The 279836-nt window shown below is 46.8% G+C and overlaps 6 protein-coding genes and 1 long non-coding RNA gene across 19 annotated transcripts; 6 read left to right on the top strand and 1 right to left on the bottom strand.

Moving 5' to 3' along the window:
* Positions 1 to 3973: 3973 nt before the first annotated feature.
* On the top strand, positions 3974 to 27627 carry SF3A1 (splicing factor 3a subunit 1). The gene is made up of 16 exons (XM_012464998.3): positions 3974 to 4139; positions 7959 to 8080; positions 14440 to 14647; positions 16081 to 16338; positions 18997 to 19071; positions 19522 to 19672; positions 19988 to 20181; positions 21052 to 21169; positions 21479 to 21664; positions 22602 to 22723; positions 22819 to 23064; positions 23638 to 23845; positions 24343 to 24497; positions 26070 to 26171; positions 26289 to 26360; positions 27118 to 27627. Exons 1-16 carry the CDS (start codon positions 4077 to 4079, stop codon positions 27217 to 27219), a joined length of 2382 nt encoding a protein of 793 aa, XP_012320421.1. The 5' UTR covers positions 3974 to 4076; the 3' UTR covers positions 27220 to 27627.
* A 9026-nt stretch (positions 27628 to 36653) lies between these two features.
* Positions 36654 to 73377, top strand: TBC1D10A (TBC1 domain family member 10A). Of its 2 annotated transcripts, none has more exons than XM_012464995.2 (9): positions 36654 to 36922; positions 60125 to 60224; positions 65149 to 65256; positions 69358 to 69464; positions 70137 to 70251; positions 70319 to 70384; positions 71271 to 71460; positions 71576 to 71730; positions 72537 to 73377. In XM_012464995.2, exons 1-9 carry the CDS (start codon positions 36714 to 36716, stop codon positions 73011 to 73013), a joined length of 1527 nt encoding a protein of 508 aa, XP_012320418.1. In that variant the 5' UTR covers positions 36654 to 36713; the 3' UTR covers positions 73014 to 73377. The 2 variants fall into 2 exon arrangements, with proteins under 2 accessions (XP_012320418.1, XP_012320420.1); XM_012464997.2 differs by lacking the exon at positions 36654 to 36922 and adding an exon at positions 37529 to 37619.
* A 2813-nt stretch (positions 73378 to 76190) lies between these two features.
* Positions 76191 to 80586, top strand: CASTOR1 (cytosolic arginine sensor for mTORC1 subunit 1). Of its 2 annotated transcripts, none has more exons than XM_012464993.2 (9): positions 76191 to 76332; positions 76956 to 77026; positions 78192 to 78379; positions 78464 to 78596; positions 78803 to 78926; positions 79330 to 79443; positions 79608 to 79690; positions 79780 to 79874; positions 80006 to 80586. In XM_012464993.2, exons 1-9 carry the CDS (start codon positions 76220 to 76222, stop codon positions 80072 to 80074), a joined length of 990 nt encoding a protein of 329 aa, XP_012320416.1. In that variant the 5' UTR covers positions 76191 to 76219; the 3' UTR covers positions 80075 to 80586. The 2 variants fall into 2 exon arrangements, with proteins under 2 accessions (XP_012320416.1, XP_012320415.1); XM_012464992.2 differs by having other exon boundaries at positions 78800 to 78926.
* Positions 80587 to 99343: 18757 nt separating this feature from the next.
* On the top strand, positions 99344 to 103389 carry OSM (oncostatin M). 2 transcript variants are annotated; one of them, XM_012464893.2, is made up of 3 exons: positions 99344 to 99443; positions 101091 to 101224; positions 101758 to 103389. In XM_012464893.2, the coding sequence occupies exons 1-3, from the start codon at positions 99410 to 99412 to the stop codon at positions 102337 to 102339; spliced, it is 750 nt and encodes a 249-aa protein (XP_012320316.2). In that variant the 5' UTR covers positions 99344 to 99409; the 3' UTR covers positions 102340 to 103389. The 2 variants fall into 2 exon arrangements, with proteins under 2 accessions (XP_012320316.2, XP_064224397.1); XM_064368327.1 differs by lacking the exon at positions 99344 to 99443 and adding an exon at positions 99773 to 100672.
* A 5345-nt stretch (positions 103390 to 108734) lies between these two features.
* LIF (LIF interleukin 6 family cytokine) lies at positions 108735 to 125567 on the top strand. 3 transcript variants are annotated; one of them, XM_012464990.2, is made up of 4 exons: positions 108735 to 108907; positions 119273 to 119393; positions 121148 to 121326; positions 121996 to 125567. In XM_012464990.2, exons 2-4 carry the CDS (start codon positions 119375 to 119377, stop codon positions 122404 to 122406), a joined length of 609 nt encoding a protein of 202 aa, XP_012320413.1. In that variant the 5' UTR covers positions 108735 to 108907; positions 119273 to 119374; the 3' UTR covers positions 122407 to 125567. The 3 variants fall into 3 exon arrangements, with proteins under 3 accessions (XP_012320413.1, XP_012320414.1, XP_012320412.1); XM_012464991.2 differs by lacking the exon at positions 108735 to 108907 and adding an exon at positions 113720 to 113808; XM_012464989.2 differs by lacking the exons at positions 108735 to 108907; positions 119273 to 119393 and having other exon boundaries at positions 120490 to 121326.
* A 32213-nt stretch (positions 125568 to 157780) lies between these two features.
* Positions 157781 to 181992, top strand: LOC135271304 (uncharacterized). The gene is made up of 3 exons (XR_010339419.1): positions 157781 to 157926; positions 172663 to 172760; positions 179992 to 181992. It is a non-coding gene; the product is annotated as an uncharacterized LOC135271304 (long non-coding RNA).
* Positions 181993 to 188305: 6313 nt separating this feature from the next.
* On the bottom strand, positions 188306 to 279469 carry HORMAD2 (HORMA domain containing 2). 8 transcript variants are annotated; one of them, XR_010339349.1, is made up of 12 exons: positions 279344 to 279469; positions 265604 to 265691; positions 257482 to 257623; positions 253038 to 253101; positions 252126 to 252162; positions 244998 to 245018; positions 244306 to 244332; positions 236447 to 236514; positions 233714 to 233871; positions 233278 to 233528; positions 225139 to 225237; positions 188483 to 188513 (listed from the first exon to the last, which is right to left on the bottom strand). XR_010339349.1 is itself a non-coding variant. In XM_012464985.2 (12 exons), the coding sequence occupies exons 2-12, from the start codon at positions 265652 to 265654 to the stop codon at positions 193794 to 193796; spliced, it is 852 nt and encodes a 283-aa protein (XP_012320408.2). In that variant the 5' UTR covers positions 265655 to 265691; positions 279344 to 279469; the 3' UTR covers positions 193779 to 193793. The 8 variants fall into 8 exon arrangements, 7 of the variants coding, with proteins under 7 accessions (XP_012320406.2, XP_021521851.2, XP_012320408.2 ...); XM_012464985.2 differs by lacking the exons at positions 188483 to 188513; positions 225139 to 225237 and adding exons at positions 193779 to 193798; positions 194549 to 194576; XM_012464983.2 differs by lacking the exon at positions 225139 to 225237 and having other exon boundaries at positions 188306 to 188513.
* Positions 279470 to 279836: the final 367 nt, after the last annotated feature.

Here is a 279836-nt window from a genome sequence, read left to right as displayed (position 1 = left end):
AAGGCTTCCATGTCAGGAAAAACTTTTATTAAATAAATTTGTATCCTTTTCTCTTGTTAATCTGTTTTTAAATTTCATTTCACTTATTTATTTATTAGAGTCAGGGTATCACTTTGTTGCTCAGGCTGGAGTGCAGTGGTGCTATCATAGCTCACTGTAACTTCAAACTCCTGGGCTCAAGTGATCCTCCCACCTCAGCCTTCTGAGTAGGTAGGACTACAGGTGGGTGCCACCATACCTGGCTAATTTTTTTTATTTTTTGTAAAGACAGAGACTTGCTGTGTTGCCCAGGCTGGTCTTGGCCTCCTGGCCTCAAGTGATCCTCCAGCCTTGGCCTCTCAAAGTGCTGAGATTATAGGCGTGAGCCACCTTAATCTGTTTTTTATTAAACCTGTGATGGGTGAGGAAAAGATATTACTTTTTCTCCCCTACTAACTATTTCAAAGTTCAAAAGCCACGTCGGCTGGTAGCTATTGTACTGGATGGCGCAGAGGGTCAGATGCTGTGTGTGCATTCAGCAAATGAGGACTGAGCATCTGCTCCATGCCAGGAGGCACTGTGTCAAGACCAGGAACACAGCAGGGCACAAGCAGCCCTGTCCTCCAGGAACTACCAATGACATCTGAGGGTCTCTGCAAGGGGTAAGCTTGTGTGTGCCAGTTTCACCCGTGGGATATCACCCAAGTGATATGTGTCTGCCCCATGACACTCACAACACACATGCCCACATCCTGCGCTCCTGTTATCTTGGCAACTGCCTCTCATGAGCTATTGCTGCCCAAGAGATTTTATGTCTCCAAGGAGGGAGGCAGAAACAAAGGGAAAATAACATAGGCATGTATTCTGGGTTTCCTTCCTGGAATGGGCATGAAGGAAATAAAGCAATCAAGAAGCCCCAACCTGGGAGGAAGTGTATTCAGGTGGCAAAGCACCTGAATTCATAAGCTTGCTTGTGAAGGCACCAGGAAACACTGATCTGCTCATCTTCAAATAACTACAGCCACCATATGAGGCCATCTTGGATACCAACTCCCACTAGATTTTGGTTCAGATAACTAGCAGTAAATTACCTTACATTGTTTCTTCTCAAAATTGAGGTCACGCAGATATAAACATGGTATAAGTACTTACATGCTGGGTGCGGTGGCTCACGCCAGTTATCCCAGCACTTTGGGAGACCAAAGTGGGTGGATCACCTGAGGTCGGGAGTTCAAGACCAGCCTGACCAACATCGCAAAACCCTGTCTGTACTAAAAATACAAAAGAAAAAATTAGCTGGGCATGGTGGCGCATGCCTGTAATCCCAGCTACTAGGGAGGCTGAGGCAAGAGAATCGCTTGAACCTGGGAGGCGAAGGTTGCAGTGAGCCAAGATTGCATCATTGCACTCCATCCTGGGCAAGAAGAGCAAACCTCCATCTCAAAAAAAAAAAAAAGAAGAAGTACTTATGTGCGTGTCACGTGAAGACATGAGCAATCTCTGTAATTCCTGGGTCTTCAGTGGAAGACTCAAGTACTGCACTGTCGCCATGACCACACAGGTGACAGCAGTAATTGAGTTCGTACTGAGGAGCAGCAGCTAACTCTGTCTCTCCTGTTTCCTGGGGCTCAAGATGGACTTTTGACTCCCAGAGAAGAGAGGAGCCTTTCCTACACTTCCGTTCAACATTCAAGCGCCTTCTCTCTCTCAGAACTAGTACCCTACCCCTACTGAAAGATTATGCCTACTTCCCAGCCAGGGGGCCTGCTGAGATTCAAAGTCACCACCATGAAAACACGGGGAACTCTAAAACCAGCTATGTGGCAAATGTCAGTCTCAAATATGACACTGTTAATTGCCTGGATCCCTGGGGACACTGAAGGGACTGAGTGAGGACAAAAGAGTAACTGCACTAGTAGAGTAAGAAGCCCGGCTTGAACTTGCATTCCTACTCTACCAACTCCAAACTTCACTCTCCTCATTTGTAAATATATTGCTATAAAGAATAAATGCACTACATGAAGTGTATTGGCTCATAGTAAGTGACCAATACATCCTAACTACCATTATTCTACATTATTAACAACATTGAGGCCGGGCACAGTGGTTCACATCTGTAATCCCAGCACTTTTTGAGGCCAAGGTGGGTGGACCATAAGGTCAGGAGTTCGAGACCAGCCTGGCCAATATGGTGAAACCCTGTCTCTACTAAAAATACACAAATTAGCTGGGTGTGGTGGTGGGCGCCTGTAATCTCAGCTACCGGGGAGGCTGAGACAGGAGAATCACTTGAACTCGGGAAGTGGAGGTTGCAGTGAGCAGTGATTGTGCCACTGCACTCCAGCCTGGGCAACAGAGCGAGACTCCATCTCAATAAAAAAAAACAGTGACATACAGCTATGGTGTGTGGGGGAGGGGGAAGGCTTGAAAGAGCAACCTTTCCTATCACTCCCTCATTTCACAGGTGAGGAAAGTGAAGTCCAGGCACAGGTTCAGAGCCAGGTCCCCGCTTTCCGGAGCTGAGGGGAGGAAGGAGAGAGGGGAATCTCAGGAAAGGGTGAGAAGCCGGCAGGATGCCAGGTAGGCCTCTGGGGAGTGAGGGTAGCTTGCAGGGCCGCACCTGTGAGAGTGAGGGGTGAAGCCTAAAGCAGCAGCCCTGCGGTGGCGGCTCACGCCTGTAATCCCAGCACTTCGGGAGGCCAAGGCGGGAGGACCGCTTGAGCCCAGGAGTTTGAGATCGGCCTGAGCAACGTAGGTAGACGTCCTCCCATGTCCCTACAAAAAAAATTTTTTTTTTTTTGAGACGGAGTTTCGCTCTTGTTACCCAAGATGGAGTGCAATGGCGCGATCTCAGCTCATGGCAACCTCCGCCTCCTGGGTTCAGGCAATTCTCCTGCCTCAGCCTCCTGAGTAGCTGGGATTACAGGCACGCGCCACCATGCCCAGCTAATTTTTTGTATTATTATTATTTTTTTTTTAGTAGAGATGGGGTTTCACCATGTTGACCAGGACGGTCTCGATCTCTTGACCTCGTGATCCACCCGCCTCGGCCTCCCAAACTGCTGGGATTACAGGAGTGAGCCACCGCGCCCGGCCCAAAAAAATTTTTAAAACCGGCCGAGAGCAGTGGCTCACGCCTGTAATCCCGGCTCTTTGGGAGACCGAGGCGGGCGGATTATTTGAGGTCAGGAGTTCGATACCAGCCTGACCAACATGGTGAAACCCCGTCTCTACTAAAAATACAAAAAAATTAGCCGGGTGTGGTGGGCGCCTGTAGTCCTGGCTACTTGGGAGGCTGAGGCAGAAGAATAGCTTGAACTCGGAAGGCAGAGGTTGCAGTGAGCCGAGATTGAGCCAGTGCACTCCAGCTTGGACGACAGAGCCAGACCCCGTCTCAGAAAAAAAGTAAAAGTAGCAGCCTCGATTTGAGAGGGAGGCCCCAGGGGGGCTGAAGGGCGGGACTACGAAAGGCAGAGGGTGGAAGCAAGAAAAGGCAGACCCATGGGAAAAGGGAATTAAGGAGGTAGGATTCGGAAGAGGGGCTTGGAGGATGTGAAATGAAAGGGGAATATGGGAGTAAGGAAATGGGGCTCTGAGGCGGCGAGCCTGAGGGAACCCGGGCTTTCCTAAATAAGGCCAATGGGAGGGAGCTGGGCTCTTGGGAGGCGGGGTCGAAGGGAGCGAGGCACTGCCCTGTGGAGTAAAGGAACCGCGAGGTGAGTGCAGCGGGGGTCCGGCGGGTGATGCAGAACATCTCACCTGCCTTCAGCTTAGCAGCTTTAGCCTCTGTGTCTGGTCGGCTCCCGAAATTGTACCCAGCGTGCCTGCGGCACCTGGGATCCCCAGAAAGCCCTAGCCCGGCCCAGGCCGTCGCCTTGGCAACGGCGTCGAAAGCGGCAGTGCTCGCAAGGAGGGACGGGAAGCGCGCCACGGCGAGGGGGAGGTCCCGGAAGTGCGTCAGTCTCACCTTCGCGGTCACAACTCGCTCGGTAGCCGCCATCTTGCGAGCTCGTCGTACTGTCCGAGCGGGGAGGCTGCCTTGAGGCGGCACTCCTCACCGACACCGAGGCGGACTGGCAGCCCTGAGCGTCGCAGTAATGCCGGCCGGACCCGTGCAGGCGGTGCCTCCGCCGCCGCCGGTGGCCACCGAGCCTAAACAGGTACTTCTCCCCCAGCACCTCAGCCTGCAGCCCGAGCGTGGGCCTGGGTGCTCCTCACTCGCGTAGGAATAAGCGGCCGCTATGAACGGCTTGGAGGGACTGCAAGCCCCAGGAGGCTGCACGCTTTGCGCGCTTCCCGCGCTACGGTGCCGTTCTGGTAGCGAAAGGAACCGCCCTGAACAGGGTTCTCCAAAGTGGTCCGCGGATCCGCAGTATCGGCACGAGCGTGGAGCTTCTTAGAAAAGCGGAGTCTCCTCCCTAGACCTTTTAAATAGGAATCTACATTTGAACAAAATCCTAAGGTGATTGATTAAAGTGTGAGAGGCAGTGGTCATTTGATCCTCTGAGAAGATCCTCTGATCTTCTGTGGCAGTTGGGGCCACTGGCCGCAGCCTTTGCCACTAATGCCTAATTTCTCAGCCTGCACGGTACGTCTTTGGATGTTAATTCTCAGAATCTGTTTCGGTGTCTGTCCGAAGCCAGACACTATACCAGGCTCCCACGTTTACCGGAATGAATGGGGCACAATCCTGTCTAGGGAGCTCACAGGCTAACGGGAAGGCAGACATGAGAGAATGCTCACCAAATGTTTTTTGTCCTCCCGATGACCGTCCTCCCTTAATAAAGCTCTCCAATCTCAAATGTGCATAAACCATTGTAGTATGGCGTGATATGCCCTGTGATAGAAGTTTCAGCTACAAATCTAATCAACATTGCTTGCTGGGGTAGAAGGAATATTAAGGTGGGGAAGCCCATAGGAGTGAGAGGTAAATTCCTTCTTTTAGAAGAAGGAATAGGCCAGGCGCCGTGGCTTTGGAAGGTCAAGGCGGGTGAATCACGAGATCAGGAGTTCAAGACCAGCCTGATCAATAAAGTGAAAACCCATCTCTACTAAAAATACAAAAATTAGCCCGGCGTGGTGGCGCGAACCTGTAGTCCCAGCTACTCGGGCGGCTAGGGCAGGAGACTTGCTTGAGCCTGGGAGGCGGAGGTTGCAGTGAGCCGAGGTCGCACCACTGTACTCCAGCATGGGTGACAGAGTGAGGCTTCTCCCTCTCAAAAAAAAAAAAAAAAAAGAAGAAGGAGTAGGAGTTCGTCAGGTAGGTGACTAGGGAAGGGAAATAGCATCCTTTATTCATCCAGCACATATTTATTGAGCACATATGCTGATCACCGCTTTGGGTTCAGAATAAGGGGGGGACATGACAAGAAGCCATGCCTTTTCCACAGATATTTAAGTGCCTATGTGTCCCTGGAATTTTTCCAGGCATTGGGGAAAAATAAGGTAATGGCCAGATAATATGCACAAGGAGGATACTGAGGTAAGAATCAAACTATGTGTCTAGTGAAGAGTAAATGAAGAAGTGTTGAAGGATAGACTTAGGAGAGTGGTGGCAGGAGATGCGATTCTTACTTAGGATTTGAACTTTTCTTTGTAGACAATGGGAAGAAAAGAGGGTTGGTTTTTTTTTCTAGTCAGAAAATTCATCCATGATTAGAAAAGGGAGGGTTTTAAGCCAGATAGTGACATTCGTGTTTCAGAAATCCAGGTAGGCAGACACGTGGAGAATCACTAGGAGGATGGAGGTCAGTCACACTATTCAAAAGAGGCTGAAGGCCTGGTCTAGACTGGGGCAGAGGGCGGTGAGCAGGTTCTCCAGCCAGAGTGATATGTTAGAATCCTGGTTCTGCCAGTTGGACATAAGCTCTCTGTCTCTCAGTTCTGTCATCTGTAATGGGAAGATATTAAGAGTACTTGGCCCAGTCCGGTGGCTCACATCTGTAATTCCAGCACTTCAGGAGGCTGAGGCAGTCAGATCACTTGAGTTCAGGAGTTTGAGACCAGCTTGGCCAACATGGCAAAACTCTGTCTCTACTAAAAATAAAAAATTAGCCATGTTTGATGGTGCACGTTTGTAATCCCAGCTATTCGGGAGAGAATTGCTTGAACCCAGGAAGCAGAAGCTGCAGTGAGCCAAGATCATGGCACTCTACTCCAGCCTGGGTGACAGCAAGACTGTCTCAAAAAAAAAAAAAAAGAATACTTAATCTCATAGGCTTCTTATAAGGTCTATAAGAGTTAATATATTTAAAGTACTTGGGAATAATACCTGGGATCTACTCTGCTTGATAAAAAATTGTTTTATTTTTATTTTTTTTTATTTTGAGATGGAGTCTTGCTCTGTCACCCAGGGTGGAGTACAGTGGCATGATTTTGGCTCACTGCAACCTCCACCTCCCAGGTTCAAGCGATTCTCCTGCCCCAGCCTCCTGAGTAGCTGGGACTACAGGTGCCTGCCATCACACCCAGCTAATTTTTGCATTTTTAGTAGAGATGGGGTTTCACCATGTTGGCCAGGCTGATCTTGAACTCCTGACCTCGTGATCCGCCTGCCTTGGCCTCCCAAAGTGCTGGGATTATAGGCATGAGCCACCGCACCCGGTTAAAATTGTTTTATTAAGAGACGGGGTGTCATTTTGTCGCTTAGACTGGAATGTAATGGTGTGGTCATAGCTTACTGCGACCTCAGATTCCTGGGCTCAAGCAATCCTCCTACCTCAGCCTCCTGAGTCAGTGGGATTATAGGTGCAAGCCATTGTGCCCAGCTTATAAATGTTATTATCATTGAGTGTGGAAGCTGAGGAAGAGAGAGGAGCCCCAGCTTTCTATCGTGGATGACTGGGTAGCTACTCCTGAGGAAAGAGGTTAGAGACGACAGTGCCCAGGAGTCAGCTGGACCCAAAGCTGTTCGGTACACAGGAGTGTTCTGGGACATTAATTTGGGCCAGATTGTTTAGCCTAGAGGCAGTAGGGGAAGTGGAAGACACTGAAAACTGAGAAGAGAACCAAGAACAGAATTGGGCGGGGCCGGGGGGGTGGGAATCACCAACTTTATAGAGCAGGAGGTGAACCGGGGACCAGGAAGGAAACTCGAATGGAATGATGAGCAAGAAGGGAAGAAGGTAAGAACGGGGCCTGGGAGTTGAGAGTTTTGTGAAGGAGTGGTCACCATTCATGCCCAGATAATGGCGGTGGATGACTGTGAGCAGTTGTTTTTGACTTTGTCAAGAGCACTTAAAATGAATGGGGACCAAATGGCAGGTGAGGAAGTGAGACTAGCAAGACTGAAGACAACTCAGGATGTTTAGTTGCCAGAGGAAGGGGTGGGAGAAGGCAGTGGCAGAAAGGAACCTGAAGGTAGAGGAGAAACTTCATTTTTCTAAGATAAGAGACTTGACCCTTTGTTTACTAAGGGGAAGAAGCTGCTGGAGAAAATACTGGAACTTATGGAATAGTTTATGCTGAGCATTTCAGTGGAAGTTCACAAAACACTTGAGCATTGAATAGTGGTTAAGATGTGGAACAGAGGCAGAGAGAGAGGACATTCAGGGCAGAAGAAGCTGTCAGCAAATAATTTTCCATTTCTTTATTCAGCAAACAATCATTAAAAATTCCATGCCAAGCCCAGCGCTGGGTGCAGAGTTACAGACAAGGCCTGGATTCTGCAGTGGTTTCTCAGGATGTAGTCAGAGTCCCTGCATCTGAATCACTTGGGCATTTGGTAAAAATGCAGGTTCCTGGTCTCACTGAGACAGTCCAGCTAGAGAAGAGCCAGGGAAGCTACTCTTTTCCCCGGGTCCCCAGGAGCATCCCTTGCAGGTGCAGTGAACTTAACTGCTTTTCTGAAGCAGAGGGTCCTAACTAGAGGGAAGTCTGAGTGAAAGTCTACCCTGAATGATGTCCTAGAGGAGTTTCACGTGGAGAACCTGTGCCGAACCAGGGACTTGAAAACCTTCTTTCTTTTCCTGTTTTCACAGCCCATAGAAGAAGAAGCATCTTCAAAGGAGGATTCTGCACCTTCTAAACCAGTTGTGGGGATTATTTACCCCCCTCCAGAGGTCAGAAATATTGTTGACAAGACTGCCAGCTTTGTGGCCAGGTAACGGAGCTACTTGGGTGGGTCAGAGGTGGGTTTCAGCATGAAGAGGTTTCAGCGCTGAATCAGCACAAGAGTTTTTAAAGGGGCATTGGCTTGGGCCTTTTAATTCATAAAAAACCACAACATGGCAGTGGGTTGGACAGTAGGCAGGACTGGTCACAGCACAGCGATGGCCAAAGTGAGAGTCACACTTAGCCCCACGGTCACCAGGAGCCTCTGCTTCCAAAACTGGCCTGAGGAAATGCCTGGAGAGCTACTTCGTCACAGATGGTGTGCGTCTTTGCCTGAGCTGCTGGCCTGAGGAAGATTAAAAAGGGGAATGTGTGCAAAGACCACATTCCAAGAGCCTTAAATGACCCATCTGCAAAATGGAACAAAATGGCATCTCAGAGTTGTTTGCTGTGAGACAGAAGCGAGGTTATGGGACCGTATGCTGGTGCTAGCTGTCTTCTCAGATGGAATGGGAATTGCTCCGAGTTCCTCCTGTCTCTCCCCACTGTACTTACACTCACGTCCTTAGATGGAATTTTTTTGATGGCCCCTTGACTCCAAAGGTCAATACGTCCTCTAGGGTATTTAAGGTGTTCCTTTGTCAGCCCTCAGGTCATGTCCAGCCTACAGATGTTTTGCTTGTCCTCACAGTAATTTTTTCAAAATTCAAATTTGTTGCCACTATTTAAAAATGAGGACACCAGGTGCTGTGGCTCTTCGCTTAATCTTAGCACTTTGGGAGGCTAAGGTGGGAAGATCACTTGAGCCCCAGGAGTTTAAGACCAGCCTGGGCAACATAGCGAGACCCTGTCTACAAAAAATAAGAAGTTGTTTGGCTGTGGTGGCGTGGGCCTCTGGTCCTAGCTACTCAGAACGCTAAGGCAAGAGGATCAGTTGAGCCCAAGAAGTTGAGGCTGTAGTGAGCCATGCACTCCAGCCTGGGCGACGGTGAAACCCTGTCTCAAAAAAACCAGAACAAGTAAAAATGAGATTTCAAAATCAATCTGGATTTCTGGATAGCTCCTTCGTGTGTGGAAGCAGGCTCAGTCAGAGCGTGTGCTCTCCAGGGACCCATGTCACTCCCCTGAGGCAGTGCCTCAGTCAGTGTAATCATTTAACGGTGTTCCTTTCCCAATCTGATGAAATTAAACATAAAGATCAATAAAGATTACTTTGGTTAGACCTTCTTGCCCTTTTTTTTTTTTTTGAGACGGAGTCTTGCTCTGTCACCAGGCTGGAGTGCAGTGGTGTGATCTTGGCTCACTGCAATCTCTACCTCCCGGGTTCAAGCGATTCTCCTGCCTCAGCCTCCCAAGTAGCTGAGATTATAGGCACGCGCCACACACCTGGCTAATTTTTGTATTTTTAGTAGAGACGGGGTTTCACCATATTAGCCTGGATGGTCTCAATCTCTTGACCTTGTGATCCGCCTGCCTTGGCCTCCCAGAGTCCTGGGATTACAGGCATGAACCACTGCACCCAGCCTACTTTGCTTAGACTTTCACTGTCTCAAATCTGCAGATTCATCTCATTTCAGGGGCTTTGATTAACCTGGGTATTAGGTTGAAAGCTGCTCTGTGCTTGATTGAACATTATGATGATGATGGTGATTGGGTCATGTCAGATTTAAATGGTGTGTGTTTAAGATAAATGTTTAATGGCTCTTAGCAATGTTCATGCTTCCCCTTTTCTCCTGATATTTTAAGAGCAGAATATACAGAAAAGAGGTGCTGCGTTAAGAATCACCATATTCTCATTACCAGAATAGTTTCTGCCGGCTGTTGTCACATTTTTCTGTTTCCTTCTGTCCTTGACATCCTTTTTTAAATCCTTGTAATACTAGCAGAGATACTTTTACATTCCACTCTGTGTTCCTGCCACCACACTCAGCTAATTTATTTTTTTACTTTTTGTAAAGATGGGGTCTTTCTGTGTTGCTCAGGTTGGTCTTTAACTCCTGGCCTCAAGTGATCCTCATGCCTTGGCCACCCAAATTGCTGCGATTACAGGCATGACCACTACACCTAGCCTGTTCCCAACATTTCATTTTGGCAAATGAAGCTGTGAGGAAATCGCTGAATATTTTCTTTCCCTTTTAGATTGTTTCCTTAGAAGAAAATTCTGTTTGGCTCATTACTGGCTGAAAGAGCGTCCTTAAAAGATTTCTTAAACATTTTGCCAAGTAGCTTTCTAATTTTGTGCCATTTTTGGCTGCTGAAGAAATAAGAGTGCATCCAAGTTCCCTTAAAAATAAATATATGTGAGGCAGGAGCAGGACTGGGAACCAGGTTAAAAAAAAAAAAAAAAGGAATCAATCAATCAATAATTGTGACCAGCCAGGTACAGTGGCTCACACCTGTAATCCCAGCACTTTGCAAGGCCGAGGCGGGCGGATCACCTGAGTTCAAGATCAGCCTGACCAACATGGAGAAACCCGTCTCTACTAAAAGTACAAAATTAGCTGAGTGTGGTGGCGTGTGCCTTTAATCTCAGCTACTTGGGAGGCCGGGAGGCAGAGGTTGCAGTGAGTTGAGATCATGCCATTGCACTCCAGTCTGGGCAACAAGAGAGAAACTCTGTCTCCAAAAAATAAATAAATAGATAAATAAATATGACCAGGTGAGGTGGCTCACACCTGTAATCCCAACACTTTGGGAGCCTAGGGTGGGAGGATCACTTGAACCCAGGCCTTGGAGACCAGCCTAGGCAACATAGTGAGACCCCCTTCTCTACAAAAAAATTTAAAAAATTAGTCGGGCATGGTGGTGCATATCTGTAGTTCTAGCTGCTCGGGAGAATCACTTGAGCCTGAGAGGTCAAGGTTACGATCATGCCAGTGTACTCCAGCCTGGGTGATAGAGCAAGACCCAATCTGAAAACAAAACAAAAAAATACCAAAACCATGCACATCCTAGATTGGTTTTTAGCTATGGTGATTGCTTTTGTAGACATTTCTAAAATCTGTGAGCTGGGTGTTGGCTCACAGATTTTCCAGCACTTTGGGAAACTGAGGCAGGCAGATCACCTGAGGTCAGGAGTTCGAGATCAGCCTGGCCAACATGGTGAAACCTCATCTCTACTAAAAATACAAAAATTAGCCAGGTGTGGTGATGCATGCCTGTAATCCCAACTACTCAAGAGGCTGAGGCAGGAGAATCACTTGAACCCAAGAGGCAGAGGTTGCAGTGAGCTGATATCATACCACTGCATTATAGCCTGAGCGACAGAGCAAGACTCCATCTCAAAAATAATAATACATAAATAAAATCTGTGACCTTATCGTTTATGTTGCAATGAAGAGACAGACCAGTATCTGAGTTAAAGCAGGCATGCAAAACTCTGTGCTTCACTTCTCCTGAGTTCACATATATTTATGGAGCATGCAGTAGAAATCCACAACTGAGCCGTTTTCCGAAAGGAGTTTTTTCACTAGGTTAGGCTTATCATTTCCTGCATGTTCCTGTCAAGAAACTGAAGTGGAGACCGGGCACGGTGGCTCACGCCTGTAATCCCAGCACTTTGGGAGGCTGAGGCGGGTGGATCACGAGGTCAAGAGATCGAGACCATCCTGGTCAACATGGTGAAACCCCGTCTCTACTAAAAATACAAAAAATTAGCTGGGCATGGTGGCGCATGCCAGTAATCCCAGCTACTCAGGAGGCTGAGGCAGGAGAATTGCCTGAACCCAGGAGGCGGAGGTTGCGGTGAGCCGAGATCGTGCCATTGCACTCCAGCCTGGGTAACAAGAGCGAAACTCCGTCTCAAAAAAAAAAAAAAAGAAAGAAACTGAAGTGGAAATTACCCTTAAAAAGTCCCACCAGCTGGGTTGAGTCAGAATCATGTCTTTTTCTGTTGAAATCTATTCCTTGTGGTAGAGAGTTTATGATTCTAAAATTAACGTTAGATAATTTAAAGTGACAGAATAGCTTGGAATGAACCTTCTCATTGTTGTATCTTTCAGATTGTTCCCAGATGGGGTGAAGTTATGGCTTAGGCAGTGATACAGGAGATGACCAGAGCCCCTTTTTCTAGGAGCCCTTTGTCTGCCCAAGGCATTTGCTGGGTGTAGTGGTCTAGTTTAGCAGGATTTAAGCGTGCTTTCACCTTCATTCTTATTTGTGGTTTGCATTATTCAAGGAAGGGGGAGAATTTTTTTTCCCAAAGCATGAGGTTCCATTTCGACTAATGCACTGTCAAATTGAGACCTCATGGTCACACTGCAGGGTATGACCAGGACTTGCTGAGGAGCCAGGCTGGGTGTTGATCACTAGTGTGGCACACATTGCTGTGGTGCCTGATCTGGGGCACAGCACTGCCTGCACCATGTCTCCTGTGTCTCTCTTAAATTAAAAATTTTTTTTTAGAGATGGAGTTTTGTTTTGTTGTCCAGGCTTGGATATTATCTTCTGGACTGAAGTGATCCTCCTGCCTCAGCCTTCTGAGTAGCTGGGACTGCAGGTGTGCGCCACCGTGCCAGGCTCCCAACCCCGCTTAAACTCATAGGGCAGGGATGCGAAAGTCTGAAGCGAGTAGAGCCAGCCGGCTGGCACCACATGCCAGGGCCATGTCTTGATGTGTTTGGGGCAGCTCTGAGTACAAGGTTCTGGCCAGAGGAGCAATGGAAAGCTCCACAGACATCTCACACTCAAATCATCTAAAGTGTTTATGGAACAACCCGTCCTGGCCCCTTGCATTTGCTGGCCACTGTATGATTTGAGAAAACTTTGAGGGCCAGGTTCAGTGGCTCACGCCTGTTATCTATCACTTTGGAAGGCCAAGGCAGGCATATCGCTTGAGCTCAGGAGTTCGGGACCCGCCTGGGCAACATGGCGAAACCCCGTCTACAAAACTATAAAAAAAATTAGCCAGGCATGGTGGTGCATGCCTGTAGTCCCAGCTACTCAGGAGGCTGAGGTGGGAGGATCCCTCGAGCCCAGGAGTCAGAGGTTACAGTGAGCTGAGATTGTGCCACCACACTCCAGCTTGGGTGACAGAGTGAAATCCTGTCTCTAAAGCAAAACAAAACAAAAGACTTTGGCATCTCCTCAATAATATTTCAAGGTAGAAAGGGAAACTGGTGTTAGCTACTTTTTACACATGGGGAAAATGGAAGCAGTGAGTAGTTGGTAACTTGCTCTGGTTAAGAGTGCATCAGTAGTGAACCTGAAACTTGAATGTGTTCCTATCTCGTGTCTTTAAGATTTGTGTATTTTCTGACTGACACAGGTGCTGTACGTAAGCATGGCACTTTGAAGGATTACCATTGGGACTTTTTAAAAATCAGGGTTCCCTAAACATCATTACAGGGATATTTTTTCATTATCCTGAGGTTTTGAAGGCTTGCTGGGAACATGGGGGATATCCGGGGAACCATTCCAGATGCAGACAGTGGTGGGAGGCCTCCCTGCTGATCTTACCACACCCCTGTCATCTGAAGGTACCTTATACAGCTGTGCGAGCCTGGGTCCTTGCTGTGCATGTTTCCTGTGTGGGCCTTACCAGTATTACTGGGTGATTTTAGGCAGTACTTGGATAAGACATTAAACCAAATAATCTGGTTTTTTGTTTTTGTTTCTTAAAGACAGAGTCTCACTTTGTTGACCAGGCTGGAGTACAGTGACAGTTCTAGCTCACTGCAGCCTCAGACTCCTGGGCACAAGGGATCCTCCCACCTCAGCCTCCTGAGTAACTGGGAATACAGGCACAGCCCCCATGCCCAGCTAATTTATTTTTTATGTTATTTTTTTTGTAGAGATAGGATCTTGCCTTGTTGCCCAGGCTGAAATCATCTAAATTTTCACGTCTTTCAGTCTTTCTCGTTACTCAAAGGACAAAGCGTAGGTTTGGTGCTCATGTACCTTTTACACCTCTCCAGCACTTGCTGCTCCTTTGATCTAAGAGAACTAGTCTCAGCAAACTTTGAGCTAAACTTTGACAATATTACTTTATTTGCATTGTATTCACTTTTGACTACCTTTTGTGGGTAAAGGCGTACTGATTTTTTTTTTTAATTTTAAGTAGTAATATGTACCCTCCATTTTAAATAGATTTTTCTGAGTAAATAAACTTTATTAAAAGAAATGAGCAATAGCCTAAATGGTTTTAGAAATGGCAGAACTGGAAGAGGAGCTAAGGAATGACTGAGTTCAGGGAAACCCTGTGGTAGAAGTGGCCTGGTTCGGGCTGAATGAGACAGATGGCACTGATCGCCAATGCCAGGAGGCTGGAGGAGGATGTCTGCTATGCTGAGGGCTGGGCTGGTTTGAGCAGTGGGTGGTGGCAAGAAGGGTGTTCAAATGGGCAGTGTTCTGGATCTCAGCAGGCACAAGGGGTGTGGTGTTAATTCTTCCTGTTTTTTCTCCCTCCAGAAACGGGCCTGAATTTGAAGCTAGGATCCGACAGAACGAGATCAACAACCCCAAGTTCAACTTTCTGAACCCCAATGACCCTTACCATGCCTACTACCGCCACAAGGTCAGCGAGTTCAAGGAGGGGAAGGCTCAGGAGCCATCAGCTGCCATCCCAAAGGTCATGCAGCAGCAGCAGCAGGCCACTCAGCAGCAGCTGCCCCAGAAGGTTTGGAGCCCAGCCCCACTCTGCCTCACTTACGCAGGGCCGAGAGGGAAGCAGGGATAGGGAGGGGGTACACAAATAACTGCTATCCAAACCTCACAGCCACCCAGGGAGAGAAGTGAGGTTGTCATCCCCATCTCACAGAGGCAGGCTGAGGCCCAGACAGCAAAGTACTGATGATAGTTGGTGTTTCCCGAGCACTGCTTGTCAAGCTCTGCGCTTTACTTCAGGAGTCTTGTCTCATTGACTCTTCACAGAGGCTGTAAAAGGAATCTGACAGTCAGGGGAAGTGGGATTTATTTCAGGCCTTGCTCAGGGTGTGAGGGCAGTGCCATGATGTGTGAAAGACTTCCTGCCTGGTTGTGCTGAAGGATGCAGTGTGGCCTGTGCTGTCCCTTCCCTTCCGTCTCTTCTTCCCAGGACCTCTCCATCTGGCCTCCCCTAATACCACCCTCCCTGTGCTGAGGCCCAGCACTAGGGACTGTTAGGGTTATGAATGAAGAGAGAGGCTGACATGTTGTTCCTCCTGTCCAGACCTGGGCTGTTCCCTTCACTTTTCTGCACTCCTTAACCATGGTGGAAAAGACAGCCCCTCCTTTTGCAGTGGGATAAAGAGGCTGAAGTCAGGTTCTAAGACCTTGCATTGCAAGGTACTACTCCTAGGGCCTCAGGCTACCTCTGTTTCCTCATCCATAAAGAGGATTCACAGTACCCGTCTGCATCATGCTTCATGCGGACGTCATGGAAACATTTTGTACAGTGGAGTTCTCTGCACACATGCAGGCCTTACTGCACTTCTATCCCACTTGGATGGGATTTTTTTTTTTTTTTTGAGACAAAGTCTTGCTGTTGTACCCCAGGCTGGAGTGCAGTGGCATGATCTTGGCTCACTGCAACCTCCGCCTCCCGGTTTCAAGCAATTCAACTGCCTCAGCCTCCTGAGTAGCAGAGATTATAGGTGCCTGCTACCACACCCAGCTAATTTTTGTGTATTTAGTAGAGCCAGGGTTTCACCATATTGGTTGGTCTTGAACTCCTGACCTCAGGTGATTCGCCTGCCTCGGCCTCCCAAAGTACTGGGATTACAGGTGTGAGCCACCGCACTCAGCCTTGGATGGGATTTAATAAGCTATATTTTTGTTGGATCTTCTGTCATCCAGTTTTGCCTCTCTATTTCAACGCAGGTACAGCAGAGATACAGAGGGGCATGGTTCTCACTGGAGCCAGTCATGGAGTTGAGGCCATAGTTGACTGGGAACTCAGTGCTCTTGTGATTTAGAATTCTCTCACACTGAGTGCTAGTGGTGCATACCTAGTCAACAGAAGTCTAGAGGTTCACAGCCATCCTGCTGAGGGGTGCGTGCCCATGCCCCCTCCCCTCCTCTAGAGCCTGTCCACCCCTGTGCCTCTCACCTCATACTCCCTTTGCCTCTTAGGTCCAAGCCCAGGTAATCCAAGAGACCATCGTGCCCAAAGAGCCTCCTCCTGAGTTTGAGTTCATTGCTGATCCCCCCTCCATCTCAGCCTTCGACCTGGATGTGGTGAAGCTGACAGCTCAGTTTGTGGCTAGGAACGGGCGCCAGTTTCTGACCCAGCTGATGCAGAAAGAGCAGCGCAACTACCAGTTTGACTTTCTCCGCCCACAGCACAGCCTCTTCAACTACTTCACGAAGCTAGTGGAGCAGTACACCAAGGTGCCTGGGCAGGGTGGGGCTGGGGTCCTGCACCCAGGGAAGGAAGGCATCTTACCCTTGGAAGCACTGTGTCCACTCACTGTCTACAAGGACATCACTTCTCCATGGGGCCTCTGAGCAAACATTATGAATCCCAGTTTGATGTAAAATCCTGATTTCTGTTCAGTTATTTCTTTAAGTGCTTGTTTCCAAAGGGAAGGGAAACACATGGTTGCTAACTACCATTAGGCGATTGCCTGCTGTGTGACAAGGCCCAGTGATGCTTGCTGCTTGTAAGTACATTTCCATTTTCAGTTACCTAATAAGGTCCTAAGAAGAAGCAAGCCTTTAACAGTTGCCTCATTTTACCTAATTTAGTTCTCACAAGAAGCCATAAGTGTTTTTTTTCCCCTATCTTTCAGAAGCAGAAACAGGCTCAGAAAGGTGAAGTCACATACTCAAGGTCTGTCAGCTAGTAAATAGCTATGCTGAAATTTAAACCACATTTGACCCTAAAACTTTGGTTCATCAGCTTTTAAAGTACCTTAAGTTGGAAGTAGCATTTAAATAGCCATTGAGAGACACTTTGATGTGATATAAGTCAGTATAACTAATGTCACTAAGAAATTATGTATGCAGTGTCTTCTCATTTAATCTCCAGTAGCCTATAAGGTAGTCACTATTGTTATGTTCACTTTACAGAAGAGAAAACTGAGGCCCAGAGAAGTTAACATGGCCAGGGTCATATAGCTAGGAGGTGACAAGCCTGGGGTTTGAGCTCTGGCATTTTTACTCCAGACCCTAAGAGCTCAATTACCATGTGACAGAGCTGCAATCAAGACTCTGGACAAGGCCAGGCGCGGTGGCTTATACCTGTAATCCCAGCACTTTGGGAAGCTGAGGCAGGCAGATCACCTGAGGTTGAGAGTTCGAGACCAGCCTGGCCAACATGGTGAAACCCTGTCTCTACTAAAAATACAAAATTAGCTGGGCATGGTGGCGCATGCCTGTAATCCCAGCTACTCAGGAGGCTGAGGCTGGAGAATCTCTTGTACCCGGGAGGTAGAGGTTGCAGTGAGCTGAGATCACACCATTGCACTCCAGCCTGGGCAACAAGAGCAAAACTCCATCTCAAAAAAAAAAAAAAATAGAATCTGGACAATTCAGTTCTGGCATTTAAAATAATCAGAATATAGGCTGGATGTGATGGCTCTCACCTGTAATCCCAGCTCTTTGGGAGGCCAAGGCGGGCGGATCACCTGAGGTCAGGAGTTTGATACCAGCCTGACCAACATGGAGAAATCCCATCTTTACTAAAAATATAAAATTAGCCAGGCATGGTGCTACATGCCTGTAATCCGACCTACTCGGGAGGCTGAGGCAGGAGAATGGCTTGAACCACCCAGGAGGGGAGGTCGTGGTGAGCCAAGATCACACCATTGCATTCTAGCCTGGGCAACAAGAGTGAAACTCTGTCTCAAAAAAAAAAAAAGAATATTAATTTATTGCAAAGTGCACTGGTATAGCTTTGCCTGTGGCATATTTTTCTTGCTACGTACATCGTAGAGGTTGTTTCTCTTCCCTTTTCAGTGGGATGGTCTGTACATCTGTTCTTGATATCCAGAAACAACACCTCAAAGATCTGACTTGAGAGGATTTCCTAACTTTACTCACTCTAAGTATATAATTAGAAAATATTGTAAAAATGTGTGTGTTTAGAAAATGACCAAATCCAGAAGCTAGTATGGTAGCTAAAATAACAATCATTGAAGGTCCAAGGCCAAAGGGTTACTATAAATATACAATATCAATTTTAAGTGAGCACTAGATTAATTTCTCCCAGTGGACTGCTTCCAGGGTTAAAGATCCCACATTACTTTTTATTCTGTTACATTCCTGTTTTTTTCTTCTTCAGAACTTGGGTATTGGCATTTACCACTCTAACTTGAGAGTACTAGTGTCTGTTTCTAGCCATGGAAGACTCTTAGCAGATAGATTCTTGGGGTAGAGGTACAAGGAGGATTGGAATAGGACTGAGCCACTTTGCCAGTGGCAGTAGAAGCTGTTGGGGCTGTTTAGAACAAAGGCCGCATTTGTTCTCTTAGTAAATATACGTCGTCAGACATTATTCAGGGTGCTAGAGATGTAATCGTGAACAAACGAGAGAAATCCTTGTCTTCGTGGAGTGTCTAGTCTAGTGAGAAGTCAAGTGCAATATTAGTGTCTGTCAGATGTTGCTACATACTATGGAGAGAAAAGAAAGCCGGGGGCAGAAATAGAGAGAGGTGAGGCAGGTAGGCTATGGTTCTGAATAGGATAGTCAGGGGAGACCTGCATAGTATTTTCAAAGGGATAAGAGCAGGTCAGTCTCATGAAAGCAGACTGACCGTGTTCTAGGTAATCTGCTAGTGCTTTGTGCGCTTTCCTGCTAATCCTTAAAGTAAAGTAGCCTTTTCAAGTTCATGGTGCCAACTTTGGTGGTGCCACTATTTTGGAGAAGGAAATCAAGTTACTGAGGTTAAGTAACTTGCCCAAAGTCCCACAGCCAAGTGGAACTGGAATTGGGACACAGAATCCCATGCTTCTCATCTCCTGTGCTTTATCACAGGCCCAGGAAGGTTGCCTCTTTGTCCCGCCTTATAAAGCACTGACAATTGCTTTAACTCTTCTGTATTTCAGATCTTGATTCCACCCAAAGGTTTATTTACAAAGCTCAAGAAAGAGGCTGAAAACCCCCGAGAAGTTTTGGATCAGGTAAACAATTGGATATCTTGCAACTAGTTACTGATAGTAGGTTCCGTTTTATGTTTGAAAACAGTCTCTGCGGCAGTACCTTGTTATGTTCCAGTCACGGGAATGGTGGGGGAAAAAGGCCTTGTTGGCTACAAAGTCCAAAGAAACCTGGAGTCCAGGTGCTTCCCAACATAACAAAACTTTCTGCTTTGCTCTCAGCCTCAATATGTCTCCTTTTTTACTCTAACTAGAAGGCTGAAGGCCAGCTCCCAAGCCAGTCACAGGGTGGAATTTCCATTCTGTCCAGACTCTGGGTGTGGGTGGAACCGGGTGCAAATACCATAGTTTGGAACCATAGTTCCATTCTGTTTTGAAGGAGGCACTGGCTTTGATGAAAGCCCTGGAGGTGGTAGCCTCATCAGGAGCAGACCCTGCTTCAGCTTGGCACCAAGCTCTTTCCCATCCCTGCAGGTGTGTTACCGAGTAGAATGGGCCAAATTCCAAGAACGTGAGAGGAAGAAGGAAGAAGAGGAGAAGGAGAAGGAACGGGTGGCCTATGCTCAGATCGACTGGCATGATTTTGTGGTGGTGGAAACAGTGGACTTTCAACCCAATGAGCAAGGTGGGTCTGTGAGGAGTGACTCCAGATAGGGAGCCAGGAATTCTGAGACTTCCCGGGAGACCTTGCGCAAATGTTCCCATAGAGCAGCAGAATCTCTCAGAGGACTTTATCAGTATCTCTTTCCTCTCTGTTACCAAAAAACTTCAGTTCTACCACTTTGCCCAAGATAGATTCAATATGTTCTTGCTAGACCCTAGATGGGCCTCTGGAGATAGCTGGAGAGAAAACAGACATAGCCCCAGCCCTTGGAGAGCTCAGACAGGGTAAATAGATGGGTCTTTGATAAGGAATGCCTTTGCCTCTGGCTCCTTCTAGGGAACTTCCCGCCCCCCACCACACCAGAGGAGCTGGGGGCCCGAATCCTCATTCAGGAGCGATACGAGAAGTTTGGGGAGAGTGAGGAAGTTGAGATGGAGGTCGAGTCTGATGAGGAGGATGAGAAACAGGAAAAGACAGAGGAGCCTCCTTCTCAGCTGGATCAGGACACCCAAGTGCAAGACATGGATGAGGTAAGCTGCTGGGTGGGCCTGTGGGATGACCTTTCTCCCTGAAGCCCCTGGAGATAGAAGTGCTCTCCACTAGTCAGATACAGCTCCGTTGTGAGCCTTGAAAGGAGGCATGGGTCCTGAACAAGGCTGTACAGCTGTCCAAGCCCAGGCAGCACAGAACCTCTTTCCAGCTCTGGCAACAAAGATTCATTCATAGGCAAGGATCTAAAAGCTGTGCCGACCTGTTCTGTGGCCGCCTTCCTGGCCTGGATGCTCTGCTCTTACTGCCTCATGCCAGCCCTCAGCTAGGGAACTCTCTGCATGACCCTATTCTGTTTTGATCTCTCAGCTGGGCTCTAAGCTCCCAGAGCTCTTGTAAATGTAGCCCACACTTCCTTTCAGGCATCCCTCCCCCTTCAAGCCCAGGCCCTCCAAGCAGGCATGGAGTCTCCAGAACCAGACTGTTCTCCCCCACTCGGAAAGAATTTGTGCACAGCTTGAGAAGAAAGGACCCCTGTGTCTATGGGAATTGACTTTTTCTCTCCCTCCCAGCATTGCTGTGTGAGCAGCTACCATTGATTGCCGACTTGCCCTCCCCCCGCACTGGCCCCCCCAGCGTGTTAAGTGCCCTTGGCCTCTTGGGACTGCCTGGTGCCAGCTGCTGGAAATGCCTGGGAGGAGTGCTAGGACCATGACCCCAGCGCTCCCATTCATGCTGTGAGGAAGCAGCTTGGCCTGCTGCCGGCTGGCCTCAGCTGCCCTGGGAGGCTTAGCACATGGATGCTGGCTGCCAGAGGCCAAGGCTCATTGCCACCCAGAGAGCTGCCAAGCTCAGCTATAGGGAGGTGGCCTCAACCCCCCTCTGAATCCTGCCATTGCTTTGCTTTTCAGGGTTCAGATGATGAAGAAGAAGGGCAGAAAGTGCCCCCACCCCCAGAGACACCCATGCCTCCACCTCTGCCCCCAACTCCAGACCAAGTCATTGTCCGAAAGGACTATGATCCCAAAGGTAGAGTCTTCTTCCCTGCCCTCGGGCTGACCAGGAAGTTCCTGTGCGCCCACGTGTGTTCCTCACACCTGTCTTTCTAGGAGGGCTTGAGGTGCAGCTTATTGTAAAAGCATTGCCAGCCCGTCTGTTAGAGGTTTCATGGTGGGGAACAGGGCCCAGTCATCTCTGGTGCCCTAGTGCCTTTCACAGTGCCAGGTACATGAGTGACACTGAATGGATGCCTTGATGAATGATGCATGAATGAAATATCACCCGCTTAACCCAGGTGGCCGCCCAGCAGTGTTCTTACTGAAGCATGTTTCCTTTTAGCCTCCAAGCCCTTGCCTCCAGCCCCTGCTCCAGATGAGTATCTTGTGTCCCCCATTACTGGGGAGAAGATCCCTGCCAGCAAAATGCAGGAACACATGCGCATTGGACTTCTTGACCCTCGCTGGCTGGAGCAGCGGGATCGCTCCATCCGTGAGAAGCAGAGTGATGATGAGGTGTACGCACCAGGTGAGGTGGGGGTTCCAGAAGAGGCCATGGTAATCTCCAAATTACAGTCAGCTGTTTCTGAGCAAACATAGAAAGCAACAGTTGAGGTCAACAAAAGCTTTTGAGGAGAGATGCAGCCTATGATATTGCAAGAGAACTCCCCACTTTCCAGCAGGACTCACCAGAGAAATTCCCCAGAGGCAGACACTGAAGGAGATGACATGTGCCTGTTGACATCCCAGAGCAGGCTCAGGCTTTAGCTGAGAGGGCTTCCTGTGACTGTTTAGGAGAGCACTGGTGGCTGGAGTACCCTGAGCTGCTTGGAATGGGGCAGGAACTGTGCCAGAGGTGGGAGATTGGGCTTCTAGTTTTGATTCTGCCACTTACACCATGTGGCCCTTTGCACACAGTTGCCCTCTCACCATCCTTTTCATTTTATTTATTTATTTATGTATATATTTATTTATTTGAGATGGAGATTCACTCTGTCGCCCAGGCTGGAGTGCAGTGGCGCCGTCTTGGCTACTGCACCCTCTTCCTCCCAGGTTCAAGTTGTTCTCCTACCTCAGCCTCCCAAGTAGCTGGGATTACAGGCACGCAGCACCACACCTGGCTAATTTTTGTATTTTCAGTAGAGATGGAGTTTCATCATGTTGGCTAGGGTGATCCTCCCGCCTTGGCCTCCAAAAGTGCTGGGATTATAGGCGTGAAACACTGTGCCCAGCCTACCATCCTTTTATAAGTCAGAGGGGTTGCACAAGCACTGGGTTTATTGGCTTAGTACCGATAGGTCAGCTTTCCCCAAGCCCAGAGGAGAAGAGTGCTGTGTTGGGGCCCCAGGTCACCCTCATCCCATGGAACCAGCCTCCACCCTGCACACCAGGAAAGCTACTTTCTTGTCAGGACACCTGGTTTAGTTTCCCTTTCTATCTTCTGCCTTTCTGGTGTGACTGTACAGGTCTGGATATTGAGAGCAGCTTGAAGCAGTTGGCTGAGCGACGTACTGACATCTTCGGTGTAGAGGAAACGGCCATTGGTAAGAAGATCGGTGAGGAGGAGATCCAGAAGCCAGAGGAAAAGGTGCGGCTAAAGTGGATCCTAGTGCCTTCTCTGCCCTCCATCTTCCACACTTGGGCTTAGTTCCAGGAGCATTGTGGCTTTGCTTTCACTTGCAGGTGACCTGGGATGGCCACTCAGGCAGCATGGCCCGGACCCAGCAGGCTGCCCAGGCCAACATCACCCTCCAGGAGCAGATTGAGGCCATTCACAAGGCCAAAGGCCTGGTGCCAGAAGATGACACCAAAGAGAAGATTGGCCCCAGCAAGCCCAATGAAATCCCTCAACAGCCACCGCCTCCATCTTCAGCCACCAACATCCCCAGCTCGGCCCCACCCATCACTTCAGTGCCCCGACCACCCACAGTAAGCCAACATCTACCCTGCAACTGACTTTTTAGAGCTTGGTTCTTGAGGTTGGACACTGTTGGCTGAGAAGGGAACTGTCTTATAGTGGGACCTGAGTGTTGGGTGGGTCAGTTTGAAAGAGAAAGAGCCCTTTAAATGCAAGTGGGAACCTCTAGCTTGATCTGTTTGTGGAGGAGGATAGGAACAGGGAGGGAGGTGAGTGGCAAATGTGAGAAACTAATTTGCGTCGGAGGAGGCCTGTGGGGCTTATTGGGTCTTTAAGGACTGCTGGCCTATCTCCAGGAGGCTTAGTTAAGGTCTCAGCCTCTGAAGTGGCTCTCAGTGTTTGCCACAGCAGCTGGTCAAGTTTGACCCACGGAAGTCCCAAGCAGAGAGAGAGTGTCACCCTGGGGCTTTCAGCAGCTCAGTTCCTATTGGATGCCCAGTGTAAGGCCACAGTTTCTCAACCCCAAGGGACCAGGATGGAGCTGTCTAACATCCTCAGAGCTACAGGTGGCCAGTTGCCAACTGTGTGTGCCCTTGGAGTCCAACTTTGGCTTCCTTTAACTTGTGGGTCTCTTTCCTGCACAGATGCCGCCTCCAGTTCGTACTACAGTTGTATCCGCGGTACCCGTCATGCCCCGGCCTCCAATGGCATCTGTGGTCCGGCTGCCTCCAGGCTCAGTGATCGCTCCCATGCCACCCATCATCCACGCACCCAGAATCAACGTGGTGCCCATGCCTCCCTCGGCCCCTCCTATCATGGCCCCCCGTCCACCCCCCATGATTGTGCCAACAGGTCAGTATCTCTTGCATCACTTTCCAGGCCATTGGGTCAGGGACCACAGACCAAGTACCGTCAGCAGAGCAGTGGCTGATGCCTAGTGCCAGCTGGTCCAGCAGGGAGTCCAGCCCAGAGGAGAGCCCTGGCTTCCCATGTGAAAGATCCGAAACCCTAGAGCTGGGAGCCACAGTTCCTGGTAGAAATGGGAGGCTGAAATGGTGTAGCTGGTGCCTGTGCATTCAGGGGTCAGGTCCCCGACAGGCTCAGAGGCCTTAGAATGCTTATTGTTGCCTGGCACTAGCTCCTTCCATCAGTTCTGTCCTCCTGTACACCTCTGTTGTCTAATCCAGGCAGACTCCCAGGTTCCCCCGGGGAACCTGCTAGCTGCCAGACTCAGCAGGGAACAGCACTTCACACCTCTGACTAGCGGAAACCTTAGCAACCTCCCCTCTCAACTTCTCACCAGCCCTGAGTCCTGGGCCCCTTCAGCCCTCTTATTCTTGTCTTTGCAGCCTTTGTGCCTGCTCCACCTGTGGCACCTGTCCCAGCTCCAGCCCCAATGCCCCCTGTTCATCCCCCACCTCCCATGGAAGATGAGCCCACCTCCAAAAAACTGAAGACAGAGGACAGCCTCATGCCAGAGGAGGAGTTCCTGCGCAGAAACAAGGTACGTGATCCCAGAATGCTGCTGAAGTTTCTAGCTGCAGAGTTTAGTCCCACCCCTGTCATATACTTCCCAAACTGACCGTGTTTTACTCCCAGTCTTGCTTCTGGGGCCTAGGTCAGCCATTGGAGGCATCTAAGGGCTTCTGAGCATGCAGTGAATGTGGGGCCAACAACTGGAGGAGCAGAGAGCATTAGTGGTGATGGGGATGGTGGTGGTGGCAGAGGTGGTGACTGTAGTGGTCCCCCTGGTGTGGACTTACAGAGGCCAGCAGGGAGAACAACTCACGTGTGAGAGGGACCCTAGACACCTGGAGGAAATTTTGTGTGGTGTTTTAAAGTTTAATATGGCCTTCCTCCCCAGCTTGAGCCCTTAGGAGGTGATTCTGTTGGGCTCCTGGAATAAGGGAGGTGGGGACCTTGTCACTGCCAATCTCTCGGGAAGCTGTCAGGCTGCCGTAAGGAGGCAGAAACAGCCCTAGCCTCTGCTCCCCCAGTGTATTTGTCCAAATTATTTATTATTATTATTGTTATTTTTTTTACAACCTCTGCCTCCCTGGTTCAAGTGATTCTTGTGCCTCAGCCTCCCTAGTAGCTGGGATTACAGGTGTGCACCACCACACCCAGCTAATTTTTGTATTTTTAGTAATTTCATAGAGACGGTGTTTCGCCATTTTGGCCTGGCTTGTCTCGATCTCCTGGCCATAAGTGATCTGCCACTTTGGCTTCCCAAAGTATTGGGATTACAGGCATAAGCCATCACACCTGTCCTATTTGTTTATTTTCTAATAATCTCATTTCTTAAACACTTAACTCAGCTGGGCACGGTGGCTCACGCCTGTAATCCCAGCACTTTGGGAGGCCGAGGCAGGTGGATCACCAAGTCAGGAGTTCAACACCAGCCTGGCCAAAATGGTGAAAACCCGACTCTACTAAAAATAAAAAATTCGCTGGGCACAGTGGCAGGTTCCTGTAATCCCAGCTACTTGGGAGACTGAGGCAGAAGAATCACTTGAACCTGGGGGACGGAGGTTGCAGTGAGCCGAGATTGTGCTACTGCACTCCAGCCTGGGCAACCAAGGGAGACTTTGTCTCAAAAAAAAAAAACAAAAAAAAAAAAACGCTTAACTCAAGTAGCAGGATAGAGCTAAGTACTTTACAGACACTTGTACTTAATACTCAAAACAGTCATGATCACCCCTGTGTAATGGATAATGACATTGAGGCTCAGACAGACCTTGTTACCTGGGAAGCTGAGTTGGGAATCCAGGTCTTCTGACCCTGCAGGTCATATTCTTTTCCCTTAGGGTGTGCAGAATATTTTCACCTAAGTTCTTCACTTTAGCTCCAGACTCACCAGGAGACAAGATAGAAATTGTTTTAGAAAAAAGAAACCTAGTCTTGCAAAGGGAGAGTGACTTCTACAACCTCACAAGTGGTATCAGTGGTGAATCAGGCCAGAATCTAGCAGCCCAGATTCACCGATGACATTGTCTGGACAGGCCTAGGATAGCAGAGCAGAGTTCCTGACTGGCTTAGGGCTCCCTGGGTATAATGACCACCTCCTGTTTTATAGGGTCCAGTGTCCATCAAAGTCCAGGTGCCCAACATGCAGGATAAGACGGAATGGAAATTGAATGGGCAGGTGCTGGTCTTCACCCTCCCGCTCACGGACCAGGTATTGTGGGTTGCTGCCACAAACTGGCATCAGGTGCATGAGAACCAAGAGGTGAGGGGAAAGCTTCCTCCAGCTGGCCTTAGCAAGGAGTTGCATGACCTCTGCTTGATTCCACAGGTCTCTGTCATTAAGGTGAAGATTCACGAAGCCACAGGCATGCCTGCAGGGAAACAGAAGCTACAGTATGAGGTGAGTCAATTTGTCCACAGACCTGCCCCTTGGATCCTGACATCTCTGCTTACACAGAAGCTAAATCTCTCATGGAAACAGAAAGGGGAGTGGAGTGATACCTGGGTGTCGCCATCTGAATCCATCCTAGAAGTGATGATGCTGGCTGGGAGTGCTGGGGCAGGTGTGCCCAACAGTGCAGGGCTCTGGTGGGGACACAGTACAGTCTTATGAGGGATCTGTAAGATTCTTTGCCTCAGTAATTGGGGATAGAGATTTAGGGACAAGACTTAGGCATACTCTGGTTCCAGTAATTGGGCTATCCCTGCTGGTATGACCTCTGGCAGCCTGACTTGGAGGTGAGAGTCTAGCCCAGCCTGATGCCTGCCAGGTCACATGGAGAGATTATGTTCTTCTTCTCTAAACTTTAACAAATCCCCGCTCTGGGCCTCAGTTCTCTATAAATTGAGGCTGTTGGACTAAGTGATTCCTAAAGGTCTTGTGATTTCAGAGTCAGAGTTCCATGGGGTTGGTCAGGACCAACTTTTTGGGGAGTTAAGCTTTTGAGTCAAATGTTGGTAAAGGGGTGGTGCATAATTGGTAGGAAGAAAGCAGACTGAGAGGAATGAGAGGCCTCTAACCTCCAACATGCTACCATCTCACAAGCTCCTGTATTTGCTAAGTTCAGAGCACAAACGGACCAAGTGCACAGTTGTAAAGTTGCAGCGGTATGCTTGAGGCTGGATTGCCCCACACTAAGGCATGCTCTGTTTTCCAGGGTATCTTCATCAAAGATTCCAACTCACTGGCTTACTACAACATGGCCAATGGTGCCATCATCCACCTGGCCCTCAAGGAGAGAGGCGGGAGGAAGAAGTAGACAAGAGGAACCTGCTGTCAAGTCCCTGCCGTTTTGCCTCTCCTGTCTTCCACTCTCTGCTCCAGACTCAGGAGCCCACCTGAGGCCTTGGGCCCTGTCTGCATATTTGTTTCCCTCTTACTCAGTTTGAGAATTCAAGTTGTCCTGCAGGGGTTCATTCCCCTGACCCCTTCCCACATTGGTAAGAGTAGCTGGGCTTTCTAAGCCACTCTCTGGAATCTTTGTGTTAGGGTCTTGATTTGAGGACATTGAGCTCTTCAAGCAGCCATTAGCAACTAAGAGCCCAGGGATGTCCTACAGGATAGTTTCATAGTGATAGGTGGCCCTTGGCTAGTAGAATATGGCTGTTAATGTCATTAATCATTTTGTACCTTGACATGGATTGTCTAATAAAACTCTTGGACCCTTCTTGTGAAATCAGTTAAATAAGACTTGTGCCCTGTCCAGACTCGAGGCAAAGGTAACATTGCACAGGGCCATGTGACTTCTCTGCTCTGAGGATTCTTGCGTTTTGTAACTAAATTATTGCTGCCATCATACTTTTTATGTATTAGAATCATATTCGTACTGCCCTTTTAAAACACTCGGATCCTCCAAAGGCCTAGCCCCGTGTATTTAACAGTGTAATACAGGAAGCATACCAGGCACCACGACAAACAAGAATGGATGGTGCAGTCCCTATGTCATTGGGCGGTGGAGACACGTGCAGATGACACTGGAGGTTTCCTGCCAGCCTGGAATCACCCGTTCACCTCACTGATTGGCTCTGTGGCTCTGGGCAGATGCCTCACAGGTGTGTGGAGATGATGAGGTTTCTTTAAAATGTATTTATTTAGCAAATACTAAATTGTACTAAGGTCATGTACCAAGGACTTTATAAAATTCAAATAATTTACTATTTTAAGCATTTTATCGTTTTAACTCATGTAATCCTCATGTGAGTATACTTGTTGAACACTTGGGTAAACTGAGGAACAGAGACCATGAGTTGCATGCCCATAGTCACACACTATGAAAGTGAAAAGAGAGTGTGTGCAAAACATATCACAGTCCTGGTTTCTGAGTAAAGGCAGGCTATCTTTAGAATCAAGCTATCACAGGGAGAGGCGATGCTGTGGGTGTTGAGGGAGGAAGGTGAGAGCCTGTTGCTAACAGTTTCCTGGTTTTAAAGCTAAGGCTGATTTCATTGGGAAGATCTCATGTGTGTGTAGCCCCTGAGAGTTCCCAGTGCCTTTTATTTACAGTCCTTCCATTTGGCCCTCTTAGCTGCCCCATCAGGTCATCTCCAGGCCTCAGAGGGGTGAGACCATTTCCCAAGGTTACAGAATCAGCTCTCTAGTCACACCCTACTCCTGCCTCTCTCCGTCAGCCAAGGTCAGTACCAGTTTTATGGCTTTATTAAAAACTGTTGGGTCCCTCCCATTTTTAACTTGACTGATGGGATGTCATTCCTTACCCTGTCTGACATTTGCCTCTGGCCTGGTTGCTAGAAGTTTGCCTCAGGGGCCAGAGTTGAAATTTGGCTTCCTGAAGTGGGCTTTGTGGTTTGGGTGCCTAAAGTGAGCCTACTGCTGGTTGCCTGTCCATGGCCAAAACCAGAAATCCCCCCTGAGCACAACCTGGGTCTCATTCCAAGAAGGAAGGGGGTCAGGAGATCTGGGGAGTCTCATACTCCAAGTTCTCCTTTCTTTCTGGGAGCAGCGGGCAGGTCGTGGTGTCAGGGCACTCACCCCCACAGACTGGCAAAGCCTGCAGAACCTCTGTGGCTGAGTCTGTGACTGGAGGCCGGGAATTCTGCTGGGTGGAATGTGAGTGAATGGGCCCTTTGAGCTGCCCTCTAGAGAGTGAATTCAGTTTCCCGGAGTTCCTGAATGAACATCTGTCCTGGCTCACTCAGACGCAGAAGCTCCATTGACCATGAGGCCTTGTGAACATCAGCGGCCACAGGCCCAGTGTGCTGCCTGGCACTGCACTGGTTTAGGACCCGCAGCATGTACATAGCGTCCTGCTGTTTATAATACAAAGCTGCTTTGCACAGCTTTTCTGATTCTTGTAATCTCCTGAGGATTATCTGCCCCATTTTTAAAACGAGGTAGAATACCCAAGGTCATGTAGCCAGTGAGTGCTCTGGAAGACCAAAGCAGCTCACCCCTTCCTGGAGACCACACTATGCAATGCTCCACCAGACCACACTACAAAATAGGAATAAATGCTCCTGTCGCAGGACTGCTGGGAAAATGGGTAGGGCGGGACTTGACTCAAATCATAATTTTGAAGACTTGCACACACAGGGCTCCAGGAATTGTAGAAATTAAATAATTTCACTTTCAATTCTACCCACTACTTAAGTACTTGTCACGTACTCTTGGAGGAGGCCACTAATAATCAGAACCATTTCACTTTAATATTAATATATTGTATTAGAGAATATATTAAATGCTTACATTGGGTTATGTTAGGATATGTACTTGGATGGAAATATGTGTTGTACTATTAGCAATTATGTTGTATTTCATTTATCCCTGTCATTAAAAAATCAGACAAGAAAGCATAATATAGCTCTACTCATGGGTACACGTACCAGTATATAAGATTTTTAGAAGTTTGCTTTTTTTGTGTGTCAGAGTCTCCCTCTGTTGCCCAGGCTGGAGTGCAGTGGCGCAATCTCAGCTCACTGCAACCTCCATCCCCTGGGTTCAAGCGATTCTTCTGCCTCAGCCTCCCAAGTAGCTGGGACTACAGGCGCACATCACCACGCCCAGCTAATTTTTGTATTTTTAGTAGAGATGGGGTTTCACCATACTGGCCAGGCTGGTCTTGAACTCCTGACCTTGTGATCCACCCACCTCAGCCTCCCAAATTTTTAAAATTCTTCATTGTAGGATTCTGCATTGTTACATTTTTTTTAATTCTGCATTAGAGGCCTGGCGCGGTGGCTTATGCCTGTAATCCCAGCACTTTGGGAGGCCAAGACAGCTGGCTCACCTGAGGTCAGGAGTTTGAGACCAGCCTGACCAACATGGAGAAACCCCATCTCTACTAAAAATAACAAAATTAGTCAGGCGTGATGTTGCATGCCTATAATCCCAGCTACTCAGGAGACTGAGGCAGGAGAATCACTTGAACCCAGGAGGTGGAGGTTGCAGTGAGCCGAGATTACGCCATTGCGCTTTAGCCTGGGCAACGAGAACGAAACTCCGTATCAAAAGAAAAAAAAATTGCATTGTTATATAAAAGAGCATTCCGCCTGGTGAATGCTCTGACACCAAGCCCTGCTCGCTGCTCCCAGCGTGTAAGTCAACAATTCTAGGTACCCCTGGGTGCCACGATCCATGAAGCAGAACAAGATAAACTCCTTCTAGGCACAGTGGCACACCTGTAGTTCTAGCTGCTTGGGAGGCTGAGGTAAGAGGATTGCTTGAGCCAGGGAGTTCAAAGTCTGCCTAGACAACATGGTGAGACCTCATCTCTAAAAAAGTTTTTTTTTAAATAAAATAGATCATTACAGAGAATACTGTTACTACTGCTGCCTTAAGCTGAAAATTCCATTAAGCCCATCAGCGTTCCCTCTCCCTGAACTGCTCCTGTTGATTAGATCAGGGGTATGCATGTGATACATAAATGTATAATGGGATGTACCTGAGGTCAAGAGTTTGAGACCAGCCTGGCCAACATGATGAAACCCAACCCTGTCTCTACTAAAGATACAAAAATCAACCAGGCCTGGTGGCGTATGCCTGTAGTCCAAGCTACATGGGAGGCTGAAGCAAGAGAATCACTTGATCTTGGGAGGCAGAGGTTGTGGTGAGCCAAGATTGCGCCACTGCCCTCCAGCCTGGGTGACAGAGCAAGACTGTGTCTCAGAAAAAAAAAAAAGTATACTGCGATGTATAAATGGTTGACCCACGAAGGAATGCAGCCTCCTCACCTTTGAACAGAATCTAACAGAAGACTTGTGTGGATGTGTAAGGCCTGGAGCTGGTACCATAAAGGGCACTCACTTGAGGATGAAGCAGCCAGCTGTTCTTGCCACCGCTCCTGGCAACTATTTACTGTCCAGCTGAAGGAGGACAAAGAAAAAAGGAGGGAAAAAGCAACATGAGCCCATGGTGCTGGTGCTACAACCTCTAGATCAAACTGCTCCTAAAACTTACGACATTGACGAATTGTTTTACGCTATGGAGCGCACTAAGTTCAGGTTTCGCTTAAGCCTATTTGAGTGATGTTTTCTGCTACTTGGAATATTAATAAAAGATTCCTGTTATCCATGTTGTGATAAATAAACTTTATAGTTTCCTTGTGCTTCATAAGCTTCTGGGCACCAGCCGTCTACCTTTTGAGCCTCAACCCTGCAGTCTATTCTGAATTAAAGATACGGCATCTGAGGCCGGGTGCAGTGGCTCACACCTGTGATCCCAGCACTTTGGGAGGCTGAGATGAGTGGATCATATGAGGTCAGGGGTTCGAGACCAGCCTGGCCAACATGGTGAAACCCCGTCTCTACTAAAAATATGAAAATTAGCTGGGCACAGTGGTGCACGCCTGTAGTCCCAGCTACTCAAGAGGTTGAGGCAAGAGAATTGTTTGAAGCTAGGAGGCAGAGGTTGCAGTGAGCCAAGATCGTGCCACTGCACTCCAGCCTGGGCAACAGAACAAGACTCCATCTCCTAAATAAATAAATAAGGCATTTGGACTTTTGCTCATGGCCAGTGCTCACAGGTTTCCTGAGCACATGCCAACTACACATTCCAGGATTCAGGAGAGGGGCCTATGTGAGCTCCTCGAGCCCAGCTGTTGGGAATGACCCAAGCAAGATGAGACTCTGGGATATCAACGCATTCTATCTTCGAAAGAATGTCTACAACAGCCAGTTCACCAGGATGTTCCACAGCATTGCCTAAGCCCTCTTAAATTCTGTGTTCCAGTGAACCATGTGATTCTGCAGGCATCCTTTTTGATCATTTATTCATTGGCTCACTGCTCCCCCTGCTTTCTCACTTCAATCTAACAACACAGCCTGCTTCTTCTTCAAGGGGAAACTTAGCATCTGCAGCCATGCTTCTTGTATACTATTCTCAGCCCTGCAGAGGAGGTCCCTCATTTTCGGCCCCCACCACCTCCCCAACACCTACTCCAGCATTCTCCATACCTTACCTGGCTTTATTTTCTTATCCTCACTGCCTGACAAATGTTCTATACTTGTTCGTGTTGTTCCTCCTCCACTGGACCGTAAACTCTATTGGGCCAGGACTCCATCTCTCTCAATCACTAGAGCAAGCTTGTCCAACCCACCCATGGCCCAGGATGGCTTTGCATGTGCCCCAACACAAATTCACAAACTTTCTTAAAACATTATGAGATTTTCTTTTTGCAATTTTTAAAAACTCATCAGCTATATCATTAGTGTATTTTATGTGTGGCCCAAGACAATTCTTCCAGTGTGGCCCAGGGAAGCCGAAAGATTGGACACCCCTGCACCAATGTCTGGCTCGTTATAGGTGTGTGAAATCAAGAGCTCTGGAGCTTGGCCATGCATGGAGGCTCACGCCTGTAATCCCAACACTTTGGGAAGCCAAGGTGGGAACCACTTGAGTCCAGGAGTTCCAGACCATCCTACGTCACACAGTGAGACCTAGTCTTTACAAAACATACAAAAGTTGCCGGGCGCGGTGGCTCACGCCTATAATCCCAGCATTTGGGAGGCCGAGGTGGGTGGATCACGTGGTCAAGAGATCGAGACCATCCTGGTCAACAAGGTGAAACCCCGTCTCTACTAAAAATACAAAAATTAGCTGGGCATGGTGGTGCATGCCTGTAGTCCCAGCTACTCAGGAGGCTGAGGCAGGAGAATTGCTTGAACCCAGGACACGGAGGTTGCGGTGAGCCGAGATCGCACCATTGCACTCCAGCCTGGGTAACAAGAGCGAAACTCCGTCTCAAAAAAAAAAACAAAAAACAAAAGTTAGCAATTTTGCACAAGGATACCCAATTGTTGAGGGGCACAGCCACAAAGTGAAGTCTCCCAAGCTATGTGCCATAGATTAAATTGGGCAAAATCCCCTGCTGTAGCCACAGGCTGTAATGGGGAACACTCAAAATAATAATGAATTTGCAAGTGTTTTTGCAAACTTCAAATGCCACCACTCTGGCTGGCCGGCCTTCCTTCCTTCCTTCTTCCTTCCTTCCTTCCTTCCTTCCTTCCCCTCTCTCTCTTTCTTTCTTTCTAATGGAGTCTTGCTCTGTCGTCCAGGCTGAAGTGCAGTGGTGCAATCTCAGCTCACTGCAACCTCTGCCTCCCAGGTTCAAGCTATTCTGCCTCACCCTCCCGAGTAGCTGTGACTACAGGCTCCTGTCACCATGCCCAGCTAATTTTTGTATTTTTAGTAGAGACAGGATTTCACCATGTTGACCAGGTTGGTCTTGAACTCGTGATCTCAAGTGATCCACCTACCTCAGCCTCCCAAAGTGCTGGGATTACAGGCATCAGCCACTGTGCCTGGCTTCTGGCCATTACTTACTGGACTTCTCCATGTGCCACGTGCTTAGCACATACTGTTACAGTAAAGTCTCAGAACAACTCTTCCAAGGAAGTATTTTTTCAGGATTTCCAATTTATTTATTTATTTATTTATTTATTTGAGACGGAGTTTCGCTCTTGTTACCCAGGCTGGAGTGCAATGGCGCAATCTCGGCTCACCACAACCTCCGCCTCCTGGGTTCAGGCAATTCTCCTGCCTCAGCCTCCTGAGTATCTGGGATTACAGGCACGCGCCACCGTGCCCAGCTAATTTTTTGTATTTTTTTTTTAGTAGAGACGGGGTTTCACCATGTTGACCAGGATGGTCTCGATCTCTTGACCTTGTGATCCACCCACCTCGGCCTCCCAAAGTGCTGGAATTATAGGCGTGAGCCACCGCGCCCGGCGATTTCCAATTTATAGGTGAGAAAATGGGCTCAGAGAGAAGTAATTTGCTCAAGAATGTCTGGGCCACTTGGCATCATCAACTCTGCAGTAGGTGACAGGCTCCGCTTGGGGCCAACCTGGAAAGGCGGGAGCTTGTCCAGGTGCGTTCTTGTGATTGGCAGCCCAGAGGAGGGTGGGGAGGGCTGTGGTGACAGCGGCCCTGCCCCCTTGCGTTGGGCCTCCCAGCCTTGCCTGCTGCCTGAGCTCCAGCGGCCACCTCAGTCGCTGAAATTCAAATCCTGGTAATTTGATTAAAGAAAATTAGAAGCTGGAGCGTCAGTGGAGTAACATCTATACAATCTCCTAAAGATGAACACTCAGGGTCTCTAATCTGCCCCCTCCCCAAATATCCCTGGGGTGAACATCTCTATATTTGTGCTCTCACAGAGCTGAGTAAGAACATGTTTGGGATATGACCCTAGGAATAGAATTATGAAGTCAAAGGGTCTTGGATACTTTGCTGTACTTGAGGATTCACATCTGCCCCAGGTATGTCTGGCTCCTCCCCCTCCCTTTCCTGGGATAGACCCACACTGCCATGAAGGACCCATATTGCCCCTCCTGGGAGCTGGGATTGGAGCCCACCACTGTGTCTGGAGTCACTGAAGAGAAGGAACATCCTCCCCAACTGAGGGTTTAAGACCAAAATAGCCTATGCCCACTCCCATATTTGCTCCTGCTTTGTTTACAGAAAGCCAGAAACCCATGGAATGTGAGGATTGCACAATGAAGTCATCAAGAATGTCTGGGCCACGTGGTGTCAAGGTGAAATAACTCAAGGGTCAAGACCCCCTCTTGGGGCTCGCCTTGGGGCCCTGAGCAGTCTGTCTGAGGCCCTGCAGCCAGGCCTGAGTCTTCTGGTCCCTTCCCCTCTCTAGGCTGTCTCTCCCACAGGTCTGCAGGGAGTATCAGATGACAATATACTGTGACTTGTAAACTATAAAGTACTAGACATAAGTGAGGAGCTATCATTATATTACAGATCCAAGAGTTGACAATCTCGGGGGTCAGAAGTCAGCTGCTGGGGGCTAAGCCCATAGAGATAAAATTGGCCCATCCCTGCAGATAAAAGCAGTTGGTAAGAACTAAGTTCAAATCCTGGCTCTATTTACAGCCAATTCTGGGACCTTAGGCAACTGACTACCTTCAGTCTCCTTAACTGTAAAATGGGACTAACAATGGTATATACCTCATTGCTAAAGAGATCACAAGACACGTTGCAACAAATTTGGAAAACAATTTGCCAGTTCCTCAAAAGGTTAAACAGTTACCATATGACCCAGAAATTCCACTCCTCCACATCTATCCAAGAGAAATAACACAGGCCCACACAAAAGCTTGTACCTGAATGGTCAGAGCAGCATTATTCATAATGGCTAAAAACTGGAAACACGTGAATGAACATCACTGATGAATGGATAAGCAAAATCTGGTCTAGTCCTAGCTCCCAGGAGGGGCAGTATGGGTCTTTCATGGCCGTGTGGGCCTATCCCAGGAACGGGAGGGGAGGAACCAGACATATCTGGGGCAGATATGAACCTAGAAGCACTGATACATGCTACACTGTGGATGAACCTTGAAGATGACAAAGAGAACAGAGTCCAGACATAAAAGGCCATATATTGTATAATTCCATTTATATGAAATATCCGGAAGAGGCAAATCTATAGAAACAGAAAGCAGATTAGTGATTGCCAGTGGGGGAACAAGGATGCAGAGTGACTGCTAATTGGTAGGAGTTTCTTCTAGGGGGTGATGAAAATGTTCTAAAATTAGAGTATTGTGATGGTTGCACAACTCCGGAAATATGCTAAAGATCACTGTACACTTTAAACGTGAATTTATGGTATGTTAATTATGTTCCATAGAACTGCTGGGAAAAAGATTCCAGGAGAAAGTAGGTAGAGCTTCGGGCAGTGCGTGGCTCAGTAAACGCTGATTATTATTAATGATTAGGTCTCACGAGATAATTTAAGTCCCTAGAAGCAGTGAGTGCGATGGGACTGCCAAACTTCTGGCTCAGGCTGGGCCTTTAAGCCTCTCTGCGTCCCTGAACTCATCTGGGTCTCCTCAAAGTTCCTCATAAATGAATGAGCGAAAATCCCCACCCACGTCCGTGGGGTCTCGCGAGGAGCGGTGCTCAGGAGGCAGATGAGGAATCTATGGAGGAAGCCCTGGGCCTCCGGCTCACGCTCTGCAGTAGGTGACGGGCCCGGCTTTGGGCCAACCCGGAAAGGCCCGAGCTCGTCCAGGTGAGTTCTTGTGATTGGCAGCCCGGAGGAGGGCGGGGAGGGCTGTGGTGACGGCTGCCCCGCCCCCTCACGTCGGGCCTGTCGGCGCCCGCCGGGAAAAGGTGGGCGGGGCCCGGGGTCTGCGGCGCCCATTGGGCGTGGGGGGAGAGCTCCCGGGTGGGCCTTGAGCCCCGCCCCCGTCCTTGCGGCAGCCAATAGGCTCCGCGCGTGGGCGGGGCGTCGGTGGCGGCCGGGTGGCTGAGGTGGCCGCTGGGGCTCAGGCGGCGGGCGCGGCCGGGATGGCGAAGAGCAACGGAGAGAATGGGCCGCGCGCGCCCGCGGCTGGAGAAAGCCTGTCGGGAACCCGGGAGAGCCTGGCCCAGGGTCCTGACGCCGCAACCACCGATGAACTCAGCTCTCTCGGGTCCGACTCCGAGGCCAACGGCTTCGCTGAGCGCCGCATCGACAAGTTCGGCTTCATCGTGGGCTCGCAGGGCGCCGAGGGCGCGTGAGTAGCGCCGGGGGTCGGGACCAAGCGCGGTACCCACGAAGGGGGGCGTCGACGCTGAAGGAGACGCCCTCAGAACTCGCCGACACGTCTCCCTCCCAAGCAGGGACCACCAATCCCCCTTCCCTCCTCTGCCCCACCCCCACCACCCCTGCCTTCCCAGACCCGCCCCCTTCGCCGTCCTACTTCCGACCCAGGGGCGGACGGGCCCACACCTCCACCCCGCCACCTCCACCCTCCAGACAGACTGACCCGCCCCCAGAAGGGTCAGTGCCCTCCTCCCAGCCGTGGGACAGAACGACAGACACTGCCCCAAACCCACCCCTGCCACAAAGGCCTTAGGGATGATTGTCTCTGCCATCCCGACAGGCTCCCAGATGGCTGCCCCCGCCACCCCCGTCCCTAGACACGTATTCTCCATCCCTTTCCCTCCCACAAACGCTCTTGTCTCCCCACCCCACTGCCCCACACCAAGAGACCTCAGACCGACTTCAGGACTGACTGCCCTGCCCCCACCCCGTCCCAGGACAGACTGACCCTTTCCTCGAGGCACACAGACCTCTGGATGAACTGACACTGGTCACTTCCCTCCCACACAGCCCCATCCTGGGACAGACAGTCTCTTCTCCTCATGGAAGGGTCAGAGAATGGCCCCTACCCCCTCATACACAGCTTCCTCCACTGGCACTGGCAACAGGTGGGCAGGTACTCCCCCTTCCCAGCACCTACTGGGCGACAGCACCCCACTATCAGGACAGACCGTCAGCTCCAGCAGCCACAGGAGCCAGTCGGTGGGCTCTGTGCATGTCCTGGGGACATGCGCCTCCTCCCAAAGGGAGATCTTGGGCATGGGAGGGGGGCAGGCAGGGAGACAACAGGGTCCCTGCTCATATAGCACCCCCAGATGCCCTATCCCGAGAGCACCCAGGCACGCAGCTGGCAGAGAGAGAAATGTGGGGCAGTGGAACAGCACCTTACCTCCATGCTGGGCCACACATTGCCCCACAGGACCCCCCGAGCCCAGGCCTCAGAGATAAAGTGTACGGGATGGCGGGCCCCTCAGGAAAAATGGACTCCATACCCCACTCCCATCCCAGCTATCCTGTCACTTGAGATCACTGTCATGTACAGAACTGACAAGGCTCCCTCCTGATGTGTGCTTTCCATCCCAGTCACCAGTAGGAGCTTGTGGGACCCTGCCATGACCCTACTCCAGAGGATATCCTTCTCCCCTTTTCTGACCATTTGAGATTGTCCAAGGTCACCCCAGACTCTCTCATGACTTATGGAAGTGCTTTCACTGTCTAAGAACACCAATCACTTCCGGGATTTTCCCCAGCCACAGAGCCTCTTATTCACCTGGACTCTTTCTCCCTCGGAGAAATCCAGGCCCCTCCCCTCAGGGGAGTTCCCTGTTACCCACTGGATCTGTCTCCTCCAGTACCTCCCTACTGGCTCATAGCAGGCTAAGCTTAGTCCAGGCCTCAGAGAGAGAGCGCCCCTCATTCTGAACATCACCCTGACTGATGCTTTGTCACAGTTCCCCAAGGATTCGCTTGTGAGAACTTAGTGGGGACCTGGAGTGTTTTGAATTGAGGAGCAGTCACCAGGGATTAGGGCCCAGGGAGAGGTGTGGTCTTGAGATCTGGGAAAGGAGTTCCCAGTTGCATTTATGGGACCTTGGATGGAAGAGCTCAGATTTGTTGGAGAATGCTAGGGCATGAGAATTCCTACTACATGTTTCTCAGGCAGTCAACCAGATCTTGGGGTGAAGAGCAAATTGATATATTAGGAAAAAGCCAGACTTAGGAATTACACTTACTAGCTTTGTGACCTTGGGCAAGATCCTGAATCCCTGAGCCTGTTTACTCACTGTTAAGGGCAACAGTAACTCCCACTTCCCAACATTACTTTGGGGGTTAAGTGAGATCAGATATGTGAAAGTGCCTAGCACAGCGCTTGACACAAATAGTGGCCCAGAAAATGTTAGTTTTCTTTCTTTCCTTCTAAGGGTCTGAGAAATGAAGAGAAAAATGAGGGCATATCTCTGGTATTTGTGGGCAGAGTGAGGCTCCAGTGGAAGCACCTCCCTTTGGCTGTAGTCACCATCCAGGCAGCCAGACGTCTGTCTTCCCCACCCCACAACCACAAACGCGGGGTGTGGCTCTGCAGACACCCTCTATATCACTGCTGTCTGTAGGTGTGGGACTGAGGTAGGATCCCAGGTCCACTCCTCTCTCCTCCTTCCCTCACTTTCTGGAGCCTATCAGTCAACCCAAAATCTCTGGTTTCTGAAAGCTTCAAAGTTCCCTACTTAGTTTATATTGTGGTTTCAAAAAAGCCAAGAGTAAGTCCCTGCCCAAGACCATAGAGGGGAAGTTATGAGAAGTTTCAGGGTGACCGCCCTGAACCCAGTCTCGTGGTTGAAGGCTAGGAGTCCATGTTCTATGCTAGAGAAGTGAACCGTTAGCACTCATTGGTACTGTGGAGATTGGTGGGGACTCTGACTCCAGATTAAAAGTCCGTTTCAGCTACCCTGGGCCAAAGGTTGTCTCAAGACAGTTTGATTGTGGAAGTTGCCAGGCCTAGGGGGAAGAAAGCAGGTCATAGGCTACCTCACTCAGGTGACTATTAGCTACATGGCATGAGTAGATCAAAAAACCATAGACTGCACTGTAAAGGATTTTTTTTTTTTTTTTGAGATGGAGTTTCTCATCACCCAGGCTGGAGTGCAGTGGTGTGATCTTGGCTCACTGCAACCTCTGCCTCCCGGGTTCAAGAGATTTTCTGTCAGCCTCCTGAGTAGCTGGGATTACAGGCACCCGACACCATGCCCAGCTAATTTTTTGAATTTTTAGTGGAGATGGGATTTCATTGGCCAGGCTGGTCTTGAACTCCTGACCTCAGGCAATCCACCTACCTTGGCCTCCCAAAGTGCTAGGTTTATAGGCGTGAGCCACCATGCCCAGCCTATAAGGGATCTTAATAGATTGACCAGCTTAGCCATTATGTTTACAGATGAGGAAACTGAGGCCTAGAGAGAAGAATAACTTGCTTAAGATCACAGCATATTAGTGGCAGAACTAGGACCTGAACTTAGGTTTTCTGACTCCCAGGTCAGTATAGTTTCCACTGCCTTCACCATTCATAAATATAGCCTTTGGCCCCTGCAGGACATCAGGTGTCAGACAGGTAGAACAGAAGGGTCTTAGCAGTCACCTGCCTGCTCTTACCTTCCCTGGCTTAGCCCAGCACTTTTGACTCTCTCAGCAGTATACGAGGCTAAAAGAAGTGGCCCAGAAAGATAAGAGTATGTTGTCATTTCCAGTTCATTAGACTGATCAGCTTCAGGACTGGGAAGAGGCTCATTCACTTTTTTCTCCTTAGGCCTGCAGTGGACTAATTAATACTTATTTACTGGGAGACATTTCAAGTCAGGAAGTCAAAATGGCTGGACATAGTGGCTCACACCTATAATCCTAGCACTTTGGGAGGTTGAGGCGGGTGGATTGCTTGAGTTCAGGAGTTTGAGACCAGCCTGGGCAACATGGCAAAACTCCGTCTTTACAAAAAAATACAAAAAATTAGCTGGGCATTGTGATGGGCACCTGTAATCCCAGCTACTCGGGAGGCTGAGAGTTGGGAGGATCACTTGAACCCACGAGGCGGAGGTTGCAGTAAGCTAAGATTGCACCACTGTGCTCCATCCAGCTCTTTTTTGAGACAGAACATGACCTTGTCTCAAAAAGAAAAAAAAGGCTGAGCGCAGTGCCTCACGCCTATAATTCCAGCACTTTCGCAGGCTGAGATGGGATGGGAGGATCACTTGAGCCCAGAAGTTCGAGACCAGCCTGGCCAACATGGTGAAACTTCATCTATATAAAAAATACAAAAATTAGCTGGGCATGGTGACATGCACCTATAGTCCCAGCCACTCAGGATGCTGAGGTGGGAGGATCACTTGAGCCCAGGAAGATAGAGGTTGCAGTGAGCCAAAATCATGCCACTACATTCCAGCCTGGAAGACCTTGTCTGAGAAAAAAAAAAGTCCAGGTGTGGTGGCTTGCGCCTGTAATCCCAGCACTTTGGGAGGCCGAGGTGCCGAGGTGGGCAGATCACAAGGTCAGGAGTTCGAGACCATCCTGGCCAACATGGTGAAATCCTGTCTCTACTAAAAATACAAAAATTAGCCAGACATGGTGGTGCGTGCATGTAGTTCCAGCTATTTGGGAGGCTGAGGCAGGAGAATCTCTTGAACTCAGGAGGTGGAGGTTGCAGTGAGCCGGGATCATGCCACTGCACTCCAACCTACGACAGAGCAAGACTTTGTCTAAAAAAAAAAAAAAAAAACTGAAAGTGACCTTAGAGATGGCCTTCATCATACAGATTGATAAACTGGAGGCCTGTGAGAAATTAGTCTCCTCTCTTCAGTCTCTTACGAGCAAAGCTAGCAGTTGAACCTGGGATTCCTGATTCCCAGTCCTAGGCCTTTCCATTTCTTCACTTTGTCTGTCTTTGGAGCCTACTCTGCAGGGAAACTTTAGTGAGACTGAGATGGTCCCTGTCTGCTTTTGAGTAGTAGCCACAGGCAAGAAAGCAGCTAGCCAGTAAATAATCCTGTCGGTGGCCTAGGCATAGACCAGAGTGTCGACAGCATTAGTTCTTCTGGCTTGGCTGGCGACTGAGTGGGGCATTGAAGCTCAGGAAAGGCCAGGCGCAATAGTTCATGCCTGTAATCCCAGCCCTTTGGGAGGCCGAGATGTGCGGATCATTTGAGATCAGGAGTTCGAGACCAGCCTGGCCAACATGGTGAAACCCCATCTCTACTAAAATATAAAAATTAGCAGGGTGGTAGTGGGATGTGCCCATAATCCCAGCTACTCAGGAGGCTGAGGGAGGAGAATTGCTTAAGCCTGGGAGGTGGAGGTTGTGGTGACTTGAGATCACACTGCAGTCTGGGTGAGAGAGTGAGATCCTGTCTCAAAAAAAAGAAAAAAAGAAGCCCAGGAAGGGCCAGATGAGGAGAAAGACATGTTTTCAGCAGGGAAGGGTGGGAGGAGTGATGATACCTTTCCTGTCACTTTGGGGCAGGAAGAACAGACTTGTTTAGTGGTCTTTCTGTAGCACAGAGGAAATGGTCAGGAAGGGAAAGAAGGATACAAGTTGTATACTAGGTCTCCTGGCCTGAGGGAAGTGACCTGAGAGAGGTGGTCCCTGACCTTCCTCTCCTTTTCCTATATGATTGTCAGGTCTGGCCTCCTGAGGCTGAGAGCTTCCTACCCAGCTTCAGTCCACTCAGTCTGCAGGCCAGATGAGATGAGGAGCTATGTTCTCTGGATCCCATGGGTGTTGGCTTCCTGTTATGGGAGCAAGGGATCTGAGCTGGGCCCAGGGAGAAACATCTGGAACAGCAGTTGCCTTCTTCAGTTCCCATTCCCTGGGCCTTTCATTACTAGCCAATTTTGGAAATCATAGAACTGGCTTAATTGGCATCCCTATAGTTTAGTGTGTGCCAGTTTTTACTGGAGTGGCGTCAGGGCTTTCCTGGCAGGCCACATCTGACTCCTTGCCTTACCACCACCTTCTCTAGTTTGTAAACTCAGAGCATCTACTTTTCTTGAGCTGTTACAGATCCCAGGAGGGCATGGAGCTGGCAATGGGGTGGACCCTGGGTGGCCCATCTGGAAGGAGGCATTTGTACATATGGGGCCCTGGTCTGGGACTCTAGACCACAGGCCCTCCCATTTTCTCTCATTTTCCCCTTCTTAGCCTCAAAGGAAAATCCAGTTTGGTGGCCCTGTGAGTGTTAGGGTGTCAGACAAGACCTGACTTGGTAAAGGAGGGAGCCAGCACACCAGCTGCTACCCTGGGAACGTACCTGCGTGTCTGCCTGCTAGGAAACTCTAAGCTGTGGGAAAGAGATAAGACAGTAGCACCTACTTGATGTTTTGTCCTACCAGCATCTGGGCCTGAAACAGGAACTCCCAAGGGGCAGCGAGGCCTAGCTCTGGCCCAGCCACCCAATCTGTTTATACCAAGGTGGGTGAGAGAAGGTGCTGTGTGCTGCCTCCTCATACAAGCGCCAGAGTCTTACTGGCTGTGTGATCTTGGACATGTTGCTTCACTTCTCTGAGCCTCAGTTTCTCACCTGCAAAATGGTTATGATAACACTGACTTTGCAGGATCATTTTGAGGTTTAAATGAACTAATGTTTGAAAAAGTATGGCGCAGGGTATGTGCTCAGTGACTGTTCTCCCTCTTAAAGACTGGAGTGGCTTGTGGTTCTGTCTTTTCATTTTCTCCTTCCCATTTTGGCTATAATGATGAGCATCAATGAGGCCCAGCCCCTGTGGGCAGGAGTGAACCCTAATCCATGGTGAATCCTCACTTCCCCTGAGAGGGGTGGTTATCCCCGTTCTATGGATGAGCACACTGAAGACCTGAGGAGAAGGTGCCCAAGGTTTGCCAGCTGGTAAATGGCAGAACTGGGACTAGAACCTGTTTCTTGGCACTGGATCCAGTAGTAACTATGCCTTGCTAAGGTGGCAGTAGGCAGGGTGCCAGGTGCTTACAAGTCCCTAAGGCCCCCACACCCAGGGCAAGAGTTAGCAGGGATCTGGCTGCCTCCCCATCCCAGTATGGAGGGCAAGGCAGGTCTCAGTACAGTGAAAGGTCATGGCCATCAAGCAGGAGAAAGGCACAGGGAGGAAGATCCTTGGAGAGGTCCTGGAAGCATGGCCAGATCAGGCCTGGCCTAGTCCTCCCATAGGCCGGAGTCCACATCACATTGGTCTTGACCCCAACATGCTACATAATGGCCATTTGACTTTGATATCTAGTCTGTGCCTTTTGGAAGAAGTGTTACTTTGTAGATTAAGCAGAGATTATGTTCCTTATACCAGAGAGAAATCTAGAGGTTGAAGAACTCTTGCTGTTAGTGAACTGTGGAGCCAGATCAGAGAGGGATTCCAGGTCCTTTGACTCTCACCCAGTGCTCCTCTAGCTACATGGCACTACCCATTCGCTTCCCCATTCTCTTCCTCAGTCAAGCGAATTGAGCCTCCAGGCTCAGGATGCATTGCCGACCAGAGCAGAGCCCTGCCATCACCCATCCATTGTCCTAGCTGACCCCTTTATCCTGCAGACAGTGCACTTGAGGGGTAGGAGGCCTCCTTTAAACTGATTAGTCTGTCCCTGGTAAATCTATTGCTGCAATCCTGGATCCAGAGACCCTCCCCAGCAGGGAGAAGGCTGTACTGGCCACCCCACTGGCAAGTCAATGCTTCTGATACTTAGCCTGCTTAGAAGCCCCCACCTAGGATTTCAGGACAGCTGCCAACTTTGGCTTTCTCTGTCTCATCCTTCCCTTTCCCATCTCCCCTGCCCCCACCCTACCCTATTCCATTCTATGTCCTGTTCAGTTCTTCAGAGGCTGCCATAGTTTAGCATGCACGCCTCTTCAGGTAGAGAAATAGAAAGCAGACCCAGCAGCCTGGGAGAGCAAGCCAAGGCTTACTTTTGCCAGCTTATCCATCTTAGCAGTGAGCTAAATTTACCACACATTTATTGAGCACCTACTCTGCCAGACCCTGTGATTTGGACAAGAGATACAGAACTGAACAACACATCTGTGTTTTATTGCCCTCAAGGCACTCACAGACTTGCTGAAAAATAGAACCACAGATAAATCTTTACAGTGTTGAGTGATGAAGGCTCAGGATATAGACCTGATCCTGCCCTCACAGGGAAATCAGACATTAAACAAGAAGTTATAACTTGAGGCATTCAGTTGCTTTGGGAGTATAAAAGAAAAAGCAGCCAGCCCCACCTACAGGAGCCTAGAAAGTAGTAGCATTTGATCTAGGCCTTAGAAGAGGCAAGGCAGGGCAGTCCATTGGATGAGAGGGCCCATGTGCAAAGTCCTCCCAAAAAAGTTGTTTGAGCATGTATGCCAAGAGCAGAGGTGACAAGAGGAATGGGAGGCGGTAGGATGATACAAAGCAAGGGGAGGTTAAGGAAATGGGTTGGGCGGTCTGAGTCTAGCCTTGAATGTCAGGCTGAGGCCTCCTGTGTTGCTTAAAGGTTAGTCCAGGTCTGGCATGGAGGATGGCATAAAGAGGAGCTGGACCGCAGGCAGTCAGACCTGTTGGGAGAATCAAAGATAGCCTAAGAGGGCTGTGTTGAGGTATGGAAGAGGTCTGGAGCAATGAGGATAAAGAGGCGGGCAAATTGGCTAGGTCCAGTGGCTTATGCCTGTAATCCCAGCACTCTGGGAGGCCAAGGTAGGTGGATCATAAGGTCAGGAGTTCGAGACCAGCCTGACCAACACAGTGAAACCCCATCTCTACTAAAATAAAAAAAAAAAAAAAAAAAAATTAGCTGGGCGTGGTAGCTTATGCCTGTAGTAATCCCATTTACTCAGGAGGCTGAGGCAGGAGAATCACTTAAACCCAGGAGGCAGAGGTTGCAGTGAGCCGAGATCACGCCATTGCATTCCAGCCTGGGCGACAGAGCAAGACTGTCTCAAAAAAAAAAAAAAAAAAAAAAAGGCTGGCAAATCATTCAATCATTCAGACTTGGTTCATGACTGCTGTGTGGGCTGATGGAGAGGTAGGAAGGCTCTGGACTACCTGAAGTGGCCTTGGCCTCTTACAGAGTCCATTCTGTAGCCCTCTGGCTACAGGGAAGCAAGGCCAGCTGTGGCCTTCCTCTGAAGTGGCAGTGGGCTGTTACTGACTCTGCTTTGTCACAGCTCTGGGCTCCCCAAGGTGCCTGGTATGGCTGGCAGGCTCAGGGCACATCAAAGAGTTCCTTGTCTCCTTCCAGCAGGAGAGTGGGTTGGCTGACCTGGTTGGGGAATGAATAGGATAAGTGGTGTTGAGCTTCATGGTCTCTGCCTGGCAGACATGTTGGATGGCAAGGAAGGATGTAAGGAGAACCACAAGAGAGGAGTGGATCCTGAGGACATGGAAAACCTACCTTAGGGTGGTATGGCAACTGGGGAGGGTGGGTTTGGGCCTTTGGACACAGCATAAAGTGATCAAGGGGAGGCAGATGGCAACTGGGGGCCTGTTTGACCTCACCTAGCACCTTTATTCTGTTCTTAGAGGTGGTACATTGGCTGGAACAGCATCTATGAGAAGGCAAACCCCTCAGCACTTACAAGAGACACCACCAGCAGCATCTTGGAGATGAGAAATTCTGGCTGGAAATGTGGATTTTAGGCTAGTGTGTGAGAAAGGGCTCTGAACCAGGCACAGGGGTCAGAGTGTCAGTGATGGCTCCATCACTGACCTCTTAATATGTGACTTAGGCACATTCCTCACCTGACCATAGGGCTGATGCTTCCAGTTTTTCACCCAGCACTTACTATATGTGCAGCCTGTGCTAGGCTCAGGATATAGACCTGATCCTTCCCTCACAGGGAAATCAGACATTAAACAAGTAGTTGCAACCAGCCTGGGCAACATAGTGAGAGCCCATCTCTAAAAAGATAAATTAGCTGGGTGGTGCATGCCGGTAGTCCCAGTTACTAGGGAGGCTGAGGCTGAGCCTGGGAGCTTGAGGCTGCAGTAAGCTATGATTGTGCCACTGTACTCCAGCCTGGGTGACAGAGCAAGACCCTGTTTCTAAAAAAAAAATTTTAAAGAGAAACAAGTTACCAGATGTGGTTGTATACAAAGGATTGTGAGGATCAAATGAGAGAATTGGATTAAGAGCATGGTGTAAACAAAGACTGCTGAACAGAGATCTGGAGACCTCAGCCCCGGGCCTTACTGAGACACTAACTAGCTGTGTGACCTTGAGAAAGTTGCTTAATCTCCACCCTCCTAGGTTCAAGCAATTCTCATGCCTCAGTCTCCTGAGTAGCTGGGAATATTGGTGCCCGCCACCAGGCCCAGCTGATTTTTGTATTTTTAGTAGAGACAGAGTTTTGCCATGTTGATCAGGCTGGTCTCAAACTCCTGACCTCACGTGATCCACCCAACTTGGCCTCCCAAAGTTCTGGGATTACAGGTGTGAGCCACTATGCCCAGTGAAAATTGCTTAATCTTTTTAACTTTAGTTTCCCCCACATAAAAATAACATAGTTTGTATGTGTGCGTGTATGGTTTTTTTGTTTGTTTTTTAGGATAGAGTCTCACTCTGTCACCAGGCTGGAGTGCAGTGGTACAATCTCGACTCACTGTAACCTCTGCCGCCCGGGTTCAAATGATTCTCCTGCCTCAGCCTCCTGAGTAACTGGGATTACAGGTGCCCACCACCATGCCCAGCTAATTTTTGTAGTTTTAGTAGAGATGGGGTTTCACCATCTTGGCCAGGCTAGTCTTGAACTCCTGACCTCATGATCCACCCAGCTCAGCCTCCCAAAGTGCTAGGATTACAGGCATGAGCCACTGTGCCCCACTATTTGTTTGTTTTTTAAGAGACAGGGTCTGGTTCTGTCACCAGGCTGGAATGCAGTGGTACAATCACAGCTCACAGCAGCCTCAACCTCCCAGGCACAAGCGATCTTCCCACCTCAGCCTCCTGAGTAGCTAGGATTACAGGCTCGAGCCACCATGCCTGGCTAGTTTTTTCCCTTTTTGTAGAGATAGAGTCTCACTATGTTGCCCAGGCTGGTTTCAAACTTCTGGGCACAAGCGATCCTCCCTCTTCAGCCTCCCAAAGTGTTGAGATTATAGGCATGAGCCATCCTACTAGCCAAACTAAGGCAGTTTTAATGGGGTGGTGTTGAAGACAGCTACATCTGACATTCTGAGACTGACCTTGGAGTATATGAAAAGTGCCTTGAAGCCTGGGTAATATAGGGAGACCCATCTCTACAAATAATTTAAAAATTAACTGGGCATGTTGGTCTGTAGCTGTGGTCCCAGCTATTTGGGAGGCTGAGGTGGGAGGATCTCTTGAGCCTGGGAAGTCAAGGCTGTAGTGAGCCATTATTGTACCATTGCACTCCAGCCTGGGCAACGGACTAAGACCCTATCTCAAAAAAAAAAAAAAATGCTGGGCGTGGTGGCTCACGCCTGTAATCCCAGCACTTTGGGAGGCCGAGGCGGGTGGATCACGAGGTCAAGAGATCAAGACCATCCTGGTCAACATGGTGAAACCCCGTCTCTACTAAAAATACAAAAAATTAGCTGGACATGGTGGCGCGTGCCTGTAATCCCAGTTACTCAGGAGGCTGAGGCAGGAGAGTTGCCTGAACCCAGGAGGCGGAGGTTGCGGTGAGCCGAGATCGCGCCATTGCACTCCAGCCTGGGTAACCAGAGCAAAACTCCATCTCAAAAAAAAAAAAAAAAAAAAAGGAATAGTGCTTTGAGATGTTCTCTATGTGGTACCATGCAAGTTCAGGAGGATCACCATGGCACACGCCACAGAAGCTAGTGCTCCCAGCATGCTCTGTTCCTCCTGTGAGAGAATCTCTCTTATTGATTGATTGAGACAAGGTCTGCTTTTTTGCCCAGGTTGGTCTTGAACTCCTGGCTACAAGTGATCCTCCTGCCTCTGCCTCCCAAAGTGCTGGGATTAGAGGAATGAGCTACCATGCCAGGCTGGACTTCTCTTTGTGTGTAGGGTATAGGATCAGTGTCCCTCAGGTCTTTGGGGATGTAATCAAATCAAGGGATGCTTTGATTTATCTAGCTTTCTTTTTTTTGAGACAGAGTTTCACTCTTGTCGCCCAGGCTGGAGTACAATGGCACGATCTCAGCTCACTGCAACCTTTGCCTCTTGGGTTCAAGTGATTCTCCTGCCTCAGCCTCCTGAGTAGCTGGGATTACAGGCGCCTGCCACCACACTCTGCTAATTTTGGTATTTTTAGCAGAGACAGGGTTTCACCATGTTAGCCAGGCTAGTCTCGAACTCCTGATCTCAGGTGATCTGCCTGCCTCTCTTTAGTCTGCAAGGTGCTTTCATTTCCACTGCCTCGCAGTAACCCTTATAGGAGCAATGGGAAATTGGTAGGCTATTATTTTACCCTGTTTACTAATGAGGAAACCAAGGCTGAGCAAGTGATGGAACTGGGCCTGGAACCCAGCACTCCTCCTTCCCAGTTTTCCATCTTACCAAAGTTAGTGACCACTGTGTGGCCTCTCCTTCCCTTCCTGTCCCAGTCGTAGGACTTCAACCCAGCCCCAAGTGTCTGCACTTCTCCTACCAGGCTTCTCAGGTTGTTTTTGTTGCTAAATTGTCATGGTGGATGACACAATTCCTGCCCCAGGACTCCACACACAGCTCCTCATATGTACCCCAAGACAAGGCAGGAGCAGCTGGGTCATGAGTAACCCAGTGAAGGAGCATAAGTATGGAGAACTTCTGTCCTTTCTCAGAGCTTTGGGCCTTGGACACTGTGAGTCCAGAAGTGATCTTCCCAGGCCAGCCACTTTTAGAGAATGCTGCTGCTTTCCCTTTCATCTCTGTCTTGACTTCAGAAAAAAAGGAGAACCTAGGCCGGGCACTATGGCTCATGCCTCTAATCCATGCCTATAATCCCAGGAGGTCAAGGTGGGCAGATCCCTTCAGTCCAGGAGGTCAAGACCAGCCTAGAAACATCATAGTGAAACTGTATCTCTACTAAAAATACAAAAAAATGAGCTGGGTGTGGTGGCAGCATTGGAAGCGGGGTTATTATTAGGATTAAGGAGATGTTGTTGGTAAAGCACCCAGCACAGTATGTGTCACAAAGTAAGGGCTCTGTGAAACATGGTGGCTCTCACAATTTGAGTGTGAATTACCCTCTGAGATTTCACCTCAAGCATTTAGGTAAGGGAGCAATGCAGCATTGGGGTGAAGATCTGGCTTCCCTCACATGCTCTTCCAATCCACCCCAAGACCGTGGGGATTAGGCAGGAGCCAGTCCCACTCAGCTTGTACTCTGGAGCTTCCTGGCCTGCCAGGGCAGGTTGGGAATCCCCCCGTAAGTTCCTCACTTAGTCATCTGGAGCAGGGCCCTGATCTGAGGACCTGATCTTCCCTTTCCTTGGCCTGTGAAGATAAGCAGAAGTAAGAGCAAAGGTGGGCCTCCTGAAACATTCAACTCAAGGCTTGCAACCAGAATGCTGCCTGGGGCCTCTGTCCTCCTGGGTGGTGGCAGTCACTTGGGGAAGGGGTCTGAGTTTGCTTAATAATTACCACCACCCTCCTCTGGTTTTTTTATGGTTTTTTTTTTTTTATGGGTTTTGTTTTGTTTTGTTTTTGAGTTGGGGTCTCCCTCTGTCACCCAGGCTGGAGCGCCATGGCATGATTATAGCTCACTGCAGCCTTGAACTCCTGGGCTCAAGTGATCCTCCACCTCAGCCTCCTGAGTAGCTATGACTGCAGACATGTACCACTATGCCTGGCTCTTTTTTTATTTTTTTTTTGAGATGGAATTTCACTCTGTCACCCAGGCTGGAGTGTGCAGTGGCACAATCTTGGCTCACTACAACCTCCACCTCCTGGGTTCAAGCGATTCTTCTGCCTCAGCTTCCCAAGTAGCTGAGATTACAGGTGTGCGCCACCACGCCCAGCTAATTTTATATTTTTAGTAGAGATGGGGTTTCACCATGTTGGCCAGGACGACCTGGCTAATTTTAAAAATAATTTTGTAGAGATAGGGTCTCACTCTCTTGCCCAGGCTGGTCTCAAACTCCTTGCCTCAAGCAATCCTCTGGCCTCTGCCTCCCAAAATGTTGGAATTGTAGACCTGAGCTACTGTGCCTGACACCATGTAGACTTTCATCCTGAGCTTCCTGTTCTGCTTCTGAGTGACCCGCTCTGTCCTCCCAGGATAATCATGGTAATGCCATTTCACAGAGGAGCCTGTATGGTGGACGAGGCTTTCACCTACATCACCTTATTTAATTCTGTGAGAATATTTATCATCATAGTCCCCATTTTACAGAAGCAGAAGCCAAGTCCCAGAGAGGCAAAGTGACTTGCCAAGCATCACACAGCTTGTATCTCTGAGTCCACTGAGGTCCAAGCTCCTCAGGAGCAAGGCTGTATACCCAGCCAAGTGGACAGCACTCAGTGCTGGAGTTGAGTGACAGAGCGGGAGGTGAGAGGGCCTGGATTCACTTTTCAGTGCCATCCCTTGCTTGACTTGGACTTTGCTGAAGAACCTGAGTTTCCTTATCCACAAAGGGGAGTTGATAATTAGAGGACCTATCTCATGGGCTTGTCAGGATTAAATGAAATAATGTAAGTTAAGTGCTGAGCACAGTGTCTGGTACATAGCCAGCATCTGGTAAGTGTTCTAACAGACATTCAGTTAAGTTAATTGAATATTAGAATTGTAATGTTATAAAATGCCATCATTAAGCAGATCTGTGCTCAGCCCTGTGCTTGACTTTGAGGAAGATCTAGAGCTGGTACCAGGCCAGAGAGGGAGTGCTCTTTATCACGCTCTTACAGTGCTTTACCCACCTGATCTCAAGGCAGAGGACTGTATTCCCCTCTCACTGCTGACAACACTTAATGAAACTCATAGTGTCTGAGGTCACCAAGCTAATGAATCAGTCAACACACATTTGTTGAGCACCAGCTAGGTATCAGGCACTGTCCTAGGCTTGGGACACACTGCAGAGAATGAGGCCAAGAAAGCCCCTGCCCTCCAGGAACACACCTTCTCATGAAATGCTGCCTCTGCAGAACAGCCTTCAGGTGGAGAAGCTGCACCCGTGCCACTGGGCAGCTCACATTCCCCAAACACACCATTCCCTTCCCTATTAACTTGTATTTGAACATACTGAGCCTTTTGCCTGGTGTGTCCTTTCCCCTTTCTCAGCCTAGCTACTTCCTGTCACCCTTCAAACCCCAATTGAAAAGTTAACCCCCCTTTAAAGCTTTCTCTAAACACCCCGCCCTCACCCTAGGGTCTTTTTGCAGTCTCCAGCTCCTTCTACAAGCTCCTGTGATAGCACTTCTTCTCTGTGTGCTAGTTACTTACCCACCCATTTTTCTCTGCCAGATTGACCTCCTCAAGGCAGGGACCACATCTGATTCATCTTTGTAGATTCAGGGCCTGGAACACAGGCTCTAGAAAGGTGTGCGTGGAATATAATGAGGGGCTGATTGTGTTCTGTCCCTGGAGTGGTTAGAAAATACTTTGTAGAGATGAGAAGGAGTTCGGATGAGGCTTCCCAAGAAGATGGCACCAAATTTGAATGGGGTTTGAAGGAAGATGGCTCAGGGGCAGGGGCCTCTAGAGATGGGACTAGGGGAGGAAGGGATGTGCAGGGAAATGGAGGGCCTTGAGAGCCAGAGCCTGAAGTTTCTTTGTTTTTTTCTGTTGTTGTTGTTGTTATTATTGTTCTTTGTTTTTTGTTGAGAAAAGATCTTGCCCTGTGACCCAGTGGCCCAGTCTAGGGTGCAGTGGCATGATCGTGGTTCACTGCAGCTTCAAACTCCTGGGCTCAAGTGATCCTCCCACTTGAGTCTCCCGAGTAGCTGGGATTACAAGGCGTGTGCCATCATGCCCAACTACAGGGCCTGAGGTTTCTGTTGGATAACGAGGGCAGTAGAGAGTCCTGAACGAGTCTGGGCAGAGGAGGGGCCTTATATAAACAGTGAGTCAAGGCTAATGTGGGTAAGATCTATCAATGAGATCTAGCAATTTGGTAAGGATGAGTAAGGGAGCCATACATGAGTCAGGGTGGCCCCTGAATGCCTACAGTGAGATTGTGATCCAAGGACCCAGTCACCAGCGAGAGAATTTCAGGCAGCACTCTGCCTGGTAGGAGCTGGGATTTGGAGAAGGGTTGTCTTCCGTTGAGAATAGTCTCGGGCAGCGTGCAGTGACTAATGCCTGTAATCCTACCACTTTGGGATGCTGATGCAGGCGGATTGCTTGAGCCCAGGAGTTTGAGACTAGCCTGGGAAATATGGCAAAACCTTGTCTCTACAAAAAATACAAAACTTAGTGGGTCATGGTAGCATAAACCTATGGTCCCAGCTTCTTGAGAGACTGAAGTGGGAGGATCGCTTAAGCCCGGGAGGCAGAGGCTGCAGTAAGCTGAGATCATGCCACTGCACTCCAGCTTGGGCAACAAGAGTGAGACCCTGTCTAAAAAAAAAAAAGAGAGCAAGAGAGAGAACAGCCTTTATACCCTTCTGCAGTTGTCAGGGAGAGCTGCTTTGGGGGTTTCTTCTGTGGTCTGCACCCTTCTCCAGCTGAGTGCATCAAAGGAAGGTGGATTCCTTGGTTTTTCTTTTTGGGAGCCAGCATGCTAAATGCCTAAAGGAACCATTTATCACAATGAGTAGGGTGGAGCTGAGCAGAGTGGACAGCTGGGCAGAGGCCCAGGGCACCAAGGCCAGTGAAGGGCGGAGAGAACCTGTTTACCATTGTGCACTGACCCAGCACTGGAAGGAGCAGAGCCAGGGAATTCCTCATGGGAAAGAGAGGCAGGCCCAGAATTAGCCTGCATTGTGAAGGAGGGAGAATGAAGCAAGCAGACTCTCTCACTCAGACAGGGAGCCTGGACACTGCCAGCCAGCTCTAATGCAGGGACGGCCGGGCCCCAGAAGGGAGTGCCAGGCTCCCATCTTCCTTTTTCCTACCAGCTCACAGTGTGGCCTCGAGCAGATTGCTTACCTTCTGGGGAGGGGATGGCCTCACTGCATGATCTCATAGGTTTTCCAGTCCTGACAGTCAGTCATTTGCATACCACAGGCCTACCCTTCCTGCACTGTGGTTTCCCATCATCACTTCTTATGGAACTGGTCTAAGAGCTATTGATACCTTCATTCATTGCCACCCCTTATAGGGGTAGTAAACTTCAGAGCCTGTTGCCCAGAATGCAAAACAGGTTAGCCTTTTGTTTATCCTCACTTCACTTTCAAGCTCTGGGTGGAAGAGGGAAGCCCTCTGGATCGGTGATTGGTCATGCTCCCCCTGCACCTCCACTTCCCAGTTTTCCACACTTCAGTGGGACTTCCTCCAGCTGCCTCCTCTTCATCCTGGAGACCCAGGTGTGAGGGGTTATTTTCATGTTATTCACTCCTGCCTTTCTCAGCACAGAGGGTGATGAACAAGTGGGAAGGGAATGTGACAGAGATTGAAGCCCTAGTATGTGCGGGGTGCTTTATATGTCTTGGATAGTTTAGTGCTCAAGTGGCAGCCTCTACTTCCAGGCTATGTAACCGTGGGCAGATTACTTCACTGTGCTGAATCTTAGTGTTCTTGCCTATTAAATGGAGATAATTAAAGCTATTTCCTTGGGGGATTATGTGCCTGTACAGTGCTTGGCAGAGCTAGTACATGGCCAGCGCATAAAATGTGTCAGCTTATTGCCTCACATCATGTTGACCAGTGCTCTCCGAGGAGGTGGCACTCCTCCTGCATTACAGATGAGGAACTGGAGACTCAGAGAGTGGAGCAGCCAGCCCGGTTTCACACAACTGTAAAGTCTTAGGGCTGGGATTAGGGGCCAGGAGTTCGAGTTTGTTTATCATGAGCACATGAAGTAATCTCTCAGAGCCTTTGCTGCGTCATGAATAAAATGGCGGTCATCATGCCCTGTCTACCTCAAAGGCCTGTGTGTGGGACCAGTCAGATGAGGAAAGGGATGCAAAAGCGCTCGTTAAATTGCAAAAACCAGTCACCTAATAGCTACCATTTGCTGGCCACCCACCAGGCTGGGCCCTTGGACACATTTATTCCTCATTGCAGCCCTATAAAATTATGAGGTGTGCGTTATGACTCTACTTAAAGATGAAGAAGTTGAGACTTAGGAGGTCACATGTTTTGTGCATGGTCTCCCGGTTATTAGATGGAGGAACTGGAGTACCTAGCTCAGTTGACTATTTATTCTCCTCTACACCCCACCTGGTTTCCTCAATGGGTGAGATGAGGATCAGTCCTGTGGTCTGTGACCTCAGACTTTCTGCTTAGGGTATATTTCTCTTCATTTGGGCTAATTCAGGGAGTGAGGCTTGGAGGAGGGGTTAGACTGGTTCCTTGGTATCAAAGTTTGTCTCCCATGACAGGCTAAGATAAAGAAGTGATGGGCATGGGCACTGCCCCTGCTGAGCCTGCCTAGCCAGAGGTGCTGAGATGTGCTTGGGCAGAAAGCAGATGTCTAGAAGGACAAGGGAAGAGAGAACCCCCACCTTTGGTCTCAGTAGCCTTGGGAAGCAGTCTTGTCCTTCCGAACTTTTGGAAGCCTCCAGCCTCTGGGTTTTGGGAGAAGGCTGGGAAACTGGGAATCTACAGAGAATGGGGTCAACCGAGTGCCACTGCTGCCTTGGACCATGACATGGCACAGCATGGTCAGGCCTGTTTCAGCTCAGGAGCCTGACAAGATCTGTGATTAGGTGCCACCTCTGTCTCCTCTGAGCCTTTCCTCCTCAGAAGCTGGGGCTGCCAGCAAATGGCAGATTGCCCAGGCTTACCATCTCCACCTGAGGTTGTGCTGGCAAACCATCCTGTCCAGTGTACTGGTGTCTCTGAGCATTGCTAGGTGCGGGCAGGCCACTTACTGGGGCAGTTAGAACACTGGAGGAGGGGGTTAGACTATCTCCAGTGGCTTGGGGGCCAGAGATGGAGCCACACAAAAGCATCTGGAGAAGGGCCTGGTTTCCCTGCAGCTTTCCCCAGGGAGTTGAAAGTATCACATAGGCCACTGTGACAGAGGGGAAGCCCTGGGTCAGCCACTTATTTATTAGTTTTGTGACTTTGTCCAAGTCATACAACCTCTCTGATCAGGCCAAGTCTGTCATGGGCCAAATGGAAATAGTAATTATTCTGTGAGGGCCCCACTTCACTGGGCTCTTAGAGGGACACATAACATTTCTAAGGCAGAAGTAGCTTGTAGCCTCGAATGCAGGCAGATGAGGGTAATGATGTCATGGAAAAAACCAGGCAAGCAGCTGTTAAACACCTGGAGGTGTGTGGTGGCAGTCACAGAAGAAGTTCAAGGCCTGGTCCAGTTGGGGAGGGACAGTGCTGAGGAGCATGAGGAAGTGGTAATGAAGTGCTTATTTCACACTTAATGACTTCACTCATTTATCAGTTGGTGCTGAAATCAGTTTTAGGGGCTTGTGACCAGCATTAAAAAAAAAAAAAATAGGTGGCTCAAGCCTGTAATCCCAGCACTTTGGGAAGCCGAGGTGGGCAGATCACCTGAGGTCGGGAGTTCGAGACCAGCCTAACCAACATGGAGAAACCCCGTCTCTACTAAAAATACAAAATTAGCTGGGCGTGGTGGCACATGCCTGTAATCCCAGCTACTCAGGGGATTAAAGCAGGAGAATGTCTTGAACCTGGGAGGTGGAGGTTGCAGTGAGCCGAGATCATGCCATTGCACTCCAGTCTGGGCAACAAGAGCGAAACTTTGTCTCAAAAAAAAAGAATAGAATAATATAAAACCAATCTGGAAATATCGGAGTGCATTAGTACATGTAAGGGCAACTTGTTTCCTAAAATGTATTCTGGCTCTGCGTGTGTGTGTGTGTGTGTGTGTGTGTGTGTGTGTGTGTGTCTGTTTAGAAAGTGTGAGAAATGGTGTTTTGAGCCAGGATGAAGGTCTTCAGGTTGGAGGACAGTTAACAAGATCTGGGCAGGGAGGTATGCAGGCTGTGTGGAGGCTGAGGGCTTGGCCTGTGGAGGCAGCGAAGTGTACGGGGGTCAAGAGCATGAGCTGTAGAGTCAGTCAGGCCTGGGTTGGAGTCCCAGCTCTGCCACTTATAGCTACATGGTCTTAAGGAAAACTCTTAACCTTACTAAGCCTTGGATTTTACTTTAAAATGGGGAGAATGATGTTATAGTAGGGTTATTATGAAAGGTACATGTGATAAAGGTAGGTGAAGCATTGAGTAGAAAATTGGTAAGTAGTAACTCGTCTACAAATGGTAACTACTGTTGCTGATATTATTATTGTTGTAGTTATGGATTTTAGTGTCATATTGGGCTCTGAAGGGTTACTGTCACTTGGAGAAGGGAGAAGAAAGGGCCTTCAGGTAGGGATGAGTGGATCATGAGGAATAAGCATGTGTATGCCTGGTGTGGGAGGGGTCTGAGGATTGTGTGGCCTCAAAAGGGGTATTGAGATTACAGGTAGAAGATACTAGGATGATGTTGGCTTAACTGGGGAAGAAAGTTTTAGCAGTGGAAACTGTTTAACAATAGGGTGATTTTGCCTGGAGGTAAGGAAGGTCCATCCCTGGTTGAGTTCCAGCAGTGGCTGAGCCACAAGAGACTGGTGTCACTTGGCTCTTTTGGCTTCAGAGACTCCCTCAGGCTACCCTAAGGAAGGAGGGGTTTTCTGGAGGATGAGTGAGGCCCCCAGATTTGTGACATCCCCCATGGGCCATTTGGTCCCTTATACTGGGCCAGCTTCTCTCTCACTAGCAGCTGGTTCATGTCCTTTCCATTGTCAGGAGGAAGCCACCTCAGGGCTTTAACTGTCACATTGTTTTCAGGGACCCCTCTGGCTCTAGATTTATCTCACAGCTCCTCTCTGGGCATCCTTAGAGGATCAAATTCATAAGATAGGCTGGGCACAGTGGCTCACGCCTATAATCCCAGCACTTTGGGAGGCCGAGGTGGGTGGATCACGAGATCAGATCGAGACCATCCTGGCCAAGATGGTGAAACCCTGTCTCTACTGAAAATACAACATTAGCTGGGCATGGTGGTGCGTGCCTGTAATCCCAGTTACTCAGGAGGCTGAGGCAGGAGAATAATTTGAACCTGGAAGGCAGAGGTTGCAGTGAGCTGAGACTGTGCCACTGCACTCCAGCGTGTCAACAGAAGGAGACTCTGTCTCAAACAACAACAAAAAAAAAATTCATAAGATAGGCTGTGCAAGTATATAGGGAAACTGAGGCTCAGAGAAGGAAGGGGACTTGCCTATTGTAGAAAGGATTTCCATATCAGACAGCAATTGAATCAGATGTTTTCTAAGATCCTGACTGGGTTAACTGAAGGATATGTGAACCTTCTGATTTTTAAAAAATAGCCTGCGATGTTTCAGGAGCACATCCTGTGCCTAGAGACATCTACCTGCAGTTAGAGAGCATGGGGTATGCTGAGTGCTGGATACAGCCAGACCTCCAGGGTCTCCTTCTCACCATCTCCAGGTAGATTAAACTCCTCTGCTGTTAAAGGAAAAGCCATTCAAATGACCACATTGCCTCAAAATGTTCCCAATTTAAGATTTAAAAAACAAAAACAGATCTTTCCATTGACATGCACATTTAAAGTAGTAGTGGGTTGTTTTGTTTCTGAGACGATCTTGCCAAATCAATGGTGTAGCTTAAAATCAGTGGTGTCTTAGAATCCAGGAAATATGGTAGTTTGTTTTGTACTCTTTTGAAATTCCGGTTTGAGGTTTAACATTGGGGGTTTGAAACTGCCAAAGCTGTTATCTGGCATCAGTTAAAAGAACTCTCAATTTAACATGTTCCTCTGTGTATCTGCAGTTGGGAGAATGGGTGGCTCTGAGTCCCTGCAGTTAGATTTTATCAATAAAGCCAGACTGAGGGGTGAGATGTCAAATAGACATATTTAATCACCTGTGAGTTCTTTGCAAACTGGTAATCTCAAGTGAAAACGTGGTCCTCTGCAAGCCTCAGTTTCCTCATCTGTGCAGTGGGGATATTGGATCAGCCATGATCTACATCCATAACTGCCAGAACTTCCTGTTGACTCAGTTTGGGCACCCTTCCAACTGGTTAACTAAGAACGCTCATCCCCTGACTTGTTGCATAAGCAGTGCCTTATAGGTGGTGGTAGGTATCATGGCCGGGGAGGTATGGGCCCTTAGTTTCTGCTCCTGGGATGTTTGGGGGTTGCCTGTAGATACATATCCCTTTGTAAATTACCTGACCCTTTGTAAAGGTATGTCCATGATTTGCTCTTATCAAGAAAAGCAAGGAAAGGAGTAACCTCATGGCCTAGTTCTGCCTCTAGGTGGTAAGAGGAGCAGCAGTTCAAGATGGAGTGACTTGTATCCGTGTGTTGAGGGGACCTCCTTTGCCTGGGCTGTAGTCCTTCCTCAGACATTCAGCTCCAAGGCTACTCTCAGGCCTGGGCAATTCCCCAGATAAAATGCACTGAAGAAGACCTTTGCTTTTGTGTCTTAGAGGTCTCAGCTCTGCCAGGGCCCCTCCCTCTGCTCTTCCAACCAGTAAAAGTCACAGCAGCACATTTCCTTCCGGCAGAGAGAGAATCAGAGACTCAGGCCTGGGCCAAGCCCCAGCCCCACCGTGTCCTGTTCCTGAGAACCTCCTCTGAGCTGCCTCCAACACTGTGCCCTTTTCTGAGAGGTCCGGCAGCACTGTGTGCTGGCTCTTGGCTAGGACCTGACTTGGATTTGAGTCTGGGTTTTTCCACTGATTTGCTGTTGGACGCTGAGCAAGATAGCTTCTCTGGGTATCTTACCTCTCTGAGCCTGTTTCCCATCTGTCATTAATATCTTACTCTGTTAAGAAAGCACAAAAAAGCACCTTGGTGCTGAGATGTTTTCCCACATTCAGTGCCCACCAGAACATCACCTCCATGAGGGTCAGGACTTTGTTCTAATCATGGAAAGGCATCTCCACAACTCGCCAAGAGGCCCTCGCCCTAGAACAGTGCCAACAGAGATGTGCTCGCTGCCTAGTCAGTAGATCTACAAATATAAGAAGTGGTATTTGATGGGGCTTTGAAGAGTGTGTAGGATTTTGATGGATGGAGACAATTTGGGAAGCATTCTGGCAAAGGGACTGGCCTGAGTAAAGGCTGAGAGGTGGGAAAGGGCCAGGGCATAATTGGGGAAACTCTGAGTAATGAGTTTGGCTCAAGTAAAGAGGTGAGCATGTTATTTCTGTACTTGTTGGACTAGTTTTTGTGTTCAACTCTGCACCTTGTACACAGGCCCTCTGAAGAGGCTTGTTGACTAAGGCAGACCCAGGACAGGAATGCTTTGCTTTGGTGCACAGATGCAGACACTCACTCAGCCTCTGCCTCAGAGAGGCACGTGGCCCCTGGCCACATTAGGGGAGTAGGCACTTGAACCACCTCCTGTCTCTAGCTTATGCCTTGAGGCAGTGGGTAGGGAGGTGGCGTGTTTCCTCTCATCTGCCATAGGATGGTCCTGAGGTAGCAGTCCTGAAGGGAACAGCAGGGATTGTAGGCAGGAAGAAGGGAGGTCTGACCAGGCTGGTGGCTGGGAATGAAGCCAGGGCCTTTGCTTCCCTTGGCGCCTCTCACAGGCCCTGCCCTCTGCTCCACAGGCTGGAGGAAGTCCCCCTGGAGGTGCTGAGGCAGAGGGAGTCCAAGTGGCTGGACATGCTCAACAACTGGGACAAATGGATGGCCAAGAAGCACAAAAAGGTGAGGGGCCTGGCCTCGGGTCTCGGACTGGGACTTGGCAGCCTGGGGAGGAGGAGGAAGAGGGAGGAACTTCATCAGCTTAGGAAAGCAGGGGCTTCTCCAACAGCCAGATGCCTTAGGTGTCTTCCAACTGCCAGTGAAAGACAGAAGCTGGCCTGAGGGCAGGGGGAAGGTTGAGCCCTCGCAGATGACTTCAGATTCATGCAGAACATTGTCCTGTAGTTAAACCTCAAAGCCTCTCCTAGCCAACAGCTGCAACACAGCTTTCCTGTAGCCTTCGCAGGAGGACTGAAGTGCTGCTTACTAGCTATCAAGGAGGACTTTATAATACTGCCGGCAGCTAGCATGTATGGAACATGTGCTTTGGTGCTGAGACAATTCCTTACAGTACCCTAGTATGAGGTTAGTAATAGTAGTATCCCCACTTTACTGATTACCTTGTCATCCAGATTTGAACCCAAGCAGTGTACTTTTAGCACCTGCCCTCTTAGCCACCACAGTACGAGGCCTTCTTTACCCTCTAGATTAATTTGATGACTTCCCTGTTGACTCCTGACCAAAGCAAAAAGAAAGAAGAAAGTACCCTCACATTTTAATAATAGTCTTAATAAAATGAAATCATCTGGAAGTCCTTTTCGAGTTAGGCTGTCTTCAGACACTGGCTCTATCGCCCTGTGGGAATGTTCTTGTCCACCACTCTTAAGTGTGTGTGTTGATGTCGTTGGTTTTTCTCAGCATGGTGTAGTTACTGCCTGGTGTAGAGGGCGCCTGTTCCGAGCCTCACAGCTGGGGTCTCTCTGTACAAGTTTTCAATGCACAGAATGAACCTCATTGCCCACTTTCATCAGCTGACACTCTGGCATGGTCCAGGCTGGCACAGCTGGCTGCAAGGCCTTACAGAAAGCCCAGGACTGACGGTCAGGTATATAGACTTGGGCCCAGCCTCACGCCTTTACTCTCTTCACACCTGCGGCTAACTGTGGAACTTCTGCGCAAGTCACTTCACCGTCTCAGCCTCAATTTCTCTGGCCAAGTGGGAGTGATAATCCTGTTGCTCCCCATGAAGTGGTGGTAAGTGCTACAGAGACTGTGTCAGAGGCTGAAGCCCTGTGCTGTGAGAGGAGAGGCTCACCCAGACCTGGGCTCTTGCTTGCTGTTCTCTCTTTTTATTTTTATTTTTTGAGACTGAGTCTCTCTCTGTTACCCAGGCTGGAATGCAGTGGCGTGATCTCAGCTAACTGCAACCTCTGCCTCCCAGGTTCAAGTGATTCTCCTGCCTCAACCTCCCGAGTAGCTGGGACTACAGGCGCATGCCACCACGCCCAGCTAATTTTTTGCATTTTTAGTAGAAGCTGGGTTTCACTATATTAGCCAGGATGGTCTTGATCTCCTGACCTCGTGATTCGCCTGCCTCGGCTTCCCAAAATGCTGGGATTACAGGTGCGAGCCACCCCTCCCAGCTCTCTATCTCCTTTTATTTATTGATTGATTGATTGGTTGATTGAGACAGGGTCTCACTCTGTCACCCAGACTGGAGTGCAGCAGCATGATCTTGGCTCACTGTAGCCTCAACCTCCTGAACTCAAGTGATCCTCCCACCTCGGCTTCCCAAATAGTTGGGACTACAGGCACATGCCACCACACTCGGCTAATTTTTGTATTTTTTATAGAGATGGGGTTTTGCCATGTTGCCCAGGCCAGTTTTGAACTCCTGAGCTCAAGCAATCCATCTGTCTTGGCCTCCCAAAGTGCTGGAATTACAGGCATGAGCTGCCGCACCCAGCCTATCTCTTTCTTTTTTTTTTTTTAAACAATGTTAAGACAGTTATTCCTCAGCTGCTTCCTGCCTGACTCTGGGTCTGTTCCCCTGCCTCATCATTCCTCTGGCTCGTACCCTGATCTGTAGCTTGCTCTGCAGCAATCTGTTTTGGTGACTGGTGGTTGGCAGGGACCTTCAGCGTTCTTGAAAATAGGGATTCCAGAGGGGAGCTTTGGGGAGCATCTCTCAGCAGAGAAGCAGCTGGCACTTCCCCTTTTCTTGTCTGGCACTGTGGTTAGAGCCTGAGGCCTGCCTCTGCCCAGCTGAGGCCTCCACAGGAAGTGCTTCAATCCACCATGCCCAGAGGCCCCAACCCACTGTTTCTCTGTAGCCCAGAACTACCCCCTCGGTGTCCCTCCTGCCACCTCAGCTGTGGCCACACCGGGCCCTGCCCTGGGGGCTCTTTCAGCCTGCCTGTGGAGGCTTGAGTTCTCCCTCTGGTCAGGAAGTCCTGGCACAGGAAGGATAATACCTGCTTCAGGAAGTGGGCTCAGACCTAACACTTCTCCTGGACTCATACCTAGTTCTGCTGGGAGGGTGGCTTCCTTTCCCCGACTCCTAGCCATGTCTAGGACAGAATTCTGGTCCTGCAGGGAGGCAGGGCTGGGGCTGGAATGCTGTCTTCCCGCAGGGCCCTACCCTCCCTGAGTTCAGCAGGCAAGGGTGTGGCCTCACTCAGCTTTCATCAGAGACCTCCTTTCTCAAGGCCTGGCCTCAGAGAATGGTAATCCTTTGTGGTTTCTGGGAATACTTTCTCATGCTTTATCCTTACTGGTCCCTACCATCCTCCCTAATGCAGGCGGAGTAGGGATGACCCCCTGCAGCACCTTTATGCTGAGGAGGGCACAGTGGGAAAGGCTGGCTGTACTCCCAGCTCTTCGCTCCCCATGAAGTGTTCCATGGCTCTCCTGGAGGAAGCCAAGTATGATGGGGGCTGCAATGATGTGGGCTGCCTCTTGCTGAGCTTGGCTCTGTGGGAGAGCCTGAAGGGCCTGTGGCTTTGGGCTAAAGCACATCCCTTTGCCAAAGCCTGCCCGAGTTGGCTTCCTTAGGAAGACCCTTGTCCCACAGCCGCAGGAAACTGTTCCTTGAGTCTAGGGCAGTTCCCTTCAGCTCCCTTCCTCTGCCTCCTTTCTAGGCAGTCCCAGAAGTTCTCATTTGGCACCTATGACCAGCCACTGCTACTCTCCCCCCGCCACCCTCAGCCTGTCTGCCTGGCTCCTTCCTGGTTCTTGACTCTCTCTGACCCTTGGAAAGTTTTCTGTTGTTTGCACTGGTCATCAAGAAGACCAGGGCTTCTGTGCTCCCTCCTCGGAGAGCTTCCAGTGGGACTGTTGAAGGGGGTTTCTAGGTGAGGGGAAGTTAGGTGTGAGCTGAGGCCCTGGGCTTGTGTGTCAAGCATCCTCCTGGGATGGAGGGACAGAGAGGAAGCCATCACGTACTGAACACAGACTACATAGACTGTGTTTCAGGCCCCACACTAAGCACATTTTCCCCCTCTAATGGACTCTTTCCACAGCTCTGCACAGTAGTAGATACTATCATTTGGATCTTACAGTTGAGAAGTGGTTGGCTCAAGTTCAGTGCTAGATTCAAACCCACATCCAGATGTTCTTCTCATGCCCAGAGTGCCCGTTCCCTTTATCACAGGTCAGGCTGCTTAGGGCAGGGGTTGAGGGAATATCATTGGTCATCTTATCCCTCCGCCACCACAACACTTCACAGGAGTGATGCCTCTGCCTTTGTCCTCACCCTCCTTGATGGGTCAGGGCAACTGCCTTCAGAGCCTCGTTCTGGTCCCAAGCCTAGGAGGAGCCCACTAGTGAAGTGGAAAGTACACGGGGCTGGATCCCTCCAGCCTGTGCAGTGCAGCTAGGAGGTAGCAGGGTCTCTGATCGTATGACGAATTTATCTGCACTCTGCTTGTGTGATGAAATTTCCCCCATGAATTTTCCCCTACCCTCAATTCCCCGATTGTAAAAGACATGATAGTTTTGATAGTTTTTCAAACTGAGTTTTGCCAGTGGAAAACTTTTCCTGATAAAAACAGCTAGCTGGAATTGAGCACTAGCTCTGGGTCATGAGCTGCCTCAAATACTCCCTCCCTCACTACTTCCATTCTGTGAGTGGCAGGGAAGACCTGGGCCATTTTAGCAAGGGCTGAGATCAGGACTCACACCCAGACCAGCTGCCTATCCCCCAGGCCGGTGATCCTGAAAGCTCAGGGTCAACGAGAGGAGAGAGGGGATTCTTGACCAAAACAAAGAGGGAGACATTTGAGCAGCCCCCATCTTCCTTCTGAGTTCTGCTGAGATTTCTCCCCGCTAGGCTGGCCGTGTCCTGCCACATGGCTGCTGAAACCAACACACCTGCATGAAAGTGCCCGGGGCACACCTCTGAGCACATTCTGGTTCGTCTCATGAGCTACCTTCCCTGTGACTGTAGCTGTAGCTGAGCCCCACACAGTGCAGTGCCCTCCCTGGTGACAGACTATGGGGTTCACCCAACTAGTATGGTCCCTTTTTCTTTTTCTGAGACAGTATCGCTCTATCGCCCAGGCTGGAGTGCAACCTCCACCTCCCAGGTTCAAGCAATTCTCCTGCCTCAGCCTCCCAAGTAGCTGGGATTCCAGGTGCCTGCCACCATACCTGGCTAATGCTTTGCATTTTTAGTAGAGATGGGGCTTCACCATGTTGGCCAGGCCAGTCTTGAACTCCTGACCTCAAATGATCTGCCCTCCTCGGCCTCCCAAAGTACTGGGATTACAGGCGTGAGCCACCGTGCCCAGCTGTATAGTTCCATTTTGATTCATAAGATAGTTATGAGGGTCTGGAATTCCATGGTAGACCTCAGGAATGCCTGCGTCTTCACTGGACCAGGGATGTGGGACTCTGCCATCACCTGGCATTAGCATATCTGATTGCAGTCATCTCCCCTCCCCGACTGTAGGATCTGCACGGTAGCAACAATAGGAAAGTCCTCTTTTTTCCCCGTTTCTGCTCTTGTTGCTGTGTGCACTGAGGACCCAGTGACCACTGGCAAGGGGCTGGGCTGGGGGAGCTGCCTGGGTGGCTGCATGGTCTCAGCCGTCCTTTTGATTTTCAGATTCGTCTGCGGTGTCAAAAGGGCATCCCACCTTCTCTGCGGGGCCGTGCTTGGCAGTACCTGTCAGGAGGCAAGGTGAAGTTACAACAGAACCCCGGAAAGTTTGATGTAAGTTTCCCTTCCTTCGCTCTGCACTTCCTTCTGCATCTCTTGGTGTCCTCCCCATGGCAGGAATCCTCCACGTGCTCACCTAGACCTCACAGGATGAGCAATCTATGAAACCTCCAGTCACGTGTCCAACTGTCCAGGCCCCAGCAGCCAGACTGGCCCAGTCCTGGGTACCTGCGTCTCCTGGAGGCTTTGCACAACTGAGGCTCCAGCCCTGAGCCACCCTCAGTGGAATGGCCAGATTTGCCACTCCCTATTCCAGTTCTTCTCTTGATGACCACTCAGGATTTGCCTTCCTGGGCTCAGTAGGCTACACCTGCTCTTGGTCATTAGGAGGAGACACTCAAACGATTTCCCTGACTGCCTTGGGCCCCGTGCTCTGGGCCTATGGGGGCTTGACCAGCAGGACCACAGGACTACAATGCCTCCTGGCCTCCCATCCTCTACTATTTCTCCTACCTTGTCCAAGCCTGGTCAGCACAGCCCATCCATGTGTCTTGTGGGGTCATCAGCCCTGGGAGTAGCAGAGCCAAACCTAAGGGGGCTGAAGAGAACTGCCTAGGTATCCCAAGGGGTCAGATGCCAGTCAGTGGCCAGAGAGGGTACCCTCTGTTGTCATCCCTCCTCCTGTCCCAATATCCCTCCTGCTGTCTCCTGCCCCATGGCTGGCCAGAGTAAAATATCTCTCCATTCAGAGCTGGGCCGCTCCTCCAGCCTGCTCCCCTAGGGAACTATGGGGAAAGAGTTGGATTCCCTGGGGTTGCCCTGGCTTACCTGCTAGATCTGGCCCCAGGCATCAGGGTTTCTTGCAGGCCCTTGGGACTGGTGACAGGCAGACAGGGAGACAGAGTAGAGCTGCCTGCCACCAGCTCTCTGTTGACATACCTCATTCTTCTTCAGTGAACACTCCTGCCAAACCTGTTTCTTGAGATGGCTGGGCAGCGGCAGGGCAAGGTAGCCTAGAGTTTCTGCTATTGACCTGGAGAGGGTGAGAGCTGTTTGCTAGCAACACTTGGCCTTGCCGGGGCAGGGAAGCTGGTAGAGTGTCTGGCTGGAGTAGGTCTGAATCTGGCTGATTGGATTATTCCCCGGAGCACCAATACCAAGCCCCACTGGAGCAGCCTCTCGACTCCATAGTCTTCCTCCTAGTGGCTACATCTCTCTCATTTTGAGGGCCTGCATTCTGGGCAAAGCGGGAGGCTCAGGGGTGGGAGCCCCAGTCCAAGCCCATAGTTAACATCAGGCTGCCAGAGCCAGGCATGAGAGCCAAGAGCATGCGCAGCCTGGCCAGCCTCCTGGCTGTGTGGTTCAGCAGGTGTGAGCATGTATGCAGCAGAATGCAGAGCTGTGCGTGTGTGTGCAGAGCTGTGCTTCCAGAGAGGAATCAGCCACCCCCAGGGGGTCTGGAAGGTTGCTCATGTGAGGAGGTGGATGTGCAGAGAAGGCCTTCTTGATGCACTGAAGCTGAGTGATGCGTTCCCACACAGTCCTGGCGGCTGGAAGAATGGTTTGTGAGCACACTGGAAGGACTTTGCCTGTGGGTGACCCAGAGGAAGCATGAGAAGCTCCCCCTGGTTGCTGTGGGTGCATATGCTGAGGCAGGGTACAGTGCGGGGCTGTGATGGCAGCAGGCACCTGTTTCTGTGCTCTCTCCTCACAGGGCCCCCGATGTAATACCCAGTCCAGGCGGCCCCTCCCAACCTCAGCAGTCAGGGCAGCTTCTATAGGCCCTGTGGCTCCTTCTTCTCCTGCACGTGCTATTTCTTCCTCCTTTCTTGGGCAGGCAGGACCTCCATGTCCTTTTTTACCTGGTTTTCCTTTTTGTTTTTGTTTTTGTTTTGAGATGGAGTCTCGCTCTGTCACCCAGGCTGGAGTGCAGTGGCGTGATCATGGCTCACTGCAGCCTCCACCTCCCAGGTTCAAGTGATTCTCCTGCCTCAGCCTCCTGAGTAGCTGGGACTACAGGCATGCAGCACCACACCCAGCTAATTTTTGTATTTTTAGTAGAGACAGGATTTCACCATATTGGCCAGGCTGATCTTGAACTCCTGACCTCGTGATCCACCTGCCTTGGCCTCCCAAAGTGCTGGGATTACAGGCATGAGCCACCGCACCTGGCCTTTTACCTGGTTTTCTTCTCTGGCTCCATCTTATGATGATGCCAGTACCTCTCAGACTGGTGGAGGCTATAGGCCCTGTGACCGCGGTACCTGCTTGTCTGCTGGTGCCCTTTCTATCTGCAGCTTCCCCCTTTTCCTTTCTCACCAAACATGTGAGGCCAAATGCCTTAGGCTGCTGAGATGCCTGATGAACACACCCTAGGAACTGAGTTTTGGGGTTTTCGGGTTTCTACCTCATGGGAACTGCTAGAATAATTTGTGGGGCCCTCTTCCCCTTTCTGATGAAAGCAAACCTGCACGGTGCTCAGACAGTACCTAGAGGTGCACAGTACACAGACCCACACCTGTCCGTGTGGGCCTGCCACAGGGCCCCAGCCCCAGCCCCTCCCTGTCCCCTCCAGCCTGAACACTGTCAGCCGCTCCTCTCAGTACTTACTCTCTAGTCAAGTTCCTGGCACCCTGACACCCCCATTGAGGGGCAGAGAGGGAAAGGGGCTTGTATGAAGTCTGCTGATCAGGGCAGGGCCTGGGTCTGCGCCCACTGGGTGTGTCTGCTGATGACCTGGCCTCCTTCCTGAGGGCCTGGTGTTGCCCCAGCCCTGCAGGCAACTTGTACTTAAACCGACACCTCCATGGAAGTGCCTGGGCCAGTCGGGCACGGTGGTTCACACCTGTAATCCCAGCACTTTGGGAGGCTGAGGCGGGTAGATCACAAGGTCAGGCGTTTAAGACCAGTCTGGCCAACATAGTGAAACCCCATCTCTACTAAAAATACAAAAAATTGCCCTTGTGTGGTGGTGTGTGCCTATAATCCCAGCTACTCAGAGGCTGAGGCAGGAGAATCACGTGAACTCAGAGGCAGAGGTTGCAGTGACCCTAGATCACACCACTGCACTCCAGCCCAGGCAAGAGTGCAAGACTCGTCTCAAAGAAAAAAAAAAAGTGACTGGGTCATGCCTTTGACCACATTCTGGTTTGTCTCATGAGTACTCTGTTTCCCTGCTCAGCCCTATGGGTTTTCTCCTTATTTACTTTTTCTTTCTTTTTTAAAAATTGAGGTATGCATTTACATAGAGTAAAATGCACAGATCTTGAATGTACAGGTCAATGAGTTTTGATAAATAATACACATCCATGTAACCAACATGCAAATCAAGGTAGAGAACATTTCAAATGCCCAAGAATGGCTTTGCTGTTTTGTAAAGGTGCACATACTGAAATGTTCACAGAAGTTCAAAAGAAAGAGTAAAACTTTGTTGAAACCCTGGCACCCAGAGAAGTATCTGAGGTTAATGATTTGACAGATGTCATGTCTTCCAGAAAGAGCTCTGTGCAGATCTCACACATACCCCCTTTCCTGGAGAGGTGACGCCACCCGCATGGGGAGGCGCTCAGCAGAGGAGCTGGGATGGACGGTTCAAGTCAGACCTGGCCTCCAGTCCCAGCTCTACCATTTTTCTAGCCATGAGGCCTTGACACTCAGTTTTCTCATTTGCAAACAGGCTGTAATGATAGGTCCTGTCTCTGGAGGTTGAGGAGAAGGATCAGTGAGGCCCACAGGTACCCTGTGCCCAGCTTAGTGCCTGGCTCGGAGAAGTGGGAACAGCTGGTAGCTATTGCTCAGAGAAGTAGCTTTCTGTCTTAAGGAAGTGACATAATGTATCTAACCAAGTCCTGAATAAAATGTCTGGAGGTCCTTCCAGCTACAGCTGGAGTGGACACTCTTGCCCACATCGGTCTCCTAAAGCCAGGTTTAAGGTTTCCAGGGCGCTTCCCTCCTTGCCCCCTTGCTCCTATCCAGGAATCCTTGCCTGAGCTTCTCTTCCTGTCCTTGAGAAGGCCCATTCTGTGATGGGATTGGGTGGGCACTGCCCCCAGTGGAGGGCCCCGTCCCCTAATCCCTGGGCAGCCATGTCCTGTCAGCAATGCCCACCTCCATCCTCCATCCTCCCCAGCCCCTAATATGTGCCCTTGCTTCTAGGAGCTGGACATGTCCCCTGGGGATCCCAAGTGGCTGGACGTGATTGAGCGTGACCTGCACCGGCAGTTCCCTTTCCATGAGATGTTTGTGTCCCGGGGGGGCCACGGGTGAGCAGGCTGGGCCTTGGGAGGTGGCTCTAGGCCCTGTCTCCAAAGGGGTCTGAGGAGGTACAGTGAGTTCAGCGATTAAGAAGTTGGGTGTCTCCAGCTCCATTATCAGCATTTCTGTTTTTTGCTTTGAGTCTGATGTGTGCTGTCAGCATCTCCTCTTACCTCTGGGGCGGTTTTCGTCATTGACTCTAGAGTGTTAGAGTTTGCCCGGCCTGGCCCTCTTCGGGATACAGGTTTTGTTGGGGAGAAAGAGGGATAGAGGGAGTTGGGTGAGTGGAGGGTATGCAGGGGAGAGATGGGGCAGCCAAGGGGACCAAGACAGACACAGGGGACAAAGCTGGCCTGGCCGAGGGGCCACAGCTACTGAGTGAGGGGCCCCTATTTCCAGCCCTGACACAGCCTTACATTCGCCCTGGCCCTGCTCCCTGCTTTCTCTTTGCGCCTCTGCCCTCACCTATCATAGGGGAGTCCTTCCCCACCTCCTTCCCTGAGCATGTGAGAGTCCAGGTGCTGCAGTAGGAGACTGACCCCTTGGTGACCACAAGCAGATCACCTCCCCTCTCAAGGGAAGTGCAGATTCTGAGGCAGGCTGGTCCAGTGGGGAATGGGTGAAGGCCGTGGGTAGCAGAGTCACCCTGGTCATCACTGCTCTGCCCGGCCTCTCCACAGCCAGCAGGACCTATTCCGTGTGCTGAAGGCCTACACACTGTACCGACCTGAGGAGGGCTACTGCCAGGCCCAGGCGCCCATTGCCGCCGTCTTGCTCATGCACATGCCTGCTGAGGTACTACCAGGCAGGGGGTGGGTGGGGAACCCCCAACGGCAAGGCCTCACGTCTCTCTCGCCCACAGCAAGCCTTCTGGTGCCTGGTGCAGATCTGTGAGAAGTACCTGCCCGGCTACTACAGTGAGAAACTGGTGAGTGGTCTCCTGGCCTGGCCTGCCCCAGGCTGGACACCCTCTGTGGCCCTTCTAGGCCCTTCTCTCATGGTGATCCTGCCCAGGTTAAAACCTTCCCAGCCAACATGGTGAAACCCTGGCTCTACTAAAAATACAAAAATTAGCCAGGCGTGGTGACGCATGCCTGTAGTCCCAGCTACTCAGGAGGCTGAGGCAGGAGAATCGCTTGAACCTGGGAGGCGGAGGTTGCAGTGAGCCGAGATTGTCCTACTGCACTCCAGCCTGGCAACAGCAAGGCTCCATCTCAAGAAAAAAAAAAAAAAGAAAAGAAAAAAGAAACCTTCCCAGTCTTCTGTTGCCTTCAGGCTGAAGTCCGAAGGCCTGCCAAGGTTAGGTCTCTTGGGCTGCGATATTATCCCACGCTGACTTTCATCTCAGCCTCTAGCTGCTCTGGCCACTTGGCAGGATTGAAATTCTTCCAGGGCACCAAGTTCCTCCCTGCCTTGGCCTTGGCCTTGGCCTAGGCTAAAATCTGCCTGGAAGCTCCTATCCCCGTGCTCTAAAAACTTCTCTTTTGCTTCACCTTTTAGCCCTCAGGGAGTTTCCTTGACCCTGACAGGCAGGACCCTCCAGCACATGCTTCAGAGCAGTCCTGCTCCTGCCTTGCTGTGGCCACTCAGCCCCTCCCCGTCCGCTAGCCGCTTTTGCTCATGTGTCCTTCTCAGGATAAGCTCCCCCAGGGGACCAGCTGGCTCTGGTTTGCTCATCATCTTATCCTAGCACCTGGCAGAGGCTGACACCCTGCAGGCAGTAGCTGCCTGAGCCTGCTGGGTGCTAGGGTACAGTCCCTGCCCTAGCTCCTGCTGCTCACCGTCATGGCCCCATGGCCTCAATGTCTCCCCAGGAGGCGATCCAGCTGGACGGGGAGATCCTCTTCTCACTCTTGCAGAAGGTGTCACCGGTGGCCCACAAGCACCTCAGCCGGCAGAAGATCGACCCGCTCCTCTACATGACAGAGTGGTTCATGTGCGCCTTCTCCAGAACCTTGCCCTGGAGCTCTGTGCTGCGCGTCTGGGACATGTTCTTCTGTGAAGGTACTGGGCTGGTCTTGGGGGCAGCATCCCTGTCCCCAGCAGCCCACAGGGGGGCCTCTCTTTCCAGAGAAACCCCCAAAAGGCCCATTGCACTTACTACCCATCCCCCATGCAGGAGTCAAGATCATCTTCCGGGTGGGGTTGGTGCTGCTAAAGCATGCGCTGGGCTCCCCCGAGAAGGTCAAAGCCTGCCAGGGTCAGTACGAGACGATTGAGCGACTGCGGAGCCTCAGCCCCAAGATCATGCAGGAGGCCTTCCTGGTCCAGGAGGTACAGCCCATGCCTGCTCCTTGTCACGGGGAGGGAGGAAGACAGGTGGGGGGTCCTTTGAAGGGGGTCCCACTAACCCTCAGCTCCTGAAGGTGGGTCACCTATGCGAGGACCTTTGCTATGTGGCCCAGAACGTGTGGGTGGACCTCATCCTTCTGTCTGGTGAGGAGCATGGGGCACAGAGAGGCCTAGCTCTACAGGGCCTTCTGGATCCAGGTTGCTTGGGAATGAAGAGGAGTGGCAACCCATACCCCTTCTTTCTCCCTGGCACCCAATTCACAGTCTTAGCTCTATTTCCCTTGCTTCTTTCTTTATGGATACTTGTCTCTCAGGGGCTATAATTAGGTGGCACATGCATGGGCACATTTACACATGAGGAAATGGAGGCTCACAGAGGTAGGATCACTAAGCAACTCCCCCTAAAGTCGCCCAGCCAGAAGGTGGTGGAGCTGGAGTTTCAGCCTAAGCAGCCAGGCTGCCCTGGGCAGTGGTGGGGGACACATTGGCAGAGAGCAGGTTTTTCTCTGTCTGGGTCTCATCCCTTTGGCCCCATAGTGGGGCAGGTGGACTCGTGAAGCTGTGGGCAGCTTTCCCCTCTGAGGTGGTGGATCTCAAGTGTCCAGCTCACCTGGCACTCAGCTCTGGGGCTTGTGACTGCAGCTTGGGCCTAGACTCTCATCCTTCCTGGGGTCAGTGTTTAGTGGCCAGGGCTGGGGGATGCTGAGGGAGACTGGGGGCCCAGGCTGGGAGGCAGAAGGGGAAGGTCCTTCTTCTTGGTGCCCACTTGCCTCTCACTGCCCCCGCAGGTGGTGGAGTTGCCCTTGACAGAGCGCCAGATTGAGCGCGAACACCTCATCCAGCTGCGGCGCTGGCAGGAGACCCGGGGTGAGCTGCAGTGCCGCTCTCCACCCAGGCTACATGGTGCCAAGGCCATCTTGGACGCAGAACCTGGTCCCCGGCCCACTCTACAACCTTCACCATCCATCCGCCTCCCCCCAGATGCCCCCCTCCCTGGTTCCAAAGCCAAGTCCAAGCCATCCAAGCAGGCCCAGAAGGAGCAGCAGAAGCAGACAAAGGCGAGAGGGCAGCCGGAGAAGCCCCCAGCCCCAGATCAAGCCATGGTGGAGTCCGCTGCAGGAGATTCCTATCCCCCACAACATGTGCCCCCGAAGGACTCAGCCCCCCAGGCCTCAGCCCCTCAGGATGCAGCTCCCCAGGTCTCAGCCCACCACTGCTCCCAGGAAAGCCTGACGTCCCAAGAGAGTGAGGACACCTACTTGTAACCCTGGCAGCTCAGGCCTCCAGGGCGGGGTCTCCACACACCTACACGGTTCATGAACTGACATTCCACGGCCTGCCCACCCTCTGAGGGCCAAGCCGCCTGGTCACTGGGCTGGGCTGGAGTCTGGCTGGTCCAACACAGATTCTGCCTGAGCCTCCTTATTTATTTTCTTTACAGTGGCACTCGGGCTGGTCCAGCCAGGGCAGGCAGAAGCTAGGGACCAGGGGGTGGGGCCTCCTTCAGCCCCCTCCTCCTGGGGGATGCTCCCCAGGGCTAGGGTGCTGGGGTGAGGGAAAAGGGCGGGGTGTTCTTTGTGTAAAATAGAAACATGGTTTTGTACAGAAATAAACAGCCTTGTGTAGAGAGCTGTTGCGCAGCCAGGGGCTGGGAAGTGGGTACCACCTTGGTAACCTTGGTGCTCAGCATCTCTTCTCTTTGCCCTACAGAGCCCCTCCTCCTGGACCCCAGCCCAGCATCAGAGCCTCTCTGAGAGGTACCTTTGCCAGAGGACATGCCGAGTCCCTGGCCAGCCTTCATTCTTAACCCCCATTTTCTTTTCTTTTTTTTTTGAGATGGAGTCTTGCTCTGTCGCCCAAGCTGGAGTGCAGTGGCGCGATCTCGGCTTACTACAATCTATCTCCACCTCCCGGGTTCAAGTGAATCCCCTGCCTCAGCCTCCTGAGTAGCTGGGATTAAGATGCTCACCACCACACCCAGCTAATTTTTGTATTTTAGTAGAGATGGGGTTTTACTCTGTTGGCCAGGATGGTCTAGAGCTCCTGACCTCGTGATCCTTCTAACCTCGTGATCTGCCTGCCTCAGCCTCCCAAAGTGCTGGAATTACAGGAGTGAGCCACCAAGCCCAGCCATTAACCCCCATTTTCATTCACCCCATCCCCACTGCCTCATGTCTACCTTCTGCCATAGATTAGGGACACCAGGGCTGGAGCTCAGTGCTGGGCAGAGCAGGGCATGCTCCCCAGGCCATGGTCCTCACCCACCACCAGGGGACAGGGACTCCTAAGGAGGATATTTCAGGGTTTTCCTCCTTCAAGGTCTGGCCTGGATGCCACCTCAGGCTCCAATAAGTTTCTGAGAGCTCATTCTGGAGGGGTGGTGGGAGGCCTGGGGTGGAGCACCGTGAATGTCCTCACAGGCTCAGCTCAGGCCCTCAGGCAGAGGGGAGAGGGGCAAAGTGTGGACCTTTGATAAAATGCCAACTTCCATTTACTGAGCACTTGCCATGTGCTAGGCTGGACCGGTCAGTAGGCTCAATTAGCCCCATTTTACAGACGAAGACACAAATAGGAGCTGAGTGGGAAAGGAACCACCTGGCCTCAGCTAGATCTGCACCACGAGCCCCTCACTCAGCTTCCTCTCCTTACTAGGGCCCAGGAGACCTGACTCTGCCCTTGAGGGCCCAGGCAGGCACTTCGGTTATAACCTGACTAATGAGGGCAAGGACAGGGCGTCCCTGGGAGAGGCCCCCCTTCTGCTGAGGAAGCAGCTTTTCCAGTCAAACAATAGTGCTGTTCCTGGCAGATGACCAAGCTGGGCCAGGCCAGGCCATAGGAGGAGGGGGCAGGAGAGGGAGGAGCAGAGCCTCCCTGGGAGCTTTCAGGCTTTGCCTGGGCCTGGAACATCCTGTCCTGGTACAGCTGGGGATACTGAGGCCTAGGGAGGTGAAAGAGTCTCAAGAGACTATCAAGGCAGGCCACCCCACTTCCTGCCTCCTCTCCCTCACCCCTATGGTTTCCCACCCCATCTGCACCTGCCATTGATGAGATGGGCTCAGCCTTTGAGAAGCTCCTCCTTCCCCTAGTCCTCCAGGGGACAAGCCAGGATGTGGTGGCTACACAGTGTTCCACAGGAATGTGTCAAGCCCGAGAGTCCAGGGAGGAGGCTGAGCTTGGCTTCCATCTGCCTATGGTGGGGGCTTCAGAGCAGGCAGAGGGCCTGCTCAGGCCTGCTGGGTCCCAATCAGGCCTGAGGCCTGCTTTAATCTGCTTGGTTCAAAGCCTCACATCTGAGGCCTCAGGGTGCTCGGGCCAGACAAGGGTCCCCTGGAGCATTCTCGGTCCTGCGTGGAGCCATCATGGACATGCTGATGCTTACTCAGCCTTGGGGTCTCCTTAGACCTGTGGAGGCCTGATAAGGCCTGGGGTGTCTGCCAGTGCTGGGGACCTCCTTGAACATGAAGCAAGTTTAGATGTGCACCTGCCAGCTAAGGGCTGCAGGCTTTGGGGCTCAAGTTTCAGGCTAGAAGTCTGAGTACCCAGTGCACCTCAGCCGCATGGGCCTGCCCCCCAAAGTCCCACCATTGGGCATTACTGGCTGAAGCACTTCTGGGTTTTGTTTGTATGGAGGGACTTCAAGCCTTAGGCCTTGGCCACCTCTAGCCCCCAACCCAAAGTATGTCACTCAGGCAGAGGTGGCTAGGACTCTATCTCCGTGTGCGCCTGGTGAGGAGCCTTCTATTCTGAAAGTTGGGTGAGAGGAACAAGTGGGGCCACCAGGCCAGGTTTAAACTTGTCAGCCTCCTAGCAAGCAGGGAGGAGTATGTATCAATCGCAATCCAATACTGGCGGCCCCGCCCCCTTGCAGCCCTGAGAGGAAGGAGAGCGAAAGGTGCCGGGTGGGCGGCGCTGCACAGCAGACCTGTGCCTCTCATCGCTCTCGGGGCTTGGTGGCACCGCTCTGGTCCCAGCCTAGCTCCAATTCGTCTCGCGGCCCTTCTGTCTCAAGGACCTCAATCATAAAACCCACGTGTGTGCCAGAAGGACAGAAACGTCCCCCCGCCTCCGGGAGGCTCCCATTCCCTGCAAGGCTGGCGTTCCGCGGAAAGGGCGGAGCCCAGGAAGGGGGCGCGTCAGGGGCGGGGCCTGGTGGAGTCAGACGGGGTGGGGTCTATCCCCGAGCCATTGCTAAAAAAGGCGGAGCCATTCGGGGAGGTCTCAGTGGGCTGAAGAGAGGGATGAAGTTCTGGCTTGAGGAGGAGGCGTGACCACCCAATAGGCCTCGCTTCCCGCGGGGCGTGGCCGTCAAGGAGCCGGACGCCGCGCGGGGCCGGGCGGGTCAGCAGCGTAGCGGGCGTCGTGGACGAGGCCAAGCAGCGGCTCCTTTAAGTCCCTGGTACCACCCCCGCCACCCCGCCTCCCTCGCGGCCTAGGTCTAGTTGGCGGCGGGGTCGGGTCCGCGCGGGCCGCGATGGAGCTGCACATCCTAGAGCACCGGGTGCGGGTGCTGAGCATCGCCCGTCCCGGTCTCTGGCTCTACACCCACCCACTCATCAAGCTGCTCTTCCTGCCCCGCCGCAGCCGGTGCGCGCCCGGGTTCGAGAGCGCAGATGGGGGCTGGGGGCTCTGCTGTCGCTCCGGGCCAGGGTCGGAGGATTAGGATCGCCTTAAGGCAGGCAGGCAGGCGGGCGGGACCGGGTGGGGAGGGCTCTCCCCCTCCGGCCGCCATCCGGCCTGGGCCTACCCTCCCCGGGACCGCCGCCTATCCGGCCCCGTGAGGCCCCCTCCCCGGGGTAAAGCGCAAACGGCTTGGGATGGGCAATGCTTATTAACTCAGTGGAGTCATATGGGGGCATTCCTACCTGGCCACGGCGGGGAGCTCCTTCCAGGACGCCTCCCTTCAGGTCAGAGGGGCTGGACTAGGGGGTCCAAGGTCCGACGCCCATGAGGCTGTCGCCGCGGGTGTGAACCTCTCCTCCTTCGAAGAGTGGAGGGGCGGAAGGCCCTGGAGAGGTCGGGAAGCCGAAAAGCAGCTCCCGACACTGGAGATGGGGCCCTTACCCCATTGCCCTAGAAATTAACGGCCGAGCGGGTAGGAAGGCGCCGGGCCCGGGGTCGCGGGGGTGTCTCGGGGCAGATGGAGAGAAATCCACTCCCGACCCCCAGTTCTCCACACCAAGCTGAAGATGCTCCCCACCCCCAACCAGGTGCAAGTTCTTCAGCCTGACGGAGACCCCTGAGGATTACACGCTTATGGTGGACGAGGAGGGCTTTAAAGGTGGGGGCTGGTCTGGGGAATGGGAGTACGGGAGGGGCTTGTCGCGCTCCCCTTCTGTAGGGTTCTCACCTGTTGCTGAGATCCATCTTAAGAGCTTAAGCCTTAAAAGCAGATGGGTCAGGGTTTGAATCCTACTCCACCATTCCCTGGCTGTGTGCCTTTGAGCAAATCACTTCCCCTCTCTGAGCTGTTTCCTCTAACGTAAAATGGGTACAGTTATGATTCTGATAAATAGGATCCCATGAGGGCTTTATAAACTTAGCACTACTGAGGGGCACTCAGCAGTCGTAGGCCCGCAGAAGGGTCTCTGTTATGGCTCCAGGCAAGTGCTGCTGTTAGAACTCCCTGGACGTTATTTCCTCCTGGTTTTATCTCCCTGGTTTGGGTCACCTCCTCGCCTGCTTGTCTGGGAACTCCAGGAGTCTGAGGGAAGGAATGCAGGAGCAGGCAGCCATCTCAGGAAAGGGTCCTGGAGTCCTCCTGGCTGTGCTGGGGCGAATAGCAGCCACCCAGGCCCTGGCCCTTGCTCAGGACTGGACGCCAGCCTGGGCGCTCCCTGGGCCCTGGAGGTGACGTCTAGCTCCTCCTCCTGCTGCTGGCCCGGCCCATCCTCACAGGCTTGGAGTCTCAGGTCAGCTAACTGGAGCTTGGCCTGTCCCTCTGCTCCACTTCAGGCCTTAGTTTCCCTGTTTTTGCTGCAGGGAAGTCTGGGTCTGCAAAAGAGGAAAGCAATCTCCCAGCCAACCTGATCTGTGAATGCCCCCTGGTGGTGCCATGTGGTATAAAGCTTCTGCTAACCCACAGAACACACAGGAGTGAGGTAGATATTGTCCCATTTTACAGATGAGGAAACTGAGATTCAAATCACCCACCCCAGGTCACAAGACAAATAAATAGCAAAGCTGGGATTTGGACCCAGGTCTCTCTGAATCTGGACCTCTGATCTTAAGTGGGAAATTTCAATGCCACCAGGCCAGCACCTGAAACCTTTCCGTCTTTGCACACATATGGACCTCAGGAGCAGAACTAGGGGGAGACAGCCCCAGCTTCCAGACCTGCCCTTACCTTGATGGAGCCCTCCAAGGCACAGAGAGGGAAACTGAGGCTCAGAGAGGGGCAGGGGTCAGCCTTGCAGACCCTGACCGGACATGTCCCCTGCCCACAGAGCTGCCCCCATCTGAGTTCCTGCAAGTAGCTGAGGCCACATGGCTGGTGCTGAACGTGTCGTCTCACAGCGGTACAGCAGTGCAGGCTGCTGGGGTCACCAAGATCGCCCGCTCGGTCATCGCACCACTGGCCGAGCACCACGTGTCTGTGCTAATGCTGTCCACTTACCAGACTGACTTCATCCTGGTGAGTTTCCTGCTGGTGCTGATGAGGGCAGGGCGGGAATAGGTACCTGGGAGCCCATGTGATGTGCCATCTGCTGTGACCCAGGTGCGGGAGCAGGACCTGTCCGTGGTGATCCACACGCTAGCCCAGGAGTTTGACATTTACCGGGAAGTGGGCGGAGAGCCCATGCCTGTGGCCAGGGACGATTCCAGCAACGGCTTTCCCCGCACTCAGCATGGTGAGGGCCGCCACCTGACACCTCGACTTGGGCAGGGCCTCCCTTTCCCACTGGGGCCCTTCCCTTGTGGGCCCCAATGGGGCAGGAGGGCCCAGGTCAGTTCCTGGATAGCAAGACCCGCCCGTGGCCCAAGCTTCTCCCTGACTGGCCACCAGGGGGAGCCCCAGCCCACAGACACCTTTTCACCGCCTGCTGTCCTCCAGCAGGGCCCAGCCCCACGGTGCATCCCATCCAGAGCCCACAGAACCGCTTCTGTGTCCTCACACTGGACCCTGAGACGCTGCCAGCCATCGCCACCACCCTCATAGATGTCCTCTTCTACTCGCACAGGTGGACCTTGGGACTTCGTCTTTGTCCTCACGCTCTGTCCCACCGCCTTCTGCCCATTTGTCAGCTTTGCAACTCTGCCTTGTCCTCTCTTGGGGTTGCTGGCAGCCCATGACACTCACTTGTGCTTCGCTGATGTTTGGGGAAGCTTCTCCTTGCAAAGCTGGATCCCTTTCCAGTGGTGTTGGCAGAACCACCCTTGAGCCGTGCCCTGGTCTGTCCCTCTGACCGTGGGGTCCTTTGTTTTTGGCACAGGCTGGTTTTATTACCCTCCCCTACCCACACCTTTCAGAGGGCTGGACCCTTGTATGGGGAGCAGAGACGGCAGGGTTCTGGAGGCTGATTGGGCGAGGGGGTAGTAGGCTGGGTGCCTGGCAGAGCCCCTAAACCTCCCGTCCCTCCCCAGCACTCCCAAGGAGGCAGCCTCTAGCGGTCCTGAATCCAGCTCCATCACGTTCTTTGCCTTCTCCTTCATCGAGGGTTATATCTCCATTGTCATGGATGCTGAGACACAGAAACAGTAGGTGACCCTTGTCCCCGGGTGGGCCCCAGGCCCCAGCCAACCCCAGAGAGGGAAGAGGTGGGGCATCAGACTCTGAGGTCAGCAGGTGAGCCTGTCCCAGAGCTCACGGTCAGGCAGGGGTGGGTGGGGGTGCCCTGCCCATCACCCACCTCCCTCCCCAGGTTCCCCAGTGACCTCCTGCTGACCAGCTCCTCAGGGGAGCTGTGGAGGATGGTGCGCATCGGTGGACAGCCGCTGGGCTTCGGTGAGGGCCATTCCCTGCACTGGGGGGTTGGAGAGTGTCTGGGGAGCAACTGGCGTGCCCCACATGTGCGCCTCCTCTGCCACCCTCAGATGAATGTGGCATCGTGGCACAGATCGCGGTTCCCCTGGCTGCTGCTGACATCTCCGCCTACTACATCAGCACCTTCAACTTTGACCATGCCCTGGTGAGCACCATGGGGGAGCTTCTAGGGGGAGAGTGAGGCCCAGAAATGTGGGTGGCAGGAGGTAGTCTCGGTTGGACCAGGAAGTCAGGGGGTGCACAGCTTCATCCTTGACCCTTCCCTCCTGCCCTCAGGTGCCTGAGGATGGTATCGGCAGCGTCATCGAGGTCCTCCAGCGGCGGCAGGAAGGCCTGGCTTCCTGAGACTGGTGGGGAACAGAGCAGCCTCTCTGTTCTCCCCTTGATCCAGGCTTCCAAAGACTCCTCTAAGCTATTTCCTTAAGCTCTGGAATAAGCCCCCATTCCTGCCGGGGGACCCTCATTCTGCTCTCTGTACGTAAGCTGTGTGCAGGCACCGGCTCTTATGTGGACAACTGTGTGTACTTGCTGGTGGAGTGGGCAGCCGCTCGCCTGATTAGGTCTGCCAGGCAGGGGAACACGGTGCTCGGGGCTTGAGCCCCCAACCCATCACTCCCTGCACGGCCTCAGGGTTTGCACAGTCCCTGCCTGAGGCCCGAGCCATTCCCCCCAGCCTTCCTGGGCCAGTTGTCCCCCTGGACAGGGCCCTGACCTCCATTCTGCCTCTGGTGGGGTCGCCTTCCCTGGCCAGGTGAGTCCTGACAGTGCCTCTCCCTCCTGGGGCCTCCAAGAAAAGTATTTTGACATCTCTCTCTCTTCTGTTTTTATTGCCTTGTTAATAAAGGACTTTGTAGTGACTCGGTTGGGCTGTGGTCCTTGGGGGTCATCTGAGTCTCAGCCATGGCTCCATCTCATGAGCCCCTCAGTCTGGGGTCTTGGTGTCTCTCTGTGTAGCTTACTGGGGGCCGGACTCACCTGGCTTTGCCTCATTCACCTCTCACCACAGCTTAGTGAACCATCACCAATTTCCAGACGAGGAACCGAAGCCTTGGGAGGTGACATGACTTAGCCAAGGTCACATGATTCCCATTCCCATGCCTGCCTTTGAAATCTGGGCTGTTCCCAGATTTCAGAATAGCTTCCAAATAGCCCAGAGGGTTCTGAACCTGGGCAAAGACTCCCAGACCCTCCTGTCTGGGGAGCCTCCCAGCCTTCCCTGTCACCATGGATATGGCTGGCCTGCTATGAAACCCACCAGGGAGGGCCCAAAAGCACCTTTCTTTCCTCCAGGCCACTGCCTGCCTTCTTTTGGGCCTCGCCTGAGTTCTGGCCTCTTGCTGGCTGAGAGCTCAGTAAGTTCTTACCACCAGGGCTCTCCCGGAGTTGTTCCTAAGGTTCAGGGCCAGGAGGACAGGACAGGGGCCTGGAGGCCACCCGGAGCCCTCTCTGTCCTTGGGGGCTGCCTCCCTGCTCGGTGAGGCTGGGATCCTGCAGTGATCTGATGGGGCCCCACAGATGTCCTGGGGAGACTATCAGGTACCCTCAGCCCAGACCCGCCCATCCTCAGGCAGGGAAGAAGGGTGTGACTTCTGTGTACTCTGAGGTCGTGGTGGCTCCTCAGAAAAGCCAGAACAAGGACAGGCCTCTGGCAATGCGCCCGCTCTGCCCCTGGGGAACAAGGGTCTGGGGCCTCAGGCATAGGTCAGAGGAGCCAAGAGCACAGCACAGCCTGGTGAGTGAGCAGCAGGGGGCCTGGGCCAGCCCCTTCCCTCCAGCCTCAGTTTTCCCGTGTGCATGGAGACCTAGGAGACACTCCTTCAGGAACACTGGGAGGGGGGCATTTCTTTGGAGGATGTCTTTTTTTTTTTTTTTTGATGTAGTCTCTCGCTCTGTCGCCAAGGCTGCAGTGCAGTGGCGTGATCTCAGCTCACTGCGACCTCCCAGGTTCAAGTGATTCTCCTGCCTCAACCTCTTGAGTAGCTGGGACAACAGAGGGCTGCCACGATGCCTGGCTAATTTTTGTATTTTTAGTAGAGACAGGGTTTCACTACATTGACCAGGCTGATCTTGAACTCCTGACTTCAAGTGATCCGCCTGCCTCCGCCTCCCAAAGTTCCACACCTGCCAGGACAAGTTTGTCTTTTGTTGGGGGTGTGATGGGGGGAGGTGTGGGAGTCCCAGTTCCTCTCCTTTGAGGGCCTGGCCTGGGTCCTGGCTCGGGGAATGTCTAGGCTTGAGGTGGTGGCTTCAGAGTCAGGATTCTTGGGGCTGCTTAACCTACAGCTAGCGGGCTCCCGGCCCCATATCCAGCCCTGGGGCTCTCACCATCTGTGCCTGTGAGTCACTGCCTGGTTTTGTGTTCCTGTCACCACGGCTCTCCAAGGGCCTTAGGCCTCTCTTGGGTCTCTCATACCAAGTCCCAACCTGGCCTTGGCTATTTCTTGGGGTTGCCCACGAGGCTGGCCAGGGTGAGGGGCCACAGGTGTCCCATTGCAGGCTGCTCTGACAGACCTGAGGTCATGTGCCCATGTGTGTCTCTGCCACATACCCGTGTGTCTGTGCGGAGGGTTTTTAGCTCCTAGATAATAGATCCTTAGGGGTCGCTGGGCCAGCTTTTCGCCTCCAGCAGGTTACACATAGGGACATCTGCCTAGGAGTGCTGGGGAGATCATGAGACCAAGCTGGGCTCAGGGGCACAGAGCTTGGGAGGTGTGGGGGGTGCCTTCCAGGAATGTGACCCTGAGTCTTACCCACAGCTGATGCTGTGTGTCAGGTCAGACTGACCTTGAACTCTCTCAGGCAAAGGGGGGGACTCACAAAGCTACCTCCTTGTCCCATCCAGGCCCCCAGAGAGTCCTGGGGCAAAGGAAGCTGGTCTGGGCAGCCTGGGCCCAGGGCTGGGCTCCATGTGGGTCATTCATAACCGAGATTGGGGGCACTCACTGGCACGAAGTGCCTGACTTCATAAAGACCGCAGCAGGGCCCACGGAGGGGCCTGCCCACAGTCCCTCAGGGAGAGGGAAGGGACTGTCGGCCCTCCGACTGCCAGCCTAGTGCCCAGCATCTGCAGGGAGGATGTGGGCCTGGGTGGGTGGGGACGGGAGATGAGGAAACCTCAGCCAGGCAGAGTCAGAGGCTTACTTCCACCCTCTCTCATCTTCATGCCAAGACAGAGGAAGCGACCTCCTAAACCCCCCTCCTGTGAGACACTGGAGCAGAGATTCAGGATTTCAAGTCCTCACCTCCCTTCCAGGTGGGCGGGGCCCCCACGCTTTCCAAATGGTTCCACAGCTGGCTTTTTTGTTTCCTGTAGAGGTGAGAAGAAACTCCACATGCTCTTGATCTTCCTCTGGGACCCAGGATCCTGCCGAGGGGGAAGGGCCTGAGCAGGAGGCAGGAGAAAAAGGTAGTGGGGGACGTTGAGCTGTCTAGCATGGGGAAGGCACTTCCCTCAGTCACCTGTGCTGGATGGCAGGTGTTGTGCTTGGTTAATTCTGGTCTATACAGTGAACGTGTTGCTTAAGGAGAGGGGATACGTTCTGAGAAATGCATCATTAGGCGATTTGGTGGTTGTGTGAACATCATAGAGTGTATTCACACACACCTAGCTGGGCTTAGCCTGGGCTACAAACCTGTACAGCATGTTTCTGTACTGAATACTGTAGGCAGTTATAATGCAATGGCAAGTGCTTGTGCATCTCAACATAGAAAATAAAAATACAGTTTAAAAGATAAAAGTAGGTTGGGCGCCGTGGCTCAAGCCGGTAATCCTAGCACTTTAGGAGCCCGAGGTGGGTGAATCACCTGAGGTCAGGAGTTCAAGATCAGCCTGGATAACATGGTGAAACCCCATCTCTACAAAAATACAAAAAAAATAAAAATTAGCCGGGCATGATGATGGGTACCTGTAATTTCAGCTACTCAAGAGACTGAGGCAGAAAGATCACTTGAATCCGGGAGGTGTAGGTAGCAGTGAGCTGAGATTGTGCCACTGCACTCCAGTCTAGGCAACAGAGGGAGACTCCATCTCAAAAAATAAAAATATAATAAAAGCATAGCCAGATATGGTGGCTCACACTTGTAACCCCAGCACTTTGGGAGGCTGAAGCAGGAGAATCACTTGAGCCCAGGAGTTTTACCCAGATGCAGACAAGTTTGGACAACATGGCAAAAGCCCATCTGTACAATAATAATAATAATTTTAAAATAGCTAGGCATGGTGCTGCACGCCTGTAGTCCTGTTCAACTCCTGGACTCAAGCGATCCTCCCTCCTCAGCTACTCAGGAGGCTGAGGAGGGAGGATCGCTTGCTGCAGTGAGTTACCATCATGTCACTACACTCCAGCCTGGGTGACAGAGCAAGAATCTGTCTCTAGATAAATTAATTATAAAAACAGTACACCCTTATAAAACACTTACCATGAATAAAGCTTGTAGGACTGGAAGTTTCTCTGGGCGAGTCAGTGAGTGAGTGGGGAGTGAACGTGAAGGCTAGGACACTGCTGTAGACTCCCATAGACTTTATAAACACTGTGTACTTAGGCCACACTAAATTTATTAAAAACATTTTTCGGCCGGGCGCGGTGGCTCACGCCTGTAATCCCAGCACTTTGGGAGGCCAAGGCGGGCGGATCACGAAGTCAGGAGATCGAGACCATCTGGCTAACATGGTGAAGCCCCGTCTATACTGAAAACACAAAAAATTAGCTGAGCATGGTGGTGCGTGCCTGTAGTCCCAGTTATTCAGGAGGCTGAGGCAGGAGAATCACCTGAACCCGGGAAGTGGAGGGTGCAATGAGCTGAGATCGCACCACTGCACTCCAGCCTGGGTAACAGAGCGAAACTCTGTCTCAAAAAGAAACCAAAAAATTTTTTTTTTCTTCAGTTATAAATGAAACTTCACTTACTGTAACATTTTACTTTGTAAACTCTTATTTTTTTTAACTCTCTTGTATTAACATGCAGCTTAAAACACATTATACAGCTATACAAAGATATTTTATATCTGCCAGGGGCAGTGGCTCACACCTGTAATCCCAGCACTTTGGGAGACTGAGGCAGGCAGATTGCGAGTTCAGGAGTTTGGGACCAGCCTGGCCAACATAGTGAAACCCTGTCTCTACTAAAAATACAAAACATTAGCCGAGTGTGGTGACAGGCACCCATAATCCCAGCTACTCAAATGGCTGAGGCAAGAGAATCACTTGACCTGGGAGGTGGAGGCTGCCGTGAGCCGAGATAGCACCATTGCACCCCAGCCTGGGCGACAGTGCGAGACCCCGTCTCAAAAAATTAAAAAATTTTTAAAAAATTTTACATCCTTACTGCAGAAGCTTTTTTTCTATTTTAAAATTAATTTTTTTTCAACTTTTTAAACATTTTTGTTAAAAAACTAAGACCTAAGACCAAGCTGGGCACAGAGAGTCATGCCTATCATTCCAGCACTTTGGGCAGCCGAAGCAGAAAGACTACCTGAGCCCAGGAGTTCGAGACCAGCCTGGGCAACATGGCAAGACCCTGTCTCTACAAAAAAATAAAAATTAACTGGGCGTAGTGGTATGCACCTGTGCTCCCAGCTGTTCAGGAGGCTGAAGTGAGAGGATTGCTTGAGCTCAGGAGGTCAAGCCTGCAGTGAGCTGTGTTTTTGCCACTGCACTCTAGCCTGGGCAACAGAGCAAGACCCTGTCTCAAAAAAAAAAAAAAAAAAAACCCGGCAAAACTATGACCAGCACGCACACACTAACACACTATCCTGGGCCTACACAAGGTCAAACCATCAAGACGTCACTAGATGACAGGAACTTTTGAGCTCTATTATAATCTTACAGGACCACCATCATATATGGGGTGCATCACTGGTAAAAATGTTACGCCGTGCATGACTGTATATTCTACGCATGCTCTTGTAATCCCTATTTTACCCAGGTAGAAATGAAGCACAGAGAGGTGAAGTAGCTTGTCCAACATCACACAGCTGGGTAGAACCAGAATTCCAAAAGAAGGTCAGGGGTGCCCACAGGAGCCTGGGGAGTTTCCCTGGGTGAAGAGACACTTTAGTTGAACCCTGAGGGACAGGGGAGATTTTGCAAGATCCCTTGCAATCCCAGCTGTCTGTGTCTGTGGCCGGGTGTCTGCTGCCGGTGGCAACGGATGTGTGGGTGGGCACGCGAGGCCTGGGCCTGGCTCCTTCCTGACCCGGGACTGGCAGGGTGGGTGTGTTGGGCACTGGCCGCAGTTTGCATCTCACTTTCCCAGGCAAGCCCCGGTATGGGGGTTCCAGAGCCAGGCTGCCTCTTACGGGGTGCCCAGAGCTGCCTTCCTGGGGGTTGGTCATGGTGCCACGTGGATGTGTGTGCTTCGTGGGTGTGTGTACTGCAGGGGTGTATGCTGCTTTGGTGTGTATGGACAGCATTGCCTTTGCGGTGAGTGCAGACCTCTGTGTGTATGTCTTTACAGATGAATCTGTTTTGGCAGGAAGGTGTGTGTGTATGTGAGACAGTTTACACACGGGTAGAAGTGATGGTGCGTCCTGGTGTGGGCGTGCATTTCGGTCCCTGTCGGAGGTCTGGCTGGCTGTGGCTGTGCATGTATCTGCTTACATGAGAACACTGGCTCCCTTTCTGCATGTGTGCCTGCCTGCATGTATCTGGCTGTAGGTGTCTGTGCATCTGTGCACATGTGAGTGTTGCGGGGGGTCTGTGTTTCTGCAAGTCTGTTTTTGTATGTTTGTGACTGTCTGCACATGGTGGCATCTTTCGTGGTTTTTTGGTTTTTTATTTTGAGACAGGGTCTCACCCTGCCGCACAGGCTGGAGTGCAGTGGCGTGCTCTCGGCTCACTGCAACCTCTGCCTCCTAGGCTCAGGGGCTTCTCCTGCCTCAGCCTCCCACGTAGCTGGGATTCCAGGTAGCCCACCACTACGCCCGGCTAATTTTTGTATTTTTAATAGAGATGGGGTTTCACCGTGTTGGTCAGGCTGGTCTCGAACCCCTGACCTCAGCTGATCCACCCGTCTTGGCCTCCCAAAGTGCTGGGATTACAGGCATGAGCCATGGCACCCATCCTTCACGTTTTTGTGTTCACACATGTCGGTGTGTACACTCTTGTCCACTTCCCTCCCCTGGACCCATGTGTCCTCAGGCCTCCCTGCCTCTCCCTGATCAGGGGACATTTGCTGCTGCACTGCCACCTCCTCTGGTGCCCAACTCTCAGAAAGCCCAGCTCCCCTGCGGTCACTGGTGCCCTCCACCTTCCACCCTCCTGGCCTGGCTCCCTCAGCCTCGGCCTCTCCAGTTTCCCTCCTACGCACTCCCTCTTCTTCTCTGTCCCCCTCTTCTGTCTGCAGGCAAAAGCATGCCTGCTCCTCATTTCTGCCCACTGTGCTCAGAGCTGTTCAACCTAGACTCTGCTCAGCCAGCCTGCCCTGACATAGAGCCCTTGCACCCTGCCGGCTCTCCAGCCCAGCGCTCCTCCCCAGCCGGAACCCCATGCTTTCCAGGGCCCGGATTCAGCCACGGGTGTCCTCTCCTCTGTTGCTGCCTTGGACTCCCTGCTGGCCTCTCTGCCTCAGTCTCAACCCTAGTGTGTCCCCTCCCTCCCTGATCACAGCCCCCTGCTCACGAGACCTGCCTTTGAGACCTCCCAGCCTGCGCCCACTGTCCGGCTGGCGCCTCCCCACACTCCTTCTCTCCCACAGATGAAAGCCGCCCTCCCAGCTGCAATCAGGCTGTGTCCTCAGGCAGCATGGCCCAGGCTTTGCAACTTAAGTTAGCCTTTTCTGTGTCTACCAATAAGAGCTCTGGGATAAGTGCACAATAGGCAATAAAAGAGGACGAGCCAGGGGAGGCCCTTGGACTTTCTCCTGCCCCCTTGCCGTCTGACTCACTATCTTCCAGCCCCCCTTGGCTTTCCTGCAGTGGTTGTGTTTTTCAGCTCTGCCTTAAAAAAAATTTTTTTTAATTGCAGTGAACTTCATGTAACATACAAAGCCAACCATTTTAAAAATGACTAAATGGGCTGGGTGCCATGCCTGTAATCCTAGCACTTTAGAAGGCTGAGGTGGGTGGATCACTTGCGCTCAGGAGTTTGAGACCAGCCCAGGCAACATGGCAAAACCCCATCTCTACTAAAAACCAGCCGGGCGTGTTGGCACGTGCCTGTAGTCCCAGCTGCCGGGGATGGCTTGAGGTGACTTGAGTCCAAGAGGCGGAGGTTGCAGTGAGCTGAGATCACGCCATTGCACTCCAGCCTGGGCAACGAGGCCAGAACTTGTCTCAGAAAAAAAAAAAAAAAAAAAAGCCAGGTGCAGTGGCTCAAGCCCGTAATCCCAGCACTTTGGGAGGCTGAGGCAGGCAGATCACCTGAGGTCGGGAGTTCGAGACCAGCCTGACCAACATGGAGAAACTCCATCTCTACTAAAAGTATAAAATTAGCCGGGCGTGGTGGTACATGCCTGTAATCCCAGCTACTTCGGAGGCTGAGGCAGGAGAATCGCTTGAACCTGGGAGGCAGAGGTTGTGGTGAGCCGAGATCACGCCATTGCACTTGAGCCTGGGCCACAAGAGTGAAACTCCATCTCAAAAAAACAAAAACAAAAACAAAAAAACACAAATTCAGGGCCCTTTAGTACATTCACAGTGTTGCACAACTGTCTATCTAGTTCTGAAACATTTTCATGAATCCAAAAAGAAACCCCATATTCATTAATAGTCACTCTCCATTCCTCTCTCCCTCAGCCCCTGGCGACCACCAGTCTGCATTCTGTCTCTATGGATTTGCCTATAATGGATAGTTCTTGCAGTGGAATTGTGTAATAGGAGACTTTCTGCATCTAGATTCTTTGGCTTAGCATGTTTTTGGGGTTCATCCACATGGCGGCGTGTGTTAGCGCGTCACTCCTTTTTACGGCTAAATAATATTCCATGGTTTGGGCAGATCACATTTTTTTTTGAGACGGAGTTTCACTCTTGTTGCCCAGGCTGGAGTGCAATGGCCTGGTCTCAGCTCACTGCAACCTCCACCTCCTGGGGTCAAGTGATTCTCCCGTCTCAGCCTCCCAAGTAGCTGGGACTACAGGCGCCCGCCACCATGCCCAACTAATTTTTTGTTTTTAGTAGAGCTGGGGATTTCACCATGTTGGCCAGGCTTGTTTTGACTTCCTGACCTCAAGTGATCTGCCTGCCTCGGCCTCCCAAAGTGCTGGGATTACAGGTGTGAGCCATCTCACCCGGCCGTATTATCGTTAAAGGACATTTGGTTGTTTGTGCCTTTTAGTTACTAAGCTCTGCCGTCTTGATTGTGAAGGCGTCCAGCACTTGTGTTTAATGACACATTGTTCTGACTTCCTTCCGTTTTGTGGGCAGAACCTGGCCCTGGCCAGGCACCCTGCATCACACATTGAATGGCCACCAGGAGGCCCTCAGATGGAGCCAGCGCTGATGGCCTTCTCTCCCCTCAGAACTGCCTGATTTGTTTGTCTTTTTCGTATCAGGATACATACCCGGAGTTTACTTGGTGTCTCTCCAAGAACGAGGCGGGGAGGAAAGCCACTCTTCCCCAGCGCCTATCCTGGGGCACTTCCTCCAATGGTGATCCGCGTCCCTGCGAGCCCCACCGCTGTGTCCCAGACTCCCCCTTGGGATCGGGCTGTGATTTGCAGACAGGGACCTTGGCCTCTTCCCACCATCTTCTGCAGTTGCCTCTTTGTTGGGCAAAGACTGTGAAGTTTTGCTGCACTTGCTGTGCCCGTGCAGCTGGCACCAAGAGAAGGCTCTGAGCCTGACCAACTTCCTTCCTCCATGTCCCCCATGCCTCCTGGCACGGGATGAAGGACTTCCCGCTCCAAGTGCCAGAAAACCAGCACAGCTAGCAAAGAGGGGACCTGTGGCTAGGACACACCACGTGCATGTTCCTGGCTTCAACAGGGATCAGGGTTCAGGGAGACCCCTCAGCCTCCCTGGCTGTGCCAGCCATATTCTTGTCCACTCTGCAGGACCCCCAACTTCTGCCTGTGAGGCTGGGGAAGGTGGTTTTCCACAGGGGCAGATCAGTGATATCCCAGTCACGTGACAGAGATGTGCCTTCTGAGTCTGACATCATCTCAGGGAAGGATTCTGATTGGTCCCTTTCAGGACACAGGTGCATTGCTGGACCTGGGGGTACCACGAAAGCGAGGGTGAATCAGGCGCTCCTGTCTGTGGCCTGGGGTGAGAAATGGATGGTCCATCAATGGGTCTTCCAGGCCTTTCCATGTGCCAGGTGTTGGCCCTTGTGTGTGCATGTGTGAGCATGTGTGTTTATTCACCCTTTAATTTTTTTTTCTTTTCCATCGCTAAGAGTTGTATTACCCTTCAAAATCTGGCTATAAAAAGATGTTTGGGGCAGATTCATTTGACCAGAAGCCTTTTCCTTCTCTCTGATTTATCCTCCACACCTAGCCTGTGCCCAGCACACACAGTGAATACTCAAATGTAGGTCAAATGACAGACTGAAAAGACATGGAGATTTGTCTGCTTTTGCAAAACGCAGGACTGTCCCCTTCCACGAAGACTGATCTCTTTCTATGAAGCGTCAGGTGCCACTCGTGTACAACTCATTCTGAAGCAAACCCTTTAAAAGAAGCAACAGTGGCTTTTTTTTTTTTTTTTTTTTGACCGTTTTCCGGGAAAGTGCTGAAATCTGCAGCGAGAGAAAGGGCAGATTTTGATTTCGCTTTTAAAAAAATTATCATAAAAGAGAAACTCAGCGTCTTTGAAATGGAAGCTTCCCAGAAACAGAATCACATGCTCTGATGGATTGTGATTGACAGAGTTCTGATTTCTTTGGGCCAGGGGACGGGGAGAATGCATGGAAAAGGGTCTGGGAGACTTGTTCCTGCCCCCAGCGAGATGGCCTTGCACTTCCAGAGGCCTGGCTCTGGGTTCATCAGATGTGGGACAGGGATGCATCTGGGTCCTGCAGCCTGGGAGCCACAGCTCACCTTTTCCTGGGCTTTGCAGATGGCTACAGCTATATGGCTGTGCATTCATCTGAGAATTTATGGAGATCCTATTACATTACTTTGTTGTGCTCTGGAGAGGCAGCGGGGGCAGGGGCCACAACCACAGGACAGGATCCTGGGCTCAGACAGAGCAGCAGGGGGGTTCCAGGCCAGCCAGAGAGTGGACAGTGGTGGGTCCTTGTCTGAGGACCTATGGATTCGGTGGCTGTGAGGCACAGTTGGAGGTTACTGCACAGAACAGGGTTCCTTCTCCTACACCTGTGGGTGGACACTCCAGGTCCCAGAAGAACCCCGTGGCAGGTTGCGAGCCAAGGGATTCCCCCAACCCAATGTGACCTCGATGACCCTCGGGGGAGGGTGCTTGGTGGCTCCTTGTTCACCCTGGGGTTTATGTAACACTGCCTTTCCCAACTGCCGTCAAAACCACCGTGTGACATAAGCAAATGCTTGCCTTCATCGGCCTGGCGGCTGGCCGGTACACCCTCTGAGAGTTTCCAGTTTGGCTAGAGAAACAGCCTCATAGTTGTAAAAATGTATACCTCTGAAGAACGTGGTGTGGAGGGATACGTGGTACTCTGGGAGGGCCCCACAAGGTGGGTGGGGACCAGGTTGGGGAGAGGAAGGTCAGGGAGGGCTTCCGTGAAAAGGTGCAGCGTGGGCTGGATGTTGATGTCTGGGTGGCGGGTCACAGGTAAAGGTCTCAGGAAGTGGAAACAGCATGTGTAAAGGCCCTGAGGTGACAGCAGCTCCCGGAAGGACTGAGGAAGGCCGGAGAAGGAGGCGGGAAAAAGAGAGGTACCAGTGAGGCTGCGAGGTGGGCAGGACCTGCTGGCCGTGGAAATGACTTTGGCCTTATCAGAATGGCAAAGACAGGGACTGATTTTTGTTTTTGCTTTTGTTTCCTTGAGATGGAGTCTTGCTCTGCCGCCCAGGCTGGAGTACAATGATGCAGTCTCGGCTCACTACAACCTCCGCCTCCTTGGCTCAAGTGATCCCCTTGCCTCAGCCTCCTAAGTAGCTGGGATTACAGGCACGCGCCACCATGCCCAGCTGATTTTTGTATTTTTAGTAGAGATGGGGTTTCACCATGTTGGCCATGCTCGTCTTGAACTCCTGACCTCAGGTGATCCACCTGCCTTGGCCTCCCAAAGTGCTGGGATTACAGATGTGAGCCACCGAGCCCGGCCGACAGGGACTGCTTTAAGCAGAGGGATTCCACCGAGCTGTGTTATATGAGCTCTTCCCCAGGGGCCACCACAGCAGCAAAGCGCAGTGGGATGCCATCACCCCTCACTCCCCATCTTCCTCCCTCCCTGCCAGACTTCCAGCCACACTTGCCATTCTCTAAACTAGGCCTGTGACACCCAGGCTGGCCTCCCACTGCGACAGGGAATCTCCACCCTCTCCCAGCTCCCTCCCCAAGCTGTTGTTTTGGCTTTCCTCCAGCCACTTGGCAGCATCAGTTCTGGACAACCCATTGGGCAAGCGGGTCGATCTCATGGCTCTAGGAGGGGCGCTGGGGCTCCAGCGTGCCTTTGCTCCTTCCCAGGCCTCTGCCTCCCAGGCCTCAGCTTCACCATCTGCAGGACAACATGATACTTGCCTCCTAAAGTGGTTGCAAGGATCCAATGCTTAGGACTGGGACCAGAACACAGAGAGGCTGCAGAAATGCTTCGGATCATGAGGACTGGTGCCCCATTCACCCAAACATTTCTGGCCAGACTCTGACGTTTCAAAATAGGCATGGTATGTGGTTATCATAAGAAAAGTTAGGACTCGACTAGACTTCCTGATCCTTGCTTGATACTGAGGGTTGTTTTTAGTGAGCATGGCATTTCCATGTTTAGAGCCGCTAAGGGGCTCTGCCTGGCTCTGTGGGCTTGTGGGCACTCTGTGGTCATCTCACACATCCCCTCATTTCAGGACAGGATCCTGGGCTCAGACAGAGCAGCAGGGGTGTTCCAGGCCAGCCAGAGAGTGGACAGTGGTGGGTCCTTGTCTGAGGACCTATGGATTCGGTGGCTGTGAGGCAGACAGTTGGAGGTTACTACACAGAACAGGGTTCCTTCTCCTACACCTGTGGGTGGACACTCCAGGTCCCAGAAGAACCCCATGGCAGGTTGCGAGCCAAGGGATTCCCCCAACCCAATGTGACCTCGATGACCCTCGGGAGAGGGTGCTTGGTGGCTCCTTGTTCACCCTGGGGTTTATGTAACACTGCCTTTCCCAACAGCCCTCAAAGCCACCGTGTGACATAAGCAAACGCCTGCCTTCGTCGGCCCGGCGGCTGGTGGGTAAGTGCTGACCAAGCACCTGCTCTGATGTGCCGGGCGCTCACGTGCTCACCTCACTGCATTTTGCTGACTCTCCTTCAAGGTGCATTTGCTATTGCATTTTAAAACATTCAGATACAATTCACCTACCATGAAATGTATCATTTTCAAGTGTAGGATTCAGGGCGTTTGGGTATATTCACATGGTTGTGCAACCAGTGCCACTATATAATTCCAGAATCTCTTCATCACCTCCAAAGAAACCTCGTGCCCATTAGCAGTCTCAACCCAGCCCTGGATGCCCCAGCCCCCAGCAGCCACTGGTGTATTCGCTGTCTCTCCTGATGTGCCTATTCCCGACGTTTCCCATAGTGGAATCATACAACATGTGGCCTTTTGTGACTGCCTTCTTTCACACAGCATCAGGGTTTCAAGGTTCATGCAGGTTGTGGCACGTGGCAACGCTTCCTTCCTTTTTGTGACTTAATATTCCATTGTATGCATAGCACACATTTTGTTTATCCATTTTCTATTGACACACATTTGGGTTGTTTCTGCTTTGCGGCTATGCCGAATAAGTGCTCCTATGAACATTTGCAAGTTTTTGTGTGGATGTACATTTTCTTTTTCTTTCTTTCTTTTCTTTTTTCTTTTTGAGACAGAGTTTCGCTCTTGTTGCCCAGGCTGGAGTGCAATGGCACGATCTCGGCTCACCGCAACCTCTGCCTCCTGGGTTCTGCCTCAGCCTCCCGAGTAGCTGGGATTACAGGCATGCACCACCACACCTGGCTAATTTTTTGTTTTTTTGTATTTTTAGTAGAGATGGGGTTTTTCCATGTTGGTCAGGTCGGTCTCTAACTCCCGATCTCAGGTGATCCGCCTGCCTCGGCCTCCCAAAGTGCTGGGATTAAAGGCGTGAGCCACTGTGCCTGGTCTCTCTCTCTCTCTCTTTTTTTTTTTTTTTGTCCAGAGACTGAGTCTCACTCTGTCACTCAGGCTGGAGTGCAGTGGCATGAACATGGCTTACTGCAGCCTCGACCTCCCAGGCTCAAGTGCTCTTTCTGTCTCAGAAAGAGACTAATCCTGAGTAGCTGGGACCACACGGGCACATGCCACCATGCTCACACATTTTTAAATTTTTTGTAGAGATGGGGTCTCACTTTGCTGCCCAGACTGGTCTTGAACTCTTGAGTTCAAGTGATCCTCCCATCTTGGCCTCCCAAAGTACTGGGATTACAAGTGTAAGCCACTGCACTTGGCCTACGTTTTCAGTTCCCTTGGGTGTCTATCTAGGAGCGGAATTGTTGGTTATATGATATCTTTATTTATTTATTTAGAGACAGCCTCCCTCTGTCACCCAGGCTGGAGTGCAGTGGCACAATCTTGGCTCACTGCAACCTTCACTTCCCAGGTTCAAGCAATTCTGTCTCAGCCTCCCAAGTAGCTGGGACTGCAGGTGAGTGGTGTGCTGGTATTACAGGCCTGAGCCGCCACGCCTGGCCTCTGTGTTTAACCATTTGCGGAACTGCCAAACTGTTTTCCCATTTGGCAGTACCATTCATTGTAGATTTCCACCAGCAACGTCTGGGAGTTCTCATTTCTCCATCTCCTCACCAGCACTTACGATTGTCTGTCTCTGATTATAGCCACGCTGGTGGGTGTGAAATGGCTTCTCATCATGGTTTTGATTTGCAGTTCCCTGGTGTTGAGCATCTTTTCACGAGCTTCTTGGCCACTTGTACATCTTGCTTTGGAGAAATGTCTATTAAAATCCTTTGCCCATTTTCAAATTGGATTGCTTGTCTTTTTCATAGCTGTTCAGTTCTGTCATTGCAGCTTAAAGAATGGAAACTGAGGCTCAGAAGGGGGACACGACTGGTCCAGGGACACTGGGCTCACAGGTAGATTGAAATGGAACTTGGGTTGGTCTCCGTCTCCCACCCAGCAGATTGGGGGCCACCTTCTCGCCCCCCTGAAGCACCCCACTAGGCCATCTCAGGTCCTGTCCTTGCATTTAAAGGGATAGGGCCCCCACAGCCAGAGGGTGAGTTGGGAAGCAAGGAAACAGCTGTTCTGAGGAACCAAGCTGGTCCTGTCTTCCTCTCCAAATCACGCGGACCTGGCTGACGTGGCCCGGGAAGAGGGGACAGCCCGGGCCCTGTGGTCGGGAGCCTATTTATATTGGCTGGGCCATGTTGCAAGCTTTTCCTGCTGGTGAGGAGGACGTCACTGACTGCTGACCTCACCAGAAATGCTGACGCATCTTCCCTCACGCTTGGCTGGGATGGACAGTGGCCAGGCCTCCTCACCTCTGGGCCACTCCCTGTCCTCCTGTGCCCCACCTTGCTCTGGATGCTCCGCCAGTGGCCCTAGCCCCTGCACCCTCCAGCCATGCCCTCCTCTTCTAGGCTGCATGGACTGAATGGTGTCTCCCCACAAACTCCTGTGTTGAAGTCCCAACCATAGTACATCAGAACATGACTGTATTTGGAGGTTGAGCCTTTAAAGAAATAATGAAGGGCCAGGTGCGGTGGCTCACACCTGTAATCCCAGCACTTTGGGAGGCTGAGACAGGCAGATCACTTGAGGCCAGGAGTTCACAACCAGCCTGGCAAACATAGTGAAACCCCGTCTCTACTAAAAAATACAATTAGCCGGGTGTGGTGGTGGGCACCTATAGTCCCAGCTACTCAGGAGACTGAGGCAGGAGAATTGCTTGAACTGGGGGGGCAGAGGTTGCAATGAGCCGAGATCATGCCACTGCACTCCAGCCTGAGTGACAGAGTGGGACTCCATCTCAAAGAAAAAAAAAGTAATTAAGGTAAAATTGGCCAGGTGTGGTGGCACATACCTATAATCCCAGCTACTCTGGAGGCTGAGGCAGAAGGATCACTTAAGGCCAGGAGTTTGATGCTGCAGTGAGCTATGAAAGTACCACTGTATACTTGAGCCCGGGCAACAGAGCAAGACCTTGTCTTGAGAAAAAAAAAAAGGAATAATTAAGGTAAAATGAAGTCATTGAGAAGGCCCTAATACAATCTGAATGGTGTCCTTATGAGAAGAGGTAAGGCTGGGTGTGGTGGCTCATGCCTGTAATCCCAGCACTTTGGGAGGCTGAGCCAGGTGGATCACTTGAGGTCAGGAGTTCGAGACCAGCCTGGACAACATGGTGAAACCCTGTCTCTACTAAAAATACAAAAATTAGCCAGGAGTGGTGACGCACATCTGTAATCCCAGCTACTCGGGAGGCTGAGACAGGAGAATCGCTTGAACCCAGGAGGTGGAGTTTGAGTGAGCCGAGATCACGTCACTGCACTCCAGCCTGGGTGACAGAGCTAGACACCATCCCCAAAAAAACAGAAAAACGTAGAGGCAATTAGGCCATGGACAAGCAGAAGGAAGATGATGTGGAGACACAGGGAGAGACGTCATCTACAAGTCAAGGAGAGAGGCCTTAGGAACCAACCCTTGATCTCAGACTTCAGCCTCTAGAACTGTGAAAAAACTCAGTCTCTGTTATTGAAGCAGCAGTCTGTGGTTCTTTGTTATGACAGTCCTAGCAATGTAATCTGCACGCTCTCCTTACCTTCAGTGACCCCGGCCTAGGGCCTGTGCCTGGACCCTCATTAGCTATGTGCTAAGAGTGTGGTCTTCGGGCTTCATTTGAATGCGCTCTTCTCTTGGTGTGTGTTTTTATTTTTTTGAGACAGTATCTTGCTCTGTCACCCAGGCTGGAGTGCAGCGGCACGATCATGGCTCACTGCAGCCTCAACCTTCAGGGTTCAAGTGATCCTCCTGCCTCCACCTCCCTAGTAGCTGGGACTTCAGGTGTGCATCACGACATCTGGATAATTTATTTTTAAATTTTCTGTAAAGACACGGTCTCAAAATCCTGGGATCAAATGATCTTCCCACCTCAGCCTCCCAAAGTGCTAGGATTACAGGCGTGAGCCACTGTGCCTGGCCCAATGCCCCTCTCCTCTTAACTGTTCATAGGTGGCCTCAGGCAAAGCAACCTCCTCTCTCTGTGCCATGAGAAGACAGCACGACTGCCCTGGACCACAGGGTGGATGAGATAAGCTAAGGCATGTGGCTGTCTCTCCCTAGGTGTGGTGGTCGGTCAGTCATAGCTGAGAGGGTCCTGGAGCCCTCTGCTCAGGTCTGGCGCTCCTTTCTTGAGCCAGCCCCTAAACTTCTCAGAGCTTTGGGCTCCTCACTGAAGTGAGCTGAGGTGTCTCTGCCCAGCACTCTCTCTACATTGGCTGTTGCAAGATGAGATCAGGTGGCCGGGCACTGTGGCTCAGACTTGTGATCCCAGTGCTTTGGGAGACCAAGGCAGGAGGATCATTTGAATCCAGGAGTTTGAGATCAGCCTGGGCAACATAGTGAGATCCCGTCTCTACAAAAAATAAAAAAATAAAAAATAGCTGGGCATGGTGATGCATGCCTGTGATCTCAGCTACTCAGGGGACTGAGGCGGGAGCGTTGCTTCAGTTCAGGAGTTGGAGGCCACAGTGAGCTATGAAGTCACCACTGCACACCAGCCTGGGTGACAGAGCAAGATCCTGCATTTTAAAAAGGAGAAAAAAGATGAGATCAGGGATGTGAAATGGAGAAGGATCCCCTCTTGGCATGGCTCCAGCAAATGGCATTGTGGGAGTAGGTACAGAGATGACGACTTTAGCGGAAGCAACATTCTCAGGATGAGAATCCAGAACTGGCCCCTGGGGGTGGCGACGGGAGGTATGGGGCCTGGTGCGGTGAGTCCCAGCCTGGGTGCCGGGAGTGGGTGGGGGCTGAAGAGCAGCCTCCTGGGCACAGGGTCGCCTATTTTTGCCGACTATGTGATCCTCAGACCTAAGAGTGGCTGGTGCACCATGAAGCCAAATAAAGGTTTGTCGAATGAATAAATGAGTGATGGGGAGAATGGGTGGGAACAGCTTTGGTGGTCACACTTGGGCCTTGGGAGCAGGCACGGACAGTGTGCATCCGACCTCCTCCTTTCGGGTTGCCCCGGCTCTCCTTGCTTAGGTGCCCCAGACCTCATGCTCCCTCCAGCTGGAGCAGTTCAGGGGGCTCCCTGGAAGCCCCCAGGGGTCCTACCCTGACTCCCTAGACTCCTGAGGGCCTCCTCCCACCTGGGCTCCTTAGGGTGCAGGCCAAGGACCCTCCCCTGAGCCTGGTAGATGTGCTGACGCCACCAGTCAGGGTCTCCAGGCCTGGGCCAGCCTCTCGGCCTCCTTGTCTGCCTTCCCCCGGGCCTCAGTTTACCCATGGTAAAGTAGCAGGTTGACTGGGGAGGCGCTGTTCCCAGGGCCCTTTCGCAGAGGACCAACCTAAGATCGCTATCTTTCAGAGAAAGTGAAACCTGGTCCCCAACCGTCAAGGCGGCAACGCCCCCTCCCCGGCTTCCCCTCTGAGCTCACAGCTTCCCTGTCTCCTCCTTCCCCCATCCTGCCCCCTCTACAGCTAATACTTGGAATCGGGCCTTCATCTTTGCTTTTCCTTTTAAAGGTCTTTTGCCTTTTATGTCCATGATGGCAGCAACCCTGTGAGGTGGACTGAGAAAGGCTTTTCTCCTCCTCATTTTACAGTGGGGGTCTCTGAGGCCCAGAGTGGTTAAGTGACTTGCCTCAGGTCACAAAGCACCTCAGCAGACTTGAACCCTGGCCTCCTGTTTCTCTTGCTCCCAGTGTCCAGTTCTCCCCAGTGGAGCCTGTCTACAGAGACAGGGCCTGGCTTCAGGCAGTGGGCCTGGCAGTGGGCATATGATGGGGGAAAAGAGACGCTCAGAGGCTGGGCTGGGGGATGCTGGTCTGGGGCCTGAACCACAATCTCGGGGCTGCCAGCCTGGGTCTGGCTTTGTGCCCAGAGCCCGGTGGTTTCCGCTCACAGATGTCCCAACAGCCCGGCAAGAGGGTGGGAAGGGCACTCAAAAAGGAAGATGTCTCGCTCCCCTCAGCCCCCAGCCACTGTGTCCCACAAAGCCAACGGCTCTTGGGCCAAGACTGGCCTGGGGCCTCCAGAGGCCCAGCTCGAAGTCCCTCCTGCCCATCCGGGCCCAGTTCCCTGAAGATGGCATGGACCCTCTTCCTCCCCGCTCACCCCAGGAAGGCTGAGCTGCAGCTTACATCATCCTTGGGCGTAGGGTTGACCTCGAAGAACGAATTCGAAGAAAACAGGAGGAGGAGCGGGCACACCATGCCCAGCACCCATTGGCTGCCCATGAAAATTTTGGTTTTTGGGGTCATGTTCCCAGAAGGCCTGCCCTCCCCCCTCCCCATCCCCACCCACCTCATGAGGTGTTGGCCAATCGCCCCAGCGGGCATAAAGTGGCTGCCAGCCTGCAGGGCTCCCAGCCGGGAGGTGTCACCCCCAGCGGGCGAGGGCCAGAGCACGGGCACCCAGCATGGGGGCACCGCTCACATGGAAGACGCTGCTCAGTAAGTACTTCCTTCCTCCCCGCCAGAACCCACCTGCTGGGTCTCTCCATGGGCACTAGTGGGGAGCAGGGACACCCTCTGCCCTGCGGGACCGGGGGAGGCTGGGTGCCAGGCAGAAGGATGCTGAGAAGGGAGGAGAACAAGGAGGTCAGGCAGAGAGAGGGGTCCACTGACAAACAGGTAGAGAAGGGGCATCCTTGGGAGGCTTCCAGAGGGAGGTGATGTCAAGATGCGGCAACTCTGGGAGCCAGGGAGTGAGAGAAGAGGATGGGCAAAGAGGCTGGGGAGGCAGGAGGGAGGCGGGAGATGTTCTGGGCAGGAGAGGGAGGCTCAGAAGCTGGGCAGGGGAGTGGTGTAAGGTGTGGAGGGGTTGTGGGGCCTCCAGCTTGCCCCGGTCACAGGGTCCCGGATGAACAGAAAGTCAGCTGTGCCCGAGAAGCCCCCAGAACCCACACAATCACACAGCACACACAGCCACACCCACATGGCCACGCACAGCCACGTGATTCATCCACAGCCCTGGATCTCACCAGCCTGGGAACCCCCACATGCACACCAGAGCCCCCACGGTGATCAGAGCTGGTCTCCCTCATGCTGCAGACAGACCGGGTGCACAGCCATGCAGACACCTCAGTCCCACATGCACTGCCGCACGCACAGGCCCCCGCCGGAGCCCAGCAGCAGATACCTGGGGAGGCGGCGAGGGTGCTCTGGGGTCGCCACTCCTGGGTGCCCGGCCCCTTGGCCCTCCCCAGCAGCCTGTCTTCCCCAAGGGACCGGATGGTTCTCAGGAGGGGAACGATGGTGTCACTGCCTTCCGGGTGATTGCACCACAGGCCCCTTCCGACCACGTGGCTGCTGGTGCCCCACTGGGGGTGGTGGCAAGCGGTAACTACACCCGCCCCCAACACCTCTCACAGGCTCACAGCATCCCTGGGGAGGCTGACAGAGGAGCCACTTACGGGGAGAGGAGGGAGGCATGAGAGGTCAGGGGAGAGCCCTGGCCTTGTGTGACCTAGGCAGGCCCTTCTCCTATGACTTGGTTTGCCTGTCAGGAAAATGGGGTCATGGGCTGGAAGGTCTTCCACATCCGTTCCAGGCTGCGCGTCTGGTTGAAAAGGCAGGCTCTCCTGGTTCTAGACAGAGCTGAGGGCACCAGCTGTTCCCGGGCTGCCTGCCCTGAAGCCCTCCCAGGCCCATCTACCTGGATGGCCAGAGCGGCTGACAGGGCAGGGTCCTAGGGCGGTGGCCGGTCCTCAGCCCAGAGGTCTCACAGGGAGCCAGTCCCACCTTGCAGAGAGTCAGCTCCTGAGGTTAGAACCGTGCAGGTTTTGGGCTCCAGCCGGGTGCTGCAGCCTCTGCTCAAAGACCTCCTTGGGAAATCACAGCCACTGTCTTGGTCCCTCCAAGGGAGGGAGTGGCTTGCTGTGTCAGGCCGTGGGCAGTGACTTACTGGGGAGATGAGATGGTGGCCGTGCTGGGCACACCTGTGCGCATACCACGCGGCACGGTGCCCAGCCCCCACCTTCAACTACACAAGTCTGGGATGAAGAGATGCACCTTTCAAGGCCCTCCTGAAGCCCCTTCCCAAGGCTCCCATCTGTGGCTTTCCTCGCCAAGTCAGGTGACACCGTCTTCTCTCCCTAGGTCTGGTCCTCGCACTCCTGTTCCCAAGCATGGCAGCTACGGGCAGCTGCTCGAAAGAGTACGGCGTGCTCGTCGACCAGCTCCAGAAGCAGACGGATCTCATGCAGGACACCAGCAGCCTCCTGGACCCCTACGTAAGCACCTGGGCCCCCATGGTGTCTGAGTGTCAGAGAACTGTGGGGTTAGGAAGGCAGTGAGATGCAAGGAGGACAGGCCCAACCCCACTCCATGTGGCAGGTGGGGAACTGAGCCCCTGCATTATTCCAGCCTTAACCCTGAGGAGCTAAGGCTGCCCTCCAGCTTCCCTAGCTCCGTGGTCCTGGGGTGGGACTCCAGACAACATTGCCATGATCATCTGCTTACTCTGTGTGTTTGCTGCACACCTGGCAGGCTCTGGTCTGGGCACTGGGATGCAGCAGTGAGGAAGACAGAGTCCAGCCCTTTTGAAGCTTCCCATTCCCCATAGGCATCCCACCAGCCCCCAACATCCCTCTGACCTTGCCTGCAGTTATCTTGGGGTCCTCTTCCCTCTCAGGCCTGTTTCCGGATCCATCCAGCAGGGAGATTGGATAGGGGTGCATGAGATCTAGCATTTCAAGGCTGGCTCATCTATGAGTGTGGTCCGGGTCCTCAGCATTCACCCTGTGATCCTCCTGTTCCCCCCCAGATACGTATCCAAGGCCTGGATGTTCCTAAACTGAGAGAGCACTGCAGGGAGCACCCTGGGGCCTTCCCCAGGGAGGAAGACCTGCAGGGCCTCGGCAGGCGGGGCTTCCTGCAGACCCTCAATGCCACACTGGGCCGCGTCATGCACAGACTGGCTGCCTTAGAGCAGCAACTCCCCAAGGCCCAGGACTTGAAGAGGTCCAGGCTGAACACCGAGGACTTGGAGAAGCTGCAGATGGCGAAGCCAAATGTCCTCGGGCTCAGGAACAATGTCTACTGCCTGGCGCAGCTGCTGGACATCTCAGACACGGCTAAGTCCACCACGGCCGGCCGGGGGACCTCCCAGCTGCCTGTCCCTGTCCCGGCCTCGGATTCTTTTCAGCTCAAGCTGGAGGGCTGCAGGTTTCTGCACGGTTACCACCGCTTCATGCACTCAGTGGGGCGTGTCTTCAGCAAGTGGAGGGAGAGCCCGAGCCGGAGCCGGAGACACAGCCCCCAGCGGGCCCTACGGAAGGAGGTGCGCAGGACCAGACCCTCCAGGAGAGGCAAGAGACTCATGGCCAGAGGGCAGCTCCCCTGGTAGCCTCGGGAGCACCCCTTGCCAGTGAAGGATGCGGCAGGTGCTCTGTGGATGAGGAACCGTTGCAGGATGATGCCTCTGGGCTCCCCAGACCTGTTTCCCTCTACTACTCACCACTGGGAAGTGCACTTTAAGAGGTGGGAGCTGGGCAGATCCCTTGTAACTCCTCCAGGCTGGGGGACAGAGTCAGGCTGTTGCGCCCCCTGGTTCCAAGTTCCCCAGGCCCAGTGAGGTGGCCGGGCGGGCCACGTGGGACCAACTTTCCATTGATTCAGGGGTCTGATGACACAGGCTGACTCATGGCTGGTCTGACTGCCCCCCTGCCTTGCTGCCCGAGGCCGACTGGTCCTTCCCTCTCATGACTTACAGGGACGTTGCCCCCAGACTTCCTCCTTTCCGTGGTTCTGAAGAGGAGGTCACAGCCTGAGCTGGCCTCCTATGCCTCATCACATCCCAAGCTAGACACCTGGATGTCTGGGTGAGCTCACTTTAGGCAGCTGTAACAGCAGTAGGGTGTCCTGGGAGTCCTGATCCGTGGGTCCAGGGAATGGAGCTCAGGTCCCAGCCCAGCCCCGAGGTCGCCGTGTGACCTGGGGCAGGTCACTTTACCTCTCTGGACCTGTTTTCTGTTTGTGAAGCTAAGAAGTTAGAGGCTGTACAAGGCCCCCACCGCCTGTCGGTTGTTGGGATTCCCTGACGTGGGGTGGATATCAAAATCCCTGTAAATCGGGACATGTGGTGTAAATGGCCCTGGGAGGTGTACACGGAGCTCTCTGTAGGAGACCCACCTCCCAGCGCCGGGAAGCCCCAGTCTTCAGTCCTCGCTGATGGCTGCTCCCCCTGGTGGTGGATCCTGGAATTTTCTCACGCAGGAGCCCTTGCCCTCCTAGAGGGGGGTCTCAGAAGCTGCGAGGCCAATTTCTTGAAGGGAAATGTCTAATTTATCGATTTCTATCAATTTTTATCAGTTTTATATTTATAAGGCTTATTTATAATGTATATTTAATGTTAATATTGTGCAAACATATATTTAAAACTTGCCTGGTTTCTTAAGTCTCTGTGTCTCTCGATTGTCTTCGGGGAGAGGATTTGGGGTGGGGGAAGGGCAGCCTCTTAGAGACGGGAGGGCCCCTAGGTGGCAAGGCCAAAAGCGTCCACGCTTTGGGGATGGGCTGGAGGTCCTTGCTCTGCCCAGAAAGGGAAGTCACATGCCCCAGCCGCCGGGGGCTGTGACTGTGGTGGGGTGGCATGTCAAACTCAGACAAGGCATTGGTTATGGCCGGAATGGGGCTCCCTTGACACATTGGGGACGAGGGGTGTCAAGAAGTGTCAGCAAGAGGGGAGGAAGAAAGGCTTGAGTGTGTGGGCTGCTTCTGAGCTCCTGGAGGCTGTGTGGCTGAGGTCTGTGTGCTGATGTCCGTTGCATGCTAATGTGTTATATACCAATGTGTGTTGCACGTATCGCCTCATCTTGAAGCCTGGATGTTAGTGTCCTAACGGAAGCTTATGTCTGTATTTGTGTGTGTGTGTGGACATGGATACCTTGGTGTGTCTCTGCAGACGTGTCTGTGCATGTGTAAATTCAGGTGTCTGCCAGTGTGTCCTCTTATACGTGTCTATGTTCCTGGATCACCCTGGGTGGGGGGGACACAGGCACATCCGGTGCCTGGAACATGGAAGGTGCCCTAGGCATTTGTGGAATGAATCAGAGACTGAGTTCACAGCTACACCCCTGCCACCAGCATCCCTCCTGAGGTGCAGTGAGCGTGCCACAGACATGAGGAACGGCTGTGTGCACAGGAATGAAGACACCTGACTGGGCTCAAAATCCTGCCTCAGCTCCGTTCCGTCTACAGGGGTGACCTTGGGAAAATTCCTTAATGTCTCTGAGCCTTTGTTTCTTCATCTGTGGAATAAACAAAAGAATAACAGATTCTGCCTCAGACAGGGCCAGTGACCTGGTTTGTGCTTAAAACTGCTTCCTGAGGAGCTCAAAGGGTTAGGGTTTCCATCTGAGCCCCCAGAAACTGGCTCCTTCCAAATTCCCAGGCGAGCACATATAAGCCGAAGATATGCTGAGGCAAAGGCTCCCAGAAGCAGGTGAGCTTGATGTGGATGGGTCCCTGGCCAACCCCACTTCCTGAAATGGCAAATAGAGTTGGGGATGGTATGGGAACAGGGGACTTGACAGCAGGGTGGAGGAGAGCCAGTGCAGAGCTCCCTGTAATAGACATGATACATTTTGCAGATGAGAAGACTGAGGCTCAGAGAGTCTGAGTGGCCTGCCCATATCCTCAGACCAAATTAACCGGGGATGGGCACAGTTTGAATTCAGGGTCGTGGGACTCCCGGGCGTGAACATCTTCCTGGTACTCCTCTTCCTCTGTAACTTGGCTGACAATTTCATGAGTTCCTGAAGGCAAAGGGCAAGGGGCAGACAGACAATCGACAGGCACAGGGACAAAAACAGGAGGATCTGAGATTGCAGTATGAGCTCAGCAAAAATAAGCAGGGTGATGTAACAGACAGCAGGAGAGCCAGGCGCTGCGAGTGGTCAGGGTGGCATCTGGAGAGGTGACGTCCACACTGTGGTCTGAGTGACGTGCAGATGGGGAGGTGGGAAGAGCTAGGGCAAAGGCTCTGAGCATTCAGGGAGCAGAGTGTCATGAGTGAGGGCATCAGGATTTACCCGAAGGCCCAGAGAGAGGAAGCATCTTGCTTAAGGTCACAGAGCAAAGCAGTGCAGGGTTGAGGCTAGAACTCCAGGCCCCTAACTCCCAACCAGCAGTCTTCCTGGGCAGCTGCCCCACACATTCCAGTCTATTTAGCAAGTACCTAGCAAGGGCCCACTGGGCTCCCTGTCACCCCCAGGGCTCCTACCACAATGGCTATCTTTTAGCTCCCCAAATGCCTGGGGCTCCTTCCTAACACAGGGTTTCTTCCTGTGCTGCTTCCTCTGCCTGGAATGCTGTTTCCAGTCCTTTTTGTCAAGCGAGCTCCTTCCTTGTCAGATCTCAGCTTGAGTTGCATCCTCAGCAATTCTTGCCACCTGTCCAGGGTCTGGGTCCAGGAACTTGGTTGTGCCGTCCCTTCCGGCAGCACTCACTCTGTGTGATGTTGACATTCCCAACCGCATCTCCTATTAGCCCGGAGGATGGAGACCAAGTCTGCTTTGCTCCATGCTGTCCCTGCATCCACAGGTGCCTGGCACACAGTAGGCGCTCAAGGAGGAGCAGGACAGGTGGGGCCCTGCCTTCCAGCCCCAAGGAGAAGACAGAGGCCAGTGTGTCGCTGGGGGAAGCAGAGGCACCACGGTGCGCACCAGGGAGCCCGTCCTAGACAGGTGCCACCCCTAGGCCTGGCCTGCTCCAGGCCCCACCAACAGCAGTGGGGCGGCCCTCACTTGTGTCTCCCTGCCTCAGCTGGGGGAAGGGGGTTGCCTCGACCTCAGCTCCTGGGAAGCTGTGGGCGGGAGGTGGCAGACACCAAAAGCCAGGCACCCTCCGGTTCCTGGAGCAGAAGGGAAGTGGGTACTGTGGCTGACGCTGGGGCTGCCCTCCGGGAGGGCAGAGGTTGGCCTGTGGAGGAAGAGCTGGGAAGCCCAGTGTGGCTGCCCCTGACCCCTGGCCAGCCCCACCTCCCCCGGGCCCAGGAGGGGTGTCTGAGGCTGACTTTGAACTAGAGCACACCCACTCCACAGGAAACAGATGAGGGAGCTTGACTCTTGGGAGGGGGTCTCAGGTACACGGTCTATGAGGACTTGTCACCCCCATAGTATCGCCTGAGGAGTCACTTTGCAGGTAACCCCAAACCACCACCTGTAGTCTGACCCCTCCCAAGCCCAGTTCCTGCAGACCCAGCTGCCAGGATCATCTCCTGCTTAGTGGGTGCCTTGAAGCCAAATTCACCACTCTGCCCCCAAACCCGACACTTGCTTTCTGCTTCTCATTTGCCCCCACTGAAGTGCCAGAATCCCAGCCCATTGCCTTTCTCTCCCTCGACCCTTCCTCTCCCCTCCGTCACTCGGTCCTGTGGTTTCTCCCATATGCACTCCTCTCTCCATCGCCTGCCAGAGTCTGGCTCCCTGGACACAGAGTAAAAATATCTCTATCATCCTGTCTTCTCCTGCTGGCAAACCTTCCAAAACTCCCTCCTTTTCTAGTGCATGGAGCATCCATTCCAAACCCCTGGCTGCAGCATCCGAGGCCCCCAGCTCTCAGGCACGGCCCACTTTGCCAGGTTGTCTCTGTATTCGACCCACCTTCAGCTGCTCCCACCCCTACACACAACCTGAGCTCCCTATTCCCCCTCCACTCTTTCTCCCCTGCCCCTTTGGAGAAACAGGGTCTCGCTCTGTCACCCTGGCTGGAAGGCAGTGGCATGATCATGGCTAACTGCAGCCTTGACCTCCTGGGCTCAAATGATCCTCCCACCTAAGCCTCCTGGTAGCTGGGACTACAGGCACGCACCACCATGCCTGACTAACTTTTTAATTTTTTTGTAGAGACGGGGTCTTGCTATTTTGCCCAGGCAGGTCTTGAACTCCTGGCCTCAAGCAACCTTCCCACATCAATCTCCCAAAGTGCTGGGATTACAGGCATCAGCCTCTGATCCTGGCCCCCCTTCCCACTTCTTACATCCTCCTGCCCTTGGGGCTAAGCACAGATGTCCCCACCTCTGTGATTCCCCCACCCAGAGGGGTCTTTGGGGCTGCCCTGGTGCTGTGGATCGCTCTCAGAGTGCCACTGTGGAGCTTCCATCAGCCATAGGCAGAACTGGGCCTCATCCAATCACCCTGCCACCCACAGCACGGACTTCGGCATGACAGGTCCCCACACTCATCCACTGTGGTCCTCATCCGCTGGGAGAGGCAGCAGGCTAGGGCCTTCTGAGCAACTACTTTGTTGCCACCGCGTGCGTGAGCTGACGCTCTGCTAGGCACGTTTCCCCCAGGGCGCGAGGCCTTCAGAGCCCGCAAACAATTGTGTGCCCCCCCACACCAACTCATATAAAGGACAGAGTGGTCATGGGCAGCGGTCCGCTGGCACCGGGCTAAGGAAGAAAAAGAGATCCTGGTGCAGTCTGGCCGCCGAATCCACTCAAAGCAGGGTTCTCTTTTCTTTTTTACGTTTTTTAGGGTGGCAGTCCAGGGGTCTCAGTAATGCTGCACGGCGCACACGTGGGTGAAAAGTTCCCTAGGACAGCAAAACCATAGGAAAAGGCAGGGAGGGGTCCTGGCACATTTTGTTAATCTATGGAACGACTCTCAGCGTGGAAACAGCAGAGCCAGGAGGCCAACCCGGCCTCCATTGCCCTCTGTGGCCTTAGACTCTTTGCTGCAGGTTTTCATGTGATTTTTTTCTTCCCAGGGATGAGTTTCAAATACTTTAGAATTATGCAAAACGAGTCAGACCTCAGCCCCCTAGCTGGGTACCCTGCCCGGGCTGAGCCTCAGTTTCCCCTCTGTACAATGGTGCCAACTTGGCCCACCTCCCAGCTGTGAAGAAGATTCCCTGAGAAACACACAGGCACGATGTTGACGGCAGGGCCGTCCCTGAGCTGGCATGGCCGAGGTGCTCTCTCTTATTTCCCCTTTCCCTCCTTAGTGGTTTTCTTTCTGCTCTCTTTGTCCCCGTTCTGTCACCTGCCCTGCCTGCCTCCAACCCTCCACCCTCCACCCACGGGCTGGGATGTGGGGTGCCCACAAAAGCCCTTTTTTCAGTGCGAAGGAAGGGTCACAGTCCATGCTCCTTTGGAGCAGGGAGGCCCTCCCAAGGCTGGCCGGGCTCCCTGCGTCTCAGGACGTCGTCGGAGGGCTGGGCTCAGGGTGGGGCGAAGGTCTCTGAGGGAGGGGGTTGGGCAGGCGTGGCCTTGGAGCCTGTGTCGAGGGTGGATCAGATGGGCCAGGTGGTGCCCCGGGCTCGGAGGTGGGTGCTGGGGCAGGGAGTGGTGGCCTAGGAGGGGGCCTGATGTCTTGGGGGGGGCTACAGCCCTGTGACTCTTGGGGGGACAGGGACAAGGGGAGGCTGGCCGTGTTGCACACGGCCTGTGGCAGGTCTGAGTCAAAACACCTAAGGCCGACCTCGGCGGTCATGCGGAGGGCTGCCCAGTCATCGCCTTATGCCGGCCTGGGTCACTCAGGCAGGCTGGGCGCGGCCCCGTCAGCTGTGACTCAGGCCCCAGCAGCCTCGCCACACAGCACCGGGCAGGGGCATTGGGCACAAGGACCCCCCCTCCCCACGCCCTGGCCCCGCTTCTCCCCTTGGCCATCCCAAAGACCCTGCTCCGACCTGTGTCTGGCACAGACTGGGTGGGAACCTGGGGCCCTCTGCACCTGCTGTCCCCAGCCCTTTAGCTGGGGGTGGGGGGTGGGGTGGAAGTGGGGGGAGCATCAGGGCCACCCGGCTCTGGACGGGAAGTCAAGTTGGAGGCGGGGTGAGGAGCCAGCTCCAGAGAAGATTCAGCAGGAGAGGGAAGCAGAGGGGGCCTGGCCCCGAAGACGATGGTGTCCCACTGAAGACCTGGCAAACCTCTTTCCAGATCCGGGGTGGCGTGTGCAGGCACCGACCAGGTAGGCTTCTCCCAGGGCAGGGCTGGGGTGATGCCAGCCTCCAAATTTATCCTCCACCAAAGCCAACATCACTCACTCCCTTGTTGGGCAGGGGCATCTGGTGGCCTGCACACGCTCCAGGCTTCAGTTTCCCCTTCTATGCGATGGGCATGGTGAGATACACCCCGAACATCTCTCTGAGGATGTCAAGAGAGAACGGATGCGAAAGTGTCATGTGGACATGTGAGGGTTTAAAGAGCATCAAAGGGTTAAAGGGCAGCAGTGAGAGCTCTGGACTCGGTGGCTGGAAGGAGGCCTGGATTTGAGTTCCGGTTGTGTGGGATCCTGGAGGGGTCAGCCATATGGGCGTTTTGAGTCCTGGATTCCCAAGGGATCCTCTCCCCCAGAGCAGTGCAGGGGGCCGAGGCCCCGAAGCCCTGGGTTTCCTTCTGATGGAGAGCTGGTTCCTGTATCAGAGGCTCCCAGGGTATGTGGTCCGTCAAGTTCAAGGCCCCTGTGCCTTTGGCCTTGGGCCAGTGCAGGACTTGACAGCTTTGTGCCTCACTCACTGCATAAAATGGATCTAATCACGGCATCATGGTGGCGAGAAAGCAAAAATATAGGTAAAATCCTTGCATGGAGGCTGGCATGAGAGGGGAAGGGGCTCCACCCTAATCTTGTCATCAGCAGTTCCCGAGGACTGAGGAGAGGCTTCTCGGGGGTGAGGAAACTGTCTCCGGAGCGGGCCAGTCCTGGGTCTGGAGGCTGGGGTCCCCTGGCAGCTGGGCCAGGGTGGGGGCCTGGGCTCTGCCCCACAAGTCCCTGGTTTATTTCACCTCTGTGGGTCTTAATTGTCTCCTCTGTAAAACGGCGGTTGTAATTCCCATTTGGAAGAATTGTGAGGACTTGTAAATGGGGCCCCAAGAAGCTGGGGAGAGGGGACGTCCTGGGGGTCTGAGGGGAGTGGGAAGTGGCAGCAGGGCCAGGAGAGAAATTTCTTCCTCTCCCCCTCCTCCTCTTCCTCCTCCTCCCAGAGCCTCCACCAGGCAGAGGCACGTGGTCCTGGCACCCCCTTGTGGCCAGTCCTCAGGGCTTCCCCGGGAGATGCTGGACACAGCAGAGGCCCCTCTGGGACCCTCAGCGGTGTCCCCTTCTCCTGCCTTGGCCTGTATCTGCCCACCCTCCATTCTGAGCCTCAAGCATCCCCGCTCACTTCCTCAAATCCCCAAATGCCACCCTGGCTGGCCCTGGGGGAGGCCCTGGCTGCTGGCCAGCCTGGGGTTGGCGGGTCCGTGGCCTCGGGGCCTGCTGCCTGCTGGGCAGTGGGGGGCGCTGCAGCCCATGGTTTGGAGCCAGGCTAGGTGGTTGGGCATCAAACGTTGGGCTGGGAGCCCTGGAGCTGGACCCTCCCTCAGCCCTGGGCCCAGCTTTTCTGGGGACCTGGGTCTCTCTCTCTATCTCCCACCACTGCTCCCCACAAAACACTTTTCAAAGAACCTTTTCTTTTTTCTTTTCTTTTTTTTTTTGAGACCGAGTTTCGCTCTTGTTGCCCAGGCTGGATTGCAATGTCTCCATCTCAGCTCACCACAACCTCCACCCCTTGAGTTCAAGCAATTCTCCTGCCTCAACCGCCTCAGTAGCTGGGATTACAGGCATGCGGCACCATGCTTGGCTAATTTCGTATTTTTTTTTAATAGACAGGGTTTCTCCATGTTGGTCAGGCTGGTCTCGAACTCCCGACCTCGGGTGATCTGCCGGCCTCGGCCTCTCAAAGCACTGGGATTACAGGCGTGAACCACCGTGCCCGGCCCCAAAGAACCTTTTCTAGACACTTCGGGACTCATGGACTTATCTAGAAAGGGAAACCGAGACTCTGAGAAGCTTCCTTCTGGAATTCTCGCAAGAAGATCAGGACTGAAACCCAGGGTTTCCAGCTCCCTGTCTGAGAGTCCAAGAGAGGCCACCACCAGTCCACATACTATTGGGAATGTGCCACTAATTTGCTGTGTGGCCTTGGAAAGCCACTTCCCCTCTCTGTGCCCCACAGCTAAGATAATATCCATGACACAGCCAGATGTGTGGGTCATGCCTATAATCCCAGCATTTTGGGAGGCTGAGGCACGAGGATTGCTTGAGCAGGGGTGATTGAGGCTGCAGTGAGCTATGGTGGCACCACCGCACTCCAGCCTGGGCAACAGAATGAGACCCTGTCTCAAACAACAGTAATATCAATAACACAGAGGACATTGCTGACCTCATAGGCTGACAACACCATTCCCCAATTTTGTAGATGAGGCCACCTGCCCGAGGTTCCACAGTTCGTAAGTGGCCGAGGTGGGCCTGGGGACTGGCTGATTCTAGAACCCACTTAGCCTCCTCCCCTCCATGCCGCAGTCTCATCTCTTCTCTGAGCTTTTCCTTTACCTAGTGGGGACGCTGAGGCCAGCAGGGCCCAAGATGGGCCCTGAGTCCTCCGCCCGTACCCGGCAGGTGGGCCCTCTGAGGGTGGGGAGCTACAGGCCATCATCCTCCCTCTGCAAGGATCCCCTGCTGCCAGCCCTCTGGCTAGGGTGGACTTAGGGGAGACTGCAACAGCAGAGAGGCTCACGGAGACACTGGCTGTCTGGACAGCCCACCATGACACCAGGCTCGGGCGTTGGTCCCACCCAGAAAGGGAGGAGATGGAAACAGGGACCAGGGGTGGGGTGGGGGCGGAGGCACGGTTGGGCAGGAGATCAGAGTGGGATTGTGTCATGCAGTCCTGTGGCTGATAAGCCACTGGGCGGCCTGGCCCAGGCAGAAGGAGGGGCTCCCAGGGGAGTGACTCTGTGGGGACCCCCTGGGCCTGGCTGTTTGAACCACACCTGGGCCTCCCGGGTCCTGTTTTAGGGAGGCTGGGGTTAGGGGGCCAGGGTGGAGAGTTGGCTCCATTACACACTGTGTGACCTGGGACAAATCATTCCACTCTGTGAGTCTCAGTTTCCGAGTCTGTCAAATGACGATTTAAATGCCTTCCTCAGAGAATGGGGGTTAGGACTGCAGCCCATAGGTTTTCTGGTGAGCACTTGGTAAAGCTTGGTTTTGTGGGCAGCAGGGGGTGGGGTGGGAGAGAGGCTCATGAAAGCCTTGGGGGTGTATGCCCAGGAAGGTCACTACTCCGGGCTGGGAGGCTCCTGGAGGTCTAGGGGATCCCGAGGGTGCAGGGCTGGTGGGGTCGGGCATGACACCCCGGCTGCAAGACACAGAGGGAGGCCTGGCCTCTCCAATCCCAGCTCCCCAACCTGCTCCCATCCCACCCCTCACCCCAGGAAACTCCCCCTTCCTTCTCTTCCCAGGGAAGAGGATGGTCCAACCTCAGCCAGGTCTCGCCTCTCCATCCTTCCCACCCAGTGGGATGGGACCACTTTATTCTTTCCATGTCATCACCGTGGCCAGACCGGAGGCTCCCTCAGAACAATTCCGCAGGTTCCCCTGGGCACTGGTTCGGGTCAGGGTGGCCCAGTGAGCTTGGCTGGGGAAGGGAAGGAGAGGAGGCCAGGCCCCACCTCTGCATGACCAGCTTCAGGCTGAATAGGTCCTCAGCCACTTCCTGTTCTGTTTATTGCCTCTGAGTCCAGGAAATCATTGAGTGACACGTCCCCCTTTTGCCCCCCAGCCCCTCGATTATTTAATAGGGGCCGTGGTGATCTCTCTCTTTTGGAAAATCCAGTGGGAGAAGAAAGCTGTCAGCTCGGCTCTGACATCAGCTTTGTCTCTGTGCCAAGAATCCGGGTGGCCAGGGCGGTGTGGGGAGGAGGGGCTGGGACGGGGTAGGGAGGAAGCCAGCTGCTGGTGGCCCCTGTGACGTGAGGCTGCCACATGGTTCCCAAGGGCGGGGCTGGAGGGCGAGGAGCAGGGATTGTTGGAGACACGCTGGGGCACACGCAGGCCTGGAGGCTCAAGAACGCACGCATGCATGCCCAGGATTAGGCCTCCCTGCTCACCGAGCCCTCGTGCCCAGCAACCCACAGTCCCACACGAACTCATGCAGACACAAGGCCAGACACACAGTGGCACTGGCTTCATGCCCATGGGCACGCACGCGCACACACACACACATAGTCACACAACCACACTGAGGATTCACAATAGCAGCCAGAGATGGGCACCGTCTAGCCCGCTCTCAGTCACACAAAGCAAGCAGCACAAGCAGATCCGCACACACGTGCACACACACGTACACCCAGGACCGGACTCAGGCGTGCATAGACACAAAGGCACTCACTACATGCACATGCACAGGCAAATGCCCAGTCAGAACCAGACAGACAGACTCAGCCTCGTCCCAGGGCCACGGGGAGGCCAGTGTGTGCCCTCTACTGCAGGCTGCGCCTGTTCGCCTCGGGCTGCCCTGGAAAGGCGGCTGTGGCCACTTCCTCTTCCCGCACCCTGCGGCGAGGATGAAAGGCTCCCTGGTAGAGTAGGAAAGAAAGACCTGTGACTGTCCTGGGCTCCACCCAGGTGGGACAGGGCAGGGCAGAGAGCCCAGGGGTCTGAGGCTGCGGAAGGGAGTAGATAGTGGGAGGCTGGGCTCTGGGAGGTCTTTGTCACGGCACAGGGAGCTGCCAGGTCCCCCACGTGGAGCACCTGCCCTGCCCTGCCCCACCCTGTCCTGTGGCACCTCTGGCCGATTCCAGAGCTGGAACGGAAGTCAGGAACCCTGTGGAACACTGCTGAGTGACCCTGGGCAAGTCACTGCTCAGCCCCTCTGGGCCTGGCTTTCAACATCGATACTGGCGGCTTGCAAATGTTTGGGACTGCCACCCACAGTAAGAAATACATCGCACCTTACAACCAGATGAGGATGCAGACATTGACACACACAGGCAACAGGAAAAAAAGTTTCATGGAGCAGTCCTCGCCCTGGCTCGGGGCAATGCCAGGTGATTTCGCTATTCCATTTCCTTTTTGAAAGTGTTGGTGGCAACCCTCTAATTGAATCCATGACCCACGAAGAGGCAGAGGCCTGAGGTGTGAAAACACTGCTCTCTCTACATCTGGCTGCAATGGCCTTGGGCTAGTTTGAGATTCAGGGAGAGCCTGGGGGAGGTAAAAGTGCTGGCAGAGTCTCAAAGTCCATGCTCACTAAATGCTGATGGCCGGGCTAGACAGCAGCCCATTTTACAGAGCCCTGGGGGGACCGGCCAGGCCTCTGGCCCTGCCAATGATCGGGGCGTCGTGGGCTGCTGCTTCCCTTGCAATTTCTATCAGAAATGAAGAAAAAAAATGCAATCACTCTGATTCACCTCCAGGGGGTTGATTCCTGACATATTCAGTCGGGAAATGTCAGAGTGATGATGGCGGCAGTTGGCGGAAGGCCAGGGTGGCTTCTGGCTTCCTGGGCCCTAAGGGGATACTGCTGGTCACCGCCAGAGACTGGATCAGGTGAAGGTGAGAAGGGGCAGGCGACAGGTCCCGCGCCTGGGCCTCAAGAGTCCCCAGAAGACAGCTGGGCTCTCCAGGGCCCGTAGATGGGAGTGTCACTGCTTATTTCCACGCCACCAAGGCTCTGAGATGCTACCCACTCTCCCAAAACCTACACCAAGCTACATGAACTGAGAGGACCCAGGAGCCACCTGCTGCCCTGCCTCTCAGACTCCAGTGCACTGACCACGGGACCCAGCCTCTGACTCGCTCTGGGGTTCGAGCTCCTTCTTTGGCCACAACCAGATCTGATTAGAATGGCTCCCATGTGTTAGTGTTTATCCGCATTTCCCAAGTAACATCCCCATGACTGCCCCACGAAGCTGTTATGACAGCATCCTCATTTTCAGAGGGGAAACTGAGGCTCTGAGAGAGGAAGCCCGTTGCCATGGGCCACATAGCTGGTGGGTGGGGCAGGTGGGATTTGAACCCCCTCCACTGGGTTGAGAACAATGGAGGCACGGTCCGCTGGGGGCATCACGTTCTCACTCCTCAAGCACTAAAGAGTGTGGTGCTCTTGCCTTTTTGGCCAGGATGCCCAATTGCCTGGGCTGTGCCAGGCATTCCTGAGCTTCCCCCGTCTGCTCTGGCAACCCCTCACTAGCCCTGGGCCTGGGACCCACCCTCTGGCCCCCCCGACCCCCCCACCACTTCCTCTCTAGGTCCACCTGAGGACTCCGCTCATTTCCCAGGTACCAACATCAGGGCAACAGGCTGAGAGCCGCTGCTGCTGGGGTTTTCAGAAAACTGAGATCATAGCTGAGGGGATAGAGAAGGAAGGAGGGAGGCCAGCCTGGGCAGCCGGGGGTGCCCGGAGCGCTGTTTCTGGGTCACTGGTCTTGGGGAATTCCCCAGTACCCGGAGAGCTGCTTACCTGGTGAGTAACCGCTGCTGGCTGGCCACACAGAATGCCTGACTGTGACCTCCCACCCCGCCCCTGCCCATGCCACTGCCATGCTGCCCTCTCTCCTGAGAGCCCTAGGGTCCAGGAAAGAGACAGACAGGCAGGGGGCTGGCCCCCACCCCCGCATCCCCCCACAGCCCCGGAGCTCTGCAGGGGGCGGCTGGTGATTCAAGCCCCTCGGAGCTGAGCTCTGTCTCCTTCCTTCTCAGATGGGGCCTGGGGGTGAATCAGCTTCTGGGGGCGGTGAGGCCAGGTCAGCTGCAGTCCTCAGATCAGGCTTGGGGTGGGGGTGGTGAGGGGCCAGGAAGGGGGCTCTGGGGAAGTGTGCCAGCCCCTCCCACAACCTGTCTGATCTTTCTGGGGCACCCTTGAAGCTGGAGGCTATGTGGGTATTTTGCCTTGATTTACCATCAGCAGAGGCTTGAGAGGTCTTGCTCCTGCCCAGTGTTCCCCGCTCAGCCCCCTGGGGTGGATCCAAGTGTCCCCATCTGTGAAATGGGGACATATCCCACCCATGTGCTCCACAGGGAAGTGAGCACATGGGTGGGATATGTGGAGAGGCGGCTTGCTGGGTGCTCAGAATCGTGCTGAGCCCTGAGCCCTCACAGCAAACCCACAATGGCGGTACCATTATTCCCATTTTACGGATGAAGAAACTGAGGCCAAGAGCAGTCACTTCTCCAAAGTCACTCAGCTCATAACTGGCAGAGTCAAACCTCCAATCTGGTTCTAAACGAGGCCAGAGTCCATGCTTCAAACCATCAGACCTCTCTGTGTCCTTTCCACGAGAGGCTTGGCCCTGACAGTTTTTGGAAACTAAAATGCTTTCAAAAAATACTTAGCCTCTATTCATTTCAGGGTATAACCCTGAGCCAGGTGCTGTCAAGAGTACAAGTGAGTCTCAGACCCCCTCCAAGCTCCCAAAGTTTGAGGAATAAGACTCATCCCCACTTGAAACTAGAGCGGGAAGGACAAGGCTGATGTGAGCTAGTCGGGGCTGTGAGAGGGAGGGGAGGCTTCCTGGAGGAGGGCAGCCCAAGCTCACCTGCTGTGCCCTTCACCCACCTCGGAGCAAAAGGCGCTGCAGGGATTGCTGTGGCCTGCAAGATGGAAGCCTGGGTTCCAGACCTAGCTCTGTTATTAACTCTTTGTGTGAGCCACACAAAGTGTCTTCACCTCTCTGAGCCTCAGTTTCCCCATCCTAAAAATAAACAGCTGTGACATTCCAGGAGAGACTTGTGGATGGCGGGTAAAAATCAGCAGGAAGCAAGCATGTGCTAGGGGTGCACTCACTTCCTGGAGAGCAATGATGAGTTGGATGGCACAGCCACCTGGAGACAGAACTCCTGGGTTCTGTCAGGGGGTCCCATGTGGCCGGGACTGTCCCCCTCACCCTGAGACCGGTCAAATCCCCAACAGGCCCCATCTGCAGGAGCAGGACAGGCTGTGGATGAAGTCACAGCTGGAAGGGGCCGGGCCGGGGCTGCCACTCCAGGGTGGGGCCTGGGGTCGTGACCCCGGGAGCAGGCAGCCAAGAAGGGAGGATGCCTTCTGTGAGGGAGCGAGCTGGCCGGGGGCGGGGAACACACACACAGCATAGAGGGGAGGGAAGAAAACAAACTCCTAGAGACCAAAGTGGGCCTGGAGCGTAGCCTGGGCGGCCGATTCCTGGGGGGCCGCCGCCACGTTGCAGGCAACACACGGATTTGCGGCTCCGAGACCCTGCCCGGCCGCCCCTCCAGAGGCCCAGCGCAGGTGGTGCCTGGACATGGACAGGAGGGGGAGGCTGGGCCTGGGGCGCCGAGGGGCCCAGAGCGCTTGGGGAGCACAAACCAAGTCAGGTACAGTGAGGGGAAACTGAGGCACTGGAAGGGGTCAGTCAGGGCTGGGGTGAAGTGGCCCTAGTGTCAGTGTCTTCTAGACCCTGTTCTCACTTCCTGTTTCCTGTGGGGTGGGGCTGAGATTAAACAGTGATGGGGGTGGATTATAGGGTCGATTTGGGGTCTGGCTTGCTGCGGGTCCGCTTGGAAGGAGGCAGAGGAGACACTGGGCAGAATCGTGGACGTAGGGGCAGCCGCAGGAGAACTCTTGAGGCTAGTGAGAGACTCAGGCCAGGCAACGGGGGTTTGATAGTTGGAGGCCAAAGTGAGCCTTTGGTCACATGGATTTGGGGTCCAGGTCAGGAGAGCCAGGCTGAGTCAGGTGACAAGGGTCTGGGTGATGTGGGATGGGACTGGGGCTGGTGCAGAGCTCATGTGCTCCTAGTGGTCAGGTCCTTGTTCGGGAGATGCTGGGGGAGGAGTGAGAAGAAGCGTTGAGTTGGGGTGTCCCGGGACGTGGGGCTGCCTGAGCCAGGCCAGGGCGGATGGGTCTCCTGGTAGTGTACAGGACCCCAGAGCAAGTGTACAGGAGCAGTAAGTGCCAGGTAGGGCCCTCCATGGCCCATCAAAGAAGAGATAAGGTGTGGAGGGGGGGCAGGAAGGAGGAAGGACAGCCAGTCCGGGAAGTGCCAGCTGGGATGGGCAGTTTTATCACCTCACATCCGAGGCCCTGTCGGGGGGGCAAGAGCCTAGATAAGGCAGGGTGTGCGTGTGGTGGGGAATGGCAGCAGGCACTAGGGCTCGTCCTGGCACGATGAAGGAAGAACACGTGGCTGGGCAGGTCCAGGATGTGGCAAGAGGCAGGAGCTGGGGGCATGGAGGATGGGAGAGGGGGCGGCGGGGCCCAGGCGAGGCTGCAGGAGCTCCCTGGCCTTGGAGAACCAACTCACACACCTTGATCTCAAGTCGGTCAGGCAGGAGGGCTGGGAAGGGGCCCCAGGGGACTGAATCATCTTCTGGTATGGGGGTCCCCTGGCAGCTTTGGGGATGGCATGCTGTCTGGTCAGCATTCCCCCATCTCATGGGGTGTGTTTGTACTTTCCTGCTGTCTTTCTTGGAGGTGTCCCTGCGCTCATTCTGCCCTGCTCCCCATTAGTCCTTCCTGCCCTTCCTCATTCATAAATCGCCTGGCCTCAGAAGACGCCAGAACATGTGACACCACCTTAGAGCCTCTAGAAGCACCTTTTGGGACCTCCATTATTCTCTGAGGTTGAGGTCCAAGGGGTTTCCAAGGCAGGTCTGGGAGGGACCAGTCACTTCTCAGTTCCCACAGTCATCCCTCAGCCTCCCGAGGAGGACACTGGGTCCGATTTCGCCAAACCTCTCTCCATCCCACTTCAGAATGGAAATGCTGGACCACCTTCCCAGAAGCACCTTCCCAGAGTGTCCCCCCAGAACAGAGTCACAGCCACCCCCACCCCCATTCTTCCTAGTCCCTTCCCCAGTTCCTTCCCCAGCCTCACAGGTACAGTGGTCAGCAGGGTGGGTGCACTGGTGGTGGCAGAAGACCTGACCCTCTGGGGCCCTGGGCCACGCGTTCGTTCCCCTGGGCCCCTTCGAACCCCTCCGAGCCCAATGGCAATGGGCAGATTGGAGGAGGCTACCTCTGGGGTGGCTTCCAGCGCCCATGTTTAGTTCCACTTTATGACCGTCTAAAGTCCACGCCGGCCGCGGGCCCCTCCTCCTGGAGTCTCCTTCTTAGCCAAGCCCCAGCCCGCCTCCTCCCACTGCCCCACTAAAGCCCCCCAACGAGGGGGCACAGGGGGCAGCCTTCATCTGCTAGTCCAGACTCGCTACCTCCCCAAACCCAGGTGAGTCAGGGCCGTCTGGGGCACCCACTGCTGGGACCCCTGCTGACTCGGCCAGGGGCCCCCTCCTGGCAATGCCCATCTTCAGACAACTCCTGGGACTAGCCAGGCAGGAAAACCACAGGGCGTTTTGTCGAAGCCTTCATTATAATTTTATCAATCAAATTCTTAGAAGAGGGAAAAAGTCTGTTCTCCCCACCCTCCCCCCTCACTCGTTCCCCCCCCCTTCACTCTCACTTTCTTCCATTCATAATTTCCTATGATGCACCTCAAACAACTTCCTGGACCGGGGATCCCGGCTAAATATAGCTGTTTCTGTCTTACAACACAGGCTCCAGTATATAAATCAGGCAAATTCCCCATTTGAGCATGAACCTCTGAAAACCGCCGGCATCTGAGGTTTCCTCCAAGGCCCTCTGAAGTGCAGCTCATAATGAAGGTCTTGGCGGCAGGTAAATACACCCGCCCCGCGCCGGCTTCGCGTCCCCGCTGCGGGGCGCGGCGGCAACTTGGGGCGTTTGGCAGCGCGAGCCGGACGCCCACCCGCCGCAGACATACGGACACTTGGGGCGCCCGCGCAGCCACCAGAGGCGCTGGGTGGCGGCCCAGAGCGAGCGCGGGCACATGGTCCCCAGCGCTGCACGCCCGCGGCAGGTTGGCGGCGAGGGAGGGGGCACCGAGCCTTCCTCCTCCTCCTCTTCCTCCCCCTCGCCTTCTCTTCCTCCTCCTCCTCCTCCTCCTCCTCGCTCCCGCCGCTCTCGCTGGCTGCTCTTCCCTCTGCGCTTTCTCCCGGATTCACTCTCCCTCTCTCTTTTTCTTTTCTTTCTTTCTTTCCGCTTTCTCCTTTCCAACTGCGGTCCGGGGCTGCTCCCAGGGAGGGGCGCGGGCGGCGAGCAGCTTGCAAACTCCGGCCTGGGACGGGAGCAGGTGCCGCCTCCATCTGCTGGTGTCTGGAAAGCGTGTGGTCTGCGCTAGGTGAGATATAGGGGTGTGCCCTCCCCTCCAGCAGCCACCCCGGGGCCTCAGCACTGCCTGGGGATGTTGGGTAGAACCGGGGACCCAGGAGAAGTGAAGTTGAAGCTGCCCCCCGTCCCCCCTGTCCCAGCATGGTGGGTCCAGGGGAGGTCTCCAGCTTCACTTACCCGCTGACCCCAGCCCCCACCACCTTCAGGTGCCTTCTGCGGAGCCCTGGAAAGACGTCTAAGGGGACTCAGGGGAGTGGGGCGCTCAGGCCCCCCAGGGGGAGGGGCGAGCTGGGACTTGTCGGGACAGCTCCCAGCTCTCCAGTCACCTTTCACTTTCCTTCCTCCCCGCCCACCCGGCTGCCTGTGACCTTTTGCCTTTTCTCTCTCCTGGTGCACCATTTCCTCTCCCTCCCTGAGCCCGTGTGTTGGAGGGGAGGGGAATCCCCGGGACAAGGGACAGCAAGATGAGTCGGGAGAGGGCATGGAGTCAGGGGCTGTCCAGAGTTGGGGGGCGGACAGAGAGTTTTGAATGATGGTTTGGGGATGGAGAGTGGGGACAGCCAGAGAGAAATGGGGTGAACTTGAGCACCCTAGATGGGGAACACTAGGGAAGGGCAGAGAAGGAGGGCGATGTGGGGTGGGGGCAGAATTAGGGGCAATTGGCCCAGGGAGCCAGAATCAAGTGGCAGGTTTGGGATCGAGAGGAGGGTCAGCGGAGGACTCCTCCCACTCCCTCATGCCCCGTGGTCCCTGTGGATGCCTGGCTTTGGAGGTGTGGGCTGCAATGGGCGGGAAGCCCTGCTGAGGAACCTGGGCCACCCCTCCAAGTGGGAAGAGAGGGATCTCCTTTCTCCTGGCGCCCGCTGGGCCTGGGGCCTGGTGCCTTCCAGTCAGAGGGCCAAGGGGACTTAGGGTCTTTGCCTTCCTGAGGGAAAGGGTGGGATGGCCGGGAGTCCTTCCTGGGCCCTGCACCCTGCTGGTGGAAATGGCTTGTGTCTTGCTCCCTCGTCTTTCTGTCATCTCAGAAGACAGCAGAGAGAGCTAAGGTAGAGAAAAGGCGACAGAGGAATACACGCAGTGACAGAGTGAAGACTAGATCCTAGGAAGACAGTTGCAGGTGACGAGAGGGAACCAGGAGTCCTCCCCCATGTGACCCTTGCTGGACCTCCATCCAGTGTGCCGTGACCCCAGGCCACCCTTTCCTGACTTCCTACTCATGGCTTCTTCCTGCTGGTCCCCAGGAGTTGTGCCCCTGCTGCTGGTTCTGCACTGGAGACATGGGGCGGGGAGCCCCCTCCCCATCACCCCTGTCAACGCCACCTGTGCCATACGCCACCCATGTCACAACAACCTCATGAATCAGATCAGGAGCCAACTGGCACAGCTCAATGGCAGTGCCAATGCCCTCTTTATTCTCTATGTAAGTTATCCCTGGGATACTGAGGGGGGATGGCAGGGAGGGGGCTTGTAAATGTCATTAGGGGCTGTCCTGATCTGGGTTGAGGGGAACTTTTGGGGCTGGAAGGAGAGAATGGGGAGAGGGCTTGATTAAACCACCCGCAGACTCCTGGCACTTCCTGCCTACACTTCCTCAGGGAAGCTTCCCCAGTTATCGAGGGCAGAGCTGGGTGCAAAGGTGGGGACCTGGCACTTCTTGTCTTGTGATTGCTCTGCTGCATGGAGCGAGGGAGAGAGGGGAAATTAGCATGAGGAACCAGGGAGGTGCAGCTGAGAGGCAGTGGGCTGCGGGTGCCGGGTGTGGAGGGTGCCTCGGAACAGTATGAGTGCAGGTGTGGAAGTGCTTGTGTGAGGTGCCCCAGCTGGAGCAAGACACCGAGTTTTTCCGGCTTGGGGTGGTGATGATGGTGATGATGACTGTTTGCATGGCTCAGGCTTTGATCTTTAGCAAGGGCACTCACACTACAGTTACTTTTGGCTCTCATGCCAATTCTAAATGCTTACAGGGCAAGAAGCTGGGTCCCCATGCACTAGGTGGGGAAACTGAGGTTCAAGAGCTTGCCCAGAGGGTTGGCGGAAGGACTGGGACACTGACCCCTGACTCCCACATCACCTCCCCTCTGCCCCTCAGTACACAGCCCAAGGGGAGCCATTCCCCAACAACCTGGACAAGCTGTGCGGCCCCAATGTGACTGACTTCCCGCCCTTCCATGCCAATGGCACGGAGAAGGCCAGGCTGGTGGAGCTGTACCGTATAGTGGTGTATCTCGGCACCGCCCTGGGCAACATCACCCGGGACCAGAAGATCCTCAACCCCAGCGCCCTCAGCCTCCATAGCAAGCTCAACGCCACCGCTGACATCCTGCGAGGCCTCCTTAGCAACGTGCTGTGCCGCCTGTGCAGCAAGTACCACGTGGCCCACGTGGACGTGACCTACGGCCCCGACACGTCGGGTAAGGACGTCTTCCAGAAGAAGAAGCTGGGCTGTCAGCTCCTGGGGAAGTATAAGCAGGTCATCGGCGTGTTGGCCCAGGCCTTCTAGCAGGAGGTCGTCAAGTGCACGGTGAACCGAGGGATCTCAGGATTGGTGTCCAAATGTGGGGGCCTGTCCTAGGGTGGCCAGGACCCAGGGCATCACTAAATCCAAACAGGGGCTGCTGGCAGACCCTGAGGGTGCCTGGCCAGTCCACTCCATTCTGAGCTGGGCTGCGATGAAGCCGAGCAGAGTGGAAACTTCCACAGGGAGGGAGCTAGAAGAAGGCGCCCCTTCCTCTGGGGGACTGTGGGCTGGGGCGCGTGGGCTGGACTTCTGCCTCTGCGTTTCCCTTTGGCGCCTTGCTCGCTTTGTGCAGTGAGCAAACTACATAAGTCAACTCCAACAGCCCTGACCACAGGGCAAGACAGCAGGGCCCAGGGGCGTGGACCAGCCCCCAGCAAATGATCACCATCTGTGCCTTTGCTGCCCCTTAGGCAGGGACTCAGGTGGGCCAGAGGGGCTAGGATCCCAAAGGACTCCTTGTCCCTTAGAAGGTTGGTGAGTGGAAGATAGAGAGGGGCCTCTGGGATGGGAGGCTGTCTTCTTTTGAGCATGATCAGAAAACTTGTGCGTAGGAACGGTCAAGCAGAAGTTTCCAGAAGGAGGTCACTGGCATTCAGGCTCTTGGGGAGGCAGAGAAGCCACCTTCAGGCCTGGGAAGAAAGACACTGGGAGGAAGAGAGGCCCTGAAAGCCTTGGTACGTTCTTCCTTCTCTTCCCCGCTGTCTTCCCTGCAGCCTGGGATGGCTGGGGTCTGGTGGCTGGACCTGGAGCAGGGGTTTGTGGAGGTGGGTAGGGCAGGAGCAGGTGTTAAGTCAGGTGCAGAGGTTCTGATGATCCAGAGTTTTCCTCTGGGTGAGAGTCTGTAAAGAGTAGCTCAGAGTAGCAGTGCACATCTGAGGCCCCGGGAGGCCTTGTGAGGTCACACAGAGGTACTTGAGGGGGACCAGAGACTGTCTCTGGTCCCCAGGGCAAGGGGACAGCAGAACTTGAGGTCAGGGTCTCAGGGAACCCTGAGCTCCAAGTGTGCTGTGCGTCTGACCCGGCATGATTTCTATTTATTATGATGTCCTATTTATATTAACTTATTGGTGCTTTCAGTGGCAAAGTTAATTCCCCTTTCCCTGGTCTCTACTCAACAAAATATGATGACGGCTCCTGACATGGGCACCGCGGCCAGGGCTTAGCAGAGCCTGGTCTGGAAGTCAACGATGTTACAAGTGGAATAAGCCTTATGGGTGAAGCTCAGAGAAGGGTTGGATCTGAGAGAATGAGCAGGGGAGTGGGGGGCCCGGATCCACCCCCATCTGCTATTGTGCCTTGCTTTGGGGTATTAGGGTCCAGGCTGCAGGGGCTGAGCTGGTTTGTGGAGAGGCTGGGTGCCTTACTCTCTTGGTTCCAGGGGTCTGTATTCTCAGGCGCTGCCACATTGTGTTGCGAGGGGCATCGCTCCTGGTTGAAATTGTGACCCTGGAGCAGTGGGCAAGGCAGTCCTGGTGGCCCACCCTGTCCCCATGCTGCCTCTGAAATAGCGCCTTGCAACAATCCTGTCCTAGCACCCAGCATGCTCCCACACAGTGGGGAAGCACCTCGGGTGGCCGGACACCCACAGAGGGCGCAAGGGCCTGGCTGGGCCAGACCCCGGGAAGTGGGGTAGACTGGGGGGATCAGCTGCCCGCTGCTCCCAAAAGGAGGAGAGGGAGGCTGGAGACGCCTGGGACTCAGACCAGGAAGCTGTGGGCCCTCCTGCCCCACCTCCGGCCCACTCCCACCCATGTCTGGGCTCCCAGGCAGGGAACCCGATCCCTTCTTTTGTGCTGGGTCCAGGCAAGTGGAGAAACGCCCTCCAGCCTGAGAGCAGGGGAGGGAGGGAGGCAGCCGAGTTGGGGCAGCTGCTCTGAGCAGTGTTCTGGCTTCTTCTCAAACCCTGAGTGAGCTGCCGGCCTCCAAGTTCCGCCAACAAGATGATGGTACTAATTATGGTACTTTTCACTCACTTTGCACCTTTCCCCGTTGCTCTCTAAGCACTTTACCTGGATGGCACGTGGGCAGCGTGTGGGCTGGGCCTGAGGCCTGGGGTTGGGGTGGAGGGCGCGGCCGGGAGTTGTCCATCTGTCCATCCCAACAGCAAGACAAGGATGTGGCTCTTGAGATGTGGGTCACACTCTCCCTTGTCCAGGATTCAGGGGCTGCCTCCCCTTCCCTGCTCCATCCGGCTTGGCTTGGGCTGGGTGCACTCCCCCAAGACTGGCTTCAAGAAAAACAAACTCGTGTGAAAACCAGAGTCGCTGATTCCACCCAGAGCCCACTGGCTCGCCCATCACCTCATCTCCCTGTGGACTTGGGTGCCCTGTGCTGGGCCCACCTGGTGGCCCTGGCTCTGAGGCGCTCTCCTGGCCAGCCTGGACTTGGCCCGGAGGTGCCCATCCTCAGTGCTCCCTCCAGATCCCATCTGGCAGCTCGGCATCCACTCCGCTCAGCATCACTGAACCACAGAGCCTTTGCATGAAACAGCTCTTCCTGGCCGGGAGCTCTGCTGCTCTTCCCTTTACATCTGCTGGTGTGGACCGTTCCCAGGCCTGGGCTGGAGGAAGAGAGAGGGACGGGCATTTTGTAGTTTACCAAGAGAGAAGTCTCTGGGACCTTATTTATTATTTAAACATTTAAACAAAAAAGCACTGTTAGTTTACTCGTCTCTCCTCCCGCTCCTCCCCATCCTCCTCCTTGTCCCTGACTTGGGGCACTTCCACCCTGACCCAGCCAGTCCAGCTCTGCCTTGCCAGCTCTCCAGTGTAGACATAGTGTGTGGGGTGGGAGCCCTGGGACCCGGGAGGTGGCCTGTCCCTGCAGATGGTACAGATGTTCCTGCCTTAGAATCATCTCTAGTTCCCCACCCCAATCCCGGCATCCAGCCTCCAGTCCCACCCACGTGCTAGCTCCGTGGGCCCACCGTGCGGCCTTAGGGGTTTCCCTCCTTCCTTTCCACTGAAAAGCACTTGGCCTTGGGTGACAAATTCCTCTTTGATGAATGTACCCTGTGGGGATGTTTCATACTGACAGATTATTTTTATTTATTCAATGTCATATTTAAAATATTTATTTTTTATACCAAAGGAATACTTTTTTTTAAAGAAAAAAGAGAAATGAATAAAGAATCTGCTCTTGGCTAGCTCTCTGAAGTGTACTGATGTGGGGATATGGGCTGGAAGGGCCGGGACTGTCCCCTGTCCTGGGCACCAGCCAAGTGGGACTAGGCGAAGGATGGATGAGGGTGTGGGAGGGGGGTGCCTGGCGCCGGTGGGGGGAGTTAGGTGGAGTTTTGGCAAAGGCAAAACAAGGTGGATGGTGTCTAGATCATGGGGTGCCCCCAAGGAAAGAGATGGATTGCTCAGAGGTAAAGGGGGTGCTGGGTGTGGTGGCTCATTCTTGTAATCTTGGCACGCTGGGAGGCTGAGGCAGGTGGATCATTTGAGCCCAAGAGTTTGAGACCAGCCTGGCCAACAGAGCAAAACCCTGTCTACAAAATACACCAAAATTAGCCAGACGCTGTGACGTGTGCCTGTGGTCCCAGCTACTCAAAGTGCTGAGATGGGAGGATCCGTTGAGGCTGTAGTGAGCTGTGGCAACACCACTGCCCTACAGCCTGGGGGACAGGCTGTCTCAAAAAAAAAAGAGTAAAGAGGGTGCCGTGTGATCTCAGCTCATTCCCTCCCAACTCCTCACTTAATCTCATGGAAGCCCCAGGAGTTTCGATCCCCACATACTAGAAGAGGAAATCGAGGCTTAGAGCCATGAGACCACGTGCCCAGGGTCACCCGAAATGTTTAGGGCCAGTTAGCACCACTCCTTCCCCTCCAGCTGTCGTGATCGTTCCCCTACATGAGACTTCAAGGAGCTGGAAGATACGAGCTGCCCAGGTCTCTGTTGCCCAGGAATGGCCCATTGACCATCCAGAGGGACGTAACAGGACAAGCCCGAATGGCTCCACAGCAGGAGGGGACAGGTGGTCCTGCTCAGAATCACATGGGACACTGGGGCCAGAACCAAGGAGGACTCTGTCTGCCCTGATGGCTTCCCCATCGGGGTTTCAGGGCCTGAGCGGCTCTCCCACAGTGGACACTGCCGTCCCTCCTCCTGCTTCCCATTTGGGAACCAAACCCCCTTCCACTGTGACCTTCTTCCCAGCCTCCTGCGATCCCTTCCTGGGGGGATTCAAGGTCAGAACTGGGAAGCCACAGACACTGAAACTCTGGAGTGGCCCCAGATGTCGCCCTGTGCTTTGCTCTGGGGTTTGGGTCTGGAGTTCCCTGAGCCAAGATTTATTTTGGGGGTCTGGGCAATGTTTCTGAAAGTTACCAACTTGCTCGTTCCTGCATGTTTATAAGTGTCAGCTCCTGTGCCAGTTGCAATGCCTCCTAGAAGCTCACAGGCTGGGAGGGACAATTAGGATGTGTGTGATGGACGAGGCATACAGGGGACGGTGAGGCCACGCTGGGGAGAGCCTCGCTCTGGGAGTCAGCAGGGGGCTCAGGCTGTGGTCCCCTCTGCTCTCAGTGCCATGAAGGGACTGCATTCAACAACATGCTCGACCTGGCCTCACCTGGTAGGAAGCTGATTAGCAATGCAGAATCTTGGCCTCCCCCCAGACCTGCAGAATCAGAATGCGTGTACATTAACAACATCCCAGGAGACTCGTGTGCACATTCAAGTCAGAGAAAGGCCACCCTGCGCTTTCATCTCTCATTCCTCGGGAGTCCCCCACGCCAAGTGCAAATGGCCAAGGGCTGGGCAGGCAGCTGCTTGGGAGGGAGAGGCCGGCAGGCCCACAGCTGTTTCCAAGTCTTCCCCTGAAGTCTCCCGCCCCTCCCGGCTGGCTCAGGCCGTGGGCCACACCCCAGCCGCCCAGGGGTGGAAACACCCCTCCCCTCCACTCAGGGAGACAAGGTTGAAGCTTTTCAAGAGCAACCTTTACTAGGAAACTAGAGGAAAACAAAACAAATGGCGAAGCATGGAAAGGGAGAGCGTGACAGCGATGTCCCGGGTGGGTGGCTGGGGGCCCAGGGCCGGGGGGTCCCTGCCTCTGCCTGGGGAAGTCTCCAGTCTGGGAGAGGGGCCTGCCCTGGCCAAACAGAACAAAGGACTGTTAATTAGTTATTGGGTCACCCTTCAAAAAAGAGGCGAAAACAATCACTTTGTGGGAGGAAGTGGGAGAAGGAAGGTGTTTGCTTTGCTGGGAAGGCCCTGCCCCTGTGGCCGGGGTCCTGGGCCTGGCGCTGCCCGATGCAGTCCTGTAACCCTTTTAGTGAGCTCAGCTTTCTTACCTTGAAAATTGCAAGAATAATCAGTGATGAATGCCATCTTACCTACTTCCCAAGGTTGCCGGAAGGAATTACAAGTAGGGAAATAGAAATGCCTTGTGAATCCCGCTCCTCCAAGGGTGGAGACGGTCCAAGCAGAATGCAGCTCAGACACCTGGTGCCCTCTCTGCAGGGGAAGGGGGCCACTCTCTCCTGGTGAATGTGGAAGGGAGGATTCTGGCAGTCCTGAGTTCAAGGCCGGGGTCAGGTGGATGGGGAGGGCGTAAGCCTGCCAGACAAACATCCTAGCAGCTGACTGATCCCCTGATGGTAATTGGAGTCCTGGGTCCAGAGGGCACCTGGACGGAGAGGCCCCTGGACCCCAGATGTGTGGTAGAGCAGCAGGGCAGCCCTCCTGCCCAGCCAGCTCTCAGGAGTTCACCAGGACTTGGGACTACCTTTCCCCCATCCCAAGAGAACAACTGCCAACAGCTACCCACAGGTTACATACACCCACGGGCTCTGTGAGGCCCTACGCCTTACAGTTCACAAAGCATTTTCTCACCCATCACGAGATCCTCCCAACCACTCTGTGAGGTTGTGGCTGTGTTACTTTCTCTATTTCACAGGAGGAAACTGAGGACCAGGGAGGCAGAGGGTACCCTGACGTCACTCAGCTTGTGAAAGATGCTGTTGATGTTTCTCATCTTTTTTTTTTTTTTTTTTTTTTGAGACGGACTCTCACTCTGTTGCCCAGGCTGGAGTGCAGTGCAGTGGTGCGATCTTGGCTCACTGCAACTTCCGCCGCCCGGATTCAAGTGATTCTCCTGCCTCAGCTTCCCAAGTAGCTGGGATTACAGTCACGTGCCACCATGACCAGCTAATTTTTGTATTTTTAGTAGAGACAGGGCTTCACCATGTTGGCCAGGCTGGTCTTGAACTCCTGACCTCGTGATCCACCTGCTTCAACCTCCCAAAGTGCTGAGATTACAAGCGTGAGCCACCGTGCCCACCCTGTTTTCTCATCTTGATGGTCAACACCCATCCACTCACCTGGTCAAGACTGGTGAGGCCCTCTATGCACCAGGCATTAGACCTGCAGGAGCTCAAGGGTTACTAGCAGAAGAAAGAGAGTCTCCCCAGTAACCTCTGCTCGAAATTCAAAGATAATGCAGAATGGGAATTCATTACGCTAAACAATCACATTTTCAGCAATAAATGTTAACATCATAATGGAACCAAGATGTATTTATTTCCCTATTTACAGTCCTCTTTATTCCAAACAGCATGTAAAGAAGCTTATAGCAGAAGGTACCTAATGAAAATGCTGATAAAATAGATAGAGAATCAGGATGAGAGAGGATATAAACGGTGAGAGAATGAAGACCACAGAAAGAAAGAAAATAAATGTTTTAGATCACAAGGGGCTACATAATTGCCATGGCCGAGCTTCAGAGCTGGCTCTGAGATTTCTGGCAGCTAAAAGAAGAGAGGAAATGTGATCTTGCTATGTGAGTTTCATAATCAAAAAAGAGGCATCTCAGGGAAAGCAGAGCCTGTCCTGGGACTGGGTTCGAAAGGGAATTTCTCCCCAGAGACTCACAGGGGGACGGGGGTGATGTGGTGCCCTCTCCTCCAGCGGCAGCCTTCTTCGCAGGCATGTGGATTTTTGGAGGGCTGTTTCTGCAGCCATCTTTGCAAAAGCTGGTGCCCAACATCCAGTGCAGCTTGCTGTGGTTTGAATGTGTCCCTCAGATTTCATGTGTTGGAAACTGAATCCCCAAATCCACGTGTTGATTGGTAGTGGGGCCTTTGGGAGGTAACTGGGATTAGATAAGATGATCAATGTGGGCCCTCATGACGGGGACTGGTGGCAAGGAGAAGACGAAGGAAGACCTGAGCTAACATGCACACCAGCTCTCACTGTGTGATGTCTGCTGACATGTTATGATGCGGCAAGGTGCTCCTCACCAGACGCTGGTGCCATGTTTTTGCACTTCCCAGCCTCCAGAACCGTGAGTGAAATAAAGTCCTTTTCTTTATAAATTACCCAGTCTGTGATATTCTGTTACAGCAATGGAAATCGACTAAGACACAGTCCAATGAAGGGGATTCTACAAGGGGCCAGGATGCCACAGGCACAAACTAGGGCTTTTGAAGGTGGAGCAGGGACTAAGCATGCCTCAGAAGCTTCTGCCTTGCCTCCAGTATTTTAAAACCCATTTTATTGATGAAGGACTTCCTCCTTCTGGGAAGAGTCTGCAAGTCCTGGAGGACACCAGTTGGTCCATGAGGAATGCCATGAGGAAGGGCAAGGAGGAAGGCAACAGAACTGGGGCAGGACATTTGGGATCAGTGGCGTTGAGTCTGTCTCATTACAAGGCCACTTGGGAAAGGCAGCAAGTCTTTTCCTGGTCACTGGCTTTGGCATCCAGGACACTTCTCAAGCCTCCTTCTGCCCTAGCAGAAGCCTCAGCTTGAATCTGTCCCTTTGACTTAAGGAAGCACCACCCTGCTTTGGAGGCCAAAAATTTCAATTATGAGGACGTGGTCAAGCCCTGCCCACTCCAGCCAAGAGTCAACGACTAGGGGAGAGGGGAGGGGATGTGAAGAGAGAGTGTCTGAGGCTGGGGGGTGGATGAGATGCAGAGAGAGAGCCACAGCCGCAGACACAGACAAGCAATGGGATTGGGGGCCCAGCGGGGGTTAACCGAGCAGAAAACCACCAGCGAGAGGAAAATATGTGTGAAGCATTTTTGTAATTCCTAGCGGATCCGTCCAGCTCCTGCCCAGACAGTCAATGAATCAAAGCCGGGATGGGCCCTACCTGTCAGCAGGCTCTTTCCTAGCCCACTCTCTCAGGCCCCACCTCCCAGCGGGCCAGCTAGAACACTCCCATTTCCCTGAAGGACCATTCTTTGCAGATAGATGAAAAGCATGCCATAGGCAAGGCCCAGGCAGCAGTAGCCCATGGGTCCAGGACCAGGACTCTCAGCCTCCTCCCCTCCCTGCTTTCTCCGCCCTGTCTCAGACAGGAGCCTCACCTGTACCTCCCACTGTGGGAGAGTTGAATGGTGGGCTCCCCTAGAAAAGATATAGCTGAGTCCTAATCCCCAGAATCTGTACATGAGACCTTACTTGGAAAAAGAATCTTTGCAGATGTCATTCAGTTAAGGATCTCAGGCCAGGCACGGTGGCTCATGCCTATAATCCCAGCACTTCGGGAGGCTGAGGCGGGTGGATCACAAGGTCAGGAGTTTGAGACCATCCTGACCAACTTGGTGAGACCCTGTCTCTATTAAAAAAAAAAAAAAAAAAAGGATCTCAAAGTGAGATCATCCTGGATTTCTGGGTGAGCCCTAAATCCAGGGATAAGTGCCATAAGAGACACAGAAAGGAGAGAAGAGGAGAAGGCCATGCGAAGGCAGAGGCTGAGATGGAGTGGTGGGCAGCAAGTCAAGGATTGCTTGGGGCCTTCAAAGGCTGGAAGAGACAGGGAAGTCTCCTCCCTCGGAGCCTTGGAGGGAGTATGGCCCTACTGACCCTTTGATTCCTGACTTACGGCCTCCAGAACTGTGAGAGAATAAATGTCAAGCGTTAAGCCAGTCGGTTTGTGGTAATGTGTTAGGCACCCTTGGGACACGAACACACCCGTGTCTTTCCAAGGCCTATGTGCCACCTGCACCAAATGTGTCCAAATCAGCCTCCATGCGGTTAGGGCATTCCCTCCTCTCTATGTCCCAGCCTCAGCCTGGGTTACTGCAGCAGCAGCCTTCAGACCCATCCCTCTGCCTCCAGCCTTCCAGTCTGATCGAACCATCTCCTCACTTCAGAAGCCTTTAAAATTCCTGTTCAAGCTGTCGACAGGGCAAGGCCAGCTCCTCCTTGTGGACCTAGTTCCCAGCTTCAAGGCTGACTTTATGTGTGCACAGCCTGGGCAACTGCCCAGGGCCCTTATGCAGAAATGCTTAATGGTTTTTCAACAAGGGGCCTGGCATTTACATTTTGCAACACATGTAGCTTGTCCCGTCCAGTGGAATCTCTGGGCTCACCTCCCTCACGACCACTTCCCTCAGGCCATAGTGGTGGCTTGGTGGTCTGTTAAATGTCACAGAATCTTGGTCTAGACTGCCCTTTCTCCTTTGCTATGTAGAAAATTCTAATTCTTCAAGGGCCTGTTCAAATGTCACCTCATCCATGAAGTGCTCTTTGACTCTTTCAGGTCTGACTCTCCTAAGTCCATCTGAACTACAATTGTAGGTTTCCTTTTTTTTTTTTTTTTTTTTTTTGAGGCAGGATCTCACTCTGTCACCCAGGCTGGAGTGCAATGGCATGATCTTGGCTCACTGCAACCTTCACCTCCTGGGTTCAAGTGATTCCTGTGCCTCAGTCTCCCACATAGCTATGACTACAGGTGTGCACCACCCCCTGCCCAGCTAATTTTGTATTTTTAGTAGAGATGGGGTTTTGCCATGTTGGCCAGGCTGGTCTTGAACTCCTGACCTCAAGTGATCTGCCTGCCCTTGGCCTCCCAAAGTGCTGGGATTACAGGTGTGAGCCACCGCACCTGGCTGATCGTAGGTTTCTACTGGGCTCTAGAATTCACCAGACTCTTCCTTTAAAGGATGGTGTATCACAAGGACCTACTGTTCATTGGCACCTCCTATGCACAGAGCACATGATATATACTTTATGCAGGTAATAGCAATAACAGCTTCTATTTATTAAATGCCTGTGCCAGGCTACACTAGATAAAATGAATGGAGCACAGGTCAGCCATGTCTACACCCCTGGGAGCTTAGAGATGCAAAACATTTTTTGTTTTTGTTATTTTAGAGATGGGGTCTCCCTCTGTCATCCAGGCTGGAGTGTAGTGATGCAATCACAGCTCACTGCAGCCTTGAATCCCTGTGCTCCGGTGATCTTCCCACCTCAGCCTTCTGAGTAGCTAGGACTATAGGTACACACCACTGAGCCGGCTAACTTATTTTCTGTAGAGATGGGGTCTTACCATGTTGTCCAGGCTGCTCAAACTCCTGGCCTCAAGATCCTCCCACCTTGACCTCCCAAAGTGCTGGGATAACAGGCGCAAGCCACCACGCTTGGCTGAAAAATGGAATCTTGGCCCCACTTCAGACCTGCTGGTTTGGAATCTGCATTTCACTGTGATTCTCAGGAGATGGTTCATTTCATCAGACGGGAGCTAGAATGCGGCACCCAGCACAGGGCCAGGGCTCTGACACGCTTGGATTTGAATCCTGGCTTTATCTTTTCCAGCTGTGGGAGCTTAGGCAAGTTTCTGATATTCCTTGTGTCTCAGTTTCCTCCTCTGTCCCATGAAAGCCATTGAAAGAAGCAGATGTGATGATGGCCGCCAGGCAGGTAAGCAGGCCAGGCAGCAGCTGAATGTCAGAGCGCAGTCTGCCCCTTCCTCCGCTGCCTGCAGGGCTGCGCATTCTTGATCATCTCTAAAACTCTCATGGGCCCTTCCATATGGAGTAAGGGGAACCCCAGATCTCTTGGAGGCTGCAGAGAAAGTGCAGAGATGTGTGGGGGTCTTTCTGTCTCCCCTACCCCAGTCCCCAGAGCCCCCCACTCAGTTCAGCCTGCTGAAATCTCTGCTTGCCTCCCCTCCCCCATTCCCTCCACAGGAGGTCCAGCTTCCCAGCAGCAGGGAACCCCCGAGGGAGGTGCTGGAGGAGGGGGAGCCGGGCGTGAGGTCAGCCCCACGTCAGCCCCCTCTCACTTTCCCCGCCGTGGCCGGGAAGAGGCTGCTGAGCGGGTGCCAGCCATGGGGGAGGTCTGTCCCCTGCTCCCGGGCCAGACCACAGGCAGCCACGCTGGTCTGTAGCCAGGCCAGGGGGAGGTGTACTCAGCCCCCAAGCTCCTCTCTGTCTGGCCCTGAGGACCCCTCCCCGACCCCAGATCCAAGCAGCCGCCAAGGGCTCTTCCAAGCAGGTGAGATCATTGTCTCCACCAGACCAGCCTGACGCAAGGAAGTCAGCCACCCACGTGGCAGGATTCACGCACCCCAAGTCCTTTCTCCAAACCACCTCCCCTGCTGGCAGCTCTGGGTACCCCAATTCTCTCCACTTGGTTCCCTCCAAGGGGTCTTCAGGAATTGGCATCAAGCACCTGCTGGTGGGGAGAGGAACAGAGCTGGGTGGGGAAGAAAGAACATGGAAAAGACAGATTCAGGACCACCCTCCAGAGTCCACTTGGGTCCATGAAAAGAACAAGCTCCAGGGTGACCTGGTGCACAGGCGGGTTCGGGGACCTCTGGTTCCAAGCGTCATTTGCTGTCCATGGAACGACGGGCTGCATCCACTGGTGTTCCATTCTGTGCACTCAGAGATTTTTATCATGGCTTGGCCAAGACTAACCCTTCCTTCTGCTTTTTAGGGTTTCCTGATAATGCCTGGTGCCATTTTGGGTGTACAGAATGTCTTTGCCAAAGGCCTGGGGAGGTTTGTGGACTCCAGAGGAGAGGGCGAGTGCAGGTTCCCTGGTGAGCCCTTGAGGATGTCCAAACCTCAGGGAGTCAAAATCAACCGGTCAGAGGCGATCTTGCCTCCCAGGGGACATTCTGTGATGCCGGATGCCCGGAGACAGTATTGGTTGTTCTGCATAATTGATGCGGTGCTGCTGGCATCTAGAGAGTAGGGGCCAGGGGTGCTGCTAGACATGCTTCAATACACAGGACAGCCCCCACCGCAAAGAATCATTTGGCACAAAATGTCAGCTGTGTGGAGGCTGTGAAGCCCTGGTCAAAGGGACCCATCAATTACCCTACCACCTCTCAGCGTCTCATCTGCTCTCTGACTATGGTGATAAAGAAGACAAGTGCCAGCCCCCTTGAAACTGTGGGCTCCTCAGCTTCCTATCCTGTTTGTGTGCAGATATGCATGCAAACACACTCACACACACTCGTGTGACAGCCCAAGAGGCCAATGACAACTGCAAGTTCGTACACAGAAGCCGTGGGCAGACTCCGGAAAGCTCAGTGGGTAGGAAGCTAGGAAACTAAATCCATCTTCCTGGCCCCAGGCAGCTCCCCCTTGCTGTGCTCTCCAGACACACCCCTTCACCTCTCTGAGCGCTATTTTTCGTGAAGTGAGTCTGGTGTAAGAGGACGCTGGCTTTAGTGCCAGACTGTCCTGGTGTGGGTCCTGGTTCTGTCCCTGATCAGCTATGGGAACCAGGACTCCTGACTGTTCTTCTCTGAGTTCCCATTTCCTCATATGCAAAGTGGGGACCCCACGTCTCATCTCACAGGGTTGCTGGGAAGACAGATGGGCTGATACAAGGAAGGCGCCCAGCCCAGTGTTCCCGTAGTATAGGGCATTTCATAATGGCGGCTCTCTTTCCTGTCACGTCGAGGTTCACACCAGTTATTCCCAGGGATCTGCACACCGCTACCCACCAGGCTAGGGTTGCAGATAAACAGTACACTAAAGTTCAAGTTTAACTAGATGTCCTGAATTTTGATTTGCTAAATCCGTCCACCTGCCTGTTTTAGTAAACAAAGCTTGATTGGCACACAGCCACGCCCATTCATTTATATGTTGTCTCAGTTATTTTTTGTGTATCTTGTAATAGAATCAAGTAGTCATGACAGAGACCCTGATGGTCCACGAAGGCTAAAATAGTTAGCACCTGACCCTTGACAGACAAAGCTTGCTGAGCCCTGGTCTATGTCTGGAAGTAATTGCCTGAGGGTGGCAGGGTGTGCGTCTGGGTCCTATGGGGTAAGCGTCCCCTCTTTTGGGTGGTAGAGGAGAGGTGCACAGAGGAAAGTGGGCACTCTCGGTCACCTTAGGAACATCTGCAAGTGACCTGGCCTGGGGGTCCAGGGGCCTGAGTTCTTTTTTTATTTTGAGACTGGGTCTTGCTCTGTTGCCCAGGCTGAAATGTAGTGGCACCATCACAGCTCACTGCAGCCTAGATCTCCCAGGCTCAGGCTAATCCTCTGGGGCCTGGGTTCTTGAACTAACCCTTTACTGACTCTCAAATGGCCCTGACAGAGTCCTTTTTTTTGAGACGAAGTCTTGCTCTGTTGCCCAGGCTGGAGTGCAATGCTGCAAACTCTGTCTCCTGGGTTCAAGTGATTCTCATGTCTCAGCCTCCTGAATAGCTGAAATTACAGGTGTCTGCCACCGTGTCTGGCTATTTTTTATTTTTAGTATTTTAGTAGAGATGGGGTTTCACCATGTTGGCCAGGCTGGTCTCAAACTCCTGGCCTCAAGTGATCTGCCCACCTTAGCCTCCCAAAGTGCTGGGATTATAGGTGTGAGCCACCACACCCAGCCTTTTCCCCAGTTCTTACTTCCTTTATTGGTTCAACAAATATTTATGAACCACCTACTATGCTCTAGATGCTGGCTGGATGCAGGTCTCAGTCCTTATGTACACAAGATGGTGTCAGCGGGTGACAAAATGCCCTGGATGAGGATGCCATCACAGAGCCCAGGAGGGGCTGATTTAGATGGGTGGTCAGGAAAGTGACATTTGAGCAGAGACCTGATGGAGGAGGATGAGCCTCAGTTTCCCCATCTGCTGCCTCCTCAGGGCTGCCAGGGCTGCTTATGGCAGGAATAGTTTGGTTCTGGCCAAGAGACTGTGTTTCTCCCAAACCTTTTGAGTAAGATCCCTAGAAGAGGTGACTCCCATCTCACCCTTTGGTCTGTGGAGGGGCTGCCACCTGGTGGGGAAGAGGGTGGGGCCATGGGAGGTAAGGGGTGAGGAAAGGGGCAGGGAGGAAGGGACCTGTCCTGACCAGGGTCAGCAGCGTCCTCCCTTCCTTCCTGTGTTCCCAGAGGGGGCGTCCTATCCTGAACCCACAGCTGGCCAGGCGGACCTGACCCCAGCTGGAGGGCTGTGCTGCATGGACTTCCTGCAGGGTGTAGCTCGGACTCCCTGGGCGGCAGGTTCCCCTTGGCAAAATGGGCCAGAGGCTCGATGCCAGGCTTAGGGGACGGCCTTGGCAGGCCCTCCAAGCCCCTCACCCGGGTGCCCTTGGAGGTGGGAGATGGCCCAGGCCTGCGTGGTGGAGGGTGGTGGGGTGACAGCAGTCAGTGCCCGAGGCCCCCTGGAATGCCTGGCAGTGTCATTTCCTGCTCCACATTCTCTCTTCTACATAAGAGTTCTCTGGATCTCCACAGATGAGTCCCTTCATCAACAGCAATTTTCTGCTGGACTAATCTGGTGAACAAATTGCCAACAATGATGACATGAGGCCCTGTCAGGGGTGCCCGTGGCTCCATGGAGACACCACTAGGTCACACATTTACATTTTAATTGGGGCCTTCAGTGCCCTAAGGCAAGCGAGTGACTAATGGTGGGATTTTAGGCACAGGGAAGGTGGGGAGTAAGGCCCCTTGAAATACAGCACGTATTTAAAAATTAGTCCCTTACAGGTGAATAGAGCTTTGGCGTTTACTAACATAAAACTCATCTCATCTCGTAGGCATTCATTTACTTAATTCCACCATAACAGCTCTACTGGAGAGGCAGTTCTGTGGTTTTTTTTTTTTTTGGAGCCAGGATCTCACTCTGTTGCCCAGGCTGGAATACAGCAGCGCCATCACAACTCACTGCTCACTGCAGCTGCTTTTTCTTTTCCTTCTTTTTTTTTTTTTTTGAGACAGAGTTTTGCTCTTGTTGCTCAGGCTGGAGTGCGTAATCTCAGTTCACTGCAACCTCCACCTCCCAGGTTCAAGCAATTCTCTTGCCTCAGCCCCCGCAGGTCGCTGGGATTACAGGCATACGCCACCACACCTGGCTAATTTTGTATTTTTAGTAGAGACAAGGTTTTGCTTTGTTGGCCAGGCTGGTCTCAAAATCCTTGCCTCAAGTGATCCACCTGCCTTGGCTTCCAAAAGTGCTGGGATTACAGGTGTGAGCCACCACGCCATGACTCCTTTACCATCCTCAGCAGCTTTCTCACAGGCTGCCACGTGCCTAGCCCACACCACGGCAGGCGCTGGCTAGATTGTGACTGCAGACCTTTCTCCTGCATCCCCCAGGTTTCCCCTGTGACTTGGGGTTCTGGAACAGAAGGGGAGTTGACCAGGCACTGCTCCTCCTGCCCCAAATTGCAGCTTCATCCCACACTTGCCAAGCGAGGGGTTACAGCTAAACTCTGGATGCACGGCCCATGACCCTCCGAGGGGGTCCCTGCAGAGGCCTCACCCACCCCTGGCTTCCCCAGGCCTGGCCCAGGACACAAGTCAAGGCTGGGACCAGAGCAATCTTTCTAAAACACGAAGTGGCTGATGTAGCCCCTGCTTAAACCCGCCATGGTTCCCTAGTACCCTCAGGACCAAGTTGGAAGCCTCAGCCTTATTTTCCCTTGGCTTCCTGCTTTCTGCTTCAGCAAAACTGAACTGATCGAGTCCCTGGGACATGCTACGCTCATTCCAGCTTCCCCGGGAAGTCTTTCCCATCCCAGACATTCCCCCCACTCACTGTTTTTATTCTTCCTTAGATGTGACTCAACTGAGGTCTCTTTCTTGGGAAAATCCCCCCGGCACTCCCAGGCTGGCCTCTCCCCAACAGTCTATGAGTGACCTTGCAAGTGTCCATCTCCCCAGCAGGACTATGGACTCTGTTCTTCCCCCATAGTCCTTGGAACCACGCTGGCGCTCACAAACACATCCTGACTCCTATGTGTTAAGACTGTTCTGGACACATGGGGTTCTCAGTGGGACCGCATTGACTGTGTGACCACAGATGGACTATGTGACCTTGGGCAAGTTCCCAGAGCTCTTTGTGACCGTCTCCTCTGAGGAACGGGCTTACTGTGAGTGGAGAGAAGCTCCGCACAGAACGTTTAGCCGACACGAAACAATGCACGCATTGTGCTGTGATGACAATGGAGCGTCCGCACAAGAATCTCGGGGCACCTGAGGATCCCTGTGTCACTGACTGGCTGGCTTTGGGGAAGAGCCTTTGTCCACCTGAGCCTCAGCATCCTCAACTGCAAAATAAGGTCATTGGATGGCTGATCCCCTTGTGGGTTAAACGGTGCCCCCCCCCAGCCTCCAAGATCCATCTGCATCTTGGAACCTGTGCATGTGACCTTATTTGGAAAAAGGGTCTTTGTAGCTGTAATTAAGTTAAGGATCTCTTGATGAGATCCTCCTGGAATATCCATGTGGGTTTTCAACCCACAGAAGTGTTCTTATAAGACAAGGACAAGTGTCTGTATAAGAGAAAGGGAGAGAGAGGCTCGAGGCACGCAGGGCAGAAGGCCAGGTGGGGACAGAGGCAGAGGTTGGAACGATCAGCCATAAGAAGCCACCTGGAAGAAGCAGGGAAGGGTTCCTCCTACAGCCTTGAGATGGGTGCGGCTGCTGGCACCTTGATTTCAGACTTCTGGCCTCCAGAACTGAGTGAATAAATGTCTGTTATTTCAAGCCACCCAGTTTGTGGTAGTTTATTATGGCAACCACGGGAAACTAATACAACCCCTAAAGGGCTCTGCCAGCTCCAACAAGAACTGATTCAGGGATTCTCACAAATATCAGAAGTGTTTTCCGTGGCCAGTCTCAGGGCTCCTGAAACCTAGAAGTCAGACTCTGGAAGAAGAACAACCCTATTCCTTCTCTGGGATATTGATCCTTGCTTCCTCATCATTCTGTAACGACCCACCAGCACTCTTGGCACTTAGCTGGAGGAATCCTTTGGGATGTTTCCTCATGCCTCTTCCCCTTATCTCAGGCTGTTCCCTATGAGGAAATGCTGTTCCCTGCTGCCTCCATCTGTTACTTGACTACTCAGCCTTCAGATCAGCCCAGACACTTCCTTCTCAGCAATACCTCCATTTGCTCCCCCTCCAGCTGCCTGGGAGAGTTAACCCTTGGTCCCAAGGGCTATGTCTTTATTCATTTTCTGTTTCTTTTCTTTCTTTTTTTTTTTTTTTTTGAGATGGAGTCTTGCTCTTGTTGCCCACGCTGGAGTGCAATGGTGGGATCTCGGCTCACTGCAACCTCCGCCTCCCGGGCTCAAGTAGTTCTCCTGCCTCAGCCTCCTGAGTAGCTGGGATTACAGGGCATGTGATACCATGCCTGGCCAATTTTTGTATTTTTATTAGAGACAGGGTTTCTCCATGTTGGTCAAGTTGGTCTTGAACTCTTGACCTCAGGTGATCCACCTGCCTCGGCCTCTTAAAGTGCTAGGGTTACAGGCGTGAGCCACACCTGGCCATTTTTCTTTTCTTTTTGAGACAGAGTCTTGCTCTGTCACCCAGGCTGGAGTGCAGTGGTGCAGTGATCATAGCTCTCTGTAATCTCAAACTCCTGGTCTCAAACAATCCTCCTATCTCAATCTCCCCAGTAGCTGGGACTACAGGCGTGTGCCACCTGCCTGGCTAATTATTTTAGAGACAGGGTCTGGTTGTGTTGCCTGGGCTGGTCTTGAACTCCTAGTCTCAAGTGACCCTCTTGCCTTGGTCTTCCAAGGGCTGGGGTTACAGGCATGAGCCACCGTGCCTGGCCTATCTTTCTATTATCAGTGTCTAATTCAATCCTGACCTGAGAGCAATCACTCAACCCACGCATGTTCACAGGAGAGGGGCTCCCCTCAAAAAGCCCCAGTTTCTAGGTTAAAGGGGCAAGTCCAGCTTTGCTCAGTGGATGATGTGGGAGCCCCTGATAGTGAAGCTGAGAACTCTGTCTTCAGCCACTTGCAAGTGACTCCACCTCTCTGAGCCTCAGTTCCTCAATCAGTAAAAAAAGGAAAAGAATGCATGGTAAACCTCAAAGCGATAGAAATGCTTGGGAGTCTTTTCAGAACTCCGGCCTTGCGACAGTGGCTCTCCCGAGGCTGTGGCCAGCACTGTCAGGCTGGGACCAGACCTGGGGTGTCTCTACTCAGGGCTCTGTCATCCAAACACCGCAGGGTCTGACCGGGTGTCCTCACGTCCCTGGCCTGTAACCCTTTCTGGGGTAATGAGTTCCAAAAGTTTGTCTTTGCTGGGTACTGTAAATTCCTGTTTACCGAGGTACCCACAGAAATAAACAGAACACTCGGATGACCAGAATTTTCCATCTTAGCGTGTTCGAGGATAGCCCGAGTCATAGCTCTAACCCACCCCGCCTTGCAAGGCCCTGAGGCATCTGGAAAGTTGAGATGCGCTTCACCGTGAGGTGGGGTCAGTTACAGAATCACAGACCACAGCGGCCAGGAGGACCTCAGAGAAACCTTGTGAGTTTCAGATCAGGCTCTGAGGAGCTCCGTGGGGCTGGAGGGGACTCAGGGCCACTTTGGGGTGGGTTTTGTTGTTGTCATTGTTCTTTGGAACAGAGAATTGCTCTGTCACCCAGGTTGGAGTGCAGTGCCACAATCTCAGCTCACTGCAACCTCTGTCTCCTGGGCTCAAACAATCCTCCTGCCTCAGCCTCCCGAGTAGCTGGGACTATAGGCACACACCACTGTACCCCGCTAATTTTTGTATTTATTTTTTGTAGAGATGGAGTCTCACCATGCTGCCCATGGCTGGTCTCAAACTCTTGGACTCAAGTGATCTGCCTGCCTTGGCCTCCTAAAGTGCTGGAATTACAGGCGTGAGCCACCGTGCCTGGCCTTGGGATGGGATTTTACATACGGGATATGACATGAGATTTTCCTTTAAGAAGCAGGGGCAGCTTCTGCTAAAACCAAAATAAAAACACCCAAAAAGCTTGGAAACCACTAACATAGTTCAAATCTTCCTCACTCTACGAAAGAAACCCCACAAAGACAGCCCCACAAAGGGCAGTGGGCTTCCTGCCAGCCCATGCTGTGGCTCTCACTTAATCAGAATATTCGGTTAACAGGAACACCCTCCGCCTGACCATTCCTCTGTGGGACTTCCCTTGTTTCCCCCAAAGCGCCCTCCTTCTGGCTTTGAAGAAAGAGACCCACTCGGGTATCTGGGGTTTGGTGAATGAGGCTGTGGTCACCCTCATTATCCAGGTCACTTCCTCCTCCAGGAGAGGCTCCTGCCCACACGTCCCGCCTCTCGTCCTTCCGGTGGACACTGTGGGCCTCTGGGTTAGGGACCTGTGCACGGAGGAGCCGGACGGCAGGCTGCTTCCCGGGGTGCATTCAGGGGACTCGAGGGCCTCACAGTCAGGCAGTCCCGGCTGACCAGGGCTGGTTAGCTGATGCCCCTGAGCTGATGTGTCCGCCTTGATCTCTCAGGACACGTGTGTTGAGATCCCACTATATGGGGATCCAGAGTTGAACAAGAGCCAAGGGGCCTCCAGGAGCCCAGCGTCCAATGGGAAGACAGACATGGGGACTCTAGAGGGGTGCTGGGATATAATAAAAGACGGGGTGTGAATGAGATGGGGGTGCAGGGAGGGGCTGCAGCTGGTGGGAGGGACCCCATCTGGGGTGTAAGGAGTTGGAGTAAACCCAGCCGAGGAGTGGGGAGGGTGAGGTAAGAAGTACCGACCCAGGCAGTTACAACATGAAAGGGCATGATGCATCTGAGACTCAGCCACATGCAGGCCACATGGGGCTCAAAAAATGACAGTGACCCTGGCGGTTCCTTGAGTAGAATGACAGAATCCTAGGATCTCAGGGGATCTTAAAGGTCAGCTAAGCCAGTACTTCTCAACTGGGGGCGATTCTGCCCCAGAGCACACTTGACAATGTCTGGAAACATTTTTGACTGTCACAGTTGGGGGTGCTGCTGAATATCCTACAATGCCAAGGGCAGCCCCCACCTCCAAGAGTGTGGATGGGGCTGAGGTTGAGAAGCCTGGCTCTAGGGTAACCTCCCTCATAGGATCTGCTCCCCTCTGCACTACCTCTTCTACCACCTGGTTGTCAGGCCTGCACTTGAATGCCCCCAGTGATGGGGAGCTCACCACCCCGCAGGCAGTGCATTCCATCAGTAACTGGTTCAGTGTATTCAGAATGTGCCTTTCCATAATGAACTGAAATCCCTTCTCTGTGTTCCTATAACTTCCCAGGGGATTTCCCTGGCTCTACCCTTGGGACCACCCAGAACTAGCCTAATACAGCTTCTTCCTAAAAGGCGTTAAAATATCTGACGGTGTGTTTGTGACTCTTTCCTGCTCCAGCCCGAACACCCTCCATGTGACACAGGAGGTTTGGCTTGGGGTGTCAGGGTGGTCTCCACCTGCATGAAGAGCACAAGGACCCCAATTACCCCAGCTTGGGAGCCAACAGGGCCAGAGGAAAGCCAAGAGGTTGGTGGTGATGTCCAGGCCCGAGGAGCCCAACATCACCGAGATTCTTCTGCCTGCTCCTTGATGCTGCTTCTCCAAGCCTCAGTTTTATCTCCTGTCAAATGGGTATAAGGACACCCACTTGCCTTTTCACACTCAGCACTAGAGGCTCAGAGGAGGTAACTAATGAGAAGATGTGTCAGAAAGGTGAAAACACTGCACGAAGAGGTTGATATCCTCACCATACAAGAGGTTAATATCATCCACCCACGAAGCTCCCGTTCCTTACGTGGCCAGGTATTGTCGTGCACATTGATTTGTCTCCCTCCAGGGCGCAATCTGTGATCCCCAACAGCAGAGGCAAAGCAGCACTGGCGGTCCCCATTTCACAGATGAGCAAACTGATGCTCAGAGACTGCAGATCACACATGGCAGGGTCAGAAGGCTGAAGTCTCCAAAAGGCCAAAAGGAGACCCCATGCCTCCAAATTCAGGACTCATTGCCAGCGCCATGGCGACTCAGGGAGGCCAAGAGAGTATCAGAGCCAAGGAGACAGAAGGCCGGTGGCATGATTGGGGACCGTCGCCAAGGCTGCTCCTCCTCCACACACACTTCTCATGCCCCTTTGAAGCTGCCTGTGGTTGGGTTTCCCAAGCCTGACTGGTGGCGTGGTCGTGGGTCGTGGCCGTGGGTCGTGGCTGTGGGTCATGGCCGTGGGTCGTGGCCCGCGCCCGGGTCCCCTGCTTCTCTCTCACACCTCCCCTTCTCTCTCGCTTCCTCTCGGGGCTTGGGTTTCCTTCTTCCCTTCAAAGCTCACAAATTCCCTTCTCTAGAGGCCACTTTCTTTTCTTTCTTGGAATCTGCCCAGGGAGAGACACCTGTGTTTCTGTTTCGATTCCTCCTCAGGCACTTGGGTTTCCCGGGGAGGCCTCGGGGGGCAGGGACTTGGGCCCTGGGCAGCAGGTTGGGTTCTAGGGCCACCAAAGTGCACAGAGGCCTCGGTCCCTCTGTCCCCAGGCCCTGACACCCAATGACGCCCCCTCTCCCTGATTCCCTGTCTGCCCTCCTTTTGCCCTCCTCCCTCCAACCTGAGCCCCAGAGACTGTCAGCCTCAGAGATGGAAGGGCTTTTGTTAGAATCCAGGCCCAGAGAGGGTCAAGGGCTTGCTTGAAGAAACACAGGGGATAGAGGTATATATGGGGAGGACTGCCCTTCCCACCGCACCAGGCAGGATTCCCCTCCGTGTCACTCTCCCACCTCCACCTGGAACATTCCCTGAGTAGGCTTCTGCTCTCTTCCCTGTGACATCTTCTCCCACCCCTTGCTTCTTGCCTGACTCATTTTTCAGGACTCAGCCAAATGGCACCTGGTCCAGGAAGCCTTCCTGGATTGCCTCTCCCTTCACCCAAGCTCCCTAGGCTGAGAGGTGTCCCCCTCTCTTTCCATAGCAAGGTAGTAAAATGGCCTCTTGTGGAAAACTTATTTTCACTCCTGAGCTCAGACACCTGTCCTCAGCCAGCCCCGCTCACCCGGCCGTGTCCCCCGCGCCCCACCCATGCCTGCTGTGTTATGACCGGAATCGTTTACTTCTCTGTCCTCCCCAACCTGTGAGTTCCTCAAAGCCTGCACCTTCACCCGTTTTTCAACAGCTTTACTGAGAGAGAAATTCACACACTAGAATTCACCCATTTAAAGTGCGGAATTCAGTGGTTTTTAGTGTATTCACTGATATGTGCAACCACAGTCAATTTTAGCACATTTTTACCACTGCAGAAAGAGCTTGGGCCAGGTACAGTGGCTCACGCCTGTCCTCCCAGCCCTTTGCGAGGCTAAGGAGGAGGATTGCTTTAGCTCAGGAGTTCAAGACCAGCCTGTGAAACATAGCAAGACCTCCTATCTACAAAAAGTAAATAAATACATAAATAAAAATAAGAAACTAGCCAGGTGTGGTGGTGTGGGCCTGTGACTCCAGCTACTCAGGAGGCTGAGGCGGGAGGATGTCTTGAGGCTAGGAGTTGGAGGCTGAGGTGAGCTATGATTGCACTGCTGCACTCAGCCTGGGTGACAGAATAAGACCCTGGAAGGAAGAAAGAAAGACAGAAAGAGAGAGAGAAAGAGAGAGAAAGAGAAAGAAGAAAGAAAGAGAAGAAAGAAAGCGAGAAGGTCCTATACCCTTTGGCTATTGCCCTCCCATGCTCACCCCCAACCACAAGCGACCACTAATCTTTCTGTTTCTGCGAATTTTCCTGCTCTAGATATTTCACACTCGGAATGTCTATATGGAATTACAACATGCGGCCTGTGGGACTGGCTCCCGTCCCCGGCATAGCGTCTGCAAGTTTGCTGCATGTTGTAGCATGGGTCAGACTTCATTCCGTTTTATGGCTGAATAACGTTCTACTGTATGGATATTCTGCATTTTGTTTCTCCATTTGACTTGCTTCCACATTTTGGCTGTTGTGAATAAGGCTGCTGTGAACATTCGTGTTCCTGTCTTTGTGTGCACGTGCGTTTTCCTTTCTCTCGGGTGCATGTCTAGGAGTGAGATTGCTAGGTCACGTGGCAGCTCTGTCTGATTGCTCGAGGAACCGGCAGGCTGTTCCGCAGCGGCTGTGCCATCCCACATTCCAACCATCAGTGGACAGAGGTTCTGGTTTTTCCACATTCTGGCTATCTTTTGCATTATGTGACATTGTTATTTATTTATGTTATTTATTATTTATTTTTTAGAGACGGGGTTTTGCTGTGTTGCCCAGGCTGGTCTTGAACTCCTGGCCTCAAGACATCCTCCTGCCTCAGCTTCTCAAAGTGCTGGGATTACAGGCATATACCACCATGCCTGGCCTTATGTGACTTTTTGATTCTAGCCACACTTAGTAGGTATGAAGTGGTGAGTCTGTTTATTTATTTATTTTTTTGAGATGGAGTCTCACTCTGTCGCCCAGGCTGGAGTGCAGCGGTGCGATCTCAGTTCACTGCAAACTCCACCTCCCAGGTTCAAGCAATTCTCCTGCCTCAGCCTCCAAGTAGCTGATATTACAGGGATGTGCCACCATACCTGGCTAATTTTTGTATTTTTAGTAGAAACGAGGTTTCACCATGTTGGCCGGACTGGTCTTGAGCTCCTGACCTCAAGTGATCCACCTGCCTCTGTCTCCCAAAGTGCTAGGATTACAGGTGTGAGCCACCGTGCCTGGCCCAGAAGTGGTGAGTCTTAATTCTTTTATTTGCAAAGTGGTAAGGCCTGGCTACGTAACCGTCAAGGCAGAGCTGGGGCTGGAAGCCCAACCCTTCAGTGCTGGGGGACTTTGCGCAGGGTCCTTTCCTCTATGCCGGTCTTGTCACTCTCTTCTGTGGAGTCGGACCCCGGTAGATGGATGTGAATGTGAAGTACTCAGCATGTTGCTGATCCGCAGCATGTGGTCATCCGTGTGAACCTCAGTAACGGTGACGATGATCGCTCCAAGAGCCTCCACGGGCTCTGGTGCCCAGCCGACTCCTGGGGGTAGATGGAGAGAGCAGTGGCTGGATGGCCCCGGGAAGGACGCCAGCTGAGGGCCTGGGCTGGACGGGAAGGCACCGGGGAGGCACTCCCCGCCTCCTGTTCAGGGGCCCCTTGGCCAAAGCCCCTCCTCGGAGGCCAGCTCTTGTCCAGCCTGGGGAGCAGTTTTCTTTACACGGCTGCTCTGAGACTCAGCACATATACGCTTTCTCTTGATGGTTCAAATTAGAAAGCAGCTGATGCATTCTAGAAAACCCAGGGAAAAACATTATTGTTGGAGGCCAGTCTTCTTGTTGGCAGAGCGGACTGCCCTGGCCTGGCATTCCAGGGAACAAAAGCCTTCGCTGGCAGAATCAGAGGCTTCCTGTCGGGGTCACCCCTCCTCCCCTCCCTCTCTCCCTCACACCCACCCACTCTGGGCTGCCAATGGGAGCCGGAACAAGATTCCTCCGGCTGTCCCGGCTCATCCACCCAGCAGCATGTTGGTAGACTGGGGTCTGACTCAACTCTTGGCCTGGCAAGGGCACAGCTGTCTGGCGCCATGCAAAGGTGTTGCCCTGTGGAGCAAGGGGAAGGCCCATGGGGAGGGAAGAGGACCAGGAGGAAGGTGGCCACAGGCTGGCTGGACACTGAGCTCAGAGAAGGGGAGATGGTGTTACTGTTGCCATTTTACAGATGAGGAAACGGAGGCTCAGAGAGGTGAAGTCACCTGCCCACAGTCACACAGCCAGAAAATGGTGACGTGAGGCCTGGATCTCAGGCTGGCTCTGAGGTCCTCACATTTCCTTTTCACACTGATAATAAGAGTCAAAGCACTTCGTGAACCAAAAGGCATGGCAAGAGCGTGCAGGATTATTTATTTATTTATTTATTTATATTTATTTATTTGTATTTTTGAGACAGAGTCTCACTCTGTCACCTAGGCTGGTGACAATATCGGATCACTGCAACCTCTGCTTCCCAGATTCAAGTGATTCTCCTGCCTCAGCTTCCCGAGCAGCTAGGATTGCAGGCCCATGCCACCACTCCTGTCTAATTTTTTGTATTTTTAGTAGAGATGGGGTTTCACCATGTTGGCCAGGCTTGTCTTGAATTCCAGACCTCAAGAGATGCACCCGCCTCAGCCTCCCAAAGTGCTGGGATTACAGACGTGAGCCACCACGCCCAGCCATGTGCAGGATTTTAAAAATCTTTCTTGTTACTGTTTTTCTTGCCTGGGTCTGCCCTTCCCCTGCCCCTACCTCCCCAACCCAGAGTGGCCAGGGGAGGTGGGCAGAAGATGCTGGGGAGGTCTCCTTTCCATCTAGCCATCAGCCTTGTGTGACTTCTGCTTAGTCACCAACAGTTAGAGGCCCGTGACCGGGGCTGCCTTATCTCTGGCCTCGCGGGTAGCAGGCCCACACTCTGAGAAGCCCAGCTTCAGATGAGCAGTGGCGATTGTCAGGGTCTGCCGTGCTCTGATAAAGCCCCTCTGGCACAGGATGGGAGCAGGTGATGTCCCCTCATGCCCTCATCCTTCACCCTTCCCTTGCTGCCCAGGCTCCTGATGCTCCGTCCCCTTCCTCAGACAGGCAGTCCGAGGGCCCAGGCCACTGGAACTCAGTGGGGCCCAATCCCCGATAACCAGCCCCATTCGAGGCAGCCCCCATTTCACTTGGGTGTGAGCCAGTCCTGGGTCTGAACAACACCCACAGAAGGGCCAAGGATGTGGGGGCCTCAGTTTCCTCACCCTGAAAGGAGGCTACTCTTGTCTCCACCCCATGGGTTGCCCAATCAATTCACATAACATGGATTTTTCTGTTTTTTGGATTTTGAAACAGGGTCTCACTCTGTCTCCCAGGCTGGAGTGCAGTGATCACGGCTCACTGCAGCCGTGGGCTCAGGTGATCCTCCCACCTTAGCCACCCGAGTAGCTGGGACTACAGACGCATGCCACCACATCTGGCTAATTTTAAGATCTTTTTTTTTTTTTGAAGATGGGATCCTGCTATGTCACCCAGGCTGGTCTTGAACTCCTAGACTCAAGCAATCCTCCTGCCTCAGCCTCTCAAAGTGCTGAGATTACAGGCGTGAGCCTCTGCACCCAGCCAGGTAACACATGTTTCAGAGGCTGGCCTGTGGGTAAGTGCTCCGTAAATGATCACGCTCCTCGTTCATTTCCCCAGCCCTGTGCCTTAGCCATGCTGGTGCCCTTGTCTGGAACTCCTCTTCTTTTACTTTGGTCTTTTCAAACCTAGCCCCTCTTTTAAGACTGAGTCTGAATTTCACCTTCTCCCTCAAGCCATCCCGGACTTCCCTGGTCCCTGTCACCTCCCTGGGTTTCCCCCTCTTACAGCACTTGGAATGGGCCCCTTCAGGGAATAAGGAAAGACTGGAAGGACGTCCTCTGAGGGGTTAACCAGGGCCACTTGGGGTGGTGAGCTATAAATGATCTTGGATTTCCCCCTGCCCCCGCTCGTGTGTGTGCGCGCACATGTGCAGAGGCGCACGCGCATGTACATGTGAGTTCCACCTTTTCTGCATTCTGCACAGTTTACATCTGCAATTAGAAAATAATTCCAAGTAAATGCTGTTGCTAAGAAGGATCTGTTGCACTGGTTGACAGCTTCGTGGAAAGATGGAGCCTTGTTGTTGTTGTTGTTTTTGAGATGGAGTCTCCCTCTTGTCGCCCAGGCTGGAGTGCGGTGGCACGATCTCAGCTCACTGCAACCTCCGCCTCCCGGGTTCAAGTGATTCTCCTGCCTCAGCCTCCAGAGAAGCTGGGATTACAGGTGCCCACCACCACACCCAGCTATTTTTTGTATTTTTAGTAGAGACGGGGTTTCACCATGTTGGCGAGGCTGGTTTCGAACTCCTGACCTCAGGCAATCCCCCACCCCCCCGCCAACCTCAGACTCCCAAAGTGCTGGGATTACAGGCATCAGCCACCACGCCTGGCCTAGCCTTGTGTTTTTCACCACGGTGTCAATGATGACCTTCCAAACAGCAGGTCTCACACCTGATCCCTGGTGGCCGCCTGCTCACCCTGAGGGATGGAGCTACAATTCAAACTCCATCAGGTGCGATCCTCACTGGCTCAGCAGCCTCAGTTCCAGCTGCTCCAGCCCCGGAGAACACCTACCACAAACCATCTGAGTTTTCTGCGGAGTCCTCGTCCACGTTCCCATCTCAGACGTTCAAGCTGCTCTCCATCCTCTGCCACACCTGCCACAGACTCCCCGAGCCCTGGTCCTTCCTCAGTGTTTTGCTGGCTGCCTTGGGTTGCTAATTACCTGCCTCCCCCACTAGACTGTATGTTCCTTAAGGGCAGGGGATGCCTCTGATACCTCCCTGCCTCCCAGCTCCTGGCACAGTCTCCAGCCCATGGCAGGGAAGGTGGTCAGGGAGAAGTTGAGTATGGGAATCCTAAGCGTCACGACTCTGGTTATCTTGACAATGACGGCAGCCGCCGCTTACTGAACACTGATGTTGAGCTTTTATCTGCTCGACTCTTCGCCTGGATTACATCACGTAACCCTCTCCACATCCCCTTGCAACTCAGTGACTAAGGTGCTATTGAATGCATCTTACAGAGGAGAAAAGGCCACTATGAAAGGAGGGCCGGGAGCTCAGATGCTGCCTCTTCCTGCCTCAGTTTCCTCCTCTGTACAGGGCCTTGACATCTGCTCTCTTTCCTTCCTTCCAGGTGGTTGTGAAGGTCAAAAAATACAGTGAGCATGTTGTCACATTCAAACGTCAGCACACTAGCCGGGCGCGGTGGCTCAAGCCTGTAATCCCAGCACTTTGGGAGGCCGAGGTCAAGAGATCGAGACCATCCTGGTCAACATGGTGAAACCCCGTCTCTACTAATACAAAAAATTAGCTGGGCATGGTGGCGCGTGCCTGTAATCGCAGCTACTCAGGAGGCTGAGGCAGGAGAATTGCCTGAACCCAGGAGGCGGAGGTTGCGGTGAGCCGAGATCGCGCCATTGCACTCCAGCCTGGGTAACGAGCGAAACTCCGTCTCAAAAAAACAAAAACAAAAACAAAAACAAAAAAAAACCAAAAACAACAACAACAATAACAACAACAAACGTCAGCACAGACGCAGACATGTAGATTAAATGCTTATTGGAGGCCCCGTCTAAGCCCAGCAACCTGGGGAGAAATAATTTTTTGTTTTTTGGAGATGGCGTCTCACTCTGTTGCCCAGGCTGAAATACAGTGGCACAATCATGGTTCACTTCAGCCTCTATCTTCTAGGCTCAAGTAATCCTTCTACCTCAGCCTCCCGAGTAGCTGGGACTACAGGTGCATGCCACCAAACCTGGCTAAATTCTTTTAATTTTTTTGTAGAAACAAGGTTTTGCTATGTTGCCCAGGCTGGTCTTGAACTCCTGGACTCAAGCAATCCTCCCACCTCAGCCTCCTAAAGTGCTGGGATTACAGGCATGAGCCACTACCGCACCTGGCCAGAAATGGGAACTTTTAACTTGGCCTTCTGTTTGCTCTTTAAGGATAATAGTGAAAGTGACAATGTTTGAAGCTGCGTTAGTTCTGTCCGAGAGCACTCGGGCACTGGGCAGGACAGTGCTGGCCCACCTCCCCTGGAACCCACATCCCCACTTCTCTCCTCCTCCCTCACCAGCTCCAGCCACACCGGCCATCTTTCCATCCTAGTCAGGTCCAAGCCCCTGCCCAGACTATGGAATTCCAGACACTTGGAAGGCTCTCTACCCTTAGCTTCCTGATTCCTGCCACCCGCAGGCTGCCACTGAGATGGCAGCTCCAAGGGGCAGCCTTCCCCACCCTGGGTTTAGGCAGACAGAGCCTTGTACCTGCTCCCCTGTGGCACTCATCTCTGCTCTAATGAAACAATCAATTGCACAAGGATGTCTGCCTCTCCTACCTGACCAAAACCTCCCTGGGGGTGGAAAGGCACCATCCTGCTCTTGCCATGCTCTAGGACCAGACGCTCAGCAGGGCGCCCAGGTGGGTTTCAGCAAATGCTCACTAAATGAGACTGAATGAATGTGGTAGAGAATACACGGATGTCCCATTCAGCCCCCTCCCTCACCAAACTCAGCCCACACGTGCTGTGAGTCTGTCTGGGCCGGTGGAGGATGCTACTTGGACCTGAACTATTTCTAACTTGTGGTTTACGGGCTCTGGAACCAGATGGGGTCCAAATCCCGGCTCTGTGGTTCGTAGCTGTGTGATGTTGAGGAAGTTGCGCAATCTCTCTGTCTAGCTGCAGAACAATCTATCAGAGATAATAACAGCACCTCCCTCACTGGTGCTATGGAAGTGGGGATTACATGAGTTAAAGGTTACAAGGAGGAGGATTGTAATTATTATTATTGTTGCTGGTAATGACTCAAAGGCTTCCTCCTCCCAATTAATATCTTTTGTTTTTTAAGCACAGGAGCCAAGGTCCTCATGATAGGGTTGGAAATGCCTGGGAGGGGAGCCAGGAGCCCGAGACCAGCTCAGCAGGCCCTGGCCGTGTGACCCAGAGGAAGTCACCCCATCTCGCCTGCTAACCCGATGACTAACAGCAGCAGCAATCATATTTCCTAATTTGCTACCTCACAGGAGTGTGGGAGAAGATCAAATAGAGAAATGAATGAGAAGCATTCTCTCCACAAATATTTGTTGAACACCTACTGTGTTTCGAGGCTTGCAGAGGACCAAGCAGGAAACAAGGCAGCATAAGCCTTCTCCCTGGGAATGTACAGTCAACAGGAAAGCCAGAAATTAAGGGATTTCTACAGAGTGTGCAGTTGCCCTATAGCACCTCCCTCTGCTGAGGATCGGGGCACGTGATGGCAGAGGCATCTGTGTAAATCCTGGCAATCTCACAGGTCATCCCTGCTGTGCTCCTTTGAGTCTTCATTTATGAAATGGACTGGTTTTTTTGTTTTTGTTTTTTGAGATAGCATCTTGCTCTGTTGCCCAGGCTGGAGTGCAGTGGCGTGATCTCGGCTCACTACAACCTCCACCTCCCGGGTTCAAATGATTCTCCTGCCTCAGTCTCCCTAGTAGCTGGGATTATAAGCATGTGCCACCACATCTGGCTAATTTTTGTATTTTTAGCGAGATGGGGTTTCACCATCTTGGCCAGGCTGGTCTCGAACTCCTGACCTCAGGTGATCCGCCCACCTTGGCCTCCCAAAGTGCTGGTATTACAAGGATGAACCATCACATCTAGCCTGGACTGTTTTTTGTTTTTGAAACAGGGTCTCACTCTGTTGCCCAAGCTGGAGTGCAGTGGTGCGATCACGGCTCATGGTAGCCTCGAACTCCTGGGCTTAGGCGATCCTCCCACGTCAGCCTTCTGAGTAGCTGGGACTACAGGAACACACCACCACCATGCCTGGCTAATTTTTAATTTTTTAGAGACAGGGTCTCACTATGTTGCCCAGGATGGTCTTGAACTCCTAGGCTCAAACAATCTTCTTGCCTCGGCCTCTCAAAGTGCTGGGATTACAGAGGTGAGCCACTGCGCCTGGCCTTGAAATGGACTTTGAAGTGATCATAAAAATATACCTTCCTCATGACTCTGGTGTAGGGATTGCGCTCATGCGTGTGAATGGGCTTAGCGCTAAGCCAGGAACTCTAAGACATCTCTGGATGGCGGTGATTGTTCATGCATGACCTTGCCATGACCTTGCCACTGGGCACCTGGGGATGCAGGTATGACATTGTCCTTCAAAGAGACAGGGATGAGGAGCACGTGTCTGGCACCTGGAGACCACATTCCCTTCCTCCCTCAGGGCCTATATTTGCCCACACATACACAATTGTGTGGGAACATTACAGGTTTTGAAAGTGGATGTTCCAAATTGGTAACAGACGGTGAGAAATGAGGATAATAATGAGCCCAGCCATCTACTTTTATGTTTTATCTTTTATATGTTGTTTGAACAATAGATCACTTTTTGTTTGTTCTACTTTATTGTGGTAAAATATGCATGATATTAAATATTCCATTTGAACCATTTTTTTTTTTTGAGGTGGAGTCTCATTCTGTCACCCAGGTTGGAGTGCAGTGGCAAGATCTTGGCTCAGTGCATCCTCCGCTTCCTGGGTTCAAGTGATTCTACTGCCTTAGTCTGCCGAGTAGCTGGGACTATAGGCATGCGCCACCACACCCGGCTAATTTTTTGTATTTTTAGTAGAGACGGGGTTTCCCCACATTGGCCAGGTTGGTCTCGAACTCTTGACCTCGTGATCCACCTGCCTCAGCCTCCCAAAGTGCTGGGATTACAGGCATGAGCCACTGTGCCAGGCCCCATTTGAACCATTTTAATTAATTAATTAATTAAAAAAAAATTTTTTTTTTTTTGAGACTGAGTCTTGCTCTGTTGCCAGGCTGGAGTGCAATGGTGCAGTCTTGCCTCACTGCAACCTCTGCCTCCCGGGTTTAAGTGATTCTCCTGCCTCAGCCTCCCAAATAGCTGAGACTACAGGTGCATGCCACCACACCCAGCTAATTTTTGTATTTTTAGTGGAGGCATTTCACCATGTTGGCCAGGATGTAGGGGTTTCACCATGTTGGCCAGGATGGTCTCGATCTCTCTACCTCGTGATCCTCCCGCCTTGGCTTCCCAAAGTGCTGGGATTACAGGCATAAGCCACTGTGCCCAGAGAACCATTTTTAAGTGTATGGTTCAGTGGCATTAAGTATATTCCCGATGTTGCAATCACTACCACCATCCATCTTCCCCAAGTGAAACTCTGTCCCCGTTAAACACTAACTTTCCCTTCCCCCTTCCTCAGCCCCCAGCAACCTTTATTCTGCTTTCTGTTTCTACAAATTTGACTCATATAAGTGCAATCACACAGTATTTGTCCTTTTGTGTCTGGCTTATTTCACTTAACATAATATCCTCAAGTTCACTTAACATAATATCCTCAAGTTCACTCACATTGGAGCAGATATCAGAATTTCATTCTTTTTGAATCTAACATTCAATAGATTACTTTTGCCATTGGAAGAAAACATAAAGATTGGAAAAACACAACCATAAAAAGAATGGCTGTGCGAATGACTGAAGAAGGAAGAGAAGGATGAATGCTGGGGGTCTTCCAGGCATGCGTGCAACTCCGTGGGTTTCAGATGGGGTGCAGCAGGTCAGCTGGGGTGATGCCGGGGGCAGGCTCCCGTGAATCAGCCGTGGGTCTCCTCTATCACAAGAGCAGGGAGTCAGGCTTCCCACAGGCCTCTAGTCCCACTATCCCAGGGACAGTGGACAATGAAGAAACTCAGCTGAGACCTGAGTCACAGCCGCTGAGGCTGGACGCAGCCCCCACGCTTGGTCCCTGTGGCCCCAGCCATTCAACCTGGGCAGTGAGCGGCACAGAATTCCCGGTCCCCTTCTGATAACAGCCCAGCTCCCCGGGCTCTGGGGACGACCCAATTGGCCCAGTGAGTAAGGAAGCTCCGGACAATCCCTCCTTTCATAAAGCTCCACTGCTGACTAATGCCGCACAGTCATGCCGGCCCTTCCACCTTCCGCCCCAAAACCAATCCCTGCCCAGAGCCGGCCCCTGAGGGCTTTGATTCCTCAAAGTGGAGAAACCCGCTGTCCTCCGCACCCATTTTACCTTCCTGGTGCTGCCCTCATGTCCTGCCTCCACCCACCTCCAGGTTTGACTTGGAGACCTCTCTCTTCTTCCTCCTCCTCCTCTCCATCTGTCAACCCCAAGCCTTCTCAAGCCCTCTGGACCTTGCTGTCAAGCCTCAGACCATTCCTGTGATCATCAAATCTGCCAAGGGTCTTCTTGTATACCCTCCCCTCCTGCTTATCCTCAGTTTTTTTTTTTTTTTTTTTTTTTTGAGAAGAAGTCTCCTCTGTTGCCCAGCCTGGAGTTCAGCGGTTCGATCTCAGCTCACTGCAGCCTCTACCTCCTGGGTTCAAGCAATTCTCCAACCGCAGCCCCTCCTGTGTAGCTGGGATTACAGGCACCCACCACCACACCTGGCTAAGTTTTATACTTTTAGTAGAGATGGGGTTTCACCATGATGGCCAGGGTGATCTCGAACTCCTGACCTCAGATGATCTGCCCGCCTCGGCCTCCCAAAGTGCTGGTATTACAGGCATGAACCACCGTGCCTGGCCCCATTTGAACCGTTTTTAAATGTATGGTTCTAGTACTTCTAGTAGAGATGAAGTTTCACCATGTTGGCCTTTTCTTTTTTTTTTTTTTTCCCTTTGAAACAGAGTCTCATTCTGTCACCCAGGCTGGAGTACAGTGGCACAACCTCAGCTCACTGCAACCTCTGCCTCCCAAGTACAAACAATTCTCTTGTCTCAGGCTCCTGAGTAGCTGGGATTACAGGCACACACCGCCATGCCCTGCTAATTTTGTATTTTTAGTAGAGGCGGGGTTTCACCATGCTGGTCTTGATGTCTAGATCTCGTGATCCACCCGCCTCAGCCTCCCAAAGTGCTGGGATTACAGGCTTGAGCCACTGCATCTGGCCAATGTTGGCCATTTTAAAATGTAAGGTTCTTGTACTTCTGATGGGAGCTGACGGGAGGGTGAATGAATGACATTCTTTCAGTCACTGTGTGAGTGTAGGCACCTGTGCCCCGGAGTTGAACCTAGCTTGGAGAGTACAGAACGTCGGGTGAGGAGAAAAACCATTGACGTTTGGTTCTGGAAGAGAACGTCTCCCTTTCTGCAGGGTGGTGGGCAGTAAGGGAAGTGGGGAGAAAGGGCCGTGGCTAGCTTGTCTCACTTGTGAGGCCTAACGGAGGCCAATGGGGAAATGACTTGGTGTGATCCAAGAGGAAGCTTGGAAAACCGGGAAAGGCTCCGGCCTGGGAGGTGAGAGCCACGGTCCCCCTATCCGGGCCCAGCTGGGCCTCCTACTGGCCGGGTGGCTGTGGGTGAGTCACAGCCTCTGAGCGACACGACCCTTATCTGCAAAGGGAGGGGGAGAGATGTGAGGACTTCCGAGGCCCTTTCCAGCTCTCGGATTCTGTAACTCTGTAGCCATCTCTTTAAAGATGACAAGCAGAGATGCTGAGCTGAAACAGATGTGGTGAATAAAGCCAAGATAATCAGCCCAGCGGTTTCTCTCTCTCCAGTGCCCTGCGTCAGCAAAGCCTTGGGTGAATTCTGGCATTTGCTCATTTCGATAGGTAATCAAGGCAACATCTGTGGGCCTGCGCTTCCGGAAGAGGGGCTGATCAAACAGTTTCTACCCTCAGCCCTTCCTCCTTCCTGAACAGCGCACATGTGATGTGGACCTCCTGAATCCACACAGTCCAGGCTGGCTCCTGCCCTGGGTGTCTCCTAAACACGATTTCTTTGCTCAGATCCCCAAATTCTCCTGACCTTCCACGGTCAGCCGGAATCTGGGGATGCCCATTTGCTAAAGAAGTATTTATTTTGCGTCTCTCCAGTGCCTGGCACCAAAATAAAAGATTCCGGGGCACATGTGTCGGAGGGAATTCTCATGCAGCCTTGGTGCAGGAGACAGCGATGCTTCCCACAGGAAGGGTGAGACGTGAGAAGGTGGTTTTATATCCAGAGGGCAGAGCACTAAGTGGGCAAGGAAGTTTCTGGAGGGCAAAGTGGGCAGCACAGGCCCTGGAAAGGTGGGAGGAGAAAGGAACCGGATGCGGGGATTACATGAACTGAGGCAGCAAGGCTGGGAAACACGATGTGTTCAGTAGCACATTTAGGCACCACACAACTCTTGGCGTTTGTTTCATTTTAAAGGAACTCCATTCTCTGAGTTTCCATCGTAGACCTGGTTTGTTTCCTCCCCCACACTGCTAATCTGTAATCACACATTCACTTTTTAATTATCTGAACCCTTCTCCAGAAGGGAAACTCCCTGGGGGAAGGACTATCACTGCCTTCTTCACCACTCTTGGTGCCCAGACAGAGCCCCGCACCGAGAAGATGCTGGAAAAGTTTGTGTGGCCTGCACAAAGGCATCTGAGCCGGAGAGAGACAGAATCCAAGCCGTGTCAGGGCCCTATGCAGTGGCTCACGCCTACCTCCCAGCTTTGGGAGGCTGAGCGGGGAGGATTGTTTGAGCCCAGGAGTTGAAAGCTGCAGTGAGCTGTGATCACACCATTGCACTCCAGCCTGGGTGACAGAGCAAGACCCTGTCTGTAAAAGAAAAAAAAATCCAAAAATGCTATGTTTTGGGATGGCACTTGGGCAAGGAGGTCAAACACTCTTTTAAGAGCCGGGGACATTTTTTCCCCTTCTTGCTTCCTAATCAGTGATGTCTTGCCCTTCATTGGAGCCCAGGGCACCAAGCGTCCGGGCCCGGAACGCGGACATGTGTGGGAGGGAGGTGAAACTGCACCGGCAGCCCCGAGAAAAGAATCAGTCTTTGTCCTCATCTTCACATGCACCTGTCGTCCCAAGCCCTTGACAAACATTGTGTCATTCACCTTCCAAACCTCTCTGCGGATTCGGCCTGGGCGGGCGGGAGCACAGTGAGCCACATTCCCTACATTCCCGCCTCCTGACAGCTCCTGGTACCACAGCCGCTGAGCCAGGATGTCCAAAATTCCGACTGACTCATCCGTGGGTGAGCAAGGCCAACACGAGGGGACGGGTGGAGGCTGCTGAGGCTCTGTCTCTGCTGAAGTCCCTAATTCAGAGAAGAGAAGTGGGGTGGCGGGGATTGCCAGGATACAGGCCATTTCTCCTTGAATGATACTCAGGTGTCACTTGAGGTGCCAGGAAGTGGTGACAGTTGCAGCACAGTGGCCCTGGAGGAAGCCTGGGCTTGCACCTCACATAGCTGGATTGGAGTTCGGGCTCCGTGGTCAGGACCTCTGTAACCCCATCAAAACTCTCTGGGGTTGGCTGGGCACAGTGGCTCACGCCTGTAATCCCAGAACTACTGGAGGATCACTTGAATCCCTGAATTCCAGACCAGCCTGAGCAACAGAGTGAGACTTCATCTTTACAAAAAATAAGAAAATTTGCCAGGCATGGTGGCATGCACCTGTAGTTCCAGCTCCTGGGAGGCTGGGGTGAGAGGATTGCTTGGGCTCAGGAGTTTGAGGCTACAGTGAGCTAATATCATACCACTGCACTCCAACCTGGGCAACACAGTCAGACCGTATCTCTGAAAAAAACAAAACAAAACAAAATCAGGCCGGGTGCAGTGGCTCTTGCCTGTAATCCCAGCACTTTGGGAGGCTGAGGGTGGTGGGTCACTTGAGGTCAGGAGTTTGAGACCAGCCTGCCCAACATGGTGAAACCCTGTCTCTACCAAAAATGCAAAAATTAGCTGGGCGTGGTGGCACGCGCCTATAGTCCCGGCTACTTGGGAGGCTGAGGCAGGAGAATTATTTGAACCTAGGAGGTAGAGGTTGTAGTGAGCAGAGATCATGCCACTGCACTCCAGCCTAGGTGACAGAGCAAGACTCAGTCTCAAAAAAACACAAAACAAAACAAAAAACTCTGGGCCTCAGTGTCCTCGTCTGTAAATGGGGGCAAGGAGTGGGAATAATGGCTCCTGTGCAGTGATGAGAACGCAGCAAGAATGTGAATCTTAAGCACGCAGGAGTGGCTTAGCAATGACTTGTGTTAGGCTGTCACCCTTCTGATGCAATGACGTGAGACTCACTTCCGGGTGAGCAGGCAAGTGTGTGATCATCCCTTGCTCGGTCCCACAGGACAAAGGCTGCAAAATTGGCGGGAATGTCCCTGCTTTGGGATTTGGGGTAGGATTTCTCCATCAGGCTGGAGTGGGGCAGCACTGAGCCTCCCGTGCACATTCAGTGACCTCATTCAGGGGATGAGACCAAACAGAATGGGCAGCGGCTTTTCCGGTCCTCACACCGCCCTCCAGATGGCTTATAACCAGATCCCTGCCAAATTCCTCTCCTCCCTCCCCCAAGACTTGTCTGATGCCAAAGCGTTTCTCAAAAGGGGGAAATACAGTACTTTCGTCAGCACCTCATCACATCATTGCTGGGTCACAAATGCCCCCAGCCCAGCCCTGCCTCCCAGCTGTCTTCCCAAGGGGATGTCTCTGAAGATTTTTTCCCCAGCTCTGTGCTGGGGCCGTTGGGGAGCTGGAAGTCCGGGAATGAGAGGAGGATATGGGACGCAATGTGACCTTGGGCCAGTCACTGGCCTTCTCTGGTTCTCACTTTCCCCGTCTGTGAGACGAGGCAGCTGGCTGAGGTCATCCAGGCGGCAGTTTCCGGTCCCAGGGCGTTCTGGCTCCCTGACTGCAGGGAGAGCTGGGAAGATGAGTACTTACACTCTCAGCAGGAGAGCACTGTGGTTAGGAGGCCAGTGGCTCTGGGTTGAAATTCTCACCTGGTGCCCTTGCCGGCTCTGTGACCTTAGGTAACACACACACCCTTTCTGAGCAGTTATCCTATCTGCAAAATGGGTGCCACCTCTGGAGTTGTTTTAAAGATTAAGAGGATGCATGTGCAGAACTCGGCGCAGTGTCTGACACTCGCAATATTATATTTTCATTTTGTCCCCAAAGATATGGGTTTGTTCATCTTCACTCAACTGCCTGCCTCACAGAGAGAAACTGAGGCCCAGCAGCGGTTGCTGGGAAGAAGATTCAGAACACGTTTCCGTGTTTGGGCTGCCACCCCGGGCCAGCTCCAGGAGGAAGCTGCAGTATCTCAGGGGAAAAGTCCCACGGCGTGTGCTCCAGCTCCCTCGGGCGGCTCTCAGAGCTCGTGCCAAGAGATGGCTTGGCGGCTGCTCTCCCTCCATGCCCATTAGCATAGTTCCAGATGTTCCAGGCAGCAGCCTGGGGAGCTCTTTCAGGTTCTGTTTCTCTGGCTCTCCTTTCCTGTAGCTTCTCTTTCCTCTGCTTTTCTCCAACCGGCCCTGGCAGCTTAATAAATGAGAAACAATGTCTTTCCCATCACCTTTGAAATCACCCAACCACGTTCCCTTCTCATTAGATCCCTGGAAATGTCTTGGCTAGACAGACTTCATATAGGGAGGGCCAGGACAGCCAGGACACCTTATCAAATGTGCTTCTGACCAGCAACCACATGAAAGGCCTAGAGTATTTCACATTTGGATTTCATTAGTTCCCACTCCCGTGTGCGTGGGGCCCTGGAGAATGGTGGTCTGGGAGTTCTGGTGGCCCAGGGCAGTAAACTGAAAGAGCTCTTTCCTGAGCACCTACTATGCGTGGCCACCTCACCTCTGTCATCTCAGTCTTCCCAACTCCATGAAATAAGTGTTAGCCACCTTTTTTGGATGAAAAACTAAGACTCAGGCTGTGTCACTTATTCATGGTCACCAAGCTACTGTGCGGACCACATTGATCTAACTCTGGGGTGTTGGCTCTTTTGTGATGGATGGATGGCAGGAGCACTCCTCTGGGGCCCACGGGTGGCCTGGGGCTATGGGCCTTTGCTACCATCTGTCTGCCAAGCCAGGCACCAGACTGTGAGGAGGAGACAGTCACATCAACTCTGGGAGAAGCATCAGCAAAAAAGGGGTGTGTGCATGAGAGGACGCATGTTCGTCCAAGTATAGAGCATGAGGGGTATGCAGGTGTGAGGATGCATATGTGTGTGTGTGTGTGTGTGTGTGTGTGTGTGTGAGAGAGAGAGCACTATGACAGTGTGGGCACATGTGCACATGTGAAAAGGCACATGTGTGCTTGTGTATGAGGGTAAACGTGTACATTAACGTATAGGCATGGATATGTGTGAAGATGTAAGGGTGCAAGTTCATGTGTATACAGAGTGCATGTTTGTGTGTGAATGTGTGTATAAGGACGCATGCATGTGCAGTTATAGTCATGTGTGTGAGAGAGAATGTGTGCTTTGTGTGAGAATGTGTGTGCACACAGGTGCATATGAGAATGTGTGTTTAGGTGGATTGTGTGCACACTCACATATAGGAGTGTGTTTGTGTATGTGGGTGTGTGTGCACATGCACGTACATATACATGTGTGAGGATGCATGTGTGGGTGAATGTATGCATGCTGGCATATGTGCCCGTGTGCCTGTGTGTGTGTGCTCAGGTGAGGCTACGTGCACCTATGCAGAGAAGCAGGGGAAGGATGGACGGTGGGGGCAGGAACCCCATGATCTCTACCAGATGTTTTTCAAGACTTCCTTGGTGTTGAGTACCAGGCATTTCCAAGTACCAATGACAAATGATAGATCTTTTTATTTTTTTGAGATGGAGTCTCGCTCTGTCACCGGGCTGGAGTGCAGTGGTGCAATCTCGGCTCACTGCAACCTCTGCCTCCTGAATTCAAGAAATTCTTGTGCCTCAGTCTCCTGAGTAGCTGGGACTACAAGGATGCACCACCACTCCCAGCTAATTTTTTTTTTTGAGATGGAGTCTTGCCCTGTTGCCCAGGCTGGAGTGCAATGGCACGATCTTGGCTCACTGCAACCTCTGCCTCCAGGGTTCAAGTGATTCTCCTGCCTCAGCCTCCTGAGTAGCTGGGGTTATAGGTGTCCACCACCATGCCTGGCTAATTTTTTGTATCTTTAGTAAAGACAGGGTTTCACCATGTTGGCCAGGCTAGTCTCAAACTCCTGACCTTGTGATCTGCCTGCCTCGGCCTCCCAAAGTGCTGGGATTACAGGCATGAGCCACTGCGCCTGGCCCTAATTTTTGTATTTTTTGTAGATACAGGGTTTCACCATATTGGCCAGGCTGGTCTCAAACTCCTGACCTCAAGTGATCCACCCGCCTTGGCCTCCCAAATTGCTGGGATTACAGGCGTGAGGCTGACAGATCTTTTAAATGATGTATTTATCTCCTCATATGGTCAAAGGCAGCAGTCAAGCACATAGGGGGTTTCTTTTCCTGAAGGACTGAACCTGCTCTCACCCAGAAAGTTGACCTTGGCTGTGTGCACCTCCTAGGCCAGAGCGTGCCCTGGGCCCAAGCTTCTTCTCCACCTCAGGGAGTGGCTCTCCCCTATCTCAGGGCAGATTAACTTCCTTGGCACCGGCTTTGTTTTGGCTCATCAAGGAGCAGCAGCCACTGAGAGTGGAGGCCTCTCCCTTCTACTCCTGGGTCTAGTTTGGCTACAAATACTTGATTTAGCGCTTCTCGCTTTGCTTTCCTGGCTGCATGTCCTGGGCAGAAGGGGAAACACCTAGGGCCCAGGCTATTTTGTCTGCGGAGATTTGGGAGAGAGACTTGTTTTCCCAGTGAGGTGGCTCTGGACCGAGCAGTTGCTGTTTTGTTTGTTGAGCTTCGTTACTCAGGCTGGGTGGGGTAGGCTGAGAAGGCTGTAATGGGAAGCAGGAGACTGGAATCTGAGACTTGTGAAGATAAAAGTTCTCCACTGAGGGTCAGATGTGCATGATGGCGTGAAGGAGCCAGCTTTTTTTTGCATGTGGCCTGCCAGGGAAAGCCCTTGTATTCATTCTAATCTTTTTCCTTTTTTTTAATTCATTCCTCTGATGTAAGCTGATAAATTTTTTTAAAAAATTCCATTCCACTCAACCTCCACTCCTCACCCCAAACTCCCGCTTTCATTTACCTATTGCCTCTCAAGGGCCATAAAGACCATGATGCCTTAGCTCAGAAACAATTTGATCAACATGACCTCCCAGCCTGCCTGGACCTTGTCAGGGCCTGCTAGACTGCAAGCTTCCTGAGGGCAAGACCTGTATCTCTCGTAAGCCTGTTATTGCCCTCACATCTGGCCTGGTGCCTGCTGCCTGGAGCATATGAGGCCTCGTACATATTTGTCAGATGAGCGAAGGATGAGGTAGGTTACTACTGCTTTAAGTACACTGCCCTTAGTAAATGGCCTTAATCCAAAGATCCTTTGGATCCTGAGCCAAAATTATATTGAGCCAAAATCTACTTCCCTCCAATACAGATTATGTGTACCATGAAAGCCCCATATGTATGTGAAGGTGGACATTATACTCTTCCAAAGGCCTGGATCCAAGCTGAAGAGTTCCCGTAGCATTTCTCATATCACGAAGATGTAAGACCCTTCACCATGTGGCCACTTTTATCAGGACAAATGCCTTTTTGCAACGTACATCTTAAAATATGGTTCACGAGCCGGACCACAACTTCTAGATGTAGCCTCATCAGAAACAAGTACACTAGATGCTGCAGGACTGTGTCCCCCAAAAAGATATGTTAAAGTCTTAACTCCTGGTACCCGTGAATCTGACCTTATTTGGAAATCTGGTCTTTGTAGATGTAATCAAGTCAAGATGAGGTTATACTGGAGCAGAGTAGGCCCTAAGTGCAATGACTAATATCTGTATAAGGAGAGAGAGATTTAGAGATACACAGACACGTGGGGAAGAAACCTTTGTGAAGACAAAGGTAGAGACTGGAGTGATGGGCCTTTGTGACAAGAATCACCAAGGATTGCTAGCAACCACTGGAAGTAGGAGAGGCATGGAACAGTTTCTCTCTCAGAGCCTCTAGAAGGAGCCAACCCAGCTGACACCTTGATTTCAGATTTCCAGCCTCCAGAACTGTACAAAAATACACTTCTGTTTTTTTTTTTTTTTTTTTTTTTTGAGACAGAGTTTCACTCTTGTTACCCAGGCTGGAGTGCAATGGCACGATCTCGGCTCACCGCAACCTCCGCCTCCTGGGTTCAGGCTATTCTCCTGCCTCAGCCTCCTGAGCAGCTGGGATTACAGGCACGCGCCACCATGCCCAGCTAATTTTCTGTATTTTTAGTAGAGACGGGGTTTCACCATGTTGACCAGGATGGTCTCGATCTCTTGACCTCGTGATCCACCCGCCTCGGCCTCCCAAAGTGCTGGGATTACAGGCGTGAGCCACTGCGCCCGGCTCACTTCTGTTGTTTTTAAGCCACTCAGTTTGTGGTACTTTATGACAGCAGCTCTAGGGCGCTAATATGTCAGAACAATAAAATATTATTCTTTGCAATCATGTGGTTGTACCCTTAAAAAATTTAAAGAAAACAAATAGAAACTACTGAAAATAATGAAAAGATTTAGAAAAATGGCTGGACACAAGATAAACACCCCAAAGCTAAGACGCTCATCTTTACCAGTAAGCTATTGAGAACCATAATTCCAATATCCTATTCACAGTAGCACTGGAAGCCATAAATCACATAGCAATAAACCTGTGTGGGATCTTGATAAAGAACACTACACAATTTTACTGGGAAATTTTAAAAGAGATTTGAATAAGATAGCTATTGTTACATGGGAAAATTGAATTTAGAAAATTTGTTTAGTCCTAAATTAATTTGCTGATACATTATGATCCCAGTAAAAACCCCAGTGAGATTTATTAATTTTTTTAAAAAGAAAATTCATGCCCAGGAGTGGTGGCTCATGCCTGTAATCCCAGCACTTTGGGAGGCTGAGGCAGATGGATCACTTGAGGTTAGGAGTTTGAGACCAGCCTGGCTGACATGGTGAAACCCCATCTCTACTAAAAATATTAAAAATTAGCCAGATGTGGGAGCAGGCACCCTGTAATCCCAGCTACTCAGGAAGCCGAGGCAGGAGAATCACTTAAACCCAGGAGGCAGAGGTTGCCATGAGCCAGGGTCATGCCACTGAACTAAAATTTTTTTGCATTTTTAATAGAGACAGGATTTTGCCATGTCGGCTAGGTGGGTCTCGAACTCCTGGCCTCAAGTGATCCGCCCACCTCAGCCTCCCAAAGTGCTGGGATTACAGGTGTGAGCCAAGTGCCTGGCCTATCCTTGACTCTTTATCCTCATTGATGAAGCTGTGTGTGGAAAGCAATGGTGATGGGAATTCAACCTTAGACTAATCCAAAAAAAAAAGGAAATTCATATTTCATGAATGAGAGAAAATAACAGAATCTTGAAAAGGAAGGGTGAGATGGGGTTGGGAGAGGTCCATCCAACCAGATATTAGAACGTATTAACTCAAGAATATAAAACAGAAGAACAATGTCAGTGGGCAGATGCTAGCTGACGTCTATTACCTCCTTCCAGAAGCAAGCTCAGAGTGAGGCGAGATGGCCAAGATAGAACCCAAAGAAGATAAAATGGCAACTGTTGAGAATTTGGGGCACTTAGGTGCTTACACAGACTAACAGACTAAAGAGAATCTCCTTGTTCACCATTTATCATTAATAGCACAGAAAGTCATTTCTACCCAGAGAGATCCTGGCTTAACACCCCATCAACCAAATTGCTTTTGGGGTGGAAAGGAAACCCCTGCACCTTAGTTCTGCAATGGCATGAAGGGCTGTTCTGAGGGAGGAGTTAGAAAGGGGAGAGGCAGGGAGGATAGCAGGCTTGTGCGTATCTACTGATCACACCTGCATTTCTTTAGCTAGCTCTGCTACTTGCTGCATTCTCTGAAAGGGGGTTTTGTAATCACCAAGACAACTTTTTCTCAGTCCAGTCATTTGAATTTCCAGAACCAAATTAGGTTGGGGAAGCACCCTGAAATTGCAGACTCAATATTCTCAGTTTCATCAGAAGTTTGCTGAGCACCTGTGGTGTGCCAAGCTCTGTGCCAGCCCTCAAAGGTTTCTGAGGGTTCCCAATACACAGTTATTTGTGCCTTCAACAGGGTGGATTTGCACTGGCCTTGTATGAAGCTGGTACACAGACTTGCTGAGGAAGGATCCAGCCAATCAGTCAAGTGCTACTGAATGCAGCTTGGTTCTTTCTCACCTCATTTCATGAGAATGACTAGATTCTTTATAAATATAATCATTTTTATTGAGTAGGAAGTAACTTAAAATGCTAATTATACAAGAGGACATTTTAGGAAGAATTTTTTTGTCATGGTATAGTCACAGGGAGGCCAGATCCCAGACACTGAAGTGTAGGGTGAAGCCAGAATTAGGACCAGGGAAATGAGAGAATCACCAGTGCCCAAGTAACAGGATATTGTGCAAGGAGCTGGCAAAAGTGGCTCAATTTTACAGACCAATGGAGGGAGGAGACTGCATTAGGGGACTGGCCTAGTTCAGTGGATGGTGACCTGGATACACAGTATAATCACCTGGGGAGTTAAAAAAAAAAAAAAAAAAAATCTGTGCTCAGATCCCAGGCCAGCCCAGTTAAATCCAAATCTCTGGGAGGAACACTCAGGCACTCAGGTATCTGTGTGTTGTGGATGAAGCTCTACAGGTGACTGTAATGTGAAAGCAGCTCTAAGAACAGAGCTCTGGCCACCAGTAAGGCTGTCACTTCTTACTTAGTTATACCTGACCTGGTGCAAATAAAATCACAATCACACACTTACATGCATATATACATATACATGTGTGTAAAACTCTGGTCAATGTTGCAATTTTAAACAAATAAATCTTTAGCATATTTGCTGTCAGGGATCATCCTTAACTATTTTGTTTGAGACAGAGTCTTGCTCTGTCACCCAAGCTGGAGTGCAGTGGCTCGATCTCGGCTCACTGCAACCTTTGCTTCCTGGGTTCAAGTAATTCTCCTGCTATAGCCTCTGGAGTAGCTGAGATTACTGGTGTGCACTACCATGCCCAGCTAATTTTTTAAAATTAATATTTTTAATAGAGATGAGGTTTTGCCATGTTGCCTAGGCTGGTCTTGAACTCCTGACCTCAAGTGATCAACCTAAATATTTTTAATAGAGATGAGGTTTTGCCATGTTGCCTAGGCTGGTCTTGAACTCCTGACCTCAAGTGATCAACCCACCATGGCCTCCCAAAGTGCTGGGATTACCGACCTGAGCTACCGCACCTGGCTCGTCCTTGACTCTTCATCATTGTTGATGAAACTGTGTGTGGAAGGCAATGGTGATGGGAATTCAACCTTAGACTAATCTCTAGGTCTATATGCACAGTGCCTGACTTGATTTTTTTTTTTTTAACTCATTATTGGTTTCTTTTCAGATGTGTAGGAAAAAAGATTCTGGATATACAAACCAAATAAACTAGGGCTTCCTCATCTTACTGAGTGTCTCTGTCGTTTCCCTCGTTGTCCACATCTGGTTTCCTTTGGCTAAAGTAGTTGTATTTGAGACTATTCTCCCTTTGAAGATCTCTCAGTCAATCTCGTTGCTGGGGGCATCAGAAGAAGATTGAGAGGGTTATACCTGTGCTTTTTAAAAAGGGTTTGCCTACAGAGTGTGGTGTGAAATGTGGGGGACCCACAAGGATTTTTCTAGAAGTTTCTATCCTTCTCAGAGATTTGCTCTAGCAGAGGGTAGGGTCACAGTTCTGAATTAGGCATCTTCTTTCTGGTGCTGGTTAGCCTGATACATTTTGACTTCAGAGTCCTATCCTTACACCCTACATGTGGGCTAGTCGCCTACTTTTTCCTTGTGATATAGCCCAAGGAAGAAAAGCATTGTAAGGTTTGGAGAAGGGGCTTCCCTCTCTATGATAAACAAACCTAGGTCCAGATCCGAATGAAGAAACTGAAAAGAGAAAATCCAACCCTTTTCACATCCAGCCCCACCCTGTCCCTGGGTGGCCCTTACTTAACCCATCACCCAGCACCCCCTCTAGGGAAAAGCCTGCCCCAAAACTTTGGTCCTAAGAAAAGCCTTACCCTGATAAAGAAACTGGGCAGCTGCTGCTGGGCTGCAGCTGCTTTTATGGAAGGAGGTAGACCAGAAGCTAGACTAGGGCCAACAAGGCAGGCCTCTGTAACAATCTTCCAAGGAGGTAAGGCGGGGAGAAGAAGGATTCCTCATTTACATTGAGAGTAAACTTCCTGTCCTATTAAACAATGAGGCATTCAAAATCCACCTGAGTAAAAGTCCCCTGATGCAATGAGAGGGTGAGCAATTTCATGTCAGGCTGTTGTTACGGGATTTATGCATGTCCTAGCTAGGGCTTGAGGTGAAAGTCAGAGCCAAAAACAATAGCCCTAAACCCCACATGCACAGAAACCTCATTCCAGTGGAGTTTCCTTAAGAGAGCACAGCAGACTTTTCACAAACAAAGTGACTTCAAAGGTAGACTTGCATCACTGCCTCCTCCACTTGACACTTCCCTTCAGCCCAGACCTGGCCCCTCTGTTTCTTGGTTTAATTTATGAGGTTCTCACACACATTGCAAAGCAATTATCTGAGCTGCTGGCCAACAGGAAGGTAATTGTAACTGAGTACTTCCTTTGTCAAGCGCTGAGGCTGGCCACTGCAATGGTGATGACGCTGGCCACTGCAATGGTGATACGAGGCGTGCCGGGCAGCTCAGCACCCAGTGACATGACACCTCCGTCTCTCCCGCACCCCCAACACAATGCTCTCCGACTGAATTCCCCAGGGAGAAGGAGGCAGTGGGTTAGAGGAATGGGGGAATTTTCTTACATCACTTGACGTGCTTGCTTTCACTCACAAAATCCTGAGTCACGACTGAAGCAGTATTGCCTCAAGTCTCCGACTGAAACCAGGGGTTATAGGTTTGGAAACCTGATTCCATCAGCTGACTCTCGTCCAGTCATCAGAGGAAATGTGTATTATTTCGGCTGACCCTCTTCAAGTTGAAGGGCCTTCTGATTGAGGGGATTACGTGAGGAAAGTGGCTCTGTAGTGGCTTAGTAAGCCGATGCCATGCGAGTGAACAATATTTGACATTCGGTGAGTTTACAGAAAGGGCAGTCTCTCTGTTTGTTTAAACCAAGATTAAGTGAAAGGAAAAGTTTTTCTTTCCCATCCCAAGACAAATGTGAAACACATGTTTTCCCTTTTGACTTTGTAAGTACAAGGCTCAAACAGTTCTCCCCGCCCCCCTCGGCCGTGAGTTTTTAAGGATTGCAGAATGTTTCCTCTCTTTGGTGGCCAAAGCCAATATGAGCCTTTATATTTCCAGACAGTGGAGCTGATGATGATAGCCTAGTTGGTTCCAGGTGATCGTGTGGGGTGTTTCTGGGTCTACCATTTTATGGATAGATAGAATGGTAAGATGTAGTACAAGGAACCCCAGGCCTGTGTTCAAGTCTCAGGTAGGCCTTTGCCCATGTGACCTCACTAAGCCTGTTTACTCATCAAAAAAATGCGATTGGTTAAGACTTAACTATCTCAGGTAATTTCTACCTTTAGAAAGGATGTTCATTCAGGTTGGTTTCTTCTGGCATGTGGGGGACATTCCTAGTTGAGGTACCCTTTGCATGGGTACAAGGCAGTGTATGGGCCTGAGAGCTGGGAGACCTCAAAGAGCCTGCCCTGCCATTGACTCACTGTGACCTTGAACAACTCACTTCTCTTTGTGAGTCCTTATCTGAGAGAGGAGGTGTGACAGTCTTGCCCCTGACATAGCGGTTCAGATATGAGACAAGCCTGAATGAGACTAGGGTGTCCAGTACTTTTAGTTCCTTGAAATGAAAGGATGATTCATCTTGGAAGATAAATTGTTAAAAAATGCTAGCCCATAAATATTTTTTTGATTATCTCAAGAATAAAGAAAATCAATGTTGTTTACTCTTGGTTTTCTTTAAATTGCTACTGGTTCAGGGAATACAAGCCCCCAATGACCAACACGGGCTATAAAAATCAGGACTTTTGCCAGGTGCGGTGGCTCATGCCTGTAATCCCAGCACTTTGGGAGGTTGGTGGATGGATCACCTCAGGTCAGGAGTTCGAGACTAGCCTGACCAACATGGAGAAACCCCCGTCTCTACTAAAAACACAAAATTAGCCAGGCGTGATGGTGCGTGCCTATAATCTTAGCTACTTGGGAGGCTAAGGCAGTAGAATCACTTGAACCTGGGAGGTAGAGGTTGCAGTGAGCTGATATCGTGCCATTGCACTCCAGCCTGGGCAACAAGAGCTAAACTCCATCTCAAAAAAAAAAAAAAATCAGGGCTTTTTCCACCCCATGTTGGCCAAAGCAATGTTCCTAGCGGATTGGTTTGATCATGTTGCTACTCTGCTCAGGAATCTTCAAGATGCTACTTGGCTCCAGGATACACTCCAAACTGACAGTCAATTCCCCTTGTAACCTGGCTTCACCTGCATGATTTATCACCTCTCCTACATGAAACCCTAGAATTCACTAGCATTGCCACCATGATATCAGATCACCCCTGCAACGTCTCCTCACAAGTGGGTAGCCAGTCTCTGGAGGCAGTGATAGGGAGAAGCCTCTGATGCTCAAAGCAATCTGGCCTTTTTCTAATCATCCCTCATTGTTAGACACTTCTTCCCTATATTGAATGAGAATCTGCTTCATCACAAATCCCAACCAGCCATAGGTCCCATTGAGCTACCCCAATTCAGTTTCATTCCTCTTACTCAATGTTTGAAGACAGCTATCATGTCACCCTGGAGAAATCTCTTTTCCAGACTAAACAACTGTAATGTCTTTAACAGACGTTTTGTTGACTTGGTTTTCAGACTCCTAAATGTTGTTGTTACCTTTCCCTAGACATGCTTCAAATGATCAATGTCTCTTTTAAGAACGTGACCCTTTGAACTAAATGCAACGCTCTAAATGTGGACTGATTGGTGGCACTAGCATCTCCTTTGTTTCTATAATAGGTTAGGTAAGAGATGTGACAATACTCCAGTGGCTTAAAGAATATAGAATCTTTCTTCTCTCAAGTAACCATCTTAAGTGGTGAGTGATGGTGACATGAGTGATCCAGGCCGGCAAGTGGCTCTATTCTCTTCAGTCATTCAGTGACCCAGGCCCCTTCTGATTGGGGATCTGCTATCCCATGTGGTGTTCTGGTATAAGCTGGGTTGCTACCAAGTCCAAGATGTATCCAGCAAGAAAAGGAAAGTGTGAAAAGGGGGGTTTCACCCACCTCTTAAGGGCCCCAGCTGTCACTAAAGATCCTTTATTAGCATTCCACTCATGAGAACTCAGTCCCATGGCCATGTTCAACTGCAAGGGAAGCTGGGAAATACAGTACAGCCAGCAGCCATGTGTCAGAAGCCCCATTGCTATTGAAGAACAGGAGAATGGTGGACATTGGCAGTCACAGTGGGGGCCAGCTTTATTGGTCTTTCAGTTCCAAAAACACATCAAGCTCCTTCCAGACTCAGGGCCAATGCACTCACTGTCCTGCCTCTCTGCCTCTCCTTCCTCTTTGTATGGCCTCAGCTCAAACACCACTTCCTCAGAAAGGCCTGCCCTGACCACTTTCATGAAATTCAGGTCCCTCCTGACCCTGCCCCACTTTTATTTGTGTCCCTCCAGACCCCTGTCACAAGGTTTAATGATTACGTGTTTACTTTTTCTGCTGTTGTTTCTCTCCTCTACTAAACTACAGGCTGTGTGTGGGAGGGATTCTTTCTGTCTTGTTCCCAGGGTGTATTCACTGCCCAACTTTGTGCCTGACACATATTAGGGGACTAAATAAGGACTTGTTGAATTAAAGAACAGAGTGACACAATGTGTTTACTAAATATCGCCTTTTTTTGCCAAGCCGCATTACACTGTTAGGGCCATATTGTGGTAAACTAAAAGGCCTCGGTCTCTTTTCACATCAACTGTGGTTAAGACATTTCTCCATCTGCTTTTCGAGAAGTTGATTTTTTGACCCTAGATACAGTATTTTGTATTTATAACTATTGTATTTCATCTGCTTGTTTTTCTCTATCATTCTAGCCCCAAAAGATCTTTTTTGATATATCAATTAATACATTTACTTATCTCTTCCAGTTTCATATTATCTGGAACTCTGATAATGTATCCTGTGTGCCCGTATGTTTCCTTATGTCATTGGCAAACAGAAATGAAGATGGAAAAGTGAAATGGGCCAAACATCAAGCCCTGTTATAGTACGGGAACCATCCTCTATCCTGCCATTGATTCATCATCTCTGGGGATGAATGCTGATTTACACAGACCACAGCCTTACCAAGAATATCACAGATGCCTTGCTGCAACGAGTGGCATAATGGAACTCAATACAGTTGAGTTCTGCTCTTACACAGAACCATAGAAACTTTACATTAGAAAAAGACCAAATTCCAGCCAATCACAAGAATCTCTTGGCCAACATCGTCTAGTTTACCAGTCTAATAACCTTATAAAAAACAGGAAGTGATTAGTTCTTAGTGCACCCATGCTTGACTCTTCTTAGTAATTATTGTTTTCGCATAAGTGTTTGCAAACCCTTAATTCAAACTTTGTTCTGAAACTTTTCCAGAATTTCCTTTCTGGACTCCTGCCACACTTGTCCATTTTCTGTCAACAAACCCCCTTCAATCCTCAACCTCTGAGCCGTCACTCCTCTTTCCCTCCTAGTAGGAGATGCTCTTCCTGCCTGACTCTATGTATACAAACCCTGACCTCCCCGCAAGAGCCAACTCAAAAGTCATTCCCTCCTTGAAGCTTTCCCTCACCATGCCAGACCTCTCTCTCTGCTCTGAGGTATGTGGTAACCTGTTGGTATTTGTTAACCCTACTCCTCTTCAGGGCTTGTTGCTGCTGCATCGAATGGGCCGTTTGAACGGCTCAGGCCTTCCTTTCATCATATCCAGCCAGTGCCTTGCACAAAACCCATTTCCAAGAAGGTATGTATATTGAGTTGACCACTGACAATCAGCATCAACTTATGCTGTGGGCCTAGCTCCTCATTCAAACTTCGGCCAATGCTGTGTTCAAGGGCTAGATGATGTGGTCTTCTAGTGTGTTTGGAAATAACAATTTTTTTTAAGTAAAAAATTATAAAGTCCCAAAGAAACTGAAGAATTATTGGATTTTTTTTTTTACATGAAGGGAAACCAATCTGTTTGATAGAACATTCTGGAAAATCAAGGTGGGTATGGACAGATTATTAATCTAAAACGTAACATTTATACATCCTGAATGTTCCAGCAGCAAAGGAGACCAATCAAAATTCTACAAGCAAAACATTTTTGGAAGTGTTTTTTAGATTTACAAAATATTTCAAGTAGGGCTTCTTTAACTACTTGTGAAGATTTAAAACAATTTAGTTTCTATGTAACTTTGGAAGAAGTCAATGTAATAACGTGAAGTCCACCTGCACTGACGTTCCCTTAGTAGCATCAGTATCTGGCAGAGCTACTGATGCCACATCATACCACATTGAGAGGAAAAAGTCAGCTCTATTAGATCATTGAGTCTAATTCCTCCCACCTACAAATAAAAACTCTGTACCCTGGAGGGGAGAGAACTCAGAAAGGAAAGAGTCTCCCACTGCTGGAGTCCCCCACATGTCACAGCACTCACAGGAGGCCCCTCCTCTTCCCAGCCTCCCAAGCCAGCCACCTCCTTCAGAAAGTATCAGAGAGAAACTTTCTTTTCTATCAAAAAATGCTGATGACTCTATTTGCAAAATGTCTCATTATAAAAACCTTCTCTGCTGCTTGCTTTCTGAGCTTTAATAAATCCTGGATTAGTATGAAAACCACCCAGGCACTGACTCTCCTCATTTCCCGACGAACTGTCTGGAGTTGGCTGCTTCTTCATGAGTAACTTTCCCAAACTTTTGGGAAATTGCCCAATGCCAGGAACTTAGGACCACCAGATCAACTTCTCAGAGCAGGGAAAGAAAAATCATTGTAATGTCAGTCCTGAAAGCTGGCACTGGCCTCTCCTCCCTTGTTTTTCCCTCTTTCCTTGCTGGCCTTTCTTGCTCATAGCAATTCATGCATGTTCCCCTGCTTTTTTTTTTTTTTTTTTTTTTTGACTAAGAATAGAATCTGGGTTCCCAGCTATCACTTTAAATGTACAACATGTGGGTTTTCAGTCTGCTCTTAGCTTTGCTCATTCTTGTAACTCCTCTATGATAGGACATTCAGAGCTCAGGAGGAAGCCTCTTTTCTAGTTATTTCCATTCAGTGCTTCCCTGTCTTCAAATGTGTCCATCCAGATTTCTAGGAAATTGCAGCGCTACAGCTGTTCTCTCAAAAGGGCCACATTAAAGTTTCCAATCTCAACACTTTTGCTGGCTTGTATTTCATGTGAGCTCAGGGCCACTTTCACAGTTTCCAAAGTGTCTTTCTAGCCTCCACCTTCCTTCCCTCATTTCCTTCTGCTTTTCTTTCCCTCTTGGGTGAGCCTCCATGAGAATAGTGCTTCAACATTACTGGAGCACGCTGCCCCTGTCAGCTCCTTAGCAGGGGTTAGGCTGAGAGGCATGAACAGGCGCCAATGGGGACTTCACAGTGCCATCGACAGGCAAAGGTGGTATGACAGTGGTAACTGCAAGAGATAACCATGCCGGGGGTAGTGGCTGAAGTTGTAAGATGAAAGTAGTTGGGGGGATTGAATGTCTAGAAGCCACATTCAGAAGCCAGCTGATTTGCAAATGTGTCTTACCATCTGCAAGATGGGAAATGAAATGTCCTTGAACTGCAGAGAAAATTTTGTGGTCCAGAGGCTGCTGCAGTAATCCAGGCAGCAGAAGATGGTGCCCTGAAATTACTTTACAAGAGAAAGGGAGGGTTGAGGGAAGAGAAGGAATTCAGGTGATATATATATAGCATTCCAAATGATTTCACTTGGTCCTCACTTGTAAAGAATTATTATCCCCATTTCACAGGTGAATCTCAGAGGGCGCTGAATTGCTCACCCAAGCCCACATGGCTAATAAGTGGTCCTGAGGGGACTGTGGTATTAGAATAGTATACCATTGCCAGCTAGTAGTCTCTTAGCACAAATTGGACTCCCAGTAGGACTTAGAGAGAGGAGATGTAGGGCAAGTGAGTTTAATTGTGGGAGAAAAGATGCAAGCTCAAGTCATGAGAGGTTTTCCAAGACAGCAGGCCTGGGTGGGGTGTGGCCGCAGGGCGTCCTGGGAGATAGGAAGCATGGCGTGAGAGGGCAGGAACAGCAGGAAGCAGGGTGTCAGGAGAGGAGCCCTGAAGACTCCTCTTTGGGTAGAGGGACACCAAAACCAAACGTTTACAGCTTAAGCTAACTGATCAGTATGTCTTGGAGAAAAACAGCTTTTGACTGCAGTATAAGGCACTATAGCAGAGCTGGGCAAGGAGTGAGGAAGACTCAAGGCAAGGAGGGACCAAGGCCATGATACAGGTGCCATGTACGTGGTACAGGTGCACTCAGAGCAGGTCCTCCATAAACTGTGAGATCTGGGGCAGCCAACACAGGCTATGTACAATAGTTGCTACTCACCCACTCCCCACCCCCAGGAGATAATGATGAAACTTCAATGTGATTATATGCATTAGAATTTGTAAGTCCTCTGTAATGGTGAGTTTTAATATAATATATTAGCCTGAGTTCTAGTTACTACCTACTGAAGCCTTCTCTGGAGAAAGATTGTTAGTCTGGTCCTTAGTACTTCACTGCTCCCCAAATCTTCCCTTGAAGGAGTCTCTTTGGAATCTGGATGAAGTGGTAACCTTCAACAGCTAGTAGGTTGTTGGTTGGAAGGGCTTATTAGTTTCCTGTCCCAATGCCTTGTCATTCCCCCAAGACTGGAAGCGAAGACTTAGAAAGAGTTAGAACTAGTTTTCAAAATACTGGAAACAGAAAGAGATGTGACCTTAGTTTAGGGGTAAAGAAAAAAACCTTTGTTTTGAGGCAGGGTCTTGCTGTGTCACTCAGGCACGATCACAGCTCACTGCAGCATTGAACTCCTGGACTCAAGTGATCCTCCCAGTTGAGTAGCTGGGACTACAGGCTAATTTTTATATTTTTCTGTAGAGACAGGGTTTCACCATGTTGCCCAGGCTGGTCTCAAACTCCAGGGCTCAAGCAATCTGCCCTCTTTGGCCTCCTAAAGTCCTGGGATTACAAGCATGAGCCACCGCACCCAGCCCAAATTTCATTTTTAAAATTTCAAATGGCAGCTGCCTGCAATGGCTACAAGGGGACCTAAGACCAGTGACTGTGGGAAGTAGGAAAAAAGGCATTTTAAAGGAAAAAATAAGGAGGTGGGGTGAATTTAGGGGCTCAAGTTAGTGAGTTTTGATTTTCAAAAGAAGCCAACTTTGACTTAGCAATTAAGCTACACTGATTTTCTGGTAGCACAACTCAAGTTAGAACATTGGATAAGAAGCTTGAAAGAACAATTCAGTTACATACAAACTTCAGAAGATACTTATTGTGGAAATTTATGTACATATGAAAGTAATTCCCAGAGAGAGCCCTTTGAAAATGTTGGCCCTTGGCCCTCCTCTTCACTTCCTCACCTGAAAATGGGTAAACAGCTCAGGGACCGAGTGAGAATCAATGCAGCCATGTTTCTAATGATTCAATGATTTTTTTTTTTCCAGAGACGGGGATTATTCTTTGACTTTCCCTTTTGAATATTGTTTTCTGTTTCTGCCTCTTTAATTAGAGACAGAAATTCAATTAATAAGGAGGAAAAAAAGAGAGTCTTTTCAAGCCAATTTCCCTGTGCTCCTGAGAGTTTTTGAGGTTAGGTCAGCACATATCTATGCTGTTTACCTCTTTGGCTGTTGACAGGATGGCATGTGACTTGGCCAAAAGCTGTAGCTGGCTAGAGCAATGACCACTACTGTCTTGGCTTCAGAGATGCTTACTGTCTTGGCATATAACAAGTTTTGTTTACCAGATAAATGTTTTTTTGAAATATATATTCTTATATTTATTATATTTTTGCAACCCCTATCAAAGAAAGAGAAAGCAGCCATGCCAGGGTACAATTAGAGGTCACTGTGCTGTATCAAGCACTTTGGGTTTCCTGTTGACTAGCCTACATTTCTCTTTGCATTAAGACTCACACCCACTCCCTGCTGCCGCCCCGACTGCCCCTGCTACCTTGCCCCTAAGAAAACTGAACATTATAACGTGAATGTAAATGAAATGCTTTGAAGGGAAGAGTCATGGTATGCTCCTAGGCTGAAACACTTTTTTCAGCTTGCTTAAAAGAAATTATATTTGGCCCATTTTCAGGGCAGCTCTTTGGCTTAGGGAAATAAGGCATCTGCTAAATCAGCAGCCCCCTAGCCCCCTCCATTCCACCAATCATAAGTGCTTCCAAACTTAGCTGGCCCAGTACTTAACACAGTAGACTAAGAAAATGATCTAAATGTTCAATCAAATCAATATCTTCTATGGCACAATATTCACAAAGTATAGTTAATTGAAAAAAACAAAAAAAAATACACACGCACAGGCACACACAAAGGAAATATACTAAAGAAGAGGGTGGGACTATGGGTAATTTTTTTCTTCTTTGTGCTTTTCTTATTTTGCCATACTTTTTACCATAAACAAGTATTATACTCATAGCAAAGCATGGTGGTTAAAAGCACAGACTTTGGAGTCAGGCTGCCTGTTTCAAATCCTCGCTTGACCACTTCCTGTTACTTAATTTCTCTGTGCCTTAGTTTCCATATCTGTAAAATGAGGATAAGGATTGTATCTATCTCAAAGGGTTGTTATGGGAATTAAAGAGTTAATATGTATGCAGTGCTTAGAACACATCTAGCATATAGTAAGCCCTAAATGTTAAATGAAGAAAACATTAATTTTTAATTTAGTCAAATTATGGTTAATTTTCTCTAGAATGCTACTTGCCATTCTGTCACATTCACATTTTATTACATGTGTTGCTGAATAGAGGACACATACATCCCAAAGCCAATGTTTGTCCTCAATAGTCAGGGTGGATGCTTGACATTTGGTGGGTGGTGAAAATTCTTACTTGCCAGGCCACGACAAAGAGCAAGGATTTCCCAGAGATATACTATGACCCCCCCAACACCGACCCTCAACCCCTCGTTTGGTCATAGATGAATTATGGCAAGCCTTATTGTCTCCTAAACCACAGGTTATACTATCACAGTTTGATTAATGACGTTCACAGAACTGGAAGGATCCTTGACCTTTGGTAAATTAGGCCCCCTTGCCCAGGAGTGGAAATGCCTTGGTTAAACCTGTTTTCAGTGATACATGCTCCACTTCCTCACGTAGGCCTGGGAGGAGCAGAGGGAAATGAGAACCAGCTTTGTGGCAGACTGTCAAATAATTGGGAAATTGTTAATGACTGATAGTAAAAGATGAAGGTGGTAATGATGAGGCGAGTTCTGAAGGATCTTTTTCCATCGGTAAGAGGGTCTTCACACGAAAGCAAACCCACAGTTTTAAAAAAACTCTAATATTGTGGAAAGTGAGAAACATACACTTTGTTGTCTCGCAGACTAAAAAAACTAAATGACTGAGCTATTTTTTCATTTTGTAATAAAAAATGTTATGTTGGTGAGGTGTAAACCAAAAACTAACAGAAATAAGTAAACTGAAAAAAAAAAAAAAGAACAGAAGGGAGGAGGGGTCTCCTACCCAGGGGAGAGAAGACGAGATGGCACTGAAAATCATATAAAATCACCACTGATACTGTTTCCTTTCAGCCAATGGAAAAATATTCTAGAAAAAGGAAACTCCAAATCTCTTGTTTACCCAGCTGTCTGTACAAAGTGAATTATTCATGATTGCATGTGAATAATAAACCTATGCAAATATTTGTTGTATTCTCAATTTTGAGGGGGTTGGGGGAGCAGCAGGAAGTCATTTTAAAGTGATTCAGTTAACTATCTCCTTTAAAATTAAATCAAGAAAAAGATTTTTGATTGTTATTTATATATGCCTCCCCCTAAAAGAAAAACACACAAGGTTGTTTTTTTCTTAGGAGGCTTATGTCCTATTGGAAACGACAATTTAAAGCTTTTCTCTTAGTATCATGACCTTTACATAATTTCCTTAGAAACTAATTGTGAAAGTTTGCTTTTTTTTTTTTAATTTTACTGGCTTTAGAGGGCTGAAAAGCTTACAGCAGAGGTTCTTCAATAAAGGGAAATCTTAACTGACAAGTTTCCAGGTACCTGCTGCTTACTGTAAACTGTTACCTATAAATTTCAGTTATAGGTTTTTGATAAAGGGAATATTACAATAATACTGATACCTGGCAGTTTTAAGCTGTTTATCTTTTTGGTTACAGAATTGGTTTAACAGTTTCCATCAGAACTGTTAGACTATGACTTTTAGCCAGAACTATGTTAGAGTTTATTTAGCTTATCCATTTTAAGAAGTACTTGAAATCTAAGCAATAGCAAGATATTGAAAGGTGTTTTATTATCTTGCAAACTCTAACTTTTCTGCCTCTCTACATAGTGTATTATCACCATAATCTGTGAAAGAGTTCATACCATGCAAATGATTGCTTTATATACTATAATCATTAATACAAACAACTTCCCCGTGAGTCTTATTATGAAGGCTGAGTTGTTTCTGACTAAAGCCCAAGTTTCAGTTAAGCATAGACTAGGTTCTGATAAAGCTCCCTTTTGCTCAACAGTAACCCAAATGCCTGGAGGAGGGGCCAGAGAACTGGGCTAGGCTCTCCTGGTTCCTGGGATCAAGATCTCTCTAGAACCACTGATGATGAATGGGTTGGTCCCTCAAGGGAACCAACCCTCCATTCCACCTCCAAACTATCTCAGAGCCCAGGTACTGTGCCAGATTTAGAGTAGACTGTCATAACCCACTGCTTCTACCTCCTGGTTGTTAAAACCCTAGGTGGAAAGACAGGTTCACCATCCACATTTGGCAGCTAAAGAAACAGAGGAATAGAGAACTAAGAGACTTGTCCAGAAACAAAGGGAGAACCAAGATTAAGACTACAATCCAGACTTTGACTCTAATGAATATTCCATGTTACCCTGCCCTGCACCACTGTCCCCAATCTACCTAGAAATCAATGAATTGGTAGTTTGCCCGTTGCCAGCACAATCCCTAGCACCACAATTAACCTGCTATTATCTTTTTCTTCTGCTATTATCATTTCTGTAGATTTGCACAGTGTGAAAATGGATCATACAGAGGAATAAGAGAGCAGAAAGTCATCTAATCTACTCCCCAAGCTTTAGGCAGCACTGTGTCGAAACCAACCTAGATTTCCAGAATAGATCATTCTACCACCTCCTCTGGAATTCGAATGCCATCGAATGCAACCTAAGTCCATTTTCTTTTATTCTATGTTGACTCAGGATAACGACTTTCTTATTTAACAAAAAACCCAAAACATTAAAATTGCATTTTAAGGTTAATTGGCAATGTTAGTAAGTGGCAAACTTAGGCCTCAAATACAAGGTAATAATGAATAACTTGAAATGTTTGGAAAAAGATGATCTATATCTATTAAAACTCCATCAGTGAGTAAAAAAGTGGTTTCATTATTAGCATTTTCACTCTCCTGTTTCTCATAGTCTACAGTTACATTAGCAAACTTGCATTTCACTTTATGGAAACTTGTCTCCATTATGATTTAGTTCAATGGTTTCCTTCTCATACTATTTCAGCTAGGGAGTCATTTCATTATCCTGGGAAGTTTCTGAACATGTAATGTAATTAATTCCTTTAATAGGCTCCTCTTTAGGGAAGACCCATTAGTAGACATCACTGTGAATTAACATCTTAGTCCAGGAAAAAAGGTCTTTGGAGACAACAGTGAAACAGATAAATCTTTGTTGAGAGATGTGACTAGAGGATTTAACCGCATTCCTTGTGGTTTCAGAATGACATGCATATTCTGGGACCCACAGATAGGCAGAGATAGTTGTCATTCTCAGTAATGCCCTGACCACACCAGCTCTTTAACATAAAGAGATAGTTCTAAATGTTATAATTTCTTAGAAGAACACATCATGGGGGTGTGCACATTGAAGGCAGGGGAATAAAGTGAAACTCTGCCCACTGGCTAATGCCTATAAAGAAAGGCTACTGGCTTTCTTTTAACTGACAAGTTAAAAGCAAATTTGAAAAAAAAAAAAAGCACACTTGAAGGCTTCTGGACAAGTTCCTTCTATATCAGTCTACTAAGGATTGGTCTTCCCTTTGAATCTTGATGAATAGTAGTGAAGTCTTTCTGTTGGGGTCTGAATATTTTCTTATATTATTTTTACATATGGTCTCTGGAAGCAGATTTCTCTGGGTTCAAAATTCTGGCTTTGCTATGTACTAACTGTGTGACCTTCAACAAGTGATTTAACTTCTCTGTATCTTATCCAAAATTCAGATAAAAGCAGTACCTGCTTCAATTGGTAAAGAGAATTCAATGAATGAGCACATGTAGGTGCTTAGTGGAGTGTCTGGCCTTGAGTAAGTGCCATTGACATTGACTGATATTGTGATTAACTCTGCTGAGCATGGGCATGGAGGGCATGGAGGCCTGTAACACAAAAGCTGAAAAACTCTGACAAAGCAGAGGACTGGGTGCCTGGGCTTGGGGAGGGTAGGCTGGCTGCAAAGGGACACAAGGGAACTTCTGGGGTCACAGAAATACTCTATCTGTTGATCATTACAGTGGTTACTCTAGTGTAAGCTAAAAAACATTTAAACAATGCTTTCCCTGATTATCCCATTTAATATACTAGTCCAGGATCTAATCACCTTACATCTGTATTAATGCAATAGTCTCCTGGTTGATTTTTCTGTCCCTGAGCTCTTTCTTTAATTCCTCCTTGGCATGCCCATACTCACTCCCATTTCTGAGGCTACTTCAATAATCATGCCTAGAACAGTATATGAGCCATTTGTTTAAAAAGGAGGGAAAGAAATAAATGTGCGTAAGCAAGTATGTTTACTTATTTATGCCTAAAATAGCTCTGGAAAGACATATGAGAAACAGGTTATGTTAGCTACCTAGGGGGAAGGGAACTGGATGGCTGAGGGACTGGGTGGGAGGGAGGTTTTTCTTTATATATCCTTTTGTTCCTTTTGAATTTTAAATCATGTGAATGTATTACCTAATCAAAAACAAATAAATAAAATGTAGGGAAAAATGAAACCCTACAAAGTTAATCTATTCATTCTAGAAATATTTTATTTTTATTTATTTGTTTATTTTTTAGAGATGTAGCCTTGCTGTGTTACCCAGGCTGGTCTCAAACTCTTGGGCTCAAGTGATCCTCCCGCCTCAGCCTTTTGAGTAGCTGGAATAACAGACACACACCACTGCACCCAGCTCATTCAACAAATATTTACTGGTTATCTATCACCTGCCAGGTGCATAGCAGGGTTAGGGTGTCCACAGCCATGATTGTGTTTCATTGGCAGATCCTTCATAAACTGCATGTCACCAGCCCTGTCTGCTTGTTTAGCTTTAAAGCTTGCTTTTAGGAGATAGAAAGTCCATTGGTTAATCACAGTGGCCATGGCTGGTATCTGATTTAGGAAAAAAAACAAGGTCAGGGTCAATTATGCTACAAAGGACCTCCTTCCACATACTGAAAAGACGTAAAAAGCTGTAGAAGTGGCAAGGGTATCAGATGATAACTCATAACTAATGTTTATTGAACATTAACTTTCTATGTGCCAGCTATTCTTCTAAATGCTTTTTCTGTATTAACTGATTGAGTTCTCACAATAACTCTGTGAGAAAGACACTAGTATTGCCCCCATTTCACAGATAAGGAAATCGATGTACAGAGATAGCAAGTAACTTCCTTAGAGTCACACAGCTAGTAAGTAGGATGACCAGGGTTTGAACCCAGATAATGTCTAACTCCAGAACCCTCAATTTTAACTACTTTCCTGCCTTTTGGAAAAAGTATTGATAAAATGTTCCTTTGCTCTAAAAATCTCTGTTGAAATTCAACGATTTATAGAAATGTCACTGAGTTTTATAGCCGGAAGAGATTATTCAGTTAGTTCAATTCTTATCCAAATGGACAACTACTCCTGAACACTTCTAGTGATAAGGAACTCATTACAGCCAGAAGCAGTCACTATCTGACAGTTTTAATTGCTAACAAAAACAGTGAAATGTTGATTGCCTTCCATGTGCAAGGCAATTTGCTAGAGCATGGAAGAAAAATTCTTTAATATGTTGAGGCCAAATCTGCATTCTTGGGGTGTCCTCCCATTGGGTTTATGTTCTATGCTTTGGAACAACCCAGAATGTGTCTGATCCTGCATTTTATTACAGCCTTTCATAAATTTAAAGGCAGCTACAAAGTTCCCCTTAAACTTCCTTCTTCCTTGCTTATTCAGTCTGTTCTCATACCACAATCCCTAGGTGAGATTCATTTTTCTTATTAATAAGCTTCTGTTTTAAAATGCAAATGTGGGAGGGCAGCATATTAAGCTTTATCTGATGCTTCTCTCCCATTGAACTATCTTGAAGGAAAGGGAGTTTCAATTTAGGGAAAGGAGTGGGGAGGGTTCTGAGAACAAAGACAATTGGAAGCATGGCTCAAGTGCTGGCCCTAGGCTTGGACAGGATGTTTATGTAGAAGCCCTGGGTAGGCAAAATGCAGCGTAGAAATCCCAAGCTCCTAAGGCCAGGTGTGGTGGCTCACACCTGTAATCCCAGCACTTTTGGTGGGCAGACAGCTTGAGCCCAGGAGTTCAAGACCAGCCTGGGCAACATGACAAAACCCCATCTCTACCAAAAAAAAAAAAAAAAATTAGCCTGGTGTAGCAGCACATGCCTGTAGTCCCAGCTACTTAGGAGGAAGCTGAGGTGGAAGGATTGCTTGAGCCTGGGAAGTTGAAGCTGTAATGAGCCAAAATTGTTCCACTGCACTCCAGCCTGGGTGATAGAGTGAAACCTTGTCAAAAAAAGAAAAAGGAAAGGAAAGGAAAAGAAAGAAAAGAGAAAAGAAAGAATCCTAAGCTCCTAGAGACGAAGTGGACATGCTAAGAGTTAAAAAGCAGCAATCATGATGAACATCTGTTGAGTAGTGACTATACGTGTGCAGGGCAGTTTACCTGGGAGGCTGAGATGGGAGGATCACTTGAGCCTGGGAGGTCAAGGCTGTAGTGAGCCATAATCAAGCCACTATACTCCAGCCTGGGTGACAGAGTAAGACCGTCTCAAAATAAAATAAAATAAAAGTGTAATGAGACTTTACTACTAAAAGCTCTGGAATAACATGATGGAATTATAACACAGGAAAAAGTCCTGAAGCTGAGTAAATCAGCCTATTACCAGAAATGCTAGCCAATCCCTTTCTCAACATCCTCTGTTGAGCAAATCTCATGTGCAACTTCCAGCCAGGTTGCAGGGAACAGTTTACGATAGCCCTTCACATAGCCATTGGTACCTGTGAGCCACCACCTACTATAAGACTGAATTTGCTCCTCCCAGAAGGTGAAAGTCTATTTGCAGAGATGTTGTGCACCCAAAGGGATATTATATGAGCAGATTAGCTCCTTAGGACCTCAAGTCTTGGCATTTCTAAATAGGAATTTGACTTTACCAATGGATAACCCAAGAGCCCATTAAAAATTTTTTTCTTTTTAACCAAGACAATGGTGTCCTCCTCCTCTATCAAAACTGGAAATTATATATCAAGTCTCAGCCAGGACCTTAGTACACAAATCACACAGTCACATTCAGAAAATATTACTTTTTTTTTCCTTTAAACAAACTAAAAATGTCTAAAGAGGATACATTTGGGCATTTTCTCACTTGTATGGAATCTGGAATCATACACTGTAGCAGACCTTGACTTAACTCTTTTTTTGTTTGTTTTTTTTTTGAGACAGAGTCATGCTCTGTTGCCAGGCACTAGGCTGGAGTGCAGTGGCGCAATCTCGGCTCACTGCAATCTCCGCCTCCTGGGTTCAAGCAATTCTCCTGCCTCAGCCTCCCGAGTAGCTGGGACTACAGGCACACGCCACCATGCCCAGCTAATTTTTGTATTTTTTAGTAGAGACAGGGTTTCACCATGTTGGCCAGGATGGTCTTGATCTCTTGACCTTATGATCCGCCAGCCTCAACCTCTCAAAGTGCTGGGATTACAGGCGGACTTAATTCTTACAAGCATAATGTGTTCAGTTTCATTTTATTATTTGGGACCTCTTTCTAAATGATGATGATTCTAACTGAGAATTTTTTTATTATAAGATTCTGTGGAAGTCCCTGAATATCCAATACTGTTGGGTTTGAAACCATAAATTGACACTTTTAAGATACATTAAAATTGGCTCTAATGGTTAGTAGAATTTTAAGAATACACACACAACTCTGAACTTAATGTGAATGCAACTTTGACACTGATGAACATTTCCAGCCTCTTCCTGGCAGAGGTGAGCTGGATAATGAAAGAACCCAGACAGCAGGGGGACCTGCAAGAGGGGAAATGAAGGTGTGGTTTCGGTACCTGGCTTCAAAGGCTGGAGGCAATCATGAGCCTAACCTATGTCTTTCCAGCTAGACCAAATTTCTGTAAAGACAGAAAAACCCCAAACAGCCAAATTAAAATTTCCCCTGCGTAACTTTTTATTTAATAATGTCTCAGTTTCCAATTATCATCATCTAATCTTTGTGATCACACTGATGAACCAAGCACAGTCAGGGTGAGGGAAGTGTCTAGTACAGCTCAGGCATCCCAGCGTGGGGCCTGTTTTCATTCTCTTTACTGAAGTGTCAGCTCCTTGATGCACTTATGCTTATTTACCCCATTACAATTAAGGACCAAAATGAACAGCCTAGAGAAAAGATTTCTTTCCTTCTAATAAATCATTCACTAGATAGAACCGAATACATTCCAATATTGTAGCTGGTTGCATATTTGAACTCCACTGTGTAAAATCAGATAGTTCACATTTTCATGGTTCTCAGATTCTCTTGATAACAGATCTCCTTCTCCATGTGTCCAGCCAAGGGCACAGGCCCAGAAACTTCTCTGTTGCCTTGCATACACACTGCCTCAAAAACACACAGTCCACCTACTAGCAGTGATAAAGACTGTTCTGTTGGGGAAAGAGTTGTTAATAGAGATAATAAAATCACTATAGAAATTTTTTGCTGGGCTTGGAAGCTCATGCCTGTAATCCTAGCACTTTGGGAGGCTGAGGCAGGTGGATCATGAGGTCAGGAGTTCAAGACCTGCCTGGCCAAGATGGTGAAACCCAGTCTCTACTAAAAACTACAAAAATTAGCCAAGCGCAGTGGCAGACACCTGTAATCCCAGATACTCAGGAGGCTGAGGCAGGAGAATTGCTTGAACCCAGGAGGCAGAGGTTGCAGTGAGCCAAGATCATGACACTGCACTCCAGCCTGGGTGACAGAGTGAGACTCTAGCTCAAGAAAAAAACAAAAAGAAATTTTCTAGACAGATTCAAATTTGAGACTTTGACTTAAAGGATCTGTCAACCTTAGGCTAAGTTTAAGACAATCACAAATACAAATTATAAGCTCAATTCCCCTTGAAGCAAAATAGTTCCTTTTGAAATGCAGATTGACTAATTACTAAGTACTGCTAATTCGCTTTGAGAGTCTTTTATAGAGTTTTTGTCAAGCTCCTCTGTGATCAAACACTTGCAGTGAAGACAAGCTCACCAACTCACAAGGTAGTCCATTTCAAAATGTTGACAACTGACAACTGTAGAGTTAAAAAGCTCCTCCTGGGCTGGGTGTGGTGGTTCATGCTTGAAATTCCAGCGCTTTGGGAGGCTGAGGTGGGTGGATTGCTTGAAGTCAGGAGTTCAAGACCAGCCTGGGCAACATGGTGAAACCCCATCTTTACAAAAGATACAAAAATTAGCCAGGAGTGGTGGCACACACTTGCAGTCCCAGCTAGTCCAGAGGTTGAGGTGAGAGGATCACTTGAACCTGGGAGGTCAAGGTTGCAGTGAGCTGAGATCATGCCATTGCACTTCAGCCTGGGCAACAGAGTGAGACCCCATCTCCAAAAAAAAGCTCCTCTTTATACTGAGCCAAATTGATCTTCTGTAGTCTTTACCAATTTGCTCTTACATCTTCTCTCTGGAGAGATACAAACCTAATTCCTCTACTAGGCAGCTAATCTCTTTATGTGATTCTCTTAAAAGAAATTATAGTGACTCAGTCTATAATTCTATCAAGGATATAATAAATCCAATACCATTCCCCTCTTTTCAGGGGTAGAGCAGGCTTTCATGAGTCCACTTAATACACTAAAAGAAGGGAAAATGCTCCTTCTCGCTGGCAGGCCCCTGTGCTACAGCCCTATTTAAGGCCCCAGTTTGGTAGGCTGCCCTAGATAGTCAGGAATGGCTGAGACTCTGGCAAGGGGCAGTGCTGAACAGGCAGGCTCCCTGGGATTTTCCTACAGAGATTCACCTTAGTCTGGGTCAGAGGTTGCTGGTTCTCCATTTTGTGTATGTGTGTGTGTGTGTGTTAGAATCTGGAAAGTTTTCCACAGTGCCTGAACCTGAGGGTTGGATTTAGTAGAAATGAGGCAGGCCTAGTAATCCATATTTTAACAAGCACTCCAGGTATTGATGATCTCACTACAGTTTACGTTTGAAGAAACACTGATGTAAACAAAGAAATTTTTCCTTTCTGTGGGAAATAAGATGAGCAAAAAAAAAAATCTTGTATTTTTATTTTATTTAACCATAAGTCACACACTTAACATTTAACTTATTGGTCTCATCCATTTAAATTAAATTACTAAACCTCACTTCATAAGTTACTAAATCTAACGTTATATAAATAATAGAAATAACACTTTAAATCATTTATTATTCATTTCATACTAATCATTAATTAAGTCTATCAAAATTCTTTCAGAATAACGAAGGAACTAATAGCATCATTTGCAGGTTACAGACTGATAAACTGAAGTGATTGTTGGGAAATATTTAATATAGGTCTTAAGAAGAGTGCCAGTCTCCTGAATTGCAGCATGTTCCCTGTTTTGGATTGTCTAACAGAACAGGGCCTGAGCCCAGAGTTGAGGGAAAGCACATTTTGGTCCCACAATTAGCTGATCAACCTTGTGACTGAGGTTAACACATAAATCACACCTGGATAAGCACCTCCACACACATCCTATGCAACTCTGTGGGAATATTTAATACAGCTAGAGAAGGATTCCAGTACACAGGTTACAACAAGTTAAAACATTTCGCAGGAGTCTAAATACCTGAAGAGTTTAATTATGAAAAAAAAAATCCTTCTTTCCTTTGAGAAAACAGCTTCTTTCCAAAATAACTACTGTGGTTCTTTTACAAATATAATATAAAAGGTGCCTCATCTCTAACCCAGCTTTGAAGTAATGCTATTCCAAGGCAGCTCTATTGACCTTGTTTCCTTGTGGCAAAGTGAACTCATTTAGTAATTTAGCACTTAGTAAACTGACAAAAGAAAGTTGAGCAAAAAACTTAGAAAAAGGTTTTGGAAACAGGAATTTACTTTCCTGCTAAGACAATTCATGCATGTTTTTACAAAATAAACTTATTTTAAAATAAATGTAACAAGAATTATCTAGCTTTCATTTTCTGTTAGGGACGAAGACCTTCTCTGGTTCACTGACCTTCCTCTTCTTCCTGGAGCACTCAGAACTTTGCTGACTGCACACAAAATTCATTCTTTGAATCTGTGAGAATCACCAGAGAGAGACACAATTCAGCAGAGATTTTGACATCTGCACAAGACATATATTAGACAGGTAGACCAAGCATTAATCCCTCAAGCTGCATAACGGATCCAAACCTGCTTTCCTGTGGGCTGGTTTGGCCCTGCACAGAGGCCTTGCTGCCAGTATCAGAGTCTAGTATTCCAAATTTGAGGAGCTAAGATTCCCTTGGAGGCAGCCAGTTTCTGGGACAGTTTCTTGGCTTTCTCCAGTGAATTCAACACATCCAGTTCTTGAGAGAAGGCTTGTCAAGGTGTGGGGCCAACAAGGAGCAATTAAGGTTCAGGAGAGATCTGGGACACTGATTGCTTTAGAGGCAAATGTAATTTAAGTCCCAGTTTCAGGTAGTGGAGACATACTACCTTTCTTTTCTATGGTATGTTCAGATTAATGAATTAAGAAGAACCACAATCTTTCTACTGAGGAGTATGTTATTGGTGAAAGGGAAGTTAGTTAGTGAATCACTATAGATATATATTTTGCCATTGAGTTTGGCTTTGCTAAAGATTTTATAACTTATTTTTCTTAACTGAGAGAACAATTAGATATAATCTGCCAAACAATCCCTAATGCCTGGAATTCCAGGAAACACATAGAGGACATTTATATATTTTCCAGCCACTAGATGGGAGGAAAGGTTTTTCCATGTCCTATGTTTTTTCTTTGGAGGTAAAATGGAATAAGATATATATATTTTTAAAGCAAGACTTATGAGAATATATAGTAGAGGTTCCAAAATTATCCTTTTTGTCTTTTCTAGGAGAGGCATGTTATTATTTAATTGATATGTTATTATAATAAAATAGTGGAAGTGCCAATAAAACATTTAAGTACCATTAGAAACAAAGATTGGGTGTCAAATAGCTAACTTAAGCACTAATTCATCCTTTAGTTTTAGAAAGCAGTTGAATTTCTGATCTCAGAAACCACAAATTCCCTTTGGCTTATACTAAGACAGAAGCTATATAAAACTCTGGGAAAATAAATAGAGCAGCCCATCAAATAACTCGTTTGCTTATACATGTAAAAATTTGAAATGTCCTGTTCTAAAGGAAAGGAAATAGCAACATAAAAACTTAAAGCACAAAAACTAAGTTGTTATCTAGGAGATGCATTTGTTATGATTTGACTCTAGGAAAATTATCTGGTAAAAGTTAACTTGTCTAGAAATGTTGCTTGGGCACGCTTTCCATTTAAACCAAACTATCCTCACTTCTATCAAATCTAGGTACACATGAAAGAAGAGAAGATGAGTGTACAAATTCTCAAATGACCAGTTGACCTGATGGTTTAATAGTTTTGTTCTCTTTTTCTTCCATTGTTCAAATAAATCAAAGTTTAATTACAAGTTGCAGAACTGTAATTTTATTGCAGTGAGTCAAAATATCTTCAATAATGAAGGTATTTTCAGTATCTTCAATATTTCAAGGTAATAGTGAAGCCTGGGAACTCTCAATAGTTTATAGAATATTAGTGGGCTGAAAAACAAGTATGTTATCAGTCAGGGGATAGTTCTTAGCATAGACAAATAATCTATACAAACTACATAAACTGACAAATTTATCCACAGAAAGGAATATTTGAGAAACATTTTGCAGGTGTATTCCAACTGGCTGAGTTTGTATACTTGGTGCCAAAGCCAACAGCCAAGCAAAGGGCCAGTAATCAGGCAGGCTAGAAAGATTATCTGGATGATCTGAACAACATCAGATGATCATCAAATGACTTCTAATACATTTCATATTATATTTTAAACATACATCTTTCGAAGTATTTTTTTCTTTTTTTAAATTATTAAGTGTTTCTTGATGCAGACTAACAAGAGGCTGCTATGATCTGTTTACCAATAGAGCCTCAGGAGTAGAGTATCCACATACATATCTGAAAAAAGCCCAGAAGATATGCTTTCTGTATATGATGTTGCCCTATTTTCCATCTTTGGTTTAGTAACATATTCTCCATTTGAGAAGCCAAAAAGCAGGCTTTGCCTCAGGCACAAATAGGATAGCCAGCTGATTTGGTAGCAGTATTTGGGAAGCTCTAGAAGGGATTCCTTCTTCTAAATCATCACTTATTCCTTTATTCACTCCCTTAAAAAATGCTTGTTATTTGAATGTTCTCCCAGAGTTCTGTCTTTGGCTGTCTTTCTCCTTATTCTCCACACCTTCCCTCAGTGATCTCATCCACTTCTAGGAATCAATTACCATTCATAAGCAAAGACCCCCACATTTATGTTTACATCCTAGATCTTCCTTCTGAACTTCAGATCCATGTGTATATCCAACTGCCAACTAAAAATCTCCACGTGGGTATTCCAGAGAAAACTCAAGTGCAGTCTGCCCCAATCGGAATTCATCCTCTGCTTCTCTAAGCCTGTTCCCAATCGTCGTTCTCATTCACCCAAGGTGTCCAAGTTAAAAACCAGAGAATTATCCATGACTACTCCATCATTCTCTTGCTAGCATCTAATTAATCACTAATTCCTTTTGGTCCTACCTCTTTACTGGCTCTCAAATCCATCCATTGTCATCTATTCCCATTACTTCTTTAGTGCAGGCAAACATCATCTCTCCCAATCACTCCTACTCCCACTGTGGCTGCTTCTCTAATCCATTCTCTACTCTGGAGCACAGTCTTATATGCAGATCTGACCACATCGCTCTTCTGCTTCATCAATCATTCATTAATAACTTCCCATGGACCTCAGAATAAAATCCAGGTGCTTTATGGCTGTGGCCTATTTCTGCAGCTTCATCTTCCCCCACACTTAACCACTTGCAGTTCTAATGGGCCCTGCTTGCCCCGCTCTGGACTTTGCCTTTAATGCCCACTCCCATGCTTTGTTCCTCCCTTCTTCATTTGGTCCAGGGGCAGCTCCAGAGTTTCTTCTGCCTGCTGGGCTTCCCTGACACCCCATGGCTGTGTTCTGCTCTTACCCTCGTTGTAGCATTTACTATGTAGTATTATCAGGCTTACTTACTAGTCTTCCCATCTGAATATAAACTCGTTGAGGTTAGTGCCATTTTTTTTTTCTTTTTGAGATGGAGTCTCACTTTGTCACCCAGGCTGGAGTACAGTGGCACAATTTCAGCTCACTACAATCTCCATCTCTCAGGTTCAAGCAATTCTTGTGCCTCAGCCTCCCAAGTAGCTGGAATTACAGGCACCTACTACTATGCCCAGCTACTTTTTGTATTTTTAGTAGGGACAGCATTTTACCATATTGGCCAGGTTGGTCTCAAACTCCTGATCTTAGGTGATTTGCATGCCTCAGCCCCCCAAAGTGCTGGGATTACAGGCATGAACCACCATGCCCAGCCCTAATATTTTAATCATCTTTGTATTCTCAGTTCCTGGCATCTGGTAGATGCTCTTTAATTACTGGCTGAATGAATAAACAAATAAATTAAACCGATTTTAAGCCAGGCCATGAGCAAGGCACTAAAATTATATCTCTAGTAATACAAAGATCAATGAGATATAGTTGGTTTCTTAGAATTGAGCCTTGTAAAAGGAGAGACATTAAGTATACAATTACAATATAATGCAATACAATGTAATGCCAAAATAGACAGTCAGCAATTCATTCAGCAGTTATTTATTGAATGTCAGCTATATGCATGGCACTCTTTTAGGTGTTTGGGACAAATCAGTGAACAAAAGAGATAAAAATTCCTGCCCCATGGATTTTACAATCTGGCTGTGTTACTTTTTGGCTTCATACTTTCCAATGGCATCCATTGCTTTTAGGAAAAGTCCAAAAATGGCCTTTCATAGCCCAGATATGGTTCTTTACATTTTCAGGAGAGGGAAAGTGTCACAGACCCTGATGAAAGCTATGTACTCTCTCCTCAGAAAATTGCTAACACCTCCATTTACTCATCTATTTTGGCAGGCTGTTTGAGGCATTACTAGAACCCCTGAGTACTTCCCAGTTAGAGTTATGACTCCTCAGGCCCTGGCAGTGCCTAGCCTCATACCTTGCTTCTCATACCTTGGTTCCTCTTAATTCTGAACCTTTGCACATGATATTTCTTCTGCCTAAAATGTTCTTTCCCCTCCACTGCCCCTTCCTTTTTGCCTAGTTGATTCCTGCTCATTCTTTCAGATCTCAGATAAAAAGTTATTTCCTCAAAGAAACTCTCTCCATCACAAATAAGTTAGGTCTCCCAATCATAGAACTGTATAGAGTTCTAGGAGATTAGGAACATGCATATCTTGGTTACATTTGTATCACTAACATCTACCAAGTGCCTTGACATAGTAAATGTTCAATAAGTACTTTTTGATGAATAGATTTTCAAAGAGCACTCTGCCTGAAGTGTAGAAATGTATTGGAGACATCAAACAGATACAGGGGATGAGTCTGCTATAGTGGTAGACAGGTGATAACTTGCGTGGCAGTGGAGATGAAGAGAAGTCAAAATTGAGAGATATATTTGGAAGATAGAGTCAGAAGGACAGCCAATTGGATACCATGGTAAGAGAGAGATAGATGGGTCAATAATAACTCCCCAGTTTCTACTTTAGCTAACTGCATGGATAGAGGTGCTGTTCTCTCAGGTTGAGAACAATGAGAGTTTTGAACCTACTGAGTTTGGAGTGCCTGCAAAACCTCCACGTGGACATGTTGAATTGGTGACTATATGTGGAAGCCTGAAGTTCAAGAAAGAGGTCTGGGTTAGAGATGTAAATTTGAAAGTCATAAGCATATGGAGGGTAATTAATGCCATGGGTGTGGAAGAGTTTGTTTACTGAAAGACCAGAGTGTGGAAAGGGAAAGAGATTAGGACATAGCCTAAGGAACTCCACCATTTAGAGATAAGTTAGAGGATGAGCCAACAAAGGAGACTGAGAAAGAGAGAGACAAAAGGAGACAAGCAGACTGTCACGTTGAGAAAGCGAGGGGATTTTAAAAAGAAGAGGAGAAATTAAAAGGGGGTGGTCAATAGTGTCAAGTGTTGCCGAGAGGGCAAGGAAGATGAGGACTCAAATATGTCCACTTGATTTCACCACATGGAGTTTACTGGATTGGTGGGAAGTCACCTTGAAGTCATTTGAAGAGTGAATAAAAGATTAAAGAAATTGAGGCAAGTACACAAAGTTTTATAGAGGTCAAGAGGGAGTGACCAACTCACCCTGGGGAATTTAGAGAGGCTCCTTAGAAGAGACATTGAGCTGGGTCTTGAAGGATAAGTAGCAGTTCACCAGACTGGAAGTGGTGGTGGGAGCAGGGGGAGGTTATTCTAGGCAGAAAGTTCAATATGTTTAAAGACAATGAAACATGAAAAGATACAGAAAATATATGAGATGGTGGGAAATGTCCCTTTATTAGATTGGCTCTTAGGGTTAGGCGTTATGTATCCAACACACTACTGTTAAAAATGTAAATTCCCCTGGAATTATTACTCAATATGATGTTAGTGTAAGTGAATTGACCAAGTGGTCTCCAAGTGGCAGCCTATTAAAAGCAGAGCCTCACAGGCTTAAAAAAAAAGAGAGAGATATGTTGTGACACAGAAAGGGCAGTTTAGGGCACAGTACTTGTTTTGCATGAGGAGGTAGACCTGCATGGGGAACCAAGGGAGAGGGCAGCCCCAGGCAACCAGGAAATATGGTGAGTTTTGTGCTTGGGGTGAGTGCAGTGAATTTTGCTTACTTCAAAATTATTTTTCAAGTCGGATCTGGCAAAAAGTTTTCTTTTGAGAAAACCAGTCCTCACCAGTATAAATGTGTAGTTAAGTTTATGTCTAGAATCTTTGGATTTGGCAGTTTTCAGATCAAATATTCCTATGGTTCAAAGGATCTATGTCCCTAAAAGTAAGTTATACCACTGATGTTAGTTTTGATTCCCTTAACATTTATCTTTTTGCCACAATGAAAGGTAGATCAACAGTAATTATAAAATAAATGCTATTAACTAACATAAATGTAGTTTATGTTAACATTGTGATGAATGAGCAGCAAGAAAGCAAATGCTTTGAGATCATACTTACCTCCAACACCAGTGGAGCTGTAGACTTTCTTGATATGTTGGTACAGTAAAGGCAAGAAAGGAGTAAAACATGACAAAAATTATCCAAGTTTATGGTAATGCCATTGACCAAGATTGGAAATAGAAGTTGAGGGAGTGGGAGGTGGGAACATAGTGGGGAAATAGATGGAGAAATAATTGACTCTGTTTTTAAGATTCTGAATTGGAGGCGAGATATCCAAATGTTCACTAGGCATTGACTATGTGAACTGGAGCTAAGGATGGAGGAAATCACATCAAGAGCACATTGGGGAATGTCCCATGTTTTACTGGGACTTATGAAGGGGTTGCCCATTCAATTAATTTCTTTATCTTCTGCAGTTTGTGACCAGAGTTCTGGACCATTACTATCTCCCTTTAGGAGGTAAATGTATATTCTTCTTAGGCTCACAATCAGATATTTCCATTTATCTCCAAAAGTTATTATATAAGTTTTCCCTTATCCCTCTTCTCTAAGGCATCATATGACTTAAAAGTTTTATAATTCATTTATTTGAAAAAAATTTTTTGAGCACCTTATCTGTGTGAAACATTGTGCTAAACACTAAAGATACAAAGCTGATCAAGACCCTTCATGTCCTCAAAGAAGGCCTGGTAGGGGGAAATAAACAGGTTACCAAGAAAATGACAGAGTCATGTATAGGGTCCAGCAGGGGTTCCAAAAAGATCTTACCAGTTCTTTCTGGGGAGGCCTGGCAAGGCTTCAAAAGGAATATAAAGCTTGAACTAATTAATGCAAAATGAGCAGACATTCACCAGGCAAACAGCATTAGGAAATGGGGTTGCAGATAACACATTTTAGACAGAAGGAGCACAGGTACAGGGACATAAAACATGATACCTCTGGGGAATTGGGTGTAGTTCTATGGGGCTAACAGGAAAGGTGTGGGAGTGGTGGGCTGGGTCAGACAATGTCATTCTTTAAAGTTTGGACTTTGTAATGGGAGTTTGTAATGAAGTGCACTGAAGGGTTCCAAGAGCAGATCTGTTTTAGAAAGATCCCTATGGCAGCAGTGTGAAGAGTGGATTGGAGAGGAGTGAGATAAGAAGCAATGAGGCTACTTCAGAAAAAAAGATGATCTGAGCAAGACCAAAAGCAGCAGTGAAGTTAGAGGGAGAACATTAAAAGGATAGAGGGCTCAGGAGAGACAGAATGAATGCCTGAAGCTGAGCCCTACCATCACTTCATCATTAATTAGAATGAGCACAGGTATAGTAAAGGAAAGAAAGGAGTAAAACATGACGAAAAATTACTCAAGTTTCTGATTATGCCAGTGACCAAGATGGGAAATAGAAGTCAAGGGAGTAGGAGATAGGAACATGGTAGGGAAGATGGATGAAGAAACAACTGACCCTGTTTTCAAGATTCTGAATTGGAATAGATGCCCAAATGAAGATGTCCACCGGGCATTGACAGTGTGATGTAGAGCTAAGCATGAAGGAAATTGCATTGAGGGCATAGATTGAAAGAAGTATTTACTTGGGACAAAAGAAATGAAATTACTGCTTCTGAGGTCTGAAGGAATGAGGTAAAGTGGATACAGAGATAGGTAAATATCTAAATATGGGAGCAGAAAGTTGAATGATTTATGTTTGATGGCCTTAATTCTATGAAGTACAGTTTAGGTCATCTGCTTAGAAAGGGAATAAATTGGTCTTGGATGGTATTTAAAACACTTAAATGGTGAAAGTACAGAATGGTCATTTGGACAATGGGAAAAGCAGTAGATCATAGATTTGTAAAAGTAATGTAGACTGTTACTTAGGATCCAGATAGCTTTAAGACATATTACATTCAAATTAAACATTTAAATGCTTACAACAGACTATATACTAAAAACATCACGTATGTTATGTTATTTATTCCTCACAATAACTGTGTGTGATGGGAGGGTGAGTGGTTATTCCTCTTTTACAGATATAGAAACTGAAGCTCAGAGAAGTGAAATGACTTACTCAGTTCACACATTTAGTAAGTAGAAGTTTTGAACCCAGGTCTCCTGATTTAAGTTTTAGTGCTCCTTATATTTTGTTTCATCAACCCAAAGGGGAAAACAAGGTAAGAAATCATAGAAGAGACCATGAGAATTCTTTGTAGGGCCCTTAAGCTGCTATCTGGGGTTGACCTTTCCTTAGGCACAGCCTATTGGGACCTCAAACTAAACACAGACAAAGTCAAATATATTGTTTCTCCTTTGTAACCAATTTTTCCTCATGACTCTACAATTTCTGCAAATCATCATTTCCTAGTCATCAAAGGTAGAAAACATAGTCACCTTAGATTCCTTTCTCATCTCCTAATGCCTACACAGTGTTCTTGTAATGAGTAAATGGAATAGCACAGTAGAGCACTTGGTACAACATCTCAAATGTGCAAGTCATTCAGTGACTGATAGTTATCATAATTCCTCCTGCCACAGGAATCCCTAACTCCAGGCAAATTGGATATTTGTAGTACATTGAAAAATGGATACCCAAAAGATGTCAATGTCCTAAATTCTGAAACCTATAAATGTGAACTTACATGGCAAAAATATAAAAGGGAGGGGGTGTCTCTATAGATGTAATAAAGGATCTTGAAATGGAGAGCTCTTCTTAATTATCCAGGTGGACCCTAAATATTATCATATGTATCCTTGTAAGACTGAGGCGGTGGGAGATGTGAACACAGACAGAAGAGAAGACAGTGTGACAATAGGGTCAGAGACTGTTGTGACCAGGAATGCCAGCAGCTACTAGAAGCTAGACAAGGCAAAGAACAGAACCTCTCTTAGAGACCCCAGAGGGAGTGAGGCACTACTGACATGTTGATTTCAATCCACCCTTCACACTGCTGCCATAGGGATCTTTCTAAAACAGATCTGCTCTTAGAACCCTTCAGTGCATTTCATTACAAACTCCCATTTTTTTTTTGAGACAGAGTCTTGCTCTTTCACCAGGTGCCAGGCTGGAGCGCAGTGGTGCAATCTCCGCTCACTGCAACCTCTGCCTCCCAGCTTCAAGCAATTCTCCTGCCTCAGTCTCCCGAGTAGCTGCGACTACAGGCGCGTGCCACCACGCCCAGCTAATTTTTGTATTTTAGTTAGAGACGGGGTTTCACTATGTTGGCCAGGATGGTCTCGATCTCTTGACCTCATGATCTACCCGCCTTGGCCTCCCAAAGTGCTGGGATTACAGGCATGAGCCACCGCGCCTGGCCATTGTTGTTTTAAACCACCAAATATGTAATTTGTTACAGCAACCAAGGAAACTAATCCTCCAAACATACCACATTCTTTTCCCTCTTCTCTATTTCCTCTAAATTTAAGAAAACAGAACTCTTCCATTACTTTCTTTCTTTTAAATTTTGAATAATTCCTTCAAGCTCAATTTCTAATAGTACTTCATCCACAAAGCCTCTTTTGGTCCTTTAATCTGACATGAACTTTCTTTCTAATGAAAATCCACAGCTCATTTTTGTAATTAAATGTTTCTGACAACATAAATACTTATAAACAAATTGTCCTATATCTGGGATTGGATTTTTATTTAGGAATTCATGTGTATTAATTTTATGGTCTTTTGCCTCTCTGCAATACATTACACAATGTCTTTCACACAGTAAGTATCAATAATTCTTTTGCTACACTACCTCTACTACTTATAAAAGTGTTCATTCAGTTACACAGTTATTTATACATTCAAAAGCTGTACTGTCTAAAATGACAGCTATCAGCTACATGTGGTCATTTATATTTAATCAAAATGAAATAAAACTTAAAATTTACTTCCTCAGTTGCATTAGCCACATTTCTAGTGCTCAAAAGCCACACGTGGTGAGTGGCTACCTATTTGACATCACAGATACAGAACATTTTCATCATCACAGAAAGTTATGTTGGACAAAGAGAGCTATTCTATGCGGTAATCTTGAATACTTACAAGTAAATAAATTTCTTAGGGACTATAATGATAATAGGAATATAGATACTACAAATAATGTTTCCTCAAAACACAAAGGCATATTATGATAAAAATGATGTTTCCCAAGATTAATTCATCAAATAAATATAATCTCAATCAAAATTCCAATAATACATCTTTTGGAATTTGTTAGTCTGATTCTAATAGTTATCTGAAAAAGCAAATGTATGAGAAAACCTTAAAAACCAAAAAAGAAGAAGAATGAGGAGAAACAGTTACCCTTCCAGATATCAAAACCTACTATAAAATTAATAAAAAATTATAGCAACAGTACAAGAGTATGTACATAGATTAGTGAAATAGAATAGCAAATCTAAAAACAAACTTATGCTGTGGTTTATGAAAAAGGTGGCATTTCAATTAGCAGAGAAAGGGCAAACTATTCAGGTGGTACCAATAAAATGGGAAAAAACGTCTCATATTGGGGGAAATATCCCAGCTAACTTAAGGAACCAAATGTATAAACCCAAACTACAAATTTATTAAAACAAAATATAGAAAAAATGACTTACAACTTTAGCATTGGGAAGACCTTCTTAAGCAACATATAAAATGTATAAAATGGTGAGACCATGGAAAAACATCTGCATTCACAGATTGGAAGACAATGTTGTTAAGATGTCAATACTACCCAAAGCAATCTACAGATTCAACACAATCTTTGTCAAAATCCCAAAAACATTTTTTGCAGCAATAGAAAAACCCATTCTAAAATTTATATGGGATCTCAAAGATCTCCAGATGGCCAAAACAATCTTGAATAATAAAAACAAAGTTGGAGGTCTCACATTTCCTGATTTCAAAGCTTACTACAAACCTACAGTAATCCAAACAGTGTGATACTGGCATAAAGACAGACATATAGACCAATGGAGTAAAGAGCCCAGAAATAAACCCTCATGTATATGGTCAAATGATTTTCAACAAAAATGCCAAGATCATTCAACGAGGAAAGACAGTCTTTCTAACAAACGCTGTTGAGAAAACAGAATACCCTTATGCAAAAGAATAAAGTTGGACCTTTACCTTAGATCATGCACAAAAGTTAACTCAGAAAGGATCAAAGACCTAAACTTAAGAGCCAAAACTATAAGGCCCTTAGAAGAAAACATAAAGAAAATCTTTATAACATTGGAGTTGACAAGGATTTCTTAGATATGACACAAAAAGCAAAGTCAAAAGAAAAAATAGGTAACTTGGACTTCAAAATTTAAAACTTTTGTGCATCAAAGGACACTATTATCAAGAAGGCAATCCATGGAATGAGAAAAAAATATTTGCAAATTATATATCTGATAATGGATTAATGTCCAAAATATATAAAGCATTCCTAAAACTCAACAACAACAAAACAACCTGATTTTAGTGGGTATGGTGGCTCACACTTGTAATCCCAGCTATTCAGGAGATTGAGGCAGGAGGATCACCTGAACTCAGGAGTTTGAGACCAGCCTGGGCAACATAGTGAGACCCTGTCTCTTAAAATACAAACAAACAAATGAAATCCTGAATTTAAAATGGGCAAAGGACTTGAAGAGACATTTCTCAAAATAAGATATGCAATTGGCCAATAAGCACATGAAAAGATGCTCAATATCATTATCATCAGAGATGCAAATTAAAACCACAGAGATATATATCACTTCATACTCATTATAATAGCTATTCTTAAAAAAAAAACCAGAAAGTAACAAGTTGGGGATGATGTGAAGAAACTGGAACACTTGTGCATTGCTGGTAGAAATGTTAAATGGTGCAGTGCTATGGAAAATAGTAGAGCAGTTCTTCAAAAAATTAAAAATAGAATTACCATATTATCCAGCAATTCCACTGCTGGGTACATATCCAACGGCATTATTCACAATAGCCAAAAGGTAGAAGCAACCCACCTGACCCTCGATAGATGAATGGATAAACAAAATATGGTATATACATACAATGGAATATTATTTGGCTTTAAAAGGAAGGATATTTTGATACATGCTCAAACATGGATGAACTTTGAGGACATTATGTTAAGTGAAATAAGCCAGTCACAAAAGAATGAATATTATATAATTCCACTTGTATAAGATATATAGAGTAGTCAATTCATAAAGACAGAAAATAGAATGATGATTACCAGGGGCTATGGGGAGAGGAAGATGGGGAGTTATTGTTTAATGGGTATTGAGTTTCAGTTTGGGAAGATGAAAAAACTTCTGGAACTGGATAATGGTGACAGTTGCACAACAATGTAAATACACTTAATGCCACTGAACTGTACCCTTAAAAATGGTTAACATGGCAAATTCTATATTTTATATATTTTACCACAATAAAAAATCAATGCAAAAGGAAAAAAAAAGAAAAAAGTCAGCACATGGCCGGCTGTGGTGGCTCACGCCCGTAATCCCAGAACTCTGGGAGGCCAAGGCAGGTGGATTACTCAAGCCCAGCGGCTTGAGAACAGCCTGGGCAACATGGAGAAACCCTGTCTCTACAAAAAATACAAAAAATTAGCTGGGCATTTGGCATGTAATTACATTTGGCATGTAATCCCAAATGCCCAGCTAATTTTTTGTATTTTTTGTAGAAACAGGGCACATGCCTGTAAACTCAGCTACTCAGGAGGCTGAGGTGGGAGAGGATTGCTTGTGCGCAGGAGGCAGAGGTTGCAGGTGAGCCAAGATCATGCCACTGCACTCTAGCCTGGGCAACAGAGTGAGACCCTGTCTCAAAAAAACAAAAAAAGAAAAGAAAATCAGTACATGATTTATAAAAATGATGAAACCATAAAAAATAAGTGTCTTCTCTGAGGTAATGCAAACTTTGAACAGGACTGTATCCAGATAATAAAAAACTTCAAATATCTTCTAGCCCCCTAGGCCTCTATCCTAGAGAAATGCTCCCATATATGCACAAAGAGTCATGTTCAAGGATATTCCTGAAACAATGTTCCTAAGAGAAAGTGAAAACTTAAATGTTCCATCAATATCAAAAACTTGAAATAAACCTAGAATACTTTAATACTAAGGATTACTATGCCACAGTTAAAAAGAATGAGGCTCATTTAAGTGTACTGATAGAGAAAAATCTGTAAGACGTATGTTAAGTGAAAAAAGTAAGTTCAAAAAAAGGACAATATTATTGCATTTGTGATTTTAAGATGTCTACAAATCAAATGTATGCAGGTATATACCTACATACAGTACTGCCTAATAAAAATAGAATGCAAGACACAATTACACACCAGATAAATACTCTTAAATTTGAGCCATATTTTAAACAGATCGATGAAATTAAAATTTAATATTTAATTTAACCCAATATATTAAAAACTACCATTTCAATTTATGAATATTAAAATGATAGAGATATTTTACATTGTTTTTTTGTAGTACGTCCTCACAGTCCAGCATATATTTTATACTTACATCTCAATTCAAACTAGCCACATTTTTAAGTGCTCAATAGCTACATGTGACTAGTGGCTGCCATATTAAACAACGCATTGTGTGTACACATGTGCATGTGTGTGTGCGTGCGTGTTTGTGTGTATATTTTGAGATAGCCTAGGCTAGGGTGCAGTGGTGCCATCCACAGCTTACTGCAGCCTTGACCTCCCCGTCTCAGGTAATCCTCCCACCTCAGCCTCCTGATTACCTGGGACTACAGGCATGCACCACCATGCCCGGCTAATTTTTATATTTTTCATAGAGATAGGGTTTCACCATGTTGCCCAGGCTGATCTCAAACTCCTGGGCTCAAGTTATCAGCCCACTCTAGCCTCCCAAAGTGCTGGGACTACAGGTGTGAGCCACCATGCTTAGCCTGTATGTGTATTTTAAATGCAAAAGGAAAAGGTATGGAACACCCTTATTGGCAGTTTTTGAACTATCCATGAGAATGTATTCACGTGTAAATTATATTAAATATATTTAAACTTAAAAAGATGAAGTTTCATATTAATGTGTTTATTAATTCTGTTACAATTGTGTCTTCTATTACTTGATATGGTTATAATAATCAACATGTTTATTACTTTAATCTCTTTTATCCCCTTTATTTCAAAGTGATAAAAAATGTTATTGTAAAAATCTTTTTATTTGCAATCTTGCTTTATTTGCAAAGGTAAGAAAGAACATTTTAAAATATAACATTTATTTGGCTTTTTTAAATTATAAAATATTCTAAAATATTATTAAATGCTTTTTGATAGAAAAATATCAGTTACTTTCTTACTTTCCAATGCCTGGGCAAATAATTATGAATTCTGTGGTAGTTAAAAGTGGATACATTAAATACATAAACACGCACAAGCACATACTTGAGGTAATTATAAAAATGAAAAAGTTGTTTCTTGGTTTGTGGCATGAATAGAGGAAATTTACAGGCAATGACATGATGGTGTCATTAGATGTACTAAAGTTTGACATACGTTTGCTGATTCTTCAAAAAAGAGATGAACAGATAATAGATACAGAATTGGAAATGCAATACCCTGCTTCTCACAGACTTGCTATGTAGGTCATTTGCTTGAACATGAGCCTCTATAAGTGCTTTAGCAGGTGTTGAAAGGAACATAGCATAACTGTAAGTACAGAAATGACTATAGAGATAGGTCCCATAAAATATCAGAAAAAGACCACTTTGGTATGAAAATTGTCTAAGATGGAAGATCTCTACTGGTGCAATATCTAAACCTCAGGTCATAACTGCCTGTCTCACTGGCAGGAAGGAGAGATCAAAGTAGACAACAGTTAGGAATTCTGGCATCCCCCAATAAAGTTCCTCCATACATGGCAGAGGCAGAGTTGCAAGATACAGTCACTAAGAAGTCAGATTTTCACTTTAAATTGGCCCTAAATTCACTTGAAGAGAAATAGAAAACCTCTAAAGAGAAGCAGTTGAGTATTCAGAGTAAGGATAAGTTTTACAGGAGGGGTACCCACCTAAACTTAATGTTCATATTATTTTTCCAGGAAATGATGAAACATTTTCAAAATTTCAAACACAAAATGAGAATGATCATACCTCTCTTCTTGATCTACTTTTAAAAAACATATTCAAACATTTTGCTTAATTAACAGAATTTTCTACAGCATCAATTTAGTTCAAGTATAGTTATTTAATTGCCTCCAGTTTTGTTAGTTTTATGTATCTACTTCAATAGCTAAAACATACAAATAATAATAATATGCAATTCAAAAGGTAGTATAAAAGTATATAGTGAAACTCTCCCTGCTGTCCCAGAACCACTCAAGTCCCCTCCTAAAAGACAACCACTGTTACCAGTTTCTTTTACATCTTGCAAAAGCATCTGTACTGTTTTCATTTTAAAATCAACTGCATCACTAAAAACTTAAACTGGTATAAAATTCATGATATCACTCTCTTCAAGTTGTTTTATTAAATCTGGGCCAGGCCCGGCCACAGTAAGAGTAAATGAGGAAATGGAGCGTTGTGACCAAGTAACAGACCTATCTGCAGGGCCACTCTTGATCTTTTATGGAGGTGAGCTTTCTTTGCATTCCTCCAGTTATTCTCCCCATCTAGAGAACATCTATTCTCCTCCTGACTAAAGAAAATGAAAGAAAATCAAAGAATGAAAGGGTAAAAGAGGAGGATCAGGCAAGCAGAAGAGTCAAGGCACCATGCTAAGTGCTATGGTGGTGATGAGGGCAGGACATGGTGGCAGCAGGACAGCAGGGATGAGCAGTAGAGTGGTTCAAGGTAGTAAGGAACACAGATATGTAAACAACAAACTCCAACTAACATCCAACAGAGGTACGATGAAGTAAGGGCTAAATAAAGGTACAAGCAGTAGGCTGTAAGAATATGGATGGAAAAGAAGAATGGAGAGAAGGCCTTCATAAATTAGCCCTGGGCTGGCTGAGCATGTTTGACAAGTCTCAGAGTGCACACATTTTCCCTGACTCATGAAAACTTAGAGCTGGTAGAATGCCAGAGCAATGTGCTGAAGCTCAGTCAGTAAGGAAGTGTTTTGGAACCAACATGGAGAGGAAAAAACTAAGGACCTTGCATACACCCAAAAAAAATAGGAAAAATAATAAAAGCCCTTCTGCGGCTCACAACTGGTCTTCAGTAGTGAATCAGAGAAAAAACATAAACATTTTCAAAAGCTTTACTATTTAGTTAAAATCAGGGCTGCCAGGCATTGCTCAACCCCAGGGGGTGCCATTCACATTTCTGTCTATGTGTTAGGTATCCCTGGAATTATGCAGTGCACAATCAGCAAAGTCAGGCATGGCAACCCTGCTGGGGTAAACATTCGATTTTCAACTAACACTTTTTAAGTTTCCCCATCACTAAGTTTTTACTTGAAATACAGTGTATTCCTTTTGGCTGATATTTCCTATGAAAGAAAAACCAAACATTTGGAATATATGAATATGTTTTCTTAAAAACTCAAGGTTGTTGAGTATAAACTGCAGCAAAGCTATGCTACAGAATATGTCTAGATTATATACCTAAAGTATGACATAATATACATATTTTCCAACCTATAAAGATTTTCCATGGTATAGTAGGGCATCTCAGCTTCAAATTAAGCACTATTTACTTAGAAATGTAGGGCTATTTTGAATCTAGCTGGGCCAGAGAGCAGAGTGGAACAGCATTATGGCAGGGCATATGGCACATTTTTATTGAGGGCTTTTAAAATTCAGTGATTAAAAGTTGAAATTCTCTGCCTTATTTTAGAAGAGCTTTCCTAATTTTTCCCCATTGTCTCTCATTTCACTGGCATTATCTAATTCAGCCTAAGTTACAGATGTCTACCAAATTGAAAAACATGATAGTAGTTCATATAAAAGAATTTTAAAATGAGGTATGAAACTGATTTTTGTGACTATTTAAAGTTTTACCACTACATGGGCAGGTGCGGGGCTCATGCCTGTAATCCCAGCACTTTGGGAGGCCAAGGTGGGCAGAGTGCTTGAGCTCAGGAGTTTGAGATCAGCCTGGGCAACATGGTGAAACCCCATCTCTACCAAAAATACATAAATTAGCCAGGCATGGTGGTGTGCGCTTGTGGTTCCAGCTCCTTGGAAGCCTGAGGTTGGAGGATCACAGGAACCCAGAAAGTCGAGGCTGCAGTGAGCAGTGGATTGCATAACTGCACTCTAGCCTGGACAACAGAGCAAGGCCCTGGAAAGAAAGAAAGAAAAGAAGAAAGAAAGAGAGAAGGAGAGAGAGAAAAAGAGAGAGAGAGGCAAGAAAGAAGGGAGAGAGGGAAGGGAAGGAGAGGAGAGAAGAGGGAAGGGGAGGGGAGGGGAGGGGAAAGGAAGGGAGGAGAGGGAGGGGAGGGGAAGGGAAGGGAGGAGAGGGAAGGAGGAAGGGAAGGATGAAGGGAGGAAGGGAGGAAGAGAGGAAGGGAGGAAGGGAGGAAGGGAGGAAGGGAGGGAGGGAGGGAGAAAGTTATACACTACAGTTCATAATTCCTGATTCTAATAATCCTGATTAGGAAGGGTCTAACCAAGTGAAATCAAGAAATATTTGTCATCCTTAGGTATGGCTGTATTTTATTCTCTTCTCTATGCTTTGTAAGTTGTTGATTATGTAGGAACCAAACTTTTAAGATTTTTGTTTTTTTTTAACTTTGTGAGTATGAAGCTAAATCCTGGTGATTTTACCCACATTTTCCTCTTTTGTGGAAATATTTACACTGGGGATTTCCACTGAGAGAATTGAGGGAGCTTTTTTTTTTTTTTTTTTTTTTTTGATATAGCAACTGAGGCCATATTTCTACAAAAGCCTCTTTTTTTTTTCTTTGCCCTACTCTAGGAGAGTGTTTACACACTTAAGAATTAAATTTAGCTGGGTACTGTGGCTCATGCCTGTAATCCCAGCACTTTGGGAGGCTGAAGCAGGCAGATCACAAGGTCAGGAGATCGAGACCACGCTGGCCAACATGGTGAAACACCATCTCTACTAAAAATACAAAAATTAGCCAGGTGTGGTGGTGTTTGCCTGTAATCCCAGCTACTCAGGAAGCTGAAGCAGAAGAATCACTTGAACCTAGGAGGCGGAGGTTGCAGTGAGTCCAGATTGTACCACTGCACTCCAGCCTGGTGACAAAGCTAGAATCCATCTCAAAAAAAAAAAATTAAATTTAACGAGTTCACATGGAATATTACATATGTATTAATATATGTAAAATAAGACCATGTATCTGAAAATGTTTGGTAAAATATCTGGCACATGTTAATAATTCAATACAAATTGGTTGTATCTAGTTGAACACTACCTGATTTTGGTGACCATGTGATTGCTATAAATAAAATGCGCTCTAAGCTGGCATGGTGAATTTTTAAAAAAATCTAAATGCTTTTGGGGTATGAGAAGTATAAGGGATTTCTGAGTGATAAGTGAAATTACATATTCAATAACAAAGCCTTTCACTTCAAATTTCAGCTACAAACTTCTAATGTTCCTATAAATGCAACAGTGGAAGATAAATATGCTTGAACATGCTTGACTTAGAATGAAGAAGAAAAAGAGGATCATAGAAGCTAGAGACAAATGCATACAAGCCAAGACATCCTCTCAAATCCCACCCAAGAAGCAATGAATAGCTTGAAAAAGTATTCGTCTGACTTTTTTATGGTATAGTGCATAGAGTAAGAACCAGGGGGCTGGGTTCCATCACCAACTTGGAAGTTTCCATCACAGTGAAAAAAAAAAAAAGGAAGGGGGATAATATTTGCCATATACTAAACAGGGATGCTTTGAGGATTAGTGACATAATGTCTGTAAAGAGGCTGGAGTTCCTTGGAAAAAAGACACTACATAAATATAAAGTAGTGTTAATATTTAGGCTTAGTCCACAATGTGAGACCTGGTTTCTTTGGCTCATGAGGTCATCAGCAGTTTTGTAAAATGTGCCCAAACACCCACAAAGGGGCTTTGTTAGCCTCCTTGTAAGGGGACTGTAAAGCTAATCTGACCCACCTGGTTGGAGAAGTCACAGAGGCTGTTTTCCCTTTCGTGGTCTCCAGGAGGATACAGATGGAGAGTGCTGACTCCGAAAAGGAGTGAGATGTGGCCAAGAGAGCACTTCAACAGCATCTAGGGCTTCCAAGGAATGTAGTGGGAGTTTGGGTATATTTTGGCTTAGAATTAAACAAAAGTCCAATCATCACATATCTTAATTTAGAAAACAGGCTAAATTTGTCTCTCAGACAAAAAAAAATTTAGAGTAACATTAGGAATGAAAAAGCTACTTCTTGGAATAGTTTATATCTTGAAGGGGTTTGGAGGCAAACTTGAATATTTTTGTCCTGGGAAAGTTGTAGTCTACTCTTTGATGACAATGCCCTGACTCCTTGTCAGTGTTTTTATCACTGTGAAAAGATTATCAAGGGCAATCTTTCAGAGGTTTTAGTTCTAAAGTTTCAAGGGAAAATCAATTCAATATAGACATTCCTTTGCAAAATCTTGTGGTATGACTGAATGACAGTAATGTTATTGTGACTAAATATTTGCATTTCTCAGTTTTAAAAGATACAATTAATTTTGATCCAAGAGTCTCTGCTGTCAGAAACTACCCTGTTTAAAATGTAAGGTTCATGAACTTACTAATCATTAGCACTCAATAGTGATTCTGAGACCGTGGCCATAATTTGAACAAAAGATGAAAAAATGCGAAGGAATCTTTCTTTTTTATCTGGTTGTTTTGTTTCTACAGTGATTTAGGTTAGGTGTTCTTTAAAAAATGATTTGACTCCTTGTCCGCTGATTGCTACAGTATTTAAGGCAGATAGATAATAATAATATATACTTTTTTAGGTCAAAGGGAATGGAAATGTTATAGCCTTCTCAACTCATAGTCAAAGCTACACTAAGTAGGAAGCATTTTCTAAATAAAATATGGTCTTATTTCTTCCTTTTCCTAAGCCTTGAGAAACAGCTCAATCCTAAAGCCAAAGTCAGGTGGGGCAGAGCAAGTAAGCATCTGTAAGCATCCGTATCAGAGCCTGTGCGGGGTGAGGAGGGCAACCACGTGGACGGCGAGCATGGCTTGGGGAGTCAGTACCAAATGGAATAAGGAGGGCATCACAAGTATGGGTGACCCACAATAGGAGTGCCAGAATTAGATCCTGAGCAGGGCAAGGAGGGCCATCTACATGGGGAAAAGGCCCAAACAGAGTGTCAAAACTCGAGCAGGGTGAGGAGGCAGTCTGGGGAGTAGAATCAAGGGTCCCAGGCTGGGCATGGTAGCTCACGCCTATAATCCCAGCACTTTGGGAGGCTGAGGCAGGCAGATCACAAGGTCAGATCAAGACCATCCTGGCCAACATGGTGATACACAGTCTCTACTAAAAATACAAAAATTTGCCAGGCGTGGTTGTACATGTCTGTAGTCCCAGTTACTGGGGAGGCTGAGGCAGAAGAATCACTTGAACCTGGGAGGCAGAGGTTGCAATGAGCCAAGATTGGGCCACTGTACTCCAGCCTGGCGACAGACCAAGACTCTGTTTCAAAAAAAAAAAAAAAAAAGAGTCCTAGAGGTGTAATATGGGTGTCTATATGTGTGCAGGGAAGGTGGCAAGGATGGGAGTTTGGTTACATTTCAAGGAACTGATTAAATAAATAAATACGCTAAGGATAATGGCTGCCAATTCTCTCACTGATGGATAAAAATTACAAATATGGGAAGTGATAAAGCTAGAATGACCTCTATAGCACTGAATTGGCATTGATGGTATAGGTGTGAACTCATGGATTTTCACATAGATACATAAATATGTGTGTGTGTGTGTGTGTCTGTGTGCATACATATTGTAAGGCCGGTCGCCTTGCTGGGAGCTCGGACACACCCACCCCCCTCCCCACCTAGAAACCATGTCACCACTCCATGCCCACTTCTGCACTCAGCACGCAAGCTCTGCACTCAGCACCTAGCCCACTGTTAAACTCCCCCACGCCCACTTCTGCACTCAGCATGCAAATCTGCACTCAACACTAGCCTCTGCACTCAGCACCTAGCCAACCATTGGAAAACCCCACCAAAATTTAAAAGAAGCCCCGCCAGAACCTGCCCAATAGCATTTTGCCCTGTCCAGGTCCCACTCCCCCTGGGTGGCCCGCTCACTGGAAATCCCGCCTACCTGCCAATGGCAGCTTGCCCCTGCCCACGTACTGCTTCACCACAACCAATCAGAACACCTCCACTCCCTGTAAAACCCCATGCCCAAGAGGAGTCAAGCACAACTTCTCCCGCCCCTCCTGTCGGACCACAAAACCTCGCCCAGGAGCCGATTAAATTTCTTCATTTCAATAACTGGCCTCAGTTGCCTCATTCGAACCTCGCTTGTTTCATTTAAACCTTACATATATATTCTCTAGCTCTGTCCACTGAGAGAAACCACACTGTGGCTATTAGAAGGCACCACTGAAAAACCAGGGGTCTTGGAAGAAATGGCTGATTCTAGGACTGGAATAGGGAAAACACAAGAATAGTCTGGAACAACTTGTGACAGAATGTAAGGAAGTGCTCAAAGAATTAGAGGAACATGTCAAAGAACACAGGAGCCAACTTAAAGAGGCTCCCACTGGCAAAATCTTAGAGACTATGAGCATCAAAATAAATAACGATAATAGCAAATAAAATAAGGACCCATGAGTCCATACTGATAAATAAGTGAATAAATGGGAAGTTTGATGAGGATCAGGATAACTCACCTAGTTTCTAAGTACTTTTCTATAAACTACTTATTAATTACAAAGGGTAAAATAACTTTACAGTGGAGAAGGCTGGTTGACACCACCTTAAGTAACCAAATAAAACATAATTGATAATGAGACAAATCAAAATCATGTGCCACTTGAAGGAAGTAAAGATTACTCAGCACCACTTCTGCGATATTCTCTCTCTCTCTTTTTTTTTTTTTTTTTTTTTTAATGGGCAAGGTCTCACTCTGTCACCCAGGCTGGAGTGTAGTGGTGTAAACATAGCTCTCACTGTAACTTCAAACTCTTGGGATCAAGTGATCCTCTGGCCTCAGCCTCCAGAGTAACTAGGACTACAGGTGTGTGCCACCACACCCAGCTATTTTTTTAAAAAAAGTTTTAAGAGATGGGGATCTTGCTGTGTGGCCCAGGCTGGTCTTGAACTCCTGGCCTCAGGTGATCCTCCTGCCTCAGTATCCCAAAGTGCTGGGATAACAAGTGTAATCCACCACACCTAGCCCCACACTATTCCTTAAAAAGATGCATACCCTGAATCTAATCTTGAGAAAAACATTGGGCAAATGTAAATTGAAGGACATTCTAAAAAATAAGTGGCCTGTTCTATTAAAACATGTCAAGATCATGAAAGTCAAGGAAAGACTGAGGACCTGTTCCAAGCTAACGGAAGCTAAAGAAATTTAACAAAATGCAACACATGATTCTAACCTGGATCCTTTTTCCATAATTGATGTTATTGGGACAACTGGAAAAACTTGAAAGGAATCTGAGGGTTAGATGACAGTAATGAATCAAAGCTGATTTCCAGTTTTGATGGTTATATTGTGAATATATAGGAGAATGTGGTTGCCTATAGGAATTGAATAGTACAGTATACAGGGGTGATAAAGCAAATGGCTCAGAAAAAGAAAAAAACATGATTTGTGCTGTACTTACAGCTTTTCTGTAAGCTTGAGATTATTTCAGAGTAAAAATAAGCTTACAGAAAAATGTAGATTTTAGAAAAAGGTTTTTCCCGTTAATATAATACATATTTTATTGACAAATATTGTGGAAACTGAAAACAGTGATTCTTTTCTAACCTATCTAGTGACTATTCTAAAATGTGCCCATGTGTAAGTAAGGTGTCAAAAAGCTTAGCTTATTGTAGAAACAGAAAGAAGGCCGGAGAAAATAGAGAAGAGGAAGTAAGGGGGAATTGAAAAAAGGTAAGGTCAGAGCCTTGGGCTGGAGCAGATCAGATATGGCCTTAAAAGCCATCAACAGTGAAGTGGCATGAATAGATTGACATCTTTAAAGATGCTTTGTGTGAAATAAACTGTGGAAGGGCAAAAATGAAAGTAGGGAGACCACTGGCGACGTACTGTTTGCTCGGGCCAGAGTGGTAGCAGTGAGATAGTGAGAAGTGGTTAGATCTGAAATATATTTTGTATGGAAAGCTTACCAGACTCACTGATGGACTGACTGGATATGGGTTATGAGGGATAACTAAGGATAGCTCCTAGGTTTCATTTGGAGAAACTACTAAGTAAATGATAGTGTCATTTACTGAGATGGGAAAGACTGAGGAAGTGACTAGTGATAAGAAAGTAATAAGAATTATGGCTTGAATAGTAAAGTGGTGGTGATAAAAGCCTGATTAAAGTGGGTTAAAGAGAATAGAAAGCAGGGAAGTGGACACAGGAAGCATAGACAATTCTCTTGCAAGATGGATATGATTTAGGTCAATGGAAAGAAAGGCATTCTGGACAAGAGAAAATATACTTGCTAAGATATGGGGGAAGAAATGAACTTGGCTAGTTCTTGTGACAGTGAGAAAAACTGACCTAACTCAAGGAAGGGGAACATGTTGGGTAATAAGACAGATAAGGTGGAGCCAGGCTACGAGCAGCCTGAAAACTAGGAAGAGGTGTTTAGACTTGATGTAGGAAATAGGACTCATGAGATATTTTTGATTAGGGAAGTGATATGATGAAAGTTGTATTTAAGGAAGATTAGATGGCAGTGGTATCTAGGATAGAGTAGGAGGCTGTGGGAGAGCCTCGAGGCTGTGGTAGTAATTCAAATGGGAGAGGATGAAGGTCTAAACTTGAGTTTTGGCAGCAAGAACAGACTAGAAAGGGAAGGCTTGGGGGAATTCTGGTACTTGACTAAATAAGGACAATGCAGGAGAATGATTTCAAGATTCTGAACTTAAGATACTGAGATAAAGGTGATGCTGAGAGGGAGGGAAACTGGGTAGAGAAACTTGTTCTATGTGTGGAAAGGGAAAAACAGTAGTGAATAAAAAGATAAGCATAATGGATTTGACATGACAGTGTTAATATCCAAGTACAAATGCCCAATAGAAGGTAAAGATATAGAACTGGAGCTCTTGGGGATGGTCAGGGTTCAAGATAATACGTACAGAAGTCGACAGCATACATGTGATGCTTGAAACTCTAAGAATGGATGAACCTTCCAAAGGAAAACATATAGAGCTGAAAGAGCATATGGTCAAAGATCTTGGGAGATGTTTGGGGATGACCACAATTAGAAATAGAAGAAGGAACAAAAGCAAAAGAGAGAAGTGGATGGAAAGAGAATGAGAACAGATGGAAAAAGAATGAGAAGTATAACATAGAAATAAAAAGGCTGTTTTAAAAATGAGTATATCAACAACATAAAAAAGATCAAGGTCGGGCGTGATGGTTCACATATGTAATCCCAACACTTAGAGAGGCTGAGGTGGGAGGTTTGCTTGAGCCCAGGAGTTCAAGACCAGCCTGGGCAACACAGCAAGACCTAGTCTCTACAAAAAATTTTTAAAATAATTAGTCGTGCATGATGGTACACAAGTATAATACTAGCTTCTGGGGAGGCTGAATCAGGAGGATTGCTTGGGCCCAGGAGTTCAAGTTCAGCCTGGGCAACAAAACAAGATGCTGTCTCTACAAAAAATCATTAGCCGGGCATGGTGGCACACACCTGGGGCCCAGCTATTTGGGAGGCTGAGGCAGGAGGATCACTTAAGCCTATGAGTTCAAAGCTGCAGTGAGCTATGACTGTACCACTGCACTCCAGCCTGAGCAACAGCAAGAGAATGTCTCTAAAAAATAAAATAAAATAAAAATAGATCAAGAAGAATGAAAAAGGAAGAGAGACTGTGAGATCTATTAATTAGGAAGTCATTGTTTATTTTGAAGATAGTAGTTGGAAAGTGAAGGTGGGGGAAGAAGCCAGCTTTCTGTATGGAAAAACTGGTAAGGAGGGGAACAGTAAATAGAAAACATCTTTTGAGAAATTTGGTAAGGAAAGGAAGCAAACAGGTAACTAGAGGCATTACCAGGATTATTTGAAGGCTTTTTTTCTACATAATGTTTAGACAAGCTTCATTCAAATTTTTCTCCTCTCCTACTCAGAGAATTTCAAAGTCTTACTTTTGAACAAAGTCAGGGTTACAACACAGAGCATCCAAAACCAAGTGGAAGAATTCGATCTCTCTGTGTGTTCTTATCAATTACTATGAAAGCATCTATATCTTCTTTCAAACTATCTTTTACTAATAATTTTTTTCCTAAATTGAGACTAGTGATGTTCTGGCAATCTCTAACAAGATAGAATATGAGTGAGAAATTTTAAAACATGAAAATATTTTTGGATAATGTCATTTATTATCACCTATGGTCTTCTACCCAGCTGAGGGGTTTATTTCCAAGCAGAGGACTATGAGCTAATATTCCTTCCTCAGACTATTTATATTTAAATTCTTCAAATATAATTTTGTAGTATTTTTATAGTATTAGGAAGTATTTTTCATGTTGAAATTCTTAAGCAATACTTTACCAATTCTCAGAAATCCTGTATGAATTAAAGTAATATTGTCTTTATACTTCAGACCAAAATACATAAAGAAAAATGCATTGCTTGTCCCATAACTCTTGACATATTTATGTTTTTAGAAATATGTTTACCGACTTTTGGATAAAGATGGTAGATTGACACACACATTTATTTTGTTTCCTCCCAAAACCCCACTAGAATGACAGAAAAGAGATTTCTTTAAAAGGCAGAAATGCAAAAAAACAGAAAGAACAAGAGAAAAGACAGGGCAATGAAGTTTTGGAAGCCAGGAAGCAGATGGAAGAGAAATAACTAAAATAGCAGACCCAAGAAACCTAAACCAGCAGTGGACCAAACCAAGGACCAACCAAATGTACATCATTCTAAATAATTTTCAGCATCAGATACTTTTGGAAGAGGGGATACAGAAGGTGGATAGAGGAACTAAAATAAGAAAGACCAACTGAAAGACATTTATGAAACAATTGGAATCCTCAGATTCCCTCCCTAATTTTGTAGGGAGAAACAGTTATTCCTCTTCCACCTTAGGATAAAATTTATTCTCTATAGAGGGTAATAGAAAGTCTTTGGATAATGGAGTAAAAAGTACAGTTGAGGCAGGGTTATGGTACTGGATCAAGGAATTAAGTGAAAGCATGTATACTGAATGCAGAGACCCTCAGTCCTCTATCTTTGTTTGGGTCCCAAAACACTATTGGCGAGCCTACATTCTGGGGAAACTGATCAAGAGGAATGATTTTAAAATACAGATTTTGGGAATTCTCCCATAGGTTTGCCCAGGCCTTTTATTAATAATAAAGGCCACAATCAGCAAGTCTCATCCACAAGCTCAGGGATTCACAGTCCTCTACTCTTTAATATGAGCAGACAACCAAGGACTGCCAGTCATCTGAGGACTTCTAAGGAGAAAGAGGTAAAAGAGGTGGGTGGGGGAAGAGGAGGAAACAATAAACAAAAGAAATAAGCACAGACATACAGAGAGAAAGAATCTATATAGATAATTAATAATCTCTCACATAAGAGACAATTCTGTAGCCATGAGCAATAACAGGATGCCATAAAAAGGAATGTTCAGAGAACAACAACAACAAGCTCTTGGAAATGAAAATACAATAGCACAAATGAAAAACCAATAGAAGAGTAGAACCATGTCAAGGAGTTCTCCCCAAGAACACAGCAAAGGTATAAATAAAATGGGGGGAAAAGATTTTTTTAAAAATTGAGTAATTGTACAGGGATCCAGTATCTAAATATGGGGGGGCCCAGAAAGAAAAAACAGAGAAATCTGATGGTACATAATTTTCATCAAGGGAATAATTGAAAAAAGTTCCCCAGAACTGAAGGAGTACCTGAGTTACCAGATTAAAACACACTGAGTGCCTACCACAAAAAAAAAAAAAAAGGATAAAAACTGACCTACATCAAGAGACACTATTATGAAATTTCAGAACCGTAAGGAAAAAGCTTCCAGATAGAAAAAATCAAATAATACACAGACTGAGAATTAGAAGGGCTTGGAAATTCTCAACAGCAACACTGAAAGCTAGGAGAGAGAGGAGCAATGACTCAAAAATTATCATGAAAAATAATTGTCTTCTTAGACTTTAATTTCCAGCAAGACTCTCACTCAAATATAAGGGTAGATTGATGATATTTTTAGGGCATTAAATGTTTCAAAACCTTATCTCCCATGCTGTCCTCTCTAAGGAAGTTACCAGAAGATGTGCTCCACCGAAACGAGGGAGGAAACCAAGAATAGGAAACAAGAAATTTAACACAGGGGAGAGGCAAAGAATTCCCTGGAAGTTGGTGAAAGGAAATTCCAGGATGAGAGCCCAATCCCAGGCAGAGAGAGCAAATATCCAGATTTGGTCAAAGGTGAAAGCTCCAGAGAAATTTCTCAGTGAAGATGAAATTGTGGTTTCTGAATATTTGAGAGGCAATTTTTAAAAATTAGCCTTGTCCATTAGAACTTTCTGTGATGATTGGAATGTTCTATATCTGTGCTGTCCAATACAATAGCCACTAGCTAGAACACTTGAAATGTTGATTAGTGCGACTGAGGAACTGAACTTATTGTTTTATTTAGTTAAAATTCATTTAAATTTAAATTCTAGTAACCATGTGGTTAGTGGGTACCATTTTGGGCAGTGCAGGTAAACAGCATAAAGTTTGGAATTGAATTAGAAATAAGTAAAGAGAAAACTGAGCCAATGAAAAACAATTATTAGTTTTAAGGAAAACAAAAACTTGTACAAGAAAGGAAAAGCAATCGTGGCTTACTACATGACTCAGCTCTGTATAAAATTATGTAGTTATAATAATATAAGCATCAGTTATTGACATAACCCAAATTATATTATACACTGGAAGGTTGTTAGGTGGCTTGTTTTATTTATTCCTTCATATAGCAAAATAACAAATATTTTCTCTGAGTCAATTATTTTGTCTAATATATTTTTAAAGAATATATAGTACTTCATTTTACTGTTCTTCCAAAATCTATTGAACCAATACTTTACTGAGGGACATTTAGGTTGTTTCCAATTTGAGATGATTATCAATAGGACTTTGCTGATTCACACTATGGATCACTGCTTTTTACAATTCAACTGTAATAAGGCAAAATTTACATGCAATAGAATGTACAAAATGCACCTATTTTAGATGTTTTTCTTTGCATTTTGATAAATGTATATATCCTTGTAACCACCACCACAATCAAGATATAAAACATCTCATCACCCTAAAAAGTTCTGCTATGCCTCTTTGCACTAAATCCCACCCCCACACCAGGCAAACACTTATTTGTTTCCTCTTATTATAAACTTAGTTTGCTTCCTTCAGAATTTCATGTAAATAAAATTATACGGTATTTAGTCTTCTGCGTCTAAATTTTTCTTTTTTTTCCCCATTCTTTTCACAGGTGTTGATGTGTCTGAATTTTTTCTGAATTTTAAATATTCATTAACAGTTTTGTATGTATCAGTTGTTTGTTCTTTTTTATTGCTAGTAATAATTCACTGTACAAAGATACCACAATTTGCTGATCCTTTGACGTACTGATGGATATGAGGATTGATTCCAGTTTGGTACTATTATGAATAAAGCTGCTATGAACATTCATGTACAGGTCTTTTTGTGACTGTACGTCTTTATTTCCCTTGGGTAATACCTAGAAGTGAAAATGTCTGCATCATATAGTAAGCATATTTTTTTAGAAATCTGATAAAATATTTTCCAATGCACTTGTATCACTTTACACACCCACCAACAATGTATGAGAATTCCAAAAGTTTTACATCCTTGATGACACTTGGTAATGTCAATACTTTTAATTTTAGTTATTCTAGTGATGTAAACTAGTATTTCATTTTGGTTTTAATTTGCATTTCTCTGATGACTAAGAATATAGAGAATCTTTCTCATGAGCTAATTTGGCCCTTCCTCCCTTCCCCCTTCCTTCCTTCCTCCTTCTTTCCTTCCTTTTTTCTTTTCTCTTCTCTTTTATTCTTTTCTTTCTTTCTTTCTTTGAAACAGGGTCTCACTCTGTCATCCAGGCTGCCTGGAGTACAGTGGCACAATCAAGGCTCACAGTAGCCCCGACCTTCTGGGCTCAAGCGATCTTCTTGCCTCAGCTTCCTCAATAGCTGGGACCACAGGCAAGCACCACCATACCCATCTAATTTTTAAATTTTGTGTAGAGACAGAGTCTCACCATGTTGCCTAAGCTGGTCTTGAACTACTGGGCTCAAGCAGTTCTCCCACCTGGGCCTCCCAAAGTGCTGGCATTACAGGTGTGAGCCACCGTGCCCAGCCCATTAATATATATTTTCTTGTGATGTGTCTTCAAATTCTTGACATTTTAAAAAATGGAGTTGTTTGTCTATTATTATGCTGCAGATGTTTTTTAAATATAGTCTGAATACAAGTTATTTGTTAGATATAGTTATTAAGAATATTTTTTTCCCAGTTTTTGGCTTGCCTTTTCATTTTCTTAATAATGTCTTTGGGAGAGAAGTTTTTCTTATTTTGATAAAGTCCAGCTTATCAGTATTTTTTTCTTTTATGGTTAGTACTTTTAGGGTACTGCCTAAGAAGTTTTTCCTGAAAGTTTTATCCCATGTTTCCTTCCAGAAGTTTTATAATTTTAGCTCTTATATGTAGGTCTTTAATCTATTTGTAGTCAATCTTGTGTACAATGTGAGGTAAGGATTGAGGTTCATTTTTTTTTCCATATGGAAAAAAATAGTACTACTAGTTAAAAAAAACTATTTTACCTTGGTACTTTTATGCAAAATTAATTGACTATATATGTGTGGATCTAATTCTGAACTCTGCATTCTGTTCCACTGATCTGTCTATCCTTAGCACAATGTCACCTTATCTTGTTTGCTGTACTTTTATAGTCTTGAAATCTGATAAAGTTCTCTAATTTTGTTCTTTTTCAAAAATTTTATGACTTTTCTAGGCTCTTTCCATTCCCAATTAAATTTTAGAATCAACTTGTCAATTCCTACAAAAAAAAAGGCTGTAAAGTTTTTAGTGGGATTGCATTGAATGTATAGATCAATTTGGGGAAAATTAACATCTTAATTGAGTCTTCCAATCCATGAATATGGTACATATCTGCATTTATTCAGGTCTTCTTTAATTTCTCTCAGCAAAATGAACATTTTCTCCTTTCTTACCTTAAATGAACTAAATTTTATATAAGTTATATAAAATAAAATGCATATGGTATATTGTTTGACCTAAAACTTAAACAAATGTAGCATATTTGCCAATAACAGCACAAAGGAGGTAAGTAGGAGAACAGCCGTTTGGGCAAGGAAATAGCTATAGATGATAAAGCAGCAATTATAGCAATAATTGTTGAGCTCGTATCATTAATAGATGTAATATGCATAAAAATAATACCAAAAAAGGGAGAAAATAGACTACATAAGGATAATATTGCCCTGTCTCACTGGAATTAAGCCAGTATAAACCTGAAACTGAGTCTGATAACTTAGAATATGCATGATAAACCCTAGTGTAACTACTAAAGAAATTCAAAAAAATAGTGAAAAATTATTAAAGAAATTAAAATGCTTCATTCACTCGGTGCAAAGGAAAACAAGTCAAGGAGGAATAGAGGTACAATAAAAAGACATGAAACACAACCTTGCTGAAATCGCAATTTGAAAAAAAAAAAAAGGCTGGGCACGGCAGCTCACACCCATAATCCCTGCACTTTGGGAGGCCAAGGCAGACAGATCACGTGAGGTTAGGAGTTTGAGAACAACGTGGCCAACATGGTGAAACCCTGTCTCCTAAAAATACAAAAAAATTAGCCAGACATGGTGGTTTGTGCCTGTAGTCCCAGCTACTTGGGAAACTGAAGCAAGAGAATTGCTTAAACCCAGGGTGAGGGGCGGAGGTTGGCAGTGAGCCAAGATTGCATCACTGCACTCCAGCCTGGGTGACAGAGTAAGACTTCTTTTCTATTAAAAAAAAAAAAAAATCACACCTGCTTGTGAAAGAAAGAAAAAAATAATAAAATAAATAAATAAAAATAATTTTTAAAACTATCCACAAAAAGAAAAGCCCAGTAACAGACAGCTGCACCACTAAACTCTACCAAACATTTAAAAAAGAATCAATACCAACTCTTCACAAACTCTTCCAAAAAGTAGATGAGTGAAAGAAAACTTTTCAACTTTTTTTTTTTTTATGACAGAGTCTCACTCTGCTGCCCAGGCTGGAGTGCAATGACATAATCTCAGCTCACCGCAACCTCCGCTTCCCAGGCTCAAGCAATTCTCGTGCCTTAGCTTCCCAAGTAGCAGAGTCTCACTCTGCTGCCCAGGCTGGAGTGCAATGGCATAATCTCAGCTCACCGCAACCTCCGCTTCCCAGGCTCAAGCAATTCTCATGCCTTAGCCTCCCAAGTAGCTGGGATTACAGGTGTGTACCACCACACTGGGCTAATTCAACTCATTTTATGAAGCCAGTGTTACCTTGATACCAAAACCAAAGGCAACACAAGAAAACTACAGATCAATATCTCTTACACATTAGACACAAAAATCCTCAACAAAATATTAGCAAAACATCTAGCAATATAAACAAACACACAGACACACACAGTGATAAAGAGGGATCTATCTCAGGAATGTAAGCTTGGCTTAATCTCTAAAAATCAATTAATGTAAGCTTGGCTTAATATCTGAAAATCAATCAATGTAATAAGAATAAAGTGCAAAAATCACATGATCATTTCAAGAGCTGCAGAAAAAGCATTTGACAAAACCCAATACCCTTCCATGATTTAAAAAACACTCAGCAGACTAAGAAGGGAACTTCTTCAACATAACAAAGGGCACCTGAAACAAAGACCCATACCTAATGGTGAAAAATTAGATGCTTCTCCTCTAAGAATAGGAAAAAGACAAGGATGTCTCTTCACTTCTTCTATTCAACATTGTAATGGAGGTTCTAGCCAGGGCAATTAGATAAGAAAAGGAAATAAAAGTCATCCAGATCAGAAAGGAAGAAGTGAAACTATAGCTATTTGCAGATGACATGCTTTTGTATATAGAAAATCCTCAGGAATCCTCTAAAAAAACTATTAGAACTCTTTAATGAGTTCAGCAACATATCAGTCAGGGTTCTCCAGAGAAACAGAACTAGTAGGAAGAATACACACACACACACACACACACACACACACACACACACATTCATAGATACTGCTGTTTTTTTAAGTCTTATCTCACTTTTCTTCTGTCAAGGATTCCATTCCCGCATGCCTGTTGTCTAATGTCTGAAAACAGTTGCTTCATATATTTTACCCAGTTTTCTAGTTGTTGACAGCAAGAGGGTAACTCTTACATTATTCTTTCATGAGTGAAAGTGGAATCTGGTCATTCTAATATAGGGTTTTTACCTCTCTTCTGAGATTTTATACACTATCCCCTACATGGGTGAATATATGATTTAACAAATTGAGTATGAGTTTTGGAGCCAGAGAGACCGAGATTGAAATATTGATTTTGATGCTCTCTAGTTGGGCAATCTTGAACATGCTACTTAATGTCTTTGAACTTCTGTTTCTTCAGCTATAAAATATCATGCAAAGTTGTTGGGATTAATTAGGGTCACATATATACAGAGCCTTTTGTGGGCACTTAATAAGTGGTGGTTATTATTATTATATAATAAATAGCTATTTGTTTGTTTCACTTCCTCTAATCAATTTTAAATCAGGGATTTGGCCTATTTATCTTTGTGTACACTACCCTCCTATGATGACTCAAGCATAGTAGGCCTCAATATAAATTTATTGACTGAATAAATGCTGATAACCTACTGTTGATTAGAATATAGTAAAACCTTTTTTTTTTTTTTTGATGACAGAGCCTTGCTCTGTCACCCAGGCTGGAGTGCAATGGTGTGATCTCAGCTCACTGCAACTTCCACCTCCTGGGTTCAAGTGATTCCCCTCCCTCAGTCTCCCAAGTAGCTGGGATTAAAAGCACCCACCACAATGCGTGGTTAATTTTTTGTATTTTTGGTAGAGACAGGGTTTCACTATGTTGGCCAGGCTGGTTTTGAACTCCTGACCTCAGATGATCTGCCTGCCTTGGCCTCCCAAAATGCAGGGATTACAGGCTTGAGCCACCATACCCAGCCCCAGTAGAACATTCTTTTAAACCTTCTTCACAAGGAGCTTCATGTAGCCTTGTTTAAATGTCAAAATGATACCCTTAGTGATAACGTTTGTTCTAACTTTGGTTATCAAAGCAGAAAGAGCCCTCAATTGCGCAGAAAAAAGCACACCTAGGTAATGGCTCATAAAGTATATAGTCATCCCTCTGTATCCATGAGGAATTGGTTCCAGGGCACACATACTCCACACCCACAGGCATGAAATCTATGGATGCTCAAGTCCCTTATATAAAATGGCACGGTATTTGCATATCATATGTACATCATCCCATATACATTAAATTAGCTCTAGGTTATTTATAATGCCCTATACAACATAAATGCTACATAAATAGTTATACTGTATTGCTTAGAGACTAATGCGGGACAAGAAAAAAAGCCTGTAGATGTTCAGTACAGACCCGACCATCCTTTTTTTTTTAAACCCACAGTTGGCTGAATCTACTAATGCAGAACCCACAGATACAAAGCGCCAATTGTGTTTCTAACTTTACCGTTGTTAGAAGGACAATGGTCTTCTAAAGTCTTAACTCTCAATTTTGAGATCCTAATATAAATGCTAAAAGAATTACTCCCCTTATGATGCCTAGATTTTTTTACAAGCATAATCTCATCTGTGTACCAACAGACAATTTAGCATCAAATAGAAAACTTTAAAACACATACTGGTATTAGAAAAATCAGCCAACTGAATATAGTCATAGGAAATTGGGTATCATTATCATTATACTTTTTTCCAATGTGCAATTGAATAAAATCTCAATAAAGTCACTATGAAAAACATTTGAATTTAAATGAAATCTAATATTTCATTGATTTTGGTGTAATGATAATATTGTATTATTATGGGCATCTCTTTTTTAACCAAATGGAATGTTCTTACTCTTTTGTAAACAAAATTTAATTATTTTAATGCTAGGACTTATTAATTGTAACATCCAAAGCATTTCTAAGATTAGTCACTATACCTGACTTTTTTTCTGCTATAATACATATCAATATATGTTTTTAATGTAAGTGAAACATATACAGATAACCAGTGTGGCTCTTCCAACTCACAAAAGGAAGAAAATAATTGTCTGATATGTTATAGAATGATTCATACAAAAAAAGAAATGACTTATAAGACTGATGGGAAAGCCAACCAACTTTCATTTCTCTTTGCACAGTTAACAGAGGATAACAATTACATTCTAGACTGCAAAACAGAAAAATTAATTGAAAAGAATTTTCTGTTTGACAAAAGGAAACTTAATGAAAAGGACTACAGTCTCGTGACGAAGACAGAATGATGTGTGTGGTTTTTTTGAGACGAGTCTCACTCTGTTACCCAGGCTGGAATGCAGTGGCGCAATCTCAGCTCATTGCAACCTTCCTTCCTTAGGAAGGAAGACCTGACCAGGCATGGTGGCTCTCGCCTGTAATCCCTAGGTTCAAGTGATTTTCGTGCCCTAGACTTCTGAGTAGCTGGGATTACAGGCACACACCACCATGTCCAGCTAATTTTTGTGTTTTTAGTAGAGACAGGGTTTCACAATGTGGGCCAGGCTGGTCTCGAACTCCTGACTTCAAGTGATCTGCCCACCTCAGCCTCCTAAAGTGCTGGGATTACAGGCATGAGCCACTGTACCCGGCCTGATGTGTGGTTTTTAAGGCTGGATATTTTCTGTAAATAATGTGCCTCTTCCAGTGCTTCCAATAATCAATCCCACTTCCAAGAATCTGAGATATTCTTGCCAACACTAGGTTATATCAAAGAAGGCATATATGCTTCAGGAGATATGATGCTATGAAAATCATCAGATTATACCTCAAAAAATACAAAACTTCAGAGCTTAGTGGGAGAAAATAGGTTCTGAATGAAAAGGCTCTTGTTTTAATCTACTATTTGGAATACAAAGCAATTCTAAGGAATTCAGAAAAATATCTTTCTAGTCCATACTTAAATGTTACCATTTACCTTGGAAACAATGTACTCTACATTCTAATTTCTTAAGAATAAATCATTTGCACTTTAATTGTGATGGCACAAAAGAGTGAGAAATAAGCTTCATGGAGGAAAAAATATGTAGTTTACATCAGGTAAACTACATATTGTTATAATTTGTGGATTCTTTGGTGGAATTCATCGAAAAGAAAAAAGCTATCATAATTTTGGTCAGGCATGGTGCTCACGCCTGTAATGCCACCATTTTGGGAGGTCAAGGTGGGGCGATCACAAGGTCAGGAGGAGTTCAAGACCAGCCTGGCCGACATAGTGAAACCCTGTCTCTAATAAAAAAACAAAACAAAACAAAAAAATTAGCTGGGCATGGTAGCAGGTGCCTGTAGTCCCAGCTACTTTGGAGGCTGAAGCAGGATAATTGCCTGAACCCAGGAGGTTGCCTGGGCAACACAGCGAGACTCTTGTTTGAAAAGCAAAACAAAACATTACTTTAAATTGAAATAAGATGCAGAAATCCAGGCAAAATGCAAACCATTTTTATTACACTTAGAAAATAGTGAAATGGAGTGCATATGTTTGGAATATGCTTAAAAAGCAAACCATTCATTGTAATTAAATCAAATGATAGATGATTGAATAAATTTTAAAAATACTTGTGGCTCTTATAAGAAAACGGTATTCTTTGCCTTCAGCTGATTCTCAAAAAAACATCATTTGTATGAATTATTTATGCTTCATTGAAATTAATATGTTACAGATGAAAAAAATACTATTCTGGATCAAGATTTCTAGTTGCAAAAGAAAGGCCTAGAAGAAAAGCTGTAGAGAGTGTCTAGTGACTGTATTTGGAGGTATAAAGACACATAAGTATTTCAGAAAATTAGAAAATTATAGTAGACCCCTGCCTAAAAATATGGTTAAAATATTAATTTTCAAAGAACTATAATGACCTAATAAACTGGAACAATTAGTCTCCAAAACAGACCTGCCCAACATTAGCCCTCCATCCTTTTATTGCTGTCTCTGTAAGTAATTACTAGAGATTTTTAAGGGGACTGGGTTAACTATCTCTACTGAAAAGAAATACTTTTCCCTCAGCATTTAAACTTGGCATATATTGAAGTAAGATTCTACAACAAATTACAGAACATATGTTGATTAGCACCATATAGGTTAGTTCTTTGAGGAAGCCTGTCTAAGAGTCTTTAGAGGAAGTTGTCTTCAGTGTGCATGTCCACTGCTATCTGTCCAGTTGACTATGACAGGGAGAAAACAAACCAACTTCCCAGATTTATTTGAGGTACCTTTGTGTTTGTGTAGCCTTACTAGCTACACCTTAGGCCCAAAACACCCCTTTTAGGAAGGAAGACCTGACCAGGCATGGTGGCTCTTACCTGTAATCCTAGTCCTTAGTGACGTGGAGGTGGGAGAGGGTGGGTTGCTTGAGCTCAGGAGATGGAGATCAGCCTGGGCAACGTGGTGAAACCCTGTCTCTATAAAACACATAAAAATTAGCCAGACATGGTGGCGCACACCTCGGGAGGCTGAGGTGGGAGAACGGCTTGATCCCAGGAGTCAGAGGTTACATAGAGCCAAGATCGCACCCCTGCACTCCAGCCTGGGTGACAGAATGAGACCCTGACTCCAAAAAGAGAAAAGAAAAGAATAAAGACCTGTCCTGAAAGTGTTGGGGTGGGGGCAGATTAATTGATAAGGACACATTTACACATTTAGGCATTTTGGACAGGGTTTTTCAAGCAGTTTTACAGAACCCTGTATTGTCCTGAGATTCCCTGGACAATTTCATGTTCTATTTTTCAAGTGGAGTTAGGTTTTTAGAGTTCTTATAATTTAAGAATTCTTAAGTTTCAAGCATGTGTGCTTTTATCAATTCTGAATCCATTGATAAATTATAATCTCACTTTCACATTACTCCTTGGATCTTAAGAATCACACCAGAAAGTGAAAAATACAATTATTGAATAACTTCAACTATTAGTAGAAACCCTGTTATATTTGCCTTTCTGAGACTTAAATAAGAAATAACCTGAAAAAGAAAATTGTATTAAAATCTTTTTATTTTTAACAGTCTCACAAGATGATTGTGTTAAATTCCTTCTTTACTATAGATCATCGGTAGAAAAGCAGTTTAAGTTGTTTGATCAAGATTTTATAAACTTTCTATTTTAATTTTAAATAAAATTTAAATTATAAATTATTTTTAAAGTTTTAAAAAATCTTTGCATTAGAGGTTACCAAGAGTAAAGAAATTTCAGCAAAGCCATGTAGGATACAGGAAAGATGTGGAACATTCAGTATTGTAATTCTAAGTCATAGAGACAGAATTTCTGCTGCTACCATACTGGACTTTCCAACTTGCCTAGAATGTCCTCTGCCTTGATCCCTGCCAATCGAAATATGATTCATCCACAAAATCACCAAATCAAGCTAGGCATGGTGGCACATGCCTATAATCTCAGCTACTTGGAAGGCTGAAGTGGAAGGATTTCTTGAGCCCAGGAGTTCAAGACCAGCCTGGGCAACATAGTGAGACTGCATCTCAAAAAAAAAAAAAAAAGAAAAAAAAAGATCACCAACTTAATGAAACTTTCCCACACAGTGCCAGTTTATCCTTTTTTCTGTAACCCTAGTACTCTGGAGTTCAACTGCCTGGGTTTGAATTCTGTCTCTGTTACGTATTCACTATGTATGGAGTCTCAGGCTAATTTCTCTGGCTCAGTTTCCTCATTTGTAAAATGAGGGTAACAATAGTATCTACTTTTTAAAATAGCTAGGAAGATTGAAAGTGATAATATATGTAAAACTCTGAGAACAGTGCTCGAAATTGTTAATATTATTTCTATCATTCATACACTGTCTAGTAGTATCTTTTTATTACATGATGTAGGTGTTATCTCTTCAGCCACAATTCTAAAGGGCACAGGCTATATCTCATATGTCTTTGTTTTCCTCACAGTGCTTAGCAGGGCATTATTCCCAGAGAATCCTAGCATGAAAGATATCTCAGAGATCAATCTAGTTCAATCTTCCCCCTAAATCATGATTTTACTTTTGCAACACCCTAGAGATAATCATCTACTCTCTCTTGAACACGTGCATAACTGCACTTGAGCACATCTTGTGACACTGGAGCTCACACCTTCACAAGGCAACCAGGTTTAAGTAGTTATCATTGTTAGAAAATCAACCCTGAGGAGGTGGAGAACCTGGCAGCTTCTGGAAAATGATTTGGTACTACTCATTTGAGAGCCATACAAATGTTTAAGCTCTGTAAATTTCACTCTTGATACTATATTCATAGAAAAAATTTTTAAATGCTTTCACATGTACAAAGGTATTTATTACAACACTTTATAATAGCAAAATCAGGAATTAGCCTAAATGTTTCAAAATAGGGAAATGGTAGTATGCCTAAAAAAAACAAGAAATCATTAAAATTAAAAATATAAAGATTAAGGTGGATCATATAATGTTAAGTATAATGTTAAAATCAATAATGTTAAGTATAAAAATAAATTTACAATAAAAAGAAAGACAAAAAAATTCACATATACCATGATTAAAACCATATACAAATATATAAATCAATGAAAAAATACTGGAGAGGATGGGACATATAAAAATAAAAACACTATTGATAGGATGGTGGGACAGCAGAAGATTTTCATTGCTTTTTAGATTAATGTTATAATAATATTGCTTTAAAATTTTTAAAGATAAAATTTTTCCTTCTATTGAGCCAAAATCAACATAAGTTTCATCTACTGGTTCTTGTTCTGCCCTTTGCAATTACACTAAATAAATCAACTTAAAATATTTGAAATATTTGAGTGCCTCATTCTCTGACACTCTGGAAGACTGACTGGAGAGACAATAATGACATCAAGGAGACCTAGTTAGAAGAGTCAGCTATCATTCACCAAGAAAGCAATGATGACAGCCTGAATCAGCACAGTGGTAACAGTGCCAGATTTGATAAATACATCAGAGGCAAAGCACATGGGAATGGTGTACCAAAAGAATGTAGGAAGTGAGGAGAAAATAGGAGTTGAACCCGTTCCTGGTCAGATTGGTTAGAAAAGTGATGGTGCAATACAAGATAAGGAACCTAGGATGAGGAAGTGCATGTCTGGTCAGGAGTTAAAATTCCATTTGAAGATGCTGAATCTAAGGTACCTGTAGGATATGCATGTCTATACATTTATGGAAAGTTCAATTTGGAGTCAGAAAGACAAACCAAACCAGAGAAATAGAAAAAGACAAAGATGGGCCAGGCATGGTGGCTCACGCCTATAATCCCAGCACTTTAGGAGGCCAAGGCCAGCAAATGGCTTGAGCTCAGGAGTTCGAGACCAGCCTGGGCAACATGGTGAAATCCTGTCTCTACAAAAAGTACAAAAATTGGCCAGGTGTGGTGGCACCCATTTATAGTCACAGCTACTTGGGAGGCTGAGGTGGGAGGATTACTTGTAAATGAAATGGAAAACCAAAAAAAAAAAAACCAATAGAACCAAAAGATGACTTTTTGAAAAGACTAATAAAAAATGTTAATTTTTGGCAAACATAAGAAAAATATATGACACACAAATGAACAGCACCAGATATGAAAAAAGGTAAATAACTACAGAAATAGAAGATGTTTTAAAAATTATGAGACTTCCACTAATAATTTCATACCAAAATATATGAATACCTGAAGGTAGAGGAGAGAAAGGCCAGGTATTCATATTTTTTGGTATGAAGTTATTCATGGAGGTTTTTATAATTTAAAAAATCTGTCTTCTGTTTCTGTAATTATTTCCCTTTTTAAGAGAAAAACATAAAGTACATCTCTATAAATTTTGAAGTAGATAAAAATGTCTCGAGCAGTAGCAAAGACTTCTGAATACAGCCAAAAAGACTGATAAATTAGAATATATTAAAATTAAGAACTGTTCACAAAACACTTCATTAAGAAGGAAATTCATAAAGTTGAAGAAGATATTCACAATGCATGTATCCAACAAAGTACTTATATGCAGAATATATTTGCAGAGCTCCTGCAAATCAGTAAGAATGAAAGACAATCCAAGAGGAAAAAAAAAAGGCAAGGGAGGGGCAAACAATTTGAACAGATATTTCACAAAAGAAGATATTCAACTTGGCCAGTAAACATATAAAAAGGTGCTCCTCTTCATTAGTCACCAGGGAAATGCAAATTAAAACCACAATGACATACCACTGCACACCTACCAAAACGGCTAAAATTTTAAAAATGGAAAATGCCAAAGATTAGTGAGAAAGTAAAGCAACCACAACTCATACATTGCCGATGGGAGTGTAAATTGGCACAACTACTTTGGAAACTATTTTGCTCTACCTATTAAAACTAAATATACATATACTTTGACCAGGCAATTCTACTCCTAGTAGTTCTATTCCCACTGAAATGTGTAGTTATTTCACTAAAAAACATGTTCCAGAATATTCAAAGTATATTTATCCATTGTAGACAAAAATAGAATGTGTACACCAACAATAGAATGAATAAATTGTCAGCATGGTCTACAACAACATGTAAAACTACTCTATGATTCAATGTCTATACAATAAATAGGAGAAACTAATCCATGCAAATAGAAGTCAGGATAGCAATAGTCTTGTTGAGTAGAATAGTGACTGTAAAGTAAAACTGGGGGTTTCTCGGGGTCCAATAGAATTCTGTTTCTTTATGTGAGCGCTTCTTTCACATGTTTATTCAGTAGGGCTGCGACAAAGACAAAGCAAGCAAGATGTCCAGCGGGCAAAATTTAAGAAGGCCTTTACTCTTGGCACCTGAGATCTTCCTTTAAACATGCTCCCTAGGCACCTTGCTTGTATCACCCTCATCTCAGCTCTAGTATTCAGCCTGTGAATATTTATTGAGCTGTATAATTATTATACATATATTTAACTGTATGTTTATTATACTCAAATTTAAAAATGTTAAGGAGGTCTGGTCTATTTCATTCCATAAACAAAAATAAACTTTAAGTGGATTAAAAACCTAAATGTAAAAAGAAAAACTTTAAAACTTTTAGAATAAAATATGAGAATATTATTAATGACTTCAGATAGAGAATTCCTTAAGGATCTCCAAATGCACATATTAAAGGAAAAGGTTAGACTATATTAAAATTTAAAACTTATGTTTATCAAAAGACCTCTTAAAGAAAGTAAAAAGATGAGCCACAAACATGAAAAAAAAAATTGCAACATAAATGAGTGAAAAAGAATTATTACTGAGCACATATTTTTTAAACCACTGAGGAAAAGATAAATAACCCAATAGACAAATGTATGAAAGACATGAACAGCTATTTAATATGAGAAAAATAGGATGGCCAAAGAAAAGATACACAAACACATAAATAATCAGGAAAATTCAAATTAACATCATGAGGCATTACCATTTCATATCTAGCAGATTGGCAGAAAACATAAACTCTGACAATAAGTGTTGGCAAGAATGTAGGGCTCACTCTTCCACTGTTGGTAGTGGGTAAGTTGGTAAGATCACTTTGGAAAACAGTTTTGCGTTACATAATAAAGTTGAAAATACACAAGCCTAGAACTATTTCATACATTCCCAAGAGACCTCTTTGACAGGGGTATGGTAGGTATGCACATGAATGTTTATAACAATGAAAAAGAATGTCTATCAGGTGTCTATCAAGAGTAGAATACTCTACAGCAGTGAAAATGAAAGAACAACAACCACACACAATGGCTAAATCTCAATTTTGAGGTTCAAGCAAAAGAAGAAAATCATAGAAGAATACCCAGAATATGATTACTTTGATATAAAAATTTTAAATGAGTAGATGTACTCATCCATGGCAAAACTATAAAGAAGAGCAAGGGAAAGGTTATCATGAAGATCAGGAGAGTCGTTACCTTGGGGGTGTGCAATGAGGAAGGGGTACGTGGTGGTTTCTAAGGTAGTAGCAATGTTCTACATCTTGGCCTAAATGGAGGATATATGGAGGTTCTCATTATTCTTTAAACTGTACATATAATTTTTATGCACTCTACTATATGCATGGTATATCTCAAAATGAAATTTTTAAAGAAATAAAGGTTCTACATATGTATACACACGTATGAATGTGTGTGTGTGTGTGTGTGTGTGTGTGTGTGTGTGTGTTCCATATATTCCATGAAGAAAAAAAAGGAATCCTTAGTGGTAAAGTGACAGTGACCACTTCACTAGACTTACTAAATTCTCCCATATGTTTGGCTGGCTGAGAGAGGAACTTCAATCAACTGAGTTTACCACAAAGTCCAGATCCTTGTACACATAATTTCAACTAAAAGTTTGCTTGGAAAGGATTATCACATTCCTGAATTTAATCTATCCATTGAACTATGCATTCTTTGGCTGTCCTGCTTTCATTTGGTAAAAAAAGAAAGAAATTCTTAATTAAAAGATAAAAATCTAACCAGGTTTGAAGTAATCCTAGCACTTTGAGAGGCCAAGGCAGGAGGATCACTCAAGCCCAGGAGTTCAAGATCAGCCTGGGCAACAGAGGGAGACCCTATCTCTACAAAAAAATTAAAAAATTAGCTCAGTGTGGTGGCATACAAATATGGTCACAGCTACTCTGGAGGCTGAGGTGAAAGGATCACTTGGGCTTAAAAGGTCAAGGCTACAGAGAGCTGTGATTGACTACTACACTCCAGCACGTTAGCCTGGACAACAGAGCAAGACTCTGTCTCAAAAAAATAAAATACAAATAAAAACCTAGCTGAGGCCCAGCGTGGTGGCTCATACCTATAATCCCAGTACTTTGGGAGGCCAAAGTGGAGGATTGCTTGAGCCCAGGAGTTTGAAACCAGCCCTGGCAACATAGTGAGTGAGACCCTTGTCTCTACAAAAAATTTAAAAATAAAAAATTAGCTGGATGTGGTGGCATGTGCCTATAGTCCTAGCTACTCGAGAGGCTGAGGTAGGAGGACTGCTTGATAAGTTGAGGCACCAGTGAGCCACGGTTGTGCCACTGTACTTCAGCCTGGGCAACAGAACGAGACCCTGTCTCAAAAACAACAGCAACAACAACAAAAAATAATTGCTGAAACATTCTTTTCTTAGCCTTCATTTTTTACCCTTTCTATGTTAGTTATATCTTCCTTGAGTAAAATTGGAAGAGGAAAATTGCACCAAAATTCAAAGACATTTTTATGTCTAACATCGAGAAAGCACTAAAAATGAAAAGCAATCTGTTGCTTGTTTGGTTATATTATTTATATTAATTGAATTAAAACTAGAACAACTAGAACGTCTTTTCAATGTATTAAACATAATACAGAGTTAAAGAACTAGAAGGAACCTTCAGAAGTTACCTAGTACAGTCATCTATCTTTGAGTAAGACTCGAATTATCCTAAGCAAACAAGTTATCATTCTAATCTTAAAATACCTCCTGAAAAGATCTTATAGCATCCCTTCCTACTAAAATTTTTTCCGTCTAACTCAGAACTCTTTTAGCACAATGTTGGCATACAGTTAACATTATTATCTAGACAACAGCCAGTTAAGGGTGTGGAGTTACACAGGGCATAACGGGACCCTAGAAAGAATCTAACTCTAAGTCTTTATTGGTAGAAAAGGGAGGATAAAGAGCTCAGAGACCTGACAGTTTGGATCCACTGGCTCCAACCCCACCAACCACCTGACTATCCCCAGCGATTCAGCCCCAAAGCTTGTCTCCCTCTACATAACCAGAAGTTGATTATTATTTGTTTTCACTCTGACTTGGGTTTATCCATAAAATTTATCTTCCCCAACTTCTCCCATCCAATTATTCCAATATTAAGAACTGATTTATACTTCCAATGAGTATGAATAAATACCAAGAATATTTTTCAATCCTAAAAATGTCATTTATAAATGTAGAAAACCTCAATTTTTCTAAATTTATATCTTTAATAAAATAAATATATTAGAAAATCTTTTTTCTTCTAGTTACAATTTCTTCTAATAAAGTATATTTCCTTTTAGAAGATTAAACTGTTTTAGATTAAAAACTATTTGACGTTAGAGGCTAGTCTTGTTTCTTTTCTTTTTTTTGCAGAGGGAGGGGATGGAGTCTTGCTCTGTTGCCAGGCTGGAGTGCAGTGGCATGATCTCGGCTCATTGCAACCTCTGCCTCCTGGGTTCAAGTGATTCCCCTGACTCAGCCTACCAAGTAGCTAGGACTACAAGTGTATCCCACCGTGCCCAGTTAATTTTTTTTTTTTTTTTTTTTTTTTTTGTATTTTAGTAGAGAGGGGGTTTCACCATGTTGGCCATGATGGTCTTGATCTCCTGACCTCATGATCCATCTGCCTCAGCCTTCCAAAGTGCTGGGATTACAGGCGTGAGCCACTGTGCCCAGCCCTGTTTCAGTTTTTATAGCTGGCACACTCCATGTGTAGACATGCCCTGGGTAGAAACTGAAAAATATCAATTGTGTTTAACTGACACAATAGAAAATCACTAAAGCTTTGCCTTACATGGTCATTGCATTCTTCTTCCTCATCACAGTCTAGACCCTGATGGGTGATCTCAGTAGTGCTGTTCTCCTGAAACAGATTGTTCTCCAAATCTGTCACTTTGGTAGCCTCTGTTACGACTTTTACTTTCATGCTATGAAAGCCAGTGGAGACGAATCCCACCTGCAGGTTGATAGGCTCCTTGTCAAATAGCAGGAACTGTGAATCTACCCCTTCTTTAAAACCGGGGGGATGGTAATCATGTGGGGTCACTGCAAAATGAAAAAGGCAAAAAGCCATGAAAACTGAGTTTCAACAGAACAAGTTAGATTAATCTTTCATGTGTAGCAACAGACATCTCTTTCAGATGCTTGCAAAATCCTTCTACTTATATAAAATATTAGTTCAGCAATTACTTCAGCAAGAAGAAGGAATTAGCCTAAAGTTTTCTACCTACCTGCATTATAGTAGTGCAGTTTCATAGTAAGTACAGCATTATTAGGAAGTGGTTCAAGGTCCTGCATCAGTATATACAATTTACGAATCAGTAGAACACTGGCTTTCTTAATATCTTTATTGTTTGTTCCACTTTCAAAGCTTGTACTGCTGCTACAACTACATAGAACAAAAGTATACTTTTCAATCATATACAATATTGACAATCTATGCCAAAAGGAAGAAAACTTTTGACTATGTGATTAAATATAAATTAAACATTAGGACATTTTGAGACTTTTTTAGAATGCAAATTAGGGGAGGGATGGTACTTTTTGCAATGTATATACAAAGAATTTCTTAAGTAGCAAATTCCCTAAAAACATTTAAAATATGATCTTTTAAAAAAACTGATTAGTAAAAAATCATATACTACAATAGTAAGAACAATGAATTTGGAATTAGGTGACCTGGGATCTAATATCAGCTCTGCTGCTAACTAGCTGAATAAACTTGGTCAAGTCATTTAGGTCAATTAGCTCATTTGTGAGATAAGTGTAAAGACATTTCTATAACTCTCAAGCATAAAATCCATCACCAGCTCTGGGTCTTTCTACCATCTGATTATCTCTCAAAAGTATCCCTTCCTCACTCTTGTGTTGATTACTACAGTGGCTATTTTTCCTGTTTTCCTTCTTGTCCACACTGCAAAATATTCTCCGTATCACTGCTGAAATAATATTACTAATAGGAAAATCTGCTCATGTTACTTCTTACTTAAAATTCTTCTATTATATCCATCACCTTTCAATCAAACTCAGTGTGGTACACAATTCCTTTCACAACCCATCACATCGTCACCTCCATCCTCATCTGCAGCTACTACCCAGTTTCCTCTCACTTACAATATTTGCATATGCTGTTCACTTTGCTTGTACTGTGCTTTTCCACTTCTCTTCCTGATCATCCTAAATTAATCCTTTAATACCTAGCTCATGTGCCACCTCTTCAAGGAAGTCTTCTCTGACAATACCCTCATCTTATCCCCAGGATAACTGTTTGTCTTCTAGACTGTTAGTGACTCTACCTTTCATCTCCACAGTACAGAGTTTGGTGCCCAGCTATTCAATCAACATTTGTTGAATTAATGAATAAATGAACAATTTGGACTAAATTACCTTCTAATTCTAAACTTTGTTTATTTATCTCCTAAGTTTTCTTCCCCAGTTAGTCTCACATTTGAGTAGTTTCCAGGAAGGACCATGACTACAATATATTTATACAGTGCCATTAACAAAGTTAGCTCTTAATATGAAAAATAAACCTAAGTAATTAAACCGTTGGATTTTTCTCTAACTGATACTTGGAGGCAGTGTGAATTCATGAAGCAAACATTTATTAAGTGAATACATTAGCTCCTCTTCCAATTTTCAACAACTTAAAATTTTACCAACCAAGATTTAACCAATTCAAATGTAGATAACCAGAATGAAGGGCTATACGCATGTAGCTCATGGGATCCTACAGGATACATCAGTAAAATCATATTCAGAACTCCCATTTAAAGAAATGCCTATCTTTCTTCTCTAGGAAATCAATAATATGCATTACTTTCTCTCCTCCTTATTATGTGAAAGATCTGGCCATTTTTATTTTACTGCTTACCTCCTGGCATATGTGCCTTCAGAACAAAAGAGTTTAATCTGGCCATCAGTATATATTTGAGTTTTGGAGAATAAAAGGTAACTTTTTATGTGAGAAAGTATGTATGAAAAGTGCTGCTGTCTAAGCTGTAAAGTATTATACAATGTTAGCTAATAAAAGGTAATATTTTAATTCTCATTTTTGGAACTGATTTTCTCTTCACATCCTAGTGCTGTCTGTAGGTCTTACAAATGGAAGGATAATTAAGGGAGTGAATCTTAGAGAAAAGTCCTCAAGCTCATGGTAAATGATGAGCCAGAGCTAATAGTAGGGAAAATTGAAAATTAGGCCATGTCTCTCATCATTCCTTTCAAGGGCATCCATCCCCTTTACTTGGATTCCTCTATTATCCAGAGCTTTTCACCATCATCTGTACCTTCCATTATTATGCCATCTCATCAGCAATACTTAGCTCTCCATCCCTCCTGGCAGGTCTGAATCCAAAAGCTACTGGGAGAAAAATTAATGTTGCTCTTCCATGAAACATCTCCATCTGCACTGGGGACCTTCTGAAGCAAATGTCCTTGTGTTTCCTATTTAACCCATTAGTATACCTAAAACTTGGAGTTTTCAACGTAATAGGAAACTGCAGTGCTTTCTAATCTTTTCATACAAGGACAGATGGAAAATGATATTTACATGACATACTAGGTTGTGCATATAGGCAAGTAGTCCAGAGGTATTATCTACTCCAGGCACAGTCTGGCTATATTGAGCATGGAGAGGATCAGTATCTTGGCATAGCAGTTGAGAAACTTTGGATTAATGGGTAGACAGAGCCTTATGGAGTACTTCAATCAACAGCATATAGGCAGCTTATTAATATAATTTCTATCATTGTGCTGCCTGCCATTTTTTCTATTCCCACCAGCTTAATCCACAGATTTCAGGAATGTAAACAATTATTGCAGCCTCTTTTTATAATAGTGGTTTTCTGTAGGGTTCGTGGGGAAATTTGAAAAGAAGTATAAGGCCTTTCTCTGTCCTCAAGAAGCTTACATTTACCTCAATCCTATATATTTCTCATGTTCATTAAGCAGTTAGATTCTACCTGTCAAAATCCATAGTGGCTTCTTCTTTCGTGTATTTGAATTTGAACTGGTACATCTCAGTCACTTTCTACAAAAATCAAAGGAAATAAAGAAAAAATAACAATTTAGAAAAGAAATCCAGAATCTTACCTGATAATAAGGAACATTTTGACTGTGTACCTACTATACTTCCTATATCTCTGTTTCACAGCATCACATTATTCAAGAGAAACATTTCCAAATATAAAGACAATCTAGTTTTTCTCCTCCATGCTAAAAATAAATTAGATGAAAGATACTATTATTGCCATTTTAAAGCTGGAAAAATGAAATCACAGAGTCAAGTATCTAACCCAATTAGGTAAATGAACAGTAGAACCACTTGAGAAATCATTCATTCATGTAACAAATATTGTACTGAATGTCTACTTTGTGCCAGGCACTGGAGTCACAGTGGTGAACGAGACAGAAAAGGTCCCTGTTTTTCTGGAATATACAGACAATCCAGTAGGGGAAACAGTCAATAAATAAATAAACAAATGAAATAAGCTAATTCCGATAGTGTAAGTGCTGTGAACAAGAAGCAGATGCTGTGATTGAGAGGTACATGAAGGAGACAAGTGCTGCTTCGGTTTGCAAAGGCCAAGGAAGGCCTTGCTGAAGAGGCGAGGTTTGAGTTGAGCCTCAAGGGTCAGTTATGTGCAGATCTTGGGGGTGGATGCCTCAGGCAGAGGGAACAGCAATACAAAGGCTCTCAAGTGAAAAGGGATGCCTCTTCTAGGATCAGAGAGGAGGCCCAGTGGCTAGAAACCAGTGAGCAAGGGGGAGAATGCAGGAAATGAGGTTATAAAAGACTATGGGACCTTGTTGGCCATGGTAAGGGGTTTGGATTTCATTCTAAGTAAGCCAGAAGTCTACAGAAGGGTTTTAAGCAAGTGAGTGATGTGCATTTCTTAAACATCACCCTGGCTCCTTTAAAAGTGCAGAGGGCGGCCGGGCGCGGTGGCTCAAGCCTGTAATCCCAGCACTTTGGGAGGCCGAGGCGGGTGGATCACGAGGTCGAGAGATCGAGACCATCCTGGTCAACATTGTGAAACCCCGTCTCTATTAATACAAAAAAAAAAATTAGCTGGGCACGGTGGCGCGTGCCTATAATCCCAGCTACTCAGGAGGCTGAGGCAGGAGAATTGCCTGAACCCAGGAGGCGGAGGTTGCGGTGAGCCGAGATCGCGCCATTGCACTCCAGCCTGGGTAACAAGAGCGAGACTCCGTCTCAAAAAAAAAAAAAAAAAAAGTGCAGAGGGCAAGAAATAAAACCCATGAGAGCAATAAAGAGGCTACTGCAGTAATTCAGGGAAGACTACAGTGGCAACAGGAAAATTAGAAAAAATTAGAAAAGGAAAGCTGATCTCTGACATCAAGTCTTAGTCTTGTTTTTTCAGTCCTGCACTAAAAACTAGATACTACTGCTCTCTGCTCTCCTCATTGTTAAGAAAACTAGAAATAAAGAGGGACAAATTTTCTCATAAGAGAGATATTCTATTTAAAATAAAATGAATGTCTGACCAAGCACAATGGCTCACACCTGTAATCCCAGCACTTTGGGAGACCAAGGTGGGCGGATCACCTGAGATCAGGAGTTCAAGACCAGCCTGGCCAACCAACATGGCAAAACCCTGTCTCTACTAAAAATACAAAAATTAGCCAGGCATGGTGGTGCACGCCTGTAATCCCAGCTACTCCAGAGGCTGAGGCAGGAGATCACTTGAACCCAGGAGGTGTTGGTTTCAGTGAGACGAGATTGCTCCTCTGCACTCCAGCCTGGGTGACAGAGCGAGACTGCATCTCAAAAAATAGAATAGACTAGAATAAATAAATAAAAGTAAAAGTGAAATATATAAATAAATAAATAAATAAAATAAAATAAACATCTAGTAGTTGAAGCAAATGTTTAGCCCAGACATGTCATAGAGTATGTCCACAGAACTGGAGAAGTACTAATGACAGATACAGGGTATAAGCTTAAATCAGAACACAAAAAAATGTTCTTGGCCGGGCACAGTGGCTCACACCTGTAATCCCAGCACTTTGGGAGGCCGAGGCAGGCAGATCACCTGAGGCCAGAAGTTCAAAACCAGCCTGGCCAAAATGGTGAAACCCCCGTCTCTACTAAAAATACAAAAATTAGCCAGTTGTGGTGGTGCACGCCTATAGTCCCAGCTACTCAGGAGGCTGAGGCATGAGAATCAGTTGAGCCCAGAAAGTGTAGGTTGCAGTGAGCCAAGATCACATCACTGTACTTCAGCCCAGGCTACCAGAGAGACTGTCCCTCCGTGCCCCAAAAAAAGTCTTTTATTCATCTGGTTCAGTATTTGATCCTTGACAATGGGAAAATGAGGATGTTAGACTGATCAGAAAAAGTCTCAGTGTTTCTGTTACTTTAAGTCTCCCAGTTTTGCTGATCTTAAACCTTAACATGAAACTTAATTACAAGCGATAAGCTCCTGGGAAAAATGGCTCATGCTGCTTAAACTCTAAGGAGATTGATTTGTAATGGAGTTAATTTTAAAAGAGAAAAGCATTTTCCTAACAAGACAGTCTACTTGAGAAATCAAATCAAGTTCAGAAAACTGTTTTGTAAATACAGTAGGACAGACAGATGAGATTAGAGGTGCCTATAGCAACAGGTTCACTCCAGATAGGCTAGATGATCAGTCCTCTCTTAGCCAATGCTGGGTGTAATTGCTCTGCCAAGCAAACAATGCCCATTCTTCCTGCCTGCCCATGTTTCTCAATCAACTCTAGCTTTTTAATGCTCTGAGTGATCTTTTGTTTTTTAAAACTGTATCAAGAGGAGGTCGTTTTAGTAATTGATAATTTTATTTACACTTTATTATTTGATCCCTGAAGCAACTAATAAAAGAGTTATATTAATAACTGTTTTACAGAAGATGCTAATCCTTAATTAACTTTAGTCTAACTCTGGCTTATCTAGGAAGGTATATTTACAGCAGGCACTATTCCTTTTTTTGTTTTTTTGAGACGGAGTCTTGCTCTGTCACCCAGGCTGGGTCAATGGCACAATCTTGGCTCACTGTAACCTCTGTCTCCCTGGTTCAAGCGATTCTCCTGCCTCAACCTCCCGAGTAGCTGAAATTACAGGCACGTGCCACCACGCCTGGCTAATTTTTTGTGTTTTTAGTAGAGATAGGGTTTCACCGTGTTAGCCAGGATGGTCTCGATCTCCCGACCTCATGATCTGCCCGCCTCAGCCTCCCAAGTGCTGGGATTACAGGAGTGAGCCACTGCACCCAGCCCAGCAGGCACTATTCTTAACACCTCATATAACACTTTTCAGACTAATGTGTTGCCTAATAAAGATGAACCATTGAACTGCTCATCAGTGGTTTCTATGAATCATACTAAATCTAGTCACATAGGCCAAAGCAACAGAAACATATGCAGCCTTTCGTTTTCCTTCCATATTCCAACCCATTGGCAAGAATTTTTAGGTCTATCTCTAAAGCAAATCGCAAGTCCAGCTGATACTTGTTCTCTGCTCTGTAGCCAAAAGGAGTTTTTGAAAATACAAGTCAGACCATGTATTTCCTTTGCTTAAAATCCCCCATTAGCTTCTTACCACCCTTAAAATAAAATCCAAAAGTTATCTTGATCTGCAAGGCCCTACTCATTTGTCCTCTGCCTGCCTCTCTGACCTTATTTCTGGCCACTTTCCCTTTCACTCAGCTGAGCTCCAGGCTCATGGCACCTTTTCTATGCTCAAACACTCAGTATTCCTTCCTGCCTTAGGGCCTTTGCACAGCTATACTCTGGAACATGCTGTCTCCAGTTAATGATAAGAATAATATTCAGGCACTGCCCTAAATATTTTACATCAGTTCATTCTTGTGTAGCCAACACTCGGAGACATTATTATTCTCATTATTGATGAAGCTAGTAAGTGGTAGAACTGCAATTTGACTCCAGTGCCTGTGATGTTAACGATGGTGTTATTTGGCCTGTCACATGCCATTGCCCCTCACAGACTTGCATGGGCTGACTCCTCCTGGTTATTCATCTTAGCTCAGGGAGGCCTCCTAGGAAGTGCCTAATCTAACACAACCATCCAAACCCTCCTTCTTCATTCTCCACTTCAGCACTCTCTAGCACACCACCTGTTAAAAAATTTTCTTCATAGCACTATGTCTATGTGAAATTATTTGTACTAATTTTTATTTACTTATTTATTGTTTATCCTACCTCATAAGAATGTAGGCTTCTAGAGAGCAGAGATCTTGCCTATCCCATTCACTCCTGTATTTTTATACCTTGAACAGTGCTAGGCACATAAAAGGAACCCAATTAATATTTGCTGAATGAATAAATATTTGGGCAGGGTAGAATTCATGCTTACTTCAGATTTCATCCTATAAGGATTTTTTCTAAAATAAAGTATCTAAAAGTATATTGTGGCTAGAAACAGGAAAGACTTATAGTTAAGTTCATGAAGCAGTCTATTAAAAGTGAGTGTTGGCCAAGTGCAGTGGCTCACACCTGTAAACCCAGCATTTTGGGAGGCTGAGGCAGCAGGATCCTTTGAGACCAGCCTGGGCAACATAATCTATCTTTACGAAAGTTTTTTTAAAATAACTGGGCATCATGGTGAACAACTGCAGTCTCGCTTTCTTGGGAGGCTGAAGTAGGAGGATCGCTTGGGCCTAGAAGGTCAAGGCTGCCATGAGCCAAGATCGCACCACTGCACTCCAGCCTGGGCGAAGAAGGGAGAGCCTGTCTCTTAAAAAAAATAAAAAATAGGCCGGGCACAGTGGCTCACGCCTATAATCCCAGCACTTTGGGAGGCCGAGGCGGGTGGATCACGAGGTCAAGATATCGAGGCCATCCTGGTCAACAAGGTGAAACTCCGTCTCTACTAAAAATACAAAAATTAGCTGGGCATGGTGGCGCACGCCTGTAGTCCCAGCTACTCGGGAGGCTGAGGCAGGAGAATTGCTTAAACCCAGGAGACGGAGATTGCGGTGAGCCGAGATCGCGCCATTGCACTCCAGCCTGGGTAACAAGAGCGAAACTCCATCTCAAAAAAAAATAAAAATAAAAAAAATAAATAAAAAATAAAGAGTGTTGACCACCTTCAATGGTAAATAGGCACAAAGGAATAGATAATGAAACCATAAGATTTATGCCTTCACAATATTCATATATAATAATTATATATGGTCTTACATGCATTAAGCTGTGTAAATCTTTCTTATTTACATTTTGGTTTACATGTTTTACTAATACTTGCTTACTCATTTTGTAGTGTGTGCCTATAGAAAAGCTACACTATCACTCTTCACTACTTTAGTACTTAGTTTACTTAGCTACTTAGTTATTTTGTTGGTCATCTCTTTCATGAGATGGAACAACCAGAACAAAACTTCAAGCCTGGAAGCACCCCAACTTTGTGCAATGCTGAGAACTCTGTTGGCCTTCTGAACCAAGGAAACACACTTGTTTGATTTAAGCCAGAGGTTCTCAATTGTTGTACCATGACATACTCTTCATGGTACTACAATTTTAATCCACGTGTCTAGTGTATTTTTGCTTCAGGCATATATAAACATTGTTATTGTTTGTGCAATTTTGTTTAGGAAAGGTTATACTTCAAGGCATACAACTCAAGAAACATGGCATAATATGAGATAAATGCCAAAGACTATGTTTATGTTAGAAAGTTGTTTTGTGAGTACATAAGAGAATGAGATCAGGGAGGTAAATAGTTGTATCAGTGACTTGATGCTAAATAGCAACCATAAAACAATGTAACTTGTGGATGCTTTTTAGGCCCTATGAACATTGCTATACCAGAGTAGTAGTTACATTGTAATTATTACTGATTTGTTTGGGTTCTTTTGAGTGTTTTAGTATCACCCAACATACTACTGAAATTTTTAGTAATAAAAAGTATACTGTGAACACATAGAGGTTAGGGATCACTACCTACCTGTAAGAGGAACACTCTGTAAACATTCACAGTATTTTTTCCTGGGTCATAAATGATAGCTCAAAATTTACCACATAACAAGCTTTTGATTCCTAACTTCATTATTATATATGCCTGCATTTCTTCCCACTCTGTAATATTTTCTTGTAATTAAGCTCAATTTGCTTAGCATTTCACTACCCTAAAAAACCCTGGTTTCAAACTAGGAAGTTTTCATGCATAGGAAAACATGATAAATACTACACTAAGAAAATGACAAATTTAATAACTATTAGAAGGTTTTATTTTGGGAAACTTCCCTTCAGACTTAGGGTGTGCTGGGAAGCATTTTTAAATGAAACAAGAGGCAAAGATAATAAAAGATAGAACTAGTTTGGGCATTGAGGAATTGCTATGTACTGTATGCAACAGTTTTCTTACCCCTCGCTTAAACAGCTTAATATTCTTGCAAAGAAAGAATATTAAGAGCTAAAAATGCATAATTTAGTCTAAAATACCACCAGTTAGGCTAAATGTAGGCTTAGAGAAGGAAAATTGAAAGCAAAGAAAAAGTAAAGAAAGTAACATGTCATCTTGCAAAGAAAGAATATTAAGAGCGAAAAATGCATAATTTAGTCTAGATTGCCACCAGTTAGGTTAAATATGTAGGCTTAGAGAAGGAAAATTGAAAGCAAAGAAAAAGAAAGCTAGGAGAAAGACAAAGAATAAAGTGAGAAGAGAACGGAAGGTTTCTCCCTCCATTTCTGTGCCACAGCCACATTCCAAGTGGCCCAAGTAACTATCATGTGTCCAAGATTATGATATTCACTCTGGGAGATAGAAAACAAGACAAGACTCTTGTCCTCAAGAATTCACAATCTGGGCCGGGCATGATAGCTCATGCCTGTAATCCCAGCACTTTGGGAGGCCGAAGTGGGCAGATCACTTGACGTCAGGAGTTCGAGACCAGCCTGGCCAACATGGTGAAATCCTCTCTACTAAAAATATAAAAATTAAAAATATGGAAAATATAAAAATTAGCTGGACATGGTGGTGCACACCGGTAATCCCAGCTACTCAGGAAGCTGAGGCAGGAGAATTGCTAGAACCTGCCAGGCAGAGGTCACAGTGAGCCAAGACTGCACCACTGCACTCCAGCCTGTGCAACAGAGTGAGATGCTGTCTTAAAAAAAAAAAAGAATTTACAATCTGGTTGGGGAGATTAAGTAATCAATACGAATCAATTGAGTGTGTTAAATTGTGGGGGTTCTGCTGGAAAAGGAATTTAAAGAAAGAAGTTAGTTTAGACCAAATAGCCAAAGAGGCTTACATATAAGATTTGAACATAGTTGGCCTTGAAGATGAGTCGGATTCTCTAAACAGCGGGAAGAAATCTAAAGAGAGAAGAGGTAAAGCTCTGAAAATCTATAAAAGCAAGAAAAGGTGAGAATTGGCAAAAAAGAAAATTAAAATTATGCTATATCTCATTTATTTTCCCAAAAGGCCATAAACAGAAATGATTCATAATCAGTTTAATAAGAAAATGTGGTTTTATATTACTTGGAAAAAAAAGTCCATAAAAAATTAAATTAAAAAAATTTAAGAAAAAAACATGGTTTTATACATTTATACATTAAGAGACTCTTAATGCCAACAGGTCAGGGAATAGGCTCAGTTCTTCTCAATGCCTTTCTCCCCCAATACCCTTAGATAGTTTTTGAAAAATCTTATAATAAGAGATTGGTCAAGTTTATAGTAAAATATACTGAAAGAGCCCACTATGAGTTCCTCTGCTCATATGGTAGTCTAGTAACAATCTATAGCCTCAACTCAGATAAACATATTAAAATATAATATACATATACTACCCACCTATATGTTTGTGTGTGTTCTTACCTCAGGTCCTGTGGGATTTGCATAAAGCTGTATAAGGGAAAATAAACAGCATTTAATTTCTGGAATTTACTGGATTACTCCTCATAGAGTACATTTTTTATATAGAGTTCAATTTGTGCTCTATTCGTTGAGTATAGACATATTTTAAGCTAGAGGTAGGCTATGCTTATTTTGTGAATGTAGAGTCTTAGAATATTCTATGAACACTGAATAAAATGAAATTAATAATGAGACATTTATAATTACCATAACTGAGCTACAAATAAATTCTAAATAATCCATTATGGTTTAAAATTTGTTCAATAAATCATAGATCTAAGACTCTCAATGGCATCTTCTCATTTTCTAGTCTTAACTACATATAACATGTTAAACTCAAAAGGTATACAGAATTTTGAGTCTACCAAACTTCAAAAACAAAAAATTTGGAGTCTGTAAAGTAACTAAAAAAATAAAATCCTGAGAGCCAATAAATGAAGCAGATAGTACAGCCTATATATTTTCCTATGTATTATACCGAAGAAATACACAATTCATAATTTTAAGACTTTTAATAGATCTTATGTTTTTAGTTTCCAAGACAGATAAAGAAAATCAGGGAGGAAGAGGGAGAATAATGTTTTAATGTTTCACTTGCCAAAAGACAACAAAATAGAGACCAAGGCTTGGTCTTTAAATGAGTATGTACTTACTGTCAGTACTGCCATACGTAGCTTCCAGAGAAAGAAAAAAAAACTAGTGTTATTATATACTTGCACCTATATTATCACTCTTTTTAATAGACTAATTAAAATATTATATTTCAAAGAGGTTCCAAAGATTTGGGTAGGAAAAAAATATCCAGAAAGTCAGAAAAAAAGGATAGAGTCATCTCTCAGTATCGGAGAGGGAATTAGTTCCAAGACTCCCTCTGAATACCAAAATCCATGTGTACTCAAGTCCCTCAGGGAGTACATGAAAAGTCAGCCCTCCGTATCTGGGTTTTGCATCTGCAAATACTATATTTTCTCCTTTCATTCTTTTTTTTTTGAGACATAGTCTCACTCTGTCACCCAGGTTGTAGTGCAGTGGCATGATCTCTGCTCACTGCAACCTCTGCCTTCCGGGTTTAAGGGATTCTCTTGCCTCAGCCTCCCAAGTAGCTGGGATTACAGGCACCCGCCACCATGCCCAGCTGATTTTTGTATTTTCAGTAGAGACGGGGTTTTTCCATGTTGGCCAGGCTGGGCATGAACTCCTGACCTCAAATGATCCTCCCGTCTCGGTCTCCCAAAGTGCTAGAATTACAGGCATGAGCCACTGCCCCGGCCTATATTTTCAATCTACCTTTGGTTGCAGATGTGGAAGCCACAGATACAGAAGGCCAATTTTATTTACTGAAAATAATCCATGTATAAGTGGGCCCATGAAGTTCAAAGCCATGTTGTTCAAAGGTCAACTATATTTTTTTCGGGAGGGTCAAAATTAATTTTATGCTAAAAGTTTATTATATGAAGCCAGGTGCAGTGGCTCATCTGTAATCCTAGCACTTTGGGAGGCCGAGGTGGGTAGACTGCCTGAGCTCAGGAGTTCGAGACCAGCCTGGGCAACATGGTGAAACCTGTCTCTACTAAAATACAAAAAATTAGCTGGGAGTGGTGGTGTGTGCCTGTAATCCCAGCTACTCGGGAAGCTGAGACAGGAGAATTTCTCGAACCTGGGAGGTGGAGGTTGCAGTGAGCTGAGATTGTGCCATTGCACTCCAGCCTGGGTGACAGAGCAAGACTCCATCTCAAAAAAAAAAAAAAAAAGTATATTATATGTTAACAATTTTGATAGCAATTTTTTTGCATTATAAAGGGGAATTCCCTAGATATCTAAAAACTGATTCTTTCCTATAATTTTTTTCTCTCCATTTTTGAATGACTAGCATTTTTTAATTTATATATAATAGTTGTACCTATTTTGAGAGTACATGTGATATTTTGATACCTGTATACAATGTGTAATGAGTTCAAATGTACTTTAAATCATTTCTAGATTACTTATAATACCTATTACTATGTAAATGCTATATAAATAGTTGTTACACTGTATTTTTTATTTGTATTACTTTTTATTGTTGTACCGGTTTTTTTCTAAATATTTTCGAGTTGGTTGAATCTGTGGATATAGAATGCTCTGATACATGGAAGTCCAACTGTACTAATTATTCACTCATTCAAGTGAGTGCCTGTTACATACCCAGGGCTCTGCTGGAGAGGAGAGAGACACAAAAAAGATAACTATCCCTACTCTCAAAAAGTTATATTTTAGTTCTGGAGGCAAAAAATACATAAAATAATTCATTATTACTAAATAATTAAATATGCTACAAGTACATCAAAAAGCATCCCATTTGAAACTAGTCTACTAAAGTAAAAATGTCTTATATGTCTATAAAGTCCTTGTCCTCTCTACATACATACTACTATGAAAAGATTACCTCTGCTTGAAAGAGTAATATATAGACATAGATAGAAATATAATCAAGCCAATGATAATTGTTTTTAAAAACTAGAATACAAATCAGAAACTTTCAGGCCAGGCACAGTAGTTCATGCCTATAATTCCAGCACTTTGGGAAGCCAAGGTGGGCGGATCACTTGAACCCAGAAGTTGAAAGCCAGCCTGGGAAACATGGTAAGATGCCATCTCTACAAAAAAGTAAAAAAAATTAGCTAGGCATTGTGGTGTACACTTGTGGTCCTAGCTACTTGGGAGGCTGAGGCAGGAGGATTGTTTGAGGCCTGGAGGTTGAGGCTACAGTGAGCTGTGATTGTGCCAGTGCACTCCAGCTTAGGCAACACAGTGAAATCCTGTAAGAAAGAATGAGAGAAAGGAAGAAATAAAAGAAAGAGAGGAAGAAAGAAAAGAAAAGAAAAGGAAAGATAGAAAAAATTTTCAGAACCATGATTTCATTTTGAAGGACTAAAACACAGTGAAACCCTGTAAGAAAGAATGAGAGAAAGGGAGAAATAAAAGAAAGAGAGGAAGAAAGAAAAGAAAAGAAGAGAAAAGAAAAGGAAAGATAGAAAAAATTTTCAGAACCATGATTTCATTTTGAAGGACTAAAACTTTACTGCCACTGTGTGGCCATTTTGGTTACTGCAAATAATTGATTTTAAGACTGCATAGTGAAACTCACACATTAATTAATTGAGTTCAATTATTTATGCATTCATTCAAAAATAGACATGGCCCCAATCTCAGGGAACATTCAGACTAGCAGGGAAGAACAACGTTAAACAAAAAAAAGCAAAGATAGCTACATCATTATCATGGTGTTCATTGCTATGAAGAAGCAGCATGGGATGCTATGAGAACAAAAAATCAAGGGACCATCTAGGCTGGGGAGGAGGGTGTCAGGGAAGGCCTCCCTAGGGAAGTAAATATTTAAGTGGAGACTTGAAGGATAAATTGGAGTTAGCTAGGCAATGTGTATGGGGCAGGGGACAGAAGCTTCCAGGCAAAAGGAACAATATACACAAAGGTAAAAAAAAAAAAAAAAAGCTTGGCATGTTCTAGATTCCTTGTGTGACCTGAAGATGGAAACAACAGTGATGCCCTGGCCAGGCAGACTGGGATCATACAGACCTTGCAGACCATGTGCAGGACTCTGAACTTTATTTTAAAAGCTATGAAAAATTTTTAGGCAAAAGAATGACATGATCAGACTTGGGTTTCTGAAAGTATGCAGTGTGGACAGTGGATTGGAATGCTGAAGAATAGAGAATGGGAATAAGGAAACAAGCTAGGTAGTTGTATACAATATAGTCTCTTTTTTACAATAATTATCTACAACACTGATATGTGCTTATTTTAAATAATTCAAGCATAATATAAAGTATTAAAAAAGTATAAAAATCACCCAAAATTTCACAACTACAGATAATCATGCTCTTACAGGAGAACATCTTTTAAGATCTCTAGATACTCAAATTTGATTTTACTCAAACTATTTTCATTTATTTATTTGAGATGAAGTCTTGCTCTGCTGCCTAGGCTAGAGTGCAGTGGCACAGTCTCAGCTCACTGCAACCTCTACCTCCCAGGTTCAAGCAATTCTCCTGCCTCAGCCTCCCAAGTAGCTGGGACTACAGGCACAAGCCACCATGCCCAGCTAAATTTTTTTGTATTTATAACAGAGACAGGTTGTCACCATGTTGCCCAGGCTGGTCTCTAACTCCTGAGTTCAAGAGATCCCCCCTGCCTTGGCCTCCGAAAGTGCTGGGATTACAAGTGTGAGCCACTGTGCCCAGCCTCAAACTACTTTTTTTTTTTTTTTTTTTTTTTGAGATCCAATCTTGCTCTGTCACACAGGCTGGAGTGCAGTGGCGTAATCTAGGCTCACTGCAACCTCCACCTCCTGGGTTCAAGCAATTCTCCTGCCTCAGCCTCCTGAGTAGCTGGGATTACAGGCATGTACCATCACACCTGGCTAATTTTTTAGTAGAGACCAGGTTTTACCATGTCAGCCAGGGTGGTCTCGATCTTCTGAACTCATGATCCACCCGCCTTGGCCTCCCAAAGTGCTGGGATTACAGGCATGAGCCACTGTGCCCGGCCCAAACTACTTTTAAAACATATCGTACACACCTGAGGAAAGTTATAAAAGATTAACAACTGAAAAACAATATAAATACTATTTACTTAAGAGTCTAAGTCATCTATCTAAAATTTTGTCTTTTGACCTCTCCAAAATTGACCTCTCCAAAACAAGTTATTTTGACTGAGTCAGTCACACAGGTAGTCATTTAGTAAAATAAATTCATCAAACTAGCTACTCTTTGTACATTATACTGCTATTTTAGTACATGTAATACTATAATTTTTTTTTATTTATTAAAGAAGTGATTCTTTCTATTATACTGTGACCTCCCTGAGAGTGGAATCACATATACTCATTTTTATCTCATCCAATGCCGAGGCACAATATCTGGCACAGATTAAATAGCCAATGTATAAAGAATGTATAGTTAACACATATATAGTGTTTATTATGTGCCAGGTACTCTTCTAAACATTTTAGATCAGTGGTTCTCAAATTATGGTCCCTAGACCAGCAGTCAAGAGCATCACATGCAATTTATCTGAAATGCAAATTCTCACATTAGAAATTTTGAGGTGAGGCTTGACAATCTGTTTTAACAAGTCCTCCAGGTGATTCTGATGCAACCTAAAGTTTGAGAACCACTGCTTTAGATTATTAACTCATATAATCTCAAAAACTTTAACAGGTAGATTCTATTATTATTCCCATCTTCTATGCAAAGAAACTAAGGTACCAAAAGGTAGGTTACTTGCCAAAGGTCACACAAGTATTAAGTAACAGAACTTGGATACTTCAGACCATCTGACTCCAAAACTTGAACTTTTAACTATATTGTACTGCCCCTCAATGAGGGACAGTCAGGAAATGTTGCTAAATGAATGGATGAAGAGGAATGAACGAGCACTCTTCAATATGCCAGTGATGGCCTTCTCCCCCTCTGAATCTGCCCAAATATTCAGGGCCTTCAAAGCGCAAAAGCTATTTTCTCTGAAAAGATTTATCTCTTGTTCCTCACAGGTTATAGTGCCTCCTTTCCCATACTTTCCATTGCACATGATCAGTATCTTTCTTTTGGCATGCATCCCTTTCTAACGGCATTACAGGGGTGTTGATCAAAATATCTCTGATATTTTAAAATAAAAATATCAAACTGATATTTTAAAATAAAAATATCAAACTGATATTTTAAAATAAAAATATCAAACTGATATTTTAAAATATCAATATATAGGCCAGATACGGTGGCTCACACCTGTAATTCCAGCACTTTGGGAGGCCAAGGCAGGCAGATCACTTGAGGTCGGGAGTTCAAGAGCAGCCTGGCCAACGTGGTTAAACCCCGTCTCTACTGAAAATACAAAAATTAGCCAGGTGTGGTGGTGCATATCTGTAATCCCAGTTACTCAGGAGGCTGAGGCAGGAGCATCACTTGAACCCGGGAGGTGGAGATTGCAGTGAGCTGAGATCACGCCACTGCACTCTAGCCTGGCCAACAGAGTGAGACTCTGTCACACAAAAAAAGTAATAAATAAATAAACATGTAAAACTCAATATGATATAGATACTGGCCAATCAGAAAGGATGCCAATTTAGCCCTAGAGCTGGGCTCCTGGAAGCAACCCTTGGACTAGATATTAACCCTTTAGTCACTGGATTTTGGAGTGTTCTGGATCCCAAAGAGACACTGGTAAGGTGAGGGGGAGGATATTGTTGGGAGCCACATGAGGTCTCAGAAAAACAGCTATTTACCATTCAATACAGAAATATTTCAATATTTTAACAGCAAATACAGCTGAGTCAGTATGTAACAGCTAATCATCAGCCTTGCAAATAAATACTTATTTTCTGCCATGGCCTATAAGCTCTTTCCCACTTCTGTTTTATCTTTTTATCCCTCAGTCCCTCTGGTCAGTGTTGAATAAATCATAAGTAACAAATGTGCAGTGGAAATAGAAATGTATGAATGTGCTAAATAATCCAGTGTAAGCCTTCCCGACCTCAAGATTTCTTAAAGAAACAGGAATTGAGGAGTAAAAAGAAGACATAGATGGAGAAAATGGGGAAAAGCAGTGGCAGAAATTTCAAATATTTATAGGCCTTGGCTGCCACTGGAGAGCAGCAGTCATGGCTCTGCTCTACCCTATAGCCATGGGCTTCAGTAAGGGCCACAAGGTGACCAAGAATGTGAGCAAGCCCAGGCCCAGATGCCACTGCAGGTGCCTGACCAAACACACCAAGTTCGTGTAGGATATGATCCGAGAGGTGTGTGGCTTCACTGTGTATGGGCAGCATCCCATGGAGTAGCTCAAGGTCTCCAAGGACAAATGGGTCTTCAAGTTCATCAAGAAAAAGGTGGGAACACACATCTGCACCAACAGGAAGCAGGAGGAGCTGAGCAATATCCTGGCCCCCATGAGGAAAGTCGCTGCCAAGGACTGAGCCCCCTGCCTTGTCCTGCCCTCTGCTCATAATAAAAGCTGCACAGAAAGAAAGAAAGAAAGAAAGAGAGAGAGAAAGAAAGAAAGAAAATAAATAAATAAATATCATTTATATACATCTTGTCTCTTCAACTAGGACTAGAGCCTCCATTTTGTACACCCTTCATAGCTGTCTTGGGCAGCATGAAAGATCAGATGCACTTAAAATTTAAGCTGGATTTTTTTTAAAATTTGAGATACAATACTAGCTATTGTAAGGGAATAGATTATAGTTATGAACCAAACATAGTTACCAAAATAACTAAGACAGAATAAAAACCAATTATTCAAATCCATTTTTTCCTTCCATATCTGCAAATTGAATCGCCACTATTCTAAATATGTTCAATGCGCTAAATGCCAGATTCTTGTCTCTCCTGTTCCATATCCTGTGGTTCTCTTCCCCTGACTTCAGACGAAATTCTGTGGTCAGAAAGATAGGAGTATATAAAAGAGAAAACTGAGTTTTATTTCTTTTTTTTTTTTTTTTTATAGAGATGGGATTTCACCATGTTGGTCAGGCTGGTCTCGAACTCCAACCTCAGGTGAGCCACCCATCTTGGCCTCCCAAAGGAGTTTTATTTCTAACTGATGCAAAGGAGACATCAACAGGACAACAAAGATATAAGATAACAAGAAATTAGTTTATGGATGCAAACATAGACACTGTTATACTGTTAAACACGACAATGAAATAAAAGTCCAATTTCTTTTTTTAAAGAATAAAAGACAAGTCTTTGATTCCTATGTAAATTTAAAAGTATTCTTACGTATCTCTTTTCCAAAGCATCAAAACAACCTTGAATCCTGTCAAGAAATAAATGTTTGATGTCAATTGGACCACATGCAAAGCCAAAAAATTTCCAAGTACAGAATTCATTTACATTCTTTGTTTTGATATACATTAAGTTGATAACCATCTCACCTTTCCCATTTAATCATTTTTTAAAAACTCCCAGCAACTTTTAATATGTTGATAGAACTTTATAAATAACAGTGAGCAATTTTTTTGGATCCTGTAATGTTTAGTACCCTGACATGCATATGATAAATTATCAATTTTTAAAATTTCTGTGGGTACCTAGTAGGTGTATATAGTTAATATTTTATCACATTTTTAATTTTTATACAAGTCAATTTTCTTTTGAAAACAAAGCTAAATCAGTGTCTTAACAATATATTGAGTTATAATTCTTACAAATTTCTATCAAATTACTTTTCAAAAGAAAGAGGGAAAGCAGCCCAGATGCAGCGGCTCATGCCTGTAATCCCAACACTTTGGGAGGCTGAGGAGGGCAGATCACAAGGTCAAGAGATCGAGACCATCGTGGCCAACATGGTGAAACCCCATCTCTACTAAAAAACACAGAAATTAGCCAAGTGTGGTGGTGAACGCCTGTAGTCCCAGCTACTAGGGAAGCTGAGGCAGGAGAATTGCTTCAGCCCAGTGGGTGGAGGTTGCAGTGAAGTGAGATCCTGCCACTGCACTCCAACCTGGCTGGTGACAGAGTGAGACACCATCTCAAAAAAAAAAAAAAAAAGTAAAAGAAAGAGGGAAAGGGAAAGTAGGAAAGAACGGAGTGGTATTTAAAACAATGATCTTACTAAATAAGGTTTTATGGGTAATTTCAGCTGTTATAAAAATAATATTTTTCAACTTTTGTGGAATTTCTATTACTTACCATCTGATAATATGCAGTGACCCAGGACATTTTTTATCTTCTCGGAGGATTTTTAAACTGAGGTCTACAAAAACAGAAACACAGTCTATTTTTATCTACTAAATGACTGCCGTACTAAAATTGTCCATGCTAAATAGGGTATTTCCTTTAACTATTTTATTTATATAACTTATTTAGTTTTATAGCTTATAAAAACATTTTGGATCTCTAAACATCTACTTTAAAAATAAATCCTATGGTAATAAGTAGCTTAGTCTCAATTTTGATTACAGTTAGGAGTTTCCCCCTTCGACAATGTAGCACAACTGAGTTGGCTGCAAAATCAATTTGTGTCCCTTCTTTGCCTCTATTGAATTCTAAGTAATTATGAGGTAGTGTTGAGACTATCTCCATTGACCAACTTAAAATATACACCTCAATCTCAGTCATTTCTGTATTATTTCTCTCCCTCTCAGTGAAAAGAAAGGAATAAAAATTTCACATGGATTATTCTCAAGTATTTGTTTTTTATCTGAAATCTACTTTTTTATACTTGGGAAGAATGGGAATATCATATTAAGAGTTTGGGTTTAGGCCAGGCTCACACTTGTAATCCCAGGACTTTGGGATGCTAAGGCAAGAGGATTTCTTGAGCCCAGAAGGTCGAAATCATCCTGGACAACCTAGTGAAACCTCACCTCTAAAAAAATAATAATTTTAAAAAATTAGCTGGGCATAGTGGCACATGCCTATAGTCCCAACTACTCAGGAGGCTGAGGCAGGAGAATCACTTGAGCCTGGAAGGTAGAAGCTGTAATCCGGTAATGATCATGCCACCACACTCCAGCCTGGACAATGAAATGAGACCCTGTCTCAAAATAAATAGAGTTTTGGTTTAAAGCAATCCAAAATCAATCACTGTTTCATGTGTTATTGTGCATAAGTAACTTCACCTTTTCATATTGTTTTCCTATCCTAAATTGATGTCACCTGTATCTCCATCAAGGGATATGAAAATTATTCCATGTTGATATAACGTTCAGAAATTACCAGAGAGTGACACAGGAGTATTTAGCATTTTTATGATGTATATTTCTTTAAGAACAAACATTGAAAGGGAAACGTATAACTTCCATGATAACTGTCACAAAAAATAAAGCTATAGGGAATATAGGGATATAGTGTATCACTGCCATTGCCTAGGGTAGTAACTGGCACACAATATGTGTTTATTACCAAAAATATGCCTTTCTCAATTCTATGTTCCAGATAAAAGGGGAAACTGCAACTATATGTTAGATATAAACACATTCACTCTTACAAGTTTGTATCTCATAGACCAAAAGATGTATAGCACATATGCATTTTACTGATGCTCTTACATTGCTTAATTTTTTTTTTTTTTTTTTGAGACAGAGTCTCACTGTATCACCCAGGCTGGAATTCAGTGGTGCAATCATGGCTCACCAGGCTCAGATGATCCTCCCACCTCAGACTCCAGAGTAGCTGGAACTACAAGCACCCGCCACTATGGCCAGCTAATTTTTTGTATTTTTTTGTAGAGACAGGGTTTCACTGTGTTGTTCAGGCTTTTCCTGGACTCCTAGGCTCAAGCAGTCTGCCCACCTTGCCTCCCAAAGTGTTATGATTACACTTTGGATTACAAGCATGAGTCACTGTGCCCAACCAAGAGAATTAGACTGAAATGAGGCCAAGGTATATCATTAAATACAAATGTAAGAAATTTAAGACTAGATTTTGAAATATAACATCTTATAAGGCAACTTGTAACTCTTTATATTTATTTTCCAAATGACAGTTCCAATTTTAGTGACAAGTCAACAAGATTCACAATCCAGTTTTTTTGTTTTTTTTTTTTTTTTTAAATACTTTAAGTTCTGGGATACATGTGCAGAACATGCAGGTTTGTTACATAGGTATACATGTGCCATGGTGGTTTGCTGCACCCATCAACCTGTCATCTAGGTTTTAAGCCCTGCATGCATTAGGTATTTGTCCTAATGCTATCCCTCCCCTTGCCCCCAACTCCCTGACAGGCCCTGGTGTGTGATGTTCCCCTCCCTCTGTCCATGTGATCTTATTGTTCAACTCACACTTATGAGTGAGACCATGTGGTGTTTGATTTTCTGTTCCTGTGTTAGTTTGCTGAGAATGATGGTTTCTAGCTTCATCCATGTCCCTGCAAAGGACATGAATTCATTCTTTTTATGGCTGCATAGTATTCCATGATGTATATGTGCCACATTTTCTTTATCCAGTCTATCATTGATGGGCATTTGGGTTGGTTCCATGTCTTTGCTATTGTAAATAGTGCTGCAATAAACATATGTGTGCATATGTCTTTATAGTAGAATGATTTATAATCCTTTGGGTATATACCCAGTAATGGATTTGCTGAGTCAAATGGTATTTCTGGTTCTATATCCTTGAGGAATTGCCACATTATTTTCCACAATGGTTGAAATAATTTGCATTCCCACCAACAGTGTAAAAGTATTCCTATTTCTCTACATCCTCTCCAGCATCTGTTGTTTCCTGACTTTTTAATGATTGCCATTCTAACTGGCATGAGATGGTATTTCATTGTGGTTTTGATTTCCATTTCTCTAATGACCAGTGATGATGAGCTTTTTTTCAGGCTTGCTGGCTGCATAAATGTCTTCTTTTGATAAGTGTCTGTTCATATCCTCTGCCCATTTTTTGATGGGGTTGTTTGTTCTTTTCTTGTAAATTTGTTTAAGTTCCTTGTAGATTCTGGATATTAGACCTTTGTCAAGATGGATAGATTGCAACAATTTTCTCCCATTCTATAGGTTGCCTGTTCACTCTGATGATAGTTTCTTTTGCTGTGCAGAAGCTCTTTAGTTTGATTAGATCCCATTTGTCAATTTTGGCTTTTGTTGTAATTGCTTTTGGTCCTTTAGTCATGAAGTCTGCCCATGCCTATGTCCTGAATGGTATTGCCTACATTGTCTTCTAGGGTTTTTATGGTTTTAGGTCTTACATTTAAGTTTTTAGTTCATCTTGAGTTAATTTTTGTATAAGGTGTAAGGAAGGGGTCCAGTTTCAGTTTTCTGCATATGGCTAACCAGTTTTCCCAGTACCATTTGTTAAATAGGGAATCCTTTCCTCATTGCTTGTTTTTGTCAGGTTTGTCAAAGATCAGATGGTTGTAGATGTGTGGTGTTATTTATGAGGGCTCTGTTCTGTTCCATTGGTCTATGTATCTGTTTTGGTACCAGTACCATGCTGTTTTGGTTACTGTAGGCTTGTAGTATAGTTTAAAGTCAGGTAGCATGATGCCTCCAGCTTTGTTCTTTTTGCTTAGGATTGTCTTGGCTATATGGACTCTTTTTTGGTTCCATATGAAATTTAAAGTTTTTTCTAATTCTATGAAGAAAATCAATGGTAGCTTGATGGGAATAGCATTAAATTATAAATTACTTTGGGCAGTATGACCATTTTCACAGTACACAATCCAGCTTTTTAAACAAATAAGATTTTAAAAAATTGTTGAGTCCTAGGTACTTAGGTTTTGTTTGTTTGTTTGTTTTTGCATCAAAGCTTTGCTCATGTCACCCAGGCTGGAGTGCAATGGCATGATCTTGACTCACTACAATGTCTGCCTCCAGGGTTCAAGTGATTCTCCTGCCTCAGCTTCCCACATAGCTAGGATTACATGCACCCACCACCATGCCCAGCTAATTTTTGTATTTTCAGTAGAGACAGGGCTTCACCATGTTGGCCAGGTTGGTTTCAAACCCCTGACCTCAGGTGATCCACCCACCTCAACCTCCCAAATTGCTGGGATTACAGGCATGAGCCACCACACCTGGCTGGTACTTGTTTTTATAATAAGAGAAGAAAAGGAACCAGAAATGGCTTGTAATATAAGGCAATAAGGTAAGTTTAAGGGCACTGAAACAAAAGGAATGAAAGTAGAAGATCTGGCAATTGAGAAAAAAGCTGGAACTGATTAGAATAATAATTGTCTTAATATCCATGTTAATCAACAAATGAGTTTGACATTTTTCCCCCAGCATTTTTTAAATATATTAACAGGGAGAAAAGTGTTTCACCTTTGAACTTCGTCAATGCCAAAGTATACCTTAAACAACAAATTCAATTAAGGCACAGAATAGTGCAAATCTACAGTGTTCAAATAGATTTTGATCTGGCTGTTGCTTTTACACTGGCCTTGTCCAAACAGGTTTCTTTTTTCCTCCATCTGTCACCTGGCATCTAGCCAGGAACTAGTAATTCCTATGAGTAAAATCACTACACACAGTAAAATTAAAATGGAAAATGGATTAGCAAATTGTCTTGAAGAACAGGCCCTTAAGTTGGAATTAGCACACTTTGTGAGAAGTGAAAGGTTTATTACTGCTAAATAGAAAAAGGGGCTACAACAGCCAAAGAGACTATTTATTTAGTTTAACTTTACCATCCAAATGGCGTTCTCCATAAGAGCTCTCTGGAAACAGGCCCCTTAGGTATGCTATACATGAGATGGAAATAGCAAAAAGTTTCTTCACGATTTTCAATGACTCATGCCCATTAGTGATTTGAGATGGGAAAACTGTTTCCTGGAAAAACAACAAAGGTAAAAAAATATTAGTATTCTTTAATATATTCAGTCCAGCACATCATTACCACAGATATGATGAAAAGATTGCTCAAGACTTCAAATTTGGTATCTTTAAAGGTAATCAAAAGGAAACAGAGCTTTGAATATTATATTAAATTAGATCTTCATAGGCAAGGCAGAGCAAAAAGGCAAAAACAATTACCCAAGTAATTCAAGACTAAAACAATTTATTTCACAATGATCCATGAATAAGAGGCAAAACTGGAGTTTTACTATGATTATATAATCTCCTCCCCTCTCATACATTCCTTGGACCCCATTGCAATCTGGATTTTACACCTCTCTTTTCTATGCTATTCTCTCCAGAGTCACCAAGTACCATCCTATCGTTGACCTCTTCCCATTCCTCATAATATATAACTTCTTTGTATTATCTGTCACTGTTACCCACATACTGTCTTCTTCTCCAAGGTACCATAACAGTATTTTGGTTTTTCACCTACCCCTTCATATCTATCTCAGTCTCTTTTATTTTTTCTAGTTGTTCTGCCCTTTAAATATTGGTTCTTCCCTTCTCCCCCAGGACTCTGTCTTCAGGCTTTCTCTCTTTTTAGAGCTGTCTTCTTGAATAATCTCATCTAGTTTCATAGCTTCAGCTACAGCCTATACAGAAAGGATTTCAAATCCCTATTTCTGTTCTGAGTCCCAGTTCTATACTTTTATTTCTTGAACATCTGTGCCTAAACCACCTTGTAGATCCCTTAAACTCAGTTTATCTCCACCACCCCTGGCTAAAACCTGATCCCAAGTCTCATTCTCAGACTAGTGAATCAGCATTATTCCACTCATCCAAGCTAAAAGCAGCTTCATCTTTGTCTTCTCTCTCCTTCATACCCCACTAAATTCTATTAATTCTCTCTAAAAGAGTTCTCAAATCTATTTTCTCCTTTCCCTTCTCACCGCCACTGGCTTGACTAAGGACAAACTCAATTCTCCCCTTGATTACTGTAGTAGTACCTGATCTCTTTGCTAATAGTTATTTTATTCAATCTGTCTTCCATATTGCCATCAGAATTAATTTTCGAGGACACAAATCTTTTCATGATACTCCCAGTGTTCATGAAGAAGAGAGTTCAAGTACCTTAGAGTGGGATTTGAGAACTGTCAAAATCTTATTCTTGTCTAGCTCTCCTGCCTCATCTCACACCCTTTCCTCTCTGCCCACACTCCCTTATTCTCTCCCATGCACCCTATTCTCCAGCCACGTGGAACTGTGGCTATTCATCTACTATTCTACTGCCATATTTTTCCATACTTTTGTGTTTTGCTTAAGCCAGAGCTCTGAGGAATACTAAACTTTTGTAAGATGTCACAAAATGTTCTATTAAAAGTATCAATACTAGCAATAGTTTCCCACTAAATTTTATGTGTGTGTATATATACAACATAGTAAACAAACTTAAATCATTGTTCTTAAATGATTAGTATTCCTTAAGAAATAGTGTGCCATAAAAGGAATGTGATAAGAGAGTGACTGATACACGAATTTGTGACTTTTGCTTCAGTATGTAAAGTGTCTACCAAGAGTCATCTTATATATAGAATATTTGCTGATGGATAGGTCATGTCAGTATCTCAAATTATCATTTTGACATATGTTTGACATACTATGTTTATTATATACACAATGTTTATTGTGTTTATGTATCAACATAAAAATAAAAATTTTATGTTTGTCATAATTACTCCGTGAAACTGCTTTTTGCTGTCTTCTTTAAGCTAAGCAGAAAATATGTCTCATGAATTCCAGCTGGTGTTGTGTTACTACATCATAATTTTAAAGTATTTTCTAAACATTAACAAATTAGATTATATTAAACTTTAGAACTTCTGTTCATTTAATATACTATTAAGAGCAAAGAGGCAACTCAAAGGTGAGAAAAACTATTCTCAATACATAGGTCTTACAAAAGATTCATATCCAGAATGTATAAAAAACTAAAATTCTTTAAGAAAGACAATCAAATAGAAAGGTGTCTATTTATGTGAAAATAGACACTTTATAAAACAGCCTATCTAAATGACCAAAAAACAGATGAACAAGTGTTTAAACTCTATCAGGGAAGTGAGCATTAAAATTACAAGGAGGCTGGGCATGGTGGCTCACACCTGTAATCCCAGCACTTTGGGAGGCTGAGGCTGGCAGATCAGTTAAGGTTAGGAGTTCAAGACGAGCCTGGCCAACATGGCAAAACTCCCATCTCTACTAAAAATACAAAAATTAGCCAGGTATGGTGGAGGACGGCTATAATCCCGCTACTCAGGAGGCTGAGGCAGGAGAAACACTTGAACCTGGGAGGTGGATATCACAGTGAGCCAAGATTGTGCCACTCCAGCCTGGGTGGCAGAGTAAGACTCTGTCACTGAAAGTTTTAAAAAGAACGTAGAATAATAAAAACTCCTAAACCTCTTTGGAAAATTGCTTGGCAGTATCTAATAAAGCTAAATATACACATATCCTATGACCTATATTTTACTCATAGGTATACATCTAACACATATGCTTATATGTTCACTAAAGAACATGTATTAGAGTATTCAGAAAAGCATTATTTGTAATAGACCCAAGCTGGAAACCACCCAAATGCCTATCAACAGTAGAATGAATAAAACTGGTATATGCCCCCAATGGAATACTATATAACAATGAGAATGAATGATCTATAACTATATTAAGTAATGTAGATGACTCTCACACACAAGGCTGAGCAAAAGAAACCAGATACAAATGAGTGTTAGTGTATGATTTCATTTATATAAAGTACAAAAGCAGGTGAAACTCATCTATGCTGTTAAATGTCAAGATGGTGGTTTCTCTTGGTGGGGATAGGGGATAATAACTAGAAGACAGGATCTCTTATTACTAGACCCTAGCCAAGACAGACAGCCATTTCTGACTTTTGAAATTCACCAGAGGTAATCCCCCAGGTGAAACAAGTAAGCCTTAACTAAGGTTATTACTTAACCATGAATGTATGAGGTATTTTCAAACAGGTGATAAGCAGGTTTTACAAAATCTAGAATCTCCAAAGGTAGCTCAGAGAAAGGAAAACTTAAGACAGAAAATCAGAAGCTATCCATGAGAGAAAAAGAATCAATAAATGGCAGAGTTACACAAATAACAAAAAAAGGACTCATTCCCTAGGTCTGGAATTAAACCTGTCACACCACTGTAAAAGAGCAGAGCTTTAGCTTCTGAGTTAATACACAGGGTAGCTACCATTGCTCTTCCTAGAAGGAGGCTAAGGCAGTCATTTTTAAGCTTGCAAAGGACTTAACTGCTCAAGAAAACTCTTAAGCCGCACAACACTATCATGTGTCCTTTCAGACTCACCTCTTGAAAATTCATGCCCTCTGGATGTCAGAGACCAAGAGAGGGAACCCCAACATGGTCCCAAAATCAAACTTTTCAGGTCATAAAATGAAAGGGAAACTTCATCCGGTATTGGTTTCAGGAACTCAAAGCAATGTTTGTAATGGAGCAATCTGCCAAACTGGCTTGAACAGTGGGCTTATAGGGGTCCTAAGCCTATGTTCTATCCTATGGTACTCCTTTTTCCATTATAGAGTGACACAGAAAGATAAATTCATAGCACAAAGTATACCAGATTTATTATAGCTAACACTAGTCTCACAAATCCTTTTTTTTTTTTTTTTTAGTTAATCAAACCCTTGCAGAGGAGACAGTGACATTTACCATTCACACACATACAGACATACACACACACACACATACACACACACACACAGAGAGAGAGAGAGAGAGAGAGAGAGAGAGAGAACAAGACAGAGAAAGAGACAGAGACAGGGAGAGACCAAAAGCCTGGCTGGTAAGAAATTCTTATCCTTTTTGCTAGCATACCAGGTTTCCAGGTTCTCTTTGTCAGCAGCTTCCAAAAGAACAGAATAGCTTTTAATGACCCTGCTTGCTGCACCATAGCTGTGGGGGCCAAGCTGTGTTACAAAAGAAAATCATCCTTTCCTCTTTTATGGAACCATAGACAAAAGCCTCTCAATTTTGCCAGATGCCTCCCAATGGGCTGCACGCGGGCACAGAATTAACATTTTCTATCCCAGTTGAGCCAAATACAAATAACGAAACAGACACCGGTCACCTCACTCAGCACCCAGTATTGACCTGGCAAGACTCAAACTTTTTCCCATTGGTTTCTGTTGTCTTTGATCCACTCAAGGTGGGGAGGGACAACCTCCAACCAGGAATTCAGGGATCTGGACAAGATGAAGTAGCAGATGGTCACTCTGAGTAAGGCATGTTGAGCTTCCACTAACAATTTCTTCAAGGTTGATGAAATGTGACCAGACTTAAGGAGGGTTCTCAGAGTTAGACATAAGTGACTTCTGTAAGCAACAGAAGGCCTTCCAAACTAAGATCCCTAACCAATAATTCCAACAGTATTCCTTTCAAACTAACATCCTGTTCTCTGTCTGAGAAATCTCCCTGAAATCTTCCCAATTGAAGAGAAATTTCCTGAACCAAGACTCTACCATTTAGGGAGAGCCAAACAATACCCCCAAAGGAGCTAAACAAAGACTCTAAAGGAGCTGAACCAATAGGGAGAAGGACGGAGGTATTGGCATCACCGACAATACCCACCAGACCAGTTTAAAAATGTCTTTCCAGGAACTATTTCTCTATTGCAATTAAATCCATGCACCATGGGTTGGCAGTGCCCCACTGGTAGAGACAGTGCCAGAGTCATCCCACAGTCCAAGAGGACTAGGCAGCCCCTTGATCTAGCCTTTGGATCCACCACCAGAGAGGGGCTACCAAAACGCAGGCAGGTAGCCACAAGGGCGATCCTGGACAAGCCCCCAAATTTGTAACTACCCAACAGGTTCTACTTACCGGCTGCCTAGACACAGTTAATTTATCAAGACAGAGGAATTGCAATAGAGAAAGAGTAATTCACAAAGAACTGAACGTACAAGAGACAAGAATTTTATTATTACTCAAATCAGTCTCCTCAAATTCTTGAGGCTCTGTCTAGACAACAGGCAGAGAGCACACTGGGTGGTTACAATGTCTTACACATTTTTGTGAACCCACTATCTAGCTCAGTGTTTGGCACATACTTCTCAGTAAATAAATGTTTGCTAAACTAAACAACAAGCATTTACTGATTGCCAGTGTTCGTAACATAATGAGAATGCAAAGAGATCAAAAGATTAACCATGTAGAATATAAATCCCATTAATTAAAAAATATGTGTGGTAGTGTATGTGTACATAGAAAAAGAAGGAATAAAGGAGTCTTAGATCTACTAAGTTTAGTAAATATGATTCAATGTTAAAAGGAAAAAGCAAATTTGAGTAATGCTTATAGAATGATTTTATTTTGTAAAGTGAATAAACAAATCACTATATTGCTATATACGATCAACCCACATTATTAGTAGATTCCATATTTGTGAATTTCTCTACTCACTAAAATTTGTAGCCCTCAAATTAGCACTCTTTTGTTTTTGTGATTATGCATGGATGCGAGCAGAGAAACAACAAATTTGAGTTATCTGAAGTACACATTCCCAGCTCATGTCAAACAAGGCCATGCTCTGCCTTCTTGTTTCAGCTCTCATACTACACACATGTCTTTTTCTTGGTCTACTTAGTACCCTAGTTTTTGTATTTTTCTTTTTTGTGTGTGATTTAGCTGTTTAAAATGGCTCCTAAGTATAGTGCTGAAGTGCTGATTAGGGTTCCTATATTCAAAAACATGGTGATAGAGCTTACAGGGAGAATACATGTGATAGATAATTTTTTTTATTTTTTTAGAGACAGGGTCTCAGTCTGACCCAGGCTGGAGTACAATGGCACTATCATAGCTCAGTGCAGCCTGAAACTCCTGGGCTCAATCAATCTTCCTGCCTGAGCCTCCCAAGTAGCCAGGACTATAGGCACACACCACCACATCTGATTACTTTAAAAAATTATTTTGTAGTGACGGGGTGTCACTATGTTGCCCAGACTGGTCTCAAACTCCTGGTTTCATGGGATCCTCTCATGTTGGCCTCTCAAAGTACTGGAATTAGAGGCATGAACCACATGCCCAGCCTATATGTTAAATAATTATCATTCAAGCATGAGTTATAGTGCTGTTTGCTGTAAGTTTAATGTTAATGAATCAACAATATATATTAAATGTCTCTAAACAAAAACAGACATAAAACAAGTTATATGATTGGCTGACAAAAATACCATGACCAGAAGATCACAGGAACCTAATCCTATATTTCCCTAAGAGCACCAGTTCAGTACTTGCTAATTCACTCCTCATAACAACTTTATAGAACATGACTATCAGGAAAAACTAGAATCAGTTCTGTGTGTGTATAGATGATTGTGTATGTATGTATGAGAAAGGAAAAAGGAGTAGAAATAAGTATGTGAAGTTATTAATACTAATCACTTCAGAGGGTGACTTGAGGATAGAGGGATATGAGGGAGGCAACATGGTGGAGTGTTTAAAAGCACAGACTCTGAAGCCAAACAGTCAGATGCAAATCTTTGTTCTGCTACTAACAAGCTGTATGATCTCCAGAAGGGGTCAGTAAGCTTTTTCAGTAAAAGGCAGATAAATATTTTAGACTCTGCAGTTGATTTCATGCCATTGCAGCATGAAAGACGCCATAGACACTTTATAACTGGATGGGTGTGGCTATAATCCAATAAAACTTTATTTATAAGAATTGTTGGCAAGCTCCTAATCATGCATAAATTACTTAACCTCTCTGCACCTCAATTCCTTCAACTGTAAAATATGGGTAGTAGTTATACCTACTTTTTTTTTTTTTTTCGAGACAGAGTCTTGCTCTGTTGCCCAGGCTGGAATGCAACAACAAGATCTCGGCTGACTGAAACTTCCACCTCCCGGGTTGAAGTGATTCTCCTGCCTCATCCTCCCAAGTAGCTAGGCTTACAGGTATGCACCACCATGCCCAGCTAATTTTTTTTGTATTTTTAGTAGAGACTGGGTTTCTCCATGTTAGTCAGGCTGGTCTCAAACTCCCAACCTCAGGTGACACCCACCTCAGCCTCCCAAAGTGCTGGGATTACAGGCATGAGCCACCACTCCCAGCTGCTTACTTCTTATTTTGAGCCAAGGAATATGCTAGGTTTTCCTCAGGGAATTCTCTCCCCTCTCATTAAAGGTCTTCATCATACAAGGTCTGTCCACCTTCAGTCTTACCTCTTTTATGAGGAATATACAAAGCATTCCAGACCACATGAAATCTCTAAATTCCTATAATTTACATTATCTTACTTTTCACATATATATAAATCATATATCACTTTGTATATTGACTTAACTCCTAACCAGATTATAAACTTCTGGAAGATGAAGATCATACTTTTTGTATTTTGTCAGTGAATAACATAGTATTATGAATTATTATATTACATAATATTGAGTCTCAATGAATAAACAAATGATGCATTAATGAATGTCATGAGACAAATTTTACTATATGCCTGGCCCTGAAATGCTCCCCTAGACTCCTAGCATTGAAGTTTCTCTCAGTGCTCTCCCCTTCTTTTCTTATAGTTACACCATAGTGTGCAACACAAGTTTCCTAACACTTTAGGAAGCGAATGTCTAACAAAGAACCATTCTCTTTAAACATCTTCTTGTTTATGATTTATTTTGCTCTAGAAGATCTAAATATATTGCATAAACATGAAAGAAGCACCCAGTAAGTAACTTTGTAGGAATTTATTTTAATTTTCTGGTCCTCGGTCTATTAGGCAGTTAAAATGTACACATACTCTCCCAGAGTATTATGTGCCAATTAACTGATAAAACTGCTGCTTAAAAACACATACACACAAAGATTAAAATCATAATTCTAAACTAACTCATTATATGGTCATTGATTTTCTCTTAATTCTTAACAAATACCTTAGATGCCTTGCGTATTGTGATGGAGTGAGAAAGCTGAGCTGTAGCCATTGTAGGAATATATCACGATTCTTTCAACAATTCTAACCTATTTAAAAAAAATTAATTAATTAGATACCTTGCCAAATATAATGCTTTTTCCCTTACTCTGTCCAAAAATGATACTGAAAAAGTCTAAAAGCAAACAAAAAATTAAAATCAACAACAGTTAAGTATAAACTGTTTTCCAGATTGTTCAGTTTAGAAAGAAATTTACCAAGCTACATTTTGAAGAAGCAAAGAAAGAATAAATGTTAAGATAATTCTATCAGGCCCTATCTAAACTATAAAATGAATTTCAGTTGGAAAAAGTAGCTATTGTTAATTTTCCAAAGGAGAACCATATAATTAGAATTTGACATACTCATTGGGAAATAAGTTTAATAAACATTTTATCTACAAATTTGGTATAAGGTCTCTGGATTAATTTTCTATCTATTTAATGAAAATTGTAAAATTATTTATTTGTTCACAAATGTATTTGGAGGAGAAAAATACATTGTAAATCACCTAGAGACTCAATACATATTATTCATCCTTGTTATTCTCTCAGAGTAACAATGCTCTGTATATGGCCAGGGCTCAAAAATATTTCTTAAATTAACTTCATGTGTAACTTATTTCCAAATTCAACTCAAAAGTTAATGTTTACACTTCGTACCCATTAAAATAGCTATTCATCCAACTAGCTGAGAGAAATCTCATTTACAATACCTACCAAAAAATTAGCCAGGAATAAATTTAACTAAGAAAGTAAAAGATTGCTACAATGAAACTACAAAATGCTGATGAAAGAAATTGAACAGGGCCAGGCACAGTGGCTCATGCCTGTAATCCTAGCACTTTGGGAGGCCGAGGCAGGGAGTTCAAGACCAGCCTTACCAACATGGAGAAACTCTGTCTCCAGAATTTCTAAAAATACAAAATTAGTGGGAGTGGTGGTGCATGCCTGTAATCCCAGCTACTCGGGAGGCTGAGGCAGGAAAATCACTTAAACCTGGGAACTGGATGTTGTGGTGAGCCAAGATTGTGCCATTGTACTCCAGCCTGGGCAACAGAGTGAAACTCTGTCTCAAGAAAAAAAAAAGAAAAGAAAGAAATTGAACAGAACACAAAAAAATGGAAAGGCATCCCATATTCATTGATTGGAAGAATTAGTATTGTTAAAATGATCACATTAATTATCCAAAATAAACTACAGATTCAAATGCAATCTCTATCAAAATACCAATTACATTCTTCATAGAGATGGAAAAAACAACCCTAAAATTCCTATGGAACCACAAAAGACTCTGAATAGCTAAAGTAATCCTGAGCAAAAAGAACAAAGTTGGAGGCATCACATTACCTGGCTTCAAAATATACTACAAAGCTATAGTAACCAAAACAGCATGCTACTGGTATACAAAGAGATACATAAAACAATGGAACAGAATAGATAACCCAGAAATAAATCTGTATATTTATAGCCAACTGATTTTTGACAAAGGCACCAAGAATATACACTGGGGAAAAAACCACCCTTGTCAATAAATGGTTCTGGAAAAACTGGATATCCACAGCAGAAGAATGAGAGACCCCTGTCTCTCATCGTATACAAAAATAAACTCAAAATAGATTAAAGACTTAAATGTAAGACTCAAAACTATAAAACTTAGGGAAAATGCTTCAGGACATTGGTCTGGGCAAAGATTTTATGGGTAAAACTTCAAAAGCACAGGTAACAAAAGCAAAAATAGACAAATGAGATTATATCAGACTAAAAAGCTTCTACACAGCAAAGTAAATAACCAACAAAGTGAGGAGACAGCCTACAGAATAGGAGAAAACATCTGCGAACTATTCATCCAAGAAAGAATTAACATCCAGAATATACAAGAAGCACAAGCAACTCAAAAGCAAAAAAAAAGCAAAGGATCTAAATAGATATTTCTCAAAAGAAGGCATACAAATGGCCAATAAGTATATGAAAAAATGCTCAACATTATTAATCATTAGAGAAATGTAAATCAAAACCACAATGAGATATCGTCTCACTACAGTTAGAATAGCTATTATTAAAAGAACAAAAAATGGCCAGGCATGGTAGCTCATGCCTATAATCTCAGCACTTTGGGAGGCAGAGGTGGGTGGATCACCTGAGGTCAGGAGTTTGAAACCAGTCTGGTGAAATCCTGTCTCTACTAAAAATACACACACACACACACACACACACACACACACACACACAAATTAGCTGAGTGTGGTGGCACATGCCTGTAGTCCCAGCTACTCAGGAGACTGAGGCAGGAGAATCTCTTGAAGCTGGGAGGCAGAGGTTGCAGTGAGCTGAGATCACGCCACTGCACTCCAGCCTGGGCAACAGAGCAAGACTCCATCTCAAAAAATGAAATAAAATAAAATAAAAGGATAAAAAATAATGAATGCTGGCAAGGATGCAGAGAAAAGAAAATTCTTAAACACTGTTGGTAGGAATGTAAATTAGTACAAGCATTATGGAGAACAGTATGGAAGGTCCTCAAAAATCTTAAAATAGAAATACCATATAATCCAGCAATTCTACTGTTAGGTATTTATCCAAAGGAAAAGAAATCAGTATATGGAAGAGCCATCTATACCTCCATGTTTACTGCAGCACTATTCACAATAGCCAAGATATGGAATCAACCTAAGTGTCCATCAACAGATGAATGCATAAAGAAAATACAGAGCACGAATTGGATAGGGATCCAAGATGGCCGAATAGGAACAGCTCTGGAGTGCAATTCCCAGTGAGAACAACGCAGAGGGTGAGTGATCACCACATTTCCAAACAAGTTTTTACTGCCCACAGACCAGGAGATTCCCAGGCTGAAAAGCGTCACAAGTTTCCAACACGGCTGTTTCAGCCAGTGCAGCGGGTCTCCACACAAAAACTCACACAAATCTGGACAGCCGTTTCAACTGGCACCTGGAATGCCTGGGAGACAGAGCCACCCATTCAACTGAAAAAAAGGGAGCTGAAACAGGGAGCCTGGTGATCTGGCTTGGTGGGTCCCACCCCCACAGACCAGCAATCTGAAACATTCTGGATTAAGAGTCTCACAGCAAGCACAGCTGGACCGTGGACAGTCCAGCTCTGTGGGGGGAAGGGCGTCCGCCATTACCAAGGAAGTCCGCCATTACCAAGGCAGTCCACCATTACCAAGGCAGTCCACCATTACTGAAGCAATCCACCATTACTGTGGCAGTCTGCCATTACCAAGGCAGTTCTAACTATACCTCTATAAACAACACTGCAAGGAGGTTCACACAGCAGCTTGGCAGAGCCCACAGCAGCTCAGCAATGCCTCTGCTGTCAGACTGTGTCTAGGCTACCTCCTAGCTTGGCAGGGCATCTCTGAAAAAAGGTAGCAACATGTCAGGAACTTATAAATAAAGCCCCACCTTCCCAGGACAGAGCACCTGAGAAAAAAGGCAGTTACAAGTTCCACTGCAGCAGACTTAAACGTACCTGCCCAGCAGCTCTGAACGGAACAACGGGGCTCACAGCTCAGCACTTGAGCTCCTATAAGGGTCAGACTGTCTCCTCAAGCAGCTCCCTAACCCCCGTATATCCAAAGAGACACTTCATAAAGGAGAGCTCAGGCTGACATCTGGCAGGTATCCTTCTGGGACAAAGATAACAGAAGAAGAAACTGGCAGCAACCCTTACTGTTCTGCAGCAGCTTCAGGTGATTCCCAGGCAAGCAGGGTCTGGAATGGACCTCCAGCAGTCCTACAGCAGAGGGGCCTGACTGTTAGAAGGAAAACTAAAAAAACAGAAAGAAATAACTCATCATAAACAAAAAGGATGTCCACTCAGAGACCCCATCTGAAAGTTACCAACTACAAAGACCACAGGTAGATAAATCCACAGGAAGAAACGAGTGCAAAAAGGACAAAAACACCCAAAACCAGAACGCCTCTCCTCCTCCAAGAGATCACAACTCCTCACTAGCAAGGGAACAAAGTTGGATAGAGAATGAGTCTGATGAATTGACAGAAACAGGCTTCAGAAGGTGGGTAATAATAAACTTTTCTGAGCTAAAAGACCATGTTCTAACCCAATGCAAAGAAACTAAGAACATTGAAAAAATGTTTAACGAAATACTAATGAGAATAAACAGCTTAGAGAAGAATATAAATGACCTGATGGAGCTGAAAAACGCAACACGAGAACTTCGCAAAGCATACACAAGTTTCAATAGCCGAATCAACCAAGCAGAAGAAAGGATATCAGATTGAAGATCAGCTCAATGAAATAAAACGAGAAGGCAAGATTAGAGAAAAAAGAATGAAAAGAAATGAACAAAGCCTCCAAGAAATATGGGATTATGTGAAAAGACCTAATCTACATTTGATAGGTGTACCTGAATGTGACAGAGAGAATGAATCCAAACTGGAAAACACTCTTCAGGATATTATCCAGGAGAACTTCCCCGACCTAGCAAGGTAGGCCAATATTCAAGTCAAGGAAATACAGAGAACACCACAAAGATATTCCTCAAGAAGAGCAACCCCAAGGCACAAAATTGTCAGATTCACCAGTGTTGAAGTGAAGGAAAAAATGCTAAGAGCAGCCAGAGAGAAAGGTCAGGTTACCCACAGAGGGAAGCCCATCAGACTCACAGCAGATCTCTCGGCAGAAACCCTACAAGCTAGAAGAGAGTGGGGACCAATATTCAACATCCTTAAAGAAAAGAACTTTCAACCTAGAATTTCATATCCAACCAAATATAGGCCAGGGGTGGGCAGCTAATGTCTGTAATCCCAGCACTTTGGGAGGTTGAGGCAGGCAGATTGCTTGAGCCCAGGAGTTCAAGACCAGCCTAGGCAGCATGGTAAAATCCTGTCTGTACAAAAAAATACAAAAATTAGCTGGGCGTGGTGGCACACACCTATAGTCCTAACTACTTGGGAGGTTAAGGTGGATCACTTGAGCCTGGGAGTTCGAGACTGCAGTGAGCCATGATTGCACCACTGCACTCCAGCCTGGGCAACAGAGCAAGACCCTGTCTTAAAAAAAAAAAAAAAGAAAAAGAAAAAGGAAAAGAAAAAAAGTACAGTATATATACACAATGGAATACTATTTGGCCATATTCAGCCATTTAAAAAAAGAATGAAAATCTGTCATTCACAGCAACAGAGATTAGCCTAGAGGACATAATGTTAAGTGAAGTAAGTCAGATACAGAAAAATAAATACCGTTTGTTCTCACTCACCTGGGAGCTAAAACAGATGAGCTCTTAGAAGTAGTTATTAGAAGCTAGGAAAGGTAGCAGGGAGGGGGTTGGATAGGAAGAAGTTAGTTAATGGATACAAAATTACAGCTAGATAGGAGAATAAATTCTATTGTTCTATAGCACTCTAGAATGTCCACAGTTAAGAAGATTTATTGTATATTTTCAAATAGCTAGAAGAGAGGATTTTTGAATGTTCTCAGCACAAAGAATGATAAATGTTTGAAGTGATCAATATGCTAATTACTTTGACTTGATCATTATATATTGTATACATGTATCAAATCATCACTCTGTACTCCATAAATATGTACAATTACTATGTGTCAATTAAAAAATTTATAAATGGCTATTCAAAAATGGAAAAGGTAAATTGGTAAAGTTGTGGAGAAATTAAAAGCCTTATGCATTGCTGGTGGGAACAAAAATGGTGTAGCCATTGTGGCAAACAGCATGGCATTCCTCAAAAAGTTAAACAGTATATATGCACAATGGAATACTATTCAGCCATATTCAGTCATTTACAAAAAGAATGAAAATCTGTCATTCACAGCAACAGAGATTAGCTGGGCGTGGTGGCATGCACCTAGAGTCCCAGCTACTTGGGAGGCTAAGGTGGACCCAGCATTTCCATCTCTAGGTATATATTCAAAAGAATTGAAAGCAGGGACTCAAACAGATACTCGTACACCAATGCTCATAGCCACGTAATTCACATTAGCCAAAAGGTGGAAACAATTCAAATGTCTATTAACGAATGGATAAACAAAATGTGGTATGTAAGATGGAATACTATTCAATTTTTTCTTTTTTTTTGAGATGGGGTCTCCCTCTGTCACCCAGGCTGGAGTGCAATGGCATGATCTCAGCTCACTGCAACCTCCGGCTCCCACGTTCAAGTGATTCTCCCACCTCAGCCTCCCGAGTAGCTGGGACTACAAGCACTTGCCACCACACGTGGCTAATTTCTGTATTTTTGTGGAGATGGGGTTTTGCCATGTTGCCCAAGCTGGTTTTGAACTTCTGGGCTCAGGCAATCCACCTGCCTCATCCTCCCAATTTGCTAAGATTACAGGAGTGAGCCACCACACCCAACCCCTATTCAATCTTAAAAAGGAATGAAGTTCTGATACATGCTACAATGTGAATAAATCTTGAAAACATTATGCTAAGTGAAATGCCAGATATAAAAAGGACAAATATTATATGATCCCACTTATATGAGGTACATAGAGTAGGCAAATTCAAACAGACAGAAAGTAGAATAGAGGTTACCAGGTGCTAGTGGCGTTGAAGGAATAGAGTTTAATAGGTGTAGAGTTTCTGTTCAGGATGATGAAAAGTTTTAGAAATGGATAGTGATAATGGTTGCACAACATTGTAAATGTGCTTAGTGTCACTGAGTTGTACACATAGAAAAGCTGAGGTGTTGAGTTTTATATTGTAGTTTACCACAATAAAAAAAGTTAATATTTAAAATACAACTAGTTTTTACCCTATTGCTTTGTTACTATAACAAAAAGAAGCAGCCAAGCACGGTGGCTCACACCTGTAATCCCAGCACTTTGGGAGGCTGAGGCGGGTGGATCACGAGGTCAAGAGATTGAGACCATCCTGGCAAACATGATGAAATCCCATCTTTACTAAAAATACAAAAATTAGCTGGGTGTGGTGAGGTGTGCCTATAGTCCCAGCTACTCAAGAGGTTGAGGCAGGAGAATCGCTTGAACCCGGAAGGCAAAGGTTGCAGTGAGCCAAGATCATGCCACAGCACTCCAGCCTGGGTAACAGAGTGAGACTCCATCTCGAAAAAAAAGCAAATTATCCCTTTTCTTTACAAAGGCTTAATTTAATTGCAATTGGGGCAATTGGGGCTTCTTTTCAAGGTTTTATGAAGTTCTGACTAAAATACTCGTAAAATAACCTCTTGATAGCCTGTGACCAGTTTTTTTTGTATCAATTAATGCAAGATTCTTGAAGATTTTCCCAATAAAAGAGGGCAGAATTATTTGAGAACATTGCCACAAGGTGGTGATACAGATTATAAACGGGTGGTAATATTTAATTTCTCTCAAATTACTTCTTCAGAGTGGCACTAGGGGACACTCTTTTACAATATTTTACATATGAGACTGAAAACCACCAAATAGTCCTTTAATCCTTAAAGATTCCAAGGTATCTTTTCTTGACTTCAGAGTACAACCTTCATATCTGACTCAACACATCAGTTGTCCCCCTTATATTTCAAAAAAATAAAATGGGAAGCAAGGGAGCTATAAGAGTTTAAGATCTAGTCCCAACCCATTAAACCATGATTACCCACTACTGGGGTAGTTAGTAGTCTTAGAGACAATAAATAAGAGAAATCATGATTTTTAAATAGTTTTCTATATTAGTGGGGTTTTAAAAATTTCTGTATGAGCATAAGACATTCTGATGGCATTTCTAGAGAATCAAGCTCTGAAAATAGCATCAGTCAATTAGAACACAATGCATTACTACATCCATATTTTTGCAATGTATGGATGGCCTAAATTAAATTTATATTACCATTGAAAACTCTGAGGCATTCAGGCCATTTGCTTTTGAAAAAGGATTCAAGCTAGTTAATATTAGCATTTGATAAATTCCTTAGGAATTAACATTTATAAAAGTAAAATTAAATTTTATACACAAACACACATATATACAGAGAAAAATATCCAGCAGTATAATCTAGTAGAAAAAGGCTTTAGAGTTAAGAGACCTAAGTTCAAACTCTGACTCAGCTACCTAGCAGCTGGCATGGCCAGGCACAGTGGGAGATGACTGGATCATGCGGGCAGTTTCTCATGAATGGTTTAGCACTATAGCCTCAGTGCAGTTCTTGCAATAGTGGTGAGTGAGTTATTGCAAGATCTGGTTGTTTAAAGGTGTGTAGAATCTTTTTTTTTTTTTTTCCACTTCTCTCTCTCTCTCTCTCAACTGCTCTGGCCATGTAAGATGTGCCTGCTTCTCCTTTGTCTTCTGCCATAATTGTTAAGTTTTCTGAGGTCTCCCCAGAAGTCAGGCAGATGCTGCCATGCTTTCTGTATAGCCTGTGGAATCATGAGTCAATTAAATCTCGTTTCTTTATAAATTACCCAGTCTCAGGAATTTCTTTATAGCAATGCAAGAATGGACTAAAACAGAGCTCTTCTTTTTTACTTCTACCACATACTCCTTGGATGAACAAATACACTCCCATTGTTTCAATTATAATTTACATCCTATTGATTCTTACATGTGCATCCCCAGCCCAGCTCTTTCTCAGAAGTTGCTGACTTGTTCCTCTTAACTGATCATAAAATTATTCCACTTTGATGTTCTCAACACGTCCAAATGCAAATTATTTTCCCCCAAAACTTACTTCTGTTCCCTTGCTCAATGAATGACATCATCACATACCTAGTTGCACAAGCACAAAATCTGTGACTCAACCTTAATTCCTTCCTTGTTCCCATGTTCAATCATCTTAATGTTTCTCAAATGTATCCTCACTTTAGCCATGTTGTTGTCATCTCTACTTTAGATCAATCAGTCTCATCTTTTGCCTGGATTGCTGCAACCATTAATCTTCCTGTCTCTGGTATACTTCTTCTCCAGTCTGTTCTGTATATTGCAGCCAGAGTCTTCTTTTAAAATTACAAACTCGACTATGCATTTTCCCAGACTGAAGTATTTCAGTGGCTCCCCACTATTCTCAGGATAAAATCTAAAACTCTTACTATGGCTTCAAGATTTGACTCATGCCTCCCTAGCCTCAGCTCTATTTTCCCTTATACCTTTATGCACCGGCCATTCTTACCTCCCTTAATTACCCCAAAGGACTATATTCCTTCTAGCTCTCAGGATTTTGCAATATTCTCTCTGCCTAAAACATTCTCCTCCATTCCCAATTCCTTCTCATCTCTTAGATATGGTGTGGATATGTCCATTCTCACATTGCTATAAAGAACTACCTAAGACTGGGTAATTTATAAAGAAAAGAGGTTTAATTGACTTACAGTTCTGCAGGCTATACAGGAGGCATGGCTGGTGAGGCCTCAGGAAACTTACAATCATGGCAGAAGGTGAAGGGGAAGATGGCATGTCTTACATGGCCAGAGAAGAAGAAGAGAGAGAAAGGGGAGGTGCTACACACTTTTAAACAACCAGATCTCATGAGCACTCATGATTATAAGAACAGCAAGTGGGAAATCTGCCCCCATGATCCAGTGAACTCCCACCAGGGTCCTCTGCCAACACTGGGGATTACAATTTGACATGAGATTTGGGTGAAGACACAAATCCAAACCATATCATATGGCTTAGTAAAATTTCCTTAAGGAATGATGTCCTAATTCCCACTACCACTACTATGAAGTTTGGGTTGTGTGCCCTTTGCAATATATACTGTACCATAGTTGTCTTTAAGTATCCCCTGACTTACTGTGAGCTAACACGAGAGCAAAATTGTATCTAGCTATTGTGTCTGTCTAGCTCATTCTTTATATTTTAAAGTTTTATTATTTATTTATTGAAAAGGACTCTCACTGTTTCACTCAGGCTGAAGTGCAGTAGTATTATCTCAGATCACTGCAACCTCTGCCTCCTAGGTTCAAGCAATTCTCCTGCCTCAGCCTCCTGAGTAGCTGGGATTACAGGTGTGCGCCACCACATCCAGCTAATTTTTGCATTTTTAGTAGAAATGGGGTTTTGCTATGTTGACCAGATGGTCTGGAACTCCTTACCTCAAGTGATTCACCCACCCTGGCCTCCCAAAGTGCTGGGATTACAGGTGTGAGCCACCACACCCAGCTTTTAACGTTTTTTTAATAGGTACAATTCAGAGGGTTTTAGTATATTCACAAAATTGTGTAACCATCTGTTTAGTATAGCATAAACCATCAATTTAGTATATTCACAAAATAGTGCAAACACTATCTAATTCCAGAACACTTTCAACACCCCTAAAAGAAATCCCATGCCCATTAGCAGTCATTCCTATTCTCTCCTTTCCCCAGCAGCTGGAAACCACTAACCTACCTTTCATCTTTATGAAATTGCCTATTCTGAATATTTCATATAAATGAAACCATACAATATGTGACCTTTTGTGTCTTGTTTAGCTCATTCTTGAACTCTCAGCATCATCACAGTACTGGAATTAAGTAGGTACTCAATAAATATTTGCTGAGGCAGGCCATGGTGGCTCACACCTATAATCCCAGCATTTTGGGAGGCCAAAGCAGGTGGCTCACTTGAGGTCAGGAGTTCAAGACCAGCCTGTCAAACATGGTGAAACCCTGTCTCTACTTAAAAACAAAAAACAAACAAAAAAAACCCTAACTAACTAACTAACTAAATATTTGCTGAGTCAACAGAGAAGAACTACAGGAACAGGGAATAATTCAGGCTAGAAAAATATCACAAAATTTTAAAAGTAGAAGAAACTTTAAATATTATTGCTATGATTTGAATGTGTAACCCAAAGTTCATATTTTGGAAGCTTAATCCTCAATGCAAGTGTTGAGAGCTGGGATATTTAAGAGGCGATTAGGTGCCTTCACAAATGGATTACTGTTGTTATCCTGGGAGCAGTTTCATTATCAAGAAAGTGGGTTTGTTATAAAAGCAAGTTTGGTGCACTCACTTTCCCTCCTTGCTCTCTCTCTAACCAAGTGATGCCTTCCTCCACGTTATAATACAGCAAGGAGGTGTATTATATATCCTTGCTGTATTATACAAGATGGATATCCTTGTTCTTGGACTTCCCAGCCTCCATAATCATAAGCCAATACATGTCTGTTCTTTTATATTACCCAGCCTCAGGTATTGTTAAGCAGCACAAAATGGGCTAAGACAGTCACTTAGTCCAAATATCTAATTTTCTAGATGAGGAACTCAAGATCCCGACTTACTCAGGGTCAGTCAGCCACTTAGTAACAGAACTGAGACTAAAACTCAACAAGTCTGGCTCACAATTTAGAAGTTTTTCCAGACTGTCTCTCCAAAATGAAATCCTCCTTTGCTTTCATTCTATCTAATATGATGCACTACCAGGGCCTCCTTAGTTCTTTGGCTTGCTTGCTTATTTCTAAACATGGTAGGGTCTCTTTCTAGTGTTCCAGCATGAGCTTGCTTCAGGAAGGCAAAAAGATCTAAATTATTTTTTCAAAAAACATGGTGAAACCCCATCTGTACTAAAACTATACAAATTAGCTGGGCATGTAGTGGGCGCCTATAATCCCAGCTACTTGGAAGGCTGAGGCAGAATTGCTTGAACCCAGGTTGCAGTGAGCTGAGATGGCACCATTGCACTCCAGCCTGGGCAACAAGAGCAAAACTCTGTCTCAAAAAAAAAAAAAAAAAAAAAAAAAAATAGCCAGACTCCTTTCAGCCTCTAACTATTCTGTTGCTACTGTTTTCCCTTTGAGCAGGTGTTTTGTGGAGGACTTCTATTCAAGTACAAACCCTGCTTAATTTTGAAAGCTCACAAGTTGACAATCCAGGAGGTATGACTTTAGACAGCATACATTCTCAGAGAATAGGTCTGATTTTTTTTGTGTGTTATCCTTTTGTTCAGGCTCATTATCTTAAAACCTATAAGAGATCTCATAACTATGGATTTTAAGAACTGAAAGCTAACTTTGAAATATCATTCTCTTATATATTTGTTTGCATATTAGATCCACACATATTTGAAACCTCACAGGGCATCAATACCATTCTTTCTTTGGTTTGTTTTTGAGACAAGGTCTTACTCTGTTACCCAGGCAGGAATGCAACAGTGCAATCTTGGCTCACTGCAACCTCGATCTCCTGGACTCAAGCAATCCTCCCACCTCAGCCTCCTAAGTAGCTGGGACTACAGGGAATGTGCCACCACACTCAGATAATTTTGTTTATTTTGGTAGAGACGAGGTCTCACTATGTTGCCCAGGCTGGTTTTGAACTTCTGGGCTCAAGCAATACTCCTTCCTTAGCGTCCCAAAGTGCTGAGATTATTAGTGTGAGCCATTGCAACTGACCCTCACTCATACTTGATATGACTACTTTGTGCCAAGGATTATGATCTTCTTGAAAAAAGGCAGTATTTCTGTGCTTTTTCTGGTAAAGATTCACTCTAGGCTTACCTCTTGACCAATATCTCAATTGTCCTATTTTATTTTTTTTTTGTTTATTCATTTTATTTTCTTTTTCTGAGACAGGATAGAAGGCAGTAGCATGATCTGTTACCTAGGCTGGAGTTCAGTGGCATAATCACAGCTCATTACAACCTCAAACTTCTGGGCTCAAGTGATCCTCTCACCTCAGCCTCCCAAGTAGCTGAGACTATAGGCATGCACTAGCATGCCCTGCTAATTTTATTTTTTATTTTTGTAGAGTTGGGGGATGGGTCTCACTACATTGCCCAGAATGGCCTTAAACTCTTGGCCTCAAGTGATCCTCCCACTTTAGCCTCTCAAAGTTTTGGGATTACACACGTGAGCCACCACACCATGCCTTCAATTGCCCTATTTTAAATGGTGGCACAATTACTTCCTATTTTACCCCTACTATGTGTAAGTCCAAGATTCACATGAAGATTAGACAGCTGCTATTTAATTTACTAAGGCCTAAACCACTTTTTAAAACCATTCCAAGTGAAGCAAAAGCCAAAGTTTTATTACATTTTCCCAAATATTATCATAGTTGATTTATGAAGGCTCTCTATCCATCTTTCTCAATCTCCAAAATAATTTTTTATAAGAAAATCCCCTTTCTATCAAGTGAACACTATCCAATAGCTGGATTCTGAAATGCAACTATATGACTTTCCTTACACATGCATGTTATTAAGGATGGCTTTACTCAAAAGAAGTGTATGTTAACATAAATGGGTTCAACAGATTCATAAAGCTGGAAGGGAACAGAGACATCCTCCAACCCCTTCCATTTAAAAAAGATCCAATTCTGTGGAGGAAGGATCTTTTTTTTCAACAAATGATGCTGAAACAAAAGGACATGGGGGCGGAGAGGGGGGAAGAAAAAGAAGAGAGAACGGAAAGAACATTTACCTAAATCTCACACTATATACAAATATTAATGCAAAATGGATCATGGATTTAAACCTAAACATAAAACTACAAAGGAAGGTGAGGCTAAGTGAGGGAACCTGGTTTGCCAAAGTCCACCCAGTTACTTAGACCTTCCAACAGAGCTTCTTTCAATAAATTATTCAGCATTTTAACAAATTCCATTTGGCCCTGGTAATTCCCCTATCTGTGCTCATTCAGAGTAAATGGTTTCCACTATATTAATTGAGTATTTGTTCATGCTCTTTTGACTTTTTAATATCTTTTTCATGCTATTTCAATTCATTCATTCAACATCTACGAGGCAACTACGATGTGCCAGGCAATGTGCAGGATTACAAGATGTAAAATACTGTTCCTACCTCAACAGATTGATGATCCAATGGAGGAGAAATCAGATTATGATCCTGATGAGATTAAAAACCCCTTTAGGGGCCAGAACCACCCATCATTTCTACCAGCTGAGTACACGATGTACTGCACAGCCCGTCCAGTGCTCTGTGCACTGGGAAATATTTTGGTGATTGGCTAATCTTGAGGTTCAAGACACTCTCACCCTCTGAACTGTTTAGAGAACTGAAGTCCACAGGGATTAATTGGCAAATCCTCACTAAATCGAAAGGGGAGCTGAGGTCAAGGTGGGTGGGGTGGCTCGTCCCCACCTCTCTCACCTCTTGGCCTGTACCAAGTATTGATCCTGGCATAGCTGGGGAGAATCAGACCCAGGTAAGATAAACCCCAAAAGCTCCACCATGCAAGGCCCCCTCCAGTGCAGGGCATAGACTTCATCTGCCCCATCAGCCTCATGATGGCTGCTGCTTCCTCAGCAAGTTTGATGATTTCATGTCCAGAAAA

The sequence above is a fragment of the Aotus nancymaae genome, unplaced genomic scaffold (assembly GCF_030222135.1).
Source record: "Aotus nancymaae isolate 86718 unplaced genomic scaffold, 86718_ANA_hifiasm-v0.15.2.pri h1tg000076l, whole genome shotgun sequence".
Taxonomy (NCBI): domain Eukaryota; kingdom Metazoa; phylum Chordata; class Mammalia; order Primates; family Aotidae; genus Aotus; species Aotus nancymaae.
The sequence above is the reverse complement of the archived record's forward strand: the minus strand, read 5'-3'. Positions and strand labels throughout refer to the sequence as shown.

Coding starts and splice junctions, on each gene's coding strand:
- SF3A1 (XM_012464998.3), top strand. CDS start 4,077: ATGCCGGCCGGACCCGTGCAGGCGGTGCCTCCGCCGCCGCCGGTGGCC. Junction 23,065..23,637: donor CAGTGCCCCGACCACCCACA/GTAAGCCAACAT, acceptor TTTCCTGCACAG/ATGCCGCCTCCAGTTCGTAC. Junction 24,498..26,069: donor AGTTCCTGCGCAGAAACAAG/GTACGTGATCCC, acceptor CCTGTTTTATAG/GGTCCAGTGTCCATCAAAGT.
- TBC1D10A (XM_012464995.2), top strand. CDS start 36,714: ATGGCGAAGAGCAACGGAGAGAATGGGCCGCGCGCGCCCGCGGCTGGA. Junction 65,257..69,357: donor AGAACCCCGGAAAGTTTGAT/GTAAGTTTCCCT, acceptor CCTTGCTTCTAG/GAGCTGGACATGTCCCCTGG. Junction 69,465..70,136: donor GTGTCCCGGGGGGGCCACGG/GTGAGCAGGCTG, acceptor GCCTCTCCACAG/CCAGCAGGACCTATTCCGTG.
- CASTOR1 (XM_012464992.2), top strand. CDS start 76,220: ATGGAGCTGCACATCCTAGAGCACCGGGTGCGGGTGCTGAGCATCGCC. Junction 76,333..76,955: donor TTCCTGCCCCGCCGCAGCCG/GTGCGCGCCCGG, acceptor ACCCCCAACCAG/GTGCAAGTTCTTCAGCCTGA. Junction 78,927..79,329: donor GTCCTCTTCTACTCGCACAG/GTGGACCTTGGG, acceptor GTCCCTCCCCAG/CACTCCCAAGGAGGCAGCCT.
- OSM (XM_012464893.2), top strand. CDS start 99,410: ATGGGGGCACCGCTCACATGGAAGACGCTGCTCA. Junction 99,444..101,090: donor CACATGGAAGACGCTGCTCA/GTAAGTACTTCC, acceptor TTCTCTCCCTAG/GTCTGGTCCTCGCACTCCTG. Junction 101,225..101,757: donor GCAGCCTCCTGGACCCCTAC/GTAAGCACCTGG, acceptor GTTCCCCCCCAG/ATACGTATCCAAGGCCTGGA.
- LIF (XM_012464989.2), top strand. CDS start 121,123: ATGGCTTCTTCCTGCTGGTCCCCAGGAGTTGTGCCCCTGCTGCTGGTT. Junction 121,327..121,995: donor ATGCCCTCTTTATTCTCTAT/GTAAGTTATCCC, acceptor TCTGCCCCTCAG/TACACAGCCCAAGGGGAGCC.
- HORMAD2 (XM_012464982.2), bottom strand. CDS start 265,654: ATGGCTACAGCTCAGCTTTCTCACTCCATCACAATACGCAAGGCATCT. Junction 252,163..253,037: donor TCACTGCATATTATCAGATG/GTAAGTAATAGA, acceptor ATTTCTTGACAG/GATTCAAGGTTGTTTTGATG. Junction 233,529..233,713: donor ACTGCACTACTATAATGCAG/GTAGGTAGAAAA, acceptor TTCATTTTGCAG/TGACCCCACATGATTACCAT.